Genomic DNA, 232,182 nt, shown 5'->3' with positions numbered 1-232,182 from the left:
CAATCGGATGCCTTTAACCCTGAGGGATTATACAAAATTTAAAACCAAATCCAAACCCTCCTCCCCAAATCAGTTTTTTTTTTTTTTTTTGCTTTCCTAATTTTCCTTTTAAACCCAATGATGAGAGGTCTCAGCGCCAGTCCCCTCCGCTCCAGCCCCACACGGTGCCATCCCTACCAGCACGGCAGACAAAAAGGCCAAACTCCTTTTAAAGCACTTTTTTTTTCTTTTTTTATTGATTTCATTGAAAACAGAACAAGAAAATGATCAGAGCCAAAAGACTGCTCCTTTAAAACTGTCAAAAACATTAACAGAAAAAAAATAATAATAATAAACATGACGGCATTATGAATGTTCTAGAAGAGATGAACAAAAAAAACTGTTACTGCACTAATTACAGTATTTAAAGATATATGCAAAAAAAAAAAATTAAGATAATGACCTGCCCAGCCACCACACAAAAGGTGATGGCGAATTTATTCACACTACAATACTAACAATTTAAAAAAAGTTTTGTTTTTTTCCTGCATTTTTATACTAAAATCACTTTGTTCTTTTTATACAATTGATAGTTTATATTCACGTGGTGAGCAAAAATCACACCAGAATCAGCACCGTTTTGTTTTGTGGTTTCTTTTTGTTGTCGTTTTGCCTTTTTTTGTTTTTTTGTGGTTTTTTTTTTTTTTTTTCTTTTTAATGCTAGTCCCCAATGTTTCAGTAATGGTAAAAAATAAATCAGTTTATTGAAACCTCATAGCGTGTAGCTTAAAAATTAATCGAAGGTGCCCAGCGTTGAGAAAAGTGATGGGAACAGACGAGCTGGTGGCATCTGGGATCTTCTCGCCGTGACATGTCCTGTCTGCTGTTCGCCCCAGCTGGCAGACGCAAGTTGAGGTTCTCTATAATATATATATCATTCACTTTATTTTTAAAAAAAGAAAAAAATGATTTTCTTAAGAAGTTAGTGTCTTGTACAATCCCCTTCAACCTTCCCTCTCTAAGACCGCTAATGCGACGGGGTGAGGGAAATCCTTCCACGGACGAACCGAACACTGAGACAGTAACACGGCCGAGCGGCGCAGACGAGAGCTGGTTTGTAACGGAGAAAGCCCGGGAGGGAGCGGGGTCTTAGGGGAAGCGTCTCTGGTCAGCTCAGGAGAGAGCCAGGGACCAAAGGGATTGTAAGGACTGTGGGTTTCTTCTCATCGGAAGAGAAAAAAGCCAGTGGATTTGGTAACAAGGAGGGTATTTGTTAGAAATGCCCTCTAGCTCCTAGGGAAAGGCCCCACCGCAACGTCCTGCGAGATGTGGGAGAAAGTAATGATTAAAAAAAAAAAAAAAAAAAAACAACCAAAAAACCAAACAAACCAACAAAAACCAACCAGCAGAACCTGCCCCAGGGCTGTGCCAAGCAAACTCAAACGCCAGCACCTCCCCCTCCCTCCCCGCTCCCCCCAGCTTTTAAAAAGAAAGTCCCATCAAGTATTCAAAGTTTATTACAAGTGAACTGGAGATGACTTGGCATGAGCGATCCATTCAATTAACAATAGTCGGAGGACGGGCGGCTCTCCCTTGGCTCTGACAACACTTAGCACATTAAGAGACGGAGGCCAGGACAGCTCGCATGGAAAAAAAACGCAACAGCCACCCCTCCACACGCAACTGTGAAAACCAGCAGCTTTCCAGGACCAGGGAGGGGAGAACAACATCACGGAGGTGGGATTTGCTTTTACTTATTCCTCAAGTAACAGTCGGTGGCACAGCCCTAAGTGTCACGAACCCTTGGCTTTCCTTGAGCGGGTTTTTTTTTTTTTGTTTGTTTTTCAGATTTTTTTTCTCTTTAAATGGAAATTCAGACAGTATGTGAATCTATAGGGTTAAAACAAGTCAGTCTCTGGGGAGCGGAGCCTCAAAAGGGGCCGGCTGCCGTGGCAGAGCTGGTGTCAGGGAGCCCGTTTTCCTGCGTGTCCTGGGACGAGGTGCTCGCCTGCCGCTGGGCCAGCGCTGAGCTCGAGTGTTTGCACTTGGGTGAACCACACTGACAGCTGAAATATTTGCCTTTGATGTCCCAGAACCTGTCTCCGTAGTCAAAACTGCAAGAGAGAGACAAGAGACAGGGTCACCCGCAAAGCAGAACCGCACAGAGCAAGATGCCCAGGGTCAGCAACCTTCCGTGCTGCCACGCTTTGGGTTTTTGCAAAGCTTCAGGGGATGGAGTGTGCTTGGGGGATCCCCAGGGGACTCTGGGGACGTGGCCCGGGGAGCAAAGGGACGGAGTGAAGCAGCTCAGGAGCAGCAGAGCTTCGCTCTGCACACCCCTTCCCCAAGCGAGGCGGTGGCTCCCCGCAGGAAGGGCAGCCCCGGGGACAGCACCTACCCGATTTCTTCTCCGGCTTCTATATGCCTCGTGCTGAAGAAGGCGATCCTGGGAAAGCGGAGGTCCTGATGCGACATGAAGACTCGCACCGGGATGAGGTTTGGCTCACAGAGGTGGTTTATAAAGCGGCTGATGTTGCCATAGAAACGGGCATCTATGCAGTACACCTCTCCATCCTAGAAGAGAAACGTTGCATCGTTCATTAGATGAGGTTGGGTTCAGTATTATTACCGCTACTTTTAAATAAAACAAATGACCAGACTATTGGTCATTCCACTAATACTCTAGAGAGCTTCAAGAACAACCACCAGCAGGCAGGACACCCGCTGTGGGTTTAAAAGAGCTAAACACACACACTTTACCCTGAAAATACAGTTTTCTGCATGGCACAAGCCCAAAGACCTTGTAAAATGCCCCTGCACTGGCTGGCACAGCAGCTCACCCCAGCCCTGCTCTGCTAAAGCACCAGTTTGACATAGTGGGATTGATGTTTGGTGCAGACACCAAAGCCACTGGATAGAGGAACAGGCGTCTGTTCTGTCTTCTAATTGAACATGACAGCTAGGAAACACAAAGCCAGAGCCTCGAGAAAACACAGGTTTTTGCAGATAAAAGTGAAAGTGAGAAGACAGAAATCCCCTTTCCAGAGAGCCCAGAGAGCAGTAATATTTTGTTTTCCTTGAAAATAAAAGAACCCCCCTCAGGGCTTTTTTATTCCAGCAGAGAATGACTGTGCAAAGCAGAGACTTTAATTACAGAAGCTAATTTCAGTTGCAAAGAGGCCAAAAGCAAAAGGATCCATTAGCGGTGCTCAAACTCCCTTTTGGGCAAGCACCTTGCAATCGTTAATGGATGAGCTGTGCCAGATCACGCCACCCAACTGGTGCAGGAGCCCAGGGAAGATGTCCCAACGACTGGGGGAGGTGACACCCCACACGGTCCCTTATCACACGGTGTTACGAGCTCTAATTTCAATTGTAATTCTCATCACCCCCTCACTTTCATCCATGGAAATGCCATGGTTGGTGAGGACAACATCACCCACTAGCATGTCTAGTGACCATCTGGAAGGATCTGAGCTCTCCACCACGCAAGTCAAGATGAACACATTTTCAAGAAAGGAGCCTGCTGCCTTGACCAACACAGGCAGCGTCCTCACTGCAAAGCTACCGAGGCGGACAAGCCACAAAGCAAACTGCTTCCCACCTTGCTGCGAGGGTATTGGGAACTAAGAGTCACACAGTGGCAACCAGAGAGGAAAAGGAGAAACCGTGAACCTGCTCTGGGGTGTGATGAGTCTCCCTCTCAAGAGTGGGAAGGCACTGGGGTTTCTCGGAAGGGAGGGTGCCCGGAGGAAGCCCTTCTGGCCTGCAGGCAGGCTGGGGTCACCGGGATGTGGCAGCGTGCAGCCCCGGCCGCCGCCTCTCCTCGCGGCAGGGCCAAGCGTGTGAGCAAGGACTGCAGAGGATGAGCCTGCGCGTGGGAAAGGGGCGGCTTAACGTGAACAGAAAGCAACCACAGCAGCTAGAACTCAACTCCGTCTTTCCCAGAAATAGCATGTTTTTTTCCATCTCTCTAGTATAGAGACAAGAAAATCATCTCTTTAACCAGTGGAAGCTCAGGGAGCATCTGTTGTGCTATGTCTTCCTCCCAGGAACCCAGCAACGGCAGTAGGTTTTGGCTCTGATGTTTGCCCTCTTTCAGACGCGGAATGGGATGTGCCGGCAGGACCTGGCACACAGAGCGACTCACCACGCACCCGGCCTGGAGGGACAACTCAAGGAACAGGGACCACAGAAATGACGACCCAACCACTCTCGCTACAGCACAAGCCCATTCAGGCCACTCCTCCGAGACACACCAGGACCCCAGGGCTGCCCCTCCCAGGGTTGGGGTTTCCACCCTTAGTGATTTCCCATCTCTCAGGAGGCCACAGGACCCAGCTGGCTCTGCCCTGCCCTCCTCCACCCAGCCCAACGGGCTGCTTCTAATGATCACTCCATGACTTGGTGCCTCGTTTTCTACAGATGCTCCACTTTGAAGATACCCCCAAAAAAAGATGATGCTTATGCCTGTATTTAGGTCTCCCTCCTTGCTTCACCGAAGGCTTCACAAGAGCCTCAAGGCAGCTGGCCAGGGGCTAACCTAAAGGCAAGGCAAGGCCCAGGTAGGCTCTTGCTCATAAATGCACAAACCAAGCTGAAGTCCCTGCTGCTTTTCAACTTCTTAATTACGGTCTGACCCCACTGTTTTCAGACTGACTACAAGACTCGTTACTTATCTTTTTTCAGTTGTTGAATGTGTGTCACTTTAAAAAATAAAAAAGGCAAAAAAATAAAGCAAAGCTCCTTTGTCACTAGGTGATGATAGAAACAAGACAGAGCCTGTTTTACAGCCTTCCTTGGAAGCCACCCCACTCCTCTGAGTCCTCAGCTCACCTTTCTCCTCTTCTCCTTTCCCAAGGGAAGTCTGAAGGGATGGTCTTGCTTAAAAGCTTTAGATCACACTTTTCAAAGCAAGATCTCTGCTCTGAGAAAACCCTCCACAGAGCAGCGCAGGATAACTACCAGCAGAACAAGCCTCAAGTACCTGCCACGGTATCTGATGGATCCCTTTATAAGTGAACTTTTTTTTTTTTTCAGTATTCCAGCTCATCTTTTTATGAAAAACTTACGGAGCTGCCAGTCAACACAGCTGCAAGCGTGCATGTACACACTTGAGTATTAAAAACTGAACAACTGAACTCAGGATGCCCAAACGGTTTTGACAGAAAAGCATCTTGCATCAAAACTGGTGTGGGCAGCACGTACCGCAGTGCCCCAGCGCTGCTGGGCTCTGTTACCATTTTAACATGCCCTAAGCCTTACCTCAACTGCTCTGTATTTTGACTAAAATGCAGCGAGGGTGTAGCTCTCCTCTTTGCAGGCTTTCAGATCGTGCTGTACATCAAGATGGAGACAAACATTCTCTTTGCTCTTTTGCAGAGGCAAGACCTTGGGTTTATCTCATCAGACACCTTCAGATACAGTACCTTGTTGTCAAGGTCGAAGAGGTAGGAGTCTTCTTCACGGACGTCTGCCTCGGAATCGGATATCAGCTCACCAACGTACCTGGGGACAAACAGGAAAGGCAGAAATAAGATGCTCGTGCAATCGCAAGCTTGGGTTTAAACATCTCTTTCTGGGAAAAGGGAAAGAAAGGGATACAGCCCAGCCACTGATGGCGACCCACAGCCTGAGCAGTGCAGGTCATCTCAGAGCCACCCAGACAAACCGAGCTTTGCCAGCTTACAACAGCTAAAATCTGGCTCCAAACTCCGTCTTTTCAGGGCTACACTTTTAATATTAAAAATGGAGTCTTACTTTCAACAAAATTCACTTCTTCCTGAGGACTATGCTTCCTTTTGCAAATCTCTTTGTTGGCCAAGATCAACACATTAATCCAATTCTCCTTATGTTCACAGTCAGACTCACGCCCTGGCTCTCCTAGCACCACTGCAGTGCTTGTGCTGTTTACATCCGAAAGCAAAATGTTTGTGTCTGTCCTTCCTGTATTTTCCAGGGTATTTTGAGTGATTAGATAAACTACCTACCTTAAAAAGTTTTGTTTTAAAAGTTTTAGGTCTAACCTAACCTGGCAGGATCCCTGGAAGGATCTAGGCTTCTTTTGTAATCCCCCTCAAAGCAGAGCTGTGATCCCAGTAACAACCACCTTGTTGCAAAACCAGGTGCAAGGCAGATTCCAACCAGGTCCTCCAAGCACTGCAAACCACGTGCTGCTTGGCCCGGCTTGCTGAGAAGGACTAAACACACGCACCACCTCTCACACCCAGACAGATGCTGGTTTTGATGCAAACCCCCTTGTTGCAGGAGTCCCCACTGCACTGGCGTCCCCACATTTGTCTCCCTGTCTCCATCTTAGACAGTTTTGGACTGTCAAGGTTCAACATTTCCTGCCCTGCCCTGCTTGCAATCAAAGGAAGAGACACAACAGGAAAGGAACTGAGCCAGAGGGAGGATATGAGAAAGCAACAACAGCACAGTAGATTCTGGTATGTAGGTCTTCCCGGCCTGCAATACTAATTAATTATAAGCAAGGAATTCACAATATGAATAAATATTCTTCGCAGCATCAACAGAGACTTCCATGATCAGCAGCCATAATCACATCATTCCTCTGCAGCTCTCAAGGCATTTCTGAAGTGTTAACCAACCGTACCCATCTCCCCCGGTGGCTCAAGGCAGCATTTAACTCCAGGGCTGGGGAAGAGGAGAGCCACGAAACATTAACCTGGAGAGAACCCACGTGCTCCGTGACAAGGGATCGTTTGGCTGCAGTTCCCAAATCTGAGCGATCTGGCCAAGTCGAGCTGCCAGAGCAGGAGGCTGCCGCCGCGTGTGATCTTCCTGTTTGCCCCCACTGCATCTTGTTATTTATTAAGTGCTCCCATAAGGCTGCGGCATTACTGGAAATCACACGCTCGTTGGTGACCTAAAGCAATAGGAAGATGATGGCCAGAAAGGGAGAGAAATTGCTGTAGCATGGCACGGTAGTCAGCAGAAGCTGAGAAAAAGCTGAATAATGCTGCACAGAGAGGCACTCTGCTCAGGGACAGCCACTTCAGGTTTACAACTCAGTGAAACAAGAAAACACAATCTAATTAAAAATTGTTGGTTTGATGTTCCTTTAAAGACTATTCCTGTAACTCATTTCCTCTCCAGGAATGCTTAAAGATACAAATGGTTCCCTAACTTCTAACGTCCAAAGTTATGGAAGGATGTGCAAGAGGAGTTCCTACCCAAAAAAGAGCAGGAGCATCAGCCCCTTCATTTAAGAACTCCCAAAGTCAAGCCAGCATCTTTCTTCTCAGCATGCTGATGGCAAGTAACTACACCTCAGAGCTTTACACTGCCACTCATCACTGCAAGATCAGAGCACACTCCATGCAAAAATCAAGAGCAACAAGAAGTCCCTAGCACAGGCTCCAGTGTCTTCTACGGAGTGTGGGAGACAGGATGCCTGGGGCTTCTCTGGGTGAAGGTGTGGCTAAAATACCTGGCTCGATGCAGATGGTATCTTATTAGAACATCAGTTTTGTACAGAAACGAAATATCTGAAAACCACATAATGGACGTGCAGTGAAAGGAACAGAGCAGATCCTCACAATCCTCTGGTTTCTGCATCCCACTAATTCAGAGCCTCTCCAACAAAAGCCCTTAACCAGCTGCGCCACTTCCAGAATGAGCAGCTACACCATCTACCAACCAACCATGAACAGAGCAGATTCAGAACAACCCACAGCAACATCAGGACAGGGTGAGCAACAGCCACTTCTAAGCAGTGACAAATTTGGAGTCCAGGCAGAAACCTGCACACGAGCACGGCTCCTGAGCATCTGCCAGCAGAAGAGCCTAAAAACTCCATAGGAGCCCAGCGGGGCAGGGAGGATGACACTGCTGCATCTTTCCTCGCTAAGTTGATGCTTCCAGGACCACGCTGAAGGTACTGGAGGCCGTTAGTTGGAGGCTCTGGAGCAGCTGAAGGGTCTGGGGAGCTGAAGGGTCTGGGGAATCTTGGCGATGACAGTGGGAGGGCTGGCTGGCCACCGCGCTGGCCAAGCCTCGCTCCCAGCTGCCAAACTGCTCCAAGCGCTGCTAAACGCTCCCTGCAGAAGCTGCTGCGGGCTGCCAGAGGGACAGCCTGCAAGCAGAAACAGAAAGGGAAACCATTTTTGGAGTGATTACAGAGAGAAGTTGAAAGGTATCTGAAGTATGGAGCAGGCCGAAAAGCAGTATGTGTGTAAGAAAGGCATTTACACACAGAAACAGTCAGGACCAGAAGAGTTTTGCAAAATAAAAGCGTTGTGAGAACTACTCCAGATTTGCCCCCCACGCAGGTATATGTGAAAAATTATAGAACAGAAGTCATCCTTACACCAAGACAATTATCATCCTTCCAAAGCAGACTAATAACCCCCGTACAAAGCGACTACCCGCTCAGGGCTCTAATCCAGACGTTTAATGCAAAATGCTCTCCCACAAGAGCCAATCCTTGGAGCTGCTGTGTGCAAGCAGCCCCCGAGCACTGCCAGCACAGGGGCTTCTTTGCCAGAGAGGAGAAAAGGAAGAAAACAAGTCTATAGGTTGCATGTAAAGACTCACAGGAAGGACAGCAGTGCAGCTGGCTAGAGGAGGAGAGAAGGGCTGGAGCTGGTGAGCTGAGTAAATAACATGTGTGTGTGAGAGAGTGATGGGGACAAGGAGGAACATGCACGGGCAAGACATAAATTAGCTCAAATTTTTAGTATGCAGCTCATTTAGATAATGAAGAAGATAGCGCCTATCACTGAAACAGTGTCAGCAGCTCCTGGCAAGGGTGGAGGGAAGAGTCAGTGTGGTTGTGGTATCTGAACCCCATCAGCTCTGATGGGCTGCACGATGTGCCTGTGTGTTAATTACGCTGTTGCGCAGGGCCGCCGTTTCCTTGGGCTGCCTGTTCACCACTGCTTATTCCTCTCGTGTATTAGCATTCCATTAGGATTTGGTTAAATTGGTGCCTTTTTTGTTTGGGAGCCGTTTGCTCGCAGGCTCTGGCTCATCTCTGGATCCTGAACCAGGACACCAAGACCTTTGGTACTTAACCGGAAGCCCCTCCTGCAGACAGACTTGAGCCACTCCCCACAAATAGCAGTTTCAACCTTTACCTCTGAAAAAAACATTTTATCATTTGCCAGCTCCTAACATGGAAGAAATACTTGGCCAATTCACTGCAGATTTTTCTCTTCCTTTATTATTTTTTTTTAATTCTGCAATAATTTTACTTAATCCCCTGCCCCAATTCTATAAAACATCAATAACTGGTTCTAAAAAACTCCAGCACCTATTTTCATGAAGGGCACAAGTCCAGCCTTATTTAGAAGGTCTTCACTCACTGTGGTATTGCAATGACGCAAACACTTTCCAAAATATTTAATAAAGTACATATACCACTTTAAAGCCTAAAAACTGTGGGGTTCAATGGCAGTTTTTTCACTTGCCATAAATCTGAACATTTTTGTTCTCAAGTACTTTATCGAATCAGAGCTGAAACATGTGCTTAACGCCAAGTGCTTCACTGTTTTGCTGAATCAGACTAAAGCCAGAGAGCTCTGACACTGGAAAACCTCTTGAGAAGTCAGTACTGAAACAGAAAAAGATCGCATATAAAAAAGTTGTTTCAAATTGCCTTGGCCTTAAGTGTCCCATATCCACAGTGAACACGTGAGTTGAGCACATTTGCAGCACAACCCAAATGTGTTTTTCCCCCATCACTTCTGTATCAGAGGGGTAAGAAAGCTGAGAACAGAAACCAGCAAGACGGAGAGGGGTGGAGAAAGCTCCATGCTATGAGGGAAAGGACAAACAGCAGGAAATGGAGTTAGGAAACCTCTGACTGAGGGCAAGCAGCTCGGCTCGATGTCACTTATATTTCTGTAAAAACCTCTCCTTAGAGAGGAGCAAACCATCCCGGCCCTTGGGAAGCGATGGGTTTGCATGAGCTAATGAAAGCTGAACAACTCACTCGCACACAAAGGTTCCCAGTGGAATGTCTTGCATCGTTCGCACACCCCAGCCCATCTTTTGTGTCCGATAAAGCTGCAATCGAGTCCTGGAAAAGAGGAAATGAAGCCATGTTAGTGGCAGCACTCCACAGAAAAACAACAAATTTTCATAGAGAGATAAGCAAAATATCCAGCAACCTTCCACCACCACAAACTCAAAGATGATTTCAACATTCAACCCCCCCAGTTCTCACGCTGGCACCACTGTGGGTACGCTCCACTCCCACGGCTGCTCTGAGCACGTGGGCAGGTGCTCGGATGGAAACTGCCTGGGGACAAGGGACAGGCACCCACCAACCCCTTCTCCCCGCCCAGCTGCACCTTGCAAGGTGCACACCTAGGGACTGGGGAAGTGGGTATGGGACTGGATGCTCTGTGTGGTTATGCCATGGATTTACACGTGGGACACCAGTATCCCACCAGCAGCATTTCCTTTCCCTTCCATGCACACACCCAGCGCTCAGGGGAAGGCAGGGAAGGTGGAAGGTGTAGCTCTGCAGAGAGGGGTGCTGCAGGGGGGAGGCAGGGAGTTTACGGTGAATAAAGAACACCTTGAGCTAAGTGCTCCGATCCCTTTGCCCTCTGCTGAGGCCAGTGCATTTAGCAACTCCATCATATCCAGCTCCCTGGCTGAAAGACAAGGAAGAAACGCTGCAACTTGAAACTTCTTGGTGTAATAGCTGCTCTGTGGAATTTTACTGATGGAGTTTATAGGCAGAGAAACAATCCTGTAAGTCATTCTGCCTCCTGCTCAGCCAGAACTTGAGTTAAGTGCAGGATGAACAGTCTCCAGGGCTAGGGAAGGTTTGCTCTGTCCCTGAGGGAACCAAAACCCACTCTCAGCAATGCTGTTATCGGAATAAAGAGAAATCCGATGCTCACCTTAACTTCACCCTGTTGCTTTTTCCAGTACTTCTCTCCTCTTCCCCCACCCATTCCCTCCTTGCACTGTCAGCTCAAACCAGGGGCTGAGCATATTCTCATGTTTGCTCACAGCCCCTGGAGCCTTCACCAGGGTTAAACATGACTTCATGAGAACGATCACTCTTAGAGAAACTGGTTATAACACTGTATTTCAGGCTGGAGGAAGCTCCCCCATGTTTTGCCTCGTCCATCACAGCAGAGCAGAGAGCCAAGCTCAGGTTTAGGCTCCGATCTCAGCTTCCCAGCTGAGGTGGGTCAGCCTGCCAGATGGAAATGTATGCGCTGCCGAGCGGAGTTAATTTGGAGCAAATCTGATAAAGGAAGCAGCAAAAGTGGAGGGAGAGCACCCATGTGTCACACTGCAGCCCAAATGCAGGAGGTTTCCTCCACCACCTCCCCAGGGGCCTCGTGCACAGCTCTACCAAGCACCCGACCTTACCGCCAGCTTCCCAACAAAGCTGCTCTCCCAAACTCATGACTGGGTTTCCAACCCTTCCAGTCTCCCAGAAAACTACTTTAGCAAGGCAAAAATGCAAAAGCAACAGCTCCTAAATAAACACCCACATAGACACCGGAGCTCTGGAGCTTGGCAGCGAAAACCAGAGAGAGGTAAAGTTCTGTGGAAACGCATCGAGCTTTTTCCTTACTTATTTTTAACATTGAAAATGTCACTGAAACTACAAAGCTTGCAAAAAAAGTTTTGTCAGTACTACAAAAAATTTGCAAAAGTCTTTTTTCCAGTGGGATTCCTTTGAACTCAGTGCAGCAGCAAACTTCTCCATAGCAGAGGTCCAAAACAAGACATTTACATTTTTAGGCTGGCACCAAAATCCTGACAGCCTAATCTGCAGCACTGAGGCTGACAGGTATTCAGGTATCCAATTCAGGGGGCCTCATGCCAATAAGTTGGAAATAAGTCTGGGCATGCTGGCCTATATTTCCAATATAGACTGCTAACTTACAAGATCTTCTAAATTAAGGCTTTGCAGTTTCTGTTGCTGTTATTTTCTTCACAGATCTCCACCTCAGAAGTTACATATAGGCTGTTCATGCAAACCCCCAAACCATTTATATGTTTTATGGTCGAGCTGATGAAAGAACGCCGCAGTTCCCATGTGATGGCAACGGGGGCAGGGTGCAAATATTAATTTTGCTCATCAACCCACTGCTGCTTCATTCCCACCAGCAGCACACAGGAACCCACTTGCATCCCACCACTCTGCAGCAGCACCTGCCTCAACTTCTGTCTCATCTCAGGAATTCCTGGGTTTTTGTGGGTTTATGGGTGAGCTAAAACTAGAGAGGCAGAAAGCTCATGAGTTCGGTGTTGGTCTTGCCAAGATAAGCTGCATTTGGATCCTCCTTCTCACCTGAGCCCGTTCTGCACCACCCGGTTCCTACAGGTTCGCCAGCACGAGCACGCGTGATTACACTCAAAGATCAGTGGTGGCTCAGCCATGTTGAATTCAGGCAGGAGTCGGCCGTCCTGAAGAGGAGAGGCATTCAAGAGTGGGTTAGTTGTCTGTTCTTGTGACCCCTCCAAACCAGAGACAGGACAAGAGCAGAAATTCCCCTGAGTGTAAAAACAGGCCAGAGAACCCCAAGGTGGAGGCATGCCCTGACCTCCCCAAAACCAGCAGCAGACCTCAGCTTCTGCAGTGGTTTTGCTCTACCCCAACAGTGGCAAACTCACCACTATCGCTGACAGCTGACAAACAGCAAGAGACCGTCTAAATTTTTGCTGCCTGGCATCACCCCACTCACCACAAAAAAAAAAAAAAAAATCTTACAGTGCTGTGCAAAAAACCGGTGTGCATCATCATTACTATCATTTTGCAGTGCTGGAGGGGAGAAGCAGATGCTTAGTCTGTCTCTGGAATAAAGCCTAAACTTCCAGAGTACAAGGCCAGTACACCCAAGTTGTTCAGTACACCACATTATCTTCCCAAACAATACTTCCAAAAAAGCTACAATTCCATTATTTACCAACCGTGTAGGATTAAGGAAGCGATAGACGCAGTTCATCATATTTAACAAATTTGGCTTTTAAGGCTTGAAAGATGTAATCACCTATTAATGTGTAAATAAAATGGCTACAAAGGAAAGAAAGATGCCAATATTCCCCCTGGGAGAAACTTGCAGAGATTCACAGAACTTCTGATCTTAGCAGAACCTGTCCAAATATTAACCTCAAAACCTCCCTGGAGGATTGAAGCGTACTTACCCAAACCAAACCAGGCTTCTGGCAGTGTTGCAGTTAAAACATCTTTACTTTGCCTTCATCCAGAAGGATCACAATAAATAAAAGCACGCAAAAAAAATTCCCTCTACTACCCTTCCTTGTTTACATATTATAGCATTTTCTATGTTGCTCTGAAATGGAAGCTGATTTCACGCATGGATTATTAAGTGCTCTCTATCACATGGGTATAATTAATGGCTCAGTTGGCATGACAGTAACACAAATAAATAACACTAGAAAAGCTTCCCTGAGTATGCATTTTGTTATTATCACCTGCATCTTAAAGCTGAGAGTACAACTGTAGGCATTTTAAAACAAAAAGTAGAGGAGTTGTGCAAGGAACTGTTTTTAAGGTACTACTGTAAATCCTGAATTGTGCAAAGTTCAGCTCGTAAACACTGGTCTAACCCAACAGGAGGTTCTGTGTCCTCACCTTATCATACCAGCAGCGCATACTGAGTTGGCCACACATGCAGTTACTGGAGGAGCAGTCGTCTATACATACACAATACTGGAAGATAAGAAAAGGGATTAACTCCACACCACACACACATAACTGAAAGAACAACTTCTGTGACGGGGTCAGAGAGGAAAGCACAAGTCTTCACCTCCTGCTGCAGCTCGTTAGCCAGAAAGATAACCAGCCTCATCAGTTCAGTGGCATTTTTACTGCTTTATTTATTTCTGTGTGCAGTGAACGTTAAAGGACTCTGGCTTGCAGGAGAGGATCTCATACAGAGCCACCTTCATTTCTCATGAGAGGATGTCCCCCTGTGTTACTAACGTTCCTCCATGCCCTGTGAGCTGTACTCCACACTTGAGGTCAAGGAAAGGTCCAAGGAAGGACCAGAGCTGGGAGATGATGCAACATGATGTCTCAGTCCTCCCCTGCTGCTTGCTTCTTGCCACACAGGTGCTCCAGCTGGCTGCTTCCCCAGTGCTCCCCAAGCCAGCACAGTCCCACCACCAGTTGCTGCACAAGGCTTGAGCATGGGACCTTCACTTCAGCCTCCTGAGAGCTGTGCCCAGAGGCGGGTCACCCTCACCCTACGCTTTCCCATCTCTGCTTTCACAACCTGGCCCTTCGAGAACTACCAGTACCACAGTGCAGACCTTGGCCTGGACGCTGCAGTCAGCAGGAAGACAGCACGAGGAAGGTCTCCCAACAACTCACTAACTCTCCGGATACAGAACAGAGGAAAAGGATGAACAGGAGCCACATCAGCCAGCACCAGATGGCTGATGCTACAGCACACAGCTCAACACAGAGGTTAGCTTAAGTCTTGGAAATGAAGAAAAAGAGAATCTCCTAGAGCAAGAGCTGGAGTTTAGGACTACAGCCTGGAATTTGATGGCAATATTAGGAGCAGACAATCCCATCTTGAATGCAAAACTTATTCTGAGGTGCAGTGCACTACAGCATCTCTGAATGCACACACCGGGGCAGGAAAATACACGTGGATACACACAATCCCTCACCTGTAAATGAGTGATGTTTCTATCAATGTCCATTGGGGAGGTGACGCAGTTCTGCGAAACATATTTGTAGTTGCTAGGACAAGGCTCACTGTCCACTGAATTGACGCAGGGAATCGGGATCCGCTCATAACCCCGGGCGATGTCTCTGTTAGTGGGAGAAAGAGAATTGTCACAGAAGAAAAGCTCCCCCGAACAAGGGGCCATTCAAATGCCATCCTGGGGCAGAATTACTGTCTTTGATCACTGAGCATTCAAAGCCTGAAAGCAATTCAGGCTAGAACAGAGTTCATTTTTTTCCACCCTGCCTTAGAGATTGTTCTTTGTGCTTGCGAATATTTCCATTCAGAGAATGAATTTACAAACCATGGTCTGAATCAGCATGTGCTTAGTTTTTGCTAAGCCCAAACTGACCTTCACACCAGTTTAAAAAGCTAAGCATGCACTTACAGTCCTTTCTCAAACCAGGCCCCCAGCATCCCCCATGAAAGGGCTCTATTTCATGACCCATAAGCAAAGCCAACCGTATTCTCACCTGCTCACGACCTTCTCTATCTGGGCAGGCTTGTCAGTAGATGATTCTTTGAGAGTCTTATTCATCTGTAGGGCCACCCAGACCTGAGAGTTAAGGCTGGAGCACTGGAGCGGAGTCTCACCCTCCTTGTTCTTTAAAGTGACATCCGAGCCACGGGAAAGAAAGAGACTGCAAAACAGCAAGAAAGGATAAGCAACCCCCAAGAGAAACTGTGCAAGGGGAAAACGAGCTGAATCACATCCTCCAGCCAGCCCTCAAGGGACAAGGAAGAGTCTGTGGTAGTGAATAATCACCTGAGTTTTCTTTATTAAGCATGGTTCAGCGAATCCTTCTAGGTGAAGGCGCTGGCAGAAGCCACAGACTGGAGCTCTAGGCACTCATGAGAGCTCGGGGCAAACCTCGCCTTGCTTCAGGCATGACAGGTACCTTGCTGGTACCAGTCTAACTTCACACAGGCTTGAAACTCTCTCTGGCGGGGAAAGATATGGGGTGGGAAGAGTAGGCTGGAAATGGAAGAGTCCCACAGGAAACTGGTATTGGACTTGGCCCTTGTTTATACTCACCAGCTTCTGGTGACTACACATGATGACCTTATTCATAGCAGTGATGAAGCAAAGGAAAAGCCCTGTTACCATATTATGCCATGCTAGTTGTGAAAAAAAAAAAAAACCTTTAATCAAAGATGCCTGATGCCTTTCTGCTGGGAAGCCCAGGCTGAGCACAGCCCCTCAAGTCCTCTGCCCGAGACTCCAAGACCACTCCACATTTTCTCATCTTTTTTACACCAGCTCTGACATTTCAGACCCACTGCCCCGAGGAGCAGGGCAATGGAGAAACAAGCCCTCCATCCCAGTTTTGGTCTGTGCTTAAATGCCAAAGGTATTTCAAAGGTTCTCCCAAGATTGCCAGCCAGCACCCAGGTAGGAAGGAGTGACCAGGGGAAAGGAGAGAAGTGGCAGGGCTGGAGCCGTACTTACACGACACACTCGTAGCGGTTCTCTCTGGCTGCAATATGCAGGGGCGAGTCCCCGTGAATATTCACTGCATGTAAATCACACTTAGCAGCCAGCAGTATCTCTGCTATGTCAACACAGCCAGAAAAAGCAGCCCAGTGCAAACAAATATTTTCCTCCTGGAGGGAAAGACAACAGAGTAGAGGCTGTTTAGTGCATTAAAACCCGATCGCTTTGGGACTTCACCATCCTTAGCTCTACACCTGCAGCATGCAACATGTGGCTTGCAGTCTCCTTCCCTACATTGTTCCTTCTGGCTGGGACTGCCAGGATGGGCAGGGAAATCTCCACGCAGACAAGCAGGGAGTTCTCACTCCAGCCGCCTCCGCGCGCCAGAGACGGGGAGGCTGCACACAAAGCGGTCCATTGCCTTCCTTATAGACGCAGGCAAATCGTCTGTCTCTAAGGCACAAAACAATCTGGATCAATCCACGAGAGAGGTGACAGACATGAACAAACATGCTGGAAAAGGCTAGAAGCTGAGCTTCCCCAGCCCAGACAGACAGGAAAGCTAGCACGTCTCCCAGTGCTACAAAATTAAAGAGAAAAAGAGCACAGCGCAAGCTATAGGGTATATGAAGGTGCTAGAAAGTGAACCACGAGCCACAGGTAAAGCAATCAATCCGACTTCAGGCATCTCTTAAATACTGTATGTACTCATCTCTCACTAGCAGCACTAGAAATAGCTGAACACTCATCTTTGGGATGGAGATATTTTAAGCGATGATACTCTTGTTTTCTGTTACAGTGCAATTTGCAGCACACTTTGAACCCTTCCCCATGACAAGCTCTAAAGACATCGATTACAACAGTGCAATGATAGCAATGATCACCTAACTTTCCTTTTTCCTTTTTAAAGCAAAAATAAAGCACATCTTTTAGTCATTGCAAATTAACTTAGATCCTTCCTTAAATGGGGAGGCTATTAACATACACCAGGGAGCGGGGAGACCTTTTTCTATACAGTTTCTGCCTCCCATTATGGTAACATCTAGAAATAAAAACCCTAATCACATCACATACCAATCTACAGAAAAAATTAATCCTGTCAATTGCACACCACATGCTGCTGCTCAGACAGGTTACAGACACCTAGACTCACTACTTTGCCTTGCATCGGCTACTGCCTAACAGCAGCATAATTACAATCAAACGCATTTCTCGCTGAGTATGATGTTTCCCAGCACAAGTGACATTGCTTCTTAATGACTGCAATCAGGAGACACTGAACGAAGGTACAGTAACCGATATGCGATACATACATCTGCTAAGAGGATACTTTTCTTTCAAGTAAATTGTTGACTGAGCTGATTCGATTTTCATCATTTAATGTGTGATCTTGTAACAGCCAAAAGGCTTCTCTGACAGATCGAGCAAGTCAGTTTTGCTCGGACTCAACACTAGGGCTCTGAAGCAGTGTAACAACCCAAAAAGCCCCCTCTCTCGCCTTGACTTCTGCTTTTAGGAGCAGTATCACACCTGGGCCTGCCTGAGAACTATTTAAGCTACCACGGAAATGAGGCTCCTATCGAGAAGGGGCTTTTAGACTGAGGATGGTGACTCCTCAGCAACACCTGGATCTTTCTGAGACCCGTAAGACAAGCACGCTAACACCTACCTCTGCTAGCACCACACAAAACAAGGTGTTTAGGGAGACAAATATAAACCAGCTGCTTATATCCCTTGGATTAAAAAAGCACGAGGAGCCTTGGACAAGAAAATACCCTGCCATGAGGCATGCTAGAGTGTGAACTGATGGCAGGGTAGGTACTTCACTGTAACACCTCTGGGCAAAAAGCAGTGAAGCCTGTTACCCTTCATTTATCAAACTATCTCACATCTACAGGCCAAAGCCTGGAGTAGCTCATTGCATCCCAGTTCACACTCAAGCTTGCCTTGCAGGTACTTCTGGGGTTTCAGTATCCTTAGAGACAAAAAAGAAAAAATAAAAACATACTATTAAGAAAAAAAGGAGCAGTGCTGATATAATGAGTCTCCTGAACAGAAACATGGATGATTGGGGAAAAAAGGAGACAGCATCTCCCTTGTATCTTCTCTGTTTACTTGAAAATCCCCATGAAACTGGCTGGCACAGCCCGATACGCAGTGCTGCTGGGCCACGGAGCCCCCAGGGACTCAAGTACAGAGTACATCCCACTCGAGCAGGATTTACAGAGGTGAAGAGCAGGCCAAGAGCCAGCTCCAGCACGCTGAGCTGCCAGCCTGGGCACGCTCTGTCCACATTGGTGGCTACATGCCTGTTATGACTAGGAAAAGCCAGGCTTGTAGTACTTGCTGGCAGAGCATCTGCCCAATCCATCCAGAAAACACGAGCACAAGCTTATGCCCCTCAAAAGGCACGCAGGATGCCCCTAATCCATGCCCAGTGCACACTGGCCTGTGACCAACGCAGACTTGGTAAGTCTGGACTCAAGGGGGATCTGCCTGGTGGCAGCAGAGTAGACCCAGGTGGATTAGAAGCAGCAAGGCACAGAGCTGCCTGCAGTATTACGTACAGCATCCTTATGGGGTATGTTGGAAAAACTGGAGGAAAAGGACTTCTTGTCAGACTGTAAACTTCTTCCCAGAATATGGAAGAAAATTCTCCCAGCAGACACTGTTCAGTCACTGCCCCAAACCACCTGTGTCAAGGGACCACTGCACCTCCCTGCACTGAGCCCAAAATCTGCCTCCCTGGGCTTGTCTGGTCTTTAAATTGTGGTTAAAGAGATTGTGGTTAATTTCTGAAATGGATTCCAGGAAGAACCTTACATTGTCACGGATGTTGATGTCTGACCCCTTCGCAAGCAGCAGCTTCACCAGCTCAATATGCTTGTACTCAGTGGCCCAGATCATCGGCGTCCAGCCTCCGTCATCCTGAGGAGGGAAAGGAAAGGGTGAGACACACAGAATGGGCAAGTCGGTCTCCTGCTGGCTTCACAAGCCCCTTGGCAGCCACAGCAGGGTGCACCTTGCCTGGGAGCCACAGACCCCTTTCCTCCCCAGGTCTGTCTTATCACTCTCCTTCGATCCACACTGCTGCAGGGAGAGGTCCCTCAGGGTCCTGCAGAGCCCAGCGTGATTTGAACCAACACACCTCATTAGGCTGGAGTTTATTTGTAGCTCAGCCCACTGACAATGGATCTCCAGGTCGTTCAAATGCAGCTGACTGTCCAAAAGGCACAACGAACATCCAGCTCGTGTAAAAGTTCTTACAAAAGCTCCCTGAGAAGCCTGGGGGAGCTGACCCTTCCCCAGAACGAGGAACCCCAAAGCAGTGCTGTCTCACCCCATGGCAATGGATAAGCTCTGGGATGGCAACTGCCAGGCTTGACCCATCCCACAGCATGCCATGATCCCACCACCCCCGACTAGGAGGGGCACAGTAACACCCTTGAGCAACAGGCTCCACCAGCAAATTCAGGGTCAAGGAGAAGCTGCAAATCGAGGCACAGAGAAGGAAAGTTTCCATGAGGTCAGTGGAGGGGATTGCCTTCTCTGGCAGACCGGGAGGCCCATGGCACTGTCACCCTATAATGTTTTTCAGGTGCCCCCCAGCAGCAGGACTGTATTTGAGTAACCACTGTGCAGACAGAATGCTGCTGAAACTTGGGTCCCTGACCTGCGAAAAGCAGCTTCTGCCCCTCTCAGAAAGGCCTCACCTGGCAGTTGACATCCATCTTCCCGTTGGAGAGGAGGTACTGAACAATGTCATAGTGCCCCTTCTTGGCAGCCAAGTGCAGACACGTGGAGCCCTCCGCGTCCTGGACACAACCACAGAACAAGCACTCAGGGGACATCCCTTCCCAGTGTTTCCCATGTCTGCATGACACCAGTGATGCTCAGGAACACCAGAGAAGTTCACAGAGGACTCCAAAAGCACCCAGCCCACTGCCAGGAGGGGAAAGAGCAGCAGCGACCAACAGCAGCACTGAGCAGAGGGAGCTTTACACAAAGCTCAGAGGTGCAACCCATGCAGAGTAGGAGGCTGAGAGTGCAAAGGCTACAGGAAGAGATGCCTTTGCAAAGTCTAGGGAAGGTACCAGCCCCAAACCCTCACAGACTGATGTTCCCCTTCCCCAACAGACCCTCTCCAACCCTTCTCCATGTGCTGAGAGCCAAGGGGAAGCAGAAATCCCTTGCAGAGGCAGAGCTTGCACGTTACATCAGAAAAGCACCCTTGTCTCAATCTGAAATGCTCCGTTTATACAGTTCTTTTGATGTGTTTTATTAGCACAAGGCCTTATTCCAGCACCTGGCAGCAGGGCAAAGGGGTGTCCTGCACAAGGGCTAGAAGCCTCCTGAGAGACCAAGTCTCCAGCATGCCCGCAGCCATCTGCTGAGATAGGAAATAAAAAAAAAAACATGAAGGTTGAAAGGAAAAACGCCTTTGGGAGCTGAGAATACAGGATCTGGTGGAGATGGACAGGCTGTGAGTCATGGCGGAGACACTCCCACACTAACACCAAAGATCTCAGCGGCTGGAGCTTGATTTTTATCAGGCATTTATATCCCAAGAGCTTAGCACAGAGCAAGGCCCAGAGACCAGGAAATAGGAGGAGGAAATGAAAGATTGAAAACCAAAATTACTCCCTCCAGCTAAACCCCTTGAAGCACCATCGGAGGTGAGGGCTTTCGGGTGGAGCTGAGTGGAGAACGTGGCACAGGACTAGGGAGCAACCCTCCAAGCAAGGATGGGACGTCTACGGTCAGGGATTACACTGTGTGGGCTTCTTGGGGTAAAGGTGGGGTTTCTACACCCCCGTAAGTGCCTGTCACATCTGAATAATGCCACAGCTTTCCCCTTAGATGAGCATGAGCCAAGTGCAGCTTCTCAACCCTATGGAGAGCAGACATATTTTAATATAAAGTTTCTGCAGGTTTTGAGTGGGGCTTTTACGTCCTATTAACAGGACCAACAGCTTCACCCTGGGGTCTGAGAAGCCCCCACCCACCCCACCACTGTCCTCAGCATCCCCTCCACCCCGCAGGCCTGCAGGGCCGGGCTGGGCAGGCTTGGCACACACCTGCAGCAGTTAATGTCCAGATTTCTCATTGAAATCACTGGAGCTGATTTTAAACTGCAGTGTTGCTGCTTTCAAAAAGATGACTAATCTGGTGCAAGAAACTAATTAACATAATAAACTAGTCTAGACTTCAGACGTGATCTCAGGCTTCTAATTTGCTTTTGCAAGCTCAGGATTTTTTTTCCTTTCCTTTACCTTTAGAAGCAAAAAAACCCTTCCACCTTTTCCTCTTCTACAGGGATGAATCAGGTGAGAGATGCCTAGATTGCTCCAAGACACCTGTGACAGTGGCCAGCATAAATCCACATGTGCCTGTCCTGTCCTTTGCCCCTTTCCAGCTCAGACCCAGGCTCCCAAGGATCCATTTAAGGCTCAGGGTGGGCAGCACTTGATATCTTGTGCAATCCTCCTGGCCCTGCCAGCTCCTTCACAAAAAGAGCATCCCGGCCCTGCCGTACTCCCCAGCAATAGCAGAGAAGCACGCCAACAGCAGCAGGTTGTAACAATAAGAAGTTGACATGGGGAGGGTTCCTGTGCTCCAAATAGCAGCTGATTTATGGGACTAATAAATGATCTGTATATTTTCCAAGACTGCAAAGCAACCAGAGCATGCTAAAGGCAAACTGACAGCTGCATTTTATTGTATTTGTTTAAATTAAAGGGTAGAGTTTAAAGATAGGGTCCAATTTTGCCACTGCAGCGTGACTGCAAGAAACCACACATCAGTCCTTCAGAAAGCAAAGATTCCTCTGTCATTTTTGCTGGCTTGGCAAGCACCTAATTATCAGCACATTTTAAAATGTCACCCCCAAATTCTCATTATAAGAGTCTAGAGAAGGAAACTCTTGAATCAAACTCCAAATTCACTGCAATGGATTTGTGAAAATAATACTTAGTGGCCCTGTATGAAATCAAATACCCCCTATGTTTGGTGCCACAAACTAATGTAGCAAGTGGCAGCACTTGCCCCAAACTGCTCACAGCCAGGACACTGCACCATGAAAATAATACTACCAACCACCACAGCCTTGCCAAGCCTTTGTGCCCAAGACAAGCAAGTCCACTTCCCCTCTGCCTGTGCACTTCCATCCAGGACTTAAAACATATCAAGAAATAAATGGTGGACAGAGGCTTCTTCAAGAGAAAAATATAAGGAATAAACTGCTACCTTAGGATCTACTAGTGCTCCAGCCTTGATAAGGTATTTCACAGTTTCCAGATGGTTGTTTTCTGCTGCTTCCATCAGTGGGGTCCTCTGGTCTTCAGAGCAGGTGTCTATATTAGCACCAGCCTGTTAAGACGCCAAGGCAAGTACAAGGACAGCTATAATCACTACTGGTTAGCAGAGGAAGGATGTGGGAGTAGAGATTTAGTAGCAAGTTTTTTCCTGAAATTTAGCCATGATTAATCAGGGGAAAAAAAAAAAAAAAACAGGAAAGAAGGGAGTCCAACTTCACCTGTTTTATAAAGCAGCACACGCTGCCTGCCCCTCTCCTAGCTTCTACAGCCAGTAACCAGGGCATAAGGAAGCCAACAGCTGGTATTAAATAACTCTTGTTATTAACGGATTTTGTACTGCTACTTTCTAGATATCGTTTGTGCATCAGTTTGGAAAAATCCTCCTCCTCCTTTTTCCAGCAGCTTTGTTTTCCCTGGTCTATCATTTTACGGACACAATGAACAAAACAACCAGCTCTTCCCAATGGCACAAGCAGTAGGAACAACTTGCTGATTGCAACAGAGGTAGGAGCTGTAAAAAAACATCCTGGAGATTGGCTAACTATTCCTGTTGAAGTCAACGGTGACATTTCTACAAAGGTCTCTGAGCATATGTTCAGTCAACATGGAGAGCCTTGGACCAAAATCTTACTCTTTTCCAAATCACTACTGTGTCATGTATCTTGCTTGCTTCAACTCTTTGGCTTAGCTCAGTAACCCACCCAATACTTAAAAACAAAAGAAGATCTCAGAGACAGCACAATTCTTGGCAGGCCACGCATTGCATATATGAGTGAAGCACAGACCTGTTTACAGCAGCGACACGCTGACTCAGGTTCACCTGGCACAAGAAGTTGGCCCCATTGCTTCCAGGTGCCTCCCACTGAATGCATTTGTTTTGATTACTTTTAAATAGCTAGAGCTATTTAAACCAGACCAGAGAAGAGGCGTTTCAAGTTTAACAAGCTGGGGACATTCCCAGCCAAATACTGTGCTACTGCAGTAGCCAGACATCAGGGAAGAGACAAGAAGAGGAAGGATTTTGGAAACAAACCAACCCTACCGATACTCAGTTCAAGTTGTTTGTAATATCCCACAAATTTTGCTCCTTTTACTCAAACGAGTCATTCCATTGTCTTCACGTGCATGAAGTGAGTGAGAGCAGCAGGGCAGGCCCATAGCTGCATCTTCAAACAGCACTTTGAAAGCCTCTGACTCCAGACGCTGAACTGCAACGTCCCAGCAGGCTCATGTTCAAAGACGTGGCAATGCTGCTTTCTCAAAAGCCCCTTAAGGTTTCCCAGTCACACAGGGTAAACAAAACATACTTCCAGTCACTCCAGATGATGTATGTCAGTACAAAAAAGAAAAACCGTAACTTTTTAAATCCTTTTTCCTTCACATCACTTTGGAGCAGGTTCAATGAGAGCATCCCTATGTCTTTATCTATCTTCCCTCCATTAGAACCCAAATCTCAGGCAATAAGCCAAACTTGCGTCTTTCCTTCTCTCTTTTTCAGGTGTGGGACATTGACACTGCAGAGGAAAATCCTGCTGGTGTTACTCAGGTTTTGACAGAAGGGAAGACAGTCTGCTAGCTTCCAGGCTCCAGCGCCTACCTGCCTTTGTTACAAAAGAGCAACTTGGCAGCAGCGCGCAGGTCAGCGGCCGCGTGCCAGCGGTCAGCCCGTGCTGGCACATCTGGCAGTGCACGGCTCTGCAGGGTGTGCCCGGGCATATGGGCTCCCACATGCTCCACAGTGCCCTACATCGAAGCTTCCCATGCTCACTGCCCAGACAGTGAAGGCTGCTTGGAGAACTGCCGAGAGAGAGACAGCTTCAGTCATGTCCTCTAAGACCTCTCCACCACTCCTCCCCCAGCAAACCCTGAGAATGAGGAATTTTTTATAAGAGGGATGTTTCAGTGCTGATTTCCAAAAGTGCTTTAGCCGTGTGGGGCAGAAGACCAAAAACCACAGAAAATTGCTTGTACAGAAGAATATAAGTGGAGACAGACCTGAATCAGCATATGGCAGATGTCCACGTGGCCAGACTCGGCAGCAGCATGGAGAGGGGTTCTCTTACTCTGATGCTCCATTTTAAAATTAGGGTCAATTCCATCCACTGAAAAACAGAGCAGAGATGCTTTCAAGCACAGTTTAGAGATTAGAGAAAAGCGTAACAGGAGAACCAGGTCTCAACTAAAGGCTTTTAAAGGACAGGTTCCCTGCCCATCCTCAGCCCTTCTCACAACTCACTACACATTCAAGCCAGAAAGCTCTCAGGGTTGTCCCACGGACATTCAATACACAACAGCCCTCAAACCAAGAGCCTCAGAAACACCACGAAACTTAATACCTTTAAGGCATTAAAATTTCTACATAGGCCATCTCCCTCAGATTCACAGTTCACCACCTCTCAGTGCAGCAAAACCAACAAATGCTATACAAGGATAAAAAGAAAAAAAAAAATGAGGCCTTGTTTAAACACAGGGGTTGGATAACAACGAAGAGTCAGTACTACCTGGCCTTTTTGTTTCACCACTGTTAACTGCAATTAGTATTAGTGATCCTCGTTGCATTCCCGCAAACACAGGGCTACAAAGCGGATGGAGCTTCTCCAACTAACACAAGCTCGGGATCTGGCCAGAGATTCTCACAGCTGTGCAAAGACTGACAGATGATGATGACAGCCAGACAAAGATGTCTGGGCACGATAACATGTTGCATATGATGAGGCCGTAGTTAAATATCAATGAATAACATTTTTGTGCTATTGAAGACATGAACAATGAAGCTAACACTTGCTAGACAAAAAAAGAAGAATCTGATAAATGAAAAGAACAGAAAGCGTCCAAAAATGTACTGCAAAGTACTGGAGTGGAAAGGAAATGATCCCAAGGAAACACTGTGTCCTTCAAACGGGGAGATTCCTCGGGAATATTTGTTAGTAAAAACAAGCTCAGTAGCTCAAAGTCATCTGATGACTGACAACTATGTACCCCCGAAACAAACCCTGTGTATTGAAGGGCTCTTCCTTTCTGCTCTCTTGCTGATGGGTCTCAGCTTAAGCCAACTCCCATCTTTTTACCTCTCCACTGGATGCAAATACCTAACTATCCCATTCCACGGAGAGGAAGAGTTCTGTCGGATTGGAAAAATCATGTGTAGCTCATTTGGACACAGAAACAGCTTCTCTGGATAAAACCATGCCCAAACGCAGAAACAAGTTGGGAGCAGCTCTGCATTTCACAGACAGATGAAGCCATTTCCAATGACACATCACTTGCAAAAGTGGCTTTCTCCTCCAGCTCCACTCACAAGGGGCAGTGGGGAATATGACGTGCTGCCATGCTGGGAACTGGACTCTGGCAGCTGCCTGGCAGGAGCTGGGAGTACTGCCAGACACGCAATGTCCTGGGAAGGAGCAACCTACCCAACATAAGCAGGACTTTTTGTAGCTCTCCTTGCCTCGCAGAGAAGTACAACTGCTTTGGATGGAACCGTAACTTCTTGGGTCTGCAGGAGTGAGGAAAAGAGGCATAATTAATACTCACTGAAGAACACTCCTGGCATTTCACTCCACCCCACTGCTACCCCATCTGCACAACAAAGTCTGTTCCTATGTTGCAGCTCCAGAGTGCCAGCAAAACACAAGAACAAGTCGTCACAAGGAGGTCTTAAAACTTCCCGCTCCAACCACAGACAGCCTTGTTCTAATGAGGGCCATATCTATTCAGTGTCACTCATCAACAAATTCTGGGTCTTACTACTGTAAATGGGAACTCCTAGTAGTTAGAGCTGCAGTTGGAGGGCCAGTGAAAAACTAAATCCTCCAGGCAAATCAGTAAGACATTTAGAGCTATAACTATTCTCTTGAATCAGTAATCTGTTAGGGTGACAAATGACTGAAGTGAACAAAAAAAGGTCTCAGTGGGACCAAAATCCAGAGAAGCTAAATCTCAGTTTTGTCTAGGTTAAGTAACTTTGCTGGGAACTGGAGAGACCCAGCAGTCGTCTTCTTACTTTTCGGAGTCCAGGGCAATCAGGGCACTTTCCAGCGTTTCTTTAACTGGTCCCTGGGCCAGGCTAGTAGTAGGCTTTGGAAAAACTGAAGACCCAGCCATATCAAACCCCTCAGCAGCTGAACTTTCTGGCTTGTCTTCCTCTGACAATCGCATCCCAGCGCCACTGAAGAGAAAAAATGAGAGACAGCCAAAGCACAACCATTAAAAATACACAACAGTGTGTATCTTATGCCAAAGAAGGAAAGGAAATGGATTTTAAATACAGACAAGCTTAAGTGAAATCGAAACACAAACCCGTATCTTTTACAGCCTTTTCGGTAAGAACTTGCCCCAAAAAGGAGTTGCATTGCCCTATCATTACATTTTGATGGACTCTGTGCTACAGGAAGCCCAGAAACACGGGCAAGTCATAAAAGCCACCATAACAAGAGAGGATTGGGTGGGAAGTCAGAGCACTGTTCAGCACAGGGATGGCTTAATTTGCGTTTTCCTCTGCATTTTCATCCTCTCTTTACGCTTGTGTCCATCGGTGCAAGTCTGGAGGTACAGCCACGTATTGCATGGATTTCCCTGTCACTTAGCAGAGCTGGCAACATCAACTCGTTCCACTATTATTCCATTCCTAACAATAAGAGGAAGCAACGGTTTTAACTCCTGAACCCCTCCTATCTTCATAGCCTCTGTCCCAGCTCACCTTGTGGCTGCTGCATTCTTCTCCACCACAGTGAGCAACACAAAACACACTTGCAGATTCCTGCAGCTGAGTTTGGCTTGACAGAGCAGGACCAGAAAGCACTTTGCTCCATCGGGAGGAGCACAAGCATTCAAATGCAAAGCATGGTTTGGCATGAGGTTTGAGATCACTATGTGCTCCCAAGCTCACCTCCCCGTCGTGGTGTCGGCCCTTCCCTCCACAGCTGCTGGTTTCTGCTGCTCATAGGTCAGCGACACCGTCGAGGTTGTGTCTGCTTTTGCTATTGTCACCTCCTTTGCCTTGGAGGCCTCCTCCCCGCAGTGTGGGCAGTAGCTCATGTCGTTGACCTGGGAGGCACAGTTCTTGTGGAAACGGTGGGAGATGCTGCTCTCCGGCTGACACTCCATGAAAGTGCCCTAAAAAAACCACATAGAATAAATTCACACCTTGGTCACTGCGTGCATTACCCCTTCTACATGCTTCATCCATCCGCAGATCTCTTAAATACTTCATTCATCACCACTCTTGTCCCTGGCGCTTCCAATACAGTAAGCAAGCACTGCCACTTCTTCAGAAGAGAACAAAACCAAGGTAACAGGGAAAAAATTCACTTGGTTAGGGACTGCAAAGCAAGTTTTTTAATTGTGCTTGGGAAACAGAATCAGGAAGTCCCAATTTCCAGCTCTTTCCTCTAATGCTTGAAGTTCTCGCTTATGTTTCGAGAAGTGCCAGTGTACTGTAAGGACGCCCCCAAAACTGGAAAAGAAAACTTCAGACCTGTATGCTGAGCCAGCATTAAAACTACCTAACAAAGCTGCGCACAAACCATTCAAGGACCTACGTGAATAAAATTAAATCAGCTGTTAACCCCAATGTAACCTAAAGTACGTAACGTCTCTGCTTGGACCGGCCCTGTATGTCATTTAACCCCAATAACGTGGCTCACTGCTCATTCAGCAAACTCGGGCAACTTTTCCTAAAATTCTTTTCCCTTTCCAGCGAAGTCCTTCGAACTGAAGGTACCCCAGATTCACTGCCCTGTCGTATTAGTGCTACCTGAAGCCCTACTGTGCTCTGTGTTATCAGTGATGGATAGCACAAACACTCCCAGGTTCACCTGTGTGAACTATGACATGTCACTGAGAGATGTACGAGCATGTTAGACTAGTTAAAACCCACTCTTCTCCTGAATTCATGGTCCTCCCAAGCAATCTAATTAACTGTATCTCAGCTCTGCAAATGCCTTTAAGGGTTTTGAGAATTTTATCTTCTAAATGATCTTTGACTCAGCATGAAAATCCAGGATGGTTCCATTTATTACTATAATGCTTGAGACTACTGTAGCATCTTTCATTGAGTCATCTTGAAGAACATCAGACAATTAAACCTCCTCATCACCCCGTGAGGCCCTCAATTGGCGTTCTTCAGCTTCACCAACAGGGAAACTAGGACGCTGACGACTTAAAGGACTGGACCAACGCTATTAAAAGCCTCAGTGGCAGAGGTGGAAGAAGCAGCAGGAGATCTCAAACACTGCCTTGTTCCATTGCCATCACTCAGGTTCCCCATCTAAACCATCATGAGCAGATGAGGGGACACAGATGTGTGTACACAGATTCATTTACAAACCGAGCTAATACAATTTTTGATGCGATTGATCTGTACAGAGAAAGAAAAAAAAAACCCTTTTTCCAAAGAAATTCCTAAGGCAAGACTTCCACTGTGTGAAATCCCAGTGAAAACCCTTCAGTAACACCCCTTGGGGTCTCCAGGAAGATAAAGGTGACGATTGCAGCTACCCTCACACACATTCCTGTTGAAAACACCACCTGATGTGCTGTGGAACGAGGTGGAGCTGATGCCAGGGAGTCAGTAAACCCCTTTAGGTACCATCTCCACCTTCAGCTCTTCCAGCTACTGCAACAGGTACCCCCTTCCCTAGATTGAGAGCACGGACTTACTGCAGTGCAAAAGTATCCACAGCCAGGGCAACACTGGTGTTTCACCATCCTCCCTCTATGGTCCTCACACAGCACCAAAAGCTGGACTTTGTTAGACGGGCGCATCAGTTCATACTTAACCACACTGTTTGTGCATCGGCCCAGCTGGAACAGGAGAAATTAAAGGAAATGAAATTACTGGAGACCAAAACACTCTCTGTGCTTGTGCGGAGGAAGATCTTGCACACTGCCTTGATGAGCCCTGGCTTTTTCACAGTAATTCAGATGTGTGCCAGATAGCATTAGCAGTGCAGCAGGAAGCTGTGAAAGCTGCTCTCACAGGAAGAAATGCATCATTTACTAACTAACATGCATGTGGACCCCGAGTCGTTTGTTCCTTGCAAGAAAAAAAAAATTGTAACTGGAAATACGCAACAGCCAAGCAGCGGCAGAAGGGGCAGTCCCATGGGCCTGACTCACACAACATACGCTCTCCTTTTGCCAGGAAGAGCGGGTGTCGGTGACCAAGAGAACAAGACCATACGCACTAAATCTTGTTACTGTTCAGAAGTATAAGTCACAGGAAGATAAAGGGAAAAATAATTGCTCTTCATTGCCAGCGAAGTTATAGTCTGTACTGGTTCCAGCACTGGCCCCTGCCCAGACCACAGGGATGAACAGCCAGGCTTTCACGAGAGTTCAGCTAAAGTCACATTTTGAGCATGTTTTCCGAAGGATTTCACCAATGTACAGTTCTGGGCTTAAACAGCTGTCTTCTCGTGCACCACCTTGTTCTGTTAATGACAGCAGGCTCCGTAACTGGGGTTCACTTTTCCCAATCAGTGTCATTCGCTGTGCTGCATCAGAAGGATCAGCGCTTCCTTCTGCCCCCCGTTCATACATCTACGACATTTTCACATCCCAGTTGCCACCTGCTAGCATGACGCAATGCTGTTTGGGTTCTGTAAGTTCCTCTTGATAACAACCTTGCTCTCCCCAGATGCCTGGCAAAGGACATTTATGAACTACAAATATAAACATGAAAGGCTGCTACAAGGAAACGTCCCTGCTGAAATCTGTGCGTGGTTTACTGTGCGCTGCCACCACGAGCAGAGGAGTCGGTCAGGAACACGGTGCCTGCTCATCACCAACAGACTGTCCCTCTGGTCTAGCTGAGGTTCGATTTGCTGCTTTTTCCTCAACAAAACTAGGATTTCTCTCTATTTTTTTTAAACTCCACTTCTCCTGCAGAATCAACGCCCCTACAGAAAAAGAGAACGGATTTTAACCTAGGCTCATCATTCACCCCTAGAATCTCTGATTCAACGTACCCAAATTCCAGCTTCAAAGTCTACCTGTGGTTGTGACACCTTGGCTAGACTGATCACCAGTAACACACAGACCTCGGGGGCTGCAGGGGTGGCAGGAGAGTAACATGGCACTGATTATTACTTATGAGCTGAGAAAATTTGATTAAAATGTGAAAAGCTGCACTGTCCAAGTGAGGAAATCTCTGCATTATTATGTCACACTTTATTATTTGCTAGAAAGTCCAAAAAAGTACAAAATTATTAATTGCTATTTTCCAACCATTAGAGAGTGCAGCAGGGTGCTGATAACTATTTATAACATTCTCCAAGGACATGACAGCCTGGAGAACCCACTATTCACACATATAATATTCTTATAACATCTATGAGTCATTTATCCCATTATGAAAAAGAACCTAACATAAAGCACGGCCTTTGCTATTCCTCTCTCGGATTTCTCCACAGACAGAACTGTCAAACCACTGTACACACAAGAAGCAACTCTTTCATAAACCTTTTGTTTATTTAGAAACCCCAGGGTCCCCCTCTCTCCTGTAAGTCTCCAGGGCATTCTCTCATTAATGAATCAATTTTGCCATGCTTTGGAAATTCCCTTCTCTATAGGTACCAGCACACACTAACAGAAGCAGAGCTGGGCTGCAAATCAGATTATTCCCTTCTCCTTCCATCCACCCTTCTCCTGGGATCCTACAGGAGAACTAGAGATACTCTTATTCCTTGTCCTACTACCAGCAAGTATCAGAGCACTGCACTGTGAGTGTGGCTCAGCTGAAGCTTAAAAGAAACTCAAGAATCTCCCAGTAAAAGGCGGATCTGCCGAGCGCGTTGCTGTCCTGCAGTCTCACTTTCCAGACTCTGAGAGGGAGTCACTTCTGTCACTTACTTCCACACTTTCAGAACCAGTAGAGCCCAACTAGCCCAGCTGTGATCACTGAAAGGCATCGAGCACAATCATTTTCAGTCAGCCAGACCTGGAGGCTGCGCAGGGTTGCCAGGACATAGGAAGCTTTGTAACAGAAGCCTCTTGGGGGAGGAGGAGAGAGGAAGGCTGGGGCAGACTGAGCCGGCGGAGGGCATGCCAAGTTCCCGAAACTCAAGAGCTGGCTACAGAAAGGTTTGCATCAGCGCCTTCGTAGTCAAGGGAAACCAGCTCCAAGCTTCCTCTGATTGGATTTTCTCACTTTGATGCATGCTAATGTATTTTAGCCCACTTGGCCTGAAGTGTGTCTGTTACATCAACTTGATCCGGCTGCACAGGCCAGGACAAGCAGGAGGGATCCACCCAGCGCCTCTCCAACTGCAGACCACACCACCTCCTCCCTTCGAGTGGCTTCAACCCGACTGTGCGACACGCGCGGAGTGCTGGAGCCCTCAGCTTAGTGAGCAAGATGCTTGCCCTGCCATTCCCACACACCGGCGGGTTCCCAGTCTAGCAGGCTGCAGAGCTCCTCCGTGACCTGACACATGTTCCCAGCACAGCTTTTTATTCTTTATGTCTTTGTCCTCAGCAGAAAAGTCTGCGAGAAGCTGAAAGACAGGCTCCTACCTCGTTATCCACACTCTCCGTGGCCATGCACTGGTTGTTGGCTAGCGTGGTGATCTCTCTGCTTTTGGGGGTTTCCATTCGACAGCTACAGAGGGGGACTTCCTGGAGACCATCCACTTCGATTGCTTCAGGACCATTGGAAAGACCTGGAGTACAGAAGACCAGCAAATCAGCTCTGAAATTCTCTTCCAGGAGAAAGAATGCAGTCCATCAACACCACCCATGTCCTGTGGCATCTTCCCATTCCATTTCCTGAAATGCTCTCAAGGCATTATCTAAACCCCATAAAAAAGACCCCTTCCTTACACCAGTAGGAGTTTGCAAAAGCATCCTGTACTTTTCTAAGTCCAGCCACGCTACAGATGACTATACTGAAATCAAGAATAAGTTAAGAACAGTTTACTCTGAGAAAACCTCAACAAAGAAAAGCAACAATGAAATACAGATTTTTATCAGACTGTCTCCCCTCACCACCTGCCCCACAACACTGCTCTGGCACCAGAAAATTTGTAGGAAACCACGCAGAGTTGGGAATTTGAATAGTTAGTGGAGTGATAAATAGAGAAGACCAGGAAAGCACAAACTTCTATTTGCAGCGGCTTATTACACAGATGGGAAAACAAAATTCTTGGGACTATTTGGTCTCAGCCAACCAAGAATTATTTATTTTGGAAAGAGAACAAACCAGGAAAAAGAAAGCAGCAAGATGCTCAGATGTTCTTGCCTTCTCCTCATCTTTTTCTCTCAGATTTTGAACACCTTCAAACCTATTTAAAGGCGGATAATGGCTTTTGAGGGGGCTCACTGCCAGGTACAGGGGCACAGCGTGAATGTCCTTGTGGCTCCTCTGCATTCAACTCAATCACTAGGTTACCCATGATTGCAAAACACTGGCCTAAAGACAAAGGGGTTGCTTTTGGTCCTATACTCCTAATCCTACAGAGCTGTAACATCTCTTTGCAACGCTTTCATTGCAGAAGCAAACCCTCAAACATTTGCCTTTGGATTGGTTCACCCTGAAGTGTCCCAAGCTTTCCCTACCCAAGCCTGCTATGGGATTGAGTCCCAGTGAGAAGGAAGCATGCTGCTATTTTTTAAGCTTTCAGAAGGAGAGTTATTTTGTGGCAAAGTTTCAAAGATTAACTTCATTCCTGAAGGAGATTTCTCTTTAGCTGCCCTGGCAATGGCAGCACTCCCCCGGGCAGCACCCTGCCCTTGGCTACAACCCTACCAGCCCAGCGCAAGCTTCTTTCATCTTGTGAGGAGTTTCCTTTGGCCAACAAGTTGCAAGACCAAGCCTAGAGAAGGGTTGGGATATTTCAAGACATACAAGCAGAGGGAAAGTCCTTGCACTTTTCATGTAAAATCCTGTCAAGATCTTAGAGGTTTAAGAGCTTTTTCTAGGACCACAAATCACCAAGCTCATGCCTCGCCTTCCAAACTGTCGCTTTCATAATCTTTTTGACATCCAGAGGCTCTGGTGAAGGCATCCCTCGTCCATCCTGAACCTCCCTTGGTGGTGAACACTCCCACCCGCTCTTTGATGCGCCTCTATCAAAAGAGCTAGACAACCTTTGAAAGTGAAAGAGCGACAGAGGACAGACAGACGGGGGACAGAGGGACGGATCCAGCTCAGTCAGAAGGCACCGGATCCAGGGCAAGTTCAGCACTGGGAACAGCGGCTGGGCCGAGCACCCAGAACCCACAGCTAGTGCCTCCTCTGCCCGGGGCTGAACAAGAGGATCCTCGGGGGGCGGCGGCAGCAATCTGGGGCGATGCTAAATCAGAATCCTCCAAGGAATGGAGGGGAGCTGCTGAGTGGGACGGGAGGGCTGGGACTGCACTTTGGACTCCTTGCTGGGCGTCTTCCTGAGCCACCATATCACAGAATCATCTAGGTTGGAAAAGACCTTGAAGATCACCTAGTCCATGCTCCACCCGAGCCCCATCCCTATTCCGTCCCATTCCCACCCCATCCCCGGAGGTTCCCGGGGGGTCCCGGGCCGGGCGGGCGCTCTGTGGCCAGGCCGGACCCGCAGCCGCCAGGGGGCAGCCGGGCCCCCGCGCGCCGCCCGCCTGCGCCCGGCGGAACAAAGCCCCGGCCCGGCCTGGCGGGGCTCGGCCTGGCGGGGCTCGGCCTGGCGGGGCTCGGCCCGGCTCAGCCCGGCGCACTCACCTCCCGCCGGCGAGGAGAGGATTCCCTTCACCCGGAGATCCAGGGAATCCAGGGACACCTCCATGTACTCCATGCTGTTCTCCTGGCCGGGGCCCTCTCTGCCTCCCAAAGATGGTTTATAGGCTTCGGCACCTAAATGGAAACACACGGGCATTTACACGGCTGGGAGAAAAAATAAATAAACAAACTGCGTGCAAGCCCGTGCGGGTGTAAGGGCCATATTTACGTGAGCAGGCTGTACGCAGGCTCCTCAGAGAGGCCATGAGTACAGATGCACATAGAATTATGAAAATGCAACATCTGGGCATATATGGCACGATTGATCTCTTATTTCATTCCCTGTCTGATCAGACAAATTTTCCACTTCCACTTACGCAGGTAACAACAACAAAAAAAAAAAAGAATAAATGAGACAAGTTCTGCCTCTGAAAGGCACATCTGCCTGCTGCCGTAGTGCATCGGCAGCGGAAGCTTAAATGGCACAAGGAAGGGATGAAACCGGGGCTCAGCACATCGTCCTGTCTCCGACCTGCAGCAAAGGGCCCCAGGTACAGCCCGGCTGGGCAAAGCGAACCAGCTAATCATGTACGTCGTGAAGAGGACGAGGCAGGTGACATTCAGCTTAATGGGAGGGGAAAAACATAAAAGCCAAGTTCTGGCTCTAAGTGAAGAAAGCTGCTGCCGGGAAGAGATGGCATGGGGATCCCTCGCTGGGAAGAGATTGCATGGGGACCCCTCGGAGCCTCTGTGGGAATTGTCAATCTCTTCACACTCCCTTGGCTTCACTTTCTCTCCTGGTTTGCTTCTCCCACCCTGGCTTGGCCAAGAGACTTTCGTTAGCCTGGAAGACTGGCTGCCACCTTTACTGAGGGAGCAGAAAACCAGACTGCGTCTGAAGTGAAGAATTAGCTTTTTGCTCTGAAAGGAATCAACGGTCCCTACTTCATCTTGAGAAAGGGGCTGTCTTGGGAGGAAGAGGAGCAAGCCAGATGACTGACAAACCCCAGGCACAGACCAAAGGCTGAAACATGGTCATTCAGCTCAGAAGTAGCCACACACCTGCTGATTAGAAATGGCCTGTTCAAAAAGAATTAGCAAGCATGGAAGAATAAACCCTTAGATGGCAATGGATGTGTGAAACCTTAATAACGAAGCTGAAGGCACAGCTTCACTTCAGAGACTATCCACTTTTTTTCATCCATGTTGTTACCTTTCCTGAAAAAGAAGTATCACATCCAGCCTGCACTCCTGGCTCTCCCCACCCCACAGCTTTCAGAAGACAAAGGCCACTGAAAACTTTGAGTGCTGGGTAACTTAGATCAAACAAGAATGACCACCTGAACAATGGCCACACCACAAGTTGGGCCAGAGGTAGCTCATTACAGATGTTGTGGTGCTTCCAGAATAAGCAAAGACAACCTGCACAATCCGTTCAGCTGGACAAACCTTCATACAGAAGCAACTGAGCATCACTCTGGGGTGGTTCTTCCTTTCCCTTCTGCATCTAACCACACTCCCCAAGCTCACGAGATATGAGTCCCCATGGACATGGGTCCATGAGGTCTTTTTTGGATACTCTAAAATAAAGTAAGTCCATTAAAAAAAAAAATATTCCTCCATCGTGCCAAGGATAAAGCCACCTCGTATGTATTCTGCTGTTACAGTGTGCACACCAACAGCTACGGCCAGTGAGATGCAAGTTCACACCCTGGTTTATCACACAGCCCATCCCTGTAAAGGAAGAGCGAGCTCTGCAGACAGCCACTGCCTTACGGCCTCAGGTCCTCACCCCTCCACCTGGAAGGCTAACTGCTGCGTAGTTAAGGAACAAAACACAATTAGTTACCTAGCACACTGGCTTGTTTCTTTTTATTCCTCCGTCTCCTCTTGCGGGTGGGTTTCAGCCATGGACTGTCCGTCTTTCCTTTCCTCTTCAGCAGCTTCTTCTTGACACTGGACTCTGAGCTCTGAATAACCAGAGAGGCCACGTGCATGTAAGGCATGTTGGCATCAGCGTCCCAGCAGTCCTTTGCGCCCATGCGAAAGAGACTTCTCGCAGCTTGAGTTATGCGAAAAGGCCTTAAGGACTGGGGGTTTGAAATCAAGTGGTGCTAAGATGTCTTTATAGTGCCGAAAAGGAAACACAAGCACACGTGTGGGTGTATTTCCTGTCATTTCAATAGTGCATGCTTCACTTTCTCTTCCATATCAGCTCTTACACCACACTCATTGCAGTAGTAGCCAAGCACCTCCACACAGCAATGCAAGTATGCAGACACATGCACACTTCTAGCTTCTTCCCAGAAAAATTGTGGTTTTTTCGAACTAAAATATGCACATTGCTCCACAGTCATGCTAGAAAATGCCCACAAAAACCTGCCTTGCACCTGAAGAGCCACCTTACGGCGTTGGGATGGACCTGGGGGAATTGAACTCTACAGTAGTAGAGCAGCCCCCTTCCTCAGCAAGGTACAGAGTAGCATGGACTAATCATGCAGCAAATATTCAGACACATACATGAATCTAAACAGGGTTTGGGTTTTGGTTTAAAAAAATACAGTTGTCTGGGGTGGGTTTTCAAAGTCAACATTGGAATGGGGAATCCAGCACCCCAACGCTCTGAGACAGTCTTCAACGCATCAACCACAAAATTCACGTTCAAATCAAAACTGTCAGCTCCTGATGCTTATCCATCTCCCACCAAAGCCTATGAAAAACCTCCTGCTACCATTAACAGCGGCTGGATCAGGCCCTACCTTCACGGGAAGCTGGTGCTGCACCATGCCCTGTTATCACAGTGAGCGAAGCCAGGCAAAGCGCTGAGCCCTGGCTCTCCAGGGCAGCTCTACGGTGTGTCTACGCTGCCCCCAGGAACCGTCCCTGAGCGTGGGCTCAGTTATAACCCGCCACGTGGCTTATACCAATTGCATCAAGCTGCTTGTGGGGGAGAGGTTTGTGTTTGAGCCAGTCCCTGTCTGAGGAACCGACTGACTCACCACATATGAGCAGAGCAAAAACCACCGTCTAGGATGTGGAGATATGACTTGGGAGTTTGGACTTGACTGCAAGCTCAACCCCTGGTTTGAGCTAATGCTACAGACTGGCCTCAGCTACCCACAGACAGGGGCAGGCTACACAGCCCCTGCTCCTTGGTCCTCCCTGGCTTCCGTAGTGTCAGAGCACAAGGAACAAGACCCTAAAGAGCTTGAACAATTCACTTGGTACAGTCATTTCTACCTTCAGCTCAAAACATCAAGAAAATGAAGCCAATAATTTTCTCAAGGTGACTGAAGAGTTGGGGTGCCTTAAATGCTGGCTCCTCAACTTGAGATGCTGTGGAAAGGGAGCAAAATTTTTAAGTAAAGAGGAAGGTGGGGGACAGAGACAATCAATGAACAACAATTTAAATTTAAAAAAAAAAAATTCTCTTCACCAGCCATCTAAAAATAAAAAGTAAAAATCACCAGCAGCTGGTGAAAGTCTTGCCCTAGTACTACAGAGACAACCTCCAAGGGAGAGTGTTTGTCCGTGTGCTATTTGTATGACTCCCTGACAAGAGCTGCTCATCTGGTACCATGAGGTGGCATGTCAGATCAGTGTGAATTAATGCTGTGGGCTGGGCTAGAGGGTTTGTGAACAACTCCACCTGAGCTCCGAAAAGCAGTGCAGAGCTTCAGGTTGTTAAGAAAACATTGCTGGCTCCTACCACTAGTCAAGTCTGCATCTGAAGAATTTAAGGATCCTTAAATATTTCTACTAATTTTCAAATGATTAAAAGCAGTCAACACCTTGTTGAAAACAACAAACAAAAGCCCATTAATTAGCATCAGAAAGCAAGCAATTGTATCACAGATCAGGGTTAAGCACCTTGTGGAAAACAATACTCTGTGTGTGGGTGGTTTCAGAGAGTGAGTTTTGTCAAAGAGACATGAAAGTGCACCGCTTTGCTCTCTTGCTCTCTCTCTTTCTGGCGGCAGTGCAAAGGGAAAATTATTATCAACAGGACAAAGACTGAAAGACATATTTAGCAGCCAGGCTTACCAAGTCAGACTCATCTCCATCTTCCTCCTCCTCCCCAGACTCTCCAGAATCTTGTTCCTCCTCAGACTCGCCATCATCAATCTGCAGCCACCATTTGCCCAAGAACAGAAAAAATCTGTCAGGTCAGGTCTCTCAAAGCAGAGCACCCCCCCATCATCCTGCTGCGCCCAGCACCCAGCCCCAGCCTGCACATGCACTGACAGAATTTCCAGGACAAGAACTCCAAGGCTGTTAACACAGGTCATGGTACATCCATGGCAACGGCACAGGGGGGAAAAACTCAACCTCAGAAGAAAGTTTTCCAACCAAATGTTAACTTCCTTGATTATCCAAAACCAGCCTCATGTCTCCATTATGTATCACGATTTGGGGAAAAAAAGAACTAAACCAATTTTAGTGCTTTACCAGCTTGTTACAAGCAAGATTAGGAAGATGTCTCTTACTGGTTCAGTGAATCCCATAACTAAATGTGGTGGGGGTTCTGCATGTATAGTGGACCACAGACTTTATGTAGCAAGGCTGAAACTGAGGGATAGGTGGGGAGGTACAATGGGGAGCAGGAAATGGTCTTCAAAAAGCCTCGCTACCACTGCTGTGCTTTCTGACATCCTGCAGGCTAAGAAAACCTAGAAATTGTCTCAACTCGTGCCACTCCTATCCCACGTGTACAAGCAGTGTCCCATCCTGCTCCCTGAAGTCCTGCACAGGGCATGTGAATACCTTTCTGGCATTGTCTGCATCGGATGCGCTGTCTTTAGAGGTCCTATTATCATCTGCAGGAAACACAGCTGCCTGTTCTGCTCCATGATCATCCTCCTCTTCCAACTCATCAGAGTCTTCCTCTTCAGAGTCTACATCTATGCTTTCCCCGTTCACGTGAGGGCTGGCATCACCCAGGTCCTTTTCACTCTGAAAGTCGCCCAAGCACATAAGCCATAAGGACAACATCAATTCATAGGACAGAGCAGCTGAACCCAACCCAGAGCACCTCTGTGCTAGGAGCCTTGAAGCTGCCAGGGGAAAGCTGACTACGTGTCCCTCCAGAGCTCTTCCATGCTGCCAGCAAAGCCAGCCTGAGACCTGCCATGTGTCACCTAACCCTGTCGATCTGGGGACCAAGGAGCCTCGAGGAGTCATTCCAGACTGATGTGGTTGTACGAGGCATTAAGGGGAGGAGGGCTGCTGGGCAGGAGCCTTCAGACAGACCCCTGCAGTCTAGTTCAAACATGGAAGGGCGGCTCCACTGAGAGTGCAAGAAGGTTTCTAAGGAATGCAAAAAGGAAGTTAAATCACAGAGGGATTTTCACTCCCCTCCATGAAAGCCTAGCACTGTTCTCCTTGAATTCAAAGACCAAAACTTCAGGGCATGGATTGCAGCAAAAGCAGAATTTGATCAGGAGTGAGTCTCTGTCTACACCTTTTTTAAGCAACCAGTTGTTCTGCCATACAGCCTCAAGCAGCAACACTAGACAGTTACCTTGAGGACACAAAACAAAAAGTTACTACATGGGGTATCCTCGAAATCTCTCGAGTTCCACAGGACTCATGGGACAGAAGGGGAACATTCACTGTAAAACCTTAGTTTAAGAGCTGGTATCTGAACAGTCACTCTCAAAAAGCCATTTTCAAAGCAGCAGGCTGCTACGGGCAGGATGGTGTTGCCAGAGAGAAGATATAGACCCAGAACAGAAGATGCTGACCCCAACAAGCCAGCACGTACATTCCTGTGCCTATACATGGGGTTGGTGTGCCAGGACAAGGGACGTGTACGATGACAACAAACATGTCCAGCGGGCTCCACGCTCCCCTTACCTTGGCACCCGCAGAGGAATGAGTTATGCTCTTAAACATCTCAATCATTGTTCTCTGTTTTAACACTTTGGTCTTTTTCTTGGGAACCAGGCTATAGGTTCCCATTCTCCGTTTTTTCTTCCGAGATACTGCAGCAGCTGGAAAGGAGAAGCAAAAGAAACCCTAAGTTTTCTCAGGAATGAAAAGAAGAAGGATAGAGAGTAGAGGCTGTACTGAGGGGAAATGACATTTGAGGGCACGATCTGAGAAAAAAGCTTCCCACTCCAACTAATTTATTTACAAGTCAACCAAAAGATCACACACACACACACACACACACATGCAAACACACAAAGAGCTTCCTGCCAGTGTTGCAAACCTACCCAAATTCTGAGTATCCTCTCCACACTCCTTCTGGCCTTTACATCACCATACACAATATCAAATCCTTAAATTAGCCTGTGTTTGGAAGTATTGCTGATGCCGTAGGACACTGAATAGAATCCAACTTGCTCAAATAGATACTGCAAAGCTAATAATACCAACCTACAATGAAAGATATCATACAATAACTGAAGAACACACAGGGAAAAGGTACCTTAAATAAAGAGCCATTTGCCATTTAACCTCATTTCACACCTACTGTGGAAGTTTGTTTGATTCCTTTCACTACTTTGATTGGGTCTTAATTTGTTAAGTCTCCCTTCTGGCCTTCTAATCAAATCAGACATCACACCTCACTGCCTGATGTTGTCTTTGGTGAATACACATCAGAAGGATGCTTAGTGCGGGCTCTTTTAAGAATAGCTGCAGCAGGGAACAGCCAGCTTCAGCACAAGCATTATCGTTTGCAGCCCGTTCCTTGAAAGCATTTCTTCACCTCCCAGTATGATGAAATTTCACCAATGGAAGAGACCTCTCCAAAAATCTGTTAACCCAATTAAATTTATTTACAAGGATGTAGTTTATGGTAACCAGTTGTTGCAGTGATATACGAAGTCCCTCAGAATTGATAGAAAATCACATATGAAAATGGGATGAAAGTGTCTCCTCTAATAACAAGTTTTGTCAGAAGATCCTCGGTGTGGTGGTGCCTGACAGAGCACACCTACCTGCCCACCCCGCCTGGGAGGGACCTGCACCCTGTGAAACAAGGTGGTGCAGGAAGGGCTGCGTGGCGGGTGCTCCCTGCAGAGCAGGAAACTGCTGGACTTCACTTGGGAGGCTGCTTTAACAGGGGACTGCAAGAATATACCCTGTACAACACCCAGAAGTGACCAGAAGGGAGTGCAGAGGACACAAGCATCACGCTGGCAGCACAACAGCCACTTGCAGTGAAGTGTCCAGATGAAACAGCATCCGTCAGACAAGGTCCATGGCACCAGCACTACTGATGCCAGCAGGAAAGGAAATTCAGCAAGAAGAAGGTACTAACAGGGGTTTCAGTCCTTGTTAACCTGCCTCATCTGCCACTCAACCACACATACAGAATCACAGAATCATTCAGGTTGGAAAAGACCCTCAGGATCATCGAGTCCAACCCTCAGCCCAACTCTACAAAGTTCTCCCCTACACCACATCCCCCAACATCTCATCCAAACGACCCTTAAACACATCCAGGGATGGTGACTCCACCCCCTCCCTGGGCAGCCTATTCCACTCTCTGACCACTCTTTCTGGGAAACATTTTTTCCTAATGTCCAGTCTGAACCTCCCCTGTTGCAGTTTAAAGCCGTTCCCTCTTGTTCTGTCACTAATCACCTGTGAGAAGAGACCAGCACCAACCTCTCTACAACGTCCTTTCAGGGAGCTGTAGAGAGTGATGAGGTCTCCCCTCAGCCTTCTCCTCCTCACACTGAACAGTCCCAGCTCCTCCAATCGCTCCTCATAGGATTTATTCTCCAGGCAAACACACATGTGGGAGGTGGGTGCTGCTAGGGATTTGAACTCTGTCCTTTATACCTGACTGTGACTTCGTGGTGGCCACATAGCTCTGGTTCTGAGGTAGTGACTGGTGAAGGCCTGGGAGAGAGGGCAACGGCAACGGCTTCCCAAACTCCAGGATGTTTTTGTTGCCTTCCTCCTTGGATTCTTTTTGATCTCTGCTGTCTCTCCCATCTTTGGGGTCTTTACTTGCATGCTGGAAAACAAAATGCAGTTAAATTGAGCCTCTGCATTAAAAACAAATAATCAGAAAATAAATTTCATTCCTTTCTCTCAAGCATAAACACTTTCATTTGAAGACAAGACCAGACATTCAAAGCAAAAGCACACAGCCCCTCCTCTAGCACATAATGTTACTTTGCCTAAAGACTGCAAAACACTCTCAGTCTGCTGCTCCTTCACTTGTTGAAGGCTGCTGCCTTTGAAGGTGAAGGGTTACCTTGCAGAGGCAGAGTGGCAGATCCAAAGAACTGCAGATAATGAAAAGGATCAGACACTATTTACACAGGCATTTGGTTGGCTCTGGAGAAGAAGAACAAATGCAACAAATACACCTGTTCCTTGAAACACGTCCCAGGTGCGGCTGTCACATCAAGCATGCACGAGAACAGGCTGGCAGAGACGTTTCAGAAGAGCAGGCAGCAATGGGAAGGGATCCTTCCTTTCGGACAGCATTTGGCACAATCAGGTCTTAGCAAAGGCTCCCACCTCTAGCCTAGCACACACCAAAACACTGGCAAAGAAGGTATTAGCTTGACATTGCAGGTTCATCTATAGCACTATCACTGCCTGTCCAAGAGAAAGGCCTGTCCAAGCTGACTCGAAACCAGTTAGCGCAGGTACTCCTGATCTACCTGTTGCAACACCAAACACAGGGCAGGCTACAAGCTCCTACTGAAAACCAAGAGAATTCTGGAGTTGCTGCTGGAGCCAGGCTCCCAGGCACCAAGGCAGCTTTCATCCGCTCTGATTCAGGCTTGCGCTCAATGCAAAGCCTCATCCAGCACCTTTGGTGATGAAATCAGGGTTCCAACAGCTCCACATCCCACAGCACTGCACCTTTTGTAGCAACCACTGTATTAACAGAGTGGGGTAAATGCTGCCACTCTGATTTGACGTTTTACACTGGATTTGCCTCTTATTTAACAGATGAGCCAGCTGCATCCACACTTCTCCATACACTGTCCACTCAGCTGTCAAGTAGGATGCAGGTTTGACAGAGATGTGCCAGAAAACCAAGAGCACAGTTAGCAGATTACAAGCTCTGCAGTGGCAATGTTTTAGTGCTGCTCCACTTGCAGAAAAGTACTTCTTACAGGACTTCTGAGCAACAGCTGAAATACCAAAACAGAAAGAGGAACCCAGGCAAAAGAAAGGAAGGAATAAAAAGCAGCAAGGAATAAAACCACTCTTTAAAGTCCAGGTTCAGATAGGCACTCTTTGACACTGCTTTCAAGTAGTGCGACCTTGTGAACAAATGGGGAAGCGACTGATTTTCCTAATTACAGCTCTGCCATGTGCACACTGCTGGCAGAAAGCAAGGACTCAGCCACAGACAGAAAAGCTGTAATGATAATCAAAAATGACCCGCATAAAAAGGCCATCAAATTGCCAATGATTCCTGCATCAAGCCCATAACTTATGGCTGAATTGCCACATTTTTTCTTAAAAGGCATCTAGACTTGGATTAACGATTTCAAAGACGACAAATCTACCATATCCTTTGATATGTTGTTCCAATGCTTAATTGCTCTCACTGTCAAATAATTAAATGCATTATGCTTTTTCAACTAAATTAAAAAGCCCTGTATCATCAGAAACTCTCACTCCAAGTAGATACTTATGGACTATGACCAACTTTTTTTTTTTTTTAACTTTCTCTTCAACAAGCTTAATAGAATGGGCAAATTGAGTGTTCATGGGATCATTTTCTGAATACTGGATCACTCCTGAGACTGCTCCCACTTGTTCTACTCCTTAAAAAATGTACGTCAGGAGTGCTGGGCACAGTATGCCGATAATAGTCTCAACAATACTATTTATACCTCTTAAAAGTCCCTAGTTTATAGATCTAAAGGTTAACGGTAACTCTTGGCTACAGGATTATTCGGAGAATTCCCAAGTCCCCTGGAACATCCACTGCTTTCCATTTTTAACTTAAAATTAGAAAAATGAGCTTGGGAGAGGCAGATCTGATGCAGAGCTGGCTGTAACAAGTGTACATAAGGGCTGCATATTTTGTCCTTTAAGTGCAGGCTCTTGCAACTGGTCTTCTGATAAAATGTGCTGTTACTCCCAAACATCAAGAATTCACATTCAGACCATGCCAGACTGTTTGGAAGAACATAATCAAATTTTAAATGAAAAAGTAGTATGTTATTAGCTTGGGGTTTTTCTCTCCCCCTGTAATTACAATATGGAAATAAATTAAAAATCTTCAATAGGGCTGCATGACAACTGTTAAATGTGACTTTTGCATGGCAATTCTGGTAAAACAGTTTTTAAAATCAAATTAAGCCTTGTGAGATCTGGATTATTACTTGGAGGCATATGCAGCAATGCTAAAGAACAAGAATTCCCGCAGAGAGGTGACCAGATCTCTCAGGAAGCCTGATGGCACAGGAAGCTGAGCAGGCCAGCAGTAAAACATATATCTCTTTCACATGTGTATATATACATAAAAAATACTAAATCCAAGGACTGTAATAAAAAGGATCAGCAAACATTTGAAAGCAGTTATACTCAGTTTTCTCACCATCTTTCTTCAATGTTAGTGGGATAAAAGAGTTACATCTTTGCTGTTCTTATTAAATTTTACTTTCCCACAAGTAGAGTGTTTAGTGGATGAAACTTTATTCTTTTCCCATTTCTAATGTCTCTGAATTCTGCCAGATTCTTAACTCACACCTGCAGGTACAGCCCATACTGGTCTCCTACACTGAGCTTTTATTCCCCGCTCTGCCTGCTCCAAATTTAAACACTCCCAGAAAAGAGGCTTTGCTAATTCAGCACACTGGTCTGCTGGAAAACAAAATGCAGTTAAATTGAGCCTCTGCATTAAAAACAAATAATCAGAAAATAAATTTCATTCCTTTCTCTCAAGCATAAACACTTTCATTTGAAGACAAGACCAGACATTCTTCTTCTTCCTTAAAATCCCATTACGCTGGCCAAGAGCTGGTTCAGGCATACCTGGGCCCTTCCTCACCAAGACATTCTGCATCCTTCGCTGCCCAGGTTAGAACCAGCACATCACCCCGCTCAGCAGAGGAGAGTGGGCAGGTCCAAATAAAAGAAGCAAAGGCAAAAGACAGACTGTGCATTTGGGAGTGGGGCAAGTGGGTGCTAGGCTGTGTTTGAGGCACAACAGACTCCTATCAAAGCAAAAGAGAAACAAAAAATTACAGTGATCCACTTAAACACAAAGCTGACAGATCCACCTGCAAGCCCCCAGCACCATCCGAGGACTTCTCAAAATGCTGCACATCCATTTAGCTCCAGCGAGTTTCCTGCTGGGGAAAAGGCTGTCCAAGGACAACCTCAGATGAAGGTTTCTCCTGCAGAAGAGGCAGGACAGGACCCAGCTCTAAGCCACCTCTGTGGGCTACACAGTCACTGGCAGAGCTGACAGCAATTAATGCTCCTGTCATGTGCCACCTTCTTCCAGTTTCATGACGGAGGGGTTCCTCCTGCCCTCCCTGTTCCTAGCGCAAGGCACAGCATCAAGCAGTTATCTATAAACTGCTTGCAGCTCAGTATCCATCCAAGCAAACTCTGGCTCCTTGGCTTACAGCCTCCCTTCCCTTTTCCCAGCAGAGGACACTGGTGCTGGCAAGGCACAAAGGCCGTTGCAAAGAGCTGGCAGTGAACCCAGTGGAGCTGACTGCTACTCAACATCTACTCATCCAATTTGCTGTGACAAATCCTATCGTGTTCCTGTTTCATTTCCTGAGGATCCAGAATCCTCCGCTAAAGGTGGAAAATGCCAGTCCGACAATGCTGAAGTCTGCACCAGAAGTGACCATGCACAGCTTTCAGTGATCTGTTGGGCACGGACTGATCTGCTAAGCAGACTAACGAGGACACGCACATTTTGAGTAGCCCGCATTTTTAACGAAGCAGACTCCTACGCTCAGAAACTGGATGAAGATCATCCTCCTTCACTTAAACCAACAAACATACAAGAGAGCAGAGATGCTTTCATCTAACACCTACATGGCCTCCACTGCAAACAGCAAAATTAAAGGTGAGAAGCACTATTCCTGACCCTAGAGAAACTTCATTGCTGTGTGTTATCCTTGTCCAAAACAGCCATGGTCTTTTTCTTTTTCCCCCAATTATATTTAACACTCAAGCACAGTTTTCATCTACGGTTTTAGAGAAGTATGGCGAGGACACTCCTGTGCAAAGGCAACTCTCCAGGACGCTGTCTGAGCATGTCCACATGCTGTCCTAACCACCACATGTGTGGGCCACTGAAGGCTAAGAAAGGACCAAAACTGATTGAGAAAGAAACCGCGTCGCTCATGTCTTATTTCTTGCAGCTTCTCATGTGGCATCAGCTCATCCTATGCAAAAGGCTGTAAAGTCACTATTTCATGTTGGGCATTGCAAGGAATAGTCCAGAAGCTGAAGACAGCTATTCCAAGGCTCAGAACAACGCTTCCAGAGATGCTTGTGTCTGGAAACAGCAAAAATGGGACCACAACTACGTCTGACACCATTATGAGAGAAATAGTCAAGAGAACTGCTTAGGTTGGTACAAAACCACAGAATTTTATGTGTTTATAAAAATTAAACTCAAGTACTTTCTACATTTTAATGGGATCTACCATGTTTCCATTATTGTCACAGCAGCCGGGAGAAGTTACTAAAAATGGCAAAACTAGAATATCAACCCTTTTTTTTCCCCAAAGGCAAAAATACAGAACAAACCTTACAAATGAAACCCCGCGTTGGTTTGACAGACGGCACACGGCCTTCTTCCCACAGCTCAGCAATTAAGAGGTCTTTCCATTACCAAAGCAAGCAAGCTAGCAACAACCAAAGAGAAAGCAGACCAGAACTCCATCCGTGTGTTGTGCAAGGACACCGGAAAGGTCCTGCAGGTCCTGCTTCGGGGCAGCTTTGAAGAGTGCCGCAGAAGGACTGCCGTTCGCTCTTGACACCTGAACCCATCTCTGGCTTAGACATATGAGCTGACTTATTTCTCTTCTTTTAAGGATGTTCATTTCCAGCACAGTACGAGCTTGAAACTAAAGCCAAATAGCCAGGAGGACTAAACCAACCGCCACTGCCACCAGGCAACACGGCGGCTGTCACCGAGCAACCCTCTTCTTTCCATCCATCATGCGGAGGGGTAACAAGATTTGTACCAAGGTGCTGCCTTTGAACAGCACAAAGCAGCAGCTCCCAGGGGTATCTGCCTCTTAACAACTGGTGAATGATATTTAAGCAAGAAATATCAGTCTATAAAAAATTTATCATAAGAGGATGACAGTGCCTGTAGGAGCTACGCTCTGATAAAAACTACTACAGTAGTGGTGCTACTCTCCCTCTCCTCCACTGCTGCAGAATTACACCTTTCTTTCACTACCGCTGCCGGGGGATCCTAACCACTGCCTAAGCCTTATCTTGGAGCAACAAGAAGAAACCTGCATGGCTTTGGTTTTAAATCTAGATCGGACAAGCTGCAAGGCTGATCCACCTATTAGCGCCCTTTTATCTGCAGATTAACACGTGCCCATTAGAAGAGGGATTCCGGTGTGACTGATTACAATTGCCCTGATTTGTGTGTGGTCAGGTATCTGCATAAAATCATAGAGGTTTAGGCTGCCAGGCAGACTGTGCTTAAGGGTAGATGTTCCTAAACCAAGCTACAGACCTGCATTTAATGGCTTTGTGAACCAGCATCGTTCAGAGGTGTGGGTTCTGCTGGGTCAGGAGGAAGAGATCCCACTCCTTGTCCCTGTCCCTTCCTAGATCGAGCAGCTCCAGGGGAAGGGAGTGTCACACATCAGTCAAAACGAAACAGGGTAGCTCAAACCAGTTTCAATAGCAAGTCTCCTGACAGAAATAGTTCTGCTGGGGACCTGGGAGCAGGACGGTTAGATCTGCGGGCTGTGGTCGGCAGCTGGGGCAGCCACCTTCAGCCAGCGCGGCCACGTCAGCAGCACGAGCACAACCAGTTAATATGAAATGCGAAGTACTGCACAATATACATTCACTTTCCACCTCTCCCTGCAGAAAACCCTCCATATAAGAAGTCCAGTCTATGGCCTCGTCACTCCTGAAGGAGATTTCCCATAGGAGATATTTAACTGTGTCCAAGCTTGCACACATGGACTTCACACTTTCAGTCCACCCGTGCACACCTGGGCACCCCTCTGGAGAGGGTCCACCATGGGTGCACATTCTAGGTTCAGATAAGACGGCAGCAGCACCTGCAATCGGATGGAGAGCTCTATTTCACAACCTGTACTCTTCTTTTTATTTATTCTGCAACGCACCACCCCTCCCGGCCCAAGAAGACAATATCCCCATCACCATCCCCATTAGGACCTTCCCTTTGTTTTGAGTTTTCTGGTCTGAGCCTGCTGAGCAATCCCAGCCACTTGCAAACCACCAACTGCCACCTGCCTGGCCCCAAGAGATGAACACAAAACGTTCTTGGGCCAGGAGCTCCCGCAGAGCAACCCACAGACCACGTCAGCACACCGCCGCAGTACGGCTGGGCACTGACACGGAACATAATACTTTACAGCAACACCTGTGTGCACACAGAAAGAAAGCAGCTTACCGGTCCTGGGATCAGATATTTAGTGGCAATGCTGCTTAAAGGTATAGTTTGATGAAATTGCTAGAAACACCAACATAAGCAAAGTGTCTCTCACTCCAAGCTCCTCCTTCTTGCCCAGGCTTTGTCTGCCCCAGTTAAATTCATACTACGTTTTGGGCACACACTGTCAACCAGGCTGAGATACTAATTTCACGGATTTTTGCACTATTTCTTCTGACAGATCAGCTTCCCCGACCAAGTCCTCTGCACAGCATAAAAAAATACCACCCGAGACACAAACCTCAGACTACAGCCTCGTGATCACCAAGTAATGAACAGAAATGTAACTTGGGATTTCCAATTCAGCCATCTGCTCCTCCTATCTCAAGAGATAACTATGGGATGCTTTCACTACCTTTATCAGCATTTATCCCTTTCATCTTGTGATGTTAAGCTCAGAAACTGGAATTTCTGAGCAGGAGGGGCCTTCTCCAAGCACAGGACACACACACACATACACACACACACTTGCTTTTCAGTCTGTTGTCTGACCCTGGAAACCTTTGGGTTCTTTATAGGGTTGTAAATGGATTAGAAAGGAAAGAAAGATTCTTCCAAAAGGTGCAACGCTCACGTTACTGCACTATTCAGAAGGGGAGCAGAAATGATGCTATCAACAACTCTTCTGAGGTCTCTGTTCAGAAACCACTTTAACATGCGACAACATCAATTAAAATTGTCACCTGTTTCAGATTCAGCTTCGATCCCAATTCAGGAAGCAACTCCTAAACAGAGAAAAAGCTGGTTAAATTTGTGAGAAAATTATTTTCTTCCTTTCAAAGACCAATCCACATGTGCAGGAAAAGGCTACCAAGGTCCCCTGACAGCTACTGAGTTACAGAAAATAATTGTTTGGCCCCAGTGGGTTTCTGTAGGAGTCAGGAGGAACAAATGTTTACACTTTGCAGGCAACAAAATAACTTCCTCCCCTCCTTCTCCCAGGCAACACAGGTCTGCAAGAACAGGCTACCAAGAAAATAACAATGCTCTACAAAATATTAGCAAAGAAAACTGCTGTGTCCTTTAACATCAACTTCTGGGTGATTTCCACAATTTGTTTCCTGGAATACAGCACCTGCTAACATGGTATTTTTGAAGGGAAAAAGGTGTGAACATGGAGGCTGGTGCATGAAAAGTTACAGCAATGCTGTGCTGATGAGCCTCTTATAAGCAGCTCAACAAAGAAATAATCAGGACAGAAAAATGACAACTAGCAAGAACTCTGCTACTCAAAAGAAAATAGCATGTAAATTTGAAAGACAATGGGGAAAAAATAGGTAGTAATTATCAGGAAGGCTGAACAAAACAGATGTTTTATTGTCTTGCAGAAATGAGATCAAATCTTGGGTTCACATTCAGATGCAGAGGCTCGAGCGGGGAACATGGGAACAGCCTCTTCTTACCACCCTTCTTGTGAATTTTGTTTCTCTCCCTATTTTAAACCCAGGGGGAACGGCCAGAGGTGCTGAGGACAGGCTATGCACTTTCTAGAGTGGCCCAATAACTGCAGACTTTGGTTTTTGAAGCCGCTGTTACTGTGTGAGCAAATAACGATCAACAGCACCATGGCAGCACCTCGTGTAACGGAGTGCTGCAAGCATTCGCAAACGTTGCACGCAGCTTGCTAGAGACAAACCTTGAAGCACAAGGGCTTGCGTAAAAATATTCTTTTGATGTAGCATAAAATATGAATGAGGAAAACACTCCCTCCTAACCTAGCAGTTGTCTTGTAGAAGGGAATTGCCTCTTTCAATTGCTCAGCCACAAGGGAAAATTCCACATGGGTCTGGGGGTTTGCCCGACTTAATTTAAGTGCACAACAGGCTGCTGGAGGAAAGCTGTGAGGCAGTTTCGGTTGCAAAACCTTGTTTGGGTAAGAAACAGCCTTATGTGAGATTTTCATCAGGCTGCACGTATTGCATCTGGGCTTCCCCACTTGCTAGCCAGAAAACGGAGCAGGAGTGCGAGAGCGAGAGAATTCAAATGCAATCAGGGGAAGACAAGGGAAATGAGCGGTTTGGGAGAATGGAATGGTTGGGAAATCATGGCAGGCGCGGTTTGTGCCCTGCTATTGAGGCTGGGTGCCCATGAGGTTTGTAATCTTGATGTGCTCTTTGGACTCCCACCTGCTTCCGGAGGCACAGGTGGTGCCGCAGCCAAGGGCACCTTTCCCCATCTGTGGCTGGCTAGGTGCCACCCATCTTTTTTTTTTCTCTCTTCCCCTGCTCCAGACCACAGCGATTCACAGCTTTGAGGCCTTCACTTCATATTATTGCTGTGCTGCAACATGTGGGTGACATCTGAGGATCACTCTGCATTTGCTGGTCCGCAATACGCTGGTAGCTAACAGCAATCCATTGCAGCAACCTTTACAAAGCTGCAGCAGCTTCCTGTTCATTTCTGGGTGCGACTCACATTGCCAGGCAGGGCTCCCAATCCTCTCCTTGACTTAGGTGCAGGAAACCTAAAAGCCAGTCTCTCTCCACCACTAGACACAGCGCAATGAGAGGAGCTAGCTCTTTGTAGCTAAATATAAGGTGTCACATGCCGCAGACCAAGTGCTCATGTGGACACCTGCCTGTTCCAGTACCCATTCCCTACCACTGGCAAAAGAAGCAAAAAAATAACCAAAAGAACCAAACTTGGCCCATGACAAAGAAAGGCCCATTTCTGTTCACTATAACATGAACGCGCCAGACAATTTCACATTTTCTTTTGCCTCCTACAAAAAGGCAGAGCTTTGTTTTATTAAGTGATGGTAAATCCACCCCTAAGGATTCTGGAGTGAAGATTCCTGAACAAGTTGCATTACTGCAGGCAACATACAGAGTGAAAACATCATCTGGTTTACTACTATAATGATACGGCAATGCAATCAAGTTGCCTAACATATCAGCTTCTTGACAGCTTCCAAGCTTAGGAGAAGCCTCAAGTTAACATGCTATGCTTAATTTCCTTTGGGTCGAACTTATAAGAAATCTAATTTGTTTCACAAGCAGCTCTGGATTTCAGCAGACAGCTGACGAGCAATACAGCCAAGAGAGAAAGGCCATTTAGTGCCTCGCATACATCTGTTGGAGAAGGTAATTGATCAATTATGTATTTAGAAACACATTGGGGAAGAGAGTTGATGAGGGCCATGTGACTCTATTTTAACACCTCTGTCTCTCTGTAGGAAGAGAAAAAATAAAAATAAAAATAAATATTTAAAAAATAAATCAATCCACTCAGTGGGACACCTCCGAATGACACGTGTTCCCATGCAGCAAGGTATCCCTCTCACACATTCAAAGAAAGCCAAGAGCAATCGCAGCAGCACTGACTGCTGGGCATATACATTACCAGGCTAGGGGTGGGTTTAGGCATTGTCTTCCGTGCTCTGTGGACCTTGACTTCAGTGTTAGCAGCGGTGGCTTTTTTAGCGTCCATGTCCTTACTGCCCTCCCCGAGCTTGGCTGGCATCGTGGCTTGCATCTGAGAAAAGGAGCCCACAGTTCTCCCTTTGCTTGCTCCTCCTGGAAGGGTTTTTGCAGCATGGCCGGTGAGAGAAGCAAAGGTGCTGGTAGTCCTTAGAGGTTGCTCCTGTGCCATCTGCTTGGTTAGAATATATCCATTGCTCCCTGTTACAGAAGTCTGTGTGAAGTCATTAGCTTTCATATGGTTTTGCTTGCCAGTCTCACCATCTCGTTCAGAAATGCCATTTTCTGCTATCCTATTTAATTTAGTACTAGAGTCCTGCTGGCTCACTTTCGTATTGTCCTGAGTGTTTTTAGCTGGGTTTGGGTGGCTACCAGCTTCGCTGTGCTCACAGGAACCGTTGGTTTCACCGTCTACTGCCATTTTTGGTTCCCCCGCTTGCTTTTCTGTAGCACTTTCATCTGCAGCCATGGCATTAAACCCTGGAGAAAGAGGGAGGATAAGGAGGAAGAGAGGAGAAAGAAAAGGGTCACAAGTGGTATCAAAATTCCAAAGAGAAGGTACAGCTACTTACAGTGGCTAAGGAAGAGCAAACTTCTCCTCCAGAAAGCTGTTTGCTATATATACCTCTGTCTCTCTCCGTTTGGGTTGCTCATTCACCTACCTGACCGGCTTGTCGGGATCCTCAGACGGTGAAAATTGGGGTGGGCGGCTCAGTTGAAAGCAGTGCACTCATTCTCACTTGCCTCAGCTGCAGATGTGGCCATTTATTCCCAATTATGGATTTTTTCAAGGTAAATATTATCTCTAGATTTTCCAGTAACTACATTTATTGGACCATATGTCAACACCTCGCATGTCAAACAAAACGCTGCCCAATCTTGCATTCAGATCTCTGGCAAAGCCCTTCACAATGCCAGATTGACACAAGAAAAGCTTGCTGGATGGGCAATACGGGGGAGCTTTTGTGGCAGACGCAGCTCAGTAGCCAACTGTCTACGTCAGGGCTCCGCTGCTACACGAAACATCGCAAGGAGTAACTCCCTGGTAATCACAGCTCTCCTGGCAATGTTGTCCAGTGGAGACCGGCTCTTTCGCTGGGATGAAGTGGCACAGAAGCAGAATTCACAGTGTCATTTCAGAGGCAATAGCCAGAGTAAACACAGGGGTGAAGCATGTTAAACGCAATTCTAGACTAAAATAATTACATGGTTCAAATGCAGCAAGATTTTTGCAGACTGGCTAAAAGCTCACACACAGATAAAACAGGAGTGTCCATGTGAAAAGGGGTTTTCTCCTCCCTTCCAAAGTTTCCCCATTAATGGATTTGTCCCATCAGAGATTTCAGACCTGAGCTGAAAAAAATCCAAGTATGAACACCATGTACTTGCAGAAAGGTTTCTGACATGACAAACTAGCAGCTCCCCAGGCAACCAGGAGTGATAACAATTCACTGGCATGATCAGTAAAACGATTAAATCAACCTGCTGTTAGGGATTCCTTGTATTGTTTTCCTTCCAGAGGCCAGACAGTTATGAAAAGCATCACAAGAAGTACCAGCAAAAGCTTTGTCCAAGTGGGCTGTCAAAACAGGTAGGGCTGATTTATAACCAGCTCGAATCAAAGCAATTTTCACCTACAGTATTCAGAAGGGCCTGGAGTCAAACCAGAGGACAACTTTGCAAGCCAGACCAGCACGCTGGGTGTCAGCATCTCATTTCACGCTGCTCTTGAAGCCCAAACGCTCAAGGAAAACAACATTCTGAATGTCTCTGCCGACCTGGCAAAAACCTGATGCAAGGCTGAAGCATGAAGAACCATGAAGATACTGGATCCTAGGACATCAGGTCCAACATACCTGGGCTAACTCTTCAAAGCCGAGCTCTGGAGGGTTTTGCTGCATGCTCCCAAGCCCAGGCAGCTCAGTGCAAACGTCAGCAGGGAGGGGAAGCAGCGCTGCACAGCTCACCGGAACAGCTCTTCCCAAAAAAGCACCAAATTCCCGTTACAGTTAGTGGCAATTAGGAAAAAAAAAAATCTCTCCCCAACTATTTGAGGGTCTACTCACCTCCCCTTCTTTCTTCTCCTTTTTAATGCACTCATTCAGTCCATGTCCTTACCACTGGGTTGACCTAAAACGTTTTGATCCAGATTTCTGCACAAACAGCATTTGCAGATCTAGACTCTAAAAGAAATGCACTCTAGTACCTGTAACAACCGTATTATTCCCTAAACTTTCTGGGGTTTGGTGTTCATCTGAGATTTAAAGACAAACATTTCCAGCATCAAACTGAAAGCCATCTTAGAACTGGTCAATACATTTAGACCATCCAATCTAACCTCCATCTCGAAGCATGGTCAACGCTGAATTCAAACCACGTTGGTCAGGGCTCTGCCCAGGTGGGTCTCAAAGACCTGCTGTAGAGCTCAACTTGCTCCAGCCTAGTCCTACCCATAAATTATAAGGTGGACAGTCCTAGTCCTGCTCCTTATTTCCAACTGAAAGCCACATATGTTGGGCACAAAGCATCTTACTGGAAAGTGTCTTCAAACCCTGATGACGAGTGGTAACTCTTCCCTGGGGTTCAACTCTGGCCATCTTTCCTGATGAGAAACCTGCACTGAGCAGTCCGTTACCCTCAAACCCAGGCAACGCAGCCTGTGACTGCCTCCCACATGAACACTGCTGTTCAGCCTCCAAAATGAGCTCACTGGTGCTCGCTGGAGCACACGCAGCAGGGCAGAAGCAGAAACCCCACTTCAGTAAGCAGTAATCGAGTGGCTCTCCAAGTATGATTCAAAGTCCTCGCCTCCATCTGCTGCCCTCTCATGCCACCCAGACCACCTTCTGTGTACTGAAAGCTCTGATAAGACACACAAGGGTTTGTTTTGGACAGCAATGACTCTGGGAGAAGAAAAAGTGCTAGTTTTTTCACTGTTATTTAACTATTTGAAAAGTCATGGGCAGAGGGAGCCAACAGCCACACACTTACTCTTTCAATACTTGTTTCTCTTTCTGCATTTGGTGTCTTTAAAAGACCGTGCTGTGGCCATTTAAACAATTATTTCAGCAAAGTCAGTGCCAGAAGAAAACAAAAAATGAGCTCCCTAACCACAGATGGCCATTTCTAGTGCTCAGCACTAGGCACCTGGCTGAATGAAACCTTCAATATTTGTTGATTTAAATACTGGGCACTCCCACCAGAGCAGTCAAATAGCTTCAGCGGCTGACTACTAGATAAACTGAATAAGCAGAGGGCAAGAATTGCTCTACCTGCCATGAAGGCAACCAAAACAAGGTAAATTAGAGCACTGCCCTAGGGGAAAGAGTAACTGCATTACTCCAGAGAGCGTCACAGACTCTATGAAAAATCCATGAGGCTAAAATTAAAATCCCACATACAGTTTCACACACACACACACACACACACACACACACACACACTCTTAATAAGTGTGGAAAATGCAATCTGACTGACTGTGGAAGTGCCATCAAATCCCTATAAACAGGCACCAGACTTCTAAATCTGTATGAGTAGAGATTTGACAAAACAAAGATATGAAATTTCACTGTCCCTGAAGTTGCACAGAACTGGAGAACTTGACAGCAGTTGTCAGGGTATGGTTTTGATTTAACAGGATTACACACCCACTCCGCCCTGCCGTAAATGACTGTACACGTTGCAGGGCAAAGCAAGGTCCTACAGCTTCCAGCTCCAGCCCCGACCACCAGCGCTGCCAGTGCTCAGCAGGCTGAGCAAAATGCACTGTGGAGTGTCACAATTTGGTGCCTAACGGACAGGCATCCACACGACAAAAGATGTTATGGCAACAGTCATCACACAGGTCGCTGGCTGGCAAGAATCAGCAGAGGCCAAGGACTGAACGGCGAGAGAGACTGTGTCCCTCTCTTCTGAGACACCACGGGCAAGACTGTCCTGAGCTGCTAGGACGGGCTTCTTTGGGGAAAGATCACCTCCATCCTCCTGCTTCCTCTTCTGGCAGCACTAAAACAAATTCATAAATACTTTGGAATAGCATTGTTTTCTACAAACTGAGTTCCTGTACAGCACAGGGCTCCCACAAGGACCACCACAGCCAACCCACCAACTGCAGGAGCTCGTCACCCCAGGGTCCTATCAGAACATCAAATTAAAGAGACCCACATGAAGAACTAGTTTATGTCAGAATCCATGTTGCTTAATAAGATGTAACCCAAGTAAGTTAGTCTGGTTTTCACAACCAAAATACCTGGTCTGGTAACAGGAAAATAGGAGTTGCCATCCCAGGCTAGGCTACCGCTCCACTTGCTCAGTGCTCCATCCTCGTGTAACAGGACACGTCTGCAAGTCTGACCACATCTTAGGTACACACAGTACTGCACATTTACAAGCATTGCTGAATAGACCCAATTCAATACATATTTACACTTTTTCTGAAATACGGCCTATAGACGGGGATGGGAACACAAACTACAGACAGCAGGAACCTCACAATGGAGAAATACTGAATAAAACAGCCTACAGAAGCTCTTCAACAGCACAGACAGCTAAAGAAATACTTGTTCTTGACATGACCTTTACATCTCCCCTTTTTCATTATCAAGAAAAAAAAAAGTTTCACTGCAAACCTCCTAAAAATCTTGATTTCAAATACACCTCATGGTTAACAATGCTGTTCAACAGCTTTTCTGCTCTTGTGCTTGCAAGTGCAAGTGAATAAAAACCTAGAATTATTTTTTCTCCAAAACAACTTGACAGTATTCATTCCTTCCAAACAGAGCAAAACTATGTTTTCCTCCATATTCACTTTTCCATCCAAGTCCCTCATTGTTCCTTAATCTACAACCATTTTTTCTTTAATTAAACAAAATGAAAAGTAGAAAGATACAGCTGTTCACAGAAATGTAACCTCATTTACTAGAAGCATCCCAGTATTTTCAGAGCTCTCTTATGCACTTCCTACAGCATATGCATCAGTAAAAGCCTGTAACACTGATGACAACACTGCATCCCGATCCAAGCACTCAGTATTAATTTAAAATCCAGCAACGTGTAGAACAGGTAACTTGACCAAGAGATTTATTTTCCCTTATGGTGCCCATTCTCCCATCTGAAGTTGATACAAAGTTGAAAGAAACTTCAGTATAGGTGTTATCTTCTAGGACCTGGCTACATTTTAGTAACACAAGAAATTTCAGACTCAGAAAATTATGCAGATACATTATCCCTGTGACTCCACATGGCGAAGAATAATCAGTAATATATTCCAATCACTTCTCTGAATTAATAATTCATTGAGAGTAATGCAGAGTTCACACCCCTCCCACCTCTCCCCAGAATCAAGCAGATCCTCTGCAGCAGTTTTGGTCTTCTCAATACTAATCACAGTTATTCAAAATTGAATTAAAATGCCCACGAAGAGAACAGAATCTTAAGAAAGGAGGGGAAAAGCTAAGTCAGACAGGATGAGGATACGTCATCTAATTTCAGGTGTCTAACAGGTATCTCAAACTCCAGGGTGCCCCTAAGCCACCACTGCGACCAACAGAGAGACGACAGCTCAAAAAGCACAGTCTGACTCCAGACATCTATCTTTGGATAAAGTAAGCACCGCCTGGACATGCCTACCACGTGTGAGCAGAAATGAGCTGGACTAGTCCAGAATTAGAATGACAACTTCAAAGAAAACTCTAAATTAAGCAAAACGAAACCCACCTCTGCTCTCTCAGCCCAGACTCCTGCAACGCTGGTTCTTCTCCACTGCCTTTCCCTGTTGGGTTTCCAGCCCTTCCAGCAGAGCCAGACCTGGCTCCAGTCCTGCCCTGGAGCTTGCCGGAGCTCGGTTCAGCCTGCCAAAACCTGCCTGTGGGCAGAGCCTGTCTGACAGATGCGCTACGGTCCCCACCAGCTGTCCTGGCCACAGCCAGAGGGAACCGAATCGCCTCTGCAGAGACCAAAGGGGATGAGTAGCCACCAGAAACCTTCTATATGCAGGCAGCCAGATGAGCAGCTCAAAACTCTGTATTGCTTTGAGAATGTTCTGAAAAAAATAAAGTCTTAAATATATTTTTTAAATTCAGATCTCACTGCTCAGTGAGACAAAGTAAGAAAAACATGCAAGCATTAGGAGCCCTTATACTCCAGGCCAAAACACAATCATCACTATGTCTGAGGGAAGAAAAAAATAAGAAAGAAAAAGAAAGAAAAATACCCTACAAGATCTGGAACTTTTACACGTTTTTCTGAACATCTTGGTGTTGAGCACTGGTAGAGGTGAAACACCCAACTGCCCATGTCTTGCATGATATTTTTGAGTGCCCCCAGCACAGAGCAGCTCCACATCTGCAGCTGAGCCACGAGGCTTCAGCTGCTGCAAGAGAAACATCAAACTCTGAACTAAGCAAAGACAAAGCTCAAATGAAAAGCTCACAATTTTGAACAGCAGTACAAGTACTGCATATTTATAATTATATATACACACATTTCACAGATTTTTTACCTTAAGCACTTTGCAGATCATCTTTAAAACATCAGATACCACAGTCATTTATTCAATAACCTACTGTACTGCTGGATAAACTTCTAAAAGCGAGAAATGCACCTGCTTATAATCCTTGTGTTACAACAGTTCCCTCCCTGCTTCCTTCTCAAAGTGAAAAAAAAAGAAAATTGTAAAGCAGAGAGAAGCCCAGCTGACATAAAAAGGATGACAAAGAGATGGGGACTAAAACTGTACAGACTAGGGAGAATTAGTGGCTGGAGATCCACTGGAAAGGAAAGCACCACCTCTACCATTGAAGCCAAAGAGCAGAGCATTTTGAAGCCAAAAAATGAAGAGAATTAAGTGTTTCAGGCCAGAGCTCCTCTCTGGGGTGAGTTATTGATGGTCTCCCCTCCCTGCCCTCTTCTAAATCCGTGAAGCCAGGTGATATCCCTCCAAGAGCCTGCCCTGTATTTCCAAAACACAAATGCCACTCCTCCCAGTGCCCTGGAGCCCTGTCACCCTGCGGCAGTGTCAGAGTTTCCCATCTCCTGTCAGACATGCCAAGAATCAAAACAGGAAAACAAAAACAAAAACAAAAACAAAAGAAGAACAGCTTCTGCTGTGAATGCTCAATACTGAGATTACACAGGTCGGGTAAATGGGATTCAGCATCTCACCGGTGGGCTGCCTGTGAATACCAGCAGTGACTCAAAGCAGTTTAACAGCTTGCATGAAATTAATTTGTTCCTTTGCCGTGGGATCGGGTCCACAGTGTTACAGCACTGGCCACGAGGCCCCAAGCCCATCTGTGACCAAGGGATGCTCCTGCTCTGGGGCTGCTGGGCTCCGAGCACGTTTCTTCTGCTGCTGCAGCCTGTCTGCTGTGGGGCGCAGCCTCCCCGGATCAGGGGTCTCGAACACGGGGAGCACCTGGGTGCACATCTGGGTGAACATCTAAAATATATAAGCATCATTTTGCTCGGTCTGGTCTCCTGGCTGTCAGCCTTAGCAGTGGATCCCAGTGCCGAGTACACTGAGGTGAGGAGATTATTCTTTTTCTCCTTTTAAAGCAGCCATTTCTGCACCTGGGAATGCAAAGGTTGCAGCTGCTCAGCGGAAAGCAGCACCTTCCTCACTCATGGCAGCTTCCTATCTGCAATAAAAGGGAGAAAACCAAACAAAAAACAAAACCAAAACAAAACAAAAAACAAAACAAAAAAAAAAAAAGAGAGAGAAAGAAGGCCCCTCCAGGAATTTAAACCCTGACACTCTCTAAAAGCACTTTTAAGTTTATTTGAGAGCAAAGTGACAGTGCACATCTCATCCAGCACTCTGCTCCAAGCACCAAGGCTCTTGTGAAACAGCTGCCTCGGGTGAAGCCTCAGAAACGCCGAGGCTAATGGAGAACTTCATTACCAACTCCCCTCCCTGCTCCTTCGTGCCGCTACTTTAGTGAAACTTTCCATCTCTGGAGCTGGGGAATCAGAAAAGAAGTGGTTTGCCTTGAAAGGTCAAGCGAGATGCAGCACAGAGTTAGGAGCTATGTACATTAGGAGGAGAACTGAAATCACTTGCAACTGAAATCACTTTGCAATTGATTCTCGCAAAGAAACCACTTTTTAATTAGTTTCTCTCCAAGTCAGACTAAAGACAATATGGCCTAATAAAACACAAGAGCAACTTTCTTCTGCTCATCTCTTCTACCTCCCTGCCCCCTCCCTGTCAAAGGGAAAGATAGACCTAAACTCACACCCACATGTAAAACTGAACTGGAACATTTCCCCACGGAAAACAAAACACAGTCTCATCCACAGCTGTTTTTCTGTCTGTACTGAGCAGTTTTACACAGAAGGGGACGCTGAGTCTAGTGAACAACTTACACTGGGCTTTACGCAGGCTGGGACTCAATGCCAGAACTGGAAATGAAAGTGCTGGGAACACACAAAGATCTTGTTCCTACAGTTGTATGTTAAATTTATAGTTCGATTATTTCTCTTTATCAGTGCCAGGATGAATCCAGAAAAGGACATCCCAGCTGGTAACAACAGTGCATTTCTGCAACACCTTCCACTCGAGGAACAAAGAACAAAACGGCACGACTGCCCACCCAAGGACCCCCTGACCCCCGACCTCCAGGCTGCTCCCCGAGAGCACCCACCCCGCTCCCTGCCCCAGCCCAACGGCACCAACAACTCATCCCCTGGGGCAGTAGCTACTGAGTTGTCACAAATGACAGGCTGGCACGCTGAGGACAACCAAGAAAAGGGATGCACTGCCTCAAAACAACAGATTATAAACTGGGGCACCTCAGCTATTGCCCCACAAGAGTATGAGCCTTCTCTGCAACCGGAGATCTTCATGGACATCTCCAACATTACGATCTCCATCAGTGGTGGAGGCAGATGGCATTGCAGGCAGTTGCAGTGGTGCCAATGTGCTTTGCTTGGGCAACAGACCCCTAAATCTTACTCAAGGCTGCAAGGTACCTGAATTTCCTGGCTCATCTTGGACACAGAGAAAGCACAAGTTTGGACACAGAGGTGTAACTCACAAAAGGCCATTCAGAGAGGCAGCCGCGGAGCTATGGGACGTGCTAACACATTTCAAATGGGGATCTGATACTGACTTCAGTGTCAGTACCCTTCTGAGTCAAAGGGGAGTAAAAAGAGGGAAAAACACAGTAATTCACACTAAGTCTTTAGCCCAAACAGCACCTTTAGTCAGTCTTTGGATTTGCAAGTTCAAGCCCCTGCAAGTTTTAGATCCCAAGTTCAATATCAACAGATAACCCACCAAGGGGATTTTCCCAAAGGGAACAAATCCAGAAGAGATCTAACCTTACGCTGCAGGCCACGGCTCCCATCAAACACATGATCAGTCCACTGCAGCAGCTCAGCCTGAACTAGAAGCCAGAAGCACCAGCAGACTTGTGCAGATTCCTATTCCCACACATGATAGTATTATAGATGGTTTGGGCTGGAAGGGACCTTTAAAGGTCATCTAGTCCAACCCCCCTGCAATGAGCAGGGACATCTTCAACTAGATCAGGTTGCTCAGAGCCTCGTCTGATCTGACCTTGAATGTTCCCAGGCATGGGGCATCTCCAACCTCTCTGGGCAACCTGTGCCAGTGTGTCACCACCCTCACAGGAAAGAACTTCTTCCTTCTCTCTAATCTAAATCTACCAGCTTTCAGTTTAAAACCGTTACCCCCTGTCCTATCCCTCCCCCCTGATCAAGAGTCCCTCCCCCCTTTCCTGTAGCCCCTTTCAGACCTGGGAGGCCGCTCTAAGGTCTACCCAGAGCCTTCTCTTCTCCAGCTGAACCCCCCCAACTCTCTCAGCCTGTCCTCACAGGGGGGTGCTCCAGTCCCCTGAGCATCTTCATGGCCTCCTCTGGCCCCGCTCGAGCAGGTCCGTGTCCTTCTGATGTTGGTGCCCCCAGAGCTGGACACACACTGCAAGGGGGTCTCACGAGAGCAGACCAGAGGGGGACAATCCCCTCCCTTGACCTGCTGGCCACACTTCTCCTGATGCAGCCCAGGACACAGTTGGCTTTCTGGGCTGCAAGCACACGTTGCTGGTTCATGCCCAGCTTTTCATCCACCAGCACCCAGGTCCTTCTTGGCAGGGCTGCTCTCAATCCCTTCATCCCCCAGCCTGTGTTAAAATCAGGGGTTGCCCCAACCCATGTGCAGGACCTTGCACTTGGTGTTGTTGAACCTCATGAGGTTCACACAGGCTCACTTCTTGAGCTTGCCCAGGTCCCTCTGGATGGCATCCTGACCCTCAAGCATGTCAACCGCACCACTCAGCTTGGTGTTGTCTGCAAATATGCTGAGGGTGCACTTGATCCTGCTGTCTATGTCTTTGATGAAGATATTAAATAGTACTGGTCCCATCCTCCTCACTAAAGGAAAATGACCATTCAAGCAAACTTAAAGAGAGAAATCTTAGACTTCAGGGTGCTTTTCCAGTCCACTCAGTCCAGCTCCATACGCTGCAACCCATCCATGAGTCAGGAAACAGGGCTCAAAGAAACTATTTCATGCCATCTCCCAAGTCTGCTATAATGATTTCATGTTCACGCAACACTCAAAAATGTAAATTCTTTGCCAATGCTAAACACTGTTATTAACAGACTTTAGGAACGTTAACTAATTGAATTCCTATGACAATCACAGCTGGGTAACGAAGGTCTGTGAAGAACAATGCATATAGCACAACGACCCTGCAAACCATTGTCTTTTACACACATGGTATGCTTGGGGAGAGAAGGATACGATCTGAACATTACCACAAGAATGGAGACTATGCAGTTCACATTTTAGGACCCTCTTTCCCCAGTAACAGAACTGGAAAATAAGCTGAAGTGGTTGGAATTTGAGCATTTCATGAAGCCTTGAGACTGTTCCTGCACAGGGAGAGTTCTCAGCTTCCTTTTGATACACAGCATTTGCTTTAAGTCAAAATCAGTCAAGACATACAAGGTGCAGAAATGCCTCTCTTCCTACCCTCCTGGATTTTTACTTCCATAACTCTTGACACTTACCTCTGATCAATCAAGAGACAAATAAACTAGCTTTATAGTCCTGAGCCAAGCAAGGCAAGGGATCAAAACGAGAGTCTCCTCCCAGAGCAACGCGACCTCCCACTGACATCTCAGACTTCGCCTCTGGTCTGCCCAGAGCAGAGGTCCATACGCAACCAGCGTCAGCAGCAGCACTCACGTGCTCCCAGTTAATATGCAAGCACCGTGGCCACATCTGATGCAGCATTCAATATTTTGCCTGTTCTGAGCTTTACTTTCTGACTAGAGCAGCTTGACAAAACATTATGCTGGACAGAAGAGAAAGAAAAAGCAATGCTGTACTCACACACATCTGAATAAAGTCCAAAATTCTGTTTCTAGCCAAGACTAGGTATTTTGATGGGGCCAGTTCAGTGCTTTTCTAATGCTCTATTATAGAAAGGAGAACAAAAATACACCAAATCCCTGCAGAGCTACAAGAAGTAACTAGTCAAGGAATAATAAAGCCATGGAAAGAAAGGACGGGGTGGGAAAGATAAAGGGTGGTGGATTTTTTTTTCCTAATCCCACTGACACATTTATTAAGTCCTCAGATTTGTGTGCATGCAACTCACAGACAACCACACAGGAAAGACTTTGTCAAATTAACATGTGCACTGCATCCTGCAAAGTAAAAGCAAGCAGACACAACACAGAAGCCACAAAGCATCCCACAACGGCATGAGGTGTGGAGTGCCTAACCCCACCAGCCATCCTGCAGCCATCGGTGCCTGCTCTGGAGCAACAGAGAACTCACAGGAAAACAGAAAGTTAAATTTAATAGAAGGAGGAAAAAGGCTAGGTCATCATGTGGTGAGGATCAGAGTTCAGTTAAAACCAGTCACACAGAGGAGGTTCTAAGTAACTCCTTTGCACTTCACAGCCGCACCAAAGCAGAAGTGAAAATTAGATATCATTCTTTAGGTGGGTGGTGATGGACGGACTGAAAAGCAAATTTGCATCTCCTGGGGAAGAGCCCTGCTCAGAATAACCACAGGAGAAGGGAGCCACTCTGTTCATGGGAGCGCACCTGAGACCCTTGGGGGACAGAGCACATCTCCAAGCCCCCAGTTTTGTTCCCATCATGTGCTGATCTCACGAGCAAGGTCTGGCCCTCAACCGAGGCAGGTGCTCACCTTCTTCTTTGTTGTTGGTGATATCTTTCAGCAGCTCAGTCTTCATGCAGGCGTCCTTCCTTGTCTCTCCCTTACTCAGCACTGTTCGCTAGGGGTGGGGAGAGAAGGGACAGGGAGGGAAAAAAAAGGAAATATCATGGTTTAGCTCATTGCTCATACACAAGTTGCATTTAAAAGAAGAGACAATCATGGACACATCCTGTTTACATCACGGGAAAACCTCATTCTGCAAAATAACGCTGCCAGAAAACTGCCAGCAAGACACAGGTCAAAGATAAAAAACATCAAGGCTTGCCCCTGCTGACAGCCCATCTCGCCCAAGAAGCTGAGGGGTTTCGAGCTGCGCCCAGGGCTGAGACCTCACAGCTCTTTGGATAAGATGCAGTCAGTCAGATTTTCTGAGTGTAACATGCTTGAGAATGCAGCTGAGTATGTCTGTACAGGCACAGATTAAAATGGTCATGAAAGGCATCGCAAGGAGGTGACCCTTATTCCCCCAAAACTTCTAAGGTTTTCGGTGGTGGGAGGCAGATCTATCAAACTTCTCATTATACAATCGCACATCAACTTTTACAGTCCAAGTATGCTTCTGGTGTTTTGGGTTTTTTTGTAGTTCATTCAAATGTAACTTACAAAATCCAAACCATCAGTGAGCCAGCTAACTCATCATTTGTTAACAACCATGTTTATTAAAGTTAACGAGCTCTATTTTTAATTCTATAGAAAGTAATTTTTCTTTTTTCCCCTCTTTTTCTAAAATTTTTTGTAAAAAGGGAACACCTGCTCATCTTCTCTGCCTTTCACATGCCTGGAGTCACGTTGCTAGATCAGGTTTGCAGCCTTAATACCTTCTCTTTCTCTTTTATTTTTTTTTTTAAAGTGTCAAGACAAAAAAAGCTACCAAAACAAAACAAAAAACAGGAAAAAGGTATTAAAAAACCCCAAACACACACAGAAGAGAAGGGGTCCTTTGACACAGCTCTGTGTTTAAGGAGACAAGCTGGTCTGAAAAGTAAAGATGGCGACAGGCTTGCAAAGCTGCCGTGTGATGGGGCTGGGGCCAGGCCGGGTGAGGGGTTCACCACACGCTGCCTGCGTCACAGGAGAAGAATAAGCCCAGGTCAAGCCAACTGTTGTAGGCCAGCACAGAGAGCAGATGGTGCCTGCAGCCATGCAAATCACAAGGTTTAAAGCGCACTGAGTGATAAAGAAAGAACAAAAACAACCTGCCCATCTCCCATAAAGCAAGCAAAAGAGATAAGACGCACACGCGAAGCCCAGCGTATCAGCTCCAAAACCATTCCCAGCAGCAGCTCGCCCTTCCCCACATCGGTTTCTGTCCGAAGCTAGCAGGGGAGATGAGCTTTGGTGTTGCTATTACCAGCCACCTTGTGATTTCTGTTTCCACGTGAACTCAGCCACAGTGCCAGGTGCCAGCAGGTATTGCAGCACGGGGTCTTCTTTCACCCCAGTTTCAGCAGCCCCCTGCCCCACGCAGCCAGGCAGAACTCACCCAGCACCAGGTCCCTGTCCCTTGGTGCCTGCACCACCCTGCCCTGCACCCACACGCCACTATCTGCAAAGCCACAGGCAGCTGATGGGAAGGAGGAAACTCGAGGGACGCAGGCTGGGCACAGGTTCTTGGGAAAGACTCCACTGCCTGCCAGGAGGAAGAGCACCTTCAAGGATTGCGCCTCTAGCAAAGAGGAAGGTGGTTGTGGGTGGCTGCCTGCCCCCCGAGCGCAAGCAAACAGCAAACACTGCCACGTCTAGATGCTCTCAGCAAGAAGGAACCTGTGCCCCAAGCGCACCACCGTCAGATTTTCAGACAGAGACCAAAAAGCAAGCTGTAAGCATCTGAAACCTCAGCTCAGCCAACCGATCAGATAGCCTGAAACAGAACAGACACTGACCAACAGCTTCCATCAAGAAAAACACAGCCCAAAGTTTGAACATAGATCAGCTTTCCTTTTTTTTTATTTGCTAAGCCAATAATATATATCCTTGCTGCAAACGTCTACTTAAAAACCCTACCTCTCCTCTAGCCGGACTTCTCGTAAACTGGGAATAACTTCATTTTTCTCATGAACTTACCCTGCTGCAAGACTAATGCAAAGAGAATTGCAGAGAGCCGGGGCTCAACCGCAGCCCCACAGCTCCCACACATGGGAATCACAGAATCATCTCGGTTGGAAAGGACCTTGAAGATCATCTAGTGCAACCGTTAACCTCACACTGACAGATCCCAACTACACCAGATCTCTCAGCACTATGTCGACCCGACTCTTCAACCCCTCCAGGGATGGGGACTCCACCACCTCCCTGGGCAGCCCATTCCAACGCCCAACAACCCCTTCTGGAAAGAAATACTTCCTAATATCTAGTCTAAACCTGGAAGGGGCACCCAGGCCCTCGCCACAGACACTGGCAGCAAATAAAGAGCCTCAGTCTGTCTAACAGGGACCAGCCTGTTTTCCCAACCTTTGTTGCAACAAGGAAAGGTCTTGATATTCCTGCTATTAAATTGACTCATGCTGGAAGCCCCAGGATTTCCAGCAGGTTGTTCTTAGCCATACAATTCTAAGTTTTTCTTTTATTTTATAAGCAGTACCCCCACTCCACAAATCATCTACATTCTCCCTTCCACAGAGGCATTGCTGCTGCTCAGCCCATGATGCCTGAAGAAAAGCCAGTGCAGGAACCCTGGAGTCAATCAGACTAACGACCACCCTCCCTCCTCACTGCAATTACCAGGAGCTCGGCGCAGGCCCTGGCCAGCGGCGGGAGCTCTCAAAGCAGAATTTCCAATGCCAAGAGAGGCAAGAGAGAAACCATCACTATTTTCCTGTGAGAGTGAAAAAGCTGGGTGCCAAGGCAAGGCTAACCGAGGTGGCACCTGATGGGCTCTCCTGGTTCCTATCTCAGAGGACACATCCCTTGCTAGCAGCGGCGGCAGCTTTACAACTTCCATGCCTTGCTCTGAAACAAACAAAAACTCAGCATCAAGGTAGAAAATAAAATAATAATGAAAAACAAAAAGCCAACTGTGAATTTTGAAACATTTTGATCAAAAAGAAACTACAGGAAACCCCTGCAAAGTGCTCGAAGCCTCTTCCCCCCAGGCCAGCGCTCTTCCCCTCCTTGCTCCATCACCACCCGGCAGATGCAGCACCCGGCACCCAGCACCGACGGGCACCCACCGGGCACCCACCGCCAGCCGGGCAGCGCTGCCCATTCATTCCCACCGGCCCACGGCTCCACCCAGCCAACTTAGCAGCAACTTCACCGCAAGTGTCAATACCTCCATTTTTTTGTGTGTGTTGGGTTTTTTTTCCCTCCCCTCCCTTAAATTCAGAGCAAACTTCCCTTTCTGCTCACTCTCCCCATGCCCCAATCCGTCGGCTCCCGATTGGCAGGGAAATCCTATACCCACCCTCCCCGCCGAGAAATGTCTGCTCTTGCAGCAGTCCCAACAAAAGCCAACTGCCAAGCACAGGCTGCTTCACAATAAAAGTCTCACTCTCTCCATTTTTTTTTTCCTCCTTCCCCACTTTCCCGCAGCCGTTCGCCTCCATTCCCTCGCCGACCCCAGACTGATTATTAACCTTCCGTGGCTGGAGAGCCTCCATAAAGAGTACACACCACCAGCAATGAAGCATTATCCCCCCCTCAACCCTTTTATTTTTAAGTTTCAAGGGGAAGGAAAAATTATTGCATCTTAAGAATGACTGATTAGGTCTTTGAAAGGGCTTTAAAAGCCATGAGGATCCAAGCAGAGGAGCTAGTACTGGTTTAGTCTTTCCTCTCCACCTCTGTTTACAAGAAAACAGGCTTCCTCTCCTCCGTGAGGTCTTTGGAGGGGATGGAAGACAGGTCAGACCGGCCAAGGAAAGGCTCTGCAGCATTTCCAAACAGACGATGACTAGAAACTACAGTGGTGCCTTTAAAACAAAAAAAAAAAGCCCACAAAAAAACAAAAGAAGAGAAAAAGAACAAAGCTGGGAAACACAGAAAGAGCTTTCTCAGCCTCCTCCTTGGCATTTTCATCAGCCATCCGGGTGCCCTTCAAAAAGGTCCAAACAGGTTTTATAGGCAAAGACAATACATGCACAGCAAAACTCCAACATATTGCAGCTTACCAAGCCCAAGAGACCAGTGAGTTACATCATGAACCAGAGCTCTCTCCAGGCAGACCAGGAAGGAGCGGAGGTTGATGTGCTAAGATGTCTACCTTCACCAGGGTCTTTTTTTTTTTTTTTTTTTTTTTGTGTCTTAAAAATCAACCGTCTAGGAACCTGAGGCTTTGCAGCAGCATTATTCTGATCAGAGCCATGCAGCTGAAGCAGGTCGATCTGAAAGAGGGCTGGGAGCAGAAGGACCCCTCTGAAACTCTGCTCGCTCCCATTTGGGGCAGCAGCTTCACCAACGCATCTGCCTGCAGAGCCACCGGGACGGACAGGACTGATCCTGCCCGGCCTGCGAAGCCTCCAGCTGGGAGGTGGCCACCAACCCCTCAGAGGTGACACCACCGGGCACTGCTCTCCACGCACCCCACCACCAGCTCCCCGGCAGAGCTGGGGCTCAGGCAAAGCTCTCGCCAGCCCTTCAGCTGGGCAGGATTTCACCTCCTGCGCAAGGTGGCAGCGAGGTTTGCAATACACACTGCAGCAAGGCAGAGAGGTAAAGTTCTCAATAAATGAAGCAACCCTAGCAGCAGCAGATTCTCATTCACTCATTTTTTTCCTCCCCTTTTCTCCTAAAAAAACAAAAAGCAACACCACAACCCAAACCAACTTACTCATAATAACCTTTGCCTTAAAGAGAAGACAAACATTTTGTACTTAATTATATAGGAAGTAATGACTAAGAAAATGCTTGTAGAAAGAGAATGTTTCTTTTGTAGGCACGTGAAGGCTGCTCTTTTCAGATCTTGGTGCTGCTCAGGTCCTGCTGTGCATGGGCAAGGTCTGGGATCACTGCTCGTGGGGACACTGACCATGGGCCTGTCATTAGAAGCAGCAGAAGCATTTGATCTGGAGAAGGAAGGAAACGTAACCGCCAGCCTACCTGGCCTACAAAGCAGTCACCAGTCTCAAAGCTCCTTTTTTTTAGGTTAAGGCCACTTCCTTATAAGCCTCATGCAATCATGTGAACATGGAATTTTATCTGCAGCTCACAACAAGCACTGCCCTCAGCCTGAAGTTTGTCCCCACATCAAATTCTTTGCAATTCTTCTGTCTCCTGAATTCCTTTCATGCAGACTCTTCCTAAAAGAAAAGAAACACTTCCTTCTCGACCCCCATGTCCTCTCTCCTATTCCAGCTGCACAGATCAACTCCCAAAACAGGGGGAAGGGTAGGAACGAGGCACAAGTCCCTGCATGCAACAGCTGGGAACAAGGAGACACGTGCATGAAACACAACAGGACTTAAAGTGACTTCTCGTAAGACAACGCGATCCACAATGGCGTGCAGGCTTCAGGCAAGGGGGGTTTGCAGAGCCCATGCCCTCCAGTAAAGGGGAGATCCATTTACACTTCCTCACTGCTTCCCCGCTGGGAAGCATCGTACCCATCTAGCTGTGTCCCAGTAGAGTTAAAGCCAGTGCAACTTGTATGTGCAGGCAAGTGTAAATCCAGAGCAGACAAAGGCATCTCCTTCCACAGGCTGAGGTTAGCAAGGAGTACAGCTGCTGCCTGTCTTCTCCTAGCACCCATGAGGGGAGGGGGGGAAGAAAACCCTAAAATGGAGACCAAGATTCATCACTCTCTCTAGCAAAAGCAAACCAGCCATTTCAGAAACACCCAGTCCCCAAGAAGGCTTAGCCAGGATAAAACCGTAGCACCAAGAGGACCCTTGAGCAAGCAGGGTGTAGCAGCCTGGGGAATGGGAGCTGGAAGGCAGCTCACCCCCATCAACGGGGCTCAGGCACCTCTTCAGCCTCCGCGCTCCTCTTCCTCCCACCCCCAAACCACCACAGCCAGCGGAGCAGCTCCCTCTGCCCCTGCCCGTCCCGACGGCGCCCGGCGGAAGGGCTCATCGGGTCGGCGGAGGAGGGAAAGCCCCGCATGGGCTTCCCTTGGGACCTGGAGGACCTCGCTCAGCTGCCCGCACCACCTCCGTCTGGGTCACCTCCAGCCATCGAGAGGCCAGCAGCAAGACAGCGACGCCTGCGAGCGGGAAAAAGCGGACAGGGAGGGGGGAGTGGAAAAAAGACAAAAGAAAAATAATAATAAAACTTGCACCCTCGGGCCTGTCCCTCTAATAACTACAGCAAAACCTCACCAAGGCTTTACTCTCCTGGAGGGTGAGAAAGCGACACAGCGCTGCCCAGCACCCGAAGTCCTAGAGGTGGGAGATCCTCACACCCTCTCCTCCATGGCCTACGGGCTTCGTCCCCGGCGTGGGGCCTTTTTTTTCTGCTCTGTCATTAAGAGTGGAGCCTGGTCTTTTCCTTCAATCCCAAGAATTGCACTGAATTAGATCATCTTTCTCGGCTCACCTCCCCCTACAGGCTGCTCCCGAGCATGCTCAGCTCGGCCTGGCGCTGCCATTTCATAACTGCATTGTTTACAGACACACACTGACCTGCCATTTTTTGACAGGAGGAGAGGAGCGGGCGTTTGCCTCCCCACCGCTCGCGGCCCCCCCAGCCCCTCATAATAAAAATCCGCTTTGGAGAAGGGAAGTTGCAAAAGTGTAGGAAGTAGCAGGCTGTGGGTTTGTGGTAGTGGTTTTGTTGTTTTGTTTTGTTTCGTTTTTTTCCCTTTTCCCTCCTTGATTTAGGTCAAAATCCACCTGTTTTGGAAGGAGAAGTTAACCCCTTTGGGGGTTGGGGGGAGTGCGGAGGAGAGGTCTCGCAGAGCTCGATGCAAAATGCCAGCCATGATTTTTAGCTTCTTCAAATCACAACCGTGCTTCGATGTCACCTAAAAATATAATACCCAGCCCAGTCTGCCATCCTCCGTCAAGCCTTCCTCTGTGAGAGAAAGGGTTGGAAATATGGTATTTCCCTTGAATAAACAAGTTGGCTTAGTCCCAGCACATACAGTTTTCTCCTTTAAATGCAAACCAGAGTATTTTTGCAGGCACACAGGAAAATGAGGAGAGGAGGAGGGGAAAAGTTCCTCATTTAACACCAAGAGCTCCATGAAAAGCCTTGCAAGGTTGCTCCGAGCCCCTGTCCGTTTCAGTCCTCTCCCTGTCCGTGCTGATGATACTTTACAGGTGAAAGCAGCTCTGACTTATGACGGAGAGAAAATGCCAGAAGAGCTAGAGGTTTCCTCATCCTTGGAACAAGGACAAGTTGTGAAAATCTTCCTTTGCAAGAGGCACTGTGCTGCTCCGACACAGTATGGCAGCATTGCAGGGAAGACGCTTGCACGTCAGATCTTCTTAACCCCCACTGCCTCGACCCTTCTCCACCACGTCCACCAGCCTTCCCCCTTCCGATGGGGACTGAAGGAAAAAGATTAATAAATTACCTGATTTGGGGGAAGCAAGCTGTTATGTTGGATCCGAGAATACTTTTTTAAAAGAAACTTGCTCTACATTTTTTCCCCTCTTTTTTCAAGGATACTTTCCAATTAGCTCGTACAGTGTATGAGCTTCGCTCCTGCTGTTTTCCTGACTACTGTAAATTCTGGCAGGCAGTGCTGCCCGCTGCCTGTCCTCCTCTTCTGCCCCCCTCCAAGACCAACGCCACCATACAGCAAAGCCAGACCTTCCCTCCTCCACCCAAGAGACCAAGTTGCTCACATAGGCACAGGGAAGGATGGATCCCACAGGACCAAGTGAAACATGAGGGGACATAAGGGTCTTCTCCTCTGCAAAGAGGGGTTAGTGTCAAAACTCTAAATTCACAGGAGTTAAAAATAACTGGCTGAAAATGGTAGTTAAGGGCTATAAATTCAAGATTCGTTTCCAAATCACTGACATTACATGTCGCTGCAGGAACATATGGTCCTCAGAGCCTCACAAGCAGGGAGCGCACGCTGTCAGAGCCCAGAGCCTTTCAGTTGAACCAAAAGCAAGGTAACTCTCCTTCTGCGGTGATTCCTTGACTGCTCTCAGCTCCAGGAGTGGGAAGGGGAGAAGGAAAAACTTCAGGGAAAAGCCACAAAAGGACAACAAAGAGGAGCAGCAGGAATCAAGCCAGCTCTCCCCCAAACCAGCTGGCCAGGAGGGTGAAGCTCAATGAAACTCCTTGTTTACCTGAAAAAAATAGCTCCCTGCCATTGCACGAGGTGCTCACGATCCTCTTTCCTTAGAAGATGACACTGCGTGGGAGAGGTGAGGGGAGCTGGGCTCCAGTGCTGGCAAAAGGAGTCCTTGGACAACCACTGCAGTCCAAGCCTCCAGGTCATGGGCCTGCTCCTGCCCCCTGCACCCCTGTTGCCAGGCCCAGGGCTTGTCTAACAGGGGCTGGTTAGTAGAAAATATGCCCCATCTGTGCTGCAGAGCCAAGCTCTGTCCAAACATGCTCTTGGGAAGAAGGGAAGAGCTCGTGTTGGCACTTAAAAGTCAGTTAAATACATGAAGGGGAAAAAACCTAAGATCCCAAGGCCCCACTTTGGGGCTCTTAACCCTTGCTGAAAAGCAGCACGAAGTCCAGACCTCGGGTTTCTCTCTTCCCTCCAAAGTAGGTCAGGCTTTTCAGCGTCTCTCTGCAGATGCTTTCAAAGGGCATCAGCTGGCAGGGACGGAGCATTAGGTGTTTTCGACCGGTGTCATCGTGGTCACCACCACACAGGAGCACACATTGCACACTTCAGTGTTTTTTTGGTTACTTGTTTCCTCAGTCTTCATTAAACCCAAACGCTTTTTCCCCTGGATGGGAGCTGATCAGGCAGAAGACCTCTGCTCTTCACTGTTAAAAAGAAACCTTATTTCTCTCCTTATGACTTCTTCTGATGCCTTTTCCTTTAGCACACATCTTCTAGATGATGAATATTAGACATATTTATAGTCCAGTGAAGATACGATAGATATTTAGATTAGGTATCACAGATCATCCTGTAAGCTCCCTAGTCTTTTAAATGCCATCTTCGCGTCTCACTCCTCAATTGAATGTTCAATAATCGTGTCTGCATGGCAATTTCAGGGGTCTCCCTCAAGCACAGCAAGCTCAGGCCAGTGTTTTGCCTGCTGGCAGGGGTGCCCAGATCCCCACGGCTCTGGGACCTTCGATGCCCATCCCAAGTCCCACCGAGGTCTGTGGCAGCCAACAGAGCTGTCTGCATGCAACACAAACGACAGCAAAAAAACCCAACAAGAGCATGGCAGGGCCAGGAGAATGAATTTAAGGTAACTTAAAATAAGCTGCAGACATGGGCCTCCTGCCATGAAATCAACCACGGATATTTTGTTTTAATCAGCTGTTGCCTTGGATTGCAAGCTATTATTAAAAAAAAAAAAAGAGAGAGGGGAGGAAGCCACCCCAAAATAAAAAGGATTGTTTCTTCTGGTAAAATACTGTTCATTTTTGCCTCCATCCAAAGAAGTGAGCTGTAGGCTTGCTTGATGCAAGCAGAGGCTGTCAAAGGAAACTCAGTGAGGAGGTGCCATGAGGCCACAGGCCCTCTCCTCCCCTTTGGAAGTTCAGTCTTCGAGCAGCTCGGACATCCCAGGGTTTGCTCTTCTTGCTTACAAGAGCTGCAAGCAGGGAGGGCTCCTGGGAGAATTTTCCAGAAACTTCACAGTTTAAAAAAATTTTTAAAAAGGCACAAAAAAACCAACAACAAAAAAAATCAACCCCAAACAAGCCTCCCCACCCCAGAAGGCAAATAAAAGACCACCCAGACGCAAGGGAACAAAAGCCCGAGCTTTCCCGGAGCCAGGTGAGGGCAGATGCCGAGGTACCTGCCCGCCCATGGCACAGCACAAGGCAACAATCACCACAGCACAGAGGGAGCCTGGCCAGCCTCCTCCGGCCGGCTCCCCAGCGCGCCCCGCGTGCCCTCCCGCGCTCAGGGCAGGAAAATACATGTGTATAGAAACAAATAAAGAAATAACCCCCAGCTACATTCCCCAAACTATCTTCCTCCTCTCCAAGCTTCTCCTTCCCCAGCAGGAGACAGCCTGCCTGCGGCCAGGGCCGGCGGGGAGCTGCTCTTTGCGAGGCATGGGAGGTGGACCCTGCTGTACCTGCGGACATCTGTTGTCTTCTTCTGGTGAAGACTCAAAGAGTTGCATATTCCAGATCCTCATGAGCAGTGATTCAGTTTCTGCTCATGTGATAAAAGCTCCCTCTACAGAGTGAGCATGCCCAGAGGAGACCATTTCACTGCTCCCTCCAAGCTGCAGCCATTTCACAGAGAACCTGCCGGCTCCAGGGCGTCCATTGGAGCGCGATTATCCCGGGCATCCCGGGGACGCACCGGTAATGCAGATCATCTGTCAACTTTCTGACAGGGTGCCAGGCCTCAAAACTGATCGCTTGCCTGAAAAAAAAAAAAGCCTTTTAAACCATAGAGCGAGGTGTTCTGTCTCAGTGGCCTTCAAGAGTAGCCCTTGCCCGCAGGAAAAGGAGAGGCAGGAGGGACAGGGAGGGATGCTGCGTGGCTTGGGGACGCTCCCGTGCTGATTTTGTTCTGCTTAATGAAGCGCCCGACCTCCGAGTGCTGGGATGAAGGCACACGGGTTAAACTGGTTCAGTGTGCAGTGTCCAACTGCAAGTGCATTCGAGATCCGATCTGCTGAGCTGAAGGGGAGCTATTTTTCTCTTTGGGGATTAATAAGACAACCTGACCTGGTACAACCAACCTTAAAAGGGTATCACAAACAGAGTCATTAAAAAGAGGGGAGGGAGAAATGGAATAAGGGGGGAAAACCCTAATGAAGTGATAGTGCACTACTAGGTGCAGGAGCTCTGAGCTCAGCCTATGTCAAACCATATGATACAGCTGGCCCAGCCAGCACGATAAAAGACGAAATTTTAGCTTCAAAATAAAAGTCGTTTGTCTCTGTTCCACTTAACAATTAAGCATAAACTCTTGGCAATCTTTGTATCTGCTCAAGCTCCCAGTAAAACTGCCGGAGCAACTCGCAGGAACATCTGTAAGCAGAGATCAGCTGGAAGGGATTCAAGTGAAAGACTGGCATTTATGGGAGGCAGGAGCAGGAGGCTGCTGGAGCTGGGTGTCGTGCTGGAGAACCTCCCACCCGAGCAGGGGGAGGGCGGCCGGCAACCCTGGAGAAGAGGCCAGAAGGAAGAGGAAACTCAGAAATGGACTGTGACACCACCCGCTTGTTCTTGGCCAAAGAAAAAACAGTTTTCAAAAAAAAAAAATAAGAGCACAGAAGATAGTTCTCTTTAAGAATAGAAATTAAAATGAAGACAAGCTGAATGTAATGTGTTACAGTGGGCCAGAGGGTACAGGGAGCAGCCTGCAATGTAGGCAGGCAAAAAGGCCATCAAAATCCATAGTGAGGTTTTGAGGAGCCGAAGGACTCTGCCTTACACCTTGCACCAAAAGCAGGTATGTAAATTCAGGCCTTCAGCACAAGCATGAACCCATTGCCTGCTCTGCTCTACCCATCCCCTCCTCTCTGCTGAGCATTGCAGAAACGTGTCCTGCCATTGCATTATTGCAGGCTAGAAACATCAACAAGATACATTTTCTCCAGCCCAAGCAGCTAATTCACCACTGCGTCCAGGCACATTTGCAAAACAGCGATAGTTAAAGCAGCACAAGAGCCTGCCACAGATCTGCCTTGGCTACAAGGATGTTGTTTTTCTCTCCACACTGTAGAAGTTTCACTACTAAACAGTTAAAACACACAAGGCTAAATCGAGATGACTGAAATTCATAGAGAAGGAATATTTGAGGTGACAATATAAAGCAAGGATCTCTCTTTCACCCATTGGGTTTTTGTTTGATGTAAATCTTAAGTTTTAATATACACAAAAGGAGATTTTCCTGGCCTTTCTATCAGTTGCTGAGAGGTGTAGAGGTAACTCATTTAAGACAAACTCAAAAATCCCTGAACAAAAGCAACAAAAACCAACTACACAGACAGAAGTTGTATTATCCACCGCATCAAAAGATTACTGTAGTTCAAACCAAGGATGGCTTTAAAACAGTTGACGCTGCATTGCCCTTCCTTGCAGCAAGAAATTACCAAGCTTTCATTAAAAACACAGAAATAGAAACAAAGATATTAACAAAGGCAGTGTCGATGAACTACCACAGTCAACATCCCATTTCAGAGATAAAATAACGACAGAACCACACCACAGCCTCAGCCTTCCCGTGCATGAAGAAGGGCAGCACTCCCCACTGCATCTCAACACTAGACATGTTTTTACTGCTGAAGTTAAATGCTTTTCAAATCTCATGGCCATCCTTGAAAGCACTAAATACTGTGGGGTTTTTTTAAAAAAAAAAAAAAAAAGCAAAGCTGATCAGGGTATTGCAGATGCTTCAACAACCAACTTGAGCAAAATGATCGATCGGCATCGTACCAGCATCTCTGCACAGCACCGCGTTCACAGGGGATGCTTGTGTATTGATTAATAAGACCTTAAATTTATGCCAACCAAAAGGAGAAAAAAGCTTCCAGGACACAGCCACTCCTGCGCCCAAGCAAGGTCTGTCGGCTGTCAGAGGTGTGAGACTCCTGCCCCGGGACCCCCCTTTCCCCCCTTTTGCAGAGGTCAGCTGCTGCAGAGGCACAGTCTCTTTTCTAGCCACCTGGTTAGAGACCCATCTCCAGGCTGGCCGAGGAAGCAGTTTTTCTAACGTTGTAGCATAAGAACAAGCCCTTGCCCCATGAAGCTTTCCCCTTTATTTAACCCAAGTATTCTCCAGCAGTTTCCCCACCAAGCTGGTACGAGACAGCATAACACCCCCCTTTCAAAATATCTTCTACCAGGGACCATAAAACTACAAGGTATTTTTACTCTGGGGCTCTCTAGCCTCTGTTCTCTGATTCAGGGCTTGAATATCCTTTCAGAAATCTCACATTTTCAGGAGGAAGGCAGCAGCACAACAACCTCCTTTCACAAAGGACACCAGGTTCCTCAGGGCTTTTGCTTAATTACACCATTATGTATGGCATTTTCACAGCTCCCTAGCAGAGGAAGTGCAAGTGGGAGGCAAGGGGAGATTTTTCTTTCTATAGGAAGAACAATATTTAGCTCTGCAAAATACGGGGGGTTTTCCTTATTTCCATCAGGCTCCTCTTCTTCCAGACCCTCCAGTTGCTCCAATCTGAGGCTCCCTTTCAGCCTCCTCAGAAGCGATCCCAAAAGCACGACAAGGTGAAGGAACCCTCGATATGAGCATTCCTGCTGGAATCCTGATTTGCTTCTGCACTTCTGCACTATGAACCACTCCCCAGCTCCACTGCAAGCTGTGAAAATGCCTCCCTTCCCTCCTCAGCCATTATGTACCACATTTCTTAACCAGAATGTCCCAGGACACACTGAATGAATATCCTCAGCATCCTCCAAGGGAGCCCAAATGTCCACCTCCAGGCTGAGGTAACAGCCTTGAAGGAGCAGGCAGTCATTAATGCACACTTCTGGAATCACAGATTTCCCCACCTTTCAAAACCTGTTTTCCCTGAAGTTTCCAAGCCATCTCCCTTCCTGCCTCTCTTTCCCAAAGTTGAAAACTGCTTTTACTTAATAGGAAACATGAAATGTTCCCTGGGATCCTGCATTGAGTACATCACACACACTAAGAAGAAGAAAAAAATGAACACAAAAAAAAAAGATGCTGTTGCGACAGATGTTGAGATGTAAGCTCTCTGGGAGATGCTGCTATGTTTTGATAAGAATATGTGTTGAATATTTCATTTACAGGGCAATCCTAGAACTTTATTTAGAAGCATATTGGCCAGACAGCTGTAATTTAGAACATACTGTATTCCTAACAGTTCCCAATTATAAACTCCTTCAGCTTTAACTTATAGTAACCACAGCTCCTTCTATTTTGGAAATCTAAAAACACCATTTCTCCCCTTCATTCAGCTATCGCATATCAAGAGCTTCTACCGTACAAACAGAGCCTTGTTCAAAAAGGGTCCTAAATACAGCATCCCATCTCAGTAACAGTGAGCAAGCTCATCGCTTTAACCACACTCACCGTTTGCTCCACGGGCAAATTGTTTTATTGTTTTATTTGGGGGACAGTAGATGGGGCGGGAATCAGAGCCATGTCAATGCAAAGCCATCCTGCTTATTAGTAGTCTTCTGCCAGCAGAGCCGGCTGTAAAAATGGCTGCTCACATTCAATCTCGCTTCTGCTGCAACACTTCACTGAAACAAACGCTGGAGCTCGGGTGTAGATTCTGCCGATGAGCCTCACGTGTTCAACGTGTCCCTGTTCTTTGACCTCACACCTGGTTTTTTTTAAGGATTAGGGCATTCACGTGAAAATAAGCAAGTTCTTCACTGGAGGAGAATCAGTGCTTCATGATGCTTTTGTATCTCTCCCCAAATCATGAACTCGGCTATGAAATATCACAGTTGATGGCTCTACAAGCAATTCCGCTGACATTATAAAATTTCTGCATGGAACAGAAGGAGCAGATGAACTCTTTAAAAACAAAGCTCCAGCCTTCATGCAAATCTCACTAGTTAAGAAGGGAGAAATGAAGCAAGCATGATGTGTATACAGAATTGGCTCTGAAGAAGCTGCTTTTCAGCAACTGCCATAAGGTGGCAGTGGGTCTTTAAGGCTACCTTACACCTTTCACACAAGCACAATAGGAAATTATCACACGAGTGGTTTTCCAGCATCTGAAACTGTTTAAGTCAAATTTCCTCATCAAGGGAGCCAGACCATACATGATAACTTGGGGCTGAGATCACCTCAACACCTGAGTCACACAAGGAGAAAAAACCACCAGGATCAATTCTGGAAAGCTGTAAACGCAGCCCCCATCTGAGCCAAAGAAAATCAAAACCTTTTCCTTCCAGTGTACAATTACAATGCCGCTTATTTTACATAAACGCTTTTCTTTGTGCATTCATCCAACCATAAACAAGCCAGCCTCCATTAAAGAGTTAGGGAAGTTCTGCATGGCCAGCAAGCTGAGGCTCCAGCAGACTTTCACGCAGGGACTGTAAAAGCAACACCAGTGAGCAAGCTGGTCACCAATTTAGTGCAGGGCTGACATATCCAACAGGCTCAGAAAACACCGAGGAAGCGTTGGGTACACAAGAAATGCAGAACTGGGCAATAAATAGGCAAGTTACTTTAGGTAATGAAGTGAATTATCATGCAGGTTGACCCAGCTGTGTGAGACCATCACCTGGGACACAGCAATAAAATAAAAATCTGTGTTTCACTTTTTACCTGAACTGCGCTACGAAAAGCAGCCAGAGTTGCCCTGAAGAAAGAGCCGATCTACCTTACTGCACGCAGGCTAAAGATAGACCATGATCGCAGAGATTTCTGCTAATAAAGTTAAACACAGTAACTTTGTAATACCAACATAGTCACAGTGCCCGAAGTAGAGCAAACCTCTTGCCTTACCTTTACTTACAGCCAGGCTGAAACAAGTGTGGACACCCCATAACACACCTCCCCCAGGAGACAGGGTCTGCGAGGGCTGAGGCTCGTGGCCGACGTCTCCCTCCCTGCTCCACACAAAGTCAGATCTTCCCCACACCTCACTAATACAAACATCGAGAGCCAATGTAAATGTTTTATTGGCACTTTACCACGCAGCTTGCTTGTACAACAACTGGAGTCAATCGGCTCATGCAGCACATACCTGCTGGTGCTTACACATTCCTTGTAAAAAGCTGGCAACTACAGATGAAATCCAAGAGCCCAACCTAGCACAACTTTCAGAATCCCCTTCCTTCCCCCAAACCCACTCGCCAACATGTCAAACCCCTGCAAGAAGCACAGAAAATCTCTCAGCCAAAGGAATAAACATATCTATATTCCCTCCTCTCCTTGCCAGTTTGGAGGACCTGATGTGGCAAGGTTTGTTTGCAGTCCTTGGAATGCAAAATAAGCCCAAAAAAGGGAGTTTGAGTTTTACATTCTTTCGCCCTCCCACAATCACAGACGGATCTAGATTTAAACTGCAGAGCAGGTCTGTGCCCTGCAAGGCTTCCCATTAATAATAATTAGCGACCGAGCCGCACAGCCCACGACTGAGACGCGATCACGTGCCTTCCAATATTGAAGGCACAACCCAGCAAGTCCCCGCAGCCCTCGCTGCCAGCCCCTGCCTGCTGTCGCTTTATGTCACCACCCTAACATTAGACAGGTCCGTTCTTTATATAGGTTCACCAGTCAGTAAAGGTCAGTATTTTAAAACCCCTCCCCGCTGATCCGCAGGAAGCAGTTTGAAGCCATCTCGTGTCAGTGGTTAACTATGCTGCTTTTGAATCAATTCCAACAGTTTTTACTTCATCTGGTCTCCTCGCTCCCCTGGCCCAGGGGAACAGGAAGGAATCGGCCGGATTTGCCCTACCTCCGTCCCGTCTGCGGGGAGCTGCTGGGTCCTTCCAGATCCTGACTCCAGGCCTATCACTCCTCCAGCCACAAATCCATCTCACTCTATGGGTGCAGCCTCCACCCTGGAGCATGCTCAGTACCGGCTGATCTTCAGCCATTTCAGAGCTTTAATGAAATGTAAGCATAAGGAAGTGTCATTAGCAAAAAAAAAAAAAAAAAAAAAAAAAAAAAGGAAGAAAAAAAAAAAAAAGGTGCAGGATTCATCCCCATGCGGCCAACCTTCCTGTTTCCATCCTCTGTCAAGGAGGTGAAGCTCTCGCTGCAGGGATCGCAGGCGTTTTTAGGCAGCAGGCATCTTGTTTTAGAACAAAAGCAAGGAAAATCCTGTCTCAGGCAAGCCTTGTGCAAAAATGAGCATTTCCTAGTGACACTCAAACCAGCAGATTTTTTACTCTGGACCTTCCACAAATTACAATATTTTCATGAAATGCCATTAATATTATTTTTTTTCCCCCAACGGGCTTCAACTGAGGCTTTTAGCTCACAATGCAAATAGTGCTTCCCATCCATCTTAAAGCTAAACCTACCCCAGTCTACCCTCTATCACCTTGAAGAGTATTTTAACTCCATTTGCAAGAAGGTTAAAAAGCAGGAAGAAAGAGGGGTGAAAAGAGACTACAGTACAACACACTTCATGCTATGTTTTCTTAAGGACCTGAATTTTAAGAAAGGTTTGTTTTTCACTAGTCAGCCCTGAAATTACTCCATCGTTACCTTGTCTCCTCAATGCAGTAAGTTTCAAAGAAGAATTAATAGAGGATTTTTTTTTATCCTTTTCAGTTTTCCAAAAAACAAAATATGTAAAGACACACAACGCTGAAGTCCACCAGGCGTTTTCTCTGCCGGAGGGCAACAGCCCTGCACGCTGTGAGCGACCTGCACATGGAACTGGACTGTTCCTTAAAGACTTGTATTTCCCTATATATCCTTTGCATATCGCCTACCAATCCCTACCAGCTCACAGAATTACTCCAGAAAGCAAAAATAATTGTTGCAGAAGTAAAGCATTGCAGGCCAGGACAAAATTGGTTATTTAATCCCAACAAAGTTTTAATGCATACCCTATTCCTCATGTTGGGCCCAAGCCAAAAAAAACGCTGGATGTTCAAATCCGTTAATTGTGTGTGCACTCTGTCGAGCGATGCTCATTTCCCGTGCACGCATGGCTAATATTTCTGCCATGTATGTACAGTGTCTGCTTCAGTGCTGAAGTTTTGATTCTTCAAAGGAAGAGGAAAAAAAAGAGAAAAAAAAAATCAAGTTACTTTATCAAATTGGGGTGACAGATGAATGCCAAAACCCAGCTTTTTTCCTGAACCAAACTTCCAAGGTAATCACCAAAATACTAAGAGACTTTCTGTACAATGCAATAAGCCACATTAAAGTCAAGATTTTCATCAGTCCACAGCACATTCATGTCAGAAGCACTATGCAAACAACTCAGAATGTTGTTCTCTCATCTCTTCCTTGATAAATTCAGCCCAGTCCTCAACATCAAGCTACAGCTTGCTAGCAAATTATTTGGGATAGTATTTGCATTTGACTTCTGAACACCAGGCAGCCTTTCGAGCCAAGCGCTGGCGAGTTGCATTTTACCAAAATATTTTTAGAGCACAAAACATTCGGTAAAGTGACCCAGGATAAACCATCACAACTTAGCACCGAGAGTGTGAGCTTAGCTCCCCTCAGACCTCTATTTGTGCTGAGGGATTGCACCGAAGCCCCAGGACCGATGCCCTGTGGTAGCCGTTTGGCCCCCGGCTGCCCCTTCTGCGGGGACCTCCGTTTGCAGCGCAGGATGCAATTCTCTCTACGCCACGTTTAGGCAACTCTTGAGATACTGCACAGTGCTTTCATTAAGCACAGATTGGTAAACCCTGCCGACAAATTCTATTCTCGTCCTCTCCCCTGCCTTTAAATTGGAGGTAGTTTAAAAATAATATTCAGACCATATAATCCCGAGGCATGTCTGCTGAATCTAGCAGTGTTTGCATCTAGCACAGCTCAAGCATGTCAAGTTTGTTTCCTTGGAAACAAAGACCAATTTGCAAGCATTGCTTTCTTCCTTTTTTTTTTTTTATGTAACGAAGACATACATACCTGCAGCTCTTGTTGATACAAAGGAATTAAAGCAGATTCATTTACCAACAAGGTTCATAAGAGAATTATTAATATATTTCACTAATGAACAATTGGCTTGCTGCACTAAGGGAAAACCACAGTTCATCACTATTTAAAAATCCCTTTTTCCCTCAATAGATACACACTCGAGGCATGGCATTTATATTGTTTCCTTGGGGACAGGTAGGAAAAAAAAAGTAAAGCCAGAGTCATTTGCTTACCCTAGGCTAGGTACGCTGGTTCCAGTGGAGGAACAATTTAAGAGGGAAATCCTGTATTGCTCCTATCATATCGCTCCAAAAGATACACTAGTACAGCTCAAAACACACCTGCTTTCAACACAGACTGAAGAGTCAACACAAGCTTAATAAAAAAAGAAAGCAGTAACATCTTCTAGATATGTTTTGCCAGTTTTAAGCCCAACTTTTTCCCATGGAGGGCATGCATTAGGGCTTAAGTGGGAAGCCAGCCTTTTTATGCAGCCGTAACTCTTCTCCTAGAGCCTTCGTACATCAAAGGTCCTCATGCTGAAGCAGTAAATCCTATGGCGACAACACATAACCTCTCTGTGCAGGCAAGAAAGAGGAGGGAGGGCAAAAAGTGTCAGGGCCGAGTTATCCATAGCCTCATTTGCAAAGGCAGTCAGTACCTCCACCCTCCAGAGCCTTCGTCAGGAATTACAAGAGCTCAGCACCTTTCAAAAATCTGTCAGATATGGCGTAAAATGAACACACATGAGAACAGCAAATAAAATTATGGCTCCTTAAACATGCCCTACCGGAGGCTGACTCAGCACAGAGTTCATTTCACAACACGCTTGGGCTGAGGCCAGGTTGATCTCTACTCGAGAAGATTACCTTCATATCCAAGGGAGCAGAGCTTGAAACTTCTCTTGCTCCTATTAGCATCGCCACATTAGAAAAAGCCAAGGGAGCTGCACGAACAGAAGCTGACAGGAGCAAAAAAAAGCCTCTTTCCTCCACATAAAGGACAAAGCCTCACAATTCCCTGCCCCTGGAGAATTGTTAGAGTCATTGCTAGAGCCAGTGTCCAGCACTAAACCTGATGTGAACCCCGGATGCTCCACACTTCTGAAAGTCAGGCCTTGGACTCCAACACACCAGATATTCCAAAGAGGTTCACAGCTTGCAAATGCTACTTCACTGACAGCAGCCTTGCTGTCTTCTTGAACGTGCTCACAGTAGGACCAATGCAGTCACCTGGAGGGTAAACTGTAAACAAAAAGCACCAAAAAAACCCCAAAGCCCGCAAATGTCCAGCAGAACTGCCAGAATGTCTCACCCTAGAGCTTGAAAAATTAATCTCTGTTCAGTACACTGACTGTTTCAAATGTGCCTGAAGAGCATTCAACACGACTAACGCAGGTTTCCATTCCTGCTGCAATCAAGTCATCCTGGAAACAAATCCCCCAGCCTACCCTCTGCAATGGTGTGCACCGTTTACCAAGCATTGTCATTTCTTAGGTTTTTTCCAACCAATGCACAGTCTTAAGGAGTTTTGGAGACTGTTCTAGCCGGCATGAATTCTGGAGAAGAACAAGGAAAACAATCTAGTTCTTCCCAATCTAAAGCAGAGCATATACTGAAAAAAGCATCTAAACACCACCATGAAAAAAGAACCAGACAGATACACTGTGATTTGCTTATTCCAACAATAAAAATACTTAGGACTTTTTGTAAAGCAATTTATACTAAGACATGGGAATAGTAGGCAATATTAATGTCTCCATTTTACAGATGGGAAAATGGAGGCTTGGAGAATTAACTGCCAAAAATTTCTGGGGTGGTCCTTAACAAACATATGGAGCAGAAGAACATGATATAGGAGACCTAGATTTGAAATCATGCTCTACTGCTGATTTACTGAGTCACCTCAGCTGACCAAGTTGGGGCAGCAAAGAATGTGTTGGGATAGCCTTTTGGGGTGACACGACTGTGAATCTCAGTGAAGTTTGAGCACTTTAAGCTTCCTTGAAAAAATCTCATCCTCCATTATTTAAAAACAAACAAAAAAAAACCCAAAACACATCAATGTACATAACAAATATATCAGTATTTCCTCCCTCTGTACAATATTCCCTGTAGCTAACATGTTTTGGAGGGGAGGGGAAATACTGATCCTAAACAGTAAACTTGCAATCACTAAGGAGCTTTTTATGCCCATTGCCAAGTTTGAAAGCAGGCGAATGCCATGTGGGTGAATCTGTGACACCAGGACATAGTCCAGACTCATTCAAATCAGTCACATCTGAGTCAACCAACAGGAATCGTAAATTCAAATAAGTTACTCAGAAATTTTTTGTCAGATAACAGGGCTGCAAGTCAAAGCCCCTGGGGCAAGGGCAATGAGCTCCCTTACAGTTTTTTAATTCAGATGCATTAAACACCCAGCAAACACTTAGGTGAAAATATTGTATTGAAACAAAAGCAAATGTGGAAACAGAGTGAGATTACACCACTTACTAACAAATTTAACTATTGCTTCCCTTCCCTTTCTCTTCCCCCTTCAGCCTGGCAGCCTCTGCAGTGTGCTGCTTGCAGGTATCAGAGGAACAAAGGGCTGATGGATGCCGTGAGCCCCACGTGTGTCTAGAGACTGCTGAACACAGATTTAAATTTGGGATGACAGTCATGGGATTTATTTTAATGCCCAAATCATTAAACCATCCTATTTGCTTGGGCTCCCCAAGCTATAATGCTAAAGACTTGCTGTATTATGGAGTACAAATGTAAGGAAGGTACTTAGAGTTCAAGTCTAAGACTGACGAGCTCATTCTGATGCCTTCCCACATGAAAGCTCAAATTTCAAATCAAGAGTCATGCAGTGATTTTGGGTGGCCAGTTCAGACAGAGTTTTTCAAAGCTGCTGAGAGCTTGCACCTCCTTCGAGATGTAGAGACACTACAGCAAGGTGCAAATGGGCAGTACGCTTCAAAATTAAGCACTGGTTTCACAGAAACAATTAAACCACTATTTCAAAAAATTATTTCCTTGAAATTCTCCCACCTTTCGCCCTCCTCCATGTTTAATGCCCACTTACTTGCCTCACAAGGAGGCACAGAGTTGAATTTTGTTAGAACTTTAAACTGGAGGACTCAAAATACAGCCAAACACTAGGAGAAAAACCCCACAAAATGCTGCAATAATGTAACCAGCTCTCAGAGACATGAACCAGAGAATGGGGAGAGATGAACCTTGCAGAACATCTGCAATAAAGCACAGCAGCCCCTCTCGTTTTCTTGCCGTTGGCCACAGCAACCAAAATCTGTTTTGGAGGCAAAGCAAGGGAAGGCAGGAGTCTTCTGTGGAGAAGTTGTGCACATAGAAAAAAAGACCATTTGCACTATTTTTATTATACAAAGAACAGAAGAGATCTTCACCCTTCCAGTGCTCTGTGGGGAGACCAGACTCTCCCTCCTGGTGCTGATCTGCTGAATTCAAATGTGCATCATGGACCTTTGGAAGCTTCCCCTCTGCTCTCCATGCAGCCTTACCCCACAGAAAAGGCAAGCACAAGTGGTCAGTTCTGGATCAGTAATACTACCAAAAATAAAATAAAATAGAACTGCACAGGCAATAGGGAAAAAAAAAAAATCCTGAGTATTCTTCTTCTTCAACAGGAAGCCAAATGCTGGCCTTCAGCAGCCACTTGATCACTCTCAGGCTTCAATTAAACAAACTCAAGGACTGCCGAAGTCAGCTTCCTTTCCTCGAGCAGTTTTGTAAGACATTTGCTTGGTAGCTGAAAGCTCTGGAGTTTCACATGAAACTTATTAGTGGCTGGATCATCCCTGTCACTGACTTCAAAACCCAGAACCAGAGCATCGTACCAAGACAGCTTGTTCCCGTGTGCCTTTGATTAATGACTCCTGCTGCACTTGGGGAGCTGAATTTCGGCATTGTTTTCACACACAAGCCAAGAAAAAACAGCCAGCCAGGCAGAATATGGCCCTCCAAGAAAGATTTCCAGGATTCCCTGCCAGTCAGCAGCTGACAATATACAGCCAGACACCGTCGGCGGAGGGAGGGTGTTGCACAGCGTTACCACGGCACGGTCGTTACGCCTCGCACAGTCTGCGGGATGATCCTTCCCCAGACGGGTGAGAGTCAGGAAAGAGCTGCTACATCACCTGGCAAGCATCACTTAGCTTTGTTATTGCCTCCTCAACGTGTTCAGCTCTCACAACAGACCGTCGAGGTGGGAGCTGCAGCTCTGGTCTGGCAAAGCACCTGGGAGCCACAGGTACGGGGCTTGCCACCGGCACCTGTCCTCCAAACCAGTCCCCGTTGAAATGCATGGGACTGCTTCAAAATAAACGTGCCCTCATTTAGGCTTAGTGATATATAGGTTCAGAGCAAAAATCCTGAGAGGAAGTAAAATCCTTTTCAATGGGTACGTACCCTGCACCGTTCTTCTGCCCACGGTATAATTACAGCCCAAACAGGCTTCAAGCAACGTCCCGAGCCTGCAAGAGAAGGTCCTTCCAGAGCCCCGCGGGTCTGCAGCCTGCCTTGGACACAGCTGTCCTGTCTTCTCCTTGCAGGCAGGTGTAAGGTGTCAGCAGACACCCAATATAAACACAAATGCTTCTAAGCCTTGACTGTGGGTAGACAATATCCTCATCCTAAGGAGGATTGGTCAGGGCTCTTTTTCCCCGCTTTGAGAAAGATCATGATAATAATGACATTAACCCAGATGGTTGTAATGGGAACATCCCTTGGGTACTGCCATCATCACAGCAGTATTTTTGATATTCTCCTTTCCTGACATGGCTCAGATGTTGATGTGAAAACCTGCAAGGGTGGATATTTACAAATCAATATGCTGTGACATGCCTGGAAAACCAATTTTTATTTTCCTAAGTCCTTCTTTAGAAGGAACAGAGGAGAGTATCAGCTGTAAAGCAGCCCAAAATGCCTGCCATTTCAAATGGCATTTAACACTCCTCTTCCTCTCCATACTGAAAAAAGCATTGCAGAAGTTCCTGTAAAGCCCTGCATATCCCACTGCTAATCTAAATATGCCCCATTCCCAAGGAGACTGAATGGATGTCATAAATCAAAGTTTGACGTTAAACTATAAAAACCCAAGAAGAGGCTGCATCCACTGCTATGCACAAGCAAACAAAGCAAAAAAAAAAAAAAAAAAAAGAAGAGAAACGTGGTTCATAAGTAATACAAATACATACAAATTTTCCTGCAACAACAGTGTAGGCTGTACACACCAGTCTAAAATGCCAGTCTCACGTGTTTATACGGCAAGACTAACTCTGCAGGGCGGGATGCCAGTAAAGGGGACCTTGTGTTCAGGTCTAAGTGATGGACGAAGGACACCAAGGTGTATATAAAGTAATTTATATTTTATATAAATTATATAAAGAGTCCAGTAATTTGAGGGATTCTTATCCATTTATTTTTACCAGGTTCTTATACCTCATTTCTAATCCCCATAACGCTGCCTTGCACTCATCAGTTAACTTCACCCTCAGGAGTCTGTCAATCTTCTTGGGAAGAAGGAAGGTTGCTGCCATCATTTTGTTTTAAAGAGCTACATCCCAGTGGATCCAGCTGTGATTTGCACAGCTGCATTACAACAAGCTCCTTACAGAATCAAGGTCAACTCAGCCTGTATCTCATCATAAAAATTCACCAAATATTTTGTCAGGTACACATAAAGCACTCCTAGAGGTGAAAGGCAAACTTCTCAGTAAGAAGCAAACTCCACCGAGCTCACGCCTTCCAGACTTGCAACGTCTATCAGTGACACCATTAATTTCTTTCTCAGCGTGTAATTGATAATTAAATGGGGGATCTATCTGGACTGCAAAAGCCAATGCACGTCTGTGTTAAAAGGGCTACTTGAAGATAGGTTACACGAAGGTTAAAATTATATTACCTTGCCTTTGCTAGTGAGGATACATAGGACGAGATTGCAAATTAACTCACACTAGCTACAGAGGTCCAAAAATCCTTTGCTTTGTCTTCACTGGGCTGCAAGTGCTGAAACAGTCACCTGTCCTGATGCAAACATAGCACTTTCGGCATTGCGGACAGTGAAAGATTGTGACACAACTGTAAGACAGATGTGGGAAAATGTGACTTACATGATTTCTTCAGTCATTAGCCAGGTCCAGTTGTGCTCAATTTCCTCTCCCTTCAACCATTCACAGGTTTTGTGGGAGACATTCCAAATCAGGTTTCTCAGCCTGGTAGAGCACCGCCTTCTCCAACCTCTCCTAAATGATGGGAACCAGAGACCCTCTGAGGTGCTCCCCATGGAGAATGGAAGGGTCAGTCCTTCCCATTCATCACTCCATCCATGTTCAGGGGACTTTTTTGTATCACTTTCTAGTCACCAGCATAAAGGACAATTAAAGCAAATATTCTGCAGCCTGCTGCAGAGACAACAATCAGCACTTGCCTCCCAATCCCTCATTTTGTTTGCCATCTTCACCTGTTTCCCATCCTACATATCCAGGTGCCTTTCCTTTAACCTTGCTTTGGGATCAGAGTTTTTTCTGTTTGCAATTGTTCACATGCATAGATGCCCAATCCCTCATGTTTCAAAGCTTCACCATCCATGCCATTTTTTCTCTTCTGTTTTGTACTCTCGTCCCCTTTTTAATTCCTGTATTTTCTTTCTCCTGTTCCTAATTTATCCTCTCCATCCCACTTCTGTATTTCTAATCCTTTCTTACTATGCTCTTGGGGCAAGTTTTAAAACAAAGATCCTGCTGCTGCTCACCTCGAGGTGCAGGCAACAATGAGGTTTAACTGCTTTATTCTACAGACTCTGAAACTGAGCGAACCCACATGGAAACAACCAAAACCCAAAAAACCCTGACAAGATCCCTGCTCTAGTCTCAAAACCCACCAAATTCACTCCAAAGATATACACACACTCCACTGACCCAACAGACAGGAAGGTACTGCTGCTGTGGGAATAGTCTCTGGTATCCTAATATAACCTCAGGGTAAATCTAAACTCTTCCGCATTAACCAATGAAAAGTGATAATGTGTATAACAACACATATAGGCACACATCCACATATGTGGAAATACAAGGAAGAGTTTTCTTGATTTTCTGTCCTTTATTCGGTATTTTTCTACAAGCTTGGCCTACCTTGTATAATGGTGCTGCTCTATTAAATGCATATTGATCCTGTCTGAAAATTCAGGTTTTAAACAGCTGCCCCTATCCCACTTGTAAGGTGAACTGTTAAGCAAGTATCAGCACAGCAAAAATACAAACCCAGTCCAACAACAAAGAGAATCATCCCTTTGCAAATAAAATTGGTAGGTGAAACAAGTGGAGGAACTGAAGTCCCCCCCTCGCACACCACGGCCACACTGCTGCAGCTTTGCAAGTCCACAGTTTTTAGCCAAAGGCTCAGGCGACATCAGATACCCCTTCTCATACAACACTCCGAACTGCAGGTAACCCAGGCTTTACTGCTTAATCAAACCTCCCAAAGCTCATGCTTACTCTGAAAAAGTGAGGACCCCGTAGGTGAAGAAGGTCTGTGCAAGGCAGCTGGCACTGTCACCCTGGGGAAGGGGGTCTCGGCCCGTCCTGCACAGCTAACGCACAAATCAGGGGAAGAGTGTGCCTCTGAGCCTCTCCCACCTACCGTAGCCTTGACTCTGCAAGCTTCAAGGTACTTTGGTCCAAGTTAGCAACACATTATAAGCATAAAAACCCCTGCTTAAATAAATAAAGCATCTGCTTGAAGTTAATTTGTGCTACGGGGTCCCTACAGTGAAGCTGACAAAACCAAGAGAGGGACAACGGGATGAGCAATCAAACAAGCAAGCGATGAGGGAGCCCTCAGACCTCCTCCCGGGGACCTTGCTGGAGCTTGGACCCTCCACCTGGTGCATTTCAGAGCCACAAAACTAGCCAAAGGAAGAGCTCATGCTGATTTCTCTTACGACTCTGGACCTCTGCCTCCCCTCCCCAGCATGCCCGTTTGCTTTTGCAGAGGACGTGTACAGCAATGACCTCCATTCCGTTATGCCTTAGATTTTCACTTGCTTTCTTCCATCATGAATCATTAACAATCTCCATTTATCATCATATACTTATTATTCTTTAAATTAAAATAATAAAGGAAATTGTGCTGAAGCTTCAGTGTTGGTTTTTTTTTTTTAAATCAAGCTATCCCACAGAAAAGTATGCACTTTATACTAAAAAAGAAAAGAAGAAAAAGTAAAGCATGGTTGAATATTGAGCCTACCAACCTTCTACACTGCCCTTTTTATGTCTGACAACAAAGAGGCGTGAATGCTATCAAGTCACACACAGGTACTGGCAACACGATCCTGCTTTGTACCACTTTCCAGCTAGGTGCTCATTTTAATACAACACAAGCTGCCATGCAATTAAAAAGGCCCCAAAACAAAAGGCTGGAGAAAAAACTGCTAATATACCCGACTAACCTCATTTTTAACCTTAAACAATGAACAACGCACCAATATAGAACTACTTTTGCAATGTGTCAAATTTAAGAACAAGCAGTCCCCCACAACCCATTAACAAAACCGCTCGGCAATGATATTTTCTACATACTATATATTATGAATGTGTCCCAAGGCACAGTAGCCCGCGAGCAGCGTTTCATGGCTCCCTTTGCCATCCCCTCCGACATTCACAACAGTGAAGCCCTTCCTCGGCACAGCTGCACTTAAAGCAAAAAAAAAAGGGCGTCTGCCTTACCACGAGGCAATTAACAATTGGGGGGAAAAAATAATAAATACTCAGCAAGACGAAGCACCTTCGCAGTCCATGGCCTTACCTGCTGGGAAGGGAGAGGCGCAGAGGGAGCCCTCCCAGCAGCAGCACCCTCGGCGCGGCCCTTCGCAGAGCACAGCTGGCAGGCGCAGAGGCTCCATGCTGCCCGAGCCTCCGGCGCGGGGGATAAACCAGCCGGGAGACAACCCGCTGCTACGTGCCGCTGAGCCATTTCAGTTTAGAGGCGTTTTGTCCGAGGCAATCTTTAGGAAACCCCAATGGAGTGAAGAATCAGCAGTAAAAACCTCTTAAGGAAAGCCTAGCGCGATGCATACCTCTGTTTGGCCGTGCTGGCTTTTTAGATTCCCGTCAAGGATTTTGGAGGCCTACACCGGCGTGTCCACGCGCTCCACACCACGGGAGGTGGCGAGGAGCATGCTCAAAGGGACCAGCATCCTCCCGGCACGCCACGGCTCCATCTCATCGTGGCCCCGCGCTGGAAGGGGAAGCGAGGAGCTGGGATGCTGCACCGCTCCCGGAGCCTGGCAGGGGGAAGGAGGCGAATCGAGGCGAGTGGGGACAGTTTTTAAGAGCTCTCGATCATTCCTCAGAATATAATAAAAAAATTACTCATCGAGCGATTAAAATGTGCAAACATTTTGCTTGGTGTTCCGACTGCCACATTTAATATTTCAAACAACATCCAGGCCAATATTGTTGCTTAATTTAACATAACTGGATCCCGAATGCATTTCTAACAGATTAAACCACAGAAATATCCACATGTTTTAATGAGGATTTGGCACTACTTGGAGCCAAACAGATTTTAGCAATATTTTTGGACTACAAATTTTTTCATAAGAAAAGAAAGCCCACTGGTAATGGATCTGCATTCCCTACATTTCAATCTTTTTTGGATTTAAGTACAAATTGAAAAACCTAAATATTTAGTGCCATTATAATTCAAGCAACATCTGGACAATTTTCTTTGCCTTGGAAAAGATTTTAGCCAGCTTTGCAGAGGCTCAGTCCATGTTGCTCAGGCAGAATGGCTCCTTTTACATTTGCATGCTTCACTCAGATTCTGTAGTTTCTATGCCAACAAGCATTTGTAACTCTTTAAAAAGCACATTTGGAAGTGGGGGGAGATAGAAGATTTGAAATGTGATAAAGATTTTTTTGTTTGGGGGTTTTTGTTGTTGTTCTCCCAAATCTAAATCATCCATACCTCATTTTTTTCTGAGCCCTGGAAACCTCAAAAAGGCCCAATAAACATCATCTCAGCCATGGCAACTCTTCCACCTGCTTCAAAATGCAGCAGTGACTCAGAAAGAAGAAAGTTTGTTCAGTCAGTCTGATGTATAAAAATACATATACACACACACACTCGCATAAATATATAGACATATATATATATAAAAATCCAGACAAAGAATCAATAGCAACCGTCTATTGGTGTCTCTTCAGACAGTAGCTCTGTGGGGAAAGCAACAAATCTGCAGTGCTGAGAAATGACCCTCCAGATGTACCCCAGTCCAACTCCAACAGGCTAGTGAAACGCCACGCAAATTTACGTGTCCATCTACTACTGCAGCGTACAGGGCCTGTGCAAGTTTCCAAATCCCAAGGAAAAGTAAACAGAGACAAGCAGCTACTACTGAACTGTCACTCAAAATCCAGTCGTTTGATTTTTAACCAGATTTTTGGAAGTCACGCCTCCCCTTCCTCCCCACCCCCAGTCCCAGACCTCACAGATGGCTCTAATTTTATAGTTAACACTTGTGCTCGGCGCTGTGACGTTATAGGTGCATGGAGACAAAGAAAACCACAACCATGAAAAAGCAAAATAAAACATTCAAAGCAAACAATCCTACCGACCTTACAAAAATAAGAGAAGAAGATCTATTTTTACACAGAGGCAGCCTACTAGACACATGGTCATTGTGATCTCCTCTTCCACCTGAAGTTCACACACAGGACCTAGCGATGCCTTTGGAGCTACCATCTGGGGAATGCCAGCTCATCATGAAGGTGCCCACCAGAAAAACCAGTCAGCCCAGGTGGCTCCGCAGCAGGGACAGTCAAAACAAGTTGTTCCCACCAAAAGGCACGACTACACGGGCGTTTCTTGGGGGAGTTGCTCACCAGGAGGAGCTGAACAGGCAGCTCAAGCAGGGTAGCACCTACCATCGCCTGCTTCTCATAATTTTCTTGTCCATGAGCTCCGGAGGATGAAAGACCAGAACATACAGTGATACTACTGCCAGCACTAAACATTCATTTACAGGCTCATCGTTAATGATGGAGGTCCGTTAGCCCCTTCAATCCACCTCCGGTGCATATGTAATACATGGGCTGATGTGCTGCGAGGGGAGAGGAAGGAAAGACTGTTGATGCTGTGCAATAATCAATCCTAACCACAAGACCAAGAGAAAATACTCTTGAGGACCTGAATATGATAAACTTCTTTTACTTCAGCTAGACGGGGGATACAGAGAAAGGAAGACTGGACTCCCTTAGCCAAAGCAAAACATTTAACGTGCTGCTATTCTGGCAGGGCACCGGTTCCTTCCCTCCCTGCACAATCATAGATGATGCAGTGCATCAGACAACAGATTTCATCAGCAACCCGGGATTTGTTTTCACAAGCAGGGATCAGGATGAGATCCAGGAAGGGCAAAAACTCCCTCAGGGAACAGGAGACAAAAGGACAAGATTATCAGTATAGTGGTGGCAACTAAAAAAAATTTATTAATTTTCAAAAGCAGTTTTGTCTCACGGGACTAGTAACAGCCCCCAGCTAACAAACACAGTTACTCCTGCAAAGAGCCATCAAAAGACCGGGAGAAAAGGCTATGTCTGTAAAACTCTTCTCATTTGAAAAAGGCTTATAGGTCACTGCCTAGCACACAAAATGCCTGGAGCATGAGGAAAGTGCCTTGCAACATATAGCCACTAACACCCACTTTGCCAGTCTTTGCTGTGCTGTAGGAAGGGGCACTGCATCCTCCTCCAGCCCAGCTCCCATCCTCTGATGTTCCCTGCCACAATTTCACAACCTTTGCCATTTCAAAAGCCCTTCTGGAAACCACACCAGCAAGCATGGAGCTATTTTACACAAGACTCTGTGCGACCAATAAATTCAGGCTTCTCCCTCCACATCATGCATACATAGTTCATGCTGCCTACACATCAGGACCATAACTGCTGTAAATTAAGAGTATTTTTACCTATTTCAGTTAACTGTATGGGTTTGTACTAGCTGGAAATGCAGCTCTATCTGTGATTTAGAAGCCTAAAATACTGAAATCAACAGGCAGCTTTCAACAGACAGGAGGTGGCCACCTGAGTGTTCCCTGTCTGGGATAACTTCTTCCATGCTATGCACAACAAGCCAAGTGCACCAACAGCAAGAAACAGCAATTCATACCAACTACAGAACAAACAAAACTGGGCGGTTTTAATGCTGCAGCCTACACCCACACTCCACCGGGACTTCTGAACAGGGAGGAGAGGGAGATGTCTCCTATTAAGAGTAGGAAGAGTGATTCAAAATCAATCTTTGGCAAAATCAAAGTCTGTCGGGACTCATGTTAATGAATTCCCCTGCTGGGTTTATCATGTTTAACACAAAAGAAAAGATTGTTATATGCACGGCACAGCAGGTGAGACCTGAGGAGGATATTCACACACCTGATTTTATGTTCCCTAAGCTCACTCTAACCAGGAGAGAGTCTCCCTCCCTCCCCTGTGCTAAGCAACATTTGGGCGATGAACCGCTATCTCACCTGGGTATGGTAGTCTCCTGGAGTTGGGTGGTATTAAGATACTTCCATTGTTCTTCTGCTTGAGATGGCAGCACAAAACTTCGGCTGTGAATGCAACAGATGATCACATGTGCTCTTCAGCTAATGGAAATACCCAGGGGCCATGGGTCCTTTGTGCCGAGCCTTCTCCCAGTGGGTCCCTTATGGGATTACTGTAGCAGCCAAGTAAGACAAATTACTATTAGCTGGACTAAGTGCTACAGGAAGATCATGAAAATGAATTAACTCCTACCTTTCTCTATTCCAAGATGGATTACACTCTGCTCCTTTGGAGCAATTTCACATGAGGGGAGAGGGAAACATACGACAGATATGAGGAATTTATTGCCCTGTGGTTTCTTGTGTTGAAACACAGCACTGAAACTGTCCCCAACGCCTCCAGTCATGCTGGGAGATGAGGAAAGAGCCAGGGACACATCCAGGTCTGGTGCCAGCACCTTTTCCCTGAATACAGTGGAGATATGCTCCTCCTCCACTGTCCCTACACCTGGGAGCCCACACCTGGATGTGCAATGCTTAGAGGGACATGAATGACTGGGCAACAAACCCCTTTCATTACACAAGACTCTTGTTTTTAACACATTGTGCTTTTTCTCTTCGCCACCCTCAGCATAATCCCCCACTGGAAGCACGGCCATCCCCAGCTCCAAGGTTTTATGTATTTCTCAAAGCTTTTTGGAATAAAACAGGAAAGCAAAGTGGAGGGCAGATTCACCACTCCCCTGATGCTGGTCTAGATCTGGAGCTGTGCCACTGCTTCCACACCAGCTTCGCCAGCGTGCCCTGAACGCATAGCCTGGTATAAAAAATAAATGTGTTAGCTGATAAAATATGAAACTCCCTTCCTCAACCAACGCACCCACAAAAGCTCTAATTTAGCTCTGAGATGCATCATTGAATATTACATCACTTTGGAGCCTTTTAAGGAAGCATTCCAGCATTTTCCCAAATTAATCAGGTAACCTTTTTTTTCAGCCAGAGGAAGTTAAAAATAACCAATAACCAGGTAGGTGTCAGTGAAAAGCTCTTGCAGGGAATATCTTGTCCCATCACCCCTGTAAGGAAGGAAGCTCTTGCCCATCTCCAGGCACTGAAATGCAGCAAAGCCACCTTCCCAGCAAACAAACACAACGAAGCCCAAGGACAACGCTCCCCATTAATGCCAGATAATTTTAGGGCTTCAATTGCAGGCAGTCCATATTGCTAGCAAAATCCTACATAAGATTTGCACTATCTACCACAGCAGGCTTGACCCCATTTTCATATGCAGAAGCACAAAAAAAAGCCCCCTCATAATCCTACAGAACACAGAGCAAATAGCACTCTCTGGGACTACTTGAATACCACCCCATTAAAATACAAACATGTTCCTACAGTAGCTCAATGATTTTAAACATTCACCATCTTTTCATTTCGGGTTTTAAGCACTTTGCCTGGCAACTGTCTGAAGGGCAAATCATTATGGAAATAGGAAGACAATTAATTTTCCTTTATTCTGGAAGAGAGGATTATTGGAATAAATAAAATAATCAGCTTAGACAGGAGCACAATTCACAACTTATGAAAAACAGAAGACTTTTTTTTCATTTTTCTTTCCAAATAAAAGATTTTCTTGGATGGAGTTTGCAAGGCAAGTGCAGAAGTTTGGGAGTTAAATAACCTTGGAGTGCTAACTCACAAATAACTCCCTATATGCCAGCAACAGGAGGAAGGCTGTCATTTCAGACACTCTTAGAGCCACTTTTTTAATTTATTTAATATAGTAACTTAGAACACCCCAAAAAAAGATACAAAGGCTACTTCCCAACCTCATTTCACACAGAAGTAAATCTGAAGCAGCCCCAGCCTGGATGCAGCCCTAGTCTGAGTGGGAGAGGTGTCGTGGGAGTAAGAGCAGCCACGGCACCGGGCACTGACAACAGCAGGTCACTGCTTTTTAGGGTCAGGTCCCCTCCCCATCCAAGGCTCTGCCCCCAGTAAATCCACATTGAGTCTGTTAAGATTAATGAATTTATCTGGATTTCGAGCACTGTAGAAGATATTGGAACCAGTTTCAAAATCAAGCAAAGAAAGGTTATATGCTAATGCTTGCGGATGAATGCAAAGGAGAAGAGTGGCTGTGGAATCAATGCCACTATTTGATGCCAGCCTGTAGCACTAGATGCTCAGCATCATGATTAATACGGTTAAAGGAGTGTCTGATACACTGTGACATGCATGTATACCTACATATATGAATTAAGTTAAAGGTAAGGCATTTAACTCCCAAACCCCAGTGGGAGAAGTGAACAAGAGGAAAAGGAAAGCCTTCAAGCTCATATTAGCAAGAGATGAAGTTATTATCTACTGAGAAAAATTTGGGATATCTTGGTAAGACCTGTACAGTTATTTCTGAAAGACTCCTCTAATAAGCAGCGTGAGTTATAAAAATAGTATGGAAACTATGGTTCAAGGTTGCTACAGCCTCGAAAAAGAAACAAGAGATAATTGATGGAGGCACAGATTTCTGGGAACACTAAGGACTGTAAAAGTACTGAGAAATCAAATTGATGATCTGGAAAATAAGATGAGATTAAGAATGATCAGGTTAGTGGGGGCTCCTGAAGGAGCAAGAGTGGGAGAAAGCAGACTTTTAGTTTGCAGTGGATCATTAAGGAGGTTAGGGATGAATAATTCTGACTGTTCATATTGTGTCCTGGTGAGCCGTGTTCCCAGACAGGCCAGTTACGTAGCACCCCGCACCCCTCCCGGGAAGGAGCTCGCTCGTGCATCAAGGAGCCCACGCATTTAAGCCAGCTCATAAATCTGAGCCTGGTTCCAGGATCCAGCACCGTCTCCCTCCACTGCTGTGACACCAGAGGAAAATGCATGACTGAAAGCTTCTCCCTTTGCTTTCTCCAGCAGTGGCTCTACAAACTCTAGGTGCCTGGGCGCAGCCAGGTCGCACTGGCTGGAGAAAGCACCACTAGAAAGAGCTCCCACACATACCGGCACCCCTGCCCTTCCCACAGGGAACAGCCATTTCTTCTGTTTGCTTCTCTGGCTGCAAATCACTGTGGCTGCAAGTAGGTCACAGACTAGATGGCGCTTGAAGAATCACCTGCAGTTCTTTCCCTCTTCTTTTCTTTTCTTTTTTTTTTTTAATTTTTTTTTTTTTTAGGAGCCACCAAGTCACTTCACCACCACCTTCAAAACCAGCCTCCTCCAGCACAGCCCCATCCATCCATCCATCCATCCATCCATCCATCCATCCATCCATCCTCCCAGCCCTCTCCTCCTCCGGCTGCCATGCTCACAGCTCTGTCTCCCGCATTTCTGCTCTCTCCCTGATCTGTTTAATTCCATCTTTCCCCTGCAGGTGGATGCAGGTCTTTAAAGCAGGATTTTTCTTCCATCTTCCCTTTCACCACAGACTGTATTTTTCCAAGCATAACGTACCACATTGTATTGCTTCTCTATCACTCAGAAGCCCAAACATGTCCTCCACACTGATCAATTCATTAAGCCTCATCCACCACGGGAACGTAGTTAATTCTACTAATTTCACAGCCAGGTTAAAAAATGCAGCCCCTTCCCCCATGCCTGTAACTTCACTTATTAATCCTCAGGGAGAGGGGGGTAGGGAGTCCCCTTTGCCAGCTGCTGCTCTCAAGCTTGCTCCAGTCCCCTCTCAAAGCAGGGCTCCATCAGCCCCCTGGGGCTCCCCGGGGTTGGCTCGGGAGATGCCACAAGACCTTTCCCTGCTTCGCCCAGGACGTGCATGAGATGGCAGCCCAGCAGAAGGCTCAGGGCAGAGGGAGAGCACTGTGAAAGGGTGCAAAGCAAGGCTGCAGGAGCAAGGAGCTAGTTCAGGGCGTTAAGGAAGCTCAAACGCAGCCATGAGCTGGACTTCAAAATGGCCAGGAAGGCAGGAGAACAGGAGATAAACCCCTCCTCTAAAGTGAATCTTGGTAAGGCATGAAGGCGGAGAAATGCTGCGCATTACAGAAAACCCTTCCACACAACTTCACAGCAGAAAAAGGATTCATCACAGCAAATAATTACAAGGTTTATATCATAATGTCTGGTTTTAAAGTCATTGCCAATTGACTAAAGGTTGGCTGAAGGAGTTAGAAGGGAGAGAAGCAAAGACACTAGGCTTTGAAGTGCTCATTATCTGATTATTAAAGACTGGGACTTCAGTGCAATATATTACCCAGCAAATAACATTCTCCTCCCTGTGATTGCCAGGGATGCACGATGTTTCTTTAGATACACCTGTAAGATTCAGTTCCATTTTGTTCTTTCTGTTTTGAATACAGTCGTTGGCTGCTGCCATACCAAAGAGATGAGCAAGTCCCAAATTCAGGTTTCAGTTCCTCCACTAATAAAGTTATGCTGATGGAGAAAGAGACAAAACTGGCCATACGGGCAGAATTTTTCACAGAAATCTACAGAAGAGGGCTCTAAGTTCAGGCAATGAACCCTCTGGAAAAGCCCAAGCTACCCATCTCAGTAAAAGCATCCAGGAGTCCCCTGCCCTGCACGCACCACAGTCCGCACAGCCCCATCCATGCCAACCCATGGGACACATGAGTTAACTGCCCAGGGCAACGTTTTTTGGGTGGGATGACACCTCTTCTCTCTCCAAATGACTCCAGCCCGACCACTGGCTGTTGCCTCCCCCACTGCCACCCTCATTCCCCACAGGCTGCTGCTCCTACAGCCAGCGCAGCAGAAGCAGACGTGCCCCATCCACTCAGGTGCTGGGGTTCACAGCCTGCCTCGCAGCCAACATTCACCCATTTCAGCAGGCTGGGAGCTGCCCAGGCTGAAGAACCAACCTCCACTCCATTCGGCCACCCCAGAGGGCTGGGGGGCTCACACGGGGAGTGAGGTGCCCACTCCCTGTGAACACCCCAGCAGCGATCTGCAGAGCTCCTCCGGCAGAGCCCAAGAACACATCCGCAAACTTTAAACCAAACAGAAATTAAATTTGGATGTAGCTATTTTTTCCTTCCAGACTTATCAGTTCCAGGGCTTGCTGGAGAGGCGCTGAACGTCTTCGCCGCAGAGAAGAAGAGCCCTGCGCAGGAGGGAAGCAGCTGTGGGCTGAGGCTGTCGCAAAAGCTGCTCCAATCCGGAGCCACAATGTCCCCAGGCCACCAAAGGCTGGGTAAGGCTGAAGCACGGTGCTCCATGCTCGGGGCTCTCCTCAGCCACTGAAAATAGCTCATTTTCCCCATTTTACTCTAAATCAAGACGAGGAGGAGGGTTTTACTCTTTGGCTTTGAGCCAAAAGGCATGGCACTAAGGAAACAGTGTCACCTTTGTCCTTTTGCTGAGCCTTTCCCCCATTTTCTGGTGCCAGAGATGCCCAACCTGGTACTGGAGACCAAAGGAAAAAGTTTAAAGCTGGTCCAAACCATTCTAGGGATGAACTTGATTCCCTTTCCCAGTGAGGTTGCAATAAAGAATGAGATGATGGAGCCAGGCTCCCTAAAGTCACCCACTGCAAAAGGGAAAGACAGTGATGACCTGCACTGGGGGAGAGCAGCTTGCTCCAGCATACAGACCAGTCCTGGTGCCACGGGACCTCTGGGTCCCATACTGGTAATGCAGCCTCCCACCTAGACCCCCACCTAGACACTTTAGGTGAAAGATGTATTCTGTTACACCCTGATCATAAATTTTAAGGTTTAACTTTCTTGCTTTCACCTTTGCTTTTCAAAAAACTACTTCCCAGCCCTTCAACCAAATGCACTTTAACCAGAATTTGATCTTTTTCCTCCAAACTGAAAACCCCTTGTCATGGTGACAGATATGCCACTGGCGTATGATAAAAATCTGAAATAGAAAACACTCATCCACCACTGAGAAACATGCAACACCACTGGATCCCAACAGAACCACAGTCCTCCAAGAGACAAGTCTTTGTTCTCACAATTTCCAAAACAGTATTCTGAAAACAATGTCCCGCCCTATATAGATTTATATTGCTATATCTCTATCATTTTCCTTACACTCACCAAAACGAAGATATAATTAACCCCTACTCAATAGAAATTACAATGATTTTGAAACAGCAAGAAACAATCTATTTGCATTTGGTAGCTAATTATTCCCCCTACGCACACAGCCATCAATGTTCCCTAAAACCATCCACAGAACAGACAATCTGTGCTAGCCAGAGCTTCTGGAAAGGAGGGACTGAACCTCAACAAAAACCTCAACATTGGGGTGGCAAAATTTTCTTCAAATACGCAGCATCTCAAGCTCAGACAAGTCTGTAATAGAATTGCCCTTCTGAACTCATCCGACAGCATTAGCATCCACCTGTGTATCGCATGTACGCTGACAGCTACCACAGGATGAATCTAGTGGGAGCCACTGACATTTGCAAAATTATTGAATTATTATTCCCTTCTTCACACCAGTCTAAGGAAATACGAAGCCATTTTCCAGTACACAACATCACAAACAGATCCTTCTGCCATTGGACATAAATTTAACACCAGGTAACACCAGGACTACTGTCATAGCTATGCGACACATGAATTCTCAGTGGCACAGGCAGAGTTGCATCTATTATTATTCACTCCTCGAAGGAGGAAGGGTGTGCCCTTCTTCCACTCGTACACAGTCCTGGAGACTTGCTGAGGAGCAATCTCTAACAGCTCGAGCTCGAGGGGACTGATCTATTCCACTTAGGTACATAACACTCAGAACGATGCCCTTCCCTGCCCCCCTCCCAAACCAGGCAGTTTTTGCTGACAGTTCACCTCCATTTCCTCATCTTTCAGAAGGATTAGCTAGATGTTTTTTAAGAGGTAAAGATGCAAGCCATGGTTAGTGAGCACTGCCTCTCCCAGCTCAAACACTGAGCTGAAGCAGCCTGAGAAAAAACAAGCCACCCAGGTATTTCTGTTTGACGTCCTGGGAGCCCCCAGGTTGGCCCTCCATCGCTTGTGCTGTAAGTATTTGGAAGAAGCTGATATAAAGCATCAAGGGTGGTAAATCACATCCTCCTTCACCCACGCTTTCTGGAGGCGAGTAGATAAAATGCTGTTCACTCACTAGGAACTAAGAGAGGTTTTCCTTCGTCCAGGATGCACCCGCAAAGCAGCAACTGGGAAGGAAGGAGCTCGGTTTCACCTTGACGCAATCCGTGTGCCTGCAACACTTACCTTGCTGGCAAGGCATTCTCTCCTCAACACACGAAAAGTGATCATCCTTTAAAGCAAAGCCAAAATATCTCAACGATTATTTTTCTTCCCCCATCTGACACAGGTTTGCAGCTCCTCAGGCATGGGGAGGAGGGGAAGCAAAATTAAAAAAAAGACTATTATTCTGTAGGCAATCAAAGCTAATCCCTTTACACATTTTCTTTCCAACAGAAGCATGATATATCGAGTCCCACTGGGTTCTGATCACAACTAAACAGGACTAGGTGTTTTCAGCTCCCTTCTGCCAACACAGCTCAACGTGCAGCAGGCCTCACCTCATATAATCATTTAACTCAACACGAAGTCACCCTGGTGCTCTACCCCAGCTCTAGAAAGTCAGCCCGTGCCTCAGTATGGCCTTGCACGGAAATAGGATTACTTTGGCCTGGAGGAAAAAAAGAAACCACAACATGAAGGTCACCCATAAAATCATTACACAGATCCCTCTTCCCCAGCTCTTAGAGAAAAACCTTTATCAAACCCTCAACCTTAAAGTAGAAACACAAAAAGATATGTACATTAATCCCATATACCTCCGTCAATTTTTTTCCTCGTGTCTTTAGAGCAGTTGTTTACTGCAGCCAACTGCAGAGAAATTACAGTAGCTTAACTCTCCAACTCCCTCTAAAGGATTAATCTTCCAGTGAGCATGCTCACGCGAGATCTTTTTTCAGCAGTTGCATCCATTTCATGAAATGAGGGCTGCTGCAGACATGAGGAAATGCCATTTCAGGACTACAGGCAAAGTTAAACAGCCCCCAAAATAAGGGCTAATCCCTCCCTAGAGCTCTAGAAAGGATCTCTGCCCAACCCTCCACCTCCAACGAGGTTTAAAGATTTCACGTTAATGTGCCCTTTCAGGAAGAGGGGGGGCTAGTGGTTTCCCTGCGACACACGTTTTAAATGTCTGATCTTGGCTTTTCTCTACAAGCTGGTGGACAGTTCATCCACCGAATCTTAAGTCAAAAATAGCTTCTTCTCACTGGCAGATTTTTCTTTTGTATCACTTGTTGGCTCATCTTTGCTTTTAAAAAAGTCAGGAAGATAATTTGGGGTGCGGGGGGGGAGGGGAGGGAGAACATTCAAATAAAAAAGGAACAGTTTTAAAAATCTAGTTCTCAACTCTGCATCATAGTAGGTAAGAGATCCTAAGACACATTTAACTGCACAGATTAAGGACCCATGCAAATGAGGATTTGCTAGTAGACAACAAATCCAGTATCTAAACAAGGCTGTTCAAGTAATCTTGTCCATTCTCTCCTAGACCACTGTAAACTGCTCTATTTGAGGTATTTCTCCCTCGCCCCAAATGGTGCACCTTGAATCAGAGCTTTCCTGGTGAAAACAAAGCTTCAAAATTAAGAACAAGTATTTATACTTTAGAAATAGATTCTTCCATTTTCATCTTCCCATATTACCAGGGTACTGCTGTTCCCCTTCCCATTTATCTATTTTATGTCCTGTTGCTTAATTGTTCTTCGTAGCTGATAGAGATCCAAGCCTCCCCCTCCCCCACGAAAGGCTCTTATTTCAAGTTTTAAACCCTGCTTGAGTCTAGGACACATAGAAACCAGACTGCAACCCCTGAGCGCTGGGGAAAATCCGGAGTGGGCTACAGCCGAAGGTGTGAGATTGCTTCACAAATCCACTCACTAGACTTCACCCCAGCCACTACAAAGATCTAAACATTTATTTTTTTAAAAAAAAGGTCTTGAATGCCTTTGATGCCATGAAGCCCCTTTTATGTTTTAAGCCCTACACGTGAATCCACAAAAAAGGCAACGTGTCATGATAGTGTTAAATAAGGGCTATGTCTGCTTTTTAAAATGAACGCTCACCATAGCGACAGTCTCCGTAAGGAATGATAAAACGTATGGTGACACTGGATATTTTGTTCTGTTGTCACCTAAATAGAATCACCCACAGAAAGGAAATCTCTGTTACCATGCATTAAAATAGACGCTTTGTTTTATTTATAAAGCATCCAAACTGGTTGGTTTGGATGTGTCATAGCACAGGCTGTTCATCCACCCTCCCTGCTCTATCCTTTGGGGACTTAATGAATGATGTCTGCACTCATCCTGCCCTCACCTCCCACTGATCTCAGGTGGTGCTGAGGCTGCTCCAACTTCTCAGAGGAAGGTCTGGAGCCAGGGTGGGATCTGCCCCTGAAAACCCTCCCAAGAAAAATCCCAGACTTTAGAGCAGGCAGATGTGAAAGCCTTGATGCAGGAAGATCATGTCCTGCACTTCCTCCTCTGTTGCAGGATTATGCCCAAACATGAAGTTGGGATATCAGATATGGAGTTATCCTGACCTGTCATTCCCAATTTGGAAACCAGTCATACTCCCTGAGAGTTTAGACTTTGAAGATTGACTGCTATTGATTCTTCTTCAAGCAAACAGCCCAAGCTGGCAATCAGTCAATAATAAGCAATTACTCGACAGCCTCTTATCTCCAGATGCCAGCCCAGACAGCTCGATTCATAGAGGTAGCAGGTCAATAAATCAAAGCTGTTCTGAAATTTTAAAATATCATCATTTAAAAACCCACCCAGCCTTCAACCTGGCTGAAAAAGGAGCCAGGACAGAGACATTCCTGCAGAACAATATGGTGGTGTATTACTAATTTACCAAACAGGAGATAGGACGCGATGTGGTGAAATCCACCTCTGACACTCCTCATTTGTCATGAGCAGCATGAAAGTTGCAGCTGGATGAAGATGATGAGAGAGAGAGGAGGAAGTAAAACCCTTCTCCTTCAGACAATTACTTGTAGGGAAGAAGCAGAGCGGGGCAGCCTTCCTTAAACGCTCACCATTCCTGGCTGGCTGACTTTGACCCACCTCACTGTTCACTGGCAGCCTCAGAAATACCCATGAAAGCATGTTTAACAGCACCATGACAGCAAATTGATGGCACCTTTCTAATATCCCTGCTGTGACCTCTACACCCTGGATACACAATTAATCATTTCATCCTAGGAAATGCACTTCTGCCCTCTTTCATGGACTAAACATGATACAAGTATGTGAGCCAAAGGCTCCTCTTGTGCATTTCAGTGAGACCCAGAGGTGATGCTGTTAAATCCACTGGTGCCAACACAGTGCAACAGAGAAGAAAATCAGCTGCTCATGTAGGCATTTTATGCTCTCAGTGTAGACTCCCTTTAAAGACTCATTTGTATGAAAAGAGCTAAGAATTGCCTATATAATTTGCAGGAGACCACGCAGCTGGAATGCAAGCCTAGTGCAATGGCAACCTTCTAGCTAGTACTGCAGAACCTAGAAACATGGGTACCTTCACTGTTTATCCAGGAGTTCTCACATAAGTCAGGGGAACAGCCTAAAAGTACCAAAAAACCAGAGCAATACTTAATAAATAATTCTGCTTCTGCTGCTAGGAGGTAGGTGGCCTACAGGATGCTACATCCTCCACATCAGGTGTTAACCGCTGGCACAGAAAGAGGTAAACAAGGTACCAACAAGCTGCACGAGCACAGTAAATCCAAGACCCTTGGAGCCCGTGACACTTTGCAGAAGTGTCCCAGAGGCATCAAGCTTGGGGCAGCTCCACCACCGTATTGCAGTGAGGCTGTGACCCCATCTAGGCAGGCTGCCAGGGATCTAAACAATGTCAAAAGAGAAGAAGGTGGCATGACTTGGGAACGTCCTACCAGCAGCTCACAAAGAACAGAGCACAGAGGCTTCTTGCTTTGTTTGTCATGACCACTGGTCCCAGGAAGGAACATGTTTGTAATGATGACCAGATCTTGCAGACTGAGCATCTCTAATCATACTAGCTTGAAAAAACAAGATTTTGAGCCCGATATCTAAATAAAAAGGGGTGACCCACTGGAAGCAGGATCAACCCCATAGCTGGTACTCACTCTTCATGCTCCATTTGCCACAAAATGCAGACATCTGAGGACATGGTGTAAATGCCCTCAGTCTTCAACAATTTTCAGAGGTCTGGGGGGAAGGTCAGGTGAAAGGCAGCAGATAATGAGTTACTTGAATTGTACTTGCCAGTTGAGTCAGACTTCTTGTGGAGGAGCCTAGTGGGGTTTTCACCTCTAGCTACACACAGTGCACTTGGTTCTTCATTTCACCAGTGGCTGGGACAGCAGGAAGCTGTGGGAATGTATGCTCAAAATCTGGAAAGCATTTCTCCTCTTCTTACCCACAGAGTACCTACAGGTGGCTTTCACACTGTCAGACTAGGCTGCAACATCATGGCAAAGCATGGAAGAGCACTCAGGAGAAAAAAAAGTGTTAACGCATAATACTGTATCACTATCACCATTTATAGTAAAGCCACAAAATGCCAAACCAGCTGACAGGATCCCACAAACCACACTGCAGAGCAACAGCGGGCTCCTGAGTTTTGCAGCCTACCAGAATTATTTTCACACAATACCTGAATTTTTCTGCAGGTATGAAATATGGTGCCCTTTTCTCTCCCCCTCCAAACATACAGATGAATGGCAGGTCAGCACATCCACGCTGTAAGGACAGTCTAGTGGTAGCACAGCTCTAAAGAGGAGCCTGAAAAACTGCTGGAGTTGCTGACCATTGAAATAGTTATTTATTTCCCAACAAAGGAGAGCAGCCATGCTGTCTATCGGCCTGGCTTTGATGGATACATGGCCTCAGTCTAACCTGCGTTGTCACACTCCACAAAAGGAAAATAATCCAACAACATTACAAACCATAAATGCAGCAGCAACACAAGACTATTTCTCAACTCTTATGATGAAAACAATGCCAGTTGCAAGACAACAAGATATCACAACCTGCCATTCATCCTTCCCATCTCAAGGCATGACCATTTCATACAAAAGCTGGTGATGACCTGTTGTGCTCTGCTTCCTTCTTTTAAACCGTAGCGTTGTGTTAGCACCAGGATCCCGCTGCTTTGGGTCTGAAAGTGTTGCTAGAGCAACAAAGGCTAGAAACTAGAGCAGAGAACAAAAGGGCTTCACAGCCCCACCGAGGATGTTATCAAGGAGATAGAAAGAATGTAAAAAGGGACCAAGAGACCTCTCTTAGAGCAGGGAACTGCCATCGCCAATACTTTTGGTGAGTAGAATGATAATTCAGCAAGTCCGTCATCTCTGTAAGAAATTACAGCAGCTCAGCTCCATGTCTACTTCTTACCAGGAGCCCCATGACTGACCAAGGCATTGCTCCTCTTCATCATCCATTATTTCATGCCCAGCCATTGCAGTCTGAGATCTCATGGCTGACTTTGGTGCAGAGAAGCAGGAATTAGGGGACAGACTTTTCCATAAAGGCAAAGTAAATCCCTGCTTGCATGTCTAGCAGGTTGCCTTTGAAGAATACATGGTTAGAATACCTCTCACTGGACAAACCCAATTTAGGTCAAATTCCAGAAGTCCATTGGGCAGGGTAGACAAAATTATTCTCTTAATGGGATCTCACTGCACCTTTCAGGGCTTATCAGAGTGGCCCACGTGGTTGCAATGAATATGGATGCTTTAGAAAATAATCCTCAACGCAGACTGATTCAGGGACTTCCCTTTGTCCCTTCTAGCACCTTCAGCATGGAGACACTACACCAAAGATGTCTGCATACTGCCCTAATTGTAAATATTACCCACTGGAGTGTGGGGAGGGGGAGGATAGTCAACATCAGGTTTCTGTGTGATTGCAACCCACTGTTAAAATCAATCCATGGTGGTTTGTGTTCGCTGCATCATGCTGTCTGCAGCACGAGTTTCAATACTGGAGAACTTTGGGAGAGCTCAGATCTCTATACTTCACATGCACATGGATTCATTCTGCCCTACACTGGTCAGAAGCAACTAACTGATTTGTCTCTCAAGATAAACAAGGACTGTTTAAGGGCGTCTTTTGTTCGTTTAGCAAAAACTGTCCCTCTGTACCTGGTCTTCCTATCACCTACACCAGTGGCTTTCAACCTTTGCTCTGCCAACTACTGCCAGAAGGCTCTGAGAGGCAGCTAAGAAAAGCAAGCCACTTGCAGGAGTCATATCTGCTATACAGCCTTTTACACTCTACTGGCAAGGGATTAAAAACTACTCAAACTAAGCAGAAGTATCAGAGAGGAAGTCCTGGAGGCATTTGGCTTTAAGTATGAAACTCTTAAAAAAAATATTTTTTTCTCAAAGCTTAAGCAAATGGTTTAGCAAAGCTGACAAAGACAAAAATTCTCATTGTGGCTTATGAGAATGAGTATGATGGTTAGTAAAGGCAGTACCAGCTTCAAGGAAGTAAGGCTGAAAGCTGGCCTCACCTCCGGCTTGTAACACCTGTACCGGGTAGAAACCAAGCAGCGAAGAGAATGAACATTTGTCCACCCTCTGGATTAAAATTCAAAGGTGGAGAAGTTACATGACCTGCTGAGGATCACAGCACCAAGAGAGTGCCTTGCTCTGGGAACAGATGGCCAAGCCCCACGCTCTCAGGCCTGCCGTAATGCACGGTGAGAATCCAGACCTCAGCAAAATTGAAGGGTTTTGCTGCAACTTGATCCAAAGGCCCTGATAGCACATGGCTGTGACTGCGACCTTCCAAAACAGCCAGGTATCAATGCTCAGATGTCTCCTAGGGTGCCTGCTCACAACTCTGGGAGAAGCATTGATCCTCCACACTCTGAGCCTTCCTCTCTTCTGCTCAACAACACACCTTACACATGGCAGGCAACGCAAGTGAGCAGTGGGATAATGTCCTGCCTCACCTCAACTGGCATCTACATTCCAGCCTTTTGTTTCTATGTTTCAAAATATCTTGTTCCTCATTTTGCCCATTAAAAAAAAAAAAAAAAACCACAGGGAAATGCAAACACATGGCATGACAAACACCAAACCAGTATAATGCAAAAAAAAGTAAATTAATTTGAGGACCTGATTACTGACTGGTCCATCCACAATTTTTGCATCTTTTTAGCTATCCCTGATAGAGACATGCTTCATAGCATGACAGCTCCATTGAAACAATTCAAAGCATATTCAAAGTTATACCAACATAGATGCGCTCCTGTCACCATGACTTTGGTCAACACACTTACATGACGTGCAGCACAGCCACATTTACACCAGCCTAAATGTGCTTATATCCACACGGCTAAGCCCTGTGTCTTCATATAAACTAGCTATACCAATACTGCAGTGCTAACTTTAACTGTCTGTTAATGGGGGTTTGTTAGAGGTTCAGTCAGTATATGCTAAGAGCTGCATGTAAATGAGCTCTCACAACACAACAGTCACAGCTTTCAACATGCAAAGGAACCGCCATGATCGTCCTGTCAATGGTTATCTCTACAAATCCAGTGGCTCATGGCTGAAAACCTGCAACTGCTGTTTCAAACACCATCATCTCCTGCTTCCTGGCTTCTCTGCTCTGCTGCGGAGGGCTGAGAGGAACGCACCTCTGCGGGAGCCCTTAGCCAAGAGGTCTTTATGCCACGGAAGCACCTTGCTTCACTCAGGACAGCTTATTTTGCCAGCAAAACTGCACCCACACTCAACCAGTACAAGACACCCGCATAGCCTTACCAAGGAAGCATTCCTAGACATTCCTAGGCTCGCGCCTACCCACACGTCTAGGGCTTAGACATGCAACCCTGTATCCAAGGCACAGCCAGCATCTGAGCCATTATGTCACCAACGAGCAGCTCTTCCTGTAACGCTGAATACTACAGCATATTAGTAATTATTACTCAGATGCGTAAATGTTTGCAAGATCAAAACCTACCTGTCTAGCCGCGTGATGTAATTACAGAGCAGAGCACTCAGCAGCACACAGTTGTGCTCCTCTTCTGCCAGATTTGGATCTGCAATGTACCATTACAAGAGGCACCATGGGCTCATTCCCACACCAAGCTGCGTACGTATAGACCTATACCACAGGCAGCCTACTTGGCACACTCGTGGGGGGCTGTCAGAACAGGAAAAGGGTTTTATGATTTTGGGCACCACATCTCTGGAGAAGCTAATCCTCTCACCACGTAAGCAACTCATAGGATCTAGGAGAAAAGATAGAGATTTTAACTAGTCCTCCCATCTGCTGCCCAGCCCAGAAGGCAGCAACGTGATACAGCATTCTTGTGTCAAGAGAGACAGGCGTGCTTAATACCACAGTGCAGCTGGTGAGTTAAGGGGAGGAGACACGGAGACACATCACCAAGATAATGGCAGTGTCTGCATGAAGATTAGCTCTAAAAGTAAGCTTGGGAAAACAGCCCCTGAATTCACATGGAGAAGAATAAAAATTTTGATTCAAGTATTCCTTTAGAAAGAAATGGGGAAATGACCGTATTCTTGGAAATTCATTTGCAGAGGTGGCCTATGTCTAACAGTCCCCAGACAGCAACACCCTTTGAAAGAGCAATCTGTTGAGATAGACGTGGTTGAAAACCCAAAGAACAGGAAACCCTTTCCTCCTGGCTTTACTCCTCTGGTGATGTAACACACAGGGATAGTTACAGTTAGCAGAAACCGTAGCCTACATTGGCCAAACCTTCACAAAGCTCTGATAATGCAGTGAAAAAACAATACTGGTTGATTTTCCTTCCATGCAATTTAACTCCTAGTACTCAATATAACACACTCCTTCCCACTCTTGTGCCCAGAGCCAGACAAAGCGGGTCTGCTGGAGAGTGAGGTTTAAGTAGGATTTAAGATACGCCTTGAACTTCAGATGGCAGTCCATGAAGGAGAGGATCCTACCCAGGCTGAGCAAGAGACTGTAACCACATGGTTTTGTCACGCACAGGATAAAAGAAAGCATTGTGATTTCATGCCAAAATATTAAGGGCTTTTTTCTCATTCAAAAAAATAAAACGGCTGAATCAATCAACAAAGCAGAGCTTTTCCCAGCGCTTTTGCAAGGTCAGATGCAGCCGCAGCCAGGAACCTGCCCCGGCAGCGGGTGCTCCTGGGCTGCGTGGCCATGACAGAGCCCACGGCAGAGGATGCTGATGGGGGGCTCCAGCCCTTTTAGTCCCCTCCCTGCTTTCCTCCACTCACCTGCACTGTGAAACTAGGCCTGAACCTCCAGCTGCAACTGCTACGCTCTTGCAAAGCCACGTAAAAAAACAGATGGAAAAAAAAGGAACGTTCACTAAAGTGACACTTTTCTACACAACATTTTGCTTTACCAAAGTCAGTGACAGGTTGTCAAAGTGGATTTGTTTATTAAAAGTGGATTTTTAATTGCATAGGCTGGAACGGGATACATTAGCCTAATTTAAGAATGGAATAAGAGCACATGTGAAAGATTACAGATCATATTTTCAAGATGAAATTCAATGCTGCTATCAGAAGTCCACAGGAGAGGTGCTGGACATTTGGAGTCATACTGGCTTTGATCACAAATAGTTCATATGTTACAAAGTGCTTCTAGAAGAAGTTTTCTCTTTCTCTTAATCAGGCCCACCCATGATCTCAAGGAATGAAGCCAGAAATCAGATCACATAACCCAGAGTATATAAAGTAGTGAATGTTCTGACTTCGGTAACTTGCCATCTCTTACCCAGTGAACATAACCTTTACATTTAAAAATGAACATTCTGCATTTCTACAACACTTCCAGTTAAAGGCTTCTAACACCAAGTCAAGCCTTACAACTTTGTAAAAATACTACCTCTGTTTTTACAGCTAGCACCACAGGTAGCACATCATCAAACAACCTGTCCCAGGGACAAAGCCTGGAGAGCAGCACAGGCTGCAGAACCCAGCCACGGTGTTCAAGCAGGACAATTCAAGAGTGGGAGCCTCTGCTCGTCCCCGGGGAAACTACCAGCTCAAAAAGGACCGAGGGATGTGTCAGGATGAAGAGGCCACCTTGCAGACCTCACAAGAAAGCAAGCCATACAGATCCACACACCTCATCTCAACAGGTTCACGGCACCTCCACAGAGATCCCAAACTGCTCTGAAATAGCAAATTCAGAGGTGAGAGCACAGCCTTTCCCTGCGGATACGCCAGCACCAGCAGCGCACGGCTGCACCTTTAAGGCACGCAGGCTGCTGACAGCAAGGACACTGCATCTGCAGTAGACAAAGCACCACACTGGTGATGCCAGGCCAGTTTGCAGAATTTCAATTCACTGGCATTTAACAAGACTACAAAGTCGTCTCGGGCACAGCAGCTCTTCAGCAGGGACAAATTCTAAATCTCATAATCAGAGCCTGCCAGCCAGCCTTGCTTGGACAGTTAACTTCCTTTGTTTCAATTGCTGACTGCCCCATTGCTTGGGTACCCTGCAAGCAGTCTGCTCTCACTGAAGCTGATGGCAAATCCCTCCCCACTTTCTGTGGTTTTGGATCAGGTCCCAAGACTCTTTTTAATGTAATACTCTACTTCACTCTATGTAATCTTCCATCTTATGGAGGGTCAATGCTGCAAACTCTCCTTGTGCTTAAGTCCTATTATCTGTCTGCACTAATTCTGCATACAGGGCATTTACAGGTCCTTAGCTCTCTGCTCATATAGCTCCACATTCACCAGCCCCAGTCAGCCATGAAGCCGGGCATCTGCTAAGTAAGAGGGAAAAAAGAAAACAAAACCCAGAGATTTACCTTACTTCAGTACTCAACCACACAGTCAGTTTTTCCAATACTCTCATCTTGCACATGGCACAACACATACTTCAGAAACTCTGGGAAACAAGCAGGCTATGTTCTGTGCTTGCAAAGCACCATCTATACTTACAGGGCAATAAAAATTAGCTTAATTAATAATACATCAGCAAGAAAATGTTAATGAGCACTCAGCAGGGAAAAGAACTGTTGTCTAATCTCCTTGTGTGGACTCCTTGCTTTGGCAGCAATCAGCAACTTCATCAGCATTACCATCCCAGTGCAAGCTAAGATATCTGACTCATCAGGGAATGCATGCAGGAACCACGGGGCTTCGTGTCACCATTTACATTTCTCTTTAAGAGCAGACACTGTTGCATCAGGAGCAGCTCTTGGCAGCTCCACACCAACTTCCACTTGTGGAGTTTTTGTCATTTAAAGAAGAATTTAGAATATCCCTGGGCATCCAACGTATAAATGCACATAGACGGCGGGGCCTCCTGCAATCGGCTCTTTGGCCACGTCTGCAAAATATACAGCTCTGCCGGCAGAGCCTGCATCAGCTTCAAGCTGCTGACACAACCGTGCTGCTGGATCACAAGCACGTTGGGGGAGACCATACCAAACCTCCCTACTCCTGGGAGCTCGCTGAGAACATCCAGGCCATTTCCTTGGGGCCTGCCTGCCCTCGCCGAGCAAAGAGGCACCGCAGGCTCAAACCACCGCAGGCTCAAACCGTTGTGCCGCCAGACGTCTCGGCTAGGTGTGTTTCAAGGTAGATAATGGAAATCCCCTCTCCCAGCTGCTTTTCCTCCATGCTGCCTCTCCGTTGCAGGAGACTGTTTTGGCAGGAGCCAGCACCCCACGAGTAAGAGCCCGGGGCTCGCAGCTGCCAACGCAGCTCTGACACTGGAGCGCATCCACACTGGCACTCGGCCGCAGCGCGTGTTCGTCAAGGGCTCGTGCCGCATGGGGAGGTGGTTTCCTGCAGCCAATGGAGGAGCTGCCGTTTCTGCCTTTCATCAAAGCGTGGCTGGAAACAAAGGCCCGGTGAAGAAAGGCAAGTTGGCTGGTAAAACTTCCTAGCACTAGCCAAGCCTCAGACCTGACAAGTCACCCTCATTCCTCCTCACCTCCTGACCTTCTCCTCTGCAGCCAGGCTGCCTCCGGGGTCACACCGGGGCCTGTATTTAAGCCCACACGCTGGCTGGGGGCGAGGAGGATCTTTGTGTCGTATGTCATTGCTGGCGGCAGCCTCGAGCCGCAACTCCAGGACAAACAGCAGCAACGTGCATCTTGTAATTGCATAAAGCACCAGCATTTGCATCCGCAGCGGTAGGTAAAATTTCAGTCTGCTGTCACACAGGGGCAGAAGATAAATTATGTCTATAAAACAGCCTCCGTGAGGATAGTCGGGAGGTGTGGATCTGAGAAGACATCAAACCAATCAGTTTTTAATATAAGTCATAAATGATTAAGACCAATGTTCTATCAACATAGAGCTGCATGAGAAAAGGTGCTAAACTCTGAGAAACCCAAGAATGTAACCATATCACCAGCACAAAGGGCACTTTCAATAGGGAAGGAGACCATAAAACTCGCAGACAAAGAAATCCCAAAAATGTGGGAGTTAGGCACGGACGACGCTGCATGTGACAGACACTTGGTGTAAATCTTTAAAAAAATGGGAAATACAACTTGCAGTGACTGGAAAACAAAGTAGAAATAACCAAGACAGAATATGATCCCCCCTTGCTGGCCTTTTCAAACGACACAAGCCGGAGGCTGTGCTAACCTCTCCCCACTGTAAATTCTCAAAAGTCAAAGCAGACAAATCTTCAGCAAACGTGCTCAGTAGCAGTTTGTTTGCTCACTGGTGGTGTCTCCCTGGTACAGGGGGATGTTGATTAAAAGACAGCATGGCTCTTCACCTCGCCTCTCCACACACGCTCTGAAAGCTACAGGATCTGGCACTACAGCAAGTGTAAATATTACACCTCATCCAAAGGCCATCTTTAAAGGAACATCCGTTGTTTCTCCTCAAAGTATGGCAAAAAAGATCAAATATCCCAGATGTCCTCTCCAGGTCCTATAGGACACCTGCTTATAAACAATCATCTTTGCATATTAAAGAGGCATTAAAGCACCAATTTGAAACAATGCATTCTAGCATCCTGAGAAATATCTTTCCTAATCCAAAGAACAAAGGATTTCTAACGTATGGAATTCACGGATCCTTAACATTTAAAACACAGAGTTGACAAAAGCTATTACAAACAAGTTTGCAATTAAAATCACCTAATGTCTTGGTTACCAGTTCAGCAGTGATGCTTTTTGCAAAACCTTCTGGGTGTTGATTTAATCTATCAAATATTAATAATGCTCCTCAATTAATAAAATATTTAGACTCATGCTTCATGTTCTCATCATCTGGAGGTTTCTGTTCAAACTTGCAGGCCATCAGGATACTAGATGGAATCATATAAACCAGCTCACAGCCTGATCGTTACTGCTTTCATCTCCGGAATACAGATACTCTCTTCTTTACACTGACAAAATCACATTTGACAGGGTGTAAATTTGCTACCTACCCCCTTGGACATAAGAAATGCATCAAAGAACTAAGTTAATTTCTCAGGTCCCAAAAACGCAAGTGACTTAAACGCCCATCTCCTGTTTAGCGCAGGTGCCGATGACCTCCAGGCTGGAGGCGCTGCCCCCCCAGCCCAAACCCTCCCCTCCACCCTGCGCTAGCACAGACGTGGCTGGCGGTTCGCAGGGCGCGTGGAGCCGACACGAGCCGCCCAGCACTGCCGGCCTCCAGCGCCTTCCCGCGAGTCCCTTCCACGTGCCTAAAGCAAAACTCACAGGGAATGAACTTCAGTCAAGGGCAACATAAATACATGCCTTGGGTAACACCCCAGGAACGGAGATAATCAAGACAGGATAAATTAAACCACAGGGAAGAAATAGGCTTTGCTGCCCAGCTGTTCACACCTGGGCTAACGCAGCATCAAAAGCTTTAGTCGGTTTGGAGGTAGGGCAGGGCTTTGGAGTCAAAGGCCTTTGGGCATCTGCATTCACTAGACACCGACGAACGTCACGTTTCAGTAACTGCCTCCTGACACTGCGACGGGCGTACTTTCAATTCCCAAATCAACAGCTGGATGAAGCATGTAATTTTGAAACCCATTAATCCTTTCTAAGTCTTCTACCATGCACATGTTTAATTTCGCACTTCTTGAAACAATATTATGATTTTTGAGAGAACCTGACTATAGCTTCTGAATGCTTTGGGTCAGCAGTATGAAACATCCCCAATTGCCACTGAAGTTGGATAAAACATTGGGTAATTTGCCTTCTGGTTTTGAGCCTTTGGGAGAAACTACCTATTAAAACTTCCTCTGAAACTGCAAGGACTAGAAATGTGTGAGTGGAGAGGAAGAAGGTAGCTGAGATTCTCAAGAATCCAGGAGCTCATGCTTACAAAAGAAAAGGAGGGGGGGGAAAAAACGTGTTTCACTGCACTCCCGGCTGTATTCACATGCATGAGCAGGTCATGGACAATAGTCCTGGTGAGACCAGGGTTCCCTTTTGCCAGTTAACATGCTAAAATACATCTGTCCACATCTACACTTGAGTTCTAAAATTAATTAAAAATCTGAAGTAGCACTCTGAACCACGCATTGACTTTTTCTGTTAACATATCCAAGGCCAAAGCAGAGCACATTTCAGTTTGGACACCTGGGCTGCAATTCTCTCTCCACAGAGGTGCCCGTGCTCTCGTGCCATGTTCCCCTCGGCTCTGTGGATGGCTCAAGCCATCAGATTCATCCTGACTGGGCTCAAGCCATCAGATTCTTCCTGACTGCCCTCCGTTCTCAGAAGCCATAAGCACCATGTTCCTCTTCTTTTTAGCAACAAGATGAGCACGTTTTTCTGCAGCATTACAAGCTTCCTGGACTTGGCTCAAATACTTTGCCCCAGATCACAGGTAATGGGCCTGTTGTGTAGTCTTTGGGCATCGCTATTACCTCTACTCACCTCAGTTTGCTCAGTTCCCTAGTTCTCTGCTGTTGGTTTTGAATGCTGTAGCCATGGCAAGCTCATAACCACCTCCTGGGTCATGTACTGGCTGAGCTGACCCAAGAAGCTATAATCACTTCGATTATCTTTATTCCTGTTTACATAATTTTACATTTCCCTGTAACAAATGGGATAAGTCACTTACCTGGCTTTATTTTGAGTTTATCCATGTCAGCCTGGTTATCTTGCTCTGTATTTACTTCCTCCCCAGCTGCACTACCTGCAAATTTTCTCCCTCTCCCGTGTGCTGTCTCTGCAGGATGATTATCCATATGCAAACAGAAGGGGACCTGAATTTTCTGCTCTAACAGTCCATCCCACTCATGGTTTCCCTGTCCTAAACTGACACTGCTCACCACTGCCTCTGAGAGCTCTCCCTTGAGAAGGAGCTATGACACTGGAAAGGATGGATTTAATATTTAATAGCCCACCTCCACCCCCAGCCAGTCCCTTGTACGCACAAGCAGCTCAGCCCTACACCGTGTTGGCTCACCTTGCTCAGCAGCTGTCTGCAGTTTATGTCAGGCAGCGTGTTTGAACGGTGACTCCTCCATGGAGCCAAACTATCTTAAATGTAAACTTGGGCAAAGCGAGCTGCTATGGAGGCAGATGGCAAGACAATGGTGGGGATCAGGCTGGGCATTAAGGGAACAGGAATCCTCTTGGAAGAACATTTCCTACTTGAAAAGAGGATATGCTGGATGTCCTTGATACTTTGCCTATGCTAGAAATTCTTAATTAAAAGCAGGAAAGCCTTTCTATTTTAGACACTGTGATACCAGCATCAAGCGCTTTTATAAGTACAGTTTATTCTGGGTTTATATGCATTTCACAGAGCTTGCCAGCCAAGCTAAGCCAGCAGGGCTACAGCAAACTCTTCCACTCCCTGCTGGATTTACTCCACCACTTCAGCCAGCCACCAGCCATCACCAACAGGACGTGCCTGCCCACACACTGAGGGGGGACGGACTCGCACAGCTTCTGCTGGATCCACCTGAGACACAGGCAGCTAGATGAGCCTTTCAGTGGTGACCTTTGGCTTCCATGACAGTCAAGGAGGGGCAAATCTTCAGCCACACATGTCTTGAAACTCTCAAACATACCCCTTGAACCTCTCACAGTCCTGCACAAAACATAACCCCCTTTCACCTCCTCCTTTTCTGGGACTCGGCGACCCAAACCAGAGGCACCAGCTGTGCTCTGCTCCACGCACTTTGCTAGGGAAAAGCCAGAGGAATACGGCCTGCTGCCATCCCCTGCACAGCCCTGCTTCCGGAGCAGGGAGGCCACGCAGCCGGCATTGCCCCAGCTTCAGGAGGGGACGAGGCAGATCCCGCATTGCCAAGCAAGCTGATAAAAAGCAAGGCTAGCGTTTCAGATCAGTGGTACCACAAGAGTATCAGTCCCTAATCACTTCGATATCAGCTGCTCTCATGCACATTCGGAAGTGTGATACCCCAGGGTACCCGTACACCACTCTCTGCTAGCGGCAATGAACCGCTAAGGGATGCTAATGCCTTCATCAGCTGGCACAGCTGTTCGCAAGGTGAGCGCCCATCCAGCTCTATCTGCCAGCGCAGCTCCAATCACTTCCCTCCACCGAAGAGCTGTTTGTTTGTTTTTCCTGTTGTTGGGGTTTTTGCTGGTAATTGCATCTCTACCAGGAGTTCTGCTGACACAGCTATGGCAGAGGGGAGACCAATTTCTTTGCATTTGTGAACAGATAACTAGGTCGGCAAAACTTCTCAAATGTAGACCAAGCCTCTGCTTTGGAAAGCAAAAAATAAGCTACCTTGGTCTAAAATCACTTCTAAACTATTACAGGTACATCCACAGCAAGGATTTTTATTAGTATGACTATTTCAGCAAAGAAAAATAAAAAATCATCCTCTCCAGACAGCATAACTATATTGGAAGAGCCTTTTTTAAAGTATAAACCAAGCCTCTGATTCTGCCTCAACTGACAAAATGCTCTTTAGATACTTTCTTCAGCCACATTGGCTCAGCCACGTTAGCTTTAACACAACTTTCTTAAAACTTCAGAAATCATATTTTCCCATTCCGTTATTATTTAAAGTTTCTCTACACGGAGGAAAAGGATGAGTTCCCAAAGGGCCTTTGCTAGCCCGCAGCTTGCTCAGCATGCAAGAATTCATGTTAGGAAGGTAAATGCTAGCATCCATTTGACACAGAGTAAAATTTTGGCATGGACAGGACAGAATGTAATTTTAACATGTTAACAAAGTAACCCTTGTGTGAAAGCCCCTAACTGATAAAGTTATAAACTCTCCTTACTAGGTGTTCAGTATCAGAGAGGGAAAAACCTCCTTTCTTCATACAAAGACACAGCTAAAATGTTGCAAGCCATATTAACCTGGTACCCCACAAGAAATTTAACACAGCGACTGGAAACTCTGTGTTCACAATCTCATGTCAATGTAGAATCAACATCCCTCACTGCACTAAGGAGACTGAGCAGACCAGCTGTCCTGCAGCCATCAAAACATGCAGGCTTCCAGACAGCTCACAAAGGAGAAAGGATGATGGGGTTTAAAATGCCCCAGGTTTTCCTGACGTTGCTTACTGAAACAGACTCTGTATTAAAAGCAACGGCCCTGGGAAAAGAAAAGCCCTCTCCTCACTTGCAATAGCAGCTGGCAGGAGTAAATGAGAGAGGAGGAAGGGCAGGGCAGGCCTGAAAGAAGCACTGGATTTCGCGTCACCTGCAAAACAGAAAGCTGGAAACTGAAGAAATCATCTACGTGCTCACTGCTCAAAGGCACTGCTCATTAGGTCCTGGCTTTTCCTATTATCACTCCTGCACTTGGTGGCCTATTACAGCAAGCTCCTTCCAGCCAGGGACCCATGAATAGGAAGCGCTTTGACATGAGTGAATGTTGCCCCTTAATCCAGTAGGAAGTTCATTGAACAGGCGGAGGGCTGCCTACAGAGCTCCCGGCACCAGCTGGCTGAGGGGATGAGAGCAAGGATCAAAGCCAGGGCAAAGCCTTAGCACCGCGAGCCTGATTTGCGAAACTGCTCAGCCTGTTGAGTCCTCGCCTTTAAAACGTGGGGAGCTGCTGGGTGCTGAACTCGTCGGAGATCCGGCCTCAGCTGAGGGTGCTGAGCAGTGGGGAAATCTGTCCTCTATGCGGCTTGCACGCCGTCTCTTCACTTTAAAGATCAAAGCTGCATCTCCAGAAAAAAAGATGTTACAGATCAGAACAGATAGGAGGAAAGAAAATGATGAAAAATGCAGTGTGACTTCTGAAGAGAACCACTTCATTCAAAGCCACACACACACCTTGCTTCCTGCTTAGCATGCAGGCACCAGCCTTCCTGAGGTTAGCACGAGCCTGAGGAAAAACATCGTGGCTTGAAACCTCCCTTTTCAAGCTCACACCAAACAATCATTTTAGGAAACACACAAACACAAGGTCAGCTGATTCTCTTCACTAAACTGATGCAAAGCAGCATCAAATTCAATGAACCTGCACTATCATAAAACTGGCTGAGCAAGACAAACTCAATTCCTTTAATCTTTAGTGCTGTATTCGCAGTAGGCCTAGAATATGTAAATCCCCACACTAGACTGGATATAAGACACCTGCTAAAGAAACCCAACAGCAAAACCAGGCTTCTCTACAGCAACGTGGTTATTGCACCTAATGACTGCAGCACAGCTACTCACCTGGCAGCTCAAGCGCTTCCCTCAGCACAGACATCACTTGGAGCAGCCTCCAAGTAAGGCAGCCAGAAGAGAATAACCACCAAAGTTTACAGCTCAGAGATTATGAAGAACTTGGGGCTCAGAGAGATTCTCCCTCACCCATCAACACTAAGATTTGGCACGAAGCTATTCTATACTGGAAGCTTTTGTCATGAGTTAACATTGTCTGCAGAGGTGGCATGGACACTCCCTGGAGACACACAGCCAGAGCTCTTCCAACCTGCCCACTCCCACCCAGCTCTTTGCTCGGAGCAAACATCTCCTGCCAGGAACACACCTCTGCACCTCTCTTGACCAAGTGAAATAATCCCTCATCTTGCACAAGGCAGAACATGACGGTTGTGGGATGTTAGTCCTTGCTCTCCCCCACCAGCACTGGGGAAACAAAGAGCATCTCCTCCAGTCTCTAAATTCCAACCTGATTTATACCAACTTCCTCCCCTCCAGTCTCAGAGGGGTATAAGCAAAGGCAGATCTGGCCTCAGATTTAACTGAGTTTACGGGGGAGGGGAGGAATTAAACTCCAAATGAGTCACTGTTCCCTCCCCATAATCCATGGCAACATCTGTGGATATTAAGCCTGATACTAAGAGCAACGTTTCTTAATGCTCTGAATACAGAGCAGACCCAGCCAGGACTCCGGGGAGATGCTTCCCAAAATAAAAGGTGTGCATCTGTAGCGTTAAGACTAACCTGTGCATTAAGAGTTGATGAGTTACACGCCAACTCCTGCCCCGGGTACGGCCATGCCATTCTCCTGAAAGCAATCACACGGAGGCAGCTGAAGGCAAAACCGGACCATGGAGTCCCAGAAGCACCTGAGGGCTGATTCCTCTATTGCATGGCAAGATTAACACCCGATCCCCTTCAAAAGCACAAAGGAAGGGCAGCAGGATCAGGCCTTGAGATGCAGTTGTGATGGAATAGAAAGTATAAGGAAAGCTTTGGACAAAACTCTCACCGAAGATGACAGGAATCTCGTCCAAGTAACAAGTTTGAGCTGTCTTTAGAGTGCTTTGCCAAGAGCTGCTGTTGCCACCTGCACGGCTGTGCCACAAACTTCATCCCACGCAGGGCAGAAGTTCCGGGCTGCAGCACATTTCGCCATAGTTCAGAGAGAAAGCTGGGAAAGGCTGCAGCACAGCCTGTCACCCCTGAACGGTAAGGTGTGACCCAGCTGTCGGGAGATGCTGCTCGGTAACTGCATCTGGCTACAGTTACGGAGCATCCTCTCATCTCCAGCTCTTGGTTTGTATATGAATGTACACCGGTATTATTATTATATCATTGCTTTCTTTGCGCATGTGAAGGCTCAGCAGCCAGGGCACTGCAATCTAGTATTTACCTGAGGGCAAACAGACTTATAAAAAGAGTTTATATTCTCTAACAAAAACGGGGGAAAAGTTTCAGGCTGGCATAAAGAAACACAGCAAGCGCAGTAAGTACTTCAGCTCCATGTGCCACTCGCATAATTTTATGGGGTAGCTGAGCTGCGTGCTGTACTCTTTGGGGATGCTTACGGATCTGGCTAATTACAGCTAATTGTCATTACATGGCAAACTTCATTTTCTTTGGGGATTTTGGATGTGATACTGGTATTTCCTCAGGCCTTGCGCTCAGTGCATTTCAGACCACTCTACCAATAACGGGAATAAAAGCTCCGTGGAGGCTGGCACCTCCGCCGTCCCGGCTCGCTGCCGAGCAGCTCCCGCACGCCGCGGAGCAGATCGCAGCCGCCGACACCCCTCGGCCCTCCGACACCGGCGGCTCTTCCTGCCTGACGAGGACCACGGGCGGTGTCTGGGCCTACCGGAGCGCGGCGCAGGGAGGGGAAGCCCGGGGAGAGTCGGCCCGGGCTCTGCAAGCGGGAGCGGAGCCGCTGTCCCGGGCCGCTCGGCCTCTGAGGGAACTCGGAGAGTTTTCGGAGGAAAAACTCAAGAGTTTTCTTCTCCAAAAACTCCCGTCTCGGCCCCGGTTTCCTAGAAAGCCGGAGGCTGCGGCCGCCCGCCGGGAGCAGCCCGCAGGCACGGCCCGTCCGACGAGCGCTTCCCGCCCGCAGGGCCGCCGGTTCCTGAGGGCAGCGCGGCGGGGCCCGCCGGGCTCCGGCCTGCTCGGGGCCGGGGCCGGGGCCGGCAGCTCCTCCCGCCGCGCGGGGCCAGGCCGCCGGGGGCGGGCCGGGGGCCGGGCTGGGGCCGCCCCGCCGCCGCCGCGCGGGCCCGGGGCCCTGCATGGCTCATGCCTGCCCCCGCACGGGCGCCGGCCCGCCGCCCGGGACCCTGCATGCCTCATAGCGGCGGCCCGGCCGCCGCCGCCGCGCCCGGCCGGCCCTGGACTCTGGATGGAGACGCGCCAGCGCCGCCCGGCGCCCCGCCGCATGGGGGGCCCCGGAACATGGATGGCGCCCTCGCCGCTCCCCCCGCCTCCGCCACACGCACTCGCTCCCATTGGGGGAACCCCGGAACCTGTATGGCCCATACCACTGACTCACCGTGGAGGGGTGTTACTTATACAGAGTCCCGGGCCCCCCTACACACAATGGCAGCAGCTCCCACATTCTTCCCCTCAGAGGAGTTGGACTGAACCATGGGGCGGCGGGGGCACGGCCCCCCTCCCGGCCTCCGACAGAACCCGCCTGGCCCTGGGCGATACCACTGCACGCTCCCCCATCTTCCTTCCCCCCGCCCGGGTAGATGGACGCCGCCGCTCTCACTCACCTCGGCATCCACTGTGGCCATGGCCGGAGCCCCGGAGCGTAGCCCCGCCCCCTCGGCGGCTCCTCACGCCTTGGCTCCGCCCCTTTCCCCTCATTCTTCTCAATGGAGACGCTCCGCCGGCCAGCGCGCATGCGCGCGGCAGCATGGCGGCCCCCGCGGGGCTTCTCCGGCCGTGCGGCGTCATGGCGGCGCCCGTCGGGAGGCTGCCGTACAGCCGGTGCGGGGCCGGGGTGAGCCGGGGACAGGGCCGCTGGCCCCCCGCGCACAGCCTCGCCCACACCGCGGCTCTGCTGCTTGTACCCGGAGCTCCCCGAGACCTCCCCGCGGTGGGTTTTATCCCAGCAGCGCGGCGCCCGGCCGGAGCTGGGCGAGGGCGAGAGCTTGGAGCTCCCCGAGCGTCCGGAGCGCCCCGGGACAGCGCCCGGCGGCAGCACCGGCCCCGAACCTGAGCAAAACCCGTGTGCGTAGATACCGGGCAGAGCCGGAGTCCCTCCAGCCAAAAAACTACCCTTTGCACACCATCTCCTGGTGTAACTTCTCCCACTTTTATGCTATTTTTATGCGGCCAGCTATTAGGAGTTCGCTAGAGACAGGGATGGATGTGCCAAGGAGGAGGGAGCGGCTCGCCCCGGTCCTGCTCCGGAGGTTCCCATGGGGGGGGTGTTTCCAGCCTTTCCCACACCCACAGTAGCCGCTTTCACCCTCCCAAATTCCACAGGGTCCTTCCTAATGCCCAGGTTTGTAAATCCACGATTGCAAAACAATTAGCTCTTTCACAGCTCTTAGTAAAGCAAAGATACCTCGAGGGGGGAGATAAACACCTCCAGGGGCTCCTTGTCCCCGCAACCGCTTCTGCTGTCACCCCGGGGAATCCCCCTTGGCACCGGGGGGGGCGCGGGGACGGGCAGACGCCGCTGCCTCCCCGGGCAGGGGAGCGCTTGTTTCTTGGAGAGAAACGGGAGCCTTCGAGGGCCCTGATGTCAATTTATACGTTTATTATCAGCTCTCCGGAGGAACAACGCTCCCTCCCTCGGTCCCCGGGCTGATTCCCCGCAGCCCCGCTCCTCTCGGGGGCGGACAGACGGACGCCCGGTTCTGTTCGCTTTGCAGCGGGACTTTCCCTCTCCCGCGGGCAGCGGCCGTGAGGGGCCCCGGCCACCCTGGAGACTTTCTCCACAAACTCTGGGGTCTGGTGCCGGGGTTCCATCTGGGGTGACATCACCCCGCTCTCACCCCGACACCTTCGCGGCGCGGGCGGCTCCTCCTCGCCCCGCGCAGCTCCGTCAGCACCGGCGGGGCGGGAGGCCAGGACGGAGAAAAGGCGTTTATGGAAACCGGGGGGATCCGGGATGGCGGAGCACGGGAGGGAGCGGCGGTGCCCGCACAAGCTCAGGATTGGGCCCAAATTCTGACAACTAAGTGACCTCGGCGCTGCCGGACGAGCCGCACCGGGGGACCCCGGCGGGGTGACCCCCCCTCCCCAGCGCGGGGCCGGTCCCCGCGGGAGCCCTCGGGCGCGGTCGCTCCTGCAGAGTCTCCCCCACAGCAAACCCCGGCCGTGGGGGGGGAGGAGAGGCCCCAAAACCCGGCGAGCGGCGGACGGGCAGCCCGGGCCCGGCGGGACGCGCCGCTGCCGCCCTCGGGCGGGGAAGAGGCCGCCGCCCCCCGCGGCCTCCGCGGCCCCGCCCGGGCCCAGAGCGCGGCCCGGCGGCTGCTGCTGCCCCCGCCCGGCCGCTGCTGCCCCCGCCCGGCCGCGCCGCGGTCAAAATAAGAGTCCCCGAGGCCGGGAGAGCCCCAGCCCGGCCGTCCCCTCCCCGCCCTGCTTCATCCCATCGGAGCAGCCCCTACCCCAATTTAGCAGCAGCTAATTAACTAATTAAACCCCCAGGGAACGCCCCATGCACTGGCAGCTTCGGCAGCATCCCCGCGGAGCCCCCACCATGGCCCCTCCCGCTGTGTGGGGACCCAGCGGCGCTCCGGGGGTCCCCTCACTCCCTGTCACAGGCAGGGGAAGGAGCTGGGCCGGCTGAGGGTGGGCGCGGCAGGGATGGGTGTCCTTCCCCCTCGGCTCCCCGAGGACGGAGTGACTGTTCCCCACACAAAGAAAAACCACCAGCACCCCAAAACGGTGCGTCGGGAAAGCCTCGGCTCCAGGGAGGGCTGGTGTCACCCTGGAACATCACCACCATCCCGCCCTGGGGATGCTCAGCGGGACATGGAGGGAGGGAGGGAATCGCTCCCCTCCATCCCTGCTCCTACAAACCTCCACACACCCAGGCTCTGGCACCCACGGGGGCCCTCGTGCCTTCGGGACGGGGACGAGGGGGAGGTTGGTAGGGCGGGACGGCCGATCAGGCCGCTGGCTCTCGTGGCACCTCTCCCCTTGGGTTTGCTGGGGCTCCGTCTTGCTCCGCTGGAGCCGGGGATGCTGCAGCCGCTGGGACAAACCTCCCTGGGCCATCAGGAAGGGAAGAGGCTCCCACAAGAAGCAGAAATAACTGGGAGCACGCAGAGCCCTGGCAGCCCGTTGCCGCCTGCCACGGTTCTCGTCCCACCTCAAACCCCGCCGCCCCAGCGGTTTAGCCTCGTGTGCTAATAATTAACGTGAGCGGGGGGAGGACAAGATCTGTTTTGCCACGAACTCCCCATTTGCCTGAAGCAGCTGCCGTGAGCTCCGAGAGGAGCCGCGGGGCTCTGCCTGGAGCCAGCAAGAAGCTTCGCCATGGCGGCTGGGGCTGCGGCCCTCCAGCCAGGCTGACATCGCCCTCTCCCGCACCGAGCGGGGCGAGCAGGGATGGATCTCCACATCCTGGGATTCCTGCCAGCAGGAAGAGAAAAACCCAACCGCCCCAGTGCTTCCTCCGGGCTGGGAGCCCGCGTCTGTCCAGCTGGACCTTTCTCCATGACGGGAGCAAGGGACAGTTGAGATCACCCCACCAGCATCTTCCCACCCCGACGGTTCCGCCACGAAGTTGGAGGAGATGTGGCTTTGCTATAAATCAGCTTTTGAGCCTCAGCTGCAGACACAGATGCCTCCTCTGAAAGCCAGCAGCCGCTTTTCGCCCGCTGTGCCAGGCCCTCCCAGCAGGTCCCGGCGCACTCATCACACCTTTACCCTGAGCAAAAGCACGTGTAGTCTTAAAAAAGGAGATCTTTATTTACATTTTTCAGTTCTTTACATTTGGCGATTTAAAACCCAGGACAAAAATACTCCTCAGAAGCCGTGGTAAACATGTAAAACTGCTAGTTTACATTTTAAAACCCAGTAATAAATTGCGCAGAAGTCTTAGGTTGTACAGAGCCATCACAAATACTGTTGTATAAAACCCCAAAATCTGTAAAGGAATAAAAGAATTACATCTACAAGTATTGGTACAAGAAAGGGCACAAGTTTTAAGGGTTTTACCCCACCAGTCTCTCTTGGGAAGGAGGGATGGGACATTCCTGTTGCAGATAGCTGGAAAAATTTTAAAATACATAATAAAAACCAAACAGACCCCAGAATATTCTTGACATCCTCTCTTGTGTTGGCTCAATGGGAAAACCTCCTAGCAGAAAATATTTACTTTTAGAAAATTACTTAAAGTTCATTGGAAAGCTAAAAAGAATGACTGTCCAACAAAAAGAAGAGCCTTCGCATCCCCCGTCGCCCCTTTCCCCATCTCCTGCAGGCAGTGGGACAACAGGTGCCAAAGCAGAGTTTAGTAAGACACAAACAACACTGAAAAAGCCAAAAATACGGAGGTGGCACATGTGGAGAGTGGGACGAGAACAAAGCCATGAAGGACGAAAAAGCAGCAGCAGAAAAAAAAAAGGACAGACAGTATTTTTGGTATTTTCCATTGAATGCTGGTTTGGAAACAATTAGCTCGCAAGCTTCACTCATGCCCCACTGCTTCCCCTCCCCATTTCAAACAAAACTAAAACCCAATTGCTTAAAAAATTTGAATGAATTCCTGTGTGCTGAAGTTTTTTAGCCAGAGCTGGGTTTGGAAAAATGGGCTTTTTTCCTCTTTAGGGAGAGAGGGATGACCCGGGGCCTACAGGAGCTCCCCAGGACTTAAAGAGGCTGAAGCCAGAGAGGCTGCAGAGGAGAGACAGCAATGAGACAGAGGACAACGGGACCATCCAGTCGCTGTCTCCAGAGAGAAACATACTCACACCCAAACATTGGGTTTTGCCCCACTGCGCTCATCCAAAGTACTTGTATACCCCGAGGACCTTGCTGCCACCGTGCCCTGGGGCCACAACTGTGGGGGAGGTTTGAGAAGAGCTGGACTAACCCCTCCATCCTGCAGCTCAGGACTGTTTCAAAGGGGTCCACGAAACATGAACAAGGCTCTTTGCGTCAGGCTTCAATTCCCTGCCGCAGCGCTGGGTGACAGGCAAGGCTGGGCAGGAACGTTGAAAACCACAACGCTTTGCCAGTTATTTCTGTCCACTTGCACAACAGCGAGGTTGCTCAAACGGAGAGCGATACCCGGCTGCATCCTGGCCAGAGCTGCCTCTCCCCGCAGGAGCTGGGCGTGCCCTGCCCAGCATCCGAAAACACAAGGACCACCATGAGGTCTGGCTCCAACTCCCGCCACAGCAGCCAATGGAGATGGACACTGTGAAGAAGACTGTGCCCACTCGCTCTTTGCTTTGCAAAGGGGACTCCACGTACAGCAAGAGGTGCTGAAGGACCCGTTTGTAGCAAATATCATTTTGGAGAGCAAGCTCAAGTGCACGGGAGCGCTGCAGAGACGTCAGGCACAAGGCAGGAGCTGCAGGAGTCTGGCTGGCCCCTCCACCACCTCCACCGTGAACAGGAGCCCAGGCCCAGCCCTCTCCCAGAGCCCAGCTGGGTCAGGAGCCCGTAGCCCAGCCCAGCACATCCAGAGCATTGCCAACTCAGGAATTTTTCCAGAGGTGTGGAAGGGATTTGGGTTGAGGCCTGAAAGGAGGGATACGTACTGCTGACAGCAAGGAAGGCCACAAGAGCTGAGTCAGGCAGAACAGGTTCAACTAACCGGGAGGAAGAGGAAGAGCACTGGGGAAGATATACCATTATGAACACACAAGCACCTGCCTTTGACCCCCTGCGTATCAAGAATGTTTTTCATGGTAGGCACAGACCATCAGGCAAAGGAGAGTCTTAAATAATAAAAGCTGGGCAGAAGCGTAAGTTGAAGAAGGATCCTCGTGCCTGAGACACAGATCCCACCTCGGGCTACTTGCACTGACAACATTTAGGCAACACCTACATGCTTCAGACATGGTATCACCAACCTGTGGGTGTGGGGAGGAGCCTTCTTCCCTTTTTAGTAAGTTTATTCCAAGTGGCTCTTTAGGAGAGGGCATGTGCTGGTGGTCTCCAGCCCTTCCAGCCAGACCTTGGCTGTTCCATCTCCCTCCTCCTGAAGGGAGAGGCCGCTCTCCTCTCCATCCCGCCAGCCCACCTCTCCCGTCAGGCAGCAGCACACGCTGCCCAACACCCGTGGGCCACCAGGACAAACCATGGCTTTGGGACACAGCACTGCAGTGGCTGATCCCTTCAGAGCCAAGCCCACAGGGTGCCAAACTCCCTCCAACCATCGGGAACTACGAGCTCAGCACCGTGGTCAGGCTGCACTGTGCTTGTTTTCCTCAAGCTGCCTTGGCAGGAGTCGCCATCCTTCCCGGCGAGAGCAAAAAACTTGCTTCATTTTGTAAGAAACCAGCAAGGTGCTTTCCTGGATTTGGCATGAACAGGCACATGGATAAGCATCAGAAATGGATGAAAAAGCACAGCATTTCTCTTAGAATAATTTATTAAATACAGCATTAAAATTTGTATTTATGAATTCAATCATTAAAAACAAAACTTCATCTCATATATATATATTCAGGGACAATGACAATCATTCTATCAACATTGGTGCATGTTGTGCCAGCACTGCTCAGAACGGCACCTTCTCTACACTATCCTTAAAGCAGCTCAACACTTAAAAAAATAAAATAAAAAGCATTTGCAAAGAAAGAGTGCAAAGCAAGGCTTGTCCCCAGCTGCCTGCCAGGGGTGTGCAGAGGCAGGCTAAGATGAGGAGGCAGAGGCTGTAGTGCTCCTGGAAGGTTTGTTAGATATTGCCCGCCCAGCGTGAGGCAGCGTGCAGACCAATTCTCAGAGGTGCCAAAGGTCTGCAGCCCACAGTTTCAGCTGTGGCTGGATGCCTGCAGCTCTTAGTATCTGGTTTGTGGTTTCCTCGGCTTGGGCAGTCAATACTAAAAAAGCTTAACAAGGCGGGGGGGTTGAGGAAAAAAAGAAGCGCAAAAGAATAATGTTGTTTTACATCCACCAGCTTCTTCCCCCGACCTGCCAGGTCCAGCGGAGGCTGCAAATGAGGCGTAGCAGTTTGTGTTCCCGCTCACTCATTTCTGCATCCTGCTGTGGCTCGAGAGATGATCAGTACCGGCTCGTGGAGAGGACAGTCCCCAGGCCAGGCACCCCCGCGCTGCCCGGCAGCGGGACCGCTCCTGCGAGAGACGCCAGGCTGGGCCTCGAGGGAGGGTCGTCCCAGAGGGAAGGGCTTCCAGGGACAGGGTCCTTGGGCAGACTCAGAGGTAGCATCAGGACAGACTTTTGTAACTTGATTGTCATGTAATTCTGGCCTGCCGAAGGCAGCGGCAGCTGGGATGGCGAGGGCACCCCGCAGGGGTGGGAGAAGGGACTCAGGGGATCGGGTCCCCCCCGCTTCCAGACCGACTAGCACTGTTCGTCCTGGGTGCTGCGCTCCAGCAGTGAGCAAAAGGATGGACCGTCTCCTACAGGGCTTCTGAAAAGCTGCCCTTGCTGAAAAAGGCCAGAAGCTGGCTGTTGGGCACCCCATGGTAAGGCCGGGCTCTCCCTCTGCAGCTCACCAGGGCCTCCTGGGTTACGAGCAAGTGCCCCAGTGAGCTCCCCGCTGCCAGAGCCTGCTCTGCTCTCACCCCATGCAGGCAGCGGCCCAGCCCGCTGCGAGAGGACCGAAGGCTGCCAGTCACTCACCCCACAACACAGGCATAGCGAGGGCTTGTGCTTTTGGCTTTTGAAGAGTCCCTGACCTTCCAAACCTGCTTACTCCAAGAAACCTCCTGTTTCAGCTACCCTTAGGACCTATGAGGACAAGGAGGAAGGGCTGTCAAAACCACTTCTGGAGAGCACATGGCCACTAAAAAGAAGAGAAAGTCCACACAGCCCAGCCTTCACCTACAGTGGAGACATGCCAAGTCAGGAGCATTTCAGATAAGGCATCGCAGGTGCTTTGATATTAAAGCAGTTAGTGTTGACTACAGTACAGAACACAGGCTGCTGCAGAGGGCATCCCTGGAGCAAAACCAGTTCTCCAGCACTTGGTGCAGCAACAGGAGACGGTTCAGTTTCTCAGACCTCTCCTATGCACACACACGGGTTACTCTGGCTGCCCTTTTTGGGTTTCTTTTTCCCCCTCCCTAGAAAGAGACTTAAAAAGCCCAGGCCAGGATGTGCCATTTACCCCACCAAGCAGCCAGAGAGATAAAAAGACGCCTTGTGCTGTACCAGACTTTGCAGTAGGCAGGTGAACCGTGGCGCCTGGGGTGGGCAGCGCCAGCGGGACTCGAAGCAGGGGAGGCTAGTTGCCATTGCTGATGCTGGAGTTGGCACTGCTGCAGCTCTGTTCATAGGATGGAGGCGCCTCTGAGGGAGAAAGAAAGAATAAGAGCGGTTATGGTGGGTGTTTGCGAGGTTCCCTTCACAGAATCCTCTAGGTTGGAAAAGACCTTGAAGCTCCTCCAGTCCAACCATGAACCTCACCCTGACCGTTCCCAACTCCACCAGATCCCTCAGCACTGGGTCAACCCGACTCTTCAACCCCTCCAGGGATGGGGACTCCCCCCCTGCCCTGGGCAGCCCATTCCAACGCCCAACAACCCCTTCTGCAAAGAAATCCTTCCTAATATCCAGTCTGACCCTGCCCTGGCGCAGCTTGAGGCCATTCCCTCTTGGCCTGGCGCTGGTTCCTTGGCTCAAGAGACTCCTCCCCCCTCTCTGCACCCTCCTTTCAGGGAGTTGGAGAGGGCCATGAGGTCTCCCCTCAGCCTCCTCTTCTCCAGACTAAACCCCCCCAGTTCCCTCAGCCGCTCCCCATCAGACCTGTGCTCCAGACCCTGCACCAGCTCCGTTGCCCTTCTCTGGACACGCTCGAGTCATTCAATGGCCTTTTTGCAGTGAGGGGCCCAAAGTTACTTTACGCCAGTCTGCATAACTCAGTGCAGAGTAAAGCGAACTGCTAACGTGTACAGGTGTCAGGCATGCAGGCACTCTCTCTCCAGGACCTGAACCACTGAAATCTATGGGGTTGGCACATGCACACGCAGAATTTGAGCCAGCCGGTCCCATCCCTATCCTGATGCCTACAGAGGTTAAAATCAGCACCTCAAACTCCTGCTCTGTGCCTCCCCTTCTTTCACAAGCATCCTCCTGTACTCCGACACCTCCAGGTCACAGCTGACCCGTGCTCCATGCGCCCCAAGCCAGGGCTGAACTGACAGATCGAGTGTCTCATTACCCCAGTGCTAACAGACGGGTTTATTTGGGTAGGACTGCGCTAAGTCTGTCTGTGCTAACAGACACCGCTGGTCCCTGCCACCCCAGCCTGGGACAAGCACAGCTCCAGCAATCCAGCACGCTGGGATTTCCCCAAGCTTTTTCACCCTGGACAGTCTTTCAGCTCCCGCCCCCACAGCTTGTGTCTTCAGACCAGCTGCAGGCCCACTCCAAGTCAGACAGAAGATTTCGGTTACATCATTTTCCTGGCTCTGTTCCCACCAGCCTCAACACAAGCCAAGAAGTTTTTCTATCAGTGGGAGGCTGAAAGCTCATTTAAGAACAGGGAGATCCTCTCACGGCGAGCCCAGGGCAGGCACGGGTGGAGACGTGGGAACGGACAGCCAGCTTTTACAGCTGTAAGAGGGGACTCCTGCAGAGGCTAAAGCAGGCAGAGATCTCATGATCCCCTCTGACATCAGCCCCCAGCACACTGATATTCCTATATTCCCACCCAGTTCACAGCTAGCAAAGAGACTCTTGTTGCAGGAGACATTTACTACCACACTGCCAGCCCGTTCAGCTCTCCGGAGCAGGCTGCTCACCGTATGGGTAGCCCCACGTGCTGTACTCTGGAGGCAAAATGAGCGAGCTGGCCGTGGGGACAGGCACCACGTTCCCCTCAGCATAGTAAGGGACAGTGGCTCCCGTTGACAGGCAAAGCGTGGGGTGGTTTGGGGAGCCCGTCTGCTCCGAGTCCACCCTTATCTCCTGGAAGCTCAGTCCTGGGGCGTAGCTGAACGGCTGCTGCTGGGAATGGCTTTTGGTGGGGATCGAGACATTGTCCATCGGGTGATAACCACTGGCAGCCTCCTCTTCCTCCGGGGGAGCACTGGGTACCACCGCAGACGGTATGTGCTGGATGGACCGGGAGGGGCTCAGCGGCACCCTGTTCACAGCAATGTTACCAATATAAATGGGGAGAGTAACCGAAACCTCTGGCGACTTGAGGGAAACCTGGAAGAAAAGGAAAAAACAGTGGCATCCTCTTCATTATACACTGCACCAGGAAGGTTCACCTGAAGCGAGGGCCACCTGCACCACACAGCTACAGAGTTCAGAGACTGAGCTCTACCCAGAAGGGAGCATGGAAGTTGCAGCACAGCCCACTGCAGCTCCCCAGCAGCACTGATCTACTCACTTGGATGTAGTAGTCGATATGTATGAGGCTACAGCCCTGCAGAATGGACTGGGGCAGTGCCGGAACGAGGATCTGCTCCTTCCATTCTGCATGTTTCCAGGCTTTCACTCCAGAGCCTTCCACCTCTGCGATGGTCCTCAGGTCGTAAATCCAGCGCTTGGATTTATAAGCCACTTTCTGTACAGACAGGAGAAAATACAGCTAGCAGAAACATTGCAGACAGTCTTCTGTCTCTCATAAACGTAAGTCAGGACACAAAACCACTCAACTGCTTTGTCAAATAAGCATGAGTACAAACCTAATGTGCATTAATATGAGCAGAGCAGAAATACCCATCATTATACGATAGACTGAGTTGGTATAAGCAAGACAAGATCTACCACCTCTTTCCCCAGGAAGGTAAAGAGAAATGGAGTTAGCAAGAGGTCTGGACTCCTCACTGCCACCTCCCAGCCACATGCAGCAGAGACGCACACTGGTGAGAACTGCCCCAGTTTCAGAGGCCTCACGGGGGTGGAGTACCAGCACAAGCCGAAGAATCACCCTTTCCGACGCTCACCTGGAGCAGACTGGCTACCACAGCCCCGGTGTCCCGGCCCGATTTGTTCTCTATGTCCGTGCGGAGCTGGATCGCTTGCCCCACGATGTACCCTTTCAGATCCGAGGTGGCAGTCAAGATAATGTTGCCACTTTTCACAAGCTTGTAGTTGAACTTCTTGGTGACTGACATAGTGTTGGGCTGCTGCAGGACAGCAAAGACAGAGACGTTGGCTCGAGAGAGTCAGAGCGCCTCCAGGAAAACACTCAGAGATTCAAAACAAACAAGCAGAAATATCTGGTCTAAGAGGATGCAAAGAACCAGCAACACAGCACTGCCGCAGACAACAGGTCTCACTTCTCCATCCCCCCAGTTTTGCTGTCCTCTTAGTCACTCTTCCCTCCAAAGCAAAGTCCCCAAACTCACGTCTCTACAAGAACCTAGTGCTATTGGCCAACACCTCTCTCTGCGTGCTGAAAATTCACCTAAATCTGTCAAAGCAGCGTGCAGAGGAGTCAAACATCACTTGGAGCAGGGCAGGACAAGGCAGGACAGATCAGGAGTCCTTGTCCTGATCTTGCACAGTCAGGATGTGCAGTCAGAGAGTTGTCCAACCACACAATTATTCCCCAGACAGCACACAGGACAAGGACAAGGGCTGCAGCCCTGGCGCTTCCCAGCCACGCTCCTCCTTGTTCTTACCTCGATGTCAGGGATGTCATTCAAGTTGAGAGGGCAGAGAACATAGAAGATCTTGTTGCACTTGTAGTCCTTGGAGAAGCGAGGTGTGTCTATCACAGCTTTCACCTGATGGAGGACCTTGCCAAAAGGGCCTTCAAATGATGTAGGAGCAGAGGCTGGAGCCAAGAGGGAAAGAAAAGGATCATAAGGCTGAGTCAGGCCAAGTGTTTCTGAACTGGAAGTATAGTCCTTTTAAACAGCTGTCCCCTTCACCTAAGGAGTTCTCCAAGTACTTGAGAGACAAAGCACATGGAGATTCCCCCAAAGCCGAACACTTAGGTCACTCAGAGACCTTGCTGCAACCTCCTTACAGAAGGGATCCTCTGCAGCCACAGGTGCAAGAGCAGAGATCCTCTCTCTGCGTGCGCTGTGTGCAGGACGGCTGGCTAGCCACAGGCCAGGACCCCTGCCCACACCCAGGGAGCTCGCAGGGTCACGCTTGGAGAGGCATCAGCGACAGCTCAGACCTGGCTTTGCACCACCACAGAAGGTACTCGCTTGTCTGAGCTGCTCTCCTGTCCGTGGCTGACCTTACGCTCTCTCTAGCGTCTCCGGGCCAAGCTGCCAGCCTGCTTCTGTCATCCGGCCCAAGTCCTGCTCAGCACAGCTCGAGAGGCTGCAAAAGCCAAGGCTTACGCAGAAGTGCCTTCAGCCATTTATCTGCATCATACCTGGCAGCAGAAACTGGAAGGGAAAGTTGTGCTCTCCAGCTGTCAGGACCCCTGCGGGAAACAAGAGTACAAGGTAAGTGTGACAGGCTGTTGCCTTGGAATGGTGTGATCTTCTGGAGAGCACGATCTTCTGGGGAGAGCGGCCACCACCTGGGGGACAGCACACAACCTGTTCAGCTGCCTACAGCCCACTGGGCAACTCCAGACCCGATGAGCAGCGTCTGAGTCAACAGGAGCATCTGCTGCCACCCACCTCTCCTTGGGATAGGAGATGTCTCCATTCCCAAGGACTGGTTCTACATTGAGATACCCTGAAAATATGGTAGTTTGGGGCAGGGTTTAAGGGATCCCAGTGCCATAGCAAGTGGTTAGCCCCAGACTATTGACACCAGGCATGGAGAAGGGATGCTGTATGTTTATCTTTTCTCAAGTAGGCTACAGCTGGGGAGAAGGTGAGAGAGCAGAGGCACTGTCTGAGGGTGGTAAGGAGTTCTGGTGGGCACCAAGCTGCCACAGCCTTAGCCACACACTAAGCCCCATGCGGACTGCACAGTGTTCAGAAGCTGGAACCAGAGGTCCATCTCCCAGGCCTGAATCCACTCCAGGTCCCAAGAAGGGACCTGAAATACTTCAGCCCGGCTGCTTAGACAACAGGAGGAAAAGATTTCCACAGTGTTAAAACCTAACACTGGTTTTCTTCAATCACATCCCACTCTACAACGGCAGCCTTGAGGGCACAGATCAGAGCCAAGACTCAGTGCACGGCTAAAACAGCTACAGACTCAGACTCCCCAAACCCACCCACCCTCCAGCACTTTTATCCAGATTCCAGATTCCCTCCCAGGGCAGCGTGACAGCTGAACTGGTCCCACAGTGTGATCCAGTAACATCAGGCAGCTCCCAAAGTTGCCTTCAGTAAGAAAAGCACTAAGGTTTATCCCCATTTGTTAAATATGTGTACACAGGAGAGGTTTTGTTTTAAAGTGGCAGTGCTAGGAGGAGACCTGGATACCTGTGAAATCAAGCTGTGTTTATTCTGCTTTGTAGGATCATTTCTGGAGGTACCAAGGCTCTAGATTTGGCTAGCTCTTTTGTTGATGCAAGACGGAGGAGACAGCTTGCCCGTTAGCAATATTGGCTCCGCAGAGCTGGCAGTAAAAGCCTTATTGTCAGGGGATTAAATGGATTACGTGACAGGGGGAGGTGGGGAAGAGAGAAGGGTGAATCCCCCCCACTGACACTGTGATCCAGGTAGGAGGCAGGGGAGGTGGCATTTGACTCGATGCACTCTTCACATCCCAAAAAGCTGCACCTCTGCCCCTCCGCTCGCTCAGCCAGCCCACGGGGACCTAAGGACACCCCAGCTGGCGTGCATCCCACCTGCAGTGCAAAGGCGGGCAGAATAAATAATATGACAAACATCCCATCACGTATCACTACAAAGGCAAGTCAGGAGAAAACTAAGAGATGTCTATTTATACACTTTGTCCTTACAGAGAGGAGACAGATTTGCTCATTCCCATCACCCCAGCCAGAACACCTCCCTGATCATTTCACTCCCCGTCCCCCAAATAAAACCGAATTATGTAGGCTAAACTGTAACACCCGCTCTTGTCGCCAGGTGGAGGCACAAAGCCAGTGACTGCCTTGGCTGCCAGGCCTGATGCCTTGCAGAGCTGGGACAGGCACTGAGGTGTGGGGGGCAGCTTCTCCTATTCCCTTCTTGGGAAGCCTCGCTCAGTTAAAGGCAGTAGCTTGAGATGTAGCAGGCACCTTTGCTTGCTGGTTCCAGGGTAAAGCCCGGCTAATATGAATGACTCTGCTAACCCAGTGCTTGTTTGCTGCTCCAAGGGTTTCTGCCTTTTACTGGGCACCATTCAATGTTGATCTTATACCCATTACCCTCACTTTTGCAAAGCAAATACATCAAGTCTCCCGTGCAGCTTCTGCATTGCAGTAAAGGGACTTGCTCCATCTGAAAGGGAGAGGGAGCAAGTCCTGTTACTGCAATGCAAAAGGAAGGGAGATGGGAGTCCCAGAGGGTAGCGGCCACTGAGTTTCCACCAAGACCTGGAGACTTTTCAACTGTCTGACCCATAGAGCCACAGATGAACGTGCAGACAGTGATTTCAAGTCTGCTAGGTACATGAAACTTCACAGCCTTTCCAGGACCCTTAGGAAGAGCGCACAGACTCCTCAAAGTGGAAGTCCCTCTTCTACATTAGAAGCAGCATGATCCAACAAGTTGTTTCGGTCAAGCTGCTGCCCAGCTCACATGCACCAACAGAAAACCGGGCTGGAACTGAACCTGTGAGCACTTCATGTTCACAGTTTCTAACCCCCTGCAGAAAACCAAGGGCCCTGAAGGACATTCCCAATGGCAGCACTGAGCAAGGCAATACAATCTCCCAGCAACATGATGGCCAGTATCACTTGCAGAGGATGTGGTTTGGCTGGCAGAGCCACCGCATGACTTGGTGGCACTGACGCAGTTTCCACACAGGTAGCCCAGTCTCTGAGTAAGTCACCAGATGAGAACTGCCCACAGGTCAGTGCAGACCACCCCAAACAGCTCAGACCAAGCCCAAGCACCCAGAGACCTGTCGGCTCCCAGCATACCCAGACTTGCTGTGACCCCACCTGGGGCAGGGAGCAGCCTGCAAGCCCCTCCTGCAGCTCCTGCCTGCAACAAGCTGCCCACAAGGGCTGGAAAACGCTGTTCCTGCTCTTCACAGCCAGTGAGGAGTTCCAAGATGAGCTACCCCAGGCTGAAGTTGCACCCCATAGCAGCTTACATGGACCAAAGCCATCGCAGCAGTGCTTGGCTCGTGGCCACAAGAGCCCAGACCTCAGTCCTGCACCTAGCAGGAAGCCAGGGAAACAGTGAGCTCTATTCTCCACTCCATTAAGTGGAGAGATGCTGCAGGCAATTAGCAGTAGCTCTTGTTTTCAGACCTGCTTCTTCCAGCCCACACCTTCCTTCCCCCAAAGAGAAAGAAGCATCTTTATGCCAGCCCTGAGATCCTCCACATAGAGGGAATTTTCCAGCAGGCTGGACCAAGCACCCAGGTCCTACCCACAGGGGCAGATGCCACCCACCATATGCAGCTTCATTTTGTAGCACGGCTAACGAACAGCCGGCTGCTCACCGAGCCCCAGCTTCCAGCTGAACACCTGCACTTCTTGCCCTTATGGCAAGCACGGAAGCTCTCTGCGCAGGTGGAGGGGCTATGATGGGTGGCAGCACCCTCAGTCCTGCGTCTGGCTGGAGCCCCCAGTCATGGCTGTAGGCACCCTTGGCAGCCCGGAGTGGGCATTTTGAGAAGTCTGCTGGCACAGAAAGCAGAAGGGGTGTTGGAATTCAGTGCCAGAGCTATTTCAGAGACAACGGTGAATAAAAATAAGATGAAGAAAAACAGGTGATCCTGACCAAGATGGGAGACTCCTGTGAAAGCACAGGCATGATCCAGAGTGCATGGCAGAGCGACAAGGCAGCAGAGACTGCAGGGAAGCTTGAGTCCTGCCTGCCTCCTGCTGCGGGCAGGAGGAGAGGCAGGTATTTAGCAGTAACCCCACACCGAGCTGCTTCCTGGGCTCCTGCTTGCCTCTCCTGGCAGAAGCTCCTCCATCACGGACACAGTGGAGGCTCTGTGTCCGATTTGCCTGGGATTACAAAGCCATTTTGGTCTTTTGCCACATGTCTGGTGCCTTTGGCAGGTGGAAGGTTGGCGAGTCCCAAGCTGAGTCCTCCCTTACAGTGGGAAGGGAGGTGGCAACTACTTTTAAACTCTCCAGCTGGCAAATCTGCTCCTAAAGGCTCAGTTTCCATTTCCAAATGCTGACTAGTCTTGCTATAATGGGGAAAATCTGCAATTTCCCTTGTCCCAACCACCCTGTGAGCACAGGCAGGGCACAGTCTGACCTTGTGCCAACACCCAGGTACCTCTCACATGGAAAACAGCAGCAAAAGGCACCTCGGCTCCCCGGGAGGGACACTTGCAGTGCTCACCCATCTCGCCCAGCCACTGCGATGGCAGAACAGGGCGATGTGTGCCCTGCTAGCCACGCACATGCCTTGGATAGATCCCCAGATCGTGGCATCGTGCACAGCATGCAGAGCTGTTCCGCCTGCCCAGCTGCATCTGCTGTGCAACTCCAGCACCCAAGCAGCAAGAGGGACACAAAGCCCATGGGAAGGCATTCATAGCCCCTATCCCTCCAGCCCTGAGAGCTGCAAGTAAAGATCCAAGACATTTAATGTGCTAATTTCACTTGCAAATTGACTTTGCAACGGAGACGGTTGCTGGCAGCAGCAGAGGTGAGAAGATTTCCTGACGGCCACCCCGACATGCAGATACCTGGGAGGAGCAGCCCTGAAAGCTCCTTTCTGAGCTGCTCCTGAACCAGCAGCTTTGCCAAAGCAAGCCGCAGCCTGTGCCCGGGTGAGAGCAGGTCAGCAGGAGTTCAGCATCTCTCGAGGGGTCTCCGACAGCCCCACGCAGCAGGCTGCAATGCTCCAGGGCAGCTTGCAAACGCACTGCGAGGGGAAAGGGCTGTGCAAGCCACCGCAGCACGCTGAGCCATTACCTCCCCATTCCCAGAAGTCTGAACAAAGGCCACAGTCAGCTCGGCGCAAAAAAGCTTTTCCTGAAGTTTACACACAGCTAAAAATACCCTGAGAAAGTCATCAGGCGGCAGAGGCAGCTGGATTAGCAGGGTTCTGTGTTAGGGCCATACCTGCAGCAGCCTCTCCTCCAGATAGGAGCCGAGCCAGCAGAGATCAGCCACCCCCACACGGCTTTTGGAAACATCCTCCCTAAAAATTCCTGGAGGGAAAGGAGCTGCTGCCCCAGACAGCCTGGGAAAAAAACCAAACCCAGACAACGGGAGCAACAACAACACACTTAACAGTGCGGAAGAGTCATCTTACAGTGCAAAGCAGAGAGTGACCTTGGCGATTTCCCTGAATCCGGTGGAGATTTGTCTGGAAGCAAACGGACTCTCCCATTCACAGCTCAGTCGCTCCCCTCCGCTCCACACTGGGACAGAGGGACAGGGGGTTGTTCGCTTGTACCAGCGGGCGTGGAGGAGGCCTGGGAGGACTCATCGTGTGCAGAAAGGAACTGCCTTGATCCAGAAGGCTGAAGCTGAGTCCTCTGCTGGGTCCCCAGGAGGTAACCTGGTGACACAGCCAGGCCCAGGTGGGGCTCCCCTGCACGATCAGAGCCTGCAGAGCATCACCAGTGATGGGGAGCACAGCCCCAAGCCCAGCTCTGCGTGACACAACAGGCCTCAGTGCCGCAGCACCATCCCACAGCACTTGGGGCATCTGTGGTCACACTGATGTGCAGTGGAGGGACAGAAATTAATGGGTTTTCCTCAGAGTTGTATGGGGTTCCCATGCAAAGCTCAAGCTGACCGTGCCCTGAGCCCACCCAGGTGCTGGAGGCACCGTTCTCTCCCTCCAGACAGCCCTGCTTTGATCCACCAAAGTTTCCTCATGCTCACTGCAAACCAGCACGCCACTGCACAACCACATGGGAAAACATGACACCATCGTAACCGTGTGTGGGTGAAATGACCACACATCTGTATTTACACTGCTAAATGATCCAAGTAGAGCTTACTCCGCCACAGCTCAGGTGCTGAAAGGGTCTGGACTCTCTTCCAAGCAGTGCAGCTTCCCTGGCCGGTGCTGCCAGGCCCCTGCCCAGGCGGATCCAAAAGCCAGAGGAAGTGACCAGCCCTTCGAAGCCATCATCCCTCTGAGAGCAAGGGGAAGCTGCCTGCCCACACCCTGCCCTGCCAGCCGAGGGCTGGGAAAGGTCCTCTGGCAGCCTCTGCCCCAGCATGAGAGCAGGGCAGGGCTGGGGTTCAGGAGGAACCAACCACACACCAACAAGGACACTGAGCCCTACCTGCTGTATCCTGCCTGGGCTTCCCAGGGCTGTTCTGCAGCTTTCTGGGTTAGTGGCCCATGTGAACAGGCCAGTCTTACAGTACTGGTGGGGCCAGATCTGCCTGGGCTGCACACTCAAACCAGTGCCACCACAGGGACATCTGCCAAAGGCCTCCTCTCAGGCTGGCTCCCCCAGCCCCAGCGCTGCCATCCCAGGGCAGCTGGAAGCCACAGGCAGTCACAGCCGTCTCTCCCCAAGACTGACCTCCACCACGACAAAGCCAGGACCTCCGGGTTGGTGCCAGCTGGGGAAGGCACTGGAGAGAAGCCAGAAGAGGGTTGGGAGATCCCTTGGTCACTGATGCACAAACACGACAGACTCAGCCGAGCCTTATTACTCACCCATGTGAGATCTCACACTCTGGTGCACTGGGAGAGACAGCCCAGACGTCTGAGCACACAGCAGGCAACCGCAGTGCCCGGTACAACACACCCCTCTGCCTTGCCAGGCTTCATCCACAGCTAGACTAGGGTGAGAAAGATGAGTATTCTGCGCATTGCTCCCTTCGTCTCCCAAAGAGGAGGCCGCTATTTGCTCAGCAGCCACAACTAGGAGCCTGGAAGGTGTCCCTGCACCCCAGGCACAGGAGCTGGGGCGCAGCCAAAATGGGGCTCCTGCCCCAACCTCCAGCTCTCCCAGCCAGTACCCGCCAAGCAGACAGCACTGGCTCTGCTCCCTCCTGCTGCACACGTGGATGCTAGAGCAGGAACAAGCTGTGCCTTTGGAGTACACATATTTTTTTTGGTTCTTCTAGTAGAGGAACAGCAGGCCAGGCCATATGGCAATTTCTCTCTGGCTACTTAGTGAGTGATGCATTAACTGTCCTGGCCAACTCATGTAGTACGGAAAGGTACCCAGTGCCTGCTGGTTCCCCGCCATCACTTGTAGCAATATAGTCTTCCTGCTGCCTAAAATCAGCCCTCCCTTTCCCCTGTGGAAGGAGAGCTCCTCCGAAGGTGCTGAGTTAGACTGGTATCAGTGCTGCTGATGCACAGTTTGGGTACCCTCCTCTCCAGGCAGAGAGCAGGAAAGGAGCAGGTTTGTGTTTTCCACTTTCAGGTGGAGAAACAGGCAGCCCTGCCTCTGTACTGTGCTACAGGACACCGATTCCCCAGCTGCCAGAAGAACCATCACTCTCAGTGCAGCCCTGGCAGCCAGCACCCTCCTCACCCCTGCCTCGTCCACCTTCACAGCCCAGGAAATTGAATATTAGACATAAGCAAGAAGGTCAGAGCTCTTCTAGCTCGCAGGAGGCTGTATCAGAGACATCAGATGGGAAGCATTAATTTTGCACTTCAGACGATGCCAGGCCATTGCAACTTTAGCGTGAAGACTCCAACTCAGTCTCTGGTGGATTAAGCTAATACATGGCATCACAAACTGCAGCAAATTAGGGTAAATGCACACATTTGCTGGTGCCATCCCTGGAGCAGACACGGGTGCCTCAGAGGGAGCAGCCGACAGCCAGAAGAGCGACCTGCCAGCAAGCACAGTCAGGGAACGACTTGGTGTTTAGCTCAGCTGAGTTTTGCTCGAATGAGAGCTCTCGTGGTACCGAGCAGCACTTCAGCCGAGCAGAGCAGCCGTACAGCAGCGAGGGAGCGCAGTCCCCAGCAGGCTCCAAGCTCCTGTTCAAAGCAGCAACTCACACTGGATTTGTGCGCACACAAACACACAGTAGGAACAACCTCTAGAACTCTGACATGGTTAATGCTGCTGAGATAAACCCTTCTGTAACACAGAAGGTAAAGAGAAAGGAAGAAAATACACCAGAAAGCCCAGCACTGAGGCTAGGGCTCCACCGCTCATAAATCTCTGTCAGCAGTTTTCAGTGACATTTTCAATGAATTAGCAGGATCTGGCAGTACAGCAATGCTGCAAAAAACCTCTGAGGATTAACAGTGATCTATTGAGGCAAGAAATTGGGAAGTGCTGAGGAAGTTGCTGTGACCCAAGGCAATTGCAACTCCTTCCATGTGGTTTTCCTGGGCTGAACCTTCAGTTACTACTCCTGAACCCAGCAGCACAGTGTGACCACGAGCTGGCACCAGCCCATCCTGAATGGCTCACCACTGCCCACGGGCACCCTCCTGCTCTCACCTGGCCAGGGGCTGTTCAGGAGCATCACCTGCTGCTTTGCTACCTCCTGCTCACACAGAGACTCCTCAGCACAGAACAAGAGACGTAAGTCGGTGCCTGCTTTGTCAGGTCACTAACCTTTTTTAATTCAGCTGGAAGACAGGATTGTCACCCTGTGCCAACTGTTGACCATGAAGGTGTTGTGCCAGGCCAGCAGAGAACCACCGCAGGGAAGAGGTGATGCACAACTGCCCCTTTTTAGCAATTTGTGCAAGAAATCTGCCAGCAAAGGAAGCACGTGGAGCAGCCAGGAATTCCCTGCAGTGCCTTCTAGCTAACTAACAACCTGCCAAAAGTAAGGTCAGCTGGAAATTACAGCCAGATCCCTGCACGGGTTCAACTCAGGTACAAGCAGGATTTAAAGAGAATGAAAAAACTAAAAGTCTACCTTTGCATGCACAACCCATCCACAAGGTAAGAGCTGTGTGTGCAGTCAGAGATATAGGGTGTCCAAAGAAAACAGCCCCATGTGGGTACAGGCACATGATGGACCTGCTCCTCTCCAGCTGAATAAGGCCAGAGCTGCAGCAGGGGAGGGGGAGAGGAGCGGGGCCCTCCAGAGCTGAATTACTCCATTATATTGGATCAAGAGAAGCATCTCTCTGTCCAAGAGCAGCGGGTACAAGCAGTGCTATTTTGTACTCGCTGCAACTGGTGTACTCGATCTCCTGCACTGCTGACACCTACAGAAACCCAACACCCCCCACACTTGCAAGGTTCCCCCACCCCTACTGCATTGCTTTGCAAAAAGAGAACCTAAGAAAAACCAGCACCAGGGAGCAGTCAAAGTCCAAGTCAAACTCACACCAAGTGAGAAAAGCAAATCCCCCCTTGGCCTTCCCTCCAGGATGCAAATAACAAGCCTCCTGCGAGAGCCACCCATGGGCCGAGCAACCTCCTGGACGCTGAGCTGTGTCCTCCAGCAAACAGAGCAGAGAGAGGCTCCAGACCAGCTGGTACGCTCAGCACTTTCCAGCAGCTTTTACATAAAGAGCCCGAGTTCATTGAACTACTGGCCTGTGTGTTATTGCCAACGCTGCGGCACAGGCCCCGCACATCCCCCAGCAGCTCACGGGTGCCCGCTGCCTCCAGTTTGCTGCTCGGCCCTGGCCAGTCCCAGCAAGAGGCTTTCCCAGAGCATGGATGCTGCACTGCTCGAGCGGGGACAAGCACCGCGCCAGCACAGGCACAGCAGGGTCCTCTGCAGCAAAAACACCGGCTACCAACCTGCGGATGCTCCAGGGGCAAAGCTGAGCCCTCCACACCCTGGATGCTGCTTCGATAGGGGGTGAGAAGGGAAATTAAGGATGAGGCCAGTGCCTTAAATAAGTGCCATATGCTGTGAAGCAGGCATCTGGGTTATTTCAGGGCCTGCCTCCTTTCTCATACAACATACACCCTTAAAAAAACCCACAACCAAACAGCGTGTAATACAAGCAACAGCTAATGCTACAGAGGACACACTGCCTCCTCACTGACTTCAATGCAAACGTGTGTGGGTGGAGAAGTGCGGAGTTGCTCTTGGATGCTTAAAGAGCAATCCAAACCTCGATAGTTTTGCAAGCCTCCTCTCCCCTTCCCCCCACGTGTCCTCAAAGAGCACAGCTCGCTGTTTTTTAAAGTTACTGCTCAGGATGTGGGAAGGGAGAGCACGAGGCGGGTTGTTTTTCAGGCTGAGCCTGCCTCCCTGCACCGTCCCCCCAGATGCCTGCACTGCTGAGGTCCTGCCGGAACACGAGCCGCTCGCCAGGGACCCGCAAGACGGAGACACCTTGGCTGTGCAGCCTTGGGGACACCAGGGATCCTCCCTCAACCCGAGCTGACACTACGAGGCTGGATAAGACCTCTGCGAGAGCGCTGGGGAGGGTGCCAGTGGGGAGCCTGGCATCACCCTCTCCCCCAGGGCACAGCTCCCCCCGTACAGCAGGGACAGGCTGCTCCCCCTTGCTTTGCTTCTATTTTTTGACATACAGGTTCAAGAAGGAGAGGTAACAGCATTGCTGTAAGGGGAGGGGAACTCAGGAATATAAAGAGTCCTCCGAGGCAGAAGCAAATTCCTCCCCTTCCTCCATTCATATTCCATTTGTGCTGCTAGGAGGTGACATCCCCCTTTGTGGATTAGATGCTCCTGCAGCACTGCAGAAAGGCAGCCCCCCCACCTGAACACGGGGCCTCCCACATCCCTGCCCTCCGCCCTCCCTCCTGCTGTTTGCTTTTCAGGGCATGAGAAGGAAGGTGGGCACAGCCAGCCCTCACCTGAAAAACAGGCACGTATTCACCCCAGGGAGTTTCTGCATGTTTTTACGCACGTGACAGGACCATTCCATACGCCACCGCAGTACTTGTCCGCAGCGGCAGTAACCTTTGCTCATGGCACTCGCTGCTTTTCGCCTGCGACTGGCCAACACTGGCCAGGGAAGGAGTCACACGCTGGTGGTGCAGGCCGGTGGCAGGGCTGGCCCAGTGCTCCTTTGGGGGTCCTTGCTCGGGAATGCTTCTGACTCCCGTAACTCACCCACACCCTGGGCTCCTGCCATCACCCATCAGAAAGCGTGGCCCAGCTCAACGCCCCATGTCCCAAGAGCACAAGACTGCCTCAGTTTCCCCTCCCAGCCGGGTGTCAGACCTGCAGGAGGCACCCCAGGGAGCACCCACGAGCACTGGGTGTGCCCCCTCAGAGGCAGCTGCACCCCAAACTGCTTTACTGCCAGACCCTGGAGCAGCCCGTCCCTGCCAAACGCTCTTGGCCAGAGTCGCCGGGAAAGGGACAGCTCTGCTCTGAGCAGAGCAGACACCAAGGGACGGCCTGTCTGTCTGAAGCTCCTTCATGCTCCGTTCAGGAAAGGCCGGGGCAGCTGAGAGCTATTCCTGGTGAGCCTAAAAACGCCGTGGCTGAGTCAGCGTTGAGGTCCTGCCCTGCTGCTCGTGTCCACGAAGCCATTGCACGACTCCTTAGCAAACCCCCAGCCGCTGCCTCGCTGCAGGGCTGTGCTGTGCCAGGACGCGGTGCTGCCAGCGGCACCATCGAAGGAGGCAGAGACACGGACAGGCAGAGACAGGCACGCGCGGAGGCAGTCACAGAGAAGCAGCCCAGCTTCCCCGCTGCTCCGCTGGCCCGGACATGCATCAATGTCATGGCGAGGGCTGCGACAGCAGACAGTTATCTCGCTTCCCCGCGCCGCAGGCTGGAGTGGTGCCAGCGCCCAGGGCTTTTGTTTCCATATCCGCACAGGCCAGCGCAGCAATTGCAAGGGACAGTTTCAAAGCTGTCTCAGGTCCTGCCCTCTCCCACCCACGTCCCATTGCTCACTCCTCTGCATCCTCGGGGCATGGGGCAAACATGGCAAGTCCAGGACAGTAACTCCTGAGCTTGTACCAGTCGGACAAAGAGCAAATGCCCCACGAGCGCTGCCCTTGGCTGGGATCCCATGCACAGGGACTGCCCGCCCTCCGTTCTGCGTCCCTGCAGCTGGGAGCCAGAGGCTGAGAGCTCCCAGCGGTTGTGTCCACTTTGACACAAAAAGCAGAAGAGCATAGCTCAGTGACTGTAAGTACCTGGCATGCTGCTCCAGACTGATTGCTGGTAGCTGGGACCAGGCTTTTTCCTGTAATAGCACAGTAGCTTTGCAAGACAGAACAGCAATGGAACCACAACACACCTCAGCTTTTGAGCGCAGGACTCTACAGCGCTACAGGACAGATTCTCCCTTCAATCCATTACACCTCTGACACAAGTCATGCACTACCATTTCTCGCCTTCCTTGCCTGAAGCTGCAGTAGCTCTGGAAGCCTTCAGCTGGCCTCTTTTGTCCCCATCACACTCCAGGCACGCAGCTGGGCAGCTGCCAGCTCCAACACCGGCTCCATCGCAGAGCAAGTAGCCCAGCCCTGCCACCCCAGACCCAGGCAACTGCTCAAGTCTCGGGCTGGCAGAGTCTGCAATACCAGCAGTTGACAGATAGCAGCACTGCACTGAGCAAGGTACAAGAGTCTGGGTCCCAGAAAATTAAGAGCCAAAAAAAAGACTAGGGCTTTCCACGAACAGTTTAAGAGCTGGGAAACCAAATTTTGGACGTCTTTGGAATACAGGCCTTCAAAGGGACATGTCAGAAAGCACGTAGCCATCAATGCATTTTCCTTCCATCCCTCCCAGTCTACACTGGTCCTAGTTGTCAAGGGGATGGCTCCCAAGGGCAATCTCACAAAAACTGACTGCCAAAGCAGGTATCAAATTCTCCCAGGGGCTACAAAACCAACAAACAGCACACCCACCTCTTCCCACTCCTGTCTCCTGGTTGGCTTTTGCCACTGCTCAGCAGCTTCACCAGGACAGAACCAACCACAATATCACAGCTCTCCCTTGAATCATTAAATATTAGAAACAGAAGTTGGAAGGTGCATTTTTTTAGTGCATTTGAAGGTTTAAACCTCTCCAGAAGTCCACAATCGTTCATAGCTTCCAACTCCCAACTCATCTAAGCTCAACAGCCTGCAGCACCTTATAAAGCCTCTGGGATTTTGCTACCCCAACATTCACAGCTGGGCTCTCTGGCTGCGCTCAGTGCCGCATCCAAAATCAGGCAGAAACATTCCTCACTGCCCTCCCAGGCAGTTTACCTCCAACTGCAGCCCCTGGGCTATGAGCCAAGCCAAGAGGCGAGCCAGACAGCTGTCTCCCTTCTCTGGGACCAGAGAGCAAGCAGTGCTCTTGCCAGTTGCTGCGTGGATGAGGTCAGTCTCCCCTTGACGCTAAAAGCTCTGCTTGAAAAATTGCTGAGCTAGCAGAAAGTGCCACTTCAGTTTTACCCATTTCCTGTTATAAGATAAAACAGCATCAGAGGGCTGAGCTCCTGCCACCCTGGGCTTTTGCCATGTTACAGTTACAGCTACAGCCACTGCCTTCAGCAGGTGAATACTAGCACATCTTGATTTCAACAGGAGCCAGGGCACAGCATGAATTATTTGTAGTAAGGCTGACCTATTTAACAGCAGAAAGACAGCATTCATTCGAGCCCAGATTCCCCAGAGGCTGCTGGTGTCACTTTACCCCACAGGATAATACAACCCACTGCTATCTCTGGGCATCTTGGCTTGCTGGGGGTGTGGGGGTAATTGTCCTAGGCTGTCCCTGCCATGCTCTCAATGTGACACTTCCACATCCCTTTCCGTGTAAACTACTCCTGGCCTGCAACTGGCTTCTACTGACCAGCTTTGATCAGTGTTTTGTGACCGTCATAGACAACACACATCGGAAGTGGAGCGGAGTGAACCCACAGGGCCTTGAAATGGCAAAGTCGCTGCTGGCAGCTCCATTTCAGGCAGACCAGGGCCAGAGGATGCAAGCAGTGTTTGCAGGGTGGCTGCCAAGTTCTGCAGCTATTCAGGATGCCTCTCTGCACAGCCCCTTCTAAGCTCTTGTAGTCTCTAATATTGGCTCCCATCCTCTGTGCACGGGCCAAGGCAGCCTGTGAAGGGGTATTTCACATCAAGAAGATGCTGAAGTCTTGGTGATACATTTCTGTAGACCATCTCAATCACAGAACTCCACCATGTCTCTGTGGAACTTACCTTTGTCTGCCAGAGACAGCGTGCTGTTAAAGTACTGCTCCTCCACAGTCCATGCTGTGTCATTGATCTTGTTAGACACCCCACAGGTTCCAATGCAGCTCACCTTGATGGCTGTTGAGAGAAAGCACACACGTAAGCACTGAGAGAAAGCAAAACCTCATGCTCAGACTCGCTTCATGTACTGTATGTGGACTTGTGCAGGAGCAGTGCCTCATGAAAACACAACAGGGTGGAAAAACAGAGCAAAGGAATCAGGTCATGCTTTCATTTCAGAAATACATTTTGCCCTTACTCTCAGCACTACTGCACACTCCCTGCTACCCCAGTGCTATTCCCAGAAGTCCTCAAGCTGGCCTCCTTGCACTGTGAAAGCCTAAACAGCAGTGATTTCAGCTCCCTGAGAGGTAACTCTCTCTCTAGTTTTCTCCCAAATGAAGCAATATCCCCTCCCAATATGTGCCTCAGCACTCAGGCTGGCAGCAGAGATGTTCTCCAATACGCTCAGGTGTCCCTGTCCAGACAGGGATGAGTGGCCGAGGGCTCTGCTGCCTCCCACCCCACAAGGAGCCAGGCATCCCACCATCCCTGGGAGTAGAGACAGGTCCGACACAAGCCCGTGAGCCAGCTGAACAAGGTGTATAGCCCTGTCTGCAGCAGCAGCAGAGTGCTGGACCCCCCAGGGCAGCCTGAATGAGCTCTGCTGCTGCTTGAGTTCACAGCCAGCCACCCTCACAGGACACCCCCAGCGCCTGGGAGCCTGCTCCCATGTCCCGGGGTCAGTCTCTGCTTCAAAGGATTGCAGCAGAAGCACTTTGCCCACTAACGCTTGTCCTGGATCAGGACCTCCGATCACCTCGATAAGCATGTTTCTACTCAGCAGCCAGACACCACTTCAAGTGAGTGGGTTCCTCCTGCTAGAGACACAGGGCTCACAGCAAAGCCACACAGCAAGGTCTGGAGGCACTGGAGATGCTATCTGACCCTCCCAAAGCAAGGAGAGTAATTTAAACTGTGTTTGTGCCGCGCCTTGGGAAAATTACCCCAGAGCTCACCCTGCAGCACAGCTTCCACAAGAGCTACATGCCTTTCAGAAGAGCTACCCACAAGACATTTTCAGTTAGTCTTGGCCAATTCACAGCAGGTTGAAATCAAGCTCTGATGTCAACACTGGACAGACACAGCCAGACAAACGTGACAGACTGCCCTTGCTGCACAGCAGGAGACGATCTGCGGTGCTACCCTCATGCAGGGAGGATGCAGGCAGACCTATCGCAGCACAAACTGGGCCTTCAGGGTTGTCCCAGCCTGAACATCGCGTCCTGATTCTCACCAGTTTTGCAACAGCTTTAATGGATCCCACAAAAATCCCTCACCAGATTGGCCAGGTGAATAGTTCTGCTGGCAGGAAGGTGGCAGGAACTACCAGACACTTCCTCCATTTCACCCATCTGCTCTCCTGTATTCAAGCCATGTCTCACAGGAAGCATCTCCCTGGGAGGCAGGTGACCAATCTGAGTTGGCTTAAGAGCTCTCCCCCACTACACACACTCCAAAGCTTTCTCAGCCATGCTGATCTCACCACCTCCACCCACCTACCCAAACAATGAGGGCTGCAAGTGATGCTGCTTGCAACCACCTCAAACAGCTCCCCAGAGCACCTGCGTGGCCAGAGTGACCTTGTCCTCCACGCTGACTCAAGACAGGGTGGAAAGAAACCCAAATCCAGCCCTCTCTGCAGGGAAAATGCATAGTTCTTACCCCAGGCCCCTTACCAGTGCTCTGCAACAGGCATGCAGGTGGAATGGGCTCCTCAGGGCTCAACGTCTCTAATCCCACAACAAAGAACACTTCCCCCACCAGATCTGCTACCACACCTTCACAGCCTGATCATGACTTTGAACACCAGAGCCTGTTGCAGGCAAAGTGCTGTTTTATACTCAAGGGCAAAGGATAAGCAGCTCCAGAGGCCAATTCTCATTAACCAAACATAACAGAGCATCAAGACTGACACGTTAGCTTGGTTGTTTGTGTCTGTGATTTGCACTGGCACTTCCAAGGCAGGGGAAGAACAGGAGAGCATGGCCTGCGATGGGAGCTGCCCACACCACGGCACCCAGCATGCCTGGTTGGAGCAGACACAAGACCCCTCCCAAAGCAAACCATCACTCCAAACTCCCCTGCACGCCCCCAGGTGACATCCAATTCTTTTTTTTGCCAGATGGCAGAGTCAAAACCACGTCAGGGTTTCAGCATCAGAAGGAGCAGTGAGCGGTTTTAGCAGGGTGGCATCCTGCATACCCACACACTGGTTCCAGCTCTCATGCTCCCACCTCGGGCATACTGCCACGTCTCTGGGCTCACGACGAGCCTGTCCCGCTCTGAGTGAGCCCAAATAACTCAGATGGCTTAAGTCAAACCAAGCTCAGACTCAACCACTCCACTCCCACATTTTCACACAGGAGATGCAAGTGAGAAAAGCCCAACAAAGAACCGGAGGACATTCACATCCTTCAGGAGCAACAGCCCCTGAACAGGCTCCCCCTCAGCCTCCCTTCACCACAGAAGTTTATAGATCACCACCATCTGTTGCAACGCCCAGATAAGGGGATGACGGTCTTTAATTCAAGCCTGCTTGCTGCATTGCGGTGCTGAAGCACTCCTGTTCCTGGGAGGCAGGTGGGTGGGCATGTTCAAGCACATACACGTTATGGCCCATCTCCCTTCCCACAGCAGGCAAGAGACTCAGCAACCAAAGGCAGTGGGTTTGCAGCCTGCCAGTCAGAGCCAACCCTTGGCTGGTGGTCCCTGCTGTGATGGTGGACCCCCCCTCACAGCCGACCATTAGGGCTAAAGTCAGACTCTGTCTAGAATTCTCACTGCAGCTAGCTAAGGAGTTCTCCAGAACTCGCAGGCACAGGAGCTGTCAGCTCCAGGGCTTCTCAATTAACCACCGACATCCCAAACTGGCGTGGTTGCAGCCAGCCTGTGCCCACAGAGGAGGGATGGTTCCTGGAGGGAGAGCTCCAGGGCACTCAGGGGTCCCAGTCCTGCGTCCCCACCGAGGGCAGCCCTCTCCAGCCACGTTCCTGACCATCACACACCCTGGGGCTGCCATTCCAGGTGCATGAGGGCAACCGAAGGAGCAGAAAGCAACATTTCAAGCTGAAAACCTTGAAGACAACTTCACAGCTATGGAGAAACTCTCCCCTTTCCCCTACACTCTCCAAAGCTGCCAGCGTACCGTTACCGGGCACACCAAGTCACTAGACGTAGGACAAGCCTTGGAGCGGTTCAAGTGGTAGAGGATTTGTTATGGAGTATCTTCACCAACCTACTCCAGAAACACGAGCTTCCCCCACCTCACTGGGGGAGCAATGGGGCAGACATCAGCTCTGAGCATACCCCACGGCTGAGAGTGGGCCTGTGGCTGGATACGGGGATCGCATGTCCCAGCTCACCCTCCACGCTCCTGGAGGATCCAGCAGATCTCCAGGCCCACACAGGGTGGGCAATGCTGGGGGCAGCAGGTCCAGGGCAGCCAGAGAGCCCCCCCATTTCAGCCCCACAGCCACAGAGCAAGCCCCAGCCGGAAAGCCTGGCAGCTGCAGGCTTCTCATTTCCCCCAGGTTATCCAGGGGGTTTCAGAGGCACCCGCGTCAACATGTCAAACCATTTATCTTATTTGTAACCAGGTTTTGGAGCTTCTAACCATGACATCAGCCTCTCCACGGGCATCCCACAGGCAGACCGGGGACTTGCCTGGCTATCACGTACTGACTCCTGCCCACAAACAGGAGGAGGGATGGGGGCAGCTGACAGGCACAACTGGGGCACGTGGTGCTGGGGGCAGCTGCAAGCTAAAAACGGCGTCAGCGGGACAGGTCTGGCAAACCAGCACCATCAGAGCTGCTGCAACTGGAGCCACCTGAGGTGCAGAGCTTGTCAGCCTGACTGCCAGGAAGCAAAATACATAGTCTGAGCCTTTCAAGGAAATCTCTGTGCCAAGCTGCAGATAGAGCAAATAAGAATTTTCTACATAGAACAGGAGAGTTCCAGTTACTAGAAACCCTTTAAAATGCCTCTGGAACCCAGTGCTACCAGTGCCCCCACTTACCATGCTCCTGCTCTCTGTTTACCCAGACTGCTTTGAATAAATATAGAAAAAAGAAGTCCAAAACCTGCAAGGGAAGTGGAAGAGTAGCAAGCAGAGAAATGAATTACAAAGCCATGCAGAAGACAAGAGCCCTTCACCCCTGCAGTCCCCCAGGGACTCAGGGAAGCAGGCAGCTTCACGTCCAGGCAGACACATCTTTAGCAATGCGCTACAGCACACGCCAAATGCTGGAAATAAAAGGAGACAACTCAGCCATATCCATCTCTGCATGAAGTAAAAATAGAGATGCCAGGAGCTGGGCACGTCTGCCTTCTTCCAAGGTGATTTAAGGAGAGCAGTCATAGACTTCAAATTACTTTTTCTGGTGACCCCGTGAGATGTCCTCCTCAGGGGAGCCGGTGTTGCATCCTGGGCAAGGGGAAAGCAGAGGACACACATGGTGAACTTGTGCGTGCCTGGATCCAGATAATGGGGGAGGAGAGGGGGAGAAAGCACTGTGAGAGATGAGCGACTCTGCATCAGAGAAGTCTTAATTTCATGGAAACCAGCCACGGGAAGCCAGAGCCCCCTTTCTTCATCCCTCTCCATCAGAGCCGCAGCAGGCAGCTATCACCACATTTTAATTAGATTTCCTCAAGCTGCTGCCCGTACGCCCAGAGCTGCAGGGACCAAGAGCATCCCATGAGCTGGGAACGAGCTGCTTTTCACCCCTGCACACCCCAGGGGACAGAAACAGCCTGGGGAGAAGGGGGCGATGGATCACCCTGAGCACCGATCACTCCCCAACCGATGGCAGTGGGGACCTGCCCTTGACAGATCGATGGGCTGTCGCAGTGGCAGCAGGAGACCACCTCAGCACACAACACGACAGCTCCACCTCAGAGCAGAACCTCTGGGTTCAACAAAGATCACAAGTTTTGGTATGCCTTGAGAACTTCTGGCACTGTAAAGCCCCTGCCTTTGGATCTGGATGAAAATGATGGGTTTAGGGTTACCCACACCACCAGCAAAGCAGGACCAGATTGTGCCGGGAAAATGGAAAGCCTGGGAGACAGCAAGACCCACAGACTGAGCAAGTTACTCTCAACCAGTATGTAGAGACTGGGTAATTCATAGAAAAGCTCCATGAAAAGTAGACACTGAGGAAGCTGAGACCCCAAAGAGGGGCAGGCTGAGGTGTTCGTACTGATGTCCTTTACAGAAACACACCAGTACAACCTCAGACACAAAGGGCTCGTGTCCTCTAAGCAGGAAGGCTGGAAGCTCACAAGATATGCTACTCCCTCAGCGTCCTGCCCTCATGCACAAATATACTGAGACACTACTAATTAAACCAACAGCTCCTAATTAATTCTCAGCTGTCCCCATCCTTCTGGGTCCATCCTGTCAGTTCCTGAGACACAAACAGTCTTGGGCATTTCACAAGCCAGTGAGGCAAGAGCAAAGCTTACACCGAATGCTGGAGGCAGTGGCAGGTTTAGTATGGGGTTAAGGATTGTCTGAGGAGGTTTTTATCTTCTTCCTTCCCAAGAGCCCAGCACAGGGGCAGAAGGGGGATTCAACCTCCAATGTGGAAGGAGAGAAATTGTCTAGAAGAGTAGTTCATGCTTTCCATCTCAACTCAAACCCAAACCTTTAGCCAGGCCTCAGGAGGTGACTTGTCTGGAGCTGACACACATCGAGCAGCACCTCCCACACCAGCAGCAGCCTCTGGCACACAGAAGACTCGGCTGCTGCTCGCTGCGACCCAGGGGGACATCCCACCTCCTGCAGCCTGCCAGCCCATCACACAAGTCACACCCAGTACAGGTCTCTGCTCGGAGGCTGTGGACAGGCTCCCAGTGAAACACTGAGTCGTTGCTACACTTTGCCCCATCTCTGTTCCTGTGCTGCTGCCTGCGGGCAATGCTCCTGCCACACACGAGCCCAGCTGGGGCTCAGGACCACCCTGTAGCCTCCTCTGCAGCAGCACGGGCTTTAGCATCATTTAGCCTCCAGGAGCAAGATCTGCTGCTCAGTCATTCCTTCCCCAGGTTGGCACTTGCCCTCTGTACCCTACAAGAGGCTAGACCAGCCAAATACCTCACAGCGGTGGAAGGGACAGTTCCCCTCTTCCTGGCCCTGAGCTTCCAGTGTGCCTGTTTTCCCTGGCTGTGGCAGCAGGGCTGTATTTGCCTGCTGTCAGGCTAAGGCAGGAGGACCCAGCTGGGTCTCCCGCACAACCTGCAGGAAGCCCAGACTCACCCAACCCAGCCCCACACTGCAGGAGGCCAGACCAGCTCCTCATCACAGCCTGTAGAAACTCCACCTGTAGCAACAACAGGGGAGTGACAGCTCTGCTACACAGACAAAGCCACCTACAGCCATTATTTTGGTTACGCACAAGTTATTTTAGCCAGAGTCCAGCCCTGCACAAGGAGGGGCATGTCCATGAAGGTAGTATCACTGAGGATGGACTCGTTGTAGCAAATACAGAAATCTCCAAAGGGAAACTGGGCAGGTGTATGCCTGTAGAAACACAGAGTAGCAAATCTTCTCTGAGTCCTTTTTCCAGACAGATTGACCCTGTCCCCTCTGCTAGCACTTCCTTCCATCAGGCTGAGAGCAACAGGGTAACCTACATTTTTGAGATGCTCCCCAAAATCAGGGGTCAACGTGCATCCCAAGAGAAGCAGGCAAACTCGTGGGCTCCTGTTTGTTCAAACTCCTGTTCAAACCAAAGGCTTTTCTCCCCTGTAGAGCTGACAGGTTTATTTATAGCATCACAGTGTTTTATCAGCGCGCTGGCTGCCCTCGGAAGAAGAGGGTCATCTCAAACATCTGGAACGAAATCCCCGGTTGAGCACATTTAACAAGCCTGTCTTTGCACATGTCAGGCTGCGGGTGGAAAACTCACCGGTGAACAAGGCCACACGGGCTGCGGGAGGGGGATGACCACATGCCACAAAGTCTGTGCCTCAGATCTGCCAGTCCTGCTGCCAAAGGCAACTGCAGCTCCTTAGCAACAGGCACGAAACGCCACAGCATCCGTGCGCAGGGTCCGACTGATGGGCTGCACCCCCATCCACCCCTTCACCCTGATCCCCACCACGCTACTGCTGCCACAACCACCTCACTGCTCACCAAATGTGCTCCAGAAAGGACTTCCCCAGCATCCCCTTTCTCCAAAACTGCCAAAAAAAGAGAGGTGGGGAGGAATGGGGTTACTCTGCCTGCAGAGCCCACAAGGGCAGAGGTGGTTGCACTGTACCAGCAGGGCAGCGCAGAGTCAGTGCCCGGGGGCTGGCAGTGGTGTACAGCCACACAGCTACCACTGCCCGCACTGGGCCACCTACCCCGGCCTCCCCGCCGGAGGCACTGGAGCCAGGCTGCCAACCAACACACCCACCAGCTTCCTGCAGGAACAGCCCAGGCTGGGCCTGGGACAGGCAATATCCCTTGATGGTGGCTACAGAGGAAGCGGGGAAGGAGAAAATTGTACCTCTGACCAGTTTTGAGAGCCCAAATTCTGGCCCCATCCTAAACAGATGGCATGGCCCAGCAGAACTGCTCCACGCAATGCCTGCTGCCACACGCGGGGCAGGGGTTGGCGACGCCAGCCCTCGGGTCCTTGTGCAAGGAGAGCGACCGTGCACCACCACAGCATGCTGAGGGACTGGCATCTTCCTCCCAAGCCAGGGTGGCAGATGCAGACGCCCCTGCGTGCTGGGAACAGCCAGATCAGCCAGCAGTACAGGAGGCACTGCGGGAACTTAAGTATTTGGCAGAGAGGCAGATCTCACAGCTCACTACGAATATCTCCATGCCAGCCACCCACCTCAGCCGCACTGCCAGCATTCACAGCCTCCTCTCCTAATATCCATCCCTCTGAGTATCAGAGGGGAAATGCAGAGAGGTTGCAGAAGAGCAGAAGGCTGGAGGAGATAGCGGCAGTGTTTCATGTGGATCTTCAACCGCTCTGGTGTGTGAAGCCAACTTTCAGTCTCAAGAAATTTCTTTCCTTTCTGGAAAAGGAAAGAAACTCCTTTCCTTTCCTCTGGACAGAAATTCAGAGGGGAGAATTCTGACCTGTTTAGAGACTAGCATGCCTGCCCTCCTTCTAGAGCTATGCTTGAGACTCGCTTCTGTTCGCCCCATCCACGAGAGAGCCCTCTGTGCTTTTACCAGGATGGGACTGAGCTCCAGGCAGGGCTTGCACCAAGAGTCACACGCTGGCTAAGAGCAGCTCAGCTTGTTACCCAGCAGATCTCAGCAAACAACATTGCTTGTGCTCCCTCCTCTTCACCCTCCTTTCTGCACAGAGCTTGGTACAGGCCTGGTGCAGCCCCACTCATCGTCCCACCGCTGCCCAGCGCTGTTACACCCAGCTCTGCGGGGCTGCAGGCTGCCTGCCAGCACCGGCACCTCCAAGCGGCAGATACTGCCAGCTTGATACCGAATCATCTTGTATTTAGGATCTCAGTGAGGCCCAGAAGAGTTTTACTCACGATCCCCTGAGCAAGACAGATTCTAATTTACTGCCATCCTTCTCACGGGACTTGGGCAACTTAAATTTGCTTTTGTGAGCCCTGAATTTAAGAAAAGCTATGCTCTTCAAAGCAAAACAAGGCTGGACATACATAAGCAGTCAGAGCATCTTAATCTTCAGTGTTTGGCCCCTACAACAAAGGGGAGGGGAATGCAAGTCCCAGATGCCCAACATGCATCCAGAAAAGTGAAGAACCAGCAGCTCGCCCCAGCTCACAGGAATGCAGATGGACACCAGGACCTGCCAGCACTCCACACTTCAGCCAGCCACAGACCACAGCCACCCTTCCTTGAGCTGAGCAGCACTGAAACAGAAGAGAGGAACCTTTTTTTTTTATAGCTTGCCCAAACTAAAACAGGTTGCCACCCAGCACTTAGCACTACTTTAGGCCAAAGCAGTTAAGGTATTCCAGTACGCTTGACTTCGCTGTCTAAAAAAGGAAGAACCAGGCAAGAAACCCCAGCGCAGTCTACCACACAGCGCTGCAGGTCCCAGGAGGCATTTGTTGGGTGCTTTGAGACCAGTCAGGTCCATGCTGTAACAAACTGCCCCTTTAAACTCATTAACAAACTCAATTGTTCTTTCCCAGCAAGTGCAAAGCCAGGCACCTTCTCTCACCTTGCTGGCAGAACAAGCTGGCAATTCACCCGACACAAGGAGCAGCCAGGGAGGCCAAGCTCTCTGATGTCCTGGGAACACACCTCTGTTTGCGACCACCGCCAGCTCTGCTGCGTTCTTCCCACACCCCGGAGCAAGTTCAACCAGCTCTCCCCCTCCAGACAGCCCCTCTGCCCCCGCAGCAGGAGCATCACCCCTCTGCACTGGGTGCAAAAGCCACTGCAGGCAGATAAACAGCCGACTGATCAGGTTTCTCTACTTACCACAAAGAGGTTGATTCACCAGAGCCTACTCCCTTTTCAGGCCCTTTCTAAATAAAGGCTTCAAAGAGTTCTGGAAATTCACGCTTAACAGGCTTACTGTAATGCCAGAGCACAAGGGCTCCTGTGGGCCAGACTCTGCTGCGGGACTGAGTCACACTCATTTTCTTCTGAGACTCTCAGATACACTTGTCTAGGAGTTAAGGCTAGAACAAGTCCTGTTGGCTGATGCTCATTTTGGCAGATCCTCACTGCCACCCACAACACAGCCTGACACAGCTCTCCCCGTCTTCTCAGCCATGGCCAGCCCTGCAGATGCAATGCAGATGCTCAGGAGAGGAGGTGATGCTCCTCCATCCCCTCCTGGGGCTCAAGGAATGTTCCTGGGCATGAACTCCCCAGCACCCGCTTCGCATCCCCAGAAAGGAGCATTTGCAAAGTCAGCTCAGTACCATCGGCCAGGAAAAGGCCTGTTACAGGCTGGCACCTCCCACCACACGCACCTGGGGCTGAAAGGATTCAGCACTGACGATACTGCCATAACCAGGCGTCCTGAGGGAGCCTCTGCCTCCAAAGCACCGAGAATGACTAAAGCAACAAGTTCAGGACTGCTCAGCCACCCTGGAAACAACAGTTTTGGTGTGAGGGGTCGGAGCAAGGAGAGGAGACAAGAGCACAGGGGACAAGAAATGGAGCATAACTGCACTAAGGCTCGTCCGCCCTCCCGCTCTGCTCTAGGCGCTGAACTTGCGAGTCAGCAGCTAGAATTTGCTGAGACACCTCCAAATGATTTAGTGCTGCTGCAGCTCCCAAGCACGAGCCCGGAGCCAGCTCACCTCCTCCTAGCAGGGAAGGTTTCAAGTGCCTTTTTTTCTGAAGAGCTTTATTTATAAGCAGTAAAGAAATTCTGCATTTAGTGACTCCTCATTTCGGCCCGGTACCAGCGCAGGCAGGTTCTCCGGCGGGGAGGCAGGAAGGTGCAGCGTGGGACAGAGCGACGGGAGATTCCAGCCACCTCGCCTCACCTGCTCCCCGCTGAAGATTTCACACACCACACTGGGCTCAAGCATTGCTTTTGCACATCTTGGTTGTCAAGAAATCCCCCTGCCCCAGCATCTTCGGAGGAAGCAGCCCAAATCCACTTCATTCTGCATAAGAGCTGCTCCTATAATTTTCTTTGATGGCATTCAACGCAAGCAGCTGGATTCTCTATTTATAGCAAGATCATCAGTTTGGAAAGACAACTTATGTTCTTGTTATTACTAGAGCACCAGATAACAAACCCCTACTATGCTAGGAGTGCTACAAGTTGGTAAGACAGTCCTCATGATCAGGCTGGACACCTGCAGAGGTCCAAGCAGACAGAGAACAGCATTTAGGACTGAGCTAAACCCTCGGACCTGACATTCAGTCCTGTGCTGACACTCCCCACCAAGAAGGCACCAACTCATACCCACACATTGAGCTTTCCTCCCTGGAGATGTTGCCTTCCAAGTCAGTTTTATTCAAGTCTTACTGCAGGGAGCATTTGGGATTCAGGCGGGTGCATTTGGGAAGGACGGACAGCAAGCTGCTGCAGCATTGTTACCTCTGGCCTGAGCTGCTGGAGCCAGAACGACCGAGAACACAGTTCCGTCAGCAAGAACAAAGGACTGGAAGTTATAAGCATTAGCGCTCCAGAAATGATTCATGCTTCTTGGAAACAAGTCTTTTTTGCTACAGATAGCCAATAAGCTCTGGTCTTTAATCAAGATTAAGGTGCTCAGAGGTCAGGGTGTTTTTAAACTAGGTCTACAAATAATTCCAGGCTGGAACTAGCTTGCCACCCTCATCTTGTTGAGAGGGGTCAAAAGTAGCATCCATCCTTACCTCAGGACACCCCCATATCCTCTCCACCGCCATCATCCAGCATCTCAGGGTTCCGATTCAGCCGTGGGAGTTTGCTCAAGCCATTCAATTCAACCACACGGCACTGACCGCCCCTCTGAACACAGCACCTGATGCTGGACAAAGCACTACCCAGCCACAGCTACCCACTTTCTGGTGAAAAGCCTCTACCCACAAGCTTATTCACAGCAAAACACCCAGCTCACGCTTGACACTGGCACCCCATCAGCTAGTTTTAACTGGCCATCAGTGAGAGTTGGGGGATGTGGAGTTGCTGTTTAAAAGCCACCACAAAGAGACAGAAGCCTGCACATCTTTGTGGTCTGAAGTCATTTCACCTTCTGTTTCAGATCCTGGACACAACCCAGGGACTCGGCACACATGCAGGCACAACTATGCACAAGGCAAAAATCCGCTGACTGGCAGCAGTCTGGTCCTTTGCTCATTTTCTCCTCTCCTAAGCAGTTTGCACTTCTACATGAGAGATTTGAAGAGCAACAGATTTTAAGAGCAGCACAAAGAGGTAATTAACTTTTCCCAGCAATCCCCGTTGCCTGACTTCAGAGGTCACAACAGTAGCCTAAAGGCTGTAGGTTGGGTATCTCGGCAATCAGCCCTCAAGAAAAGAGGCACCAAACCAAAACCCAGCCCCTTGGTGCTTGCCAGGCTGTTTCAGGAGCAGCTGCCCTGAGCAGGAGGAGGAAAGACTTGCCCAACACCTGGCAGAGCACCTTTCTCTATGCTTTTGCACAGGTCAGGTCTGCAGCAGCCTCACAGCACAACCCAACCACCCCACTGCCCTTATTCTCTCTGAAGGGCCCAAGCATTCCCTTCTCCAGGCAGCAGAGGATGGTCTGCATGTCCATCCTACTCCCCCTGGCCACGAGAGCCGCTAGCAAGACTTCGCCAAGTCAAGTGACAGCTGTGTCTTCTACAGACGTATTTCTTCCTCTTCTCCGAGGATGACTTTCAGCAGAAGGTATTCCACAACATGCTAGGAGCAGAGCATGCCCGTCCATGCACCCACGCCTCCCCTGGCAGAGGGGCTGGACTGAACCACCACCCTCACCCTCCCTGGCTGCTCCTCCTCCCCCGACTGTGCCTGCAGGGCTGTGCTAGGGATGGGGAGCTGCCTCTGGAGGAGAGCGATGGAAACCCACAGACCTCCTCCTCCCAGCCAGGGAGCCTCCCTGCTGCCTACCTGACTCCAGCCCTGAAAGACAAGCTACATCTCTGCCAGTTCTGCACTGCTCTAGGGAAGGAATAAGCACTCACACCCCATTTGTCACACTTGGAAGCAAATCAAACAGACAGAACTCCGCTCCACTTGTTCTCCCATTTTGTTAAACAAGAGATGGGAGGCCACATCATGTCTCCTCTCCAAGGAAAACAGCAAGCAGAGTTTTTCAGATGAGCGTAAGTGGCACGCGGGCAGGGGGAGCAGCGGAGAGAGGCACACACTGCAGCGACAGGAGACACAAAACAATCTCGTGATTAGTTATTGACTCCAGAGGAGCTGAAGCTCTAGCAGCAAGCCAGCCAGGAGAACAAAAATCCCTCTTTTGTTCCACAGCCTCAGACAGACTTGGCCACACAGCTCCCTGCTGTCTCACTCCAGACAATGAGAAAAGAAAGTTAATCCACTTCTCTTATAGCAGGAGCCATCCAGCCTGCCGGAGCGATGCTGCAGAACGATATATGAGCATTCCTGAGCATCAGTGCCAGCCTCGCCTCGTCCTGGCACCCACTGCTGCTAGCGGATGCCAGACAGCTCGAGGACCTCACCGGGCACTGCCGGTATCACCAGAGATAGCAACAGCTTTGGATCCTCTCCTGCCTTCCAAACCCACCAGGCCCTTGCTCAGCTCTGCACTGCAGGCACCGCACTCCCTGCCATGCTGCACCCTGAAGCCGAGACCAGCCGCTGGGTCCCTCCCATCCTGATCACGTACAGGTGACCTATGCTGCCAAGCCCAGAGATTTCAAATCCACCTTTACAGAAGACAAGCTTCTGACTCAGGATAGAGCAAGCTTCAAAGCACTAACCAGGGACTGAATTCATCCTTTCACCATCACTTTCTCAAGCAGCTCAAACACAATCTTTCTGCAGGAACAGTATTTATGAGGGGTCAAGTGGTAGAGAGGATCGTGGCCAACAGAGTCTTTCAGTGTCACCTCTTCCCCTCAGGAAGGGCACAGGTTACATACATGTCAGAACCACCTTAATGTTAGCCAAACCCAAACTTCTTCCTACTGCCCTTCTAGGGAAGCAGAAGTCATCTTTTACTCTGGACATGACTTAGGATTCAAGTGACCTGCTTTTGAACACCCTTCACCACCAGCTTTCTTGGTTCTCCCTATGAGAAGTGAGAATATTTACTACATTTAAGATAGAAGAGGAAATTATGATTCACAGGCTCTCTGCTCTGCAGAAATGGGAATTATGTATGTAGGTACTTTTAGAACATGAACAGACACGGGTACTTGTGTCTGGAGCTTTGTAGTTCAAGGGAGTGATTTTAAAGTCAAGTCATCGCTGCATAAACCTGGACAGCTAAATAACAGAGAATAGCAAAGCGCTGAAATCTGCTCTGGAAAGCACTTGCATTTTTTTTTACTCTTAGTGACCCAGGAGAGAGGGCTGTTATTTTAACATTATACTTCTGCCCACGAGAAGCCTCGCTGAATGGCAGGCAGCAGGACTGAAATAATCTGTATGGCCCCTGGAAGCCACAGAGTTGAGAGGAAAGCTCTTCAGCATCCCCGAGCAGCACAAGCCTTTGTTCCAGCACGCTCCTGCCAGCAACCAGGGCTGCCTGCCCTGCTCTGAAGGAACTTATTTCCCTCCTCCCTCCCCCCAAATTAACTCCATCTCCAGCTGTCCCAGCGCCAGTTTCCTGTTAAGATTAATTATTCTTTGTACACCCTGTTTGATGATTTACCCAGCAAGCCAGGCACGATGATTAGGAACTCTGCATTCCCATCAGGGCTCTCCCCTGGGGCTCAGAAGTTTTCAGGGAAGGGCTGTCACCCTGGCACAGCCACGGGGAGAAGTGTGCCTCGCCAGAAGGTCTGCGTGGGTCACCAAAGGCCAGTCGTCATTTGTGACACTGCCACAAGGTCAGCTGAAGAAGATGTGCTACTGAACACCCTTTATTGCTAGTCAGCACGGAAGCCAGCGTAGGTGGGAGCATTTATGATCCCGAAAGGTGTGTCTCCAGTTACGCTTTCCTATGACCCAAGATTTCTACTGCGTTTAGCAAGGCAGAACGAGCTTTGTTTGCTTGTACTGTCCACCTTTCAGAAGGTGCAATTTTCAAGAGCCATAAAATGAGTTACCATGTGAAGTAGTCATCTACAGGCTTGTTTGCATTTGTGATCTCAAAAACCACAACACAGAGAAGCCACCGCACCAGACTGGTCCAGCTCAGGAAATGGAAAGCACCAAGCCTTGGTGCTGTGGGCCAGACCTGCAATGGGCAAGGACTTTGTGTCTTCTCCTGGGAGCTGTTTAATAGCCTGAAAAGCCACAGCTGGTCACAGAAGGTGTAGGTGTATATACTATATAAGACAAGCTGATGCCACCCACCCCTCCCCACACCCCAGCAGAAAGCCAGAGCATGTCAGAAGTTGCCTGACCCCTCTGCTGCTGAGCTCAACAGGGCTGACCAGTCCCTTTAAGATCTCTTTCCAGCAGGTAGCTGCCTGCTTGTCACACAAAGAAGGAGGTTTCAGCAGCTACATGAGCCTCCTCCTCTGAGGGTGAGGCATTTCCTTCAGCAGAAAGGAGGAGAGGGTACCCATCCGAGAGTTTCCCTGGCCCAACATGGAGGGTTTAAACACCAGAGATCATAAGATACAGAGCAGCAGGGAGGACACAGAGCAAAAAGCCGCCTTGTGCTCTGCAGATGTTGGTGTCACATCCCAACATGACTTATTTGGGCAGGTTCGGACACCAGCTATGAAAATTTTCTGCCCCAGCTAGTGAAGCCAATATGCAGGGACCTCAGCCCAAAACAGCCACCCAGGTCACTTCTACACAGAAGCAGAAGGAACAGGCACACACAGCCCACCTCAGATTTTGTCTCGATGCTTCTGGCAGCTTTCCTAGAGCCCTGCTCAGCTGCTCCAGCTTCTTATCAAAATCCCTCCCCTAGCATCAACCCCCAGATCCAACAACAAAACCCTTCCTGGCTCCAGGACCAGTACTTAACCCAGACACCAAAGTTTCAGAGTCAAAGCCATATGGAAGCAGAAAAAAGGTCTAGAACAGAGACATCCTCCTTCCCCACAACAACCAGCTGCAGCACACTGGGAATCAAAGGAAAACTGGTGTACAGGAGAATGTGGCAGTTTCTCTCCAATACTGGAGTTGTAGAGGCAACAGCAAGGTGTAACTATGGCCAGATGGCAATGTGAGGGGCCAGCATAACCGAGCCCTCCGAGGCCAAACGCTCTCATCTCACTCAAGAGGCACCTTCAGGAACAGGGATGGAAGTCAATGGGATGGGATGGGGACAGAAACGACCCACACTTTGTTAGGAACATCTTTGCTGGAAGAAATACATCCAGGAGTGCCCTCCAAGGAGATAAACACTGGATGTGCAACAGTTTTGCTCCGACAGGAGTTAAACAGGCTACAAGACTGTACTCGTCCTAGATACTTTTTTCCTCAGGAAGCTTCCAAAAAAGCTACTGCAGACAACTGGGAGAGGTGCTCACAAAAGCAAGACATAGGCAAGCATAGGCATTACCATCCAGGCTGACATCTCTATTCAAGAGACTTTGCATTTTACATTCTTTGGTCTTTTTTCCCCCCAACAACTTGTTATAAAGGAAGAAGCATGCACACAGGGGAATCAAGCAAGACAACCTCAGGGAAAACAGCAAATCAGTTTGCATTTCCATGGCACCGAGCACAAAACTAACTTGTAAATGCGGATGACTTCTCTAGGGTGGGGGAGCAAGTTCCCAGCTTGGAAGATCCAAGCCCAGTAGCTCCCCTCCCCATCCCTCCACCCCGATGGACTGCACCAGCCACCAACAGGGTCTCGCTTGGAGTAACAGCCACCACACACCCCAGAGACCTCCTGCACCCCGAACGCAGCCGAGACCACCGCTGCCTGCCCGCAGCTGCCTGCCCCGCAGGCGGGCGCTCTCTCCCCCAGCACACACAGGACCACGTACTCAGCCTGGATGTCTCCCGAACTGGTACTTCCACAACTCAAAACGTTCATTCGAGACGCTACGAAACGGTTGCTCGCCGCGGACCGTGCTTGTAAACGGGCGGACACCCCTCCTGCTGCGGCGGGGACATCCCATCGCCTATCTCCTCCCGGCCTCCTCCCATCGCCCTACCATAAAAAATACGCATTTCGGAGCTCCGGCAGCCCCAGGAGCACAAGGGCCCGGTGTTCAGGAGATGCCGACAGCCCAGGGAGCCCGCAGGGCTCCGGGAAAGGCTGGACGCGGGGTCCAGGCTCCCCCGGCCACCTCCCGGTGCCACCGCCCTGGGCACCCGCCAGCTTCGGGGGCTCCTGTGAAACGAGCCCGTGCTGAGGGAGGTGTTCGGGGTTTGGGGGGGGTGGAAGGGGAGGGGGGGGAGGGGGGGGAGGGGGGTTGGTTTGTTTGCTTTTTTATGGGATGGGAGGAAAAAGTAAGAGGAAGCAGAGGAGGAAATAATCCAGCAGGTTGCTCCTACCAGCCCCGCCGCTCCCTTCCCCAGACCGCCTCACCGCAGGAGGGGCAGAACCGAGGGGCGAGCCCCGAAGCACCCGGGCCCGGCTCTTCCCCGCGCCCCGGCACCGGCCCCACGGCGTCCCACGGGCGAGGGGACACCGCGCCCCCCACGGCCCCCGGGGGCAGCTGCACCGCCCCTGGCCCCGCGGGCTGCGGGCACGGCACCGCCGCGGGGGAGGCGGGCAGGGGGCAGCCCCAGCGCGGGAGGAGGCGGCGGGCAGGCCGCGGGCTCACCTCGGTACTGCAGCGAGCCCGAGAGGCGCACGGTGACGGTGCCGGCCAGCGGCTCGCCGGGGCTGTAGACGACGCGGCTCTCGCCCAAGCGGATCTCGAACAGCTGCACCTTCCCCATGGCCGCGCCGTCCCGAACGGCCCGGCCCGGCCCGGCCCGGCCCGCTCCGCCGGCAGCGCTACCTGCCGCGCCGCGCCGGCCCGCGACGTCCCTGCCCCGGCGGGCCGGCTCCGCTCCGCCCCGCCCCGCCTCCTCCCGCCCCGGCCCGGCCGCGCTGTGGGGACGCGGCGAGCCCTGAGGGGGTGGGGCTGGGCTGTGGGGGAAGGAGCCGGTGTGGGGCTGAGCTGTGAGGGAAATGGCAGCTTGTGGGTTCGTCCTGTGCTGTGGGGGAAGGAGCTGGCTGTGGGGCAGAGCTGTGAGGGAAATGGCAGCTTGTGGGTCCAGCCTGTGCTGTGGGGGAAGGAGCCGGTGTGGGGCTGAGCTGTGAGGGAAATGGCAGCTTGTGGGTTCGTCCTGTGCTGTGGGGGACGGAGCTGGCTGTGGGGTTGAGCTGTGAGGGAAATGGCAGCTTGTGGGTCCAGCCTGTGCTGTGGGGGACGTTGCTGGCTGTGGGGCAGAGCTGTGAGGGAAATGGCAGCTTGTGGGTCCAGCCTGTGCTGTGGGGGACGTTGCTGGCTGTGGGGCAGAGCTGTGAGGGAAGGAGCCGGCTGCCCCAGCGTGGGGACATCTTGCCTCCTGGTGCTCCCTGCTCCCTCTAATCTGACCTCCTCCCTGTAAGTCTCCCAGCCCAGCTGTCACCTCTCCCCCCTCCTATTTTTATAACCCCGATTGCTTTAAGTGTCCAGTGAGAGGCAAATACAGGGGACCCGATGGTGGCCTGGGACTGGGGCTGAGGGGTAAATGATGGCCCTGCGGATCAGCGGGTGAAAGCGTCCGACCCAACCGGGGCGTCCGAGGAACGTGGGGGCTGAGCAACAGGCTTCCCTCCACCACACTTGCCGTGTACCCCCTCACGCTGTGTGATTGAATAAAAACCATCCGTAAAGCCCACACCGAAGGCAGCGCTGGGGAAAGGCACCTCCCGGCGAGGCCTCCCAGCCGCTGGCAGGCAGGCTGCCTACACAGGCAGAATGAATAAGTACAGCCCAGGCTGTTTATCTGCAGAGCACACCCAGCCCGGACCCGGCTGGACAGACAGATGTCCTCCACGGACCTGCGGTGACACCAGCCTGGGCACGCGGGGCTGCGGGACCCTCCCTGCTGCCTTAGGGTGGGTGTCACAATGTGAAACCCCTCACAAAGCACCGCAGGAGTTTGTGTACTCCCAGCGCCCAGGGCTCCTGCTGGGGAGCCCTCCCAGGCCCTCGCTCCTCCCGTGTTTAACAGCTACCTCTTGTTTCCAGCTTGCATGTAGTCACAGGCAACGTACACCCCTACGGTCTTGTGCCAAGGCTTTCAGCAGCACATCTCCTCCCACGGGGTGTACCCTGGGATGCGTCCATACACCACTCTCCTTGTGCTGCCCTTAGCTTTTGTTTTGTCAGGCTCCGCACGCCGGTTTCCTCCAGCCTCTTTTTTTGTCAGACGAGCCTGCAGCCCCTTTCATCAGTCTCTGCAGCCCCTGTTTAGCTCTGCCAGCAAAACCAAACAACCTGGGGGGGGGGGGGGAAGCACCCTGTGCTACAGCAGATTTTACTGAACCCCCTTCCCCCATGGAAAGTGGCTGAAGACTCAGGGCTTTGGGCACTGTTGGGGCCACCCCATCTGGGCCAGCACCACCACCCTCACCCCAGAGGGACACCGCACGCGTGACAACACAGGGTGAAAAAAAACCCCTTCGCCAAAACCAAGCCCCTCATGCTGCACCACAGCTCTCCCGCCGCAAAGAGATTTATGCGCCTTGTTTGCAGAAAAGTTAATTTTAAGCACGGCGAAGTTGCACGCCCAAGGTCACAACGTGAATAGAAAGGATTCCTGCGCCAGGAGCTGAACAAAGGCGCCCGGGCTCCGGCCGTGGCTGTGCACGCTGTGGCACAGCTACAGTACTGCAAGACAGGCGCCGTGTGCTTAGACACAAATACGGGAGCCCTTCTCGTGACATGGCCGGCAGCGATGCCACAGCATTAATCCATCCCCAGACCATGGCTACACCGTGCGTAGCAGTTTGTAAGACGTTACTAGATGGGTATAATTCAATAGATTTGATGCCTGCGGTGCCAGGGCACCTGGTGTTCCCTGTACAGACCTGGCAGTGCTGAGTTCAGGAGGATTTTACTCACTGGAGTCAAATGTGGGTTTGCATTCCTGCCTCCCTGCTCATCTGCATGTGCCCCAGAGTCACCCCTGTTATCTAATTGTGTGCCAATTCACCAGCGCTGAAATTCAGAGCAGGTAAAATAAAGCTAAGGATATTTGGTAAACTGCAAAAGATTCACTTTCCTGCTATTTTGGACTATTGTTTTGCTTTACAAAAATTGTTTTGGAGGGTTCGTTGCAGTGGTGGGAGATCTCACTTCCTCTGGGTTCTGTTTGCTCTCCCTTCCTCCTTTTTCCCTTATTAAAAGGAGAATTTAAAAAGAGAGAAAAGAAAAACAAATGTCAACCCCATTTTTAGGATAAAATTTTCCTTTCACATGTCATCACATTCCTCTAACATCAAGGAACATGAAATTTCTTGACAAAGTTATTAAAAAAACACCATTTATCAATAAAACACCCCCACTGGCACCTGAGCCGTGCTCTGCCCACGGCACAGATGAGCTTCGACCACGGGCCCTGGGAGAGCGGCTGTGAGGGCAAATATGCCCACGAAGGGATCAGCTGGAGCTGCAGGCCCTGTACTACCTATATGTGGATTGTTTTAGATATGCAAAAGGCTTCATGATTAAGTCTTAGGCATTGTCTTGTGACTCAGATCTGTTCCTCTCTTGCCCTTCCAGATGTTGTCCTGTAGTGACACGGACAAGGCACAGCCCCACCTGACTGTGCCTCAGTTTCCCCCGTGCTGGACACGATCATCTCATCCCGGTGGGGCTGAGCTGAGCAAGGGACCGGGGAGTCCTCAGGGAGAGGCACCACGGAAATGCGCGAGAATACCTGAGCCATGAGTGATACAGGGTTTAATGATGTGAACACTTTTGGGTGAGGCAGCAGCACGGTGCCCCTGGGGCGATTTGTAGTCTGCAAGGTCATTTCCACTCTGTCGCTTCAGGGTATGTGGCTGCTGGGGAGACAGGCCAGCCTCGCAGGGTGCTGCCCCACAGCCTGGGGACACTCCTAGCCTCTCCTGCTCTCCACCCCCTCTGTTACAAGATGAGGAGTCTTCTCTCAACCCAGGAGTCTTCTCGCTTTTGCTCTTCCAACCTCTCCCCCATCCTGCTGGGGGGGAGCAAGTGACTGACAGGGTGGGGGCTTCGCTGCTGGCCGGCTCAGCCCACCACAGCCCGAAGGTCAGGCCCCGACACGGCTGGGAAGGAGGAAGAGATAAAGCAGTGGAGCAGCACGGCCAAGGAAGTTGGCCATTAGGTTTCTTAAGCTTCCCTTGGACACACGTGTGAACAGCGCACCCATGGGGGCCCCAGTGCTGTTATACTGTATATACCACCGATAACTGCTTTATTTAACTGTGCATGTATATAAAATCCATAATACTGATCTATTTATATTACACTTATGTTTATTACCTTTCCAAATCACTTCCCTTTTTCACTCAGTACCTCACTGCTTCTCAGCTGATCAGTCAACCACGTCATCTGATACTAACAGCAACAATTACTCATTTGTTTGGGACTGACACCTTTCTCCAGTTGTACACAGTATTTTTCAGCCCCAACTTCCTGCACAGCTGCCCTCTCCTCGGCAGGAGGCCACAGCCCAGGTGCCCCGTCTCCCTTCCGTGGGCTCACGGGCTCGGCTGTGGGCCACCAGGCAGCTCGCAGGCAGCTTCCCTGAGAGCACATGGTGGCATTGGAGCTGAGTGTCCCACCCGTGGTGCATGAAACTCCAGGCTCTCGATGTCCTGGGGCTCTGCAGCAGTTCCCAGCCACTCCTGGAATTGCGTCTCCCTGATACACCCCACGGCTGCACCAAGCCTTCCAGACAGGAGGGCCACCAGCCCCCCCGCAGCCCCACTGCTGGGGTCAGTGAGAAGAGAGTAGTAAGTGATCAGGGGCCCTGCGAGGGGGCCAGGCTCCATCCCACAGATGCTTCATGACCTTGTATCCTGAGACAGTGTACCAGGCCACATTCAGGGAGTGAGGAAAAAAAAATAATCTAAGGGGCTGTAATAGCATAATAAATATCATCTGCTTACCCTCATACTGTGTGTCTGATTAAAGAATGTATTGGCTGAGGCGTCTCTACCAGAGAGACGAGACTACCCTTCAACGGACAAAAACCCCCTGCCACGTCCCTTGGCAGTTTGCTTCTGCTGCTCATCCCTTTTGCTGCTAACGTGCATGCCTGCTTTTTAGTCCGACTTTGGCGGGTTTCAGCTTCAGTTCTTGTTCTGTCTTCCTCTGACATTAAAGAGTCCTTTAGTGTCAAGTAATTTCTCCTTGTGATGGTACTTACACACCAAAATCAAGACACCTCTCAATTTCCTTGATAAACTGAGCAATTTGAGCTCTTCAAGTCTCTCCCTGTAAAGCATTTTCTCCAGCCTTAGTGTTATTGTGCTGGCTTGTGTCTATGCAAGCCCACGTACTGGCATTTGTGTGTCGATGGAAATCTGCGTGCAGGAGCAGTCTCCCATGTACAGACACGTGTGCATACAGGAATTGATGCATTAGAGAGTATTTATCCCCAAATGCACACAGAGGTACACACAAGCCCTTTAGCTCACATCACTAGAGACCAGACAAGCATCCATGGGTAGCACATAGAAGCTCTTGGCCTGATTTCACACCCCACACCCCCCCACACCCCAGGGTTAACCCTCACCCCTGGGGGAAGGGGCTGGTTCAGGGCCATCCCTCCTAAACCACTTCCTCCCTTTTAATCTTTGCAGAAGCCGTGGAGAAAGGTGAGGGCAGAGAGAGTGAGCCCCCAGCTGAGCCGCTGCGGTGCTGTGACCCAGCTGGCACCCATCCCCTTCACGGGGTGCTATTGCTTTAATTAGTTAATGCCCAGCCAGCACCTGGCAAGCCTCACTAGAAAATCCTTGGAGAGAGGCAAGGCATTAATTACTATTATTATAATTCTAATGGCGCTGCCTGGATTTCTGATCTCCTCCTTTGCTGGAAGAGCCTCTGTTGCTCCGTGTGGGACTGGGGAGGAGGGTGGCGTGGTGGGACGCCTGGCCTCCCTTCCCCACGGGGTTCAGCATCCGCACACGGGCAGAGTGGGGACAGCGGTTATTTTGCATTCGCCTACAGGCTCTGGGAATAAAAATCATCAAGACACCCCCCAACCCTCCACGCAGCTCAGGTGGAGGTGTCTGGGGAGAGGAGATCATGCACCAAGGGTCATGTCAGTGACCCAGCTTGAGAGTCCTGGGGTGGGGGCACCCCGCAACACCCATGCTCCTCTCCCACACCTGGCTGCCTTTGCCAACTCACAGAGAATCCACTCCCTCCCTCAGCACACATCTCCCCTCCCTGCTGCAGAGAGAAACACTTCATTTTCCTGCTCATCATCAGTCACTCCATGTGTCCAGAGCAAAAAATATCAATCTCCAGCAAGGATAAACATGTCCCAGCAGCTGCTCCCGCAGGAGCACAGACATAAACCCTCTTGGCACATGCTGGAGTTGAAAGCCTGAGCCAAACCATGGCTGGGTGCAGGGACAGACACATCTAGAGGACCAAGGTTCAGGGTGGCATGTACACCCCCCCCTCCCACCTGCTGCTGCAAGAGGCTCCAGTGGGTGAGCAGCCCAATACCTGGTGATACAGCTCAGGGTCCCCTTCTGAACAAAACCACACCTCCATAGCATAAGGCTAGCCTAAGTGCAGAACGCCTTCCCCATCACCCTGGGTAAGGGACAGGATGTCACCCCAGCAGTGCTGACCCCAAGGACACCCCATGGCGTGGACCAGAAAGCCATCCAGACCCAGGCGTGCAGGGGAAGGAGTTAATCTCTCAGCCTAAGCTGCTGCTGGAGCAGCACTCTGCCCGAGGGCACATCAGCCACTGAACATTTTTCTTCCTGAAGTAATGCTTTCCAAAAGAGTTTGCTGGCTGGCTGCATGATGGGTGGATGCTGGGTGGAAAAGCACGGGGACATGGGCATCCCCCACCACCACACCTTGCTGTTCCTAGCCCCGCTCATCCCAGCTCCTCAGCCCCTGCCCACAGCGGGGCTGCCCCGGGATTGTCCCTCATCGGCTGTTTCCCTTTCCCCAGTCATTGTTGATTTGGTTTTCCATGACCTAATACACGAGACTCGAAGGTCGCTGGTCTGAGGCCAGCCAGGCTTGTCACGCGGCAGGTGAGTCACATCTGACAAACCTGCCTTCGTCAGAGCAGGAGCCATCATTAAAAAGTCCTCCACTGCCATGACATGAGCCATGCCTGCCACAGCCACGCATCGACACAGTGCTGCTCACACGAGGAGCTGGTGGAGGCTCTGCCCATGCTAGAACCACGTGCTGGGCATCTCCTACCAGCCCCTGATGCTGCCAGCTGAGCTGGTGGCAAGCAAAGCAGTTGAAAGTGGATCTACAACCCATTTTCATCAAGTGACCAGGCAAGGATGATGCTTGTGCAGGCAGTTGCTTTGTGGCTCTTGTATTGGGCCAGTTGGCAAAATCAAGCCCACCATGCCCAGGGGGACACAAGCAGAGGACAGAGCAGCTCACGATGGGTTCTAGGAGCAGCTCCTGGGACACTGCTCCTGCCAGCAACCCCCAGCTCTCTGCACAGAGGATAACTGCCTAGCCCACTGACACAGTGACAGAAAAAAAATACACATGGTCTTGGTGTGGTCCAGGGCTGGCCCTGAGTACAGAACTGCCCAGGGGAAGCAATCAGCACGCGCGACCATGGGGTAAGTGAAGGCAAAAAGCTGTCAGTACGTCCTCGCTGCTCTGCCTGCCTCCACACCTCTCATGCTGGTGGGAGCTGAGAGTGATGAGCTGCTGTGTGTCCATGTGCACTCCTGCCACACTGCCTCTGTGGGGGAAGCCTCACAAGCTACAGTCACCCAGTTTACCCAGTGAGACAGTGTGAGCTGAGGCCACTGTGCCACTCCAGGAACCTGTTCTGACACAGGGTCCCAAAGGGGCTGAGGCAAGCAGCATGTCAGAGGCAGTGGCAAGAGCCTCCAGCACCCAGGGGAGGTACAAGGGTGCAGCCTGGCAGGAAAGAGGCAGAGAAACATCCAGCGGGTGCAGCCGGGAAGGCAGAGCACACGCCTCGGAGAGCCGCACACGGGCTTTTACCCATTAAACTGAAAGCCAAGAGCAGATCAGTGTGTTACAACAGCACGACTAGTCAGAAAGCACAGAAAGGCAGCTCAGGGCAGACCAGCAGCGACTGATAGCCTTTCCCTTCCCAAAAGGTTGGGAAGGCAGGAGAAGGACATGTTAGGTACTGAAGAGCTGGTGTAACAAGCCATGGGACCCTTGTCTGAGGACAAGGAGGGAAAAGACATGGTATGCCTGATTTAATACAGCCAGGATGACTGTTAGCAGCATGCTTCAGTTCCCTGTGAACATGTGGGTGAGGTGGAAACATCCCAGGCACACAGTGTGGGTCGATGTCCTGGATTAAGCTCCATGGAGAAGACAGTCATCCTAGCTAAATCTCCCCAGATTGATCTTATTTCACCATTCTCCTTGAGGCTGGAGTTTGCCTTACAGATCAGCTGCTGCCAAATCTGTCAAAACTACTTTTACTTTCCCTGAACTACATCACAGCTGTATTTCCCCATCCTCCCTGTATCTTGTAAGCTTGAGATGGTTTAGGATGAAACCAGTTCTTTCACTTGAAGCTCTGTTTCCCAACAGCACCCATCACCTTTGCACACTCCTCCCATGGACAAACATTCCAAGCCCAGCCCTATCTACAGATATTTGTACAGTGTCCTCCTAAAACCTGCCTTGCATTGACAATTCAGCCACTGAAAAAACCTACTGTGATGTGAATCAAAGCTGACGACTGCATTTGATTTGTGTTATCACAGTTATCAGGCTAGAGCAGCACCAGAAGAAATCGTTTCATTTGGGTTTGAATTATCTCTCCACCAGACACCTGCCTGACTACAGCACAGCTACAGCTCGACCTGTCCCTCCTTCTCTGAGCAAGCTCTGCCATTGTAATTTCACCACTTGCCTTCCATGCTACAACATAAACACCTGCAGGATCTGCAAAGAGCTTAAATTAAATGGGCTTGAAAAAGAGAGGCGTTACAGCAATTGTGTCTCATTGTCCTCTGCAAGACACGTTCCTGCTTGTGGCACCCCATCACTGGCATCACTTCTCAGCAGCTGCAGGAAGTAAAGATTGAAGAAATTAAATTGCCCAGACCCAGTTTGCCACAGCTTGTCCCCATGCACAGTCAGGGGACTTCTCTGGTGTCAACACTCTGGGGGGTCCAAGTTTCTTCTCTCCCAGCTCCTCATGTGGGTGCCTGTGCACAAGGTATTGCCCTGGGGAGCTGACCCTGCTCTGGAAACGTGGCTGTCTCAGTGTCACAACACAGCCCTGCAGGGGCAATGTAGAGCACACACCTCCTACCTCAGGGGTCACCAGAGGAAATTTAGCCTCTCAAGCCTGGCAACTGCCAAAGCCGCATTGTAGCGACCTTTAACCAAACAGAAGCACAGTGACACTTCAAAAGGCAGCACAACAGAGATGGATACCAGTGAGGAATCTGGTCCTGCACTCAGAAATGCAAAGTCTGCATCCTGCCACCAGCAGTGCCTGAGAAATCAGCTGCAGCTTCACAGCTCAACTGCTCCTGCACAATTTAACGTGCCACCTCCCTCCTCTACGCTATGCACCCCAGCTGTGGGTACCACCAGCTCCACGGACCTCGCGCTGAAGAAGCATTGTCAAGCACTGCAAGGAGCACCGCAGAGGAGATTGTCCTACCCCATCCCAGCAGACACCACCCTGTAACACCTACACCCCATAGACCCTCTCTCCCAACACTGTATTTTCCCCTGTAGTCCTTTGTACACCCCCTCACCACCACCCATCGGGCCAAGGCTCCCAAAGCAAGGGCCAAGGCTCCCAAAGATCCAGGAAGTCTGAAGACACACCACAGCTACAGGGCAGTCTCATCAGCAAGGGCCCCATCCCTCTTCTCCCAAGCATGGCAGATCCAGAGATGTACAAACAGGAGTCCAGACCATCAGAAAAGTTCCCTACAATGAGGCAGGTCTAAAATCAAGCCAGAAAAATCAACCTGCAGTTCAGGATCAGTGAGTGTAATCAGGGTGAGACACAGCCTGGTGGTCTTCTGGTAGGTCTACAGTGATAAGACAGATCAAGCTGGGAAATTTGTCCATGTGTTAAGGCCTGGATGACCAACACTGGAGACCAAGACTCCTTAATATAACTTAGACAATGATGGCCCTGGCAGAGCTTAAATGGACTTCCCAGGGCCATGGGCTGGGGCTCCAGGTCAGGCTGATCTGGAGCCTTTTAGTGCCCTGACACCCTGCGCAGCTCCTGTCCCCCACCCATCTCCCATGCAGCCCCCAGGCTGCAGCTGGTAGGGTGCTTTTGATAGCTTCTCTGGCCCTGCTCACCCATCACTAGGACTGGGTGCTCGGGAGGGGTGCTTGGTGCTGGGGTGAGCAGAGGTGGCTGCTGCAGGTCATTAAGGACTCGTTTGTGGAGGGTGGTCTAGGGACACCTAAGAGAACTGGATTCTTTGCAGACCTTCCTCAGGCCAACCATCAAACCGCTGCTGCGGGCGTCATGGCACTGCTCTACAAAAAACTCTTGTCGGTGCAAAGCAGCAGCCCCTGCTGCACAGGGAGCACTGAGGCAGACCCTGCCCTGACCTCACTGGGGCACTGGGGACTCTGCCCATCCCAGCATGGCTGAGATGAGCAGGGACGGTGCAACCCTGTGGGGGCTGATGGGGACATGGGGCTGATCTGCTCTGCACCGTTCCAGCCTCTGCTGCCTTCTCTCCCAGGAGCAGGAGGGCAGACCCTTTGGCTCCTCTTACACCCAGGTGCAAGCCCCAACTTACCCCCAACCACTCCCCATGAAGTCATTCACCCCCAGGGCCCCTACAAACAACCCCCCAGACCCTGGATGCTGCCACAGGGCATCGCATTGCTCATGAGTGCTCGGCTTTGCACCCTTGAGACACAACACAGGTGGGAGGTGTAATTGAAGCTGCTGGGCCCATCTAACCCCTCGAGACTAAATCCCCCTTGATTTGTGGATGAGGCAAATGACCATCTACTCCCAGTGCCCTGCCATGGTAACGGTCTTTCCTGGAAAGTCTAATTGCTGTATCTTCCCAGCAGTGAGCGAGCAGCAGGTTTCTGGCAGCCAGCATGACCCTGTTCCCGCACAGCACCTGTGACCGAGCCCCACGCTCGGATGCGGAGAGGGTTTTTAGCAGCAGCAATGCCATGTGGGTTGGTCACATAGATGAGAAAACCCATCGTGCATTGCCAGGTTACCGGCTGCATTATCATCTCAGCAAGACGCTGCTGTCACCTGAGGTGTCCCCGGGGACCCCCTGAACAGCACCCCTGGAGCTGAGGTTGGGCTGCTGGGGGTCTTTCATCCCATACTTTTAGGGACCAAACTGAGCTGAAAGCAGCTGGCTGCAAACCCAGCACCAGTCTGGTGGAGGTTGACCGCTGACCTGCCAGCCCGGCTCCCTGCGAGCGAGGCTCTGTCCAGCAGAGCCATGCGGGGCTAGTGGGGGGGCAGGAGCAAGCACCCCCCAGCAAACCTCTCCCTAACATTTCTCCTGGCACGTTGGGTGCTGCTGCATGATGCCTGTCCCCCTCCAGCTGCGGCTGCATTTCGACAGCAGCGAATTGCTGGTAATGAGCCATATCTCTCTACGAGCTGAGAGCCTTTGAGATCAAAGATGCTCTTATACAAAACCAAAATATGATCACTGGCCTTTAAAAGCCAGACTAAGCTTCTGAGCGAAAAAAATTCAATTTTCTGTAGATCTAATTCAAAACCATTTTAATGCTCATTAAGATAGAGAGACCCAAGCAGATTGTGCAGGCTGGAAGACAGGGAGGGGAAAAAAGAAGTTATTATTGACATTTTAGTTTAGGTCTTTATTCTACCCAGAGCTCCCCACTTCTGGCCAGCGGCTTTGAGTAATGCTATTGTTAGCACCAGAGTTGTAATTCTAATGTCCTTTTTATAACTGTCTTGGAAAAAAACCAAAAAGCTGAAGGCTTTGACTGAATTCAAAGTAATGGAATTTACAGTGATGAAAAGAGAGCTGAAGACAGAGAAACCTGCAAGCCCCAGCGCTGTCACTCCCTATCACGGGATGGTCATGATGCTCGCCTGCCCTGGGTGTTCCCCTCTGCAGCACCTTCCCGGGGTGCTCAGTGGTGGGGGACGAAGGAAGGGACCGCAGCGGACCCCTGGTCCTCGTGTGTCCCGGCCTGGCAGCCCACCAGAGCCGTCTGCCGGAGCCATCATCTGTCTGCTGGGTCACAGCCCTGGGCAGCACCCAGCTCCGTGTCTCCAGCCGAGGGGTGGGATGGGGTGGGAAAGAGCCCAACGCAGTATTTGTTGGCCACTGTCTGTGAGTACTTGTGTGGAAATGCAAGATTTGGTAAAGGCGGGTGCGTCTGTCCAGCAGGTGAGGGTGTAGGGTGGTCCTGGGGGGTGAGCACGGTCAGAGCCTAAAAAAAAGGAGCTTGTGTTGAAGAGCTTCCCGGCATCGCCCACCCAACGCTCTTTTAGCAACAGGGCTTTTGTCGGCCGTCGCCTCCGCAGTCTCCCAGCAAAACCCCGGGGGAAGCGGGGCAAAGCCCTGGGCTGCAGGGCCGGCCCGAGCCCCGCCGCTGCCGGCGGGCGCTGCTCCGTGTTATGTGTGGCTGCGCCTGCGGAGGGCAGCAAACCCCCAAGAAGCGTCTCCAGACCCCAAAGCACCCTCCTGCTCCCCAGCCCCAGGACCTGCTGCCCCCTCAGGCTGCGCAGGATGCGGCCCGGCCCCAGCCAGGAGCCCCAGCGAGGGGCCGCGCTGGATCATCGCCCCCCACCCACCCCAGCACCGGCTCCTTGGGGTGCTCCGTCGGGAAAGCCCCGGGTAACAATTACCCAAATTGCAGCACCCCCGTTCTGTGGTGGATTCCACCTGGGGTCCCGGCCCCGCTTCCACCCATCACGGTCCGGCGCAGAGCACTGGGTGATGCTGGGTGCATCCTCTCTGCACTGTCCAACCATTGGGTGGGGACGGGGACACTGTCCCCCTGCCATGCCCTCAAGCCCCGGCCCGAGGGCTGGCTCCATCCCCAACACCGGCTCTGCTGGCTGAACCCAACAACCCACCTTCTGCAGAAGCAGGCACACCGAAATTGTAAGAAAAACTCTTGTGGGAATTTCCTGGTGTCCTTGTTTCCCCTGTGCTGCCGGCCCTGTGGGTGGTAATCACTCCTGCTTTAGGAAAAGAAAAACCTTGACATATGGTTTCTGGCCTATTTTGACCTCAAAAAGTACAAGCAAGATCTGTGTTTTGGCAAAGGACAGCATGAGAGCGTCCAAGCACGCAGCAGCTCCAGCCTGTGGGGACCGGCAGGCAGCATCCCCAGCGAACAGTGGCCAGGGCTGATCCCAGCTCAGGGAAAAGCCCCAGCTGTGGCTTTGGGTAAGTCCCTGGATCTCTTCTGGAGCTTCACTGTCCTCTGCTGAAGAGGAGAGTCCCCTGTCAGAGAGGAGTCACCAGGTGAGACCCAGGAACAGGTACAAAGTGTCTGGATCTACCACGGTGCTGTGTCCAGCCAAAGATGTTTGCACGTTGGCAATGCAGGTTCACACGATTCCACAAATTTAGCAAGGGCTGTAGAGCACTGCATGATGAAAGCTGAAGTTCCTTAAGCCACTGGTACAGTCAGGGAAACAAACATGAGTCTATCTGCTCCAGATTTAGCTCTTTATTGATTTTCCAGCTGCATCCAGCAGTCGCTGTCCCAGAGCTCAAATTACCCATTAAAGACATCATAGAAATGAGAGGAAAACAAGACAGCATTGTGGTTTTGATGAAAAACTTTAAGAATCCTGAACAGCAATTTCTGGAAGGAAAATTTGTCCTTCTTAGGGTGGGGACCAGGTTATATTTATTCTTGAACAGCTCAGAGACACCAAGGGTTCCTGGCTGCTCATGGTCTGGGGCCCAGCCATCTCCCCAACTCCCGCTGCCTCCGCTCCCTGCTCCGCTGGCAGCACCGCGACCTGCAGGAGGGACTCAGAGTCCTCCATTTCAGCTTGTCACCTGCGTCGCATTCAAAGATAAACATAAACCCAGTTTCAAAATCCCCATGACTGCACCGGAGTGGACATGATGTCCTCTGCCTGTTCATGCTGCTGCTTCCCCTCACCCACTGATGACTGCAGCTGGGTCACATCCTGCAGGTCTGTCCCAGCGACCTGAACCTGCCTGTCCAAGGTGTCCCTGGGGCCAGAGCGCTGTCCCCTGTGCTTGCATCCAGCTCCTCCCCACAGGACCCCAAGGGCCTGCCCACTGGAGATGCTGTTGACACCCCATCTACGTAAAACCTGCGGGTTTTACTCTGTGAACAAAATCTATGACCCCCCACCTTGTAAAGAGACTCCAACCCAAGGAGCTGCACCGTGTCCCTGCGGCTCGGCAAGGCATCACCCAGGGGTGCAGCAGGGGGATGTCCCCAGGCTCCCCTCCCTCACCCAAAGGCGTCCCTGGAGAGGAGGGCTGCTGCTCGCTGTGCCCAGCGCTGGGCCAGCTTTGCTGACTCAGCGGCACACACCCTGTGTAAACGCCCGCCAGCTGCTGCCCCAGCCACTGTTTGCTCAGCCCGCGCCGCTCTGTTTGCCTTTCGGGGGATCACGATGGAAGGAGATGGCCTTTCGGCCGCCGGCAAATGGGGCAAGGCAGCTCCAGCACCTGCCCCAAGGATCCTCCAGCATCTCCACTCCTCCAGCCCCTGCTCAGGGCTGGTGCAGGCTGCTCAGTGACTGCAGCCCATCAGCAAGAGCCAAATTAAATTCTGCATGGACCTCTAGAAGCTACAGAAAAATGCATCCGCCGCAGCCAGCTGCCATGCAGCCGGGAAAATTATTTATTAGCATTTCCTTGCAACAGAGATGTGGAAAAAAAAGCACCCGCCCTCCCCAGGTGTGAACAGCAGCAGCTGCAGCTTCCACGTAGGGATCTATGTACATCACAGTGTAAAGTCCATCCGGAAAATATTCAATCCAAGTTTTAAAAAACTCCCCATGTATAACCTAAAACCAGGAACCAGAAAAAAAAGTGGATGAGAAAATAGGTTGGGCCTCTCCCTCTTACTATAAAATATATATATTTCTAAGGCAACGTTTCACAAAACCAGAAGCAAGGTTCCTAAAGAGTCTCAGCTTGCAGCCGAGGACACCACACAGGCACAAATCCCACGTGAGAAGCTAGTGTAGAAATGAAAACTTCCACCCACCCCGCAGCCTCAGTGGCCAGCATAGTCCTTGGTCTCGACCCCGGTCTCGTTGAGCACCGTTGTCCTCATGATGGCCTCAGTGACTGCGTAGGGGTCGCAGTTGGCCGCCGGCCGCCGATCCTCGAAGTAGCCGTAGCCGTCTTGGCCGACCTGGCGTGGGATGCGGATGCTGGCACCTCGGTTGGCCACGCCGGCGGAGAACTCGAAGATGTTGGATGTCTCGTGGTGGCCAGTGAGCCGCCGGGAGTTGTCCCTGCCGCCCCGTGGGTCGTAGACGCAGATGTGGTAGTCGTGCCGCTTGCTCAGCTTCTCAATCGCAGCTTCGATGTGTCTGTGGGAGAGGAGAAAGGGGGTGGGTTTGTCAGTAGGTCCATGTAGGGGGTGTTCCCATGGCCAGGAAGGATGTCACACCCTCCTCCTGTGCAGGGACAAGGACAGCCCAGGGGACACTCTCATTTGATTTTAATAGTAGCTGGTCATATGAGCTGGGACAGCCCCAGGTATGGAGACACATGCGCTACGGGGAGCTGCCACGTGGCCAAGGACATGTCAAACCTCCTGGGTGCATTGCAGGGAACCCCCCCAGGACTCACTTGAGACCCCCTTCTCGCCGCATCTCCTCAGTGCTGTAATTGGTGTGACACCCGGCGCCGTTCCAGTTACCGGTCATTGGTTTGGGGTCCAGAGTAGCCACAACCCCGAAGTCCTCGCAGACACGGTGGAGGATGAACCGAGCCATCCAGAGGTGATCCCCCATCTCGATGCCTTCACATGGGCCCACCTGGAATTCCCACTGGAAAGGGCAAGTGGATGTGCCAGTGAGGATGGGCAGGTTTGTGTCTCCCCAGCCATCACACCCCTGCCACCCCCCAGCAAGGCCTGCCAGCCTGGGGTACAGCTGAGCTTTATCCCTTGGGAATCAGCAGCAGGGATGGGGAGCATTGAGTTAAGCAACAGGACAGCTTTGGCATGCAAAAAAAGGGGAATAAACTGCTTATGGCTAAATAGAGTAAACCAGAGGGTTTTTAATCAAAACGGAGGTAAATAAGCACTAGGCCTGCCTTTGAGGCTGGTGCTGGAGCTGCTGGCGTGCAGGATCCCCCAACCCACACTGCAAACAGGGGACTAACGAGGAGCCTGTTAGTCCCTCCCGGGGCTGCTTCCTCCCCAGCCGCAGCCAGGGTTGCGCCACCCACGGTGACTAAGCGGAGGGTGACGCATTTAAGGCTGCTGGCATGGCCTGGCTGAGACTGAGCCCAGGATGCAGAAAGCAGCCAAGAAGGACCCTGAAAAAGTCAGGGCAAACAGCAGGGTCGTTAAAAGTCCTGCCTCAGCTGCACCACAGATAAGCCCCCTGCTTATCGCGGCCACATCAGCAGCAGGAGAGTCAGCGATTCGCAGACTGCAGGGCCAAACGGCCGTCGATCAGTCTGGCCACCCGCCTAATGCAATCAGGGACTCCCTCTGGTTAACTCCTAAATAAACCCAAATCCCTCCCAACCGCTCCCCAAGGCCATGTACCACTCGAGCTTCCCAGCTCCTGGCATAGAGGAGCAGGACGCAGACACCCGTCGCTCCACATTCTGCTCCCGCAGCCCGTCCCGGCTCCACGGGGGAAGGAAAGCACAGGGGAGCACCCAGCCCCACATGGGCTGCCAGAGCTCAGGCTGAGCTGCGCAAGGAGCTTGTCTGCAGTTTTGCTTGGCTGCGATTTTGCTTGCCTGCCCCAAAAAGTGGGGATTTGCATGCCAGGGTGAGTTAGGAGAAAATCAAAAAATGTACATTTTCATCCTAGCAGTGCAATTCACAGAATCCCAGAATCCTCTAGGTTGGAAAAGACCTCGAAGCTCCTCCAGTCCAACCATGAACCTCACTCTGACCGTTCCCAACTCCACCAGATCCCTCAGCGCTGGGTCAACGCGACTCTTCAACCCCTCCAGGGATGGGGACTCCCCCCCTGCCCTGGGCAGCCCATTCCAACGCCCAACAACCCCTTCTGCAAAGAAATCCTTCCTAAGAGCCAGTCTGACCCTGCCCTGGCGCAGCTTGAGGCCATTCCCTCTTGGCCTGGCGCTGGTTCCTTGGCTCAAGAGACTCATCCCCCCCTCTCTGCACCCTCCCATCTAGACAAAACCGATGTGGCAGTCACTGGATTTGGGATCCCAGAGGAGCTGGGAGTTGCTGGGTTATTCCAGCCTCACAGTAACTCGTATTCATCACTAGAAACAGGGGCTGTGCGGGGCCATGCCCACATACCTGGGAGGGCATCACCTCTGCATTGGTGCCACAGATCTTCACTCCCGCGTAGAGACATGCCTTGTAGTGGGACTCCACAATATCACGCCCGTACACCTTATCTGCTCCAACCCCACAGTAATAGGGGCCTGGAAAGGAAAGGAGTTACCACCCAAGTAAAGTTTTTGGGAGCAACAACAGCACTGCAGCACAATCCCACCACTTCCAAGTACCAGCCATCATCTGCAGAGGATTTGTGGGAATTAAATGGCGTTGCCCTCCATGGTGCATTGAGCAAACGACCCCTACTCCAGGACCAACAGTGTGAGCAATTCATCTGTGCAACCTCAGTCTTATCTAGGCAGCTAAACAGGACTTGTAATGCATCAACTGGGAGGTGGCCAAGAGATAAGGAAAGCTTGGCTTGGTCTGCCCCGAGGCACCTCACTGACCCTCTGAGCACATCAAGCGTCCGAGATTGTTCTGACAAGAGCCGACATTGTTCATGGCTAGAAAAATCACCTTGATTTTATACAACTCTTCCTCATTCAAGCAGGTCAGACGAAGATCTTCGCCCCGCCTGGGGGAAGGGAGATGTTGAAAGCGGCCAGTCCCCACAGAAGGCTGATTAAGTCAGGTTGGGAAACCCCTGGCCCTCTCCCAGGAGGCAGCTGAGGTGCTGGGGCTCGCTGCACGCTGCAGGAGGGCACAATGTGCCGGCTCTTTCCCAAACAGCCACGGGAAGGAGGTTTTTTTTTTCTAGCCCTTGCCAAACAAGTCGTGCAGCTGAGCTGTTTGTGCAACCCGAGTCTGGCGGAGCGGCACTGCCGGCCGGCTCACGTGAGCCAGGGGCACCCGGCGCTCTTGGCAAACAGCTTCTGACCTCATCCCAGCTCCTGCCCAGTGTCAGCTGCGATGGGAAAGCTGCACCCGAGGTTGGGGATGGGATGCCTGCTGTCAGGCAGCACCCCCAAAGCAGCAGGGTGGGAGCTGAGGGGAGCGTTTGGCTTGAGGGAGGGAGGGAGCACTTACCCTGCGGGCCAGGGAAGCCGTTGTCGGGCCAGCCGTAGGGGTGGCCGTTGACGCCCAGCAGTGTGTATTCCTGCTCCATCCCGAACCAGGGGTGGCTGTCCTTAACCAAGTCCATGACTTTCTTGCACGTGTGTCTCAGGTTGGTCTCTGGGAGCAGAGAGGTCCAGGTTAGACCCATGCCGTGGGCAGGCGCCCGCCACGCTCCGCTCCATCCCGCTCAGAGGTTGAGACTCCGCCACTGCCAAGCGCTTCCCACAGAAGCCTTAAGGAAACCGGTGAGTGGATCCTCCCTTCCTGCGACACGCTTTGCTCACCAGTTTCCTCCTTGCAGAGGTATCCCATCACCACAGCATCAGGCCACAGGCCAAGGAGGTTTAATTAGCCTATTCCCCAAACCACCACCGGTGGTACATGAACATCCACCTCCTACACACTGAGACACCAGGAGCCATACCCCAGCCCCATCCTACAGGCGTCCGGCAGATCTGGGAACAGGGACTAAACATCTCCCATCACTACTTCACCCCCACTCTCTTTCTACCAGCCTCAGCTTAATTATCCTTATCTCTCTCCTGCTCTATGTATTTGGCTGGCATCCAGGCTGGCTGGGTCTGCCTTGGCCCTTTGTGGTGGCAGGGTGCTCAGGGCAATCAGAGCTTTACCAGGAAGATACAGATATCAGAGAACCATCCTGACAAGGGACAATGTGCCAGGCAAGAGGAGTGAGAGTTTGGACTGAAACAGCAGGGCTGAAAAACTTGTCACAGGGACAGGCAGCAAATTCTACCTTTAAATTGTGATAAAAGACCCCAGAGCAGCTATGACAAAGCCCAGGATGTGGGGCTGGAGAGGAGCAGTGACATCTCCCTTGTGCTGATGGGGGAAGTGGGGAAGGCACTTCCCCCCCCAGAGCCCACACAGCCCTTAACATCCACACAGACCCACCCTGGGAAGAGCGGGAGGGTGCATCCGCCTCATCTGCGGGGCTTTGGGCTGAGCTCTCTGCCCCAGCAACAGCCCCAGGAGCTCCAGGGCCAGGGGCTCTCATTACAAACTGCTCCGGCAGCCGAGTAGCTGCTGGGCAGGAATCTCAACCAAGACACTTCCCCCGCGGCTGAAAGGCACGACGCTGTCTGAAGAGGAACCAGCCCCGTCTTTCACCATCGCTGCCCGCAGCCTCTCCTCTCCCAGCAGATGTGTGCATCACCCTGCACATACCATCTCCCTCCCCCCACACAGCCAGCGGGAACGTGGCCCCACTTTTCTGGCAAATAACCAGTTATTTTCCAGCAAATAATCACTCTGGGAGCCCTGTGGTGTGTCCCTGCAAACCAGCTCCCCCTCCTCTGGGGCTTTATCAGACGGACAGGACAGACACCAGGACTACAGACTTCTCCCTGCAGCAATAAAACCGAGTGCCGGTGTGCTCTGGTGTCACCCCAAGCCAGCCCGCACCGCCCCAGCACCTTCTCCCTCCTTTTCCGCAGCCGCCCATCAGCGAGGAGAGCGGCCACAAACCTGGCACATTAACCCCCCTGCCACTTCCAGCTCCAGCTCTCCGTGGTAACCCCGCAGCCTGGGGGCTGGGTGCGCTCGGGCTCAAAAACAGGGCGATGCCTTCGGCGCGCTTGAGTTGGCGAGCGCTGCAAGCTCCACGTCTCGCTGCTCTTCTCACCCTGCGCCGCTAAAACAGGTTCCCACAAACAATGGTTGCCACCAGCACTTGAATTTCAGAGCCTTGGGCCAAGTGCTCAGTGCTGAATTGCTCCCTTGTGCCAGCAGTCCAGAGCGAGCAGCCCCTTGGAGAGACAACTCCTTAAATAATAAGGGGGTGACCTTCAGGAGCCAGGGGGTGCATGCCGGAGGTGCTCACCTGCGGGTTTCCTGTTGTACTTCAACACTTCGCAGAGCACCAGCTTGTTGGGGTCCAGGCAAAAAGGGTCCCTGAACATGCGGACGGGCACCAGGAACATGTCACTGTTGGAGCCCTCTGCCTGTGCCGTGCTGGAGCCATCGAAATTCCACTCGGGGACATCTGCAAGGCAGGAGAGGGACAGAGAGAGGAGTGGGATTGAGAAAAGATATCTCGTAAGGATCGTGCCAAGTGCTGGTGGCTTAGACCTGGGATGGAGCGCCCAGAGGGCACTGAGTGCCACGGAACGATGGCCACAAAGGTTTTCTTGCACATCTGCAGAGCCCAGTGGTGCTCCCCAAGCACTAGTGTGTTCACCCCCCCCCCGCCCAGCACCATCGAGGCACAGGCAGGATCAGCTCTGGCCACTTCACCTCCCTGTGCCAAACCCCACCTGGATGCCGACACATCTCTATGCCTGTTTGCCTGGTGGACAGGGGCGAGGATCTCGTTCTCCCCTTCCCACCCAGTGCTAATGACAGAGATTACGGATTAAGCAAACCACAGGCCGGATATTTACCCTGCCGCTTGATAGAACTCCACAGAACAACTGCAGCGGGTATCACCAGCGCCACGCAACCAGGGAGAGCAAGTGCCAACTCCCACCGCCCTGAACACCCCAGAACTTTTCCCTGGCGCTTCTTGGGGCCCTCCACCACACCAACCATCACCCAGAGCAGCATTACCTTCGATGCTCTTGGGCTCCTTGTCGAGGGTCCTGCTCTTGCAGCGCACGCCCTCGCCGGTGCCGTCAATCCAGACGTAGGTGACCTGCACCAAGCCATCCTGGGGCAGCCTCACGTACTGCTCCCGCACCAGCTTGTTCAGCCTGGAGCTGTGCGACACCGACATGGCAACGGCCCTGCGACAGCACACAGGTGAGCGCGGCATCACCCCCGGCCCATTTCCTCCAGCTTATTTTAAAAGGCAACATCCCCCCGCCCCCCCCCCCCCCCCCCCCAAAAAAAATGTACCCCAGGGCCCACCTAGCCCTGCCGCCCCCTCCCCACCGCAGAGTGTGCCCCCGCGGGACTCGAACCCTCGTCCCCGCCGCTCACCGGCCCCAGCGCTGCCCGCGGCCGCTCCCGCCGCGCTTTATACGCGCCCGAGGCCGCCCCGCACGGGGAGGCGGTGCGGGGCGGCTCCGCCCCGGGGCGGCTGCGGCAGCGCGCCGGGCCCCAGCCCCCCCCCCGAGAGATACCGAGTTTTCTTTCTTATTAAAATCGTACTTACTAAAACCAACAGCTAGCATATTGTTAAAATATCACTTTATTAATAAATAACAAGTTATTGGCTAAAAATAACAAGTATTACTCATTGAAAATACTATTTACCACCTCCTGCCCCTCGCTGCATGTGTCCTCCCTCCCGGCACTTTGCTGTTGCGGGGTTGCCCTCTGCCATGCGAGCGGGTGTTCTGCCCCCCAGCCCTGCTACGGCGCTGTGGGGTGCGGAGGGGTGAGGCTGGCACCGTGCGCTCCCCCCGGGCACCCCAAAAGCCTCGCTGGGACCATGCCCTGCGGTGGGGCGATTCCTGGGAACGGATCCGGGTGCCTGGCTGGCCCTGGGGACACGGGCACACCGATCCCAGGGGACACAGGCACACAGATGCCCGGCAGCCCTAACACCACCCCTGTCCCCCCCCGCCTGCCCTGGGCCCCCCAAGGACAGCTCCTGCCCACGGGGCTGCCAGGCTGCGTTTGCCTCCCGGGTGTCCGTGCTTTGAAGGAACGAAGGGCTGAGGGCTGCAGGGAGGGTTACCGGGAAAACACTGAAATCGCCCACTTTAGCCCCTCGCATCTATAAACCTTTGAGCTAAAGCACAATTTTTTACATTTTTAAGCACCGGAGCATAGTTAAGTACCTTTAAAACCCCAAACTCTCCACATGCAGCAATGGCTCTGATCTGATCTACTCAGCTAAAAAACCTAAACCAACAGGTGTGAGTTTGAGTAGATCATTTCAATACAGCAGCAATTTCCAGCTATCAAGCCGAACCCAGATCTCAATTAGATTAATTAAACGGGCTGCTGCCTTTTCTGTTTTCCATAGATACTGTGTTACAGGGCTCACGTTTGTTAGAGCAGACAGATCCAAAACGTGCCAGCACTCAACCGGGCATGACCGCAGAGGCAGTGCAAACAACCCACATCGGTACCTCCCAGGTGTTATCTCAAATACTCCGATATTTTTTTTCTGGGAGGAGGGTAGGATTTCAAATAAACTCCCAGCAAACCCAACTGGCTGAGAGCACCGCGTCTCTCCAGCCTCAGTTTTTAAGCAGTTTTTCAATGGTACAAAAGGAGAAAAGGCTTTTAAGCATGACTGGGCTCCAAAGCAGCTTGGGGTTTTGCTAATTCCCCTGATCCTTAAGGCAGACTCATGCTTGCGGCTGACTTGCCTGACTCACCCCCAGGAATGTTTTTCTGTAAAACATCTGCAATGAAGCAGCTAAAAAAAACCCCTTCACGATTGATGCCCCTCCTGGGGACACTTCCTCACTGGGCACGGACCCACAAACTGCCCCCCCCATCACACCTCCTCACCGGGCACTGACCCCAAACCCCTGGCTCTGGTTTTCTTCTGAAGGTGTTTTGGTCCCGCAGGCGGACAAACAACCAGGAAGAAACCTGAAAGCATCTGCGATTGCACAAGAACCAGGAAATGAGATTGGCAGAGAGAGAAGAAAACTTAATTAGCAATTTTGGTCCCCGGGTGGTGACATCAGTGGCAGCGGGCTGTGGGTAGGCCAGACGTCACCCGCCCCACTGCTCGTGGGCGCTGCCCCGAGCAGAGCTCGTGCGAAGGAGGTTGGCACCCAGGGATGTGCCCGAGGTTCCCCGGAGCAGCAGTGGTGGAGCTGCGTGGGTCTGCTCTGTGTCACCCGTGTCCTTGCTGCTGTCCAGGTGACATGCAGGGTCTCCTGTAGCTGAAACTGGGGTGCAGCTCGAAAGCAGCCACCTCCCTCTCTGCGATATTTCAGGGACACATTCACGAATGTAGTTGCAAAGCTCAGCATTTCCTCATTCCTGTTTGGAAATTGTTGCAAGCGGGGCGGCAACGCAGGAGGAAACGTACCCCTGGGTCCAAAACCCAGCAGCAGCATTTCCTGGAGGCGTTACAACACGTGGCCGAGCCAGGGGGAGTGATGGAGACGTCAGCGGCTCTGCCGGGTCCCTCCACACCGTGCACCCATCTCCGTCCTGCTCGGGGAGCTGGCACCCATGGGACCAGCCTGGTGAAGCAGGAGCTGATGCTGAGATTTCACAAAAAGCAGGGAGGACAGGGGTGGACCTGCATCCCTTGGGAAGCATCACAAACCCAAGGCAGGGAGAGGTGAGCCACCTCTCTGGAGCCCCATGCGTTGCATTCTTCGTGGCAGACAGCAGCCCCAGCCACAGCGCGTTCATGTGAGATGCCAGGGTTCGGCCAAGACCCGTCACCTCCCCGAGTCAGCTGGGTGTGGGAGGGCCTCACTGTATTCCCAAAGAAAGCCCCAGCTTCCCTCCTGGATGTGCCCAGCTCTGCAGAAACACCCCAGAGTGCGAGCAGGCTCGAAACCACAGAGAAACAAAACAAAATTCAGGCTGTGTTAATGCTCACTAGTAACCTGGTTTGGGGAGCAGAGCTCCCCTTTGAACGGCTGGAACCACTGAGCACCAAAATACCAAATGGGGAAGACAGAATAAACACTGATAATCCCTTACCTGGTCAAAGCCCACCCGGCCCCGGGAGGGCAAACACTGCGTGTTTATGGCTGTTTGGGGGCAGCAGGGACGACGCCAGCCTGCGGGCGCATGGCCAGGGTCCCCTCCCTGCCCAAACACCGCAGCCGAGGCAGCTCGCCAAATAGATGATTGATGCCAAATTATTTCATGTCAAAAGGGATTTTAGTAGCAGGAAAAAGTATTTCTGCCATACAATGTTGGGCACCTGCTTATTCAGTTCATCTTGGGATCAAGTCTCACCTCACCACCATCTAATTCCAGCCATTTCTATAGCATCAACTCTGTTACACTAACAACACCCAACACAATTCACACCTGGAACCTCGAGCCTCTGGAGTAATATTTTATCCCCCAAGCAAGCCCATGCTCTTTGCAATCAGCGGGTTCCTGCCTGCTCCCCTCCACGCCAGGTACAGTAAATATTAACCACCATGAGGCACCCGACTCAGGGAATCAGTGACCAGCCCAAGGTCAGGCGGCTGGAGGAGCTGAAGGCAGGAAGGCAGCAGCGGTGTCCTTGCAGAAGTAAAAGGTCACAGATTAAATCTCCAGAGGACTTTGCTGAGGACGATTCAGAGCTGCGGCACAGCACAGAAGCTGATTGTGATTTATTGCCACAGCAGAGACCAACCATCGCCTCTGCCAGGGCAGCTGAGATGCCGTCGCAGTACCCACGGGCATCGCCCCCAGCTGCAGGCGGTGTTGCAGGATGCAGCAGGGCTGTTCCCTTTCCCAGCACCTATTTTGTGTGATGGCCATCGACCTGCAGCCAGCAGTACCTGGAGACCTCTCCTGGGGAGACCTGGCCAAGGCCTAAATACTTTCAGTTTTTATCTGTCTGACTTTGAGACTTTATCAGGTCTCAGAGTGTCTTCCAGCCTTGCCAAAATACACCAAAGATATTATTGAAGCCTTTGCTTTAATGTAGTAATAATAAAAGCCTTAGCAAATTTGGAAAAACTTCACTAACACAACACACTTTACAAGAAGGAGTTAAACATGGACTAATTTACCTCCTGGGACTAAACAGGGACTAATTTACCCCCCGGGGTGACTTTCAACACCTCACCCCAGCTACGGGGGGGGGGGGGGGGGATTGGGGCTGGGGACACTGGGGCTGTCAGATCCCTCCCCACACCTCCCTGGGAGGATCATCCCTGGGCACAGCGGAAAGCAGATACATTGGGATGGAGAGTTTGGGGTTTGCTCTAAATTATCCCCCAGGATTCAGGATGCTGCTCAGAACTGAGGGGGTTTCACCCTGGTTGTTAAACCCCAAAGCATCTCCCGGACCCCTGGACCACAGACCCCCAGGCCGAGCGTTTCCTCTCCCTGGGTTCGGGTCCGAACAACTTGTGGTGGTTTGTCTCCTGCCCAAACTGTTTGGTGGGGAGATTAGAGGGAAGGCAAAGAGCAGGGTCAGTGCAGGGGAGCCCGGCACAAACACCATAAAGGGATTAGAGGGGCTGGGGGGGAAGAGTGGGTGGGAATTTTCCTGTGTGCACCGCTGGGGAAGAGACAGTTTTCTCTAGCCAAGGAGGTGCGAGGGGGATGCTGCGAGGAGGCTGGCAGGCGGGTGCGCATGGCCCAGCAGGTCTGCAATAACTGTCTGGGGATGCTGCGGGGCGCTGGGATGCAGCAGGAGGTGCCCAAGGTGGGTCAGATGAGTGCCGAAGGGTTTAGCAGAGACTACCCAACACCATGCTCAGGGGGGGCTGCGCTGGCATTTCCCCACCCCCAAAACACACTCACTTTACACTTTTCCTACAAAACAGCTGAACTGACAGCTTCCCTTTACAGTTAAAACACGTTTAAGTAACAGCAAATCTCCTTATGGCTAGATGTTTGCACTCAAACCACTTTCTCTTCATTCAAGTCGTACTGCTATACCTTTTTCTGTACGTACATGCACATATAGATATATATATGCATACACATGCACGTAATTCTTCATGTCTGTCATACCAGAACACACCTGGGGAACCCACAGTCCCAACTCGAACAGGACTTCGGTGACCCCCAAAGGTCCCAGCACCAACCCGTGCCACTCCTCTAAAGCTGAGATCCCCCTGCTCAGACTCATCCCACCCATTTCCCCCAAGCACACTGGCAAAGCCAGCAGCAGCAGAACCCACCCAGCAACCGCTTGCTCCTACCTTGAGGGAAACCTGGGAGACCCCAAAGCATGATTTTCCTTCTCTGTCACCCTGGGAAGGCTTCAACCCACTGGTGGCTCCAGATCCACCAGAGCCAGCCCAGCCCAGGCAGAAGCAGCTCATGGGAGGGGATCTCCCTGGGCACAGTGGAGGCTTCAAACCCTGCCCTGAACCAGGTGATGAAGGATTTCAAGCACCTGCTGGCCTTCAGCCTTCACACACAGGCAAGGTGGTATTTGGCTGCCTCTCCACCTTCACAGCCAGAGATGAAGCTCTCATCCTGGGGTAGCTCAATGCCAGTGTGGTGAAGCTTTGCCTCTTCGTCCATGGGCCACCCAGCCTGGTTTTGGCAGCTTCTTGCTCAGCTGGTTTGGGAGGACGCCCTCCCATGCTCACACCGCTCCCGGGCGGCTGCTGTGGGAAGTGAGGTCTCCTCTCGGCAATGGGGAGATAACACTTTGCAACATCTACTGACTTTGAGGAGTGAAGAACTTGCTCAAGGTCACAGAGAAACCCCGCTGCAAAGCCAGCAATTCCCCTCCAGCCTCGGGGTCTGGTGTGAGCTGCCAATAAAAGCCCAAGATCCCTCACAGCACAGCAGTTCATTAGCGTGTGTTTGCAGGAAGCTCTCGTAAATGATTTTGGAGGTTATTTTCAGCTTCGGGGATGTGTGTGTATTTGTTAGGGTAAGGTTGTTCTCAACAGGCAGCAGAAAGGTCTCACAGAGCAGGGGCACAGGCCATGGGCTGCCCTGAGCATCCTCATGCAGGCCCTGAGCATCCCTGCTCCTCCAGCCCACAGACAGAATAAAACCCAGATATAAACCCCAAGTGGTTTCCCCCTGCAAGGTTTTTGTCTGAATTTGCTTTTTAATCCTCTGGCAGTCACTTCAGGCTGTAGGAAAAGAAATTTGGGGGAAAAAAAGGGGGCATGCAGTACATGCACAACCTTGGGAAGCCAAAGCAGAAAGGGGCCAACCTCCAGCCAAGCAGCTACAATTTGCAGGTTGCCGACGCAGGAAAAGCGGCACAGGGTGGCTTGACACAGTAGGAACACAAAACCCGTTAGAGAGGTGAATGGCTGGGCTAAATTTCATCTGAGCCTTCCCCTGGGTCACCCACAGCCCAGAGCTGGGGGAGGAAAGGCTGCCTGCAGCAGCCACAAACCAGGGCTGCCCCAGCTCGCTGGGGAACGGGCGGTGGGGCTGGGGCTCCCCAGGGTTTCCCGGCCATCGAGAAGGACCAATTTCCCTGTGATCTCTGCTGAGGCAGACTGGGCGAGCTGTGACTCACAGGGGGAAGTTCCTTCTCATCTCTTTAGAGAAAGAACTTGCAAGTTGGAGTTCCCCATGTCGCAGCTGGGAGCCCTGTCCCACGGGGGTCTCGCTCAGCTCCCAGGTTTTTCTGCAGGTCTTTGCTTTAGGGATGGGACTAAGGGTCCCATTGCCGCCCTGTGAAATCCCTCTCTGGGCTATAGCCAGCCTCCTGGGACACAAAGCCAGGGGATTTTTGACCAACAGCATTTATTTTAGCAAAACTAAATCTCAAAGCCCATCAAAACTCCTGCAGCAGCAAAGTGCTCTGAGCAGAGTCTCTAAATAAGCAGCAAACCACCAGAGAGATTAACTACCCTTTATTGTAAATAGGATTATAAGCAGCAGCAAGTGATGCACCCGAGCAAGACAGCCAGCTCGCCGCAGCCTCCTCGCCCAGCTGGTTTCCCAGCCTATATCCTGTTTGGCAACCCGATTCTGCAGTCTTACATAAACGCAAAGCTTTTTCACTTCCCTCGCTGCTCACATCAAGCCCTTGCTGATGCCAGCTCGGGTGTTCAAAGCATCGTGACTTTGCTGGAGTCATGAGGGTTCTTTTTCCCCAGAGGAAACAGGAGGAGGCTCTTTGTTAGTGGTTTTTCTTATGTTGGTGCTTACCCAAAACCAATGCTTTTCTCTGCAGAAGCAATGCCATCTCCTTGCCATCATGTGCTTTCAGGAGCTGGAGCTTTAAAGGGGAAAAAAAAAGTTAATTAAGCACTTCTAAGGCAATTCTAACAGCTTGCAGGATTTGGCCTTAGATACACAGAATGAGGCTGCCTTGAAGAGGGGCTGTATAGTGTCTGAGGCCATTAGTGCAGTTGGGTGGACAGTTTGGGGGCAAAAGCTTTGTTTTTAAAGAAAAACACCTTATTGCCAGCTTATTGCAGTCTTTTATACAAATAAAAAACAAATTCTGGCAAAAATTGACTTTGAGTTAACCCAGAGCGAAGTAACTGGGTGCACTCAAGTGCAGAACTTGCAGAGTCTGTAACTCATTTCATATCCTACAAAGCTAAAACCAGAAGCCCCCTCAGGAGGCCTTCAACGTGAATTTAAAACAAACCTGCCATTCCCAGAAACTCCCTTGTTCTGCGGAGAAAGGCCCACTAAGCACTTCATTTTGGTCTCATTTAACCCATTTTGCAAGTACATTGATTCAAAAAGGAATGACTTTTGTTCCCTAGCAGAGCATCCCCATCCAGGGTGACTTTCATCCCCTCCAGCAGAGATTAAGCTGATGCAAGTTTGCTCTTCTGCGATAGCAACAACCACCCCGGAGTCATCATCCCATTCAGGCCCTCATCTGTGCCTCCAACATGAACCCCCTCCGAATGCTACCAAAACTGAAATGCAGCTTTTTTCATTGCCCAAATCTTGGGAACCTCTCCCAGCATTGCCCTGGGGTGAGCCGGCAATGCAGCCCTTCATCATCACCTGCCCCTTGGGGCTTTTTCTGCCTGACACACTGGGGACACTGTTGTGCCTATGGGTTTACCCTGCCTTAGTCGATTAGCAGCCAAAGCCAAAAAGCCAATCTGATGGTACAAGGCAGAAGAGCCCCGAGGCCAGAGCGGGCACAGCCACACGCAGCCCTTTGCGTGTGTGGGCAGGGGGGCTGCACCCCCAGATCTGAGCCTCCAGCCTGGCCAGGAGGGCTCCAACACCCCAACATGGATGGAGACACCCCAACCCATCCAGACCCGGTCCCTGGGAACCTCCCTGTGGCGACTGGAGCAGGTGGCGCAGCCGCCCTTAACTCCCCCAAAGCCATCACCCTGGTCCACCCCTGCCCCTCTCTGCAGCACCATCCCCTTTCCCTGTTTTATTCCCCAGGATGGGACAAAACAGCCCTGCAGCACCTTTCTCTTCAGATTCCCAAAATTTGGCAGCGAAATCCCGTTGCAAGGAACAGATTTGTCTCTGCTACCCCCTTAACCCGGCGTCTCCAAGGCTGATGGCCATTGCACTGCTTCCCGCACAGCCGGAGCAAGGTTGTTACACCTTAAATCAGCCCTCTCTTCCTCCCTCTGGCCCCATGAGGCTGCAAAGTCACTAATTACTCCTTGCTCGTGAACACAAAGTGGTCTGGGAGCAGCAGTGCTCCCTAATGAACCACTCACCTTCCAGTGCAGCAGCAGGGACAGTCTAATTACAGGTGTCATTTCTCCTGTGCCCAAGCTGCTGCTGAAAGCAGGGGCTCTGCTGCCCTCTTGGCTCAAGGCTTAGGTGGCCACAGGACAAATCAGAGCAGAAAAAGTCACAGGGGAAAGTTGAATTTAGCGTCCTGGGGGACTGAGAGCCTGCTTCAGCCCTGGACAAACCCTCCAGGTGTTTCTCTGCCCCTTTTAGCCAGACCCAGCCCATGTTCACCACACACAGTCCCTCTGCTGAGCCCTTTCCAGCTGCTCCATCACCTGTTTCAGCTGATGGCACATCGGGGATTTTGAGGGACAACGGGGAGTGCAACTGCCATGCGACAGCAGGAGTGGCTCTGTATGAGTGCAGAAGGGCCCTGCCTGCTCCCTGCAGCACCTCCCTCCCCCAAACCTGGGGATATCCTGACTTGTCCTCAAGGAGTTCAGCCTCCTTCTGCCTGAGGATCCATCCCATCCCATTGCAGCTTCAGGAAAATGATTCCTGGTTTTACACGCTGCAAGGGCAAGGAGGATTAATGGAGATATTAAAGCAGCCCCTAACACATGGGGGTTTACTCCCATGGGCAAAACCCGCTAACGTGAGAGCAGGGATGCAGCAGAGGGATGCGGGACAGGCACCTCCCTGGCTCAAGCAAGAGGCTTTGCTCTGCATCAGTTTATTTTCTGGCACTTGCTGGATAGGCAACAGAAAGTCCTGCCCATGGCCAAACACTGGCTGAGAAGCTGCAGGAGACTGTCCAGCAGTGATGCATGGCAATGACCAGAGGGAAAGGAGAGAAACAGTACAGCCAAGCAAAGCACCACTTGAGCATCAACAGGATTTTCCCTGTGCTTGGCCAGGGTGAGACACAGCAAGAGCCCGTCCCTTCAGCAGGCACAGGTCCTGGCATCGTTGGGTGGGTTTGGGAACCAGAGAGCAAGTTTCTTGGCTAAAACAGCATCACAGATGCACACGATTCCCCACCAGCCCCATTTTATTTGCAGTACAGCAGTAGCTCAGGACACTTAGGTGATGCCCAGGGAGTCACCCCACCAGGGCTTTGTGGGAGAAGGGCTTTGGAGCTGGCACACAAGCCCCGGCATGGCCAGCACTGCATGGGAATGACGCAGTGCAGCACCTGCAGCCCAGCGAAGGGCCTTTGCTGGGCATGAGGCACCCAGGAGGCAAAAATAAACGAGAAATTTTTGACATTTGTCCCCCATTTCAAAGCCTCATTTGCAGAGATGAACTTCAGCTGCTTCTGTTTCCACTGGTAACACATGCAGAGCAGGACTAATGAGTGAGAGGAGGAGAGAGGCCCCGTGGTGCTGCAGCTGGTGGACACCCCCCCTGCACAAGACGGCTTTGGCGTGAAGAGGGAAACCGAGGCACGAAGCCAATCAGCCTCGGCTGCCAGGCATTGCTGCCAGCACCATCAGCAGCAACCAGCTGGCCCAAAGTGCCCCAAGAACCATAGTGGTTTGTTATCTGTCACTATTTTTAAGCAGCTCTGGCTGCCCGGGGACCGTCAGCATCCGGGGAGCAGGATGGTGCTGATGCAGGATCCGGCCCAGAGACAGCTGGTGGGAGGATGGGAAAGGTACCCCGAGGCCCAGCATTCCCCTTCTCCCTCCACGTTGCTTTAAGCAAGCACCCTGGGCTGAACCCCCCCGTCCCTTGCCCCAAGACTGAATGCACAGAGTGGGAAAACTACAACCCTGTCCCGCACACAACTGAGCACTGTGCAGAGCAGGCGTAATTCTAATGGTGGGGTAAATAGGATCTCCCAGCTGGCCCTCTCTGCCCCAGCCAGAGCCTCGGAGGGGATCAGCCCTGCCTCGAAGCAAGGCCAGCCAGCAGAGCTGTATCCCCCTTGGCTTGGGGACAGGGAGACACCCACAGCTGTGGTGTCTCCAGCATCCCCTACCTCCAGCCTTACCTGCGGCGGGGTGGGAAGGACACAGCTCCTCATTTAATCGGGTTGAAGTAAATACATGCTCAGGTTGCCCTGGCCAGGGAGACCAGGCTGGGTGGTGGCCACAAGGGTGCAGAGGGTCCCCCACGAGGACTGAGGACAGCCCTCTGTGCAGACCCAGACCTGCTTCAGCCTCCCAGGGCTGGGCAGGAGGAAGAGGAGGGTGGCCCAGAGGGATGGATGTGGGAGCCAGGGCAGCTCAAGGAAGGGCAACATCCCCCATCCCACAGTGGCAGCATCATGCTTACCCCTTGGGGGTCCACCCAACCCCCCCCAAACACCAAAACGTGATGAGCCCCAGTCTGGAGCGAGGCCCACAGTCCTGTGCCTGCCAGCGGGGACCCCCCGGGGGTGCCCACCCAGAGCCAGGGGAAGCTCATGGCCCCACCACCACCCGCAATGGGGTTTTCACCACGAATCCCAACTGGGCAGGGTGGAAACCTGTCCCTGGAACTGCCCCAGACAGGGGTGTGGCTGCCCATCCCTCGCAGATGGCTGGACATGTTTGCTCCCACCTGATCCAGCTCTGGGCAGGAGGGAGCAGGGATGGAGGGAAGGTGGGAATGCAGCAGCCCCTGCCTCAGCAGAGCTGGTGCAGCCCACAGTCTCCCACTGGGAGAGCCCAGGAAAACATGCCATAACATGGGGGAACTTGCAGGCTGTGGCACTGCCACCGGTGGGATCTCCACCCAGAAATGTCCCCACATCGTCCAGAGTGGTACTGACCACAGTATCCTACTGAGGAAGGGACTCCCCATGGCCACCAATATGTGCCACCAAGCCTGTGTGCACCATGTTTAGAGGGGACCATTGCCAGGGTGCTCCAAATCCTGTAAGACCAAGGGGGAAGGTGACCCCTGAATGGGGACCCTCCTTTTGGTCCTTTGCCTGCGTGCCATCCCCTTTCCATCCCTGGTGGCCTCACCAGCTTCCACCTGGGAGTGGACGTAGAAAAATGAGGGAGGCCAGGAGCCAGTTTCTCACTACAAGCTGTGCTGGGTGGCCCTGGGAAGCTCAGCCACCACCTGGAGCCAGTTCGGGGACACCCACACCGGGACTGGTGGAAGAGTTCCCTGGGGTACTGCTGGCTGAGCCTCAGCTGCCCCACAGGCACACCCTGTGACCCTCGCCACATCATCCAGCTCTGCAGAAACCCAAAATAACACCAGGTTTGGCCCTTAGTGGGTAGGTCCTGGTGCTCACAGCAAGGAAGGGTCCAGCAGCCCTGGCCAGCCCCAGGCAGCATCCTTGGGCTAGCCAGGGCTAGTCCCTGCCCTGGGGCTTCATGCCCTCCAGCAGCACCTCCTGCTTGAACTGTGGGGGATGATCACCCTCCATCCCACACCTACCACCTTCCCCAGCAGCAGCAGGAGGTAGGTGTGGTAGAATTTGATGCAGCCCTTGGGAGTGGGGAATGGCTTGGGATAGGATCAAGACCCCCAACCCTGAAGTTTTCCTAAGAAGAGGGAGAAATCCCTCCCCCAGCTCTCCATCCTCAGGATGGTGACAATCTTCAGAAAATGAGGGCAGGCAATGAGGGCTCAGCAAACTGAGGCACAGCACAATGAGGCAGTGCAGCAGGCTGGAGGAGTTGCTGGGGCAACGATGGTGCTTCATGGCTCTCCTCCTCTCTGAGCTGTATTCCTCCCAGCTGGGACAAGCTGTCCAGGGCAGCCGGCACTAAACAGACCCCCACAGAATCACAGAATCACAGAATCATCTCGGTTGGAAAAGACCTTGAAGCTCCTCCACTCCAACCATGAACCTCACCCTGACCGTTCCCAACTCCACCAGATCCCTCAGCGCTGGGTCAGCCCGACTCTTCAACCCCTCCAGGGATGGGGACTCCCCCCCTGCCCTGGGCAGCCCATTCCAACGCCCAACAACCCCTTCTGCAAAGAAATCCTTCCTAAGAGCCAGTCAAACTCTGCCCTTGCTTGAGGCCATTCCCTCTTGTCCTGGCGCTGGTTCCTTGGCTCAAGAGACTCCTCCCCCCTCTCTGCACCCTCCTTTCAGGGAGTTGCAGAGGGCCAGGAGGTCTCCCCTCAGCCTCCTCTTCTCCAGACTAAACCCCCCCAGTTCCCTCAGCCGCTCCCCATCAGACCTGTGCTCCAGACCCTGCACCAGCTCCGTTGCCCTTCTCTGGACACGCTCGAGTCATTCAATGGCCTTTTCGCAGTGAGGGGCCCAAAACTGCACCCACTCATCAAGGTGTGGCCTCACCAGTGCCGAGCACAGAGGTAAGATCCCTTCCCTGTCCCTGCTGGCCACGCTAGTGCTGATACAAGCCAGGATGCCATTGGCCTTCTTGGCCACCTGGGCACACTGCTGGCTCATGTTCAGCCGGCTGTCAATCAACCCCCCCAGGTCCCTCTCTGACTGGCAGCTCTCCAGCCACTCCTCCCCAAGCCTGTAGCGCTGCTGGGGGTTGTTGTGGCCCAAGTGCAGCACCCGGCACTTGGCCTTATTGAAACTCCTCCAGTTGGCCTCAGCCCATCGCTCCAGCCTGTCCAGGTCTCTCTGCAGAGCCTCCCTACCCTCGAGCTGATCAACACTCCCACCCAACTTGGTGTCATCTGCAAACTGACTTGATGCCCTTGTCTAGATCATCAATAAAGATGTTAAACAGGAGTGGCCCCAAAACCGAGCCCTGGGGGACACCACTCGTGACCAGCCACCAAGTGGATTTAACTCCATTGACCCAGGAGCTGCACGGCTCCCTCCTGGCCTTCACTCCCATGCAACTCCTTGGTGTGGTTGCAAAAATACATTTCTTTGTTATTTTCTTCTTAGGCAGACAGCTAACTCCCTCCAGGTGCAAACACGGCTGCTGTTATTCCTCTGTTTTCCCTTTTCAGAGGTGCAACCTGTGTTTCCTCCAGCTGTGTGGGTGCCTGAGCAGGGATCACATTGCAGTGCTGGGTTTGGGCCAGGGATGTCCTCAGCAGAGCTTTGGTGCAGGCAAGAAGCAGCACGTCTCTGCCCTGTGACATAGCCTGGGGCCTTCCCGTGCTGCGGCTTGGGACGGATGTCCCCCAGGGCCTGTGTGCCAATCTCATGATGGTGGCTGGCACTGATCTTTTTGGCTAAACCTTTTTTGCTGGGCTGGGAAAGGACGGTATCTGCTTTGGGGCAGTGAAGTGCTGGGGAGGTGTGGACCAGCCATCGTGTGCTCAGCGAGTGTCAGGGCGATGCTGCTCCCCACAGAACCACACTGACAAGCTGCACACACCAGCCCTGACCTGGACCTGGACAGGTTCCCAGGGTGCAGCTGCATCTCGTAATGGAGAACAAATAAATGTTATCTTCTCCTAGAAAGACACTGAGGTGCCAGGCAGCCGGTCATCACTCCTTTCCCAGCAGAAGTGGATTGAGGTTGGTTTTGTGTTAGTTTTGGTGGGATTGACCCAAGCAGGTGCCACGAGCCAGCCTGGTGTTCAGCTGAACAGAGGCCGGTGGGGCAGGTTTCAGTGGATGAGGGTTTTTTAAACCAAAAATAGTGCCTGGAACATTGAAATGCACCTTTTCACACCAATTCCTTTTACAAATATTTATTCTGCATGAGCCTCCATCAGCAAGCAGCCCCGGAGGTGCTGCCATGCTTAAGAGTCCTCTCACCAGGGCAGGAGCTTTTGTTTGTATTCGAAGCAGGAAAAAACACTACAAAGCTCCTGGTTTGCAGGTCTCAAGGGACATGGCATTTCACTTTCCAGCCTCTGGCTCCCTGCAACTCACCCTCGATGACTGATCTGTAGATTTTCCTAAGTCCATTTTCCGGCTGTTTTCGGTGCAGAGACAAACTTGAAAATGCAGCTCGTCCCTTCCATCATTTTAAAGCTGATTCAGCATTTTGGAGCTCTAGCTCCTGGGTTTTGAGCTGTCTGGGCTGGATGAGCAGGGAGTGAGGTGGATTGAAAACTGGCTAAATGGTTGGACCCAAACAGTGCTGATCAGTGGCACAAAGTCTAGTTGTAACTAGTTGTGTAACCCAGGGGTCAAGCCAGGGACTTCATTAATGATCTGGATGATGGGGCAGAGTGTACTCCCAGCAATTTTTGTTGATGATACCAAACTGGGAGATGTGCCTGAAATGCCAGAGGGTTGTGCTGCCATCCAGAGGGACCTGGACAGGTTGGAGAAATGGGTTCCTGTCAGGAAACTCATGAAGTTCAACAAGAACAAAGTACTGTACCTGGGAAGGAATAACTCCAAGCATCAATATATGCTGGGAGCCAAGCAGCTGGAAAGCAGCTTGACAGAAAAGGACCTGGGGGTCCTGGTGGACACCAAATTGAACATGAGCTACCAATTTTCCATTGCTCCAAAGAGGACTAATGGCATCCTGGTCTGCTTTAGACAAAGAGAAGGTCGAGAGAGGAGATCCTCAAGTGATTCTGCACTGGTAAGGCCAGATCTAGAGCGCTGTGTTCTGGGCTCCTTGTTCTTGGGCTGGGCTGCCCAGGAGTCCTCTGTGTGTGCCTGGAGAATGTGCCACCTCAGGCCAGAGCGACCTGACGGTGCCCCAGGAAGCCACGGCCAAGGCCTCGGTGGCTGGCTTGAAGCACCGATGCCAAGCACACAACAGAAGATATGGGGGATGGAGTGGGCAGTGACATTGCGGTAAGCCCCGAGGTGTGTGCCGGGGCCACAGGGCTGCTGGGTCGAGCGCTGCGGGTGGGGACAGCCCATTGTGACATCACCCAGCCATGCTCTGTGACATCCCCCAGCCATGCTCTGTGACATCATGGCCCTCATTGCTTATATTCGGGCGCCCAGCCCCCCCAAGACAGCTCGCGCCTTCACTCCAGCTGAGCGCTTTGGCGAGGCTTGGAGCGCGGAGCAAACTTTTGGCTCAGTGCTGGGATTGTGCCCTGGAAACTATGGGGCTACTGCTCTCCGTGCCAATCCGCAGAGTCACTGCAGGTTTGTCCCCGGAAATGCCTGGCTCAGGCGGCGGGGCCACGCAGGAGGTGCACTCGCCACAGCAGAGGTGAGTTGTGTGGGGAAACTTCACGCTGGGGATCTGGGCGGGTTTCCTTCTGGAGGGACCTGGGCTTCTCTCCCACCCCTCCCTGGGCCGGCCAGTCACCGTGGCCTCTCTTCCTCTTCTAGCAGGACAGCTGCTGCAGCGACAGAGACGAGAAGTCATCCATCTCCACCAGATCGCCCCAGTGCACCGCAGCACAGGCTGAGTATGGCTTCAGCCTCGAAGGACCACTGCCCGATATGCTGGAAGACCTTGAGCAACGCAGCCTTGACCATGCCGTGTCTCCACCGCGTCTGCTTCAGCTGTATCCGGTGGTGGGGAGAGTTCAACCCTGTGTGCCCCCTCTGCAGGGGGATGTTGACATCCATCCTGCACTCATTGCCAGGAGAGGAATTTAAAGAGTTCCTGAGGAGACAACCATCTGTGGCATTCTTGGGCAGTGCCCAAAACGAGCCACCTTACCAACTGCCAGAACAAAGAGTGTCCAGGTCGGGTGCCTCCCAAGGGGGATGGTACCAGAGGCCCATGGCCAGCACCAGGTCGGGTGCCTCCCAAAGGCGATGGCACCACAGGCCCATGGCCAGCACCAGGTTGGGTGCCTCCCAATGGGGACGGCACCAGAAGCCCATGGCCAGCACCAGGTCGGGTGCCTCCCAAGGGGGATGGTACTGGACATTAGTGGCCAGCACCAGTGCTGTTCCCTCCCGAGAGGCAACTCCTGAGCCCGGACCAGCCCCCTCTGCCACCGCTGCCACAGCGGATGCAGATGAACTGCTGGACACCTCGGCGGCTGCTCTTCAGGGAGGGCCCAGCTGCGCCCCCGCTCCCATCCCAGGGGAGCAAGAAGAGCTGCAGAGGGAGCCAGGGGAGGCTGCAGCACATGTCTCTGCTCCCAGGCGGGCAAGGGGCTCACGACGGGGGCCCCGGCGCGCTCTGAAGAGGAAGGCCAGTAGTACTATGAGGCCCAGGGAATTTTGCTCACCTGCCAAGATGCTACGGTACTGGTGATGCTGGAAGAAGGCCCCAGGGGCAGCTGGCGGAAGGAGGGCCGGGCCAGCAGCAGGGCCTCTGCCGATCCCCATGGGGACCAGAAGGCTCTGCTCAGGAGTCAAAAACGTAGCTCTCGCTGTAAATAAAGACATGAAAATGAAAGAGCAAACTGTTATTAACAATGTGTCTGGCATCGTTATCCCCTCCTGTGCTGCTTTCTCCCCTTTTTCCTAGTGCTCGGCCCACCTTTTCCCCCTTAGGGCTGCACTGGTCCCTAAGGCCTATGGGGTCAGTTTGGTGGCAGAGGGGCTACGGTGATGGATGTGACCCGTTTCCTTGGGCCTTGGTAGCTGGAGGGTGTCTGTAGCATTCCAAGTCTGCTTAAGACACCTGGAGCGCTGTATTCTGGGCTCTGTTTTTGGACCACGCTCCCTAGGACAAGAGAGGCATGGACTTACCAGACAGAGTCCAGTGAAGGACCATGAAGATTGTGACAGGACTGCAGCATCTGATGTTTGAGGAGAGGCTGAGGGAGCTGGGACTGTTCAGACTGGAGGAGAGAAGGCTCATGTGGATCTTATTTTCTAGAAATGCTTGACAGAATGTGCAACGAGGATCTAGGCTCTTTTCAGTGGTTCCCAGTGATAGAGCAAGAGGTAAGATGCACAGAGACACAGGAAGCTCCATCTGAATGTCAGGAAACACTTTTTTTACAGTGAAGGTGACTGAGCAGTGGCACAGGTTGCCCAGGGGGCTTGTGTACACTCCATCCCTGGAGGTGCTCAAAAGCCACCTGGACGTGGTCCTGAGCAACCATTTCTGGTTGACCCTGCTTGAGCAGGGGGCTTGGACTGGATGACCTCCAGAAGTCTTTCTGAACTCAACCACTCTGTGGAAGAGGAAGAAAGCTTTCACAATAGCACCAATCCAAGGCAGTGTCCAGTTAATGCTGTCAGAGGGGGATTCGCTGAACTTTGGCATGGCACGTTCATCCAGTCTGTGGTTAGGTTCTATCTTCTCATCAACAGGAAGCACATTTGCAAATCACCAACTAAAAATGTGGGTAAGTGGCCATCGTTCCTGCTGGGCAAGCAGGATCTGTCAGCATGGGCCTCCCACACACCAGGTTGGCACTGCTGGGATCCTAATGCAATGGATGAAATAGATCCTCAGCCCTGCACAGTAGGGTGAAGCTGAGGGCTTTCCCCAACCCTATGTCAGCAGCCAGTCGGCTCCAGGGAGTCCTTCCTCCCATGGGCAACCACTAGAAATGCTCAGAAGGGCTCTGACATCATGAGAAAAACCCCTCAGTCTTGTTTAATAAGCAAATAGGCTGATAATTCCTGGGGGAGGAAGGGTTGTGGGAAAATCAGGAAATCTGCAGAATGAAGTGTTTGCACCCAAAGTGATAGTTTCCTGCTGAAACATTGAGGTGTGGCTCTCCAGCCTCTGGAGTAGGACCTGTTCATAACAACCCCGCTCCCACGTGTGCTGTGTGCTGCAGCACCATACAATGCAAACCTCAGTGCAATGCACCATACAGTGCAGAACTATCCAGTGCAAACTCAACAGAGTGCTGTCGTACTTTGCAAAGCCTGACACCTGGTTTGCGTTTGGTGTCATCTGGGAAGAATCCACTGGCTTAATCCAACCGATGAACCCAGCTGCACCATGGAAAGGCACCATCTGCCCACACTGCAAGACATTTCCGTGGTTTAGTCTTTTACCAAGCTTCTCTCCCACAGCACCACCTTTGCTGTGCTGCTCCATGAGCTTAAATAACAAAATCTAAAATAAAAGCTGGTGGATCAACATGGGACCAGGTCCTTCATGTTGCCAGGTCATACAAGCGGACTTGGTGCCATGGGGGTTTTCTGGGCCTGGGTTCACCAGGGCTTTTCCAGAAGATCATCATGCTCTACAGAAAACCAGCTGCAATGCTCAAGTCAGACTTTTATTTGTCTGTCTCTTGTGAGTGCAAGGACTCAGGTCATCGAAACAACACTACACGTGCTCCACAGCCACGCTGCAGCAGGGTCCCAGCCCAAGCCCAGTTGAGATCCATCACAGCACCACCAACAGCAATTCTCTAAACAGTCAGAAGGATTTAGGAGACCAGTAATAGGATTATAAATCCTGTTCCCTTGGTCAGCACCATTCACAAGAGCTCAGCCAGTACCTGAGCCCTTTACAGTCTGTCCCATTAAAGCTCTGCCATGTTCATGGTGAGGACCTGATGGCTCTTCCCTGACTCAAAAAAAATATCTCTCTCAGAATATTATTGGAAATCACAAGCAGCTTCTCTGTATTTTTAATAAAAGGGGTGTCACATCATGGCCCTCTGGGTCAGCAACCTCTGAGGTGCTCACACACGCCAGTCTGTGCAGAATGGGCAGGTGAAAGACCAGTCAGCCCGGCGCAGCAACTTCCACGTGTGAACCAACCGGGAGATGAGAGTTCATCACTGGCCATGGCCTGTAACATTCCTGCTGAGCTCAGCCTTCCCTCTCCCCTTCTGCCCCGCTATGGAGAGTTAGTTGATCCCCATTTCCCAATCTCAGCCCTTGGCTGAGTTTTGGGGGTGAATCAGAGCTTGGGGCTGGGAGGAACCAATGTCAGTTTAAACCAAATTGGGAAAGATGCTGTCAAGATCTGGAAACCTGAAAGCGGCAGAGGTCAGTCATCCAAAGCCATCTTCATCTTTGCTCAAAGCTAGAAACCAACTGCGTTTGCCTTGTGAACCAGACCTTTGGTGCCCTGGACAAGTGGTCTGTCCTGTTCCTTCAGAGCAAAGAGCCAGATCCAGTCAGGATGCAGCTATCGAGCAGTGATAATCTGGATTTAACCAAGTAATGGTATGGTCATGCTCCTCATAAGCACATGAGTTCATCTCAGAAAAGCATAAGAAAATCACCTTAAAATATTAAAAGCTTACAAGCATTTTCCTCATAGCAAGTGATTAAGTACTATATTCCCAAAAGTTTCTTCCAGTCAAACATGTCTGGAATGGGAGAACTTTACTGGAGTTGCTAAATACTCAGTAATTGCTCAAACCAAGGAAAGACAATAGGATTTGTGGTGGTGTTTAGGGTATGTTTTGGATTTTAAATGTAGGACAAGATATAGTCACAGGACTGCAGATACATTTTAGTTCCTGATTATTTGCCATATCTGTACTTGCCTGAATAACTGTGGGTTTTAAAGCTGGTTGTCCCAAGTGAATTACTAACTGGCAGTTAGTCAAGAATAGAAGGGTCAATGTTGACCTGGAGAAGTGTTTAACATCAAAATCATTAGAGTTATGCTCCCTGGTGGAAAAAAAAAGGGATTATCCTGATTCAGTTCTTCCCCATCACTTGCTCACTTGGGTTTTGAAATATGAGGCTTCATCTTTTTGCTGGTCAGTTTGGCAAATGCTGTGATCTGGGACAGGGACAACCACCTTTTCCACAGGCATATACAAATGTCCCCTTATTTATGCATCAAATCAACAACACAAAAGTATTTCCTCCTCTTAGTAAGAGCCCAAAACTAAGCTGCTATTTGCTGCCACCCACATGCCTATGTGAGGCAGAGCTCTGGAGCCTGCCTCAGTTTTGCAACAGGATTTACCCAACAAGAGCGTTACTAACCCAGGGAACACCACCTTTCCTCTGAGCTTGCAATGTGCGTTATTGACACAAATTCAATTAAGTTTCACAGCAACCCCCGGTGAGGCAGGTGGGCACAGATTAGTCAAAGAATTAATTAGTAGAGAGAAGCCAAGTTAGAAAATGAGCCTTTCAGTTACTTCTACCCTGCCCTTGATACCGGTTTCTAGTATAAACACATTATTTGTCGGGTTACATTAGAGCAGGCCCCTGCAAGTCGCCTTTCTGCACCCATCGCTGCACTAGAAACCTCCCAAATAGTCGCCCTCCCAGACCCTGCTTCGATGCCATCAGCACGATGGGTGCTGGGCAGGTTGCTGCACCCCTCCTCACAGGCAGGCACATACCTGGTACCTACCACCCCTGCCCGAAGGAACCTGTCTGACAACCCATGTGTGCTCTGCTGGCACAGGCTACAGCTGCAGAGGTGGTTGGAGGTGGTCATGGAGGCAGATCCAACAGCCAAGATACCCAAACCCAAACTGAAGTGGAGCACTGGGAACCAAAACCTTGATGAAAATCCCAGCTACTGCCCAGCTCCTCTTAGGAGATGAGGACTTGCTCCCTGTTGTCCTGACAGCAGCACTTATTACAGTGTTCTCCAGAAAACCCAGGCAAAACCAAGATCTCTGTGTCTGGCTTTGCTGATACAAAAAACTAAATTACAGCTACCACCTGTAACTGTAGTTTTTCCATTGAAAGAGGCAAGGGAGAAAAGGGAAGGACAATTTAGACCAATTTGAGACATGAAGAAGCGAACCATGGATCCTGTGTCATGCTGTGCTGGGCTTGTGTGGCAGAGTTTTTGGTAGCAGGGGAGGGGTCTACAGCGGTGGCCCCTGTGAGAAGCTTCTTGAAGCTCCCCCAGGTCCAAGTTGGACCCGGCTCTGGCCAAGGCTGAGCCAGTTGGTGATGGTGGCTGAGCCTCTGTGATAACATATTTAAGAAGGGGAACCTGAGAGGGGATTAAGACTTGTAAAGAGGAGTTACGAGAAGGACACCTCTGCGAACACCGAGGTCAGTGGAAGGAAGGAGGAGGAAGGGGGGGGGAGGCACACCAGAGCAGAGACCCCCCTATATCCCACGGTGAGAGGGCAGGGCCACCCTCTGCCACCCATGGAGATCACCGGTGGAGCAGAGGCCGACCTGTGGCCTGTGGAGGAGCCCACCCCACACGGCTGTGCTTAAAGGAGGCTGTGACTGTGGGAAGAAGCTGCCCCCTGTTGTGGTTCATTGCTGGGAGGGCTGCAACAGGCAGGGGTGACCCACGCCGGAGCATCTCCAGAAGAATGCATCCCGTGGGGAGGACTCACGGCAGAGAAAGTTTGTGGAGGACTGCATCCCGTGAGAGGGGAACTATGTGGAGCAGGAGGAAAAATGCAAGGAGTGCCCTCCAACCCCGAGGAGGAAGGAACGAAATAGCCTGGGAAGAAGGGAGGGTTGGAAGAAGGTGTTTTTAAAATGTGGTAACACTTCTCACTGTCCCACTCTGTCTGTAAGTGTTATGGTTAGTGTTTAATTAAAGTGGTGTTCTTTTTTTCTTCCCCTAACAAGCCTGTCTTTTGCCCATAACAGTAATGGGTGAGACACCCTTCTCTGTCCTTATCTCCATTCCCGAGCCTTTTGCTTAATTTTCTCCTTCCCATTCCTGAGGCCGAAGGGTGGATTGAATGGCATCATGGTGCTCTGTTGCCCTCTGGGCTCAAACCGTGACACATGCTCACTGAGTAAGTTTACAGTGAAGCCTAAAAATAAACCCTGAACTTTCAACCTTAACTAGAGCATCTTCTCTCTCTGGCCCCTGGCTCTAGTGCTTGCTCCATCACCTTCTTTCCCACAGTCTGCAACACTACAACAGCATAAAAACTTGCTCTGAGGTGCAACTTTGTGTATTCAGCACAGCTCTGCTTGGCTGAATCTCTTTTACACAGAGGTGAATCAAGGCAGGGGAAGGGCTGGAGCACACGGTGCTGAAGGGAATAACGGAATAACATTACAGCTCAGTAATGTCATTTTTGCACCTCACTTTCTATTATGAAACTCTAGTTTGAAGCTCGTGCAACCAGTGCCCCCAGCACTGCCCTCTTGCATCCTCCCATGTGAAACACAGGGTTACAAGACACCCTCTCTCCCCCCCCCCCCCAATATAATATTTTTTAAAGTTATACTGTATTTCTGATCTGTAGAAACCCTGGCCAGCTCAAGAAATGCTGCTCCCCACAACTATTCCTCCTCCAACTTGGTCAACCCAGCTCCTAGCTCACCAGTTTTGTCCCCATGAGCTCAGCCTCTTCCGCTCCCTCTTCTCCTGGTAGGTTCCCTCCCCTCTTCCCTCCCCGAGCAGCAGAGAGTTGCCACTTTTCACCACCTGGAAGGAGAAGCTGCTTGTCCCCAGGCTGTCGGGCTCCCAGGGCTCAGGCACCTATCTCCATCAGGCAGTGGAGGAAGGAGAAGACCACGAGGCTGGCTCCCTGCCACAGGGTGAAGGGACCACTGAATGGGAGCAGGCAGCAGGCAGGGGTCTGGCCCTGCTCACCTTCAACTTCATGAGAACCAGGCAACATGCCAAAACAAAGTGGGCATGGGCTTTGCATTTAGTCCCCAGGTTTCTGCACCCTTCCCCCATATTCTTGTAAGAAGCTTTGTTCTTCCCTCGATGCCACCCAGCCAGGGTAGCATGGAGGTAGCTTCTTGCAGGCTTTCAAACCAATGTTCCTGGGGATAAGGCCAGATTCCTGTTTCTCAGGACTTTCCAACAGACTAAATTTGGATTTCCTACCAGGCTGACAAAGCACCTTTCCCCATCCGTGCACCTCCCTCCTGTACTTGTCATCCATGGCTCAACATTTGCCACCTTTTACTTTCATCTGGAAAGAGCTGACTGATGGGTAAGAGTGCAGCTGGTCCCATCACAACGGCACTCAGGTTGGGATTGCCTCCAGGGCTGGGGAGCTGTGAACTTCTGGGTGGCCAAGGGACAACTATTTTCCCTGTTGCTATTTTCCCCTGTGACAGGGTGCTGGATTCAGACATGCACGCTCCTTGGCTCAGTGCTCACACAGACCCTGCTCCTGATAGAAAAGAAAAAACACAAAATACTAATGGGCAGGAAATTCACAGCAGTTTTCACTGGTCTTTCTCATGGTATATGACTTCAGGTGTAAATTCTTCCTCTACTTGGGGTTTGGCCACTTCAGCTGGATAAAGAAGCCCATGTTTGGGAGATCCAGCCACCCGGGGTACTGGCAGGAGTAGCATCAAGTCGAAGCTTCCTTAGAATCCATGGAGTCCCTGCCTGCAGGAACGACCCTTTGGTAACACTGAAGGAACATAGAGAAACCCTGGAAGTCCTGCAGCACTGCTACCAGTAGCTCTGGGGACTTGGGATAGAACAGGAGAAGGAGGAAACTTGGAGTCTGGATCTTCAGGAGCCACCCCATGGGATTTCCTGGGAAGGTCTGGGGTGGCTCCTGGACCTTTCACACCCACTTGGTGCCCCAGCATTTACAAAAGGAGTCAGCAAAGCTTCTCTTAAACTTGTCATTAGCAAACACATAAATCAGGGGATCCAGACAGCTGTTTGCCATGGTGAACACCCAGCTGACATAGTAGGCAATTTCTACTTGGTGCAATATCTTGCAAGACATGCCACAGTACTTCACAGTGACACCAATGGTCCTGCAGATGTGCAGGGGACCAAAACAGACAGCAAAAATCACCAGAGATGCTGTTATCATCTGCAGAGACCCATTCTTCATCTTCTTGCCTCTGGAGTTTTTCTTTGCCACTTTAGCAATAGCAGGTCCCAACAGAGCTCCGTGAGTCAAGGAGATGGCAAAGGGCAGGAAGAAAGAGGCCACAACCAAAACCATCTTGTAGACAAAGTAAATGGAGGACAACTCTATGAATATTTAGACATTTTGCTGAGCCATCAATAACTGAAGTCTTGAGGAAGAAGAAAGGCAGCCCTCAGACAAAGAGGACAAGCGAGGAGAACAAGCACAGCTTTCTCAAGAAGCTCCTCTTCTTCCGGGGAGACTTGGTCTTCTCCCATACAGTGACAAGTACTGGTGAATGCAGATGAGTGTCAGGAAATAGATGCTGCTGTACATGTGGGCACTGTGCAGGAAGACTTTGAACTGGCAGAGAAACTGCCCAAAAGGCCACTGGTTGCCGAGGCTGAGGTAGGAAATCCTGAGTGGAGCAACAGGAATGATCAGGACATCTCCCAGGGCCAGACTGAACTGTAGGATCATGGCACTGATAGATGTGGAAGCAGAACGCCCAGAAGTCCGTGCCGTTCAGCAGGACACAGCCCAGCAGGAGAAGGGTCCCCAGGGCAGGGATGGTGGGGTGCAGCCCCTGGGGGATGCTGTCCAACTGGTGTTCATGAAGGTGAGGAAGGGCAGCAGCTCCAAGAACTTAGGACAAACCCTCTGTGCTGACCTGCAAGGGGCGGGGTGGAAAAGAGAAAGCAGTGAAACCACTCGAGCTCATTATCTTAAGGCTGAGATGGCCACAGAATCATCACAGAATCATTCAGGTTGGAAAAGACCCTTGGGATCATCGAGTCCAACCCTCAGCCCAACTCTACAAAGTTCTCCCCTACCCCACATCCCCCAACATCTCATCCAAACGACCCTTAAACACATCCAGGGATGGGGACTCCACCCCCTCCCTGGGCAGCCTATTCCACTGTCTGACCACTCTTTCTGGGAAAAAGTTTTTCCTCATGTCCAGCCTGAACCTCCCCTGCTGCAGTTTAAAGCCATTCCCTCTTGTTCTGTCACTAATCACCTGGGAGAAGAGACCAGCACCAACCTCTCTACAACGTCCTTTCAGGGAGCTGCAGAGAGTGATGAGGTCTCCCCTCAGAGGCAACAGTGGCTGAAGCAGCAGAGGCTGGTTTTCAAATGATCCCTGATCCTGAAGATCTGTGGCCAAAAGCTGACCACTAATTATCCGAGCCTCCGCAGGAGGAGACCTGGGTGCAAGGGGCCAAGTCCTGCTTTTCACATGCAAATAAATGACCTCAGGGGAATCAGGCTCAAACCTGCCACGCCCAGCTTGACTTTCTCTGATTGTGCTACAAAGGAAAGAGAAAGGGCTACAAAGGAACTGCGGGAGCGGCTTAAATGTTCACCACTACTAACTGCTGGTGGGGGAAGATGAAATAGATGATGCTGTTACTGCTTGGCTCCAAAAGCCTCTGCATTTAAAATCACTAGTGAGATCCCAGCATCACCCACACTATAATTATTTCAGACAGTTTTTTTACAGCGCAGTTGGCAAGCAGCTTACCAAACTATTGCCTCTCCTCCTGCCAGACTTCCCAGCCCTGCAGACAGAGCAGCCCCCATGCACCCTTCCATCTGCCTCGCTCGATTGCCATACCCAAACGTCTCCATTTTCCTGCCAAGCAGGACACCCCACTGGGTACGGGGTGCTGCTGGCACAGGCAGCGTCTCTGCTGCATGAACTGGGTGTCTCTCCGGAGGAAGGACAGCAGGGCAGGTGGCTGATGCTGCTCCCTCCACCCATGCCAGCTCACGCCCTTTAGGTAGCTCTCCATCGCCAGTGGCACCAACAGCTGGGGGGCTGGCTGGGGGCACAGCATCCTCCAAAGCTGCTCTTTCCATTGAGCACAACTGTAACCGTGGGGTAACCCAAAATTGTGCCAGGATGCTGTTGGCAGGAGTGACAGCGGGGTGAGGAATGAGACTGTCACAGTAGCACCAAGCTCTGCCTGGAGGGTAACAAGCCTCCCCCTGACTGGGACACAGTTTTTAAGCCCATTGGTGTCTCACCAATGGTAAAACATTTCCGTGACCATTTGGGAACCTCACATCCATACGTGGATGATGCTGAAATCATACATTTTTGATTATGTTTAAGCACCTTGACTCTTGTATGGGTCATCACTCACTCCGCCTTTGGGGTATGACCATGTCACATCCCAGCCTCTCCCCAGAATGCCCAGGGCCGTTTTGGGATAATGGCTCCGTGTGATGACCCATTTCAGGAAGATGCTCTCAGCCTGCCCTGCTGCAGTCACAGCTCGGAGCTCTGTACCACATCCTGAGGGATGTGGGACAGACCCTGAGGAGAAAATAGGCTTGAAGGCATTTTTACAGCTGATGCATTTTTAGACAGAGGCACCTTTGGTGTCTCCTGGCTTTGGTCAGCCAGAGAAATTTGCAGTTAGGCTGCAGCCTCCTGCGTGCTCTGGGGTGGATGCATGTGGTGGCTGGTGAAGGAACGTGGCTTGAACAGCTCAGGAGGGTTGAGAACCAGTTCATGCTCACCAGGGCTTCCCCAAGCCTGGATGAAACAGGGTGTCATTTCCTTAATCTAGCCTTTAACTCCCATTTTGGTAAAACTGGGAGTCTAACCCAAGGGGTCGGGGGAATGTTGATTATTATTTGCTAAGCCATCAGCTACAGACATCGGCTTCTAATACAGAGAGATCTACCCCTACTGCAGTCATTAACCATTTGCTTCCTCTGTCTTTCTCTACATTTCCCAAAAAGTGAGACTTTCCAAATTAAAGACTTTTTAATAATGTTTTGTTGCTGTCTTCTGGCATCATCACCCACAAAGCTCCAGAAATCCTATCCTGTTGCAGAAACCAGCCACGCTGACAAGTGTGTCCTTTCGTTTCTACCCAAAGCTGAACTGCTGCGACAGCAACAACCAGCTCAGCTCTCAGGGTGACAAAAATCCACAAGGTCGTGGGCTTTATTTCTCCCCACACTAGCTGTGGCCTGGATTTGATGTCCACTCTGTAGAAAGCAAGTTTTAATATATGCAATAATTTCTTAATGAAAGAGGCAGAATATCTGTCCTCTTGAGTGAGAGAAGAACTTTGGAGCAGTAAGAAGAAAATACCTAAGAATTATTCAAAAATTTGAAATCTGCTTTAATATAACAAGACAAAGCAGGAAAAAAAAGAGTTAATTTTCACTTAACTTGAAGGTGACTCACACCCGGAAAACAGTAGAATTAATCAGGATATAAAGGAAGGAATCAGGACCAGCATCCAGTTCTGTGTCTCTGCACACTACAGGGATTTTGCTCGTTCTTTATGTAAAAAAAAAAAACCCTCACCTGTTTCAGCCTTTATGAAACCTCAACAGCATTGCACAGGATTACACCCATGGAGAGTTTTGCCTCTAGAAACTGATTCCTGTTAAAACAGAATATGAATAAAACACCGTACGCAGCTACAGGGGAGACTCACCCCATCCTCCCACAAGACTCAGTCCACGGTGCAGCTGGTGGCAGAGCAGCAGAAGCATCCAAGCTCCCTCAGACTTGCCGAGAGAAGAACTGGTGGGCAGGAAGAGGGTCTGGTGACCCCCCAGTTGTATGGTGGAGAGGAGAGCTCGGTAACGAAACTGCAGCAGCTTGGAGAACTGCGGGCAGGAAAAGCAGCAGCTGATTTATGAGAACAGCTTGGTTTTGCTCAAAATCCTCCAAAAGCAGGAGGCTCTGGGGTTGCTCTCACCAGGGGAAGGTCTAGGAGATGCTGGTAAGTGGAGCACAGTCCCTGCGTGTCAAAGATGCAGGTGAAGCCGTTGCTCTGATGAGCAGCACGTAGGCTGATCCCACCGAGCACCAGGGAGCGGGGTCCAGCTGCAGCAGAAAGCATCGAGGGGTGCAGAGCTCAGCAGGGTTGAGGTGACACCGCTCCCCCAAACTGCTGGAGTGCCATCAGCTCGGTGGCCGCAGTGGCAGGGCCACATGGGATGAGCTGGGCAGCCAGTTGGGGTTTCCAGGTGCCACAGACACTAATAAATGTGAGTAGCTGTAACCTCAAAAGCACAATTTGACACCAAAGGGAGGGGTTCAGCTCTTTGGTTTGACCCAGCCTAAGACCTCAGCTATAGCATTTAAATCCAGCAGTTTTGGGGTGCTGTTTACTCTGTTGGCTTGGTAAAAGCTGCAGATTCAGCGGGATGATAAGATCTGGATGGGGAGGCACGCCCTGAGTCACACCAAGTACTCCAAACAAGCATCATACTCTAGGTCAGAAAATGTGAATTTCTGAAACTGTCTCCCTGCTTCCTTCCCAAGCAAAAAAAAGCTCCAGAGGGCTTTGCTAAGACATTCAGAAGATGATCTCTGGCGTGTTGACTCCAACAGTCTTCTGGTCCAAGCCCAACTCATGAAACTCACTGCCACCAGCTCTAACTTGTACAAACCCTTCGCTTTGTAAGGCAGGACAACATCCATCGCTGAGATTAAAAGCCCAGAGGGTGAAATCCGGATGCTCCATCCCAATGAACATTTGGGACCAGATGGAAACAGTCCCTGCAGGAAAGTTATTCCATGGATGGTCAAGACTTGGTGCTTTAAAACCTCCCTGAACGCTCCTGCTAGCAGCCAGCACCGGGGTGATCTGGGCTTTCACTTGCTCACTGTGGAAGGGTTGGAAACTCCTCTAAACTATTTAAAGCCAAAAGGGAAGTTTTCCTAGAAAAGTGTGGATTAGTGTACAGCCTACAGCCCACGGACTCTATTTAGAGCAGCGCCAACAGCCCCCGCAGCCTCCCGCCCCGGGCCGTCATCTAACGCGGGCTGAAGCCACACAGGGTGACTTCCCCCCATGGCAGCACCCAAGGAGAAGCGCAGCCTGGGGCGAGGGGCTGCACCAGGGATTACAGTTAAGTGCTGTTTTCATTTCTTTTTTTTTTTTTGAGGGGGGGAGCTGTCTTTTTTTATAATAAAGAGCACAGCTCAGTGCAGCGGCTGAGCTGGGTTTGTGTCAGAGATGTTGCAGCGCACGGGGTGTCTTCTCAGCAGTTCCTGTTTGGAGTCATTTCTTGTGTATCGGTCACGGCACAGCCCTTCCTTGCTGAGGAGTCACCCACCTCCCCTGCACAGGGGGTAAACGTGTGTCCAAGGGTGCTCCAGGGGAACAGCAGGGTGCAGAATCAGACCCAAACCCCGCAGGGGACTTAAGTTACCTCAGCAGACAGATGCAAGTTGGCCGCCCTTGTCTGCCTGGACCTTCGGTCAACCCAGTTAATTGTGCAAATACCAACGTGAACGTGAGCCCCCGCGGGGGTCTGGGCTCAGGCCGCTGGGTTGCGTTGCTCCCTCAGCTCTGGGGGGCCACACCACCAAAGACTGACGGATCCCGAGCTCTCTGCCGTCACTGGCTCCCACCGTGAGGTGCGTTTCTTGGACAAGACTTTCTCCAACAGAGCTGCGGAGTAACTTGAATATTTGCAAAAAAAAAACCAAAACCAAAGCAAAGCCTACAACCATCCAAAACACAACTCTGGTTTGCAGTCACATGTTCCTCTGCATAAAGGACGAGAGAAGAAACATTTGTGCTACAAATTCAGCCACACTGGATCACCCCCTTACACCGTCCCTCTGGGGTGGCTTCCAGCCACTGCCCTTGCTGGCTCCCAGGCTGGGAAAGCCAAAACCCGTAGAGAGAGATGCAAGGCCTGAATGAGAACAGACAATCTAAACACTATATATGTAAAAGAATTTATTGGAGGTAAACATGACGTATTTACAAGGATAAATCCAGCATGTGATCAGCAGAGCAAGGCATTCCTGTCCCTTCACCTTTCCTTAGGGTGCAGCAGTCAGGACATCTGTCTGCCCCTTTCAGGTCTGTCTGTCCCGTTGAGGCTGGGAGTCCAGTCCCATCCTGCACCACTCCAGTAATTTAAACCCTTTTTGCATAGCAAGTGTTCCCAGCAAATTCACACACAGTGTGGCAGAAGACAGGGAGAACACCCAGCTACACATCCACCGTAAGACCAGGGCAGGCTCAACTCTAGGAAAGCAAAGTCCCCCACCACCCAGAAACACTTCCTGAATATTTTTCCTCCTGACACCTCCTCCATTTGTCGCTCTGTTACTCGTGGATGTACCTGCATGTATTGGGATAGGCAGCGGGCACCTTGGGAAACAGCCACAGTGTCACAGAGCTGAGGCACATCTTTGAGTTTACGCTTTGAAATGTGCAGAAAGTGGTAACTTTTATCTCCTTTTCCAAAAATACCTGAACACAAGGCATGAACTTCATCTCCCAAGGCAAAAACGTCACCTCCCCTAACAGTAGAGGTCTACATCTGAGTTACTTATCCAGCCTGCTTAGGATAGAGGATCGGGCACCGCAAGAGCACGGTTCAGTCAGCTTTCTTTTGACATTTAACTTTGGAGGAGATGAATCACTGCCCCCCACGTGCCCCTCTGTGCCTCACAGGGGTCTGGATGCCCAGCTCAGGTGCAGAGCTCTACCTTGGGCCAGGTGACTGCTGCTGTGTGTGACTGAACAAACACAGTGTCAACTGACAGGAACAATTTGCAAACAACAGAGCAGCAGACAAATGTGCAAATGTATCTGGTGGCTACTTCTGGATAATGAATGCATAATCTATTCCGACTCCCTTCCCTATCTACTTCTGGATAATGCGTCTGTGAGCCTGAGTCAGGTTTATAAATGGTTGGCAACGAGAAAAACAGGCTGCGTTTGAGCCAAACATTATGTTCAGCAAATAAGGCAGGCAGTTTGGCCATGGACATTTGTTGTTAGGAGCTCAGTGTCAGAATCCCTCCAGCGCTCAGCGATTCCCATCCTGCATACAACTGCTACGTGGGGTGGCAGGATGTGACAACTGACTTTTGCCTCTAAAAAAAAAAATCTAATTTTACGCCTAAATTGCAGACTCTAATAAAAGAGCAATATTGTATTCCTTTCCCATCTATCTGCTCATTAGAAAGTCGCTCTTACATTTGGCTCAACTGCTGGGAATGCTCCAAAGAAATCTAATTACAGGGTCATTGCAGTAAATTGCATTTGGAGGCATAACTCTGAGTCACTGGTTCAGGGCACCTTCCCCTTCCACCCTGGAGTAACTCATTTATTAAGGGTGAAGAATAGCCGAAAAAGATTTACAGACTCCCAGTGAATGAGACTTAGCACGGAGCCAGCATTTCCAAAGTGTCATGACTTCTGGGTGCCCTGGTGGAGACAAGTTCTCCTGGAATGGTGACAAACTGGATGCCAAAGACTTTCCAGTCACTTTGGGAAATGCTGCTTGCTGGTCATGCAGTCCTGGGGTGGAACGAGAGGAGACTGAAACCATTTGGAGGCTTCCCAGGGTTGCCCATTGCAGGAGCAAATTTCATTCTTCCCCCAAGAAACCTGCTCTCCATCTACTAGACCCTTTGGGAAGAAGAAAGAAAAGTCACTTCACTGTGTTGGGTGGCAAAAGCCTCGTCCCACCTCCAGCGATCCCGCTGCTGGCTGAGATGTCTCCACCTTGGCTCCTCACCACGCAGGGGCAGGTTCCCAGGAGGAAGGAGCTCGTTCCTTCTCGGTCGTGCCAGGCTCGGTGCAAAGGAGAGGGCTGCAGGTTGCAGATCACGGTGCCTGGAGGATGCTCTCATGCTGGCTGCTGCTGAGAGGTGGTAAGTCGGCGCAGACCTCATGGGGGACGGTTGCCTCTGGCTCAGTAATCTCTCCCCACACTCCCCAGCAGATGCATCCTCACGCTTTCCGGATGATCCGCCCTGGTTTCCTCCAGTCCCTGTACCTCTCCCTGCGCACAGAGTGGACCAGAGGCCTGGAGAAGCTGGAGTGGTTTGATCTGGTGGTGTTGCTAGTGAGGAACAAAGTGAGATATCGTTACTGGTGTGGGTCAGAGCTGGGGCACAGCTCCTTCATCTAGTGGAGGCTCCTAAAAGGACAGGGAATTTTGGTCAGCAGAATGGGGTTCACCACTGCTGCTGCCAAGAGAAGGGCTAGTGCTGGATCCTGCTGCAGCTCAAGGTGCCTGGACTGCAGAGACCCAGGGGTGAACACCTGAAGTGGCAATAGGAACCCTCCCTGTCCCAACTACTGGAGGTCTTGGAAACACTAAACTACGAGTGCACAAATGTCAACTCAGGACCCCACAAATGGCCTGTCAGAGCCCCAAGGACTGTCCCCTCTGGCCAGATGGGTCACTGAAACCAAACCCCTTAGCTCTTCGAAACTTCCACTTCAAACACTTCTGAGCAATTTTCCTTAAAACCACCATCATGCACACCTAGCACTTCTTTGGGCTTTCGCCACCCTTGTTACAGCCTACGTTCTCTCAGGGTGCAAACCACCCACGCCATGAACCACCCACACCATGAACCACCCACACCATGAACCACCCACACCATGAACCAACCCTACCATGAACCAACCCCACCATGAACCAACCCCACCATGAACCACCCACACCATGAACCACCCACACCATGAACCAACCACACCATGAACCAACCCCACCATGAACCACCCACACCATGAACCAACCCCACCATGAACCACCCACACCATGAACCACCCACACCATGAACCAACCACACCATGAACCAACCACACCATGAACCAACCCCACCATGAACCACCCACACCATGAACCACCCACACCATGAACCAACCACACCACGTGCGGGGACGCCCAGGACAGTCTAGCAGAGCTGGCTCAGCTGCAGGAATAGCAGAGCTGTGTTCACCTAGGGCTCTTCTGCGGTGACTTAATGCTCAGGCCCACTTGCCCTGGGCATTTCTACTCTCCCAAGGCACTGAGTCCCAGGTTTTTCTTTCCTTCCTCCTGGCTAACACCTTCACCACCCGTTTTTATATCTAGCTTTTCTAAAGATTGCAAAGAACTGGCACGATGAACGTGCACATTCTCCTGTCAGTGCAGAGGGTGATGTGGGGCACGACACAGCAGTTTGTAGGAATTTGCAGTGAAATTCATACGGGGTGAAGTGTGTCCCCTCCCCATCCCTGCAAAAAGGACGGTGCAATGGGGATCTCTGTGGCTGGCAATTAGAGATCTCTCCTCTTTCTAGACCCTGCTCAGACACATTCCTCCTGTGATCTCCAGTGGTTTTGTCAATAAAAGTCATTCAGATATCGTTTCCTCCCGTGCCCGTAAGCAGTGGAGGGGGACAGTGAGGAAAGGCTGGTGGAGAGCAGAAGTGACGTGGGATGCCAGAAGTGGCTGATGAATGGAGGCAGGGAGTGGGGGAGCCGCCAGCCACTCCAGGAGCGGAGGAAGACAGAGCTGGCGAAAAGCTGTGAATGTGAGAAAAAGCTGCTTTACAACACAGCTTGTTACTATTCAACATCCACAAAAGGAGGAAGAGCCCTGAAATCCCTGCCTGTGCTGAGGCTACAGTCAAGAGACAGTTCTCTCATGTCCTAATTAGCTGGCTGCTTTATAACTTAATTTCCTAATCGGTTTTCAAGTTAATTACTTTTAACAAACAGGCTGGGGAGGTGGCAGCTCAGGCCCTGTGGCAGGAGACGAAGCTTCACCTCTACAGCACAGGCCAGTTCCAGGCCGTGCTGGGAAGCAAGGTGGCCTTATACCCATCTCTTCCAAGGAGGTCTGCCTTGTTGTTTTCTCAGGTTTAAGCTCTTACAGGAAGGTTTTGGGTGCCTTCCTGGGCAATGTCTGCAAATCCTTCCTTAAAGCAAATAATACCCCGATCTCAGATCGCTCCAGGCCCTCGCCCTCATTCCTCCTGGCTGGGGATGCACCCGGCAGCGAGAGGTGGTTGGATGGCTGCGTGCACAGTGGGAGCAGCCATCACGCTCCACTGCCGCTGACACCAGGGCTGGGCTCAGCTGGGTGCCCCAGATCCGTACGTTCAAGCTGGTGCAGATGTGGGTGTGCAGTCACTTTCTGTCAATTAAATCAAAGCCAATATTGCATTTTTCTTTATGTTCTCATTCTGGTGCCGTATCAGCTGCGACAGGACAGGTGATTCTCGGGCCAGGTTGCCACGGACAGACAGTACCTGGTCCAGCATTAAACCAGCTGGTGTGAACCTCACTTCTGAGCTGGCTTTGTGTGCCATGGTGCTCCTGACCTGGCGCAAGGCATGAGGAAGCTTTCTTGTACTGCTGAGCCATGGCTTGAACTCTTTGGAGAACCAGTGACAGATGTCACAAACATTTCTGAGCATTTTCTAAGCCCAAGGCTACAATGAAGGGTGAACATCTGGCTACAGCTGTGCTCTCTGAGCACTGGCAAACCTGGTCTTGAGGGGTCATCACTCACTCCCCCCATACACTGCAGCAGGGGTGTATGAGCCCAGGCTACATCACAGAATCACAGAATCATTCAGGTTGGAAAAGACCCTTGGGATCATCGAGTCCAACCATCAGCCTGACTCTACAAAGTTCTCCCCTACACCACATCCCCCAACATCTCATCCAAACGACCCTTAAACACATCCGGGGATGGGGACTCCACCCCCTCCCTGGGCAGCCTATTCCACTCTCTGACCACTCTTTCTGTGAAAATTTTTTTCCTAATGTCCAGTCTGAACCTCCCCTGTTGCAGTTTAAATCAGAATCAGGGTGTCCAGGCAGGACAATCCACTAAGAGGATCCCAGTACATCCTGTAATTTTCCCATTTTCCAGGCCACAGAGTTTCCCCTGTTTATGGCACAATCTGTGAACAATCCCTGTGACACACACAGACCTGGTGGCTCTGCTTTCCCAAACTGGCTGGAGTCAGCTGGAGGAGCAGCAGGAGCAGGTATTAGGGCAGGGACAGGCTGGGCACGGCCTGCTGTGACAGCGGGCAGGGTGGGCTGCACCTCCAGCTCTGATGGAGACAGCTGGGATGCCCCCAGGGTGCAGGACCCTGCACAAATCATCCAGCTTGGTCCCACCTCCCCAGATGAGTCTGGGTTAGACAGAAACCCCTAGAGATTTTTGGTTTTAATGGGTTACCTAATTCCCTTAGGTTCTCTTAAAAAAAAAAAAAAAAAAGAGTCCTATGACATCATCCTGGACGCTTGATGCAAGTTGTTTGGTGGCCACTAGTAAACAAAACGATTCCATTAGGTTTTCTGCACTGCATCCTATTTCTAGCATTGGGGTACCTCAGCCCTCAGTTATTGTCCGATGCCTCCCTGCACTCCTCCTTGAAGACAGCGAGGAAATCTGCCTCTGACCTCAGTTATAATCCAGCCAGCCCCATTGCTTTCAAGCTATTTCTGCACCGGAGCTGTCTCCACCCATGGCTGCGTTCCCAGTGCTAATCATTTCACTTGTACAACTAGACGGCGCAAGGTGCAGTTCAGCTTTGCTGGTCTGGAAATTCAGCCAGTGAATTTATCCCTGAACCGCAGACGAAGAGACTGGTATCTGCTGGCTACTGATTTTCTGCAAGCCATGGGTGCATCCTTGCACCACGGCTTTCGCTTGGTGGTCTCGTCTATGCAGACGCCTTTTGAGGGGGGGGGGGTGTGCAGCACCCAGCACAGTGGGGCTGGGATTGCAGCTGGGATTGCCGCACGTCAGAGGATTAGGGTAAGGAGCGAGCTGTGAGCTCTGCGCACTCGTACTGCAGCTGTCAGACCTAGAGCAAACTGGGTCACAGGCATCTTTTTAGGTCCAAAGCTACGAGGTGTTGGTGTGCCATTGCCTGAGATCTGGCAGGAGGTGAATTTTGGGTCCCAGGGTGTGAGTCGCTAATCACGCAGCCGATGGATAGCTGTCAAGATATCTTTCATCGTAAGACCCCAACAATATTGAGATCACCATTACCCCAAACACTATTACAAATGAACACGATGTAAACAACATTTGCAGAAACATATCTGAATTTTAAGGACACGCAGCGTTTTTCTTTTATGTCCCTATTTCTTCAGCTCGCTTTTGTTGTTGGGCAGAAAACAAGGAAGGGATTAGTGTAGTGGGCACAGCCCAGAGAGTAGGAGGAGACGGCAAGATAGTGACATGCACACTAGTGATTTAACATGAAATACTCTGATTGCAAAGAGTCTCTAGAGGTTTGTGCCTCATTGATGAATATCACGCATGAAGCGTAGCTCCTTGTGCTACCTACATTTTTGTCTTCCAGGTATGTTGATTTGGAACCTGAGTCACAGGAAATATGCTGAGTTACAGCACATTTCTAGAAAAAAAAAAAACCAACAAATCCCAAGCATATTTATCTGCGAGTGTGTCAGATGCAGAGTGTGTTCAGACAATACAGGCTCAAAAGATTAACAGACCCTAATCCTACCTCTGTGCATTAACACACAGCAGATGATACACACATACACATCTATAAGGACCAATGTACATACACAAAAGGCAATCTTCCCCATCAAAACATACCTGAGCTATTTACTTTTTGGAAACATAATAGGCATTAACTCACCTAGAAGACCAAACTGGACCCGCCTGCTTCTTCGGCTTGGCTATCTGCTTCTGGTACTCCATCCAGCCACTCACCAGTTCGTGAAGGATCATCACGTAGAGAAGGAAAATAAGAATCCTGGGATCCATTCGTGGCACTTCGGTGTCTGCTTCATTGGGTACAGGTGACATTTGATCGAGAGCAATGGGAGGTCAGCCGGAGGGGTGCAGCTCCTGCGGACAGGGCTCTCGGGAACAGGGGGAGCTGGAGGGATGAAAAGGGCGCTGCTGAAGAGGAGCCTTGCAGGCTGGGTTTTGTGCAGAGTGAATTAATGCTGTAAAAATCTCCCGGGGGGATGAGAGGCTGGTGCCTATTGCGTGAAGCAGCATAAACACAGCTGCAGAGGCTACGGACAGTTCCTTTAACAGAGTGGATCACAGCTTCTGGGACTCCACGTCCCTTTTGTCTCCCTCTCACTTGTGCTTTGTCCGCATTACTCTGCAGCCATGAGCTTCCTACACTTTTATCGCAGGAGCAGCCCCGCTTCGGCAGCGCCCCTTTGATTGGTGGCGGGGGGGGAGAGTTGGCTGCTGTGCCCGCAAGCCGGCAACGGGAGCACTGTCTGGCTGCAAAGAATAAATTAAAAACCCCAGTCAATGACAAGGGAATCTCTGAGCTGTCTCTTCACAGTGTCTCAGGATTTTGGGCTGCACTGAGCCAATGTGGATTGGGAGTCTTACTGAGTATTTTGCAGCTGAGAAATCTTCTCTTCTGCTCGCTTTTCTCACACTCTTATTTTGTTCTCCTTGTTATTATTCCTCACCTAAATCTTCAGCTGCTGTTTTCCCAGTGGTAAAGCTCTGGTGGGGGACCTGATGTGCAGGAAACCCCTGATGCCACAGCTTCCAGTCTTTTACACACCACAGCTCCTCTCCAGCCTCTCCACCTCTTTCTGTTTAGCAGCGTAGGATCTTGCTCAACTGAGTTCTGGTTTTGACACCAGACCCCTCAGCCTCACCCTTCCTTCCCCATGGAGAACCCCAGGACACAAAGCAATACACGTGCTGGGTATTTCTAGCAGGAAAAAGCATAGCCCAGTCTTATTTAGACACTTGTATAAATTGAACCAAAAAAAATTGCTCTTTTTAAATAATTTAAAATCAAGCCTTATCAGTGTCTTGGTTTTTTAAGACCATCTTACATAAAATTCATATTATTCCTGTGAAATCTTCCCATAAGTGAAAGAATAAGCCCTGAGCAACTATTTAATTATCGGGATCATCTAGAAGCAAGAAGGCAGATTGAACAACCTCCCTTTGCTCAATGGAGCTGTGCCAATTCAGTGCAGAAAAGGAGGCCCAGGTGAGGGGCAAATACAGTCACCCTCGTGATCTCCCACTCCACAGCTCCTACATAAAGACATGGACTGCTGGGCTCGCTCTCTAACATGGAGCAGGGTTCAACACGCTGGTCAGCACAATTCTTCAAGGACAGGCGTGACAGCCATGTAATACACAATCTCACAACAAACTTACCATGAGGAAGATTCTTCTCGGCTAACTCAGGTTACATTACCTGGGGGTTTAACACTTGAGGTTAAATGTTTCTCAAAAACTTTTGCCCTTTGGCATATAATCACAGATAAGCATGCAGCAGCCAGGGATTTTGATAGTTTTCTATTAAGTACAAATCTAATACACATTAGGGGATGCTAATTACACTGTACGTCTGTATATTAAATAAACCCAACAGCAGTATCAACGTCCCAGTCAAATGTGCACCTCAAAGTGCTGTGTGACTTTCCTTCAGCTAACGAATGTTCTTTCATTTATGAGTCCAGAAGTGCTGAGTAACTCTCTAAATTGGGAGGAGAAGATCTCACGGACAGGAGTGAGCAAGTGAATGAAACAAGCAAGGACTGGAGGTGTTCTAGCAGCTACGAAAATGGGAATACTTGAGGTTCTCCGTGAAAGGATAGTGGAGCTGTTGCTATAGCAACAGAGACAGTTGCCAGGCTGCAGGAGATGGGTTCTGATGTATGGTACAAGTCATACATAGTGAGGGATTTCAGACTAAAGACAACACTGATATTTTATACATATGCAATTTTTAATGAGTAAAGGCAACGTGACTCCTTTGTTTCGGGGGAGAGCAGCTTTTTACACAAAATCAAAGAGAGAAATTACTGGGCTAAGAGTGGCAAGATAACTCATTACAACTTACTCCTAGTTTTGTACTAGGCGATCCATCTTATGAATACAAAATCACTTTAAAAAAATCTGCCTGTTGCCGAACATTACAGCTTGATTGACTAACGCTCCTTTTGAAATCCCAACAGACTGCCTCTGCCCTGCCTCTGTTCTTTTACCATCCTCGATACTCAAGTGAGTCTCACCTAGGTCTGAAAAACTTCTTGAGTTTTAAAAAAATTACTTGAACTTTAACACACAATTTTTTGTTAAAAACTTAACCAATTCATCCTTAATACTACATAAAAAAGCCAACAACCCATGAGTTATTGCCAGAGCCGGCAGCTCTTAATACAGCAGCTGTTTTCCAAACAGCTTGGTGACTAGTCACAAGCAGTAAGTTGACAAATGATTCAAAAAAGGAACTGGAAAGGCTGATTTTAGAGTGATTAGAGCCCAATTTGGGAGGGTGGGGCGGGAACTAGCCGTGGTGCTGAAGGGCCCCTCCTGCGGCCGGGGGGTACAGCGGGTACAGGGGGCACAGGACACCCCCCCCCCCAGCAGCGGGGCACCCCGACACCCCCCACAAAGCTGCGGGTGTTTCCCCTCTGCCCCCCAGCCTGCACTGGTGCATAAATTCAGCCCAAGGGCACAACCTTGGCATTGTCCTGGAGAGGTCTGGTGGGAGCAGAAGCACCTGCGTGGGTCCTTCGATTTGTGCAAATACTCTCAGTAGAGTCAAGAAGCAGTTGGCAACCTCCCTGGGGACTCCTGGGGGCTTGGAGCAACTAACAGCTGGGCTGTTGCACACTTTGATCGTCATCAGTACAAGACAGACATGCAAATAAAATGTGCATACAAGGCTATCACATCACATACGCACCGGAGTGCTGAAACAGACCTTACCTGCAGACCAGGACCCTGATCGACTTCTCCACTTGTCCATTGTCCTGCAAATGGTTTTAGTTAAGAGCCAACACTCCTCAGATACATCGTATCTCTCTCCTGCTGTTTTCAGACAACTCTACAAAAATGACAAGTAGGTCAAATATGGATGAAGGCTGTGTGAAAGAAGTGACATGGAAAAAAGTTCCCCAAGCCTGAAGTGAGAGGGAAGCAGGACCTGAGATGGTATCAGAGAGCCTGGAACTCAGGCAGGCTCTGAAGAACAGAAGGAACCGAAAAGCAGGCTCTGGGGTACAAGCAGCCTGCCCCAGTTCTGGTGGGGCAGAAACCCATGCAGAGGGCAACTCTTTCAACTCACAGTTTAAGCAGATACAAAAGGAACAGTGATGTAGCTGAGCCACTGCTGCACTGATAAAACATCACTGTGAAGCAGTGCAAGCAGCAGCATGTGCAGGTTTGCAATTCCTTTGTGAAACCAGGGTGGAAATGAGGCCAAGCTCCTCAGTCCAGCTAGTTGGGCTGGAAGAAAAACCCAGAATACTGGAGTAGCTGCTAAGCCCTTCATTCCTTCCAAGCCTGACTGCTGCAGCATTCCCATTCTTTTGGGCTGTGTATTGTTGGAGCAAAGGCACCGAGGAACAGGACTATGTCATTCTGCTACGTAGGGCCTCCTTCCCTCTTTCTTGGATGACTATCTAGGCCACTCTACTGCTAAAGAGATTTTAAAAAACGGAGGTAGTAGGTGCCAGTTAGTATTTATATTCATTGCAGCCCCAAGGGTACACTGCCACACCAAAGATCACCTTCCTTCAGACTCCTTGGAAGCACCCATCACCCCATTCTTCCACTTGGAAGATGGCTTAACTTACCAACAAAGTGGAAAACCCACCCTTCCTAAGGCTCACCATTGACCCAGAACACACAGAAGCTCCAAACCGCATCACAGAAAGGCAGCAATAATTGCTTTCTTACAGCAATTCAGGGTTGACCTAAACTGTGTGTTCGACTTGCTGCAACTATTGGATTTTTAGGAGAGATTTCTGAGCTTCACTGAAAAGACAGTGACCTGCACCCCCTCTGTACAGGGCCCAAAGGCTGCAGGGGTTCCTCTAGCGAACAGGATAGTCAAGGACTGGAAACACCAAACCTCCCCCACACAGGCTGAACTGAAAGATCAGACCAAGCAGCTCCTACCATGGGGTGATGGTCCAAAGTTCCTGTGGCATCCAGAAGATACAGTGATCCCCCCCAGGCAGCAGTCAGGCCACAAGCATCTGCAGGTGGATGTACCTCTACTTAGATACAGGGCTAGTAAAGGTGGATCTGAAGTCCTAGGGTCTGGTGTCTTCAACCACCCCATGCAGGACCCTGTTAGTTGCAGGGGTGCTTCCCACATCTCCATACACCCTTGTCCTCAGCCAAAGCCCACGAATGCTGTCCTGCTGGGACAGGCAAGATGGAAAACAGATTCTCTTCTCTGCCCTTTGGCTGCTCTTCAAGGAACCTTCTTGTAAAAAGCCCTGTGTAATTATATGATTATTCATTAGAGATTAAACAGAAACCATGGTGCTCATTTGGAGTAGACCGTAGGCTGGCTATGACCTACTGGACAAGACGTTTTGTTACAGAATCACAGAATCATCCAGGTTGGAAAAGACCTTGAAGATCCTCCAGTCCAACCATGAACCTCACACTGACCGTTCCCAACTCCACCAGTGCTGAGTCAACCCGACTCTTCAACCCCTCCAGGGATGGGGACTCCCCCCCTGCCCTGGGCAGCCCATTCCAACGCCCAACAACCCCTTCTGCAAAGAAATCCTTCCTAAGAGCCAGTCTGACCCTGCCCTGGCGCAGCTTGAGGCCATTCCCTCTTGTCCTGGCGCTGGTTCCTTGGCTCAAGAGACTCCTCCCCCCTCTCTGCACCCTCCTTTCAGGGAGTTGCAGAGGGCCAGGAGGTCTCCCCTCAGCCTCCTCTTCTCCAGACTAAACCCCCCCAGTTCCCTCAGCCGCTCCCCATCAGACCTGTGCTCCAGACCCTGCACCAGCTCCGTTGCCCTTCTCTGGCCACGCTCGAGTCATTCAATGGCCTTTTTTGCAGTGAGGGGCCCAAAACTGCACCCAATAATTGTTGTTGCTACCCAGGCTTTGTTTCACAAGTCAGTAATGACTCCAGCCCAGTGACTCTGACATCTCAAAAGAGACTTCATGTGCAGTTCAGGGGAATAAACATCACCTGCAGACACATCTGTCTTTCCTCTCTCATTCACATCAGTGCTTCCTTCCTAAACTCAGAAGTAGTCAAACAGATCTGGAACCAGAGAGGAAAGTGGAAATACAACTGCCAACAGAGCCAGAAAAGAGCAGATCTCAGCCTTCACAGCTGACAGGAAAATGGATTTTCAGAGTTAAAAAGAAAAAGAAGTACTGCAGAATCTGTCAGCACCTTCCACAGCCTCATACGAGTCAACAGTTAATAAAAGACAAAGAACAGATGCTCTGAGACATATTCTTCTGAGGATTTTTAATTGCTTCTACCTACAAATGTTAAAAAAGTGTTAATATGAAACTTGCACTCTTAATCATCAGATTGCTTTGTATCAGATTGCTAATGACTCATCACTAGGATTTTATAAACATTTCATTTTTAATTCTGTTAACCCTGATCAAACAACAGAGCTTTGGCACAGCAAACTGATACTAGTCTGAGGGGAAAAAAAACAATATTAAAACTACAAATAATAATAATTGTCTCCTGAGTTCTGGACTTTTTTTCTATGACAACAGCACAAGAACCAGCAAGGGTTGAGTCTGACTCAAGCTGAATGGTTGGTTACAGGAATTACCTTTCTTACTCCCTTGGCACAGAACTGACATTCGCAGATCCTGGAGAAGAAGGAAAGACACTGATACTCACTTCTGGGCTGCTGCCTTTGATGCAGGCGGGTGCAGAAACTGTGATGCTTTTCCTCTTTCCTGAGCACAGGCCCTGCTGATCAGGAGAAGCAGCGACATGGACTCCTCTCAGCGTAGCAGTCTATAAGCCCAGGTGAGGTACCTTTGCCCCTTGTGCAATTGTTTTGCAAGAAAAGGAAGCTGGTTTCACTGCATCCCGTTGTTCAGCTTTGTCCTCATCAAACTCCCCTTGCAGGTCCAGCAGGCCAAAATCCACCCACAGAGGTGGTTTAGTCGCTTTCTGGGAAGTTATCCTTCAAGATGAACTGACCTCGTTATCTTTAGTACAGTCTCTACATGCTAATGATACTCCTCTATTTGCTGATGGTCCTTCTTGCACTACAGAGGATGGTACCAGCCAGGTTTAAAATCTGATTCCCCTAGAAAGCAAGGAACTTTCCAACATCAGTGTCTCCAGCCGGAAAAATCTTATTATTAGGGGCTGACATATAAACCCAGCACAAAAGTAGAGGCAGTTTGTAAGTGAATTCCCAGCACACAAGATTGACAACAAGCTGCTCACAATGTGTGTGAGCCCCAGGTCCCTGCACACCCCAGGCTGAGCTGTGCTTTGCCCCCAGGCAGAGGCCACCAAGCCGCAAACGCTGCAGCTTGTAAAGACAAACTGTGACACAAGTGTAAAGAGGGAGCGATTCCAGCTCTCCATCCCATGCCAAACCGGGAGGGATTTCAAGCAGCAGCTTGTTACGGGCAGGATGGGCAGGACAGGCAGGGCAGCCACTACCCTCTAGTGTGCACCCACAGCAGCGCACGCTGCACAGCATCGGCTGGGGGCTACCTACAGAGACACCATAAAAAAGATTAAAAAATAATTCCCTTACACAGTCCAGCTGCGCTTCACCTGGTAGTTGTGCCACAGGACACCACCACCCAACCCCACAGCATCTGGGCGAGCAGAAGAGAGCGAGCTCTTCCAAGCAGGAACCCCAGAGCAGAGCCCAGAGGTGTCCTGGCCCTGGAGCAGCGGGAAGCCAGGATCCTGCAGCTGCAGCCAGCTCCTGCCCCAGGTTGTGCGGGGGCTTCCCCGTACAACAGGACTCTGGGTAATTTCTGGCACTGGAGTGAAACCATTCTCATCTCAAAGAATGGAAACAGACCAAGATGTTCACCGCCAAAACAATGGTTTCTGAAAAGCGTCGCCTCTAATCACACCTTTGTGCAGAAGGCAGGCCAGGAGAGCACGGACCAGCAGCCACCTCCACTCTCCACTGCCCAATTTCCCCTCCTCACCCGAAGCAGCCAACAGCCAGTTTGTGGTCTGGGATTCTATTTCTTTGTGGACCCAAAAACCTGGAAAAACATCACCAGCATGTATCTCAGTATGTGGGTACAGGCTGAAACACAAGAGGTTTTTCTACCAAGGAGTAAATGACACAGTCAGCCTGGATTAAAAGAAGTTTGTGCTGCAGGAGAGTGCCAAGTCAGCACGCGGTGTAAGGGAAACCTTTAGTGACAGAGAGAATCCCCAACACAAACCTAAAATAACCTTCGAGTCTGAGCAGAGCACGGGCTTGAGTAGGTTCATTGCGAAAAGTTTGCCAGCTGCGTGGGATGTTATTTTGTGTAAGTTACCATGACAGTTTAAACAGTTTAAAACCAAAACTTTGCAAAAAAGACCCGATTGTTATACCCAGTTCCTGTTTCCAACCACAGATGCCAGAAGCGCCGAGAGGCTGCCAAAGGTAATACTGACCCCAGGAGCTGCAGTGGAGATGAGGTGCACAAAGGCCTGTGGACTAAAGGACAGCACCCTTGTCTCACACACAGACTTAACCCATCTTCCCAGTTCTCCCACAAGATACAAACAAGTCCTTGCATAAAAAGAGAAATAAAGCACCAAGGTGCTGAAGACACATCACACTCACTTTCCTCATGCAGCTCTTGAGAACTCAGGAGGAAGAAAACCATGCAAAGAGGGAGTCAGCTTTGGGTGGGGAGGGATTTCCACCTCTACTTAACTAGCATCTGTTTATTTATCTTTTTTTTTTTTGACACAGCTTGAGGAAATATAAGTCTCATCAGCATGACTTGGCACTGGGAGTGCTCAAGTCCCAGGAAACAAGGGGTGATGGGGAAAAAAACCTCATCATATCCAGAAACATGATGGACAAGGGAGTGACACGGCATGGATGGGTAAATTCCAAGGGTTAATTGTGCCTGACAAACCCAATAACCTCTACGAAGAGGTGCCTGTCTTGGTGGATAGGGGCACATGGTGGGTAGCTTACCTTGACTTCAAACAGCTTTTGGCACAACTGTCTGAAGAATCCCTATAGCCAAATCATTTTGATACAGTTCAGATAGCTGCAGGGAAAACTGCCGGGACACCAGGCTCAGGGGGTTGCAATCAGCAGCACAAAGTCCAACTGGCAGCTTGTTACTTGTGGCATTCCTCGGGGGTCATTAATGGGGTTAATATTGTTTAATGCCTCTATTTACAACCTGAAGACAGAACACACCCTCAGCGAGTCTGCAAATGACACCAAGTTGTGGGCACGGCTGCTGCTCACAGGGACCCCCTCAACAGGCAGGAGAAACGGCCTCACAGAAACCGTGTGAAACTCAACACAGGTGAATACAAAGTCCTGCTCTTGAGCAACCTCACCCAGGCTGGTCCTGCTGTGAGTCAGGGCTGGACCTCAGACCCTCCAAGGTGCCTTCTTACCTGAATTATTCTGCGATTCAGAATAACT

The 232,182-nt window shown here is 50.1% G+C and overlaps 3 protein-coding genes across 18 annotated transcripts; all 3 read right to left on the bottom strand.

Moving 5' to 3' along the window:
• Window positions 1–206: 206 nt before the first annotated feature.
• On the bottom strand, window positions 207–123,889 carry EHMT1 (euchromatic histone lysine methyltransferase 1). Of its 14 annotated transcripts, XM_074846128.1 has the most exons (29): window positions 123,834–123,880; window positions 95,494–95,684; window positions 64,347–64,434; window positions 52,082–52,638; window positions 49,423–49,464; window positions 41,920–42,097; window positions 39,979–40,115; window positions 38,887–39,075; window positions 38,167–38,247; window positions 35,972–36,212; window positions 34,126–34,257; window positions 31,950–32,095; window positions 29,094–29,237; window positions 27,322–27,548; window positions 26,437–26,601; window positions 25,847–25,929; window positions 24,429–24,535; window positions 22,363–22,485; window positions 19,830–19,931; window positions 18,940–19,044; window positions 16,132–16,286; window positions 15,155–15,322; window positions 14,623–14,767; window positions 13,577–13,654; window positions 12,272–12,387; window positions 9,938–10,024; window positions 5,409–5,487; window positions 2,378–2,553; window positions 207–2,093 (listed from the first exon to the last, which is right to left on the bottom strand). In XM_074846128.1, the coding sequence occupies exons 3-29, from the start codon at window positions 64,390–64,392 to the stop codon at window positions 1,910–1,912; spliced, it is 3,993 nt and encodes a 1,330-aa protein (XP_074702229.1). In that variant the 5' UTR covers window positions 64,393–64,434; window positions 95,494–95,684; window positions 123,834–123,880; the 3' UTR covers window positions 207–1,909. The 14 variants fall into 14 exon arrangements, with proteins under 14 accessions (XP_074702229.1, XP_074702224.1, XP_074702231.1 ...); XM_074846123.1 differs by lacking the exon at window positions 95,494–95,684 and having other exon boundaries at window positions 123,834–123,889; XM_074846130.1 differs by lacking the exons at window positions 95,494–95,684; window positions 123,834–123,880 and adding an exon at window positions 123,608–123,631.
• Window positions 123,890–126,976: 3,087 nt separating this feature from the next.
• On the bottom strand, window positions 126,977–166,777 carry ARRDC1 (arrestin domain containing 1). Its single transcript, XM_074846259.1, has 8 exons — window positions 166,556–166,777; window positions 149,176–149,286; window positions 135,509–135,559; window positions 134,799–134,953; window positions 134,118–134,300; window positions 133,559–133,735; window positions 132,963–133,374; window positions 126,977–131,508 (listed from the first exon to the last, which is right to left on the bottom strand). Exons 1-8 carry the CDS (start codon window positions 166,671–166,673, stop codon window positions 131,444–131,446), a joined length of 1,272 nt encoding a protein of 423 aa, XP_074702360.1. The 5' UTR covers window positions 166,674–166,777; the 3' UTR covers window positions 126,977–131,443.
• Window positions 166,778–179,579: 12,802 nt separating this feature from the next.
• Window positions 179,580–187,408, bottom strand: LOC141932609 (glutamine synthetase). Of its 3 annotated transcripts, none has more exons than XM_074846418.1 (7): window positions 187,367–187,408; window positions 186,995–187,170; window positions 186,270–186,431; window positions 184,397–184,543; window positions 183,386–183,513; window positions 181,723–181,922; window positions 179,580–181,460 (listed from the first exon to the last, which is right to left on the bottom strand). In XM_074846418.1, the coding sequence occupies exons 2-7, from the start codon at window positions 187,158–187,160 to the stop codon at window positions 181,139–181,141; spliced, it is 1,125 nt and encodes a 374-aa protein (XP_074702519.1). In that variant the 5' UTR covers window positions 187,161–187,170; window positions 187,367–187,408; the 3' UTR covers window positions 179,580–181,138. The 3 variants fall into 3 exon arrangements, with proteins under 3 accessions (XP_074702519.1, XP_074702518.1, XP_074702517.1); XM_074846417.1 differs by lacking the exon at window positions 187,367–187,408 and having other exon boundaries at window positions 179,580–180,926; window positions 181,130–181,460; window positions 186,995–187,199; XM_074846416.1 differs by lacking the exon at window positions 187,367–187,408 and having other exon boundaries at window positions 186,995–187,199.
• Window positions 187,409–232,182: the final 44,774 nt, after the last annotated feature.

This window comes from Strix aluco, chromosome 20, assembly GCF_031877795.1.
Source record: "Strix aluco isolate bStrAlu1 chromosome 20, bStrAlu1.hap1, whole genome shotgun sequence".
NCBI lineage: Eukaryota > Metazoa > Chordata > Aves > Strigiformes > Strigidae > Strix > Strix aluco.
Note: the sequence above shows the minus strand (reverse complement) of the source record. Positions and strands in the feature narration are given on the sequence as shown.

Bases quoted from the DNA above. Each gene is read 5' to 3' on its own strand.
- EHMT1 (XM_074846122.1), bottom strand. From the start codon at position 74,554: ATGAGGATCTGGAATATGCAACTCTTTGAGTCTTCACCAGAAGAAGAC. The intron at 38,248-38,886 runs GTATTCACATGC...TGGTGGCTGCAG, and splicing joins ATGCAGACAATGCCAGAAAG to ATTGATGATGGCGAGTCTGA. The intron at 15,323-16,131 runs GTAAGTACGGCT...GCTGTTTTGCAG, and splicing joins AACCGCTACGAGTGTGTCGT to TCTCTTTCTTTCCCGTGGCT.
- ARRDC1 (XM_074846259.1), bottom strand. From the start codon at position 166,673: ATGGGGAAGGTGCAGCTGTTCGAGATCCGCTTGGGCGAGAGCCGCGTC. The intron at 149,287-166,555 runs GTGAGCCCGCGG...TTCTCTCAACAG, and splicing joins GGGCTCGCTGCAGTACCGAG to CCATCAAGGTGAGCTGCATT. The intron at 131,509-132,962 runs GTGAGCAGCCTG...TTTCTCCCTCAG, and splicing joins CACGTGGGGCTACCCATACG to AGGCGCCTCCATCCTATGAA.
- LOC141932609 (XM_074846416.1), bottom strand. From the start codon at position 187,199: ATGCCGCGCTCACCTGTGTGCTGTCGCAGGGCCGTTGCCATGTCGGTG. The intron at 186,432-186,994 runs GTAATGCTGCTC...CCTGCCTTGCAG, and splicing joins GGAGCCCAAGAGCATCGAAG to ATGTCCCCGAGTGGAATTTC. The intron at 181,923-183,385 runs GTATGTGGGCAT...TGCCCTTTCCAG, and splicing joins CAGAGGTGATGCCCTCCCAG to TGGGAATTCCAGGTGGGCCC.